We start from the raw sequence: 288358 nt of genomic DNA on the forward strand, positions 1-288358 counted from the left end.
AAAGATAAAAGTAGATATTAATGAATTAGAAAATAGGAAAATAGTAGAACAAATCTAAATGGCAGTTCCTTTAAAACTATCCGTTTTGTTTGTAGAAATTCTTTGTTGAAAGAAAACTGCTTTTGGAAACTACCAACAAAATAAACAAACTACTAGCTAGCCTTTCAACACAAAAGTAAGAAGACAGAAATACACAAAATTAGAAGTGACAAGAGAAAATAACCATCAAAACAAAAAATTTTAAATGAGATGAATTTGCACAATCTATGCAAAGAGATTTGAAAGCTTTGATAAATGGATAATAATGCAGAAAAATACAGTTTATCAAAATTGATCTTGTCATGGTAGGAAATCTAAACAGATTAGTTACCATAGGAAAAAAGTAGAGAAAGGAAAGATCTCTCACTCAGTAAACATTTAGCATATACCAGGTCCAGATGATTTCATAGGGAAATTCTATCAACTTGTTAAAAAGATACTTCAAATACTATTTAAATGATTCTAAATCATGGTCAAAGAAGGAGAACACAAAAATTCATGTTTTAAAAAACCTGAGATGGCCATATATATTATGCACATTTTATTACAACTTATGTATTTGATTAACAGTATTTTTTGTATATCCTGTGGGCTAGGATGTGTGAGTTCTAAATTAGTCTTTTAATGTCTAGCTTCACACTTAGTAAAGAGATATAATAATTCATTCCGTCATTCCCATACTGATGAATATTCAAGTTGTTTCCAGTTTTTGCCCTGCAAGTAATGCTATATTAAACATCCTTGTATATACATTCTTTGAGGCCAGTGTTTTGTTTTGGTAGGACTAACAGGCAAGTCAGGGTGAAGAGAAATAGAAATTATTTTAGGAAATAAATAAAACACCAAACTGGACCTGGTATATGCTGAATGTTTACTAAGTGAGAGATCTTTCCTTTCTCTACTTTTTTCCTGTGTTAACTAATCAGTTTAGATTTCCTGCCATGACAAGATCAATTTTGGTAAACTGTATTTTTCTGCATTATTATCCATTTATCAAAGCTTTCAAATCTCTTTGCATACATTGTGCAAATTCATTTTTTTATGAATGTCATTACACTTTAACGAATTCCTAATTCAGTCTCCTTTTTCGTTTATGCAACTAACCAGTGACAAAAATATGAAATAAGACAAAGCCAACCAAAACTTGACTTCCCGTGATGCCGAACATTTGGATGGAAAATTTCACTTGATCAGCTAAACATTTCAAAAGATCTAAATTTTTGACATTGTGTTGACAAAGAGCCAGGACTAGCTGAATTTTGTAATATTTATCTAAATATTTTTACATAATACTCAAAATTTTAGCAATCTCCCCAGAACTTAAAAGTATGTAGTTTCATGGCAAATTTTTCTAAAATAATGGGGTGCAAATAAATCAAGCTCTATTTTATGACTCACACTTTCAAGTCAATAAATTTATTCACATCTTGTAACATTTAAACTCCAAGAGTGTTAAGCCATGCATGTAAAGTGCCTGGCTGAGAGAAGAGAGGCCAGTTCACTGCGTACATCAGGAATGCGGGGTCCGTCATTAAATTGTGTCATCACAATGTTAGCCCAGGAGAGCCTAGTTAGCTAATGCTGATTTTGAGTTTTGATTGATTTGGTAGTTTCAAGACATAGTGTTGTGAAATCTACTAAAGGAAATCCATATTAACTATTCATAATGTAATGAAGGTGTCTGAAAAGATTATTTACATAGTAAACTTTATATTTTCTTAATTTTGGAGTTAGCACTATAAAAATATTACTGGATATGTACTCTGGTATAGCAAACAAATGGGAAACGCTGAGAGACTGAATTGTTTTTACTTGTTTCATTAAAAAAATTTAGTTTCCCCACTATGCATGCAAAGCCCAGGGGAAAATATATTGAGAAGGAAATAAAGATATTTACAGAAGCCAGGCAATTTTTTAAAATGCTGCACTAGTCCTTAACTTTTAAAATCATGATTGTATCCACCTTGTGAGCATACTGACAGATTAAAAAAGAAGTAGTTTTAGATTTTTTAAAAGTAAGGTATGGATCTCACAGCACAGTATACTGTGACAAAAAAACAGTAACAATCTATAGTGTTTTCACTTCTTTTAAGTGCTTGAGAATAGAAAGGATGCTTAAATATAAGGGCCTATTTTTAGGATTGGAAAAATGTTTGTTAAAATTGGATGAAATTTATTAAGTCAGATGATTTTTAGTAACACTTTCACTGTATAGTCAACAGGCTAGAATAGATTTTAAGGTAACTTGTCTCTCTGTGCTTTTCACTGACCATGTTTTAAAACAAAAGCTAAATAGCAGTTTGTGGGCTGTCTGCCATCTGAATATTTGTACTTGCTTAAGAGGAGAGCTAGGTAACTAGTAATGTTTTAATGATCCTTTTTGTAACAATAGGGTCATTTTGATTCTCTAGATCTCTTTTCCCATCCAAAAATGAAGAGTTGAACTGTATCGTCTATATTCCTCACTTGTTCAAATCCCATGAGTCTATCTGACAATCTGTGAACATCAAGTTTCCAGAATTTCAATGTGCAAATGACCAGGGAAGCGAGAGGTGGGGGGCGGGAGGCGGAACGACAAGGGGATCCAGTACCTCCCTCCTAATAATTCATGTACCACCCCAGGTCCCAAAGGAGCAGGTAATGGAGACAACCACACTTCCAGTCGGGGGAAAGGGGACTGTGCTGGAAAACACCAAGAAAAGATTGTTTGCTTTTGCAATAGTCAGATGCAGGTTAAGGCACCGGGGTGTTGACATGCTGCCACGGGAACCTCTCAGCATCCTGGTATTTCCTGAGGGAGGGATATTATTTATTGGCTCCTTCCAGCATCTCCTTCCCCAAGTAACTTGAAACATATATTCTCAGACATGCAAATCACATGTCTACTCTCCCTAAGCTCAAATTAAAAACCTAGCATGGGGCTTCTGGTTTCATTTCAGATATGTAGGACTAGAAATAGCATCATTTCTTCCTACAATAAAAGCTTAGGCAAACTGTTATGACTTTCCATGGACCTCACAGGGAACGGAAGTTTTAGGGCAGAAAACTTACCTGAGAATTGGAGAGAGACAGGCAGCTGTAAGGAGAAACAAGTTGCGTGCACGTGCTTACCTCAGACAGAATGCCACATAATTTGGTAAGAAGGTTAAAGTAGAAATTTTTAATGAACTGCTAACGGCTGAGTTTAGGCTAATGTGAATGATGCAAACGAATGCCAGGAAGCTTCCCTGGCTACGTTAATTTCAGACAACTCTCGGACAAAGAGGATACATTCTGGTAAAGGGATCAGTTCTCAAAGAAGGCACGGCTCCCCTGAACGTATGTAGACCTAAAAATGGAACTTGAAAATGAACCGAAAGTTGATCAATCTGAAAGGAGAAATACACAAATCCACAACTATGGAATGAAAACTTCGATATTCTTCTTTCAGTATTTGATAGAAGGAGTAGGCAGAAAGTCAGTAGGGTGCAGATGATCTGAACTATAGGTGTAGAACCATGATCAGCTGTATGAAGAATCAATCAATATACTTGATATGGTTATTTAATGATATGTACCCTGATCATTTTTATCTATATCCTATAGATTCTGATACATTGGGTCATCATTATTATTTTTTTTAAGTAAGTCTGTAATATTTCTATGTCCACTTTCAGGAAAGAGATTATTGTGAATATTTTTCCCCTTTTTGTTTTTATTTTGATATTGTTAATATACAATTACTTGAACAACATTATGGTTACTAGACTCCCCCTGTTATCAAGTCCCCGCCACATACCCCATTACAGTCACTGGCCCATCGGTGTAGTAAGAAGCTACAGAATCATTACTTGTCTTACTGTGAATATTTTTTAAAAGCTAATAGTCAAGAGAACTTTTGCTTTTACCTGTTGTTTATACAATTTATATTTTTAAAGTGTATTAGATTGACTGTGGCATAAAATACACTCACTTTTTGGTACATGTTCCATGTGTACTTGGAAAGAAGATATATTTTCTACTATCAAGGTTAAGTGTCACCTTGCTGATTGAGTTGCTCAGGTATTCCATATCCTTATAATGTCTGTGACTTTATTACTCATGAATTGAGCAAGGTAGATTAAAACCTACAATTATTGTGTGTCTGTCTATGCTGCAAACACATGATTTCTGCCTTATGCAAGTTTTCTCTATTATTGGACACATAAATATCAGTAGTTACATCTCTTGTAAATTGTGGCTTTGGGCCCTAGAAAGTATCCCACTTTGTGCTTTCAAATGCTCTGATTGCTGCCTCATCAGATGTTAACATCCCCAGATTGCTATCTTCATGTTTTTAGGCTGGTATATATTTGTTCAGAAGTCCTTATTCTACCTTTTTTATGGACATTCAAAGCCACCAGATTTTAAGGCGGCCCATGGGCTTGTCCGGTGGGCTTACTGGCCGTGGTCTAGGTGATCATCCTAACCGTCATCCTGACACTTCTCTGTGAGTCCCTGTCAATTACAGTAATGGTTTCTTCTGATTGCTGAGAGCTGCAGGTGTACGAAGAGCCCTCTGCACACACACACACACACACACACACACACACACACACACACACACACTCACACAGCTTTTATCAGTTTTATATACTGAGTTTCAACATATGATGGTTGACTGCTCGAAGTTAAGAAATAATTACTCTAAAATATTTGTTCTCCAAGAAGAAAGAACTGGTGAACCTGATAAGGCCAAATCCCTTAGTTCCAGCATCAGAGATTCCCAGTAGTAGGTTTATGTGGGTCTGAACTATTTTTAATGAAGCAAGTTGCTGATTATGATGTAGGTGGTCTTCAGACAATCGCTTGGAAAAAGCAAAAACCAATTTGCAAGAGGAGCAAAAGACTGGCATTCAAAAATGCCTCCCCTGTTGGCCAAACCTACCCCTGCAGGCCTGCAAGCAGCTCCTCTCCTGGGACTGCCTGTTGAATGTGTTTGGCTCACGCTGCGCCTTGGCCAATATTTCTGTCTCCATCTGATATGTGTTAACTTTGTCCTACTCTTCCTGAAGTCCAGCTCAAATTTCATGTTCTCCATTTTACTGACACGTACCTAATTTAGCCTGCAATGATCAGAAGGATGAATTTGGCTAAGTGCTACTGTTTTCCTTAATGAGAGCAGTAATTGCTTAGTTTAAAATTTCCTGACCTCATCACCTTGGTGAAGGGCTTGGCTCTGACTGCTTCTCTTCTGGCATCTGGAACCCTTGCTGGACCTGTAGGTGCGCCTGGCTTGAGCCTGCAGGCGTGGAGGCAGTGCTGACCCGGAGGTGTGCCTAGGGGCAGCATGGAGAGCGCGTCCAGGTGAGCCGTCCCGGAGCGAGGGCTAGAAATCAGGGCCCAGAGGAGGGCACGTTCTTGGTACAAGGCAGGAGCCTCGCCTGCAACTGGACCCCAAGCCCCATCTTTGCAGAGGCCACAGGCCTGGGCACGGGTGGAGCGCCCTGGAAGACACGGTGATGGAGGGACAGAGTCACACATGACAAATTAAACTTTGTTCTCATTAAAAAGGGTAAGAAAACAAAGAAGACCAGGTGTGAGGGGTCGCAGCCTGCTGTTCTCAGTTCCCTCCCGCAGACACCACCTGTGGCCCCTGTTTTTCTTCCCCCGCGACCTCCTTCAGTCTCATCTTCGGGGTTCCTCAGTGCTGAAGGGTGGGGGGCAAAAAGAAGGAGCAACCTCTGCCGTGCTGATGGCCACAGTCCTGGTCAGGACCCAAAGCCGGGATGACGCACACACACTTAGCAGCCCAGGGTGAAGACCCCTCAGACTGAGATTGACGGAAAGCTCGTTTGATTTTCCCGGTTTTTTTTTTTTTGTTGATTGATGTGTTGAGCACATGCGAGGGGCTCAGCATGCAACAGGAGCCCAGGCGGAGGGCAGCATGGAAACAAGTTGACAGATGTTGGAACTGTGGCATTTCGCATGGCTCAGGTTATAAAGAAAATGAAGGGGGGCAGTTGACTGCAGAGAATGAAGAACTGCAGGGTTTTAGATACCGTGATAGCCAAGGGGTCCTCGAGGGGGTGAGGGTGTCTGCTCTGAAGTACACCCAGCACTCAGGCGAGTGAGGATATGAGGGCACCTGCCCGGGCAGAGGGAGCCCCGAGTGAGCAGCGAGGAGCAGGAGCAAGGCTGGGCCTCTGAGGACGAGGAGGAAACGAAGTAGCTGGGTTCTGGCTGCACAGGCTGGAGGAGAGGAGCAGGAATCGGGTGGGCGTGGGGGTGGGGGTGCGTCCCTAGGGCTCCGGTAAGAGACTGGCCAGTATTCTAAAAGCCAAGAGCAGCAACCTGAAGGCTTTAGGCAGGAGAATAAAGCAATGGGATGAAGAACTACTACGGCTGGTGAGCAGGCAAGGGACCGTCTGGTGTGGCTTCACTTGAGGGTGTCGGATCGGCCGTCCTAGATTCTGTTCCTCTTTGTCTTGTTTTAACTGTGTCCAGAGCCAAGCAGGGGACTGTGGGCAAACTAACCTCTTTTGAAGAGCATCAGGTTTAAAAGAATCTCTTTTTTTTTTGGAGAGTTTTGAAGACCATAAAATGCTTGAATATTGGTAGGCTGCCCGTGAGAGAATGACCACCAGATCGGTTTAAAGTGCAAAAGGCTTTGACAACGCATGTCAAGAACACAGTATTCCCAGTCCATGGCACGAGGAGCAGAAGTGCAGCAACTCTCTCATTACGACCTCCTGCATTCATTTTTTGTTGGTTGTTAGTATATTGTTTAATCTGTAGAATTTGTACATTGCTGGGAAAAAACGGTGAAAAACACTCACTCCTTCTCAAGTACAAGTCATGTATTTTATAATAAAAGCCAAATACATGAGAGAAACCTAAGGAAGTTTTATTTCTATCCCTTTCAATTTTCTTCTCTTTCAATAGATGATGAATTCTCTTCTGTTGCTACAAGTTCAAAAAGAGGAGGCAGATGGTAGGAAGGAAGGAATAAAATTTAGATGAAGTAGTCATGCAACCAAAACTATCAATGATAAAGATGACTATGTAAACACTGGCCTATTTCCAAATAATTAGGTAGTATTTTTAGAATATGTTCAAATCAGTTAAATAAAACTACTAAAAATGCTTGTGTAATTCTTTACCTAAGTATAAAGCATTTGGCTCTTAAAAGATATATTTGATCTGATTGCCTATAAAATCTGAATAACCAATGTCTCCATCTCCTGATTAGCTTCAGAAAAATCATGCTCATATATTTTCTTTTTAAGATGAGTGGTTTAATTTCATGAAGAGTATATGTCCTTGTGATAAATATTTAAGAAATACATAAAAATAATAAGAATGTTTTTAAAAATCAGTCCATATTTCATCACTTAGAAATAAAAATGGAAGATAATGTGATTTCATCCAGAATATCTCTCCTCTCTCTTTCTCTTAATGTGTGTGTGTGTGTGTGTGTGTGTATATAAAATATCTACATACAAACATTCCTCTTCCTTAAATGTGTATACTTTATATATATGTATCTTAATATATATAGGCATTACATATATGTATTAATGTGTGCATACATATATATAGACATTCCTCTTCCATATATATGTCTTTTATTTGGTTTTCTTCCACTGTCAGATTTGTTTGCCTCCATGTTATGAAGAAGTACTCATTGGAGCTGCTTCTCTTGAGTTTTGAATCCTTATGAATGTTTATATATATATATATATAGAGAGAGAGAGAGAGAGAGATTTTAGGAAGGAAAAGGAAGTAATATATACAAATAAGTAATAGGCCATATGAGATATTAGGTATATTTTAAGGAAAACAGAATCACAGGATACATTCTATTTTAATAAAATAAATAATGACTGTTTTTTCATTTAACCAAAGAGAAGTTAGTAAAGGAGTTGCTAAACTTCCAATAAATTTTCCTTCCAACAAACTTTAATAAATCCTAGAAGATCCTTCTAAAGCTAACTGAAAAAATCTATGAAAAACTTAAAAGCTGGTGACTCTTTTTAAGCTAAATATTTCAACAACTGTCAGTTGACTTCCCTGCTAAAAGGATGAATAAATGCCCCTTTAAGCTTCCCCAAATGTACTCTCCCACACCTCCTACTCTTTCTGACTTCGATATGTTTCAAATTTTATATTCTCTTGTGTAGCCGTAATTTCCACAACTGTTTGGTTTTGTACTAATCTGAAATCCATCATGAGTGCCTTTTGCTATGGCTTCTCCATCTCAGAGTCCCTTATTAGGTTTTTCTTTTATTTGGTGTTCTTCCACTGTCAGATTTGTTTGCTTCTTATGAAGAAGTACTCATAGGAGCTGCTTTTCTTGAGTTTTTGAATGCTTATGAATGTTTTTCTGTTTTCTTCACAGTTGAAGGAAGATTAGTTAAATTTGCATTTGCTTCCACTCATCCATTTACTCAACATTATTCGTTGAGCTCGTGATATGTGCCAGGTCTTAATGAAGCAGAGAGAAGAGCACAGTAATGCTCCTGCTTGTATGAAGCGCACATCCGTTGTGGACAGAAAGAGGGGGCACCTGAGAGGGTTCATACTGTGGTGTATGCTGTGGAGAAGAAAAGCAGGGTAATGGGCTGGGTACCTGGGAGACCCTTCAGGTGACAGTGAGACAGTGCCTCCTTGAAGGTGACATTCGAGTGGCGATAGGAATGCCAAGAGGAGCCAGTCAAGTGGAATCAAGCCAGTCAAAGCTGGAAAGCATTCCAGGCAAAAGATACACAAGAAAAGCAAGTGCACAGATGCCAGGGCAGAAAGGAAAAGCTTTCTGAGGACGTGGAAGGGCAGAGAGAAGGCCTGTGTTTGCTGAAGTGCAGTGAAGTGCAGCGTAGTGAATGGGACGGAGGCCCTTGGTGGGAGATGGCTCAGAGAGGTGAGGAAGGCAGATGATGTAAGCCTGACGGTCCAATGTAAACGATTTGGGGCTTTGTCTAACTGCAGTGGGAAGTCCACTTTCTGCCCTAGATACTGTCCCTTTTACCTGTGACTCATCATGGCACACTTCTTGAAAGGGTTGTCCCCAGTTTCTTATCTAATGTTATGTCTTCATCTACTCTTCAGGCCTCTGTCATCATTGCTCTAAGACCTCATTGACAAAACTATCACTTATATGTAGAATCTAAAAAAAAAACCCAGAAAGTAGAATGGTGATTACTAGGGGCTGGGGGATAGGGAATGTTGGGAGATATTGGTCAAAGGTATAAACATGAAGTTAGCAGAGGAGTAAGTTCTGGGAAGCTAATGCACAGTATTGTGACTGTGGCTAACAAAACTGTATTACATGAAAATTACTACATTGAAAGTTACTAAAAGACAAGATCTCAAATGTTCTCACCACAAAAAAGTGAGGTGATGGAAATGTTAGCTAATGCCACAGTAATAATCATATTGCAAAACATGTATATCAAGTCAACATGCTGTGCACCATAAAGTCACACAGTGTTATATGTCAATTACAGTTCAATAAAATATAAAAAATTAAAAACATTAAAAAATAAACCAGAAAGCCAATTTATGAAAACAAAAACAGAATAAGGGTAGAAATGGCAATAAGAATGCTTCATGTAGTGGTCATGTCTCTGCTCTTAGCTCTTACAAATTCTGCAGTGGCATCTGATCAGCTGATTGCTCTCTTTTTTCCATTGGCATATCTGATAAGACTTTTCATTGTTTCTCTTTTATCTTACTGAGGACTCCTTTTTGGTCTTCTTTTGAATATTTATATACTTTCCTGTGTGACTGTACAAAGTCCCATTACTTCACTATCATCTGTGTAACACCATCTCCCAAATCTCATTATCCTGGACTTCCCCAGAACTCCAGTTTCATGTATCAACTGCCTGTTTGACTTTTACATTTGGATGTTTACTATGTATCTTAAGTACGACATGGCCAAAATCAAACTATTATTTGTCTGTCCCAAACTTGTGATCTGAGAGACCTCCTCCTCTCAGTCAATGCCCCCCAATTCCACTCAGTTGCTTAAATGAAACATCTCAGCATTCTCGATTGTTCCATTTCCCTTTCATTCTTCAGAAAAACTGTCACTTTATATTGAAAATACACCACAGCAAGCACAATTCTCTCTACGATGACCAGGCTCAATATTATTTTCATGTGCAACTCAGAGATTTAAAAAATTATATGAGCCTAAACAATTCTTGGAACAAAAGTAAAAGTTGGGAAATAAATGTTCCTCTAGCCATTTGGAATTGCATTGTTACTTGTAACAGCCAACTACAGTGGTTTTAAAAATTTACGAGTTCATTCTTGTGAAAAAAAAGAAAAAACAACCTAAAAGTAGGCTCTATGAGCTTTCAATGTCCCAGGTTCTTTCTGACTTTTTGCCTTGTCACTCTTTCATGTGTTACCTCTTTCAGGTTGCCTCATGACTACATTGTGGCTGCTGGAACCCCAGCCATTTTTATCACTTTCCAGGAGGAAAGTAGGGGAAGAGTAGGGGACAAAAAGTTTCTTCTACTAGTTGAATAAACATCTTTGAAATCTCTTTAAAGATTTCAGGAACCTTACCTAGTGATTTCCACTTTTCTATTATCAATCATAGGTAACTGAAGGGGAGCACACCATCACCTTGAATAAAACGTTTGTGTTACAAAATAGGATAAGAGTAGTTATTGCATAAGCTGATAGCAGGCTGTGCTACAGTTTCTTTCCCTTCTCTTTCCACAACACATGTCTTTTCCTCCATTTAATATCTAAAAACAACTTTCCAGGAAAATATTTTAAAACAAAAAATACTACTTTAAAATTTAAAAATCACTGTTGATTAGTTGCTTAATTCCATTTGTTTGCTAATTATAGTATATCGCTGCAAAATTTTAACTTTGAAGGGAACCTCAGGAATTACTGTTCTAATGGGAGCTTTTCAAAGTGTGGGGAAGTTCAGTGTGGAATAAACCAGTTCAGGGACTATTCGTGGTTGGTTTTCGTCAATGACATATACAAATTAAGTGATTTGATACTTGTATAGCAATTTGATAGATTAATTATATGCCTGATCATTTAATAATTTTTTTAATGGCTTATCATCTGTTTGCATTAAAAAAATTTTAATATCATTCACTTTTATTCTATTTTGCCAAATTAGTAATTCATGATCTGTAGGAAATTTAAAAATGAATAGAAATGAATATATTCACAGACAGTCGGCCCTTTTCAGTTTTTAGATAAGAAAAGTAAAGTTTATAAGGCTAAGAGATAATCCTATAATTACTACTCCATAATTATAGGACACATTTTACTGTACTTTGATCACAGTTTAATAGCAATGTTAAGAGCTATAAGTTCAAAATTCTAATAAGGTTCATCACCACACTCTAATCTGTTATTTTCTGGCTTGACGGTAGTAGAAAGGCACAGCTTAATGGCTGCCGGAACTCTGGGCCTGAGAATTGACGTTTTGCAGGGGAAGGGTAAAGGAATGTAGGCTAGGTAATTTTGATCTAAAATTCTTGCACAAAAATCACATGAATCTATAAATTCAAGGACATGTGGTTAATTTGTTCCACAATAATGTTATCCTATGAGAGAAAATTTTTTTTTTACTCTTATTCATTATCTTCTGTTTTCATTGGAATCAATGAATATGGACATAGCAAGTCTTCAAAAAGTAGAGAGTAGTAATGGAACCAACCTCTAAGGGATTCGTAATGCAAGTCAAGAGTAAATTTACTATCTGAGGTTTAAAATCTGATGATCTGGGAGTGGGAAGTACAGTCCTTAATCATTCTGTGATCTGTCCAATTTACTTTAAATTATTTTTATAAGCCCAGCCAAATCTTTTGAGTCTTCTTTTTCTTCTGCTCTGGTGTAAATTGGTAGCATATTGTGGCTAGACACAGTATTTATAACAAAAGCTTCTGCTTGAATTTGGGGTTGTTTGTGCTCTGAAGCTAATACATAGAATGACAACCCTTTGCACCTGCTTTTTAATTTGCTGCACAGTATTTATTTGTCAACAGAGGCCCTGGAGTCCTCAGCAGATCTGGGTAATATGTTTCTCAGTCATAAAGAAATATCTGGCAGCCCAGCTATGCTCAGCAAAACACAGAGGATAGGGAATGGCAAGAAGATTAATCATATCCATGATCATTACAGGCCAGCCACCAGTCTAGACTCAGAGCAGACGATGAGAAGTAGACTGACTATAAAAAGACACAGATACCATCCATCCATTACTGTGCTTTGAATTATAGTAGACCTTCAACATGCATCTGTTGAATGAGTTAGAACTTAAAAAATTAGAAACAGAACTCAGGCCTGGGTGGTGGAAGAGAAGTAAATAGTAGAATCTAAGAGGAAATAATTTTACTTACTACACTACACATTCACAGAGATCAAAGGCAATATCTATTTATTTCTCATCCAATGTACCTGCCACACAGCATTTACTATCAATGTGTGGAATGGATGAATAAATGATCTATGGTGGCTTCAGCAGAAGTAGATACAGAGAAACAGGATGGTCAAAATCAGATTGAAGTGGATTTACAAATAAAATGGAAGTAAGGACATGGGTATAATTTCAACATATGAGGACATAAGAAGAAATGAGAATAAGAATTCCAGGAACAGATAGAGGTGGAGAGGAAGCCCTGGACATGCAGAGGCATCTGTATGTATGTGTGAGTGTTCATGTGTATCCAGGGAAATAGGATAGAGGAAAGATTGACAGCCTAGTGGGCTGGGGTAACTCAAAGAGCAAGGACCACTAACTTCACCAAGTTCTATCCCCTCTGCTTCCTCGTCAGAGCAGAACAAAGAATGGTAATAAAAACAACAGCTTGAAATTCTGTTATCCAATATACTGTCTGTAAATACAGTTAAAATGCATAGCTTCCAATTTAATTGACCTCTTGATATTTTTCATCATGATTTTGTAATAAGAAAAGGGATGAAGTGAGATGTTGTATCTAGAGAGGGCTACACAACTGAAGCAAGGTAACTAACCAATGATCAAGTCCTGAGTTTCCCCAAACTCCTTAGTATCACAGACAACAATTTGCTATCAGGTTATCAGAATACATTTTATATGGGGAGGTGTCTGTAAGTGTCATTAGACTCAATTATGTTCAATTGAGTTTTCTAATCTATCTTTATGAATGAGCTAAGAATGGACAGATCAGTCATTCTGATCTGACAGAATTGTTTAGGATGGAGGTAGATACACTTCTAAATGTTGCATCTCAGATATAAATAGGAAGTTCTCCGGGTCAATCAGGGTTGGTTTATGCCTTGAGATCTCCTCATTTTGTCTCACCTAAAGTGTTTACTGAATGCTCGTTACCGCTTGATGAAGGACTACTGGGTCTCTGCACTCACCGACCTAAAAGATAACAAAATACCATTAGGACAGGCATGAATCCCAGCTGACCAAACTTACCAACACCTAGGACTATGGCTGACTGACATCCACAGCTTGGGATAATGCCAGGTAAACGTCCCACTTGCAGTGGGCTGTGCAACCTTTTCTAACCAATGACTCATTTTTATAACCACTAATTTTTCTGCATTTCCTTCTCAAATCTCTGATAAGTCCAATCCATACTCAATCTCATTTTCCCAAGACAGGGACCCAGAGTAGCTGCAGAGCTTTCTGAGTTCCCCTTTTTAAGGAGCCTTGTTCAAGACACTTGTACTGTGTCCCACAGCCGACATGTTTCATCTCTTTCTCCACCACCACTCCTGGTTCCGGCTCCTGCTGCTGATCCCCACCACCTGCTACTGTCGCCACTGGGGCACTGATTCACCAGATCTCTGCGTGAGCCAAGCGTGGGGCCACTTTGCTTGGACAGCCCCGTGAGGCAGGCATATCATTCATCCATATTTTATAGATGATATTACCAAAGCTAAAATGAGGTTATGTAACCTGCTGGTAAATGTCGGAGTCTGGATTCAAACCCAGGCTGTTTGTATTCAACCAAGAATAGAATGACTAGATTTACCTAGGAAACTGCTGGGAACCAAAGCCCCTTAATTCAGACTCTGGAACAACATGAGTGCACAGCCTGGGATCGACTTGAGTGGCTGGAAAACAAGGAGTGACCCTTGGTACAGGGCATTTTGTTCTCCTGACACTGGTTTACCTGCAGGTTACTTAGAATGTTCAGGGACTGGGTGTGAGGCACACACTGCTCTCAAAGCAGATGTCAAGAGATGGAAAAGTTCTTTCAGACTCACTGAGAGTCACCACAGTCCGTGGACAGTTATCTCAGTTTCACAAAGGTAAAGGACATTAATCTTTGATGATCAATTCAAAAGGACATTCCAAAGGACATTAATTCACAAGAAGATACCTCCGCTTTATGTCAGTTGTTTAATTAAATCAAAATTACAAGGATTTGAAGTTCTTTGTGTTCATATAACATCTATGAATCCCTGAAGCCCTGCATTCTGAAGACTAACTTCATTTGTGGTCTGAAAACCATAGCGATGGGAAGAGATAGGTTAGAGCCTCATATTTTTAACCTCAGCCAACACAGTCCTTCCAGGTAAAGAAAAGGAAGGGACAGCAAAATTAGGGGGTGCGCTGTGAAAGTCTTCAACAAATACTCCTTTCTGATTTAAAAATAAAATAAAATGAGCACTTATTGTTGTAGGCAAATACTATATACAGTAGGTATTTACTAAGTATTTGACGAATGATTTTTCATTTGCAAACATTTAACTCTTTGAGCAGATGACTAAATCTTTGTTAACATTTGTAAACCTCATAGTCAATCATCTGAGTTTCAGAATATAGTTTATAACTTTAAATTCACCATGCGGTATTTTTTAAAACTATTTAGGAGTAATTTATTCAATGCAAACACTTTCATTATTGTTTCTTAGAAATTTTCTGCTTAGCAACATGAGTCAGATTTTGTAAAATGTCGTAGTACAACACAAATGATATTTGCAAGAAGAGAAATCAAGTCTTAAGAAGGCACTGAAACTGGGCCTTTTTAAGCTTTAAGGAAATCCTTGTTGGACTCTCAGAAGTTATGCCATCATGGACCTCAATCACAAAGGAAACTAATGCTTAAAAACTAAGTAGGAAAAGCAATAAACACATAACTGAATGTGTGAATTAGTTCACAATTTCCTATATTTTCAGCAGACCACAAAGATCTTCAGTGTTATGCTCCAGAAATGTTATGTGAATATGATTACAAAAGTCATTATTTCTTTTGGGTAAAGATTATATCTTTATAAATAATAAGGTCCTATCTCGCTGCTTTTTAACTTGCTGTTCAGCTTCTGCTGTTGTCAAAGATGATTCTGTGAGAAATATTTCAAACTTTTAGAGAAGTTGAGGGTTCTAAATGTTCGATGGAGATAAGCTTTGAAAAGTCACAACAATTTTAGGAAACTTGTGGTGGTGGTTTCTAAGGCACGACCAGAGGGCCTCAGTGGGGCCAGCTCACCATTTCATGAGTGTCTTTTTTCCTAAAGCCTGAATATATTCCCTCCCATTTATATTATTGCTTAAAATTTTACTAATTTATTTGAGTTAAAATTGCAAATTCTTCTGGGAAACGTATGGGGTGGTAGAGAAATTAGCTCCAGCCGATTGATTTTTTTGCAGGGAACTGAGGGCATGGGAATCTGGACAGAAAGTAACCGAGAACAAGTGGAGGGACACCGTGCCGGGCTCCCTTCAGCAGGACAATCCCCAGGGCACCGGAAGGCCGTGTTTCAGGCTCTGCAAAGGGAGGGGAATGGACATCGGAGGGAAATTTAAAGGGGCCCATCCTGAGCCTGGGAAGGGAATGGCCTAGCCAGAAGCCCCTTGCCAAGTTTTAGGGAGGAAGAGGAAGGAGGCAGTTCGGGTACCAGTGATGACCAGGGGATTTGTAAATCAAAACATAAATGGCAAGATCGCTGAAATGGATGATGAAATTAAACTTTTTCCCCCCTATTCCTAAATACGTATTTCCTGTTCTTGGAAATTAAATGTAGCATAGTAATGTTCTCACTACATTTCAGCTGTTCTAATGGTTCAGAGGGAAAAGCCCTTTGCTGAGGAGACTGGGAACCATTACTGTGTGCGTCATAAATTCCAAATGCCACGTTAGAGTTCCCAAAAGAAAGTGCCTTAGAAGGATAAATAAGGTATTTCATCATCTAAACCCTTGTTTGGGGATAAATCTGCGTTCTGTCATTTCTGTTCATCAGATAAACGGTTTGGAGTTCTGGAAACATGTAGGGAAGGACCGTGTTTGGGCGTCTGCTCAAACCTTCACCCCTCCCTCGCTCCCAGCCATGCCTTCAGCCCAGTTTAGGGGAGACGTCCCAGGCTAGATGATTGGGAAATATTGGCTTATTTTTCAAGACAATAAGTTTTCAGTTTTTTATGACTCCCTCAGTAGGAATTGGCTCTTCCCTCTATCACAGCCCTGGAGACCCTGTTTCATGTCCTGTGGTGTCTAAAATATTTCATTGCTCTTCCTTATTTTCATATTTTCCTGCCCCCATTAGAGGGTAAATCCCTTAGAACCAGGAACTGTGGTATGTTTGTCTGAATTTTCAAAGCCAATCAAAAGTCTGTTCTCCCTCCAAAAGTGCTGAATGAGTGGGTGAACCCATGAATCCATGGATGAACAAAGCAGCTGGCCTGCAAGCCCCTGGGGTGTCAACCCTTTTCGGCTGGAGCTGCCTGCCTGCCAGGGATTACCCGGAGCTGTGGCTCTGACAACCAGTGCTGGCTCTCTTTTCTCACAGATCAAGACAATGTTAAATAATCAGGGGTGTGTGTGTGTGCATGTGTGTGCATGTGTGTACGTGTGTGTGTGTGTGTGTGTGTGTGTGTGTGGCTGTGTGTGTGTGTGGCTGTGTGCAGGGGAGATGGACAAAACAGGTGAAGGGGATTAAGAGATACAATCTTCCGGTTATAAAATAAGTTACAAATGGTGATGTAAAGCCCTGCATAGGCAACATAGTCAATAATATTGCAACAACTTTGTAAGGTGACAGATAGCAACTACACCTCCTGTGGTGACCATTCCATAATGGGTAAATATCAAATCACTACATCCTACACCTGAAGCAAATACAATATTGTATATCACTATTTAATTTTAAAAAAATTAGATGTGATGATTGTAGGCAACCTAAGGGGGAAATTATGGCTACTGGCAAATGAGGATGATATACTTCCATTTAAATGAAGTAGGAAACTGCTAGAGAATCTGAAACAAAATAAAAATTAGAGCTTGCTTCTGGATTGCTATAAGCCACATCAGATTCTCTAGATGATTCGAAAACTTCCAATGAAAATCAACTCAGAATGCAGTGTTCTCCTTCAGGACGGTTGTTTTTGCAGAATTAAAGAGGAAATTTGACCTTGACTGCATTCCTGGAGTCTGTGCCTAATCTAATTTATTCCCAGCGGAGCTGCGCAAGGAAGAATTAGTGGGTCTACCGGCCAGGTCTGCCACCACAGTACTTTCTGCAGAAAGCTTTGCCATCTGGAAAATGCATGATTCCATTTCACTAGCACAGGCACATCAGATGTAGGAAATAAAATACAAGAAATTAACTGAACAAGCTTCAAAATAAATACAGACTATTTGTACAGGAATGCTAACCAGCTGCTGCAAAGTGAAGGGCCTAAATGGCTTTCATCTTGATGGTCTGAACACTCCATTTCAGTCTGTTTGATTTGGGGAGTAGAATTTACTTAGTTTTTCAATGCAGACAGTGTAAAGAAAAGGCATAAGTAAATGGAGAACATAATAGAACATATCCAGAGGCAGGGAACCCTATGGGCATTCTAGAACTGGAAGACTTGATTGTTTTTCCATGAAGAACTTTTAAGAACTCTACCACAAGAAACTGAAAAACAGTGATAATAAACTCCTGAGAGTGAAATGCTTAACTTGAATGGCATCAGAACAGCAAGCCTTTGCAGAACTGCTAATATCCTGCAGAGCTGGTCCCTGTGATGTGGGGAACTAAAACTTTTATCACTGACATGCAGGCCGTTGGTTTTTGTGTTCATTCTGCACAGGCTTTTAGCTCCTTCATAAATGTACCAATTATCAGGCCTACATTCCCAGAAACATATACACACTATCAGGCACAAGGACACATCTCCCAGCTGATATTAATCATCTTATCATCATCATCATCATCATCAATATAATGATAGGGTATTTATTGAGCACTGTAAACATTTCCTCAACACTAAAATACACATTTTTTCACATTTTAACATTTCTGATGTCGGAATGTGTCTTCCAGTCAATGTTGTCTTACAATTGTTAGCAGTCGGATAATAAACATGGCATGGTTGTTTTACCTGGCGTTTTTTGAACTATTAAGAAAAGTTCAGCATGAACAGTTTTTAAAGAAATGCTGTATGACCCATTTTCGTGGAGACATTGGAGAGACTATTTTGTGGAAAAATACCAAAATTATTAATTTGATTCTGAAAGTAATTCAGAATGTTCTGGATACCTTAACTGAATTACTTTATTTGTATTTTCCTCTTTTTCATGTAAAGAGTGATACATGATAAACATGAGGAATTGGCTCACATGATTGTGGAAGCCAGAATATTGCAAGATCTGCAGCCAGTAAGCTGAACATCCAGGAGAGGGGATGCGCAGTTCTAGCCTGAATTCAAAGGCCTGAGGAGCAGCAGGGCTGATGGCGCCCTTCCAGTCCGGGAGCCAGCAGGCTCGAGGCCCAGGACGAGATGACGCTCTAGTCCAAGTCCCAAATCTGGGGAGGACCGGTGTCCTGGCTCCCCTGGCCCGACAGAAGCCGCTCCCGCATATTCACGTGAGGCTCAGCCTTCTGTCCTCAGCAGGCACCCCACTGGTGGGATGAGGCCTACCCACCCGCTCTGCTCCATCTGCCAGCTCTGTTACCATCCCAGAACACCTCATAGCCATACCCGGAATAGTGTTTAGCCAAAGATCTGGGCAGCCCGTGGCCCAGTCAACTGGGTACATAAAAGTAACCATCCCAAGTCCACCCTTTGTCCACTTGGCACCAGGTGCTTCTCCTTTAAGCTGTGCAGAATCTCCAAATAAAGACAGTAACTAGGCCGTAATTCTGCATAATGGGACAGAACTTCCTTATGTACAATAAAAAATGCATTAACTCCTTCCAGAAGAGTGATGTTTGCTCTTTTCATTGATAACCTGTAACTTTAAATATTATGATGTGAATTAACAATACTTAAATATTGCACTATGTATGTAATGTACATACATATATACGAGCGCAATATATTAGTAACAATAACGGAAGCTCATGAAAACCACAGTCCCATTTCCTGCTCCTGGTCACGTGGCCGTGGCTGGGACCTGCAGCTGCCCTTTGCCGCGGCCCCTTCTGTCTTCCCTGTGCCTCCTGCAAGCGCCCCAGCTCGTCGGTCTTTGTCAGGAGAGGCGACCCGAGCTCTCATTCCCATAGTGTCATCAGTAGTCCTGGGGGACTGGGCGGGGGTAGCCTTACACTGACCTGAACTTGGGATGCCGAGAGCCCCCAGGCAGCTTTTGCGGTCAGACGCACCCTCCTGACTTCCACTGTGGGGCGGTGGTCCAGTTTCCTCCCGGGAGTCAGGCTCAGTCACTGGCCAACCAGAAACCCCCTTCTCTGAGCGCTGGTCCAGAGGCGTGATCAGCCCCAAGTGGCCCGCGGCAGCCAGACCCTCCGGTTTCATGGATCGTCGCTGTCTTCTGGACAGGGCCTTCCTCTAAGTTTGCCACCTAGACCTCCAGGCCAGCAGAGCAGAGGTCTCGGGAACAGGAAGCAAAAAGGTGGCCGGTGTGTCTCTCAGGGTAACAGTGGAGGTGTCTAACAATGGAAGCGAGGAGTACCCCGTCCGTTTCCACTCCTTGCTTCCTACACCCCTACTTCTGGCTGTGGCAGAAACAGCACCCTGTATTGGACACTCATTCAGAGCATGTTTGGGGTTCTGGAGAACCTCGCCTCAGCCCTGCTGGGTACTGACAGCCAGTGCCGCTGTGACCGAGGGCCACTCCATCCTGCTCCTGTGCTAGTTTAGGGTGGGGGGTCCTGGTAAGACCAGTGAAGGCCACGGGCACGGGCCACCGAGCGCTTGCGGTGAAGTCAGTTCCTTGGTCAGAAGGACTGCTGCGTGGAGCACCAACTCTCAGGCGTGCTGGGTCAGGTAACACCCAGTTCACGACGGCAGCTCGTGTCTCATAGGAACTTGGTGACCCTCGGTTAAGCATTCCACTAACAGGCTAAGGGCAGCCTCTCCAAAGAGGAGATGTAATCCGCAGAGGACGGCAGTGTTTTGCTCCCCAATCCTCAGGGCCCGCACTGGGAATTATCGCCAGGGCTCTGCTAACGGACCTAAACAGCCCCCCCTATCTGCCCCTTCAGGTACCACTAGGCCTGTGGGGTCATGTGGCCCAGCTGGCAGAGCAGCTTACACAGCAGCCTGGACCTGCTGCAGGGCCTGCCCTTCTTCTGTGCCTGCCCTTGTCCTGGGGTCACTCAGTAAATGGGCTGGAAGAACACACCCAAATGAGGAACATGGTGTCTCCTAATCTTAAGAGACCTATTAAGTGTTGTGCTTTTTTATTTATTGTAGTAAGGGCTAGAAACAACAATTATTTCCCTCCCTAGAAGAGATATCTCAACAGAGCCCACAACACTGGACCTCTGCAAGGCCCTTGAACTTCTTCCATCAGATTTATTTCTCACCCTATGATATGCATATGCCAGTATCTTACCATTAAGTGTAGAGTAGCCGTGCCCTCCTGCTCACTAGTTCCCGTCAGTATAATGCCATCCATGTGGCAGGGAAGGGAAAGGGGATCAGTATTCCTGCACAAAACATTATCCCAAGGGCTGGACTGAGAAGTTCCTGAAGAAGACAGTGAGGGTATATTGCTAACCTTGCCAGCTGAGAGCAAAGGGCTTGTGGTGCCTTACGGTCAGAAATGGAGAAAAGGCATTTGCTGGGTCAATAGTGGCACACCAGGTGCCAGGAGCTGTGCTAATTTGCTCAAGTAATGAAGCACTTCTTGTCTGGCAGCTGCAATTGGAGTCATCGTGTGGTTAAGCTTAACTATCCCGCTGCCATTCTTCAGGAGCGTTTGTCTCTGGGCAGGCCAAATAGGCCAGCTGAATGGGCTGTGGTGGGAACCACCACCCCTGCATCTTTTGGGCCCCCCATGGCGGCACTGGTCTCTGCAGTCCCTCCAGGACACTGTATTGGTTTGGGTTCACCATTTGCCCAGGTAGAGGCAGCTCTAGCGCCTTCCACATGCATTTTCCCACCATGTTAACCACAGGTAAGAACCAGTATGGGCTTTCTGCTGGCTGCTGGGTATATTGATTCCAATTACTCATTCTGGAGCTGGGGAAATGTACACAAGAAGGATCCATGGCCCCCTGGGCCACTGTGGGACAGACCTGAGCTAAAACTCCGTTGGTCACCTGACCTCCACAGCCCCTACTCTGGTGGACCCCAGTGACATTTTGGGTCTCTCAGAATTAGCATCAGTTCAGAGCCAGTATCCAGGAGTCTTTGAAAGGTCTGATTATTTCCCTTCCCCGAAAGCACAGTTATCCTGGTAGAAGGTCAGATGTCCTTTGGCAGAGAGCTGAGAGAAAAATTAGCAATATAAATTTTTGGTGGTATACTGGGTCCTTCTTCAAGGGAACCCCACTACCTTCCCCTTCATTCAAGGGGTTCTGGTCTTATAAACCCACTCAAGTCTAGGAATTGATTGAGGTGCTATGACTTTCTGTTTTATGGTATACTTTATCTAGAATGTTTCTGATTAATCAGATCAAGTAAGAATTTAGTAGGCTTCCTACCTGACTCACTTCTAGGAATACCATGGTGAACTAGCCACCCCCATCGGTCTGTGTGAGCCAGGCTGTCCTGACTGCTGTGTGGACCGGCTACCTGTTACAGTAACCATGCCTTTGCTGTTCAACACCCCCACTTGGCGTCTACCACCCTGGGGTCCAGTTAGTCCAGCTGTGATTAAACGTCCCGATTCAGTGACTATTGTCTCTACTGTGGGTCTGCCCTACAGTGAAGAGCTATCGAGATCTTCACAGATGCAGGGCTCCCCTCACATGTGCATTTCTCAGTCATTGTGAAAAGTGTATCTCCTGGACTGTCCTGGTATGTGAGTAGGTCTTAAATACTAACTGACGCTGACATTCCAGCCACTGTGAGCTTTGAATACTTTCCCAAACATTAAATCAAGGCAGACCTGGCATTTCTAATTTTTTTCGCTGTGGGCCTTTGGTCCATGTTTTAGCCAACTTACCAAACTCTTAGAGCCATTCTAACTCCCTGAGCAGCAACATTAAAGGCAGAATCTCTGCTTAGTGAGCCCATACCAATAAACTTGATTTTACCTGACTTCATGGTCTTTTATCATTCCACCCGGGTGAAATTCTGACTTGGAGTCACAACCCCACAGATGGTAACTTCACCCTACTGGCTGCTCAGCTGAGCACATGCACCCAGTGTTAGGGCCTCCCATGGCCCAGGCAGGTTCACACATAGAATTAACCACCACAATATATATAAAATAAAAATTCTAAGTGATGAAAGACACATTGGGTTTTGTCTAATTTGCATCATTTAATCAATGGTGTCTTTGTTTTAATGATGTGTGACAATCCTTTGTTAGACATTGTGACAGGCATTTGATGTGTATTTTCTTATGGCATAAGGACTCTCCAGAGATCTGTTTTGAAAATGAGGGAACTGAGGTTCAGACTGCTTAGACATCCTGCCTGAGGTCTCCTAGCTTGGCAGTGGTGCACAGGGCCTCAAATCCAGGTTCGTAAGACACCACAGAGTTTCTTCATCATATGTTTAGGACTTACAAGACTGTGTCAGAGAAGCTTGGGGGTGTCTCCAACTTAGATATCTGCTAGCTGGTCAAATTTACAGAATGTTAGATCTGGATAAGACCGTCCTCTCTGGACAAGTGCTCATTGCTCTAGGTAGTACGAGTGACTCTGTGGGTGAGGAAACCTAATGTCTGCCCTCATGGAGACAGATATCTTTAAGTGGATAAGATGGTATGGTAAATGCTCTAGGAGAGTTATAGACAGGATTTTATGTCCTGTGTGATTGCAGGTGGTGGTAGGATTTCACTAAACAAAGAAACGAATGGGGTTAGGGGAAAGATGTTCCAGAGGAGGAACAAAAATATAGTATTTCTGGCCTGTCATCAGCAATTAAATACGAAAGCTCTGGCAAGTTTGAGTCTGGGGCTTTGGAGCAAGGGCTGGTGACATCTATGTGAGGGGACTAAGACTGGAAAGAAAACATGGGGACTAGTCATTAAAAGCCTTTTATAATGAGGTAAATACTCCTGACCTAGGTCATGAAATCGATGGTGGATTCCCACATTTTACAGTAGAGAAAAATGAAAGCTGGAGAGGAGTAACATGTAAGTGGCCTCCACCACGGCCCGTGTCTGAACCCCTGGAGGAAACACACCCAGCTGTGGGGCAGACGAGCACACGAAGAGGAATGCAAACAGTTCACTCCACTGACTTCTACGCTCTCGAAAAGTAAGAGGAAGGGCTTCTGGGCGCTGAGTTGGGAGCTGAAGGAAGAGAAGCTGGAGATTTAAGGGGAATCCTAGGAAAGGGAGGCTACATGGAGACATGAGCAGCAGTGCGGGCCGAGGTGTGAGACTGAGGTGACAGACGCTTCTAACTGGACTGCTGCTTATCACTTTGGTCTCCATGATAGTTTTCCAACCAAGTTTGCTCCTCACATCTATTTGGAGAACTTCTGAAAATGCAGGTATCAGGGCCTAGGTGTTCTTTCTAGAGATTCAGATTTGGTGCATCTGTGGTGGGGCCCAGAACCTTCCATCTGAACAAGTGACCCAGGTGGTGCTGATGCTAAGCATTTATTAACACCGGTTAAGCAATTAACCAACAATTATTTCATGATTCAATGCACAAACAGCTCTTTGGAATGAGGTTTATGATGTTGAGAACCAACCGATTAGATTTCCTGAGAATGGAGGGCATTCATGATCTACCCTAATTTATAAAACAGTGTCTATTAAAATAACCAACATAAATGTTTTCTAAATATTTGTAATGTAAATAATTGTGATCTTTTTTAAGTACATGAACTTGGGCTTCCTTACAACATTGGCAGCCTCGGGGCAGTGTGTGGCTTACATGGTAGCTGGCTTTCCTGTAAGTGAACCTCTCATGACAGCCGGGCAGACCTGCATCTCCTAGAGCTGACCTCTGAAGTCCTAGCATCACCTCCACCACCTGTACCAACTGAGCGATCACAAGGCAAACTGCTTCCTGGTGGGAAGAGAGACAAAACCTCTCTGAACGTGCATTGCATCCCTGCATTGAGTCCCCGGTGTTGTCTTCTGGGTCTGAGCTTGTCTGTGTGTCCATGGCTAGAAAGTGGAAAAGGGCACAAATACATGCATATGTGCTGTACAAGGTTGCTTAAATGCATATTATATTTACATATCCATATACATTATATGTATATAAGCCACTTACATGTATATGGACCAAAAGACAAATATCAGGGGTCACAAGGATGGAAATACTGAAATCTAGAAATTTATATGGAGCTGGTGTTTCCGAAGTCCTTGAGCATCTGGGTAAGCAGGCCTGCATTGTGACTGTACGGGTGTCTTGTATGAGTGATGAAACCACTTTACATTTCTATTCAAAGCCATTTCCCATGTCGCTTTATTTAAATAGCTTCAAAATACTCAAAGAGAAAAGGCATGTTCTCTTTAAAAATTGAAAGCAGATCCTTGGTAGATGTTACATTTTTAAATGACAAACTAAATAAAGAAACCGACTTGATGATTAGGCATTGCTTATGAAGGAGGGTGGGGTTGAGTGAGTGCATTAAATCCATTGCCAGGAAAATTCTTTCCTGATTAGAAATAATATTTCACAGGGTTTTCATACAGATTCCATCCCGCTTGTGCATAGCATCTGAGGGGACAATTTCCTTCTTCCAGATTAAATTAAGCTTCACATAATGGAAAGGTTACTGAGGTGGACTGGGTAGGACCACAAAGAGTCAGGGAGGGAGTGGAGGTGGGAAGAAGGTACCTACGGTCTCCCCGTGATGGGTTGTGCATCAGGGGCTGGGGTGAAGGCTTCCGCTGAGAATTTTGTCCCCAGCATCTAAGAGGAAAAGGCACGAGGTCAAGACAGAGCACATGCTCGGTGGCCCGAGGTGGGGCTTGGTGTGCGGGGGGGCTTCCCCTGCTCCACATGCTCCCCGGGGTCACTGGAAGGTGCCCTCGCCAGGCGTCTTCCTGGGAAGGCCCTCGGCGCCTGTCTGGGCAGGACCACCAAGTCCCCGAGCCGTGGCCGAGGCCTTCTCACCCCGACAAGTTCTGGCCGCCTAGGCCCACTTCCTCCTACTTAGAGAGCAAGTGAACCTCACCATCTGGCAGGCCTGTCTCTGTGTCCCCTGTACAAATAAAAAGGCGGTCTGAGCTCCCTTGTCACTGCCCTTCATGAAGTGAAGGTCTTCATGACTCTCACTGCTTGGACAGATTCTGATTTCGGTACGGTCAGTAAAGCAGCTGGCCCCACCCCTGGCTGTGGGCATATGCCATGACCGGGTGACACTGGGCCCGACGTGGCAACCCAGTGCTCTCTGCTTAGTTCTTTCTGTGCTTACCCTTCCGCCTTCTCATCGGACTTAGAGGCCTACGACTGTCACAGCTGGCTCAGTGCCGTTGTCCTCTTCCTGCAGGGCTAGCGTCCTCCTGTTCTGTGTTTCATGATTTGGGTCTTGTCTTTGTGGTTTTACTGTCTGGTGCTGAGATATTCCACACTCAGGGTTCAACCTTGTCCTCAGAAATGTCAGCCCAGGAAGTAAGCCTTGCATTTCAGTATATTTTGTCCTTTCTTGTCCTGCCCAGGTTACCTTAGCCACTTCAGATTAGATCTGTCTCTTGCCCCTGAAAAATTTCTCCTCTGCTAAGATGCCACAGAACTTTGAACTCCATTTCTAGGTAGTCATTCCTTAAGAAAGTTTCCTAAATTTACTTCTTAACTGCTTCTTTATAAGCATCACTTGGGGATCTTGTTGAACATAGAATTCCTGCCTTACCCCAAAAGTCTTTAATCAGAATTTCTCTATGTGACAAACTCTTCTATGCAGAACAAGTATTAAGAGCTGGGTAACTTGGGAAATACTAGTTGGCAAGCTTTTTCTCTAAAGAGCCAAGCGGTAAACATGACCGCTTTGTGAGCTGCACGGCCTGTTCCAGCTGCTCAGCTCTTCTGCCACTGTAGTAGCCACAGGCGACACATGCCAAGTAATCAGGAATGAGCTCCAGGCAAAGTTGATTTACAAAAAGAGATGAGCCTGACTCGGTCCATGGACTGTAATTTGTTGATGTCTGGTTTTGGAAACTGCGACTCATATTTGTTTAGTGTTTATTGTTCCTATTACTCTTTATAAATTGTCTCCCCTATTCTTTATAATACTTGGTTCTGAAGATATCAGCATTCCCACTTTGCAGCAGGGGAAGTTGGAATGGGACATTAATTCTGGAACATGATGTCTGAAAGGAGGTTGTGTCGATGGAGAATGGACCAGATGGAGAGAATTTGGAATCTATATTATAACATGACATAAAAGTTTGAAATCACTTTAACTCATTCTATATTTATGAAACATTTACTTTATCTAGTTTACACAAAATTATCTTGTAGACATGATTGGTAAAGACATAAAGGTGAATAAGATTGTCTTGGGAACAAAATAGCAGAAGCCAGTCAACTAAACTGGGAGGGAAGTGACATATAATGACATTTTAACAAAGCGAAAAGTCTAAATGACATCAATTTAGGTTGAGATTTTTCAAGCCAGCCTCCTGAAACATTATTCAATCTTATCTTAGAGTGGAGAATTTGGCTAATTAAAATTTCCAAAATAGCATTATTTCTTTAAAAGTGTCATAGTCTGAGAATTGCATGGGCTCAACCCTGAATGAATTTATAATTTACTAATACAGTTGTATTCAAACTCAAAAAAGTAACTTGAAGAGTTAGTTATGAAAATAAGACTTTTTTTTCAAAACAAATTGTAACTCCGGAGAGAGGAGGAGATCCCGGGGCAAATACCTTTAAAACTGAAATCAGTCAAAGGGAGAAATAAAGTTTAAAACCTGTTCATTGCTTACAAACTGCAGTCCAGGGCCGTCTCTTACCTGCTCTGGCTGAAGCAAGCAAGCCCTTCCCCTAACCTCTCAGGTTCAAACAGGAACTTAGTTGTCCAGGTAAGTACCCATTGACATGGAGATGAACTTCTCTCCGTCCCTGAGGATATGCAAATACACTAAAGCCAGGCGAGATATTCTGGAAATGTCACAATTTTACCCACACAAATATTTTAGGAAAGTCATTGTTAGAATTAGAAATAAAATCTTTTCAGAAAGAGCAAAGGACTGCTACAGAAAGAAAAAGAGAGAATCTCATGGATAGTTTAATGAGTCACTGAAGTATTGAAAAATGTATTTTAGAATTGTGATGTATAAATATATTTGAAAATAAGTTGCAAATAAGAACTACTAGAGTTTGTAGATTCACCAATTTTGGACAAAACTGGAAAATAAATATTCTAATCTGTCTCAAGCCCACATGTCTCACGTACTCAAAAGATTCTGTTTCAGATCATCTCTAAAAGCTCTAAGGCAAATTTTCCAGTTTCCTTTGCCCCTCAATTTCTACTTCTGTAAAACTGAGAAAATAATATTCCTTGTCTTGTAAAACTGTGACAGTTAAATACATCAATACACATAAAGGTCTTGGGGCAGTGCTCTGAACATAACACAAGCTCAGTACATATTTCCTGTTTCTTTAGAAAAATTTTATTTTATGGCACTTAAGTCTTTTGAAGGACTCTATGAAGAAAAACTTCCTCCATAAAAACAGACAAATGAAACTTTAAGAAGCAAATCATCTAAAATCTCAGGTTCACAAACTCATCAACACATTAAATATTCAGAAAGTGTTGAGTGATGAGATCTTCACTTTAATTAAGTATTTGACATATTAATTTGAATATAAAATGGGCATTGCTGCCCTGAAGGAATTATAACTGAATCAACTTAGCAGTACGTACAGAAGCTCGGAGACTGTGGCAGACTGTGGGGGTACCTGGAGCTTCAGATCCTCTGGGTCCGCTGTGGTCCAGAGCCACGGCTACAGGAACGGGTCTGCACAGACGTCAGCTCACTTTGTGCAGAAAGGACCTCACCTCAGTCACACACTGCAGCCTCTTTTTTTCTGCCCCAGGCTTGTCCTGACACTCAGGGCAGGCTGCCCACAGGCGCTCTGTTAGTAACCACGCGTGGGCAACCCTGAAGTATGTGGGAGCTGTTGCTCACGGGACAGTTTCAACCCAGAAAGAGAGGTTGTAGTTGACACAGAACCACTTATTTTTTTCCCTAGGAACAGAGAATTTGGGGGAGTGTTCCATATCCTCCTGGAAGGTGCCAGTGGGCTCGAGCCCCTATCCACACACAGTAGAGATCAGTGAGGGTCATTTATGGTGCTGACCCTATTCCTTCTTCCTTCCCTTGCTCTCAGGCCCTTCTCTACCATAAATGAGATCACTTTTCAGATGACCTCCTGCATGCAAACTCTTGCCTCAGGCTTTGATTTCTGGAGAATCTAGACGAAGAAGAGGACTGATAAATAGACTGACATTAGATGGGAGCATATTAATATGTGCTAAATGCTCTGTACAAAATAAAATGTAGACAGTAGATCTCATCTTTCTATCTTTTGAACTCAGTACACTAGCTTCAAGGAATCATATTGATACAAAATTACATTGTACATCTGGTAAGAGAGGGAAAAATACAGAAGATAATTTTTTCTATATGTAATTAACACAAGCCCATATGGGTCTTACTCCAAAGCTTATGTGAGTTTGAGTTAAAAGCGGAATTACAGCTATCATTCCTACTTTTCCCTAATGAGATCTTCAGTGGTAGTAACCTTTGGTAAACAAGATACAAATTTTACGACCAAAAGATAATGGACAACAAGAATTGTGGTCACTGATATGTTGATAGTGGAATTGGTGTGCCTGTGTGGTCTATAATCTTCTCATTTTCTTCTTAAACCCATTGAATCTTCCAGAAGGTATGTTTGCTGAGATATAATGGCACTTACGTTACTTTGATTTGTCAATGTTTTAAAGAATAGGGGAGTGTGGGTAAAATGGCAATATTTCCAGAATCTCTCACTTGGCGTTAGTGCATCTCCATATCAATAGGTAATTACATGGGTGAGCAAGGGCTGATCTGGACTGAGAGGGTGGGTGGAGCCCCCTCTTCTGCTGCAGTGGGTGGAGAGAGAAGCACGATGACTGCTTGTAAGAAATAAACGGGTTTCTCTCACTTTATTTCTCCCTTTGATGGTTTTCAGTTTCAAAGGTATTTTGCCATGGGATTTTCTGCCTGGAGTTACAGGGAGAAATTCACATCAAAGAAGAAAAATAATGGAGTTCAATAATTCAATAAATAAAATTCACTGCCATCAGAAAAATAAATGAGAAATAAATGAAATTCTTGGCCATTCAGAAGAGGGAGAAAATTAGACAGCAGTAATCCACCTTCCAAAATGAGGCAGGTTTCAACTTTCACCCACATCTCTATTTGACCATTTTATCAAGGATAGGAGAAATGGAGGCCTTTTGCTTTTAATGTTGATCTTAAAATCTGACATCAAATATAAATGTTGTCCTCATTAATGGAATAGGAAAGCCAGCATCTCGTGGCTTGGAACCTCCTTACGTGTGGCAAGGCCATTGGAAATGGGCCCTAGGTGGTACATGAGCATCCCTGGTGAGCCACGTCCAGAGGGAAACGTGGGCTCAAGAGCCACGGCTCTAAAATGAAGCAGTTGTGGAGAAACCTTCTCTGAAATCAGGGGAGGTCGTCACAGTGTCTGGCTTGAAAGGAAACCATCGCAGAGCGAGAACATATAGCAAGGGTGACATCAAAGCCGTCTTCATAGTCAACCTCTATAAACACTTCAATTGCAAAGGCAAAGGAATCTGTGTTTATGAAACTGAGAAATAATGGCAATGTCTTGTAAGCAATTCCACTGTGATTTTTTTTTAAGTAGAGAAAATTCAACACTTCAAAATGTCAAACTATTGGAAAGTGTAAATAAACATTTTCCTTTGAAGAAAGAACAGCCTAGATTGCTTCAAGCATATATAAATGTTAAATGCCACAGCATACATTATAAATATGTCAAAAAAAAAGAGCACCTAAGGAAAGTTTACAGTAAGTTGTCATATGAGAAAGGGGGAGCAGGAGCCTGTCCCCCTGCTTGAAGCCAGTGCACATTCTGCTGTGTATTGAGAATGTTTGTGCAAGTATCTTATTCTTGAGCCATAATGAGAGGACCAGGTGAGCATTTTGTTATTGCCGACATTGCCTCCTTGAGTGCCAGCATAGTACATTTTTAAAAATTTAGGTTGAATGTAAATTTATAAATTCAAAGCTGTGTGCAGAAATCACACATAAAAAATATGACCCTATGGCTAATTACATGCACAAGACCAATGCCTTCTGATGTGTCCTTAAATCCACTTGGTTACGTCACGGTTATCAGCCTCTCACTCAGGGAATAGTGTAAGGTACAGAGGACGAGGGTGAGAAGCGGATTCTGGCTCTGCCATCAAAGCCGGCCTTCTGTCACGTGGTTCCTGGGCTGGCTGATCCTCGTGAGTGACGCACTGGAAGGGCGCCTCCCGTCACGTGTGTGTGCACTTGCAGGTAAACGTCACACGTTACCACGTTTCCAGCCTTTCACGCTCCAGCCTCGGCCCGAAGTATCTGGGTTCTCACCCTCAGTGAGAGAAAGGTTATAGACCCCCTCCTTGGTAAGCCAATTGGCCCCTTTTTCTTAATTACCTGTCTGGTATATAATCTGGGGTGGAAAATAAAATTCATTAAGAATTTCATAACACTGTATATGCATGCTTTAAAAAAAATTACTGTAAAATTGTCTTTCCTTATGGTAGACTTAAAGAAAAATTTCAGAAGAGCAGGGAGAAACACTCGTGGAATGAACAGCTATGCTTTGTGAAGGAGACTTCAAGTCAGGACTCTGAGCTGGCGTGAGCTAACGGGCCACCACACAGACAGCAGCAAAGTCAGCAAAGTGTGAACATCAGCAAAGTCAGACTTGGGGGTATTTCAGTGAGCGACTGAATAAGAGCACATCTTGAATCTACTACCTTTGGCAGGGTTAGTGTTTGTCCCTGGGTAACTTCATTGAATTTTCTATTGTCAAAATGAATGCAACGATATTAATTATGAGAAAATTCTTTCTTGTCCTAAAATAAAAAAATATCTGAGCGTAGCTTAACCAAAATTGATAGCAATCTTTAAGAGAAAAGGCCCCTGGACCCGCTTTGCTGACTCAGTTTCCCCTCTCATTTCCCTCCATTGGTGTTTTACTGAAAAGCTCATGACTTGATGGAATAGAACAGAGAATATCTGACAGGCTTTCAAAATTAAAAGAAGGGAAAATTTCCAAGGAATCCCATTCCATTTAAACTCTTCTGACTCTGTGGACGGAAGTGTTACTGCTCTTCAAAGTGGCAAAATATGATTGGAATTATTCTGCCTGAAACAAAATGAACTTATAAATGCACAAATCAGTTTTGAACTAACGTCTCGGTGATTATAACAATGTAGCCACACTGAGGATGATTTCTTTTGTTTTACGGCCCAGTATTGTCTTCATCAGACAACACACGCTCTCAACAACCTTATTAGGTATCGGTTTGCTGTAGACAGAAAAATTACAAAACAAGGCACAGATACTCTTTTTCAAATATTAGTAGTTTTAATATAAACAAAATCAAGATGATTTGATTGACCAAATATATATACTATCGTTACAGAACTTAGGACTTCTTCGGTGATATCTGGGTTGTATTGTTATTCCACATCCCACAATGTTTCTTCCAGTTTAATTATGTAACAGTAGACAGAATGTTCCAGTAATATGCAAACCCACATCCAGCTACAAACACAAAACACATGTGTGCGCAGGGTAAGTCAGGGAAGGGCACTTGGTTAGGGACCAGGTGGGGGCTGAGTCCAAACGGGAGAGGCGCTGCTGGGAGCGCTGGGTGGGGAACGCAGAATGAGGGGCTGCTGCTCCAAGCCCCCGAATCCCAGAGTATGCCGCCATGGGGCCGTCCCTCGGCTTCTCTGTTTTTTGGGTGGGTCACCTATAAAACGGGGAAGAATTTACCAGCCTTATATGTGTAGAGCGGGGGTCTCCAAAACTTCACAGAAGAACTCAGATATCGAAGGAATATATATCTGGCCCAAATAAGAAATATAACTGCCTGTCTTTTTACCTTACAATTCAGGTTTAATTTGGGGGATAGTTCTAAATGTAAATTGTTGAAATCTAGTTTAAAATGTGGTGTTCATTAAATTATATTTATTGATAAGTTAAATTATATATATATATATATATGTATGTTGATTGATGTTCTAAATTCTATAAAACAGATGTATCACCAAGTTTATAGCATCCTTGAACTTATCTAGACAGTTTCTATAGAGCCAATGTCTGATTATCTGGGATGAAAATTAGCCCTGTCACCATGCATGCTGGGAAGTTCTTAAGAAGGGGTCCAGAAAAAGATAACAGGTAGAGGGTTGGCCTTGTTTCCAGGTTTTCCTCTGGGAGGTGTGGCACTGGGGGAAGCAAACCCCTTCCCTCACAGGTGGGGTTGAACAATCAGCAGCACATGACAAAGTAAGAAAAGAGTGAGGCCAGAGGCCAAGGAGGAATCAAAGAAACAAAAATTCTTGGGACCTCCTGTTTGTCTTTGGTATTCAGAGGAACACGCATTTTGAGAACCGGGAATACTGCCTTCTGTCATGGCGCTCAGTCATAGGCTCAGAACCCCGGCCGTGCATTCTCCTCGTGTGCTCTTTGCTGGATGTAAACTTCCTTCCAGAGCTAGAGGCTTTATCAAAGGAAGGCTTTTGGGTTTTTGTCAAATGTTTGTGCATTTATTTGGATTCCATGTCAATTTTTTATATTCTAATAACCAGCAGATTCAGAGTTACTTAAACAGGAGACATTCCTACAAATTCTTCTCAAATTTCCAAGTAGCTTGTGTTTGAGAAAAAGCCATTCCATTCAAGTAGTTTTTGCTTGGATGGGTCAATGTTCTAAGTCTTGCATATAATCCACTAGTCACTCGTTACCTTCATTAATCTCTGACTGTTTAGACATTTCTGGTGAAAAGAAATATTTTATTGTCGTTCAATATTACTGTTGGATGGAAAAGACCAGAATGATTCATTCTTTTTGTGACGTAGAATAATATCTGTTCAGAGCAGCTAATGACCTAATTTTTAGACCATTAAGTAACTTTTTCTATGATAAAAATAATTTTATTTTTAAAAGCACTTTTTAAATATTCACTTCAGAAAAATTGATTGAAATCAGGATGAAAATCCATAATAGTAATTTATAACTTAATTGCTTTGATTTATAGATGAGTTTCCAAGTTTTCCTTATTGTTTTAAAATTTTGACATTTCAAATGGGCAGTTAAGGTAGAAACTTTAGCAAGATTTTTAGAAGTTTGTCAACATTTTAGATACAGACCTCATTTTGGAAAGGTCTTCTAACAATCTTTAATGAGTTTTCTAAATTTTTTCAACAAAGATGTAAAGATGCTTTTAAACTGTTAGAATCCTCGTCCCCGTATCTGTGTCTTCCTACCTCTCTTCCAAAATATGTTATACGTCTACAGGTGAACTTTCCCCAACTGAGTTCCTTCTTAACATCAGCTCTGACTACTCTTCAATCACTTCTAAAGACGCCAATGCCTAGATCCCCACCCCCACCAATGACCAGAACCCCAGGGTGGGTCCACGGCATCCTTCTGTTTAGCAGTGTCCCCACACGGCTGTTAGGTAACCAGTCTGGAGATCCCACTGCCCACCATTGCCCTCGGAGTACAGTTGTGAAAAAATTGTGCCCCACCCCCCTCCCCTGGTCAGGGCCAAGCATGGCCAAGCTTCTGCACAAACACGGGTTTTGATTAAAAAATGGGCTGTTTACCCATTAACCATTCTGTAGACTCTAACAGCATAAACCCAACTCTCAATTCCCAACTCAGTGACTTGGTGTCTGCAACCTAGAAAACAGCAAATGCTTTTGTTTTTTAAGATATATAAAGACAAATTCTTATAGGAGGGTCTAATCACAGCACTGTTGTCAATTTCCCATCCCTTAATTTTTTCTAGGAAATGCAGGTGATAGACTAAAACAAAGTAAGCTTTTGGAATGGACAGATGTGGCCTGAAATCTCAATGATGCCACCCATGAACAGCCCAGGCCAATGGCTTCCCTGGGGATTTCGGCTTCCATAGATGTAATCTGGGGATCAATATCCCATCTGCAGAACTGATTTCAGGATTAAATGACAATAAAGTATATACATCAGCTATCTTCTACATAGTATGTTTTCTAGAAGTACTGTTTCATCCCCTCAAAGGATCTTATATTTTAAAACAGTTTTTATACTGAATTTCTAGTGGTACAGAGCTCAGTGGCAGACCCTCAGGGTGCATGGCTGGGAAGGGAGAGGCCCCCGGGGAAAGAGCTCCAGCCCCATGAAGTCAGCTCACATCAGAGGGGTTACATGTCCATCTATTTTAGTTAGTGGCTTTTGACATGAGATGTCATATAATGAAAGAATTCTACTGAAGGGAAAAAAAAAACATAGAAGCCAGTGGCCTAATAAGTTATTATAACAGCCACCCCTGTGTGTTTCTTTCACAGTGTACATAACTCACTCCAAAAGCACATGTTGATTTATTTACATCATTAGTTACAATATTGGCCTAAAAATTTGTTTCTATGTATTTTAAAAAGCAGTTTGTGCCCTGTACTTAGACCACACGAAAAGGTCAAGTTCAGGAAGTAACTGTTAGTAAGGTTTATTATATAGTGGAAAAACACAGATGATAAATGACTGAAAAGCTATGTCTTGGATTAAGCCAAAGTTCCAAATGCTGGGCGACAAGCAGAAGATCTGTGTTTTAGATGTGGACGGAGTGCGCTACCCGTGTAGATTTATAGAGGTCCTTACGGAGGCCGTGGACCTAAGTCAGTATCAGGAAAAGAATACTGAGTGTGTTAGCTTAGACAGGATGACCTCATAGAACCATCATCTTTCCTCCATCTCAGCTATAATAAGAACTAACGGACCCACAGTAGTCTGGAATAACTATAGATACCAGTCTTTTTAGTTGCTCATTGTTTTCCTCCAAATAGCGGACGCCACATGATCTTGCTGTTTCTAATTTAACAAATGTAACCACATTAACTATAAACATAGTTGCTTATCATACCCATCCAAATTTCTGGAAAATATTAAGATTTATTGTCAAAGTAATGAGAACAAAAGAAGTTGTGCCCTGGCATCTTTTCTGTTGGGCATTTCCTGTTGCTGTCTGCATTTTTTATTGCAATCATGGCGGCAGCTGAGTCTCATTAATATCTCTCATTCTCTCTCCTTTATTCTCTCCGTGTGCCTTTCACACCCCTCCTTTCTCTGTGTCTCTCATGGATGCGGCATTGAGTGATTCTAGTTACCAGGAACAGTTCATCACTAAATTCTTAGTGGCTCTCTCACAGTGTACTCTCCCTTGTGCACAGACCCCTGGCACCCTCTGAAACCCCTTTGGCATCCCGCGCAAATGGGCTGCAACAGCCAAGGCCATACTACACAGGATTTAGCCACAGCAAGACTTTATTTGGTGTTTTGAAGATTACACAACTTGGGGCCCTGCGATTTTGCAGACATCATCAGGATTCAAGCTGTAAAGCTTTTCTTCTTCAGTCATTGTTTTCAAAAAGATTGTCAGCAAAAATAAGGACGTGAGGTGCCACTGGGAGCACACCGACTTTCCCATTCAGTCTGGGAGTGAAAATAATTACACGCGACTAAAAGGGATCTTGTTCCATACGATGTTAGCCCATTAGCCTACCTTGCAAATTGATAGCCATTGTATTTGTGGAACACACTTGCCAAGCGAGAACCAGGTTAATGCTTTTAGACATTGTAACGTCAAGACAGCACATGATATAAATACTTCTATAAAACTCAAGTTGACCAGACACATATTCTCCTGGGAAACCAGGAAAGTTAGTCCCTTTGATGAAACAAAAATAGTGAAACTTCAGTTATCTGAAAACTGTTTGGAGATTTGTTTAATACAATTTCCTTAAAAATGTTTGGGGCTGACTGTGTGCCAGACAGGGTACTAGGTCTGGAGATAAAACAAAGACGAACAACCACTCTCCCCCCAAGGACACCACATGCACATCAGCAAATGGTGCCAGAACAGTGTGGCAGCTGCAATAATGGACTTGGATTTAGGGCACAGTGATGAAGGCCTAGAGGAGGATCCATTCCTTCTGGAGAACAACCCCAGGAGGCTGCATGGAAGAGGGAGCTGATCTGCGTGTGGAAGGATGAAAAAGGAGAGGTGTGGGGGAAGAAAGTAAGGGAAATAAGGGGTGGACGAAGCACCCAAAGGGAGGTGACACGCCACACCAAGGACAGCAGCAGTGTGCTGAAGTGTTTGAAGAAATGCAGACATGCCGCCTTCACAAGGAATGGAGTCTGGGACTAGAAATGCAAGAAGAAATGCCTTGCATGGCCTCCCAGGTCATGGGCAGAGAAAGCACAGCTCTCCGTGTCACGCTCATCCTGTGATGGCTGCTCTTTATGAAGACTCGTTGACATGTCCTTTTCAGCTATTGGGATGTTCGCACACTTCCAAACTTGCCAAGTAGAGCTCTGAAGAGATCCGAGTAGATCAAAACAGGAGAACTCCAGCCCTCGCATGAAAATTGAGGACTGCTGAAAAACAGGACAAAGAGGGAGCTAGGAAAGCGGGGCTAAGGGGGTGTGTGCGCTGGATCCGGACGCTGGTGTGGCCAGGAGCCCCAGGGGCTGGAAGTGGGTCCTGTGTGAAGTCACAGCTGAGATGTGCCAGGGGAGGCGCCTGGGCTGACGGGCAGCTTGGGAACAGACATGTCTCAGCTGCCAGGTCAGAGGGCCAGGGTGGCCGAGCGAGGACCCCTCGGCGGTGTGCACAGCTGGGCAATCCGTGTTCAGGGCTCCTGACTAGGTTTTAAGCTGACCTGACTCTCAGGTAAATCAATTTAATATAAAATTGTCTTTTCCATCTGTGACTGGGCACCCGGTGAATCAGGTTTTATTTATATTATTGACTTATAGAGCTGTTGATCTATCTTTTATGAACATTTTGTAAATACAGAAAAGCACTGAAAATAATACAAATGCACAGATACATCTGCTCAGAATTAATGCATATTAGTATTTTACCCTATCTTGCTTCAAACTTCTGTTAAAGAAATTAGACGTTATAGTTTTGCCTTTCTTTGAATCCCTTGCCAGCCTCAAAACTGAGACACTGGGCTTCCTGCTAATAAGTTTGTGCAATTTGGAGTTTGTGAAATTAACTGGAAAAAATAAATAGATAGAACTTATTTCACCCCAACCTCTGGTTTCTGCTGCACATAGGACAAAGGCAAGTGTTGCCAACATCTTTGAGCCTATGTTTGCTTCTCCTTCCCGTCCTGTGGTAGCCCTTGGCCTTCCCGTTGGACAGCTGAGCGCTCTGCCTGAGGCTGGCGGGACTGCGTCGGGTGCACACAGGAGGGCAAGGCGTTTCTCCAGTCGTGTTTAACAGAGTCACATAGTTTTAATACCTGACAAGGGAGTGCCTGGCCTGAGCCACAGGAGAAGTAAAAGGATCTAAACATCCTGCTGCAGATCTTTCTCACTTCAGGAAATGCAGAATGCCAGATGTGGATATTTGGGAAGCAAAGTTTGCCTGTGGACAAATTACTTTTCTTCCCCATATTGTGTTTTCTCTTGGATCACAGAGAGGATTGTTGCAGGCTGAGTTCTCAGGCAACAGGCATAGCTGGAGCTTTGTGCGGGGGTTAGGGAGCAATGCCTTGAACACTTCTGTAAGTGAAGAGGAGCTGGGGAGGTTGCACTGTGATGCAGATACTGAAGGCTCAGCAGAGCCCACTGGGCTCCTGGGAGCAGGGCTGGCCCTTCACAGTCATCCCCCTTTGAGAAGGGAGGCAGAAGGCCTGCAGCTAGGCAGCTCCCACGGCCTAGGGCAGTTCTGGAGAAGGCCTGGGTGTGCATGGTCAGCAGGCCTGGCTGCCAGCCCCCAAGGGTGAGCAGGCATCTGGGCCCTCACTATTCCTGAGCCTGTGCCCGGCCAGCACGGTAAGATAGCCCAGAGCAGGAGCAACAGCACATGTGGTTAACACTCAAACAGCCACTTCATCGGGGACAACTGTCCACATCAGTGCAGTTTGGCTTCTCTGCATATGAATATTTCATTTTTAGCAGTAAAATTTTATAAAGTATATGAATGCTTTCCCTGTCTTTTACTTTAAACAAACTATTCAAGTATCTACTTAAGGACCTTGTCAGAGACTAAGAAAAATCATGATCAGTCCCTGAAAAGAAATAACAATATGATATGACAAATTAGATACACAGATACAGCATGCTTAGGGAAGAATTACATCACCGTTTAGAAAAAGTGCATAGTGATGTTCTAAGAATGAAAATGCTCATGTAATTTAGGTTGGAGATGTTTCCAGAAAGGATTGGTGTCTGTATTAGTGAAGAAACATCATTAATAAATCACCATTTGAAATTTTTTCCTTTACATTTCTCCAGAGACACTGCTTTTAGCTGAAAAAGGTACTTATTACCACATTTTATACCAACTTCTTTTTGTAAGAACCTAGTTTATGAAAAGTTATGGGGGAAAATGGAATAAACAGGAAAATTGTGGCTTCCAAAACATTTTAAGTCCATTAAACTTCACTTAAAAGGACTGCAATACTATGACTTTGGTTGTAGTCTAGATTATGTAATTTCCCCCTGGAATACTCTACCTATAAGGCAGAAGACATAAAATACAGCGATCACTCTTGTGTTTATAAGAACAAGTATAGTCCCTTTCCACCAGAACTCAGCATTCTGGCAAAAATGCAAGCACCATTTATTTCCTGTCTCTCTCTCATACATGGATTTTGTCCTCTGTGTGATGGTCTGTGGGTCTAACCATTCCTTATGTTTGGAAAGTGAGTAACTCAGTCTAAAAGTGTGTCTTATAGTTCTTTAGGATGTCCTAAGTGTGATAGCTGCGGCTGGCTGATCAATTGCTTGCACATATATGACTTTTGAGTGAAGTGTCTGAATCAAGCATTATATGGCATAAGCAGGACACAAGCAAGAATAGATTTTGCTCATAAAGCTCCTTTGAAAGTTAAAAGTTTGAAGCTCACAGAAAAATGTAACCACTAAGTATAATTTTCCATAGAATAAAAGTGGTCCCAGGCTGGTCCACAGACGTCTAGCCAACAGAGCTCTATTTCATTAGAACTAACTTTGCACCAGCGGTTTTTGCTCAGTCCCGATCTCTTGGAGAGCTGTGGGCCTGCAGGTGATGGCAGGGGATGGCCCAGGGTGGAGTCAGGAGTGGGTAGAGCCTTGGGCACCAGGATCACAGAGTGGAGAGGAAACGCTGTGCGGTGGGGAGGAGACGTGCGTAGTGAGGGATGAACGTCTGTTTAATGAAGGCTGTCTTGCTCTATAGGTTGAGTTTCCATGTTAGGGATTGTTTTGCATGGTATTTCGGGACAATGCTTTAAATGAATAAACAAGTCTTTATTTCAGTTTGATATTTTCTCACTAGCCCATGACAGTTTTACAACACATCTTTACTTTTTTAGTCTTTATTTTTGCTTTCTCTCCACTCATATTCATTGCCTAAGCAACATTACTGCCACAAGAAAGAATATCAAATAGGAGAAAAATTTCCTGACATTGTCAAATGTTTTAATTTTTCCATTTTCTTTTCTAGTTTGTCCACACATAAACGTCGTTGTAACCAAAGCAGAGGTATTTTTGTGCTCGGGTCTTTCCCCCTTTCATTGTATTGTGTTTCATGGTTCATGATCTTTTCCCCGTTTAACACTCCAAAAAAAAAAAAAAAAAATAGAGAACAGAGAAGCTCTTGGCTTCCTAGATTCCAGGCTGGATATGCCCAGGCCTGTAAACCTCTGGCCTGGGAGTCAGATTCCCCTCAGCTTCCTTTAGCGGGGACTGTGTGTGCCCCCTTTGCCAGGGTGCCTCTCTGGATGGCTTCTCCAATTAGAAGAGAATAACTTCACATTCTCTTAAAAGGTAAAGGAAACTGTACCTCCTCAGACACTACCTTTGGGCTGCTTGTCCTTTAGGGTGTATCTAAATTTCAAGCTAATTTCAAGTCTTACAGTTGAAACACATATCAATTGGTTCATTTGGTGCTCGGCATGTCATAGGCACTCAATAAATGTTTGTTGAACGAACAGTATATATAAATTATTTAAGCAAAAGTAAGTTTTAGTAATGTATTTCCAAAAGAAAAATCTGTGTGCCTACCCAGAACAATTCCTAAAAATACAGAAATTATAATGCCTTAAAACATTTATTTTAAAGAAGAATGCCATTCGTTGCCCTACTTGGTTTATAGAAGTTTTAGCTCTTTTAAGCTTCACAACAACCCTGTGACACCGGTATTGATACTCTTGTCTACAGATGAGAAACCTGTCTAAGATCAAACATAAGTGTTAGAGCCAAGATTTGGACCCGGCCCTTCTGATTTCACAGTCTGTGTTCATGTACCACCTTCCCATTATGCACGGTCTGGCTGCCGGTTTCAGAGGGCCTGAAGACCAGAAGGCTTCTCGGTGTCCTTCTAAATGTGACAAGTGTTTGTCAGGAAGTGGGGGTGTCGGCGACAGTGACTGCCCCGTGGGGACGTCCCTGATGCGCCTCAGCGGCCGGCACCGGTGAACCCCAGGATATTCTGAGGTGGCTTCCAGATGCGGGGGCGGGGGATCTCTTGACCTCCCCAAGATGCCCTTGTAAAGTGTCCGTGCCTGGTGCAGGGCACCAAACCTCCTGAGAGGGTAGGGAGGCACGTGGTTACTGCTGTCAGAAGCCCTAAAAATTACAGACTTAAAGTGCAATATAATCAAGCAACAGGAAATAAAACAAAGTGAACCTATTCCTCTACTACAATGTTTTAACAAGAAAGGAATGAGATATTGAGTGTAATCCTTGATTATATGTAGAAATATGTTTTTAAAAAATATTTTTTCTCAGTTTAACTCCATGGCTTGTAAAGTCTCAAATGAATATCTGTCTTATGAAATTCTATAAATACATTTTAGTCTCATTCATGTTGAGTAAATTGTAATATTAAACTATTTACATGTCAACCAAAAGTACAACCTTAAAACATTATTTCTTAGAATTTCAATTTTCAGAAAATGCTGGCTGTTGGTAGTTATAATTTCATCTTTGTAACATTAACACTAGTATTAATAATGAAAGATTTTTTTCAGCCACATTTGGATCTAAGCCTCAGCTAGGTAACTGTCACCCTCTCCAAATCATTGGGGTATTTTGAGAAAACATTAGCTAAGCATTCCTAAAAATACTGCTGAGAAATATTATTCCACTTCATAGACATAGTCTGCCTGTCAAAAACATTAAACGTCCTCACACTGCAGCAAGATTCTATTTTAGAGTCAGGAATCAATTTCAGAAAATATGATCTTGTACCCACAATGTGATACAGTAATTGCAGGGGATAGAAATATTCTGGGAAGATGAAACTCTAAGTGCCAAAGATGAGACAATTCAAAATGAAATGGAAAGTTTCTTTTAAAGATAAAAATCAATTTCTTTTATGTCATTCAAAATGCTTCCATTGTCAAAGGAGGCAAGAATGGCACAAATGAGTAAAACAGAATGAAAATGCTGATCTGCGTTTGTGTGATATGTACCTCATGAACTGTGTTTCTGACCTGCCAGGATCTCATAAGAGTTTCGCTTGTAAAGTTATAGAGGTTTAGAACATCTGCAGATTGAAAACAACAAATGCACCAACACTCTGCTGGATTTTCAAAAAATCGACCTGCAGCAGTGATGTCACGGCTAATGATAAAATTGAAGATAGGGATTTGCTCATTAACAAATGCATATTCTCTGACCCTTTATATACGTGTTGGAGAGTGTAAACTTTTGTGGTGAAATGGACTTCCTTTGAGTTACAAGTACTTCTTCGGATTTGTGCCCAGATGAAAATGCATTTGAGCTTCTATCTACCAGAATTCAGATCTTTCATTCACATCTGCAAAATTTTAGCTCAAGTAATTCTAATCACAATTTTATTTGTGTAAATGACACCTCATAAGCCAAGTTATTGACGGTTGACATGAAAAGCATTCTGTGTTGGCTCCGAGCCGGAGCACGCGGGGGCCTCACGCCCCTCACCCCACACACCCTCGGCTGTCCTGGGGGATGGAGCCACTGCCGCCCCCCCTGCAGGTGAGAAACCGAGGCTCAGGAATGGCATGATGGTGTTTCTGTAGAATTACAGCAATTCAGTTTTCAAATGCTAACGTTTCTTCCTTACCATGTCTAAGGTATAAGGTGACCGTGCCTTGTGTAGAATCTACATAATAGTCTAACTTGGTAAAATTGAAGATACCTGTTTTTATAGGCTTTTAATGGTTTCTCTCAGATACATTTTACTACCTTCCTAAGAAGAGGATTTGTTTTGTACCAACAATCTTGAAAAATGTACTCATGGGTTATTGGAAAACTTACTGACTCCATTTCCAGGGTAAAGGTTAGATATTAGTTGGAACAAATTCATCAAGATCTATTATTTATACTATGTATAAATAATTAGCAAGTAAGAATTACCCATATGGTAAATTTGAGGGGGAGGGATTTTATTGCAGTGTAAAAAGATGTTCAGCATAGTATACAATACACGGCAACTTAACATGGTAGGTACACAACTAAAGGTTAGCTGACAAGCCCACACAGGCGTGAGTCAAATCAGAACAAGGAAGTTGGGGTGAATAAACTCAGCAGATAGGGCATGTGATTTCATTTCTCTCAGGTAAATATCTAGGGGTGAATCGGCCGAGTCTTATGGTAAGTATACACATAACTATTTAAAAGAAACTGTCACATTTTTTCCAAAGTTGGTTTTACCATTTTACATTCTCATGCACAATGCAGGAGAGCTGCAGCCCTCCGTACACTGCTGACTCTGGAATGCTAGTCATCCTGGTCGGCATGTGGTAATATCTAATTGCTGTTTTAATTTGCATTTCCTCCTGATTAATAATGCTGAACATCTTTTCCTAGGTTTATTTGCTATCTTTATTTTTTCTTTGGTGAAGCCCTGTTATCAAACTTTCGCCCTTTGTATTGGGATATCTGTTTTCTTATTATTGAGTTTTGAGGGTTCTTTATATACTCAGAGTAGAAGGTCTTTAAAAGATATATGATTTGCACATACTTTCTCCCCATCTTTCCCTTAACAGAATATTTTAAAGACTTGGACATGTGGGAGCTTTACTTGTAATAACCCAAATCTGGAAACACTCCCAATACACATCAGGAGGTGAGGAGATAGGCAGGCGTAGGACCCAAACACCAGCATCCTATTCAGCAATATGAGAGAATGATGTGTGTAAAATTCCTACACTGAGTGAAAAAGCCAGAAGAAAAAGAGCACTTGCTTCATGATTTCATTTGTATACAACACTAGAAGATGCAAACTAAGCTATTGTAACAGAAAAGGGATGAGTGGCTTCCTGGAGATAGGGGGCAGGCTGCGGAAGGATTGTATCAGGGCACAAGGGAGGTTCTGGAGGCGGTGGTTACAGGCATGGATTTGCTTGTGATGATGGTCTCATGGGTCCATACATTCGCCCAAACCTAACAAAGCCGCACCCTTTAGATCCATGCAGTTGATTCCATGTCAGTTATATCTCCATAAACCCATTTACAAACCCAGCATAAAGTTTGTATTATGCTCTTTATTTATGCTCTTAATTGAATTTCAAAAAAGAATCAGAGTACACATCTCTGTGTGGAAAGTTACACTGCACCTCATTTATACTGTCATAATGCCACTGGGCTCTTTCTAAGGCAAAACACTACCAGTGCCAAGAGACAAAATTCTTACCTTTCCCTTTTAAACTCTGAGATGAACAGAATTCCATTCCAAAAGGTTCAGTTTAGACAATAATATATCATACAATTCTCAATATTTATACTGACTGTAAGAAGAACATATTATGAAAGCCTGTTTTCATAGAAAACATTGTAAATTCTGCCCTTGGTGAGGCATGTACTTAGAAGCTTAAAACATTACCACCACCAGGCATTAATTTCATGTGTCAGGTCATGCAATAGGAAATAATTAATATGTTTTTTCAGTTGGCTGATTAAAATGGCAGAATATTAATAAATAAAGGACATTGTACGCTAAAGCAGCTCAGTGGGGCCATTTGGAGAAAGGTTAAAATTTCACGTCGTGCTATTGGCACATTTTCTGGTTTTCCTCTTTCACAGCCCTAGAAATATCCAGCATAGTTCTTAACACTGAGCTGAACAGGATCGAGTTCCTGCAGAGGGCAGGAGGTGGGTTCAAAGGGTTCTGCTGGAGCAGCAAAAACAGACAGCTCCCCACTCAGCCCCCATCGCTGCTCCCCGTCAGCGCTGTGCTCTGGGGGCCGCAGGGAGCTGAAAGGATCGTTGTCCTGGCTTCATGAGCCTTTTGTACTTAGATTTTTTTCCCCGGAAAAATGGATCATCTTTTCCATTTACCTGAGTTCCCCGGCCATGTCTATTAACTCAAACAGACATTTTCATCCTGCCTTGCTATCTGGTCTCACTTGGTCTTCATCACCCTCACCGATCCATACCTGCCATTCATTTGCTGCTTCAAACAGTTTGGAATTTAAAATATGACTGCAACTGCTAATACCACAGGGGGTGAGGGCCTGCTTCCTCCATTCAGAAGTTACTACTTTGGTTTACTCTTTGATTTATATTTTTACTTTGCAAAAAAACACCTCCAGTTCCTCTGTAGATAACTGTAATTTGGTAATTTTCCCTTAGTCTTTTCAGTAACACTGAAATTCTAAAAAAGAGAGTCGTGAAGAATTTACATTGCTCAAGGCATAGTCGACATTTAGTGGCTGTAAATTACTTCCTAATAATTAAGACATGCCTCAACATGAACAAAGAGGCATCTTCATTCGGTCTGAGAACACAAAGACCAAAATGTCTTTTTGTTCTAATAAACTTATTTTAGAGGAGTTGTACAGAAAATCTGTGAAGATAGTACAGAGTTCCCATATACTCTGGGTCCAGTTTCTTGCATTAACATTTCACATCACTATGTAGGATACAGTTGTCACAACAAATGAACACATTATTGGTACATTATTAACTCAACTTTGTAATTTCTTTGAATCACTAGCTTTCGCCTAAGGGACATTTTGTGTTTTGGGATCCCATCCAGGACCCCATATCACATCTAGTCATCACGTCAGCCTAAGCTCCTCTTGACTGTAAGTTTCTCAGATTTCCTTTTTCTTGTTGACTTTGAGGAGTACTCAGATATTTGGTACAATGTCCCTCCAATTTGTATTCATTGGATCTCCTACTGTGGTTATTGGGATTATGGGTTTTGGGGAGGCCAGCCGCAGAGGGAAGATGCCATTTCATTACATCATAGCAAGGGTACAGGCTATGAACATGATTTATCACTGATGATGTTAACACTGATTTCTTCATTGAGGTAGTGTTTGTCAAAGTTTCCCTTTGTAAAGTTATCCCTCTTCCTACTTGCTACCACCTACCCCTGCCAACTCTCCATACTGTTCTTTCTGAAAAGAAGATTCCAGTGCAGCGTACATGCAAGGGGTAGGGAGCTAAGCTCTATCTCCTCGGGGGTTGGGGGAGATCCACATAAATTATTTGGAATTCTTCTATACAGATCTGTCTCTTCTTCCCATTTATGTGTTTATTTCATCATTTGTTCATATCAGTGTGGGCCCACAGATATCTGGTACTTTGGGTTATCATCCAATACTACTTTGTCATTCAGGTTATTCTAACATGGAACTTTATGTCGGCTCCTGTGTCACTTTGTCCTACCCCATCATTTTGTGTTTCAAGCACTTCCTTACTTTCCGGCAGTTCAAGATGCTCCAGACTCATCTTGTATTTTCCTTGACCCAGTCCTAGAATTAGCCATTTCTTCTTTTATTGGAGAACATTATTAGAAATTAAAACCTGGGCAATAAGTGTGCTCATTGCTACTGGGATGCCATGGCTTCCAGGACTCCTAGTGGCAAAGCTGAGAGACACGGGTGTGTGCTGCTCTGTTCCCAGGCTGCCGGGGGCTGAGAGGAAACCCAAAGAGGTCCTAGAACTCTCACTGAGTGGTGGAGACAGAGATGGGGGATGGGGAAGCCATGGCAGCTATAGCCTGGGGGACAGAGAGGAGGCAGTTTGTGTGGAATAAACTCCAGGGATGTGCGGTGGGGGTGGGGCGGCCCAGATCTTTGAGGACTCATCTGTGGTGTGTATTAGTGCAAATGCCTCATGTCTCAGAAGAAACACTGGAAATCAGTAATACAGACAGATCTGGAAATACTTTTTGTTCCCTCCAACAAGACTAAGACCTCATAACATGTAGAGCATTGTTGAATACTCACAGCAGTAGTGGTTTGGTAACGGAGTTAAGTTAACCTTACCCTAAAGACTAATTTGGAGCCATTCTAACACTTACAAGCAAGTAACCAAGTGTCAAATGGTTTCCAAGTAATTTAGCTACCTTCATAAACTCTATTACTCTTTGAGGGAATAAAACAAAATCTAGCAAGGAACAAAATGAAATTTACAATGTTTACATGCAATCATAAATCACAAGGCATCCAAAGCAGGAAACATGTATAACCAGGACAAAAAACAATCAATAGAAAGAGATCCACAAATTGCAAAATTTTTGTTTCCCTAATTATCATTAATCAATGGGTTCTTCTCCTTGTGAGAACTCTACCCAGTGTAGCTGGTGGAATTCTTCTATATTGCTGGTGGGAATGAAAAATGCCAGCCACTTTGGAAAATGTTTTGGAGGTTCTTTATAAAGGTACACATACACTTAACCATAGATCCAGCAATCCCACCTGTAGTCTCTTAGATGTTGACCCAAGATAAATAAAACATATATCCTCACATATATTTACATATGAATGTCCATAACAGCCACATTATTGATAGTACCCAAGTGTCCATCAACATGCGGATGGGTAAATAAACCATGACATACCCACATATGGAACATGCTCACTGATAAAAAGGAACAAACTATGGACACACACACATGGATGAACCTCAAAGTCATCACACTAAGTGAAAGAAGCCAAATATAGACTCTTAAAAAACATTACTAGAGAAGTAAGACCTTGGTGACCCAAAGCAAATATGAGTTTACTGGGGTGAGGGTGGGGTTGGGGAGATGCAACTGACTACAAAGTGCACAAGGTGATTTGCACACACAGATGTGTATGTTTTTCAAAACTCACTGAATTATACACTCAAAATTGGTGAATTTTAAGGTATATAAAATAAACTCAGTGAAAACTAGTGGAATGGATTTGGCGATTGAGCAGGCTTCTAAGATTTGAGACAGCTTGACCAAATTTTAAGTTCACTGTTCTTAAAAGAGAAGCAATTTGGTGGTGAAAATCAATAACAAATAACTGCTTGTGGTAAATAGAGTTTCTTGAATTAAATAAAGCTTCAAACTTGGAAAAGTCTGCTCACACTCAAAGAAAGCCTTGAAATAGCACCAAGTAAACTGACATGCAGTAAAATGGGAAAAAAGAAATGAACACTTCCTCAGTGTATTAAGAAAGCTAAGATTTTTGCAAGATTTAAGAAAGCTAAGATTTTTGCAAGATTTAAAATTGTTTTAAAAATTAAATATATGTTTTTAAGTCCATTACTGGAAAGACTTAGGTTTTAGATCTCTTTTTACTGTGTAGTATTGGACTCTTAAAACTAAAATTTCAGGAACAAGGATTCCATAAATCAATGCCACAATTCATGGGTCTTCTCTGAGTCAGCACGCTTGTTGTGGAAAAAGACAGTCATTCTTCTTCTTTTATGATACTTGGGTGGGCTCCTCCAGGTGGGCCCCTCACCCCCTCCCCATTCTGGACCATCAAACCATTCACTCAGAGGGTTTTCTTAAGAATTGTTTATTGGTTTTACACAGCAACTGATGCAGTTAGGAAAATATCTTGCTTTCAACATATCATTCTTTAGTCTGATTGCATCCTTGTGAACATTAGTGATTTCACTCAACAATCAAATGGGATGCATTCATTCATTCATTCATTTTTTTAAAAAAATTGATTCACTCAAGACCTATTCAGCATCTCCTTTGTACCAGATACTCTGCTAGGTGTTGGGGAGAGAACAATAAAGAAGCTAGGTAGAGTTCCTGACGTCCGAGTGGTCAGTGTGGTGGATGACACAAACAAACTGTAGGTAAAGGCCACACTCAAGTGCCATGATTAGTGATTTTTTCGTCGAGGGTGCTTTGCAAGATTATATTAGGGTTTGGAAGCCTCCAGAACATGAAATTCAAATAGAAAATATATAACAAATCTGAATGAAATTTGGAAAATGACAAAGTCAGTTTAAGATACAATGAAAAGTTGGGGATTAGTGGTGGAGTCTGGACAAAAAAAAATTTCAATAAGAAACAAAGTTACAAAAACCTGTCATAAGCAAGTAAAGGCTATATGTAGGTACATTAGGATACATAAATGCAGGGAATATGTGTGTAGTGATATGGAGATGGACAATTGAAATAATGAATCAGAACGATACAAATACAGTACTTGAATGTGCCAATATTAAAAATAGACATTACTTACCATTGGGTGAGTATTTTTTCTCTCCCCCATGAGTCTTCCACTCTTCTAATCTTTTTTATTAATATAATTTTCATTTGAGGAACTCATTTTGAGGTTCTTCTATTTTATCCCTAACTTTTCATTTCATAACAAGCAATGTGACTTCACTAAAAAGTAACTCTGCCCCCCTTTCTTTGTTTATACTCATGTTTCTATGACTCCTTATGAGAGCTTCTTTCTCTTTAAACCATATTATTGGTACTATTTACTTCCCTGGGTGGGAGGGTCACATTCCTCAGATGGAAGGAAGACTATGTAGACATATCTCACTGTAAGACATGTTTGCCTTTGTTCTTTGAAAAAGAGAGTCTATTATCAGTTTTCCAATAGTTTTCCATAATATTCCTCCTTTCTGGCCACTCCTTTGCTCTCCTGTCCTTACACGGAGGCCCTGCTCTGCGCCGCGCACAAGGCGAGCCCCACTCCCATCGCTGCGCGCCTGAGCAGGCACGCTTGGCCGTGTCCTCAGCCGTCTTCTCTCCTCCTGTTCCGTTCTGGTCGCGTGGTATCTCCCGGTCCGTGTGCCGGACACCCTCGCGTGAGCTCCAAGCCTTATCCAGTCTGCTACTTACTGCGTGTCTCCCTCCGGCCATCTTACAGACACCTCGCACTGTCGGTCAGCACGTGCCCAACTAGACTCATCTTATCTTCTTTAAAGCTCTTCAGACATGACTTCCAGACGATTCAGGAAACATGCCTTCCGCCACTTACACAAAGCAGTCTTTGAGAAACCAATGGACAGATGCCTTGCTGGAGGGAGCTCCTTTGCTCATATTCTCTGATTATTTTCCATATTCTTTTGAGCTATTTGCTGCAACATTGGCCTAAATTACCAGAATCAGATCTGTATCAGGAGTGTGGTGTAGAGGATGCACAGAAAATCCCACCCAAGGATCACTGGAACACTGATAGTTATGAAGTGAAAGAAAAATGCTAGAAGAGTTCCTTTTGGTATACCATCTACTTATTTGATAGACATCTTGTTTGAATTTTCTCATACAGATCCATGAACGTTAGTACTTTTGTGAGAGAAACTGTTTTCTTTTTGTTTTTTTGTCAAATGCTGTTCCCTGTATCAGTCTTGCCTTTGTATTTTCTGTATTTCTGATGCTTCGACCTCTGGGCCTTGTTCACCTTGAAAACACTACTTACTTCTCCCCAGGCTGGCTGGTTCCTAGAGGTCGTGAAAGACCAGCTTGCTGAGGACGCCTGTCCTATGGAGCCCCCGTCACCACCATCTACTGGGCTGATTCATATCAGGGCCACCACTCCCCTCTTCAAGCCACCCCAGGGCAGGTACCAGAAAACTAAGCCACCCCACATTCCAGAGTCCAACAGAAATCATTCCAAATAGCCAGTCCTGCCCTGCCTGCTCTGCCTCGCCAGCTCCTGCCCTCTGATGCCACAGTGAAGGCTGTCGCCCTCGCTTCCCCTCCTTCCCGCCGCCTCCGTGCACCCCTGCTGCCTTCCTCTGTGGCCCTGTGATGTCCATGCCCCTACCTCTTGAAAACTGTGAGTTGCAAACTGTTTCTTCAGTGCCAGTCATCAGGTCCGTTGGCCTCTCCATACCTAAAGAATAATACAGCCTTCATTTTAGAACATTCTCACCCTTCCAAAGACGCACTGGAATTCATGACTTGTGAAAATTAATGTTGCTTTCGTATCTTGCAAAACTGACTTGACCAGTATGCCTTTTCTTCTTTACAAAGCATGTATTATTGTCACGCACCATTCCATTGCTTCCAATTGCCTCTCTGCCCCTCAAAGCAATAGGTCAAATGTCTTCATTCTTTGGTCTCTGAAGTAATGCCCTGTATTCTTTGGACTCTACAATAAAAGTAGTATGCTACACTGGTAAGTTACTTTATGGCAATAAATGTTTCCACATAGATTTATTAATCAAGAGCCTCACATAGATGCACACTGAAGACAGGTTGTCATTAACCATTGCTGTGCTGGAGATGAAGAAATTGTGCCTCCAATAGCTTATATGGTTTTTCCAGGCACACGCTACTAGTAGGTGGTGGGGATGGTAGTGGGGGGGGGTTCTTAGTCTATTACATAAGAGTTCTGCCTTTCAGAAATCTTGCGCATTGATGGAATGAAAATCCTAATAGAAACTTGATCTTAGAAGAGGCAATACATTGAAATGATACCTGTATCAATAAAAATTAGTCACAGTCACAGGAAAGGGAAGACTGAGCCCACTTCTCCCTTCTGCTTGCATGAAGTCCCAGTGCATCCTCTGGGGATGTATCGGGAAAAACTATTTCCTATGGCTCCTTGCCAGCATACCTATTGATCACAGAGTCAGGCTGTGTTAATTTCTGTGTAGTTTTTATTCATTCATTATTATCTTGAAATATTTTTCTGCAAAGGACTGTGCTTGAACTTTTCAAGTTGAGGGCCACCAAGGCTGCAGTACAATTCTGAAACTGTTAAGGAGAGAAAAAAAATTAGAGCTGGAATTGATTTTAGATATTACATAGTACACACATTGATCCAAGAAGCCCAATGATCTCAGGAAGCTTGCCCAAGATATCACAATACTCTCTATCAAAAATGTGTCATGTCACCACTAAACAAGAATTCTAGGTCACATTCCCTTTGGCCTTAGGATCAGTCAGCTCAGAGCTCCCATGTTCTAACGCATATGGGAGAATTCAGGTCTCTAGGATATGGTGAAGGAAGAAAATAACCCTGAGTCATTTCTCTAAGAAAGTAATCTTGTTCTCTTCTGCAGCAATTAAGCCATTTGAGGTTGGCTGGGGGAGGGGTGTCGTCCAAAGACTTCATTATTTAATGAAGTCTGAAGGTAAAAAGTTTAAAGAGAATTTTAGGGTCAGTTCATTCTGTCCTATCTTATGGAATTTGGATGGATTTCAAGTCCTAGTCAGACCAAAAGCAGGAAACCGTCTCAGTCTTACATTGCGTTTCCTTGTAACACAGGCTTTGCGAGAGGGGAGGCCTCCCAGTACGTCCTTTGTTGTTCCCAGAGAATCAGCTCTGAGAAGCCTAAGCCTTCGCCAAAGCTATGAAAATAATTTAAAAACCCTACAGAACATTTGGACCTTTTATAATAAAAACTTGAAAAGTTCTCTGATGTTTGTGAAGGATTCCTTTTATTTATCATTGAAGGCTGGAATTACTTAAAGCAAATCTGCTTCATTTCTGTGTAATGGAAGGGCTCCCAGAGGCCGTACGAGTTCTGAGAAATCAAGTCCTGAAATTTCCTTGGGCTTCTGGGCTATTGAAGCTGGACTGAGTTATGTTTATTAAATCCATCTCTATATTTTTGGCAATTAGTTTCTCACACCTTGACTTTAGAAATCTGGGAATCATTGACCCATCAAACATGTAAAGTATATGAGGTTAATTTTACATGACCCAATGTGCCTAATTACTAGTGTGACTTTTTGAAACGTTTCCATTACTGATCCTCCTGGGATTCATACACAGAGAACGAATTTAAAATGTCATCTATCAACTGGACCCCTGCTTTCAAGGCCTCAGGCAAATGTTTTTGTAAACAATTGGCCCTTGAAGGTATCCTTCAAGCCAGTAAAGCTCATATTTCACTGGACCAAGAGAAGAAACAAATTCCAGAGCTGAGTATTCTCTGAGGATAAAACCGAGGCAAGGTTCACCACATTATATCATTAATCAGCTCGATTCAAATGATGTCATAAATTCAAGGTCAAAAAGAACCATTAAATCCTATCTCCAAAGATCCACTTTTACAACTCCCAGGATATCCTGTGAGATTTTCCTTTTAATTTTAAAATTAAGACAATGGTTATGAAAGACAAAATTTGAAGACCAACTCTTAAGAGTGTAGTGTCATAATCAACAAAGGCCAGAACTAAATCCCTCCGACATGCTGGGCAACCTCCGCAATCATAACTACAAGACACGGTAAGGAGTCACAAATGGTGACGACGAGATTGGTGACCTTTACACAGCTGATCTGAGTGATTTAAAGTCCCTTAGAAAGGTGATTGGTAGGCTTAGCTGAAAAGGGAACTTCTCAGAGCCTTCACTCAAGACATTGTAACAAAAACTACCTGAACTGCAAGTTAACAATATGATTCCTGAATACCACCCCAGATGGGATTCCAGACAAAATACAAGATACCGGTTAAATTTAAATTTCATACAAATAATGAATAATGGTATTCCTGAATTTTATTTTAGATAAACAACGAATACTTATATTTCTGTATTTTTATTTGCTAAACCTGAAAATGAACTTGCATTTTTAATTAGAATTCCTAGATCATTCTTATTATCAGAAAAGTGACAGAAACATAGCTGGAGGTGATTGCTGACTTTTTCCTTGCAGCTGGGGAATATCCAAAGTGCAGGCTTCCGGGGATTCCTACAGACAGGTGTGCCCAAAACTCCACACTCCGGAGATCCCAAGTCACTTTGAGGTAAGCGTGAAGAAGCATATCCCCCCATTTTGGCCAGACCTATCCTCCTTTCCTGAGGAATAAGATCGGGCAGGTAGCCTGGGCTTTAGACTCCAGGCAGGCAGAAGCGGGAAGGAGGCCGAGTCCCGGCTTTGGTGAGGGCAGGGGGCACGTGGTGCCACTCGCCTGTCATTCAAACTCCTCCTCTTCCCTGCCCTTTCCCACCTGGCCCCACCTGGAGAACGATCTGAATTATGTGGATTAATCGCAACCCCAGCTCATCACCAGTGTAGGAGGGCTTCCCTGCAAGAGCGAGTGCTCATGGGAGTGGTAAGTGGCAAAGGTTAAATGAGTTCATTTGAAAATTTTCAGTTTTTTTGCTATGGAACATTTCAAACATATACCAGCTTAGAATAATACCAGACACCCAAAGTGTCTTCAAAAAAAAAGTGTCAAAACAAGTAGCTTCAATAATGATCAAGTCATGGCAAATCTTCTTTGATTTGCAATCACAACAATCATCTCCGACTCAGATTATTCTAGATCAGATCTATATCATATAATTTCATACACGTACATATATATATATATATATATATATATACATATACATAAATATATTATCAGAAAAGTTGAGAAACATACATTTTATACTTCAGAATGTATTTCTGAAAGATATGGGATTTTAAAACATTGCTTCTAAAATATCAATAATCCTTAACATAAATTATATGATGTGTTCTCATGTCTCTGTATCTTTTTTTTTAACTGCTTCAAATGAAAGTGCTTGTAAAGTCCATCTAGTGCCGTTGGTTAATCTATCTCCTTACAGATCTCCCCTTTCTTCCTTGCACTTTATTTGTCACAGAAAACCAATCACCTTCCTTTAGAGTTCCCCACATTCTGGATTTGGCAGGTCACATCCTCGTAGTGTCGTTAACAGGTCTCTCTGATCTAACGATGCAGGGAGAAACACGAGAGACCCACGGTGGAGACGCGGGAGGCTTCTGAGTTCCCCTGTCCCGCGGACGCTCCAGCTGGGTCGCTATGCGCAGAGCAGTTCCCATGACAGAGACGCAGGAACTAGCCGAGGGACGCCTACACCCTGGGCAAAGAAGAACATACTCATTAAATGGTAGGAAAAGCTGAGGCACGCTCTGGCCGTAAATCTCATCTCTGGCACAGGGCCGTACAATCTGGAGGGAACCCTCCACTCCCAGCCCCTCCCTGGTGAGCAAAGGATTTGAACACCAACTTTTAAGACTCTCCTGATGGAAGGGCCCCCAAAATACCTGGTCCTGAAAGCCAGCAGGGCTTACATTTCTAAGACCTACACACTGCAGCAAACACAGAAGCAGTTCTTACTGGGTGTGAGGGGCCTTGCTGGGTCAGTGCACAGGAAGCAGGCCGAGCACTCATGTCCATCTTTCCTGAAAGAGATGTGTCTGCACACTTTAAAAGCTAGGCTGCAAGAATTCTCTTTCTAGCAGAGCTGTCCTTCAAAATTTAAGAAGGCAAATATGTGAGATGATGGGTGCATTAATTAACGAGGAACTGAGTTCATGTAAACCAGCCGGGTTTATACCCATAGAACAGGCAGAGGGAGAGGAGAGCAGAAGAGGGGAGAGGCGAGAGATGAGTTAACATACATCAAAAATACATTTTTACAAAGAGCTACATATTTGAGGCAGTGGAATGAAGTGACTAATTCTCTATAGACAGTTTGACTCTATTTCCTACTGTCAGCGTGAAGGTGAGGAAGGCATCATTCAAGAGTAGGAAGTCATTTGGAAATACACAAAATTCTAATTTCTCCAACTCAGAATAGGTCCTGAATTCATCACAGCAAAGCAAGCATTAAGAAGCATTATTTTCTTGAAGTGTATTTATTATTTATTAATTTGCTCCTATCCACAAACATCTATTGATCAGCTTCTATGAGCCACTGGTCAGTGCAAGGTGCCAGGTGTTGGCATGAAAGACACGGCCCACGCTCTTGCCTCCAGTGGGGGAAGTTCCAACCGAAAGGCAGCTGTGATGATGGGGACCGTCGCTGGGATCGGCGAAAGGGCAGGGCACTCGGAGAGTGAGAAGAAGTTTGCACCCAGTGCAACAAAATATACTGAGGCACATGGCACATTTTCAGTTTAGTAAAAGCTAAATAAACACGCAAAGAATGGGTTAGCGTTCTCTGATTTACTGCACCATAAATAAGGATGCATCTCTACTCTGGACAAAATATTCAATGTAAATTTTAGGAACCTTTTTAGTGAACTTGGTAGTAATGTAAAAATTATGTACAAACAGATGTGTAAAATGTGAGTTTAAGAAGCAGGGATTTCAGGAGAGAGCAATGGCGACCGTCCTGCTGTCTCCAAGGCACTGGAGGTTTCCCTCAACAGGAAGCTGAAAGTCTGTTCATCGGCTGCCCTTCCCAGTCTGCTCTGGTAGGAGATTGAGCATTTAGAAACTGTAGTCATGCACTGTAACTCTTAATGTTCTCTTTGTCAAGCCAGTCACACACTCTGGGAAGAACACAGCAATGCACAAGAAACAAATGATTTGGATATTTCCACAAAATGGAAATTCTGATATAAAGGTAAAGCTAGGTTTCAGCAATATTCCTAAATAGATGGAGGTGACCGAAACAAGGACAACTCAGATTCTTAATGCCTGACGTTAGGGCCAATTGGAATAAAGCACACAGCCATTTGAACCTGGGTGCTTTACCCCACTGCTGAGGAAGAGAGAAATGGTTAGAGGGTCACCCCTTCACAAGGGAGAAAATGCAGTCAAGTACGGAAGCTATGACAACACTCAATTTTAAATGTTGCATGCCTTTCCACTTCTTGTTCAAGTAGTGATAGTCAAATGCAGTAGTAATCACCCCCCAAAACCTTCTTGTAATCTGACTGCTGATGGGCAGAGACAACACTGGGTGACTACGGACCACACCTAAGTTTCCTCTTTCAGGACACAGAGGAAGGTGACTTTTCTGGACTTCCTTGGCTCAGTTCTGGCCAATAGGATGTGGCAGAAGTGATATACTTCCCTCGAGGCCTGACCATAAACCTTCACGTGCTTTCTCTTCTTCTGTAGCAAACTTAGGGACCACAGTTGAAGCTACCTGTCTCAACATGGAAGGAGACTGGTCCTTGGAGGGAAAGCACCGTGGGGAGCAGTTCTCCATAGACACATAGACTGCAGGTGAATGAGGAGTAAACCACAGTGATGCTAAGCCAGTAAGATACTGGGGCTTGTTTGTTACTAGAGTACAGCTAGTTTATTTTTTTTAATGCACTGAAGAATCCCAAACTACTTTATAGAAGTTGAATATCTTATCCAGATATGAATTTTTAATAATGACTGATCAATAACTAAATTCCTTCCTATTTCCCATTGAAGGTGAGTTGAATGGAAACTTCAAATAAAGAGTAAAATTAACACAAGCAGATTTCCTATTACCTTGTACAGTTCATCATGCAAAGCATACAATAAAAACTTGTCAAAAACTAAAAACATTACTTCATGAATAGCTTATAATATTTTTGCTTTTAAAAATAGAGAACAGAAAAAAAACAATAGAATATAATATAGAAAATTGGAAAAGTAAAAGCATTTCATAAAAATTGAAATACACATCTAATCATTTGGAAAAGATGCTCAAACACACTCAAAAAAGTAGGGAAACTTCACTGAGATACTATTTCTTGCCGTAAAGCAAAAAATTGAAAGTATAAAATTTCACAACATACTTTGTAGAAGAAACTGTGGGAAAACCCCACTCCCACCTTGTGGAAGAGAATGCTAATAATACCAACACCAAAATAGGAAATTTGGAGATGTCTAGGAAATATTTCTAGAGATCCATTTCAGAGATATGCATTTGGTTTGTATAAAGCCATTCAAAGCAGAGCTGTCTACACTGTCACAAACTGGACACAACCCAGGGGCCTATCCATAGGGGACGAGTGGAATTGTTAAATGCAGATGTCTTTGCAATAACTAGGTATTGCTCTCTTGGACACAGAGAAAAGGAATATGAACAAAAAAGAACAGTTTTACAATGTCTGGTGGCAGAAATGGTACAGGACCCCTCCAGTGAAAACTGAACTTTAACAGCTATGGAGGAGGGGCCTCTGGAAAACCAAAAAACACCGGGTCATGTTCTTAATCCCACAGCACTTTATTCTGCCGCCTTCCTCTGCCCCTTCTAAAATACAATTTTAGATGTGAGATTGTCTGGAACACTAAATTTCAGACTTCGGTATATTTCCAAATGGGAGTAGTAAAAAAAGTTGGGGAATCATGGTGTGTTTAAAAATTAAATCCAATTTTAGAGTAACTAGTCAAAAAAGCAAGATAATTTGGAGCATTTTATGATCCAGTCAAATTTTAGTATCTCCTGTTCCTAATTTTAAATTCAGGAAAATTATATGTGATAAGCCGACTCATATTCGCTTAATTATAGAAACATATTTTCTCATACAAGAATTGTACACATGATGAAATGTAACATGGATGGAAGTAGAGGAAGGAAAAGCCAATTCAATTCAAGTAAAAAGAAATTCCATGAAGAGGTGGGTACATGTTCTAGAAATTGTTTTTCATGCTTGGAAATGGGTATCTCTTATATGAATCATTTATTATTCTAAAAACATTTGGCATAGTTGAAAAAAATAAGTAAAATTTGTATGAGTCATACATATTTGCAAAGGAAAATTAAAAGGGTTGTTTATGAAAACAGATCAGTTAAATTTAATTTAAAACATCCTGAAAGACCCAGCATAGAATCAGTTATATTTTTTCCACTGTTCATATTTTATATGTATTCTAGTTAATATTGTTCTAATTTCTGATGAGAAAAATGAATAAATAAAGTATAGTGCCTATAGGAATATCTAAAATCAACTTCTATGTGTATATGCAAATTTAAACAATTTGTCAGGCTTTTTATTGCCAAAGTCTTAATGTAGATGATGGGTCAGTATTGACAGATACAGCCTAAGGATTGGCTTTGGAACAAGTTCCTGCAGGGGACAGAAATAGATGACCTTTCAAAACGTTAATGATTTTGTAACTTATTTTATTAAAAGCACACTTTGATTAACAGAAACAAAGGGGAGGAAGGAGTAAAATCCTTTTCTTCCATTTTAAGAAATTTGCCCACATCACTCCCTCCTTCCCTTGCCCCTCCCACACACAAAAGAATTTCTTAGTATGTCGAAAAATGCATTCCAAAGGAAAATCTCTGTAAGAGGAGAAATTATGTCTGTTTCTTGAACAGTCTTGAGAATTCTAGGACTGTCGAAATTTCCTTCTCGATTTCCTTTTTGATCTCTGGGTCAGTTTTCAATATGGGGAATCAGGAAATTCTTGGTTTTTGCTTACAGGTTGAGCTCTTTTCTCCAGAGATCAATTAAGAAATGAGTTTATTTCAGGAGATGGTATTTTTAGAGTACTTTCTTTCTCTAATATAATCATAATCTTCAATAATTAGATGGAACGCAACACAGAAATAGAATAGTTTTCTTTTGGTATTTCTTCCCTGTGGGTGAAAATACCCACTCACGGGAAAAGCACGGCTTGAATTTGCAGTCAGGTCGGGGTGAGAGGGCGACGCGCCTACACAGCCTGGGGCTTCGGGCACGGGCGGGGGGCGCCCGTCTTACCTGAACCGTTTCTCCAGTCACAACACTGATCTCTCTGTGTTTGCCCCCCTTGGCCTGTCACCATACTCCTGGTGTCCTTGGTCCCGTTGGATGGTGGCCCCTCCGTCCCGATTTGCGGCCATCCGTGGCTCGCGTCACCCTCCAGGGCCCCGCAGCTGCCCGCGAGGGTTCTCAGCCAAGCCCGCGTCCCCGTGGGGACATGAGCCTGAACGAAATCTAGTCGTGTTTTCTGTTACGTTCATTTCCTGCTTGCAGCCATGAACTCAATTTATGCAACAGGGTAACTAAATTCTTCATATACTTTTCAGCATTTTCTTAATTTTTCCTTTCTTCTCCCATAGGATAAAGAATTCTGTATTTTTTTCCTGAGTCAGTTTTAATCCCACGAGACGTGAGAATAGATGAAACTTGGCTGTGTGTTTATATTCCTGCTAAACTGGAACCAAGACTATTCAGCTGTGAAGGCGTCTGGGCTGGCCAAAGTGACCCCCAGACTATGGCAGGGGTGGTGACCCCAGGGCCTGAGGGCCGGGGTGAGCTGAGGGGGGGCACGGCCACGTGTGGGGACCCCTCAAGGCCCCCCAGGGACTGTGCTGCAGACTTCCAAGCCCTCCCCACTCTCCCACGTGTGCCCCTCTCCTGCCACTTGCCCTGTACCCCATCCTGCAGGCCAGTAAAACGTGCTCATCGTTCAGCTTTCCAGGTTTCATCCCGTTTCGTCACTGCATCTAGGTCGTCATCTTGCACTTCCCCCTTCCCCGGAGCCCTACCTCCTACCTGCCTCTCGCCTCTTCACTCCCAGGGTCTTAGGGCAGGTGCCGAAGAGCTCACGTCGGGATGGGAATCCGCGGGAAGTTTCCCTGGGGACGCCTGTCTGGAATGACATGCCCGCAGAAAAGAAAGAAGCAGCACTGAACAGAGGGAGATGTGGGACTTGGACACAGGTGCGAGAGAGCTTCCAGAAAGTACCACAGGGGCTCTGGAGCTGGCATGACCCTCAGTGTGCTCCTCCTGAGGCAAGAGGGTGGGTCTTGGTCTTCTAGCCCACCCCGGCATCAACCAGTCCTGGATGAGGGTGGGTGGAGGGTGGTCATAACCCCTGTCTGTGGGGCAAGCAGCCTGCTTCTGCCAAGGGCCGTCCTGAGGCAGGCCTCAGCCTCCCATTCGCTAATCTCTGGACCCAAATCAGTAAGTCTAGCCCACCCTTGAGGCTAAGTCCCACCTCCTGGAGGGATGAGTATCTGCTTATATTATTTAGAATTCATCCACAAAGAAGACTGGTCCCCTCTCTCCCACTTGTTTACATACTCAGTCATTTATTTATGTCAGTGTGGATTCATGCATATTTGCCGTGTGCTTGGAATGTGATTTGGAACCACAGTGTTGCTCTTAATTTCTTCCAGCTTGGCCACCAGCAGCAATTTCCACTTGGTTTCTGCGCCTCTTTCTCATGACCCCATCATTCCAGTTTTTGAATGCTTCCTTCCTTACAGGCACTAGGAGATGAAGCTCCAGGCTTGTCATACAGGCCCCCATCCAGCTTTAGAGGCAGCCATTTCTCTAAGGAGCTCTGCTTCTTTTTATTGGGATGGGTATTTAGAAATCAAGATTGTAGTGCCTAGTGTGCTTATTGCTACTGTGGTATCACCACCTAAGCTTTTCAGTGGGCAGAGCAAGGAAATATATATATGTACATAAATGTACCCACATGTCCACCATGTCTATATTATTTTTGTATCTCTCTGTCTGTACATATTAAGTTAAACAGCATTCATATTAAAGCACCCACTCCAATTCGGTTCCACAGGGTTCAGCCTGCTCTCCCCTCCCCCTTGCTCACCTGTTACTTTCCTCTCCAACAGTAAGACCCCTGGCTGCCTCTATCCACTTTGGTTCAACCACATGTGCTTGTAAAGCAGGTTCAGAATTGCTAACACAAACTCCAGTGAGAGACAAACTTGGCATTTACAGCATAGTGTTTATATTCATTTCCTTTTGTTTTTATCCTTAGTTTCCAGCCAAAACACCTTTATCCAAAGTTACTTATCAGCTCCTTTTCTCCACATCCCTTCAGGGAGGCAATACCATACATTCATGATGCCGTTAGATTCACTTGTCATGGCCTGCATGCACTCCATCCCAGAATCCCCAATAGACTGATTGATTTTTTTTTTATTGTGTACAGTAAAATCCATTCTTGATGATGTACAGCTCTAGGAGACCAGACCAACGGGTGTGGGCGTGTCCCACCACCCGCCGCCACACAGAACAGGTCCACCTTAGGCTCTCCGGAAGCAGCTGCTGGGGCACAGAGGGACGGACTCATGCATGGCGGATGCACCCATGGAGACACCTGGGTTTGTCTGGGTCCTCTGAGAAGTGACCACTGAGATATAATTAAACATGCAGAGATTTTTACTAGGGGAAAAGACCCTATAAAAGGAAATAGGAAGGGAGCTCAAAACGGTTGGGAAAAATGTAAGCCCAAGAAGCAAACTGACCCCAAGTGAAGGAGAAGCCACAGACGGTTGAGTGAGACATCGCAGATTTCTACACAGAGTGAGCAAGGTTGGGCAAAGCCAGCAGGAGTCCTTGCACCCAGGCCGCTCTACAAAGGAGCGTCGGGTCTCAGGGCTAGACCTGCTTTAGTGCCCGCAGCTGTCAATCACGGGGAGGGAGCGCAGGCTCGATTCCTTCTCTTCTTACGGGGCTGAGCTGAGCTTTCTGTCTGGGAAGGAAACGTGCATTGATGAGAGGGAATCTCACAAAGAAGAAAATGCCGTCAGAGAAAAGCACATTATATTTACATGTGTATCTGTATTACATACATACATACATACATAGGCTAACTTTACCTATTCACTTGAAGTTTGGTTAAAAATAATAAACTTAAAAGGTAGCAGGGAGAATTTTATAAATAACGATATAAACTTGTATTCAATTTTAAAGGAAGACTTTGAATCTCTTTGAAATCTTGCATCAACCTTTTGCTGAAGAAATAAGGTATCAGTTCTTAGAGTGTTTCTGTCTGCTAGTTCAAAAATGCTAGCCAGTGATCTATGTCAATGTAAGTTAACCTGTGGGAATTCTATTAGTATTTCATGAAGAAATAAAATAGTGCCTGTTTTAACAGGGATTTTATACTCATATCATTTGAATACACAAAAATGGTAAAAATAAAGAGGAAACTTTTTTCTAGAACAGTGGTATGTACGACACGGTTCCATGTCCTCTGGTCCCTTCATTCCAAATGTATGGTAGCCATAATTGTTGCCATCCCAGAAAACACAGGCAGCTTTGAGGCAGATGGAGAAAATAGTCGCTGATATTTTCAAACCACTGGAAAATAACTTAAATCCATTTGCCTCAGTGCAAAGGAAGCTAATAGCAAAAGTTTGGAAACCTATGAGAAAAAGAAAATAATTAAATAATAACTATTGCAGCTGCATGGTTGGTGTTTCTCCTCAGAAGAAAAGCAGGGTTATTGGGATACAAAACGTTAAAATAGAAATTGGGCTGCAAATAAAAATGTCGGAAGAATGGCCGCAAAACGAGGAGGACAAAAGAGAAGCAGCAGGGACCAGTTTTTTTCTGAACATTATTTTAAATGTAAATTGGCATCCTGGGGGAATTGAGAATTTGCTAGAGATGAATAAAGATGAGCACGTTGCTGTGAGATGCACTACCCGCAGGGAAAATAAGGATGAGGCATATAGGAACACAAATACGTAAGTTTCGTAAGTTTTCTGATTTTTGTCACTGAAGAGCGGAGGTTTTATACATCCACACACACGGCCCATTAGCTGCTTCCTTTTCATTGTCCCACTTCCACCTGGACACAACACATTTTTTGGCTTTGGACTCTCATTCCTTCACCCCCACATTTCTGGAAGGAATGGGCTACATCAGTTCAAAACTTACTGACTATAAATCGTTCACCTTTAAAAATAAAACAGTGGCCTAACTCCTAGTTCCTCATCACAAATCCAAACCTCCATTATTTCTGGCCGCCACAAACATCAGTTTTAATTGCTGTGCCAGGAGCAGGAGTTTCCAGTGATCTGGGTGAACCTAGCTAAATTTTGCTGTTCCTCTTAGTTCTTTTAATTTTTTTAAAAAATGTGTCAGAAGACTGGACAGGACTAAAGATCTATATATTAATGAGACTTCCATATTTGCATCATTTTATCTGCAACAAAAATTGATAACAGAATATATAATAGACCTTTACTGTACATAAAAATATTAAAAATATAAGCAAAGTATATTATATTATACTATAAATATTAATTAGGTAAAACTAGACTTTATGAATAGAATCTCTAAACTTCTGGAGTTTATGTGAATTTTGAGAGAAAGAACATACAAATTTTAGATATAACTATGAGAACTATAAAATAAGCATACTGAGAACACATACTAATTTCCTTTAAAGCTTCTTTAAATTTCAAGCTGTCAACCACAATGATTTTCTAACTTAAATACTTTAATAGCTAGAAATAGCAGTATTAATTCAATGTGGCTGAGGTAACTCTGTAAACATTTAAAAATGAATATTCTCTAGCTAATCCAGTGAGCATTTTACATTCAGGAATAATATGAGAGATTTCAAAGGATGGTGAGATTTGCATTTTCCACAGATGCTTTCTCCTCAATGAGAAATTTAATTTTTAGAGTTGTAGGATTGTTTCATTGGCACTGGCAGATTTTTGTAGATAAATACATACTATTCTAGGATTGCTGTTTAGTCGAAGACTCACCAAGTAGAGGAATAAAAATGTAATCTGAATCATCAATTCATGGGTTGTGAGGGTGGTGGACTATGGCATCAGTCGCTGCATGGATGAGGGATCTTGGTTTGGCTGATAAACTTACTAGGTAACTTCCCTTCCTCTCTCACCTCTACACGTGTGTCCTTCCAAAATGTGAGCAGTTAATGAGTGTGATGCTGTCAGTAATAAAGGAGTCAACCTTGGGTCAGGAGACTTAAAGTAACTGGTGCTACAAGATATTAGCCCTCTGACTGTTATTTTTTATAAGCATCATTTGATAATATTAACAGATATTACATATTTTAAAAGGTATGGAGTTGATTATATGGAAGCTTTATTCTTAATTTATTGCAAGTCCATATAAAATAAGTTCTTAAAATGAGAACATTATCTTTTTCTTCTTTCTTTCAACTGGTGATAAACATTAGAAAAGATAGCATGAATTTTTTTAACTATATGAATAAACTCCAGTGGTCAGTTTTTCTAAAGTTTCACAATTATGGAACTACAGTTAATAAGGATCTTGGTTTTTGATTGAAAACTTTTTTAAAGACAATTTTTTTAAGAGTAGTTATAGGTTCACAGCAAAATGAGGGAGACATAGACATAACCAAGTACTCTGCCCACACGCATGCAGCCTTTACCCATTCTGACATCCCCCCACCAGGCTGGTCAGTTTGTACAAGTGCGGAACCTACACTGGCACATCATTATCCCCAGGTCCATAGTTCACACTGGGGCTCACTGCTGGTGTTACACATTCTATGGGTTTAGACAAATACATAATGGCCTGTATACACCATTCTAGTACCTCACCGAGCCGTTTCACCTCCCAAAACCTGCTCTGTGCTCCACCTGTTCACCCCAGTGTCCTCTCCAGTCCATGGTCACCACTGATCATTTTACTGCTCCCCATAGTTCACCTTTTCTAGAATGTCACACAGTTGGAATCATACAGTGTGTAGTCTTTTCAGATTGGCTTCTTCTGCTTAGTAAAATGCATGTAAGTTTCCTCCATGTCTTTCATGGTTTGGTAGCTCATTTCTTTAGAGAGATGAATAATACTCCGTTGTCTGGGAGTACTACGGTTTATGTGTATGATCACCTACTTAAGTACATCCTGGTTGCTTCCAAGTCTCGACAACTATGAATAAAGCTGCTATGAACACTCCTGCGCCTCACCCCATGAGACCTCCTCCTTGCCTCACAGCCCTCAGAGCCGGTAACATTTCCTCGTTGGGCCTGACAGGCCGAACCTCATTCCCTCGCTGCCAGACTCCATGCCCTTCTCTTCCCTCCCTCCACCTCTGACTGTTCCTCCGTGTCCTCTGAATTCCTTGGCCCCTCTTGCTATCTGTCTTTGTGATTGCTTTCTATAGCAGTTACTCGTTGGCTTAGAAAGTTGTCTCCTGGTACATTCTTGGAGTAGATGTGTAAGAATTGCTGCATTACAGGGTATGTATATCTTCAAAATGGTGAATTGTTCTCTGAAGGGTTTGTAGTTCACCAGCAGTTTATGAAAAATTCCTGCTCCTCTACAGCCTTTTCAAAATGTTACTGTCAGTGCACAATTATGTATCATGTTTTCCCTTTACATTTCCCTAATTACTAATGAGGCTGGACATGTATTCATATGCTTGCAGTCCCTCTGTATTTCCTCTTCAGTAAAATGAATTTTCATCACTTTTATGCACTTTTCCACTTTGGTTGTTTTTCTTTTTCTTATTGATTTGTAAAATTTTTAATATAGTTTGGGCATTAATATTCTGTTGGTTATACAGTGGAAAAGCATCTTCTTCCAGTTGGCAGTTTAACTTTTTATGGCGTCTTTGACACAGTTCTTAAAATTTTTAATAAACAAAATTTAAGAGTTATATTTAAAAAATATGAGGTATGGACCTTCTTTGAAACCTCCATTATTAGATAAAACATTTAGAATTGTTCTATTATATTGGCAAATGAACCTCATTGTTATTGGAGTCTCACTTATCTGTAGTAATGCTTCCTGGCTAAAAAAATCTTTGATAATTATTATTTAGGGCAGTTTATTTTGAGTTAGTGTTTTTACTAGTTACCTTTTTATTTTCCATTTTTTTCAATGTTTGTTTTGGTCTCTTCTAAAAAAGTATCTCATTGGGTGTTTTTTCAATACAGTCTGATTAACTTCTACATGATGAATTTTATCCATTCAGATTTAATGACCATTAATATATTAGAACTTATTGTCATTATACTATCTTTACTTTTTTTTTGCGCATCCTTCCTGAGTTACTTCTTACCTTCTCTGGATTCCCTTCCTTCCCATTAAGATTTTTCTTTCTTATGCTAATATTTAACTTTTGTTGATTCAGAATTTATAAATTCTATCTCAATTATTTTTTAGGTTAGTGGTTACTTTGAAATTTTAACTTACTTGCTCAAGCCTAAACTTAATCTTTTTGCTCTTCACCTGAGTAATACAAAGCTCTGTATCTCTAACTCCTGAAACTACCCAGCCCTTCTGCACCAGCTGGTATGCTAATTGTTGGCAGTATTTTAATTCCATTTTTTAACCCCCTACTTAGACACTGTCATTATTGTTTTATATAGCCAGTGCTTATTTAGAATTATCTATATGTTTGTCTTTTTCTTTCCTCATTTATTTCTTCTTGCATTTCCAACCTTCCCCTGGAATTATTTTTCTTCTTGCAGGACATATTTAAAAATTTTTTTTGATGGAGATTGTTTGGGGGTAAACTCTCCTTTTAGATTATCTAAAGGTGTCTTTTTTTCATTCTCATTTGCTAGGCATACAATAATGTGCCAACGTATTTTTTTCTAAACCGTTTAAATTTGTCACTTCATTCTCTTCTGGCCTCCATTTTTATATTTTGAGAGGCTGGTTGTCTAACTCTGTAATTCGCCTTTCCTCTCCTGATGCCTTTAACGCCTATTTGCATTTGTTCTGCAATTCCACAATAAAACGGCTAGGTGTGGATTTTATTTATATTGTTTAAGATGTACTTTTAAATCTGAAAAATGTGTCTTTTATCACTTTTGGAAAATTCTCATATCTCCTTTAGGAATTTTGGTTAAATGTATGTTAGAGCTTCTCACTTTGTTTCTTTCTTTCAAACTTTTATGTTCTCCTTGATGCATTCTGTGTAATTCTTTTCAGAGTTGTCTTCCAATGTATTCAATACCTTAAGCAGTTTCCAATCCGCAGTTTACCACTTCCACTGAGTTCTTTTACATTTTTATTATATTTCACATTTACACAAGTTCCTTGTGTTTTGTTTTTTTTACATTTGTCTAACCATTTGATAGTCTTTTATTCCTTAGCTGTGTTTTTTTTCAATTCCCTCCTTTATGTCTGTAAACATATCAGGCATGCTATTTTTACATTTAAAGAACAACTCCAATTTCTTAAGTCCTTGAAAATCTTAGTCTTCTCTTTACTGTCTCTGCTTACTCTTAATCTGGGTAACTTTGTCTCAGTGTGTGTATGTTTGTGTTTGATCTCATGTTTATTGGAAATGTAACTGTAAGAAATCAATGGGATCTGAGTTGAAGACGCTTTCTATGACCACTTTTTATCTGTTAGGTACCTTGCTATGCTGACTAGAGGACCCTAAACTAATTTATCAGTTAAAGGTTTGTGGAGGTTTATTGTACCTTGGAGTCACTGTACATTTTAACCCCGGTCCTCCATGAAAGCTGGCTTCTGGCTCAAGCTTTTTACTTAATATCCACTGCATGCCCACCCCAGCTGGGAGCCCAGCTTTGCCAGACGAGCTCCCTTGGACCCCTTGGGGACAGTCTCCCCCTAGTTTTCTCCTTTTCCTGAGGTAGTAGCCCTGTGGGGACTCTACTGCATGTAGAGGATCTCTTACTGGACGCCCGGCCTCTAAGTTCCCCTGGCTGCTTGGCTGCGTGCTCCACGAAGACTCACGGCCGTCCGGGCATCAGCAACGTCCGTGACGTCCAGGCACGCTCTGGCTTTGGACACTTCTTCAACCGCGGTGCCCTGGCACTCCCATTCATTTTTGTCTTCTGAAGACCTCGAGTACTTTCTTATGAGCTTGGCTGTCTGTTTGAAAAGAATATGTCAATATTTTGAAGATTTTTATGGGGAAAAATTTCAGGATTTATAGTCTATTGTAGTATTAGAAATACAAGTATGGTTGTTGTAAATCATTTTAGTGTTATAAATTATCATTTTCCTATGAAGATATTACTTTAAATTTGTACTTGTATTACTATTATATTACTATTACTATTATAATAATAGTAATAAGAATGAAAATGACTGTGGAAATCAAAGAATAGCTGCTGTGAAATTATTTTTGAATTCTCTAATTTTCTTTTTTCTTAGTAATCCCTGTTCCCCACCAAGAAAATCCATGGTCACTGCTTCCTTTTCAAGCCACTGCATGGCACAGCCGCCCAGTGATCGGCACCGCCCTGTCACCCTCTATCCTTGTCTGCTTCGCTGGCTTTTGATCACAGGTACACCCACAAAAAATTGTCATGCTATCACATTGTGTTTTGCAAATGGATACATAGAGATCCTGAGGAAAATGTTCAATGTGTATTGCTTTTAAGAAAGTAGAAATGTGTCCATGTATGTCTTTGCTTTTGAGATTATTACATGCCAAAGTGCTTTCACTTGACTATAGGCCATGGGATATTGAGTGTATGCCATCACCTCTTTATCATATAAAAATTCTTCCTAATTGAAGTAAACAAATTTCAGAGGTTGAGAACTTAAATTATTTAACATAATTTATATCTTGTAATAAGTACCTCATGGTTTTAGAAAATTGGCATTGAATATCACATAATAGCTTTTTAAAGCATTGACATAACCATAGAAATATGCTTCTATGTGTTTATATGGTAACAGAACAATAAACACTTAAAAACGTTTTCTGGAGAGCAATCTGGGTGTGTTTGTGTGTGTGCACGTGCGTGCAGGGCCGTGAGCATGTACGTGACTCTCCACATTTTAATCAGTTCTCCACATTGTATTCTGGCCTTTTAGCATGTCATGACTCCATGTTTTGCAATTTATTACAAAGTGATGAGTTTTCTGATAAAAATTCCCCTTGAGAGAAGATGCTCAATCCAGGTGCCCCACAATCAAATACACACTGTTGGCCTAGATTATTACCTACCTGACCTTTAGTTGGTAATTTTCTAGCGTAAACATTACCTGGAATGGATACTTAAGTATGACTTGGGTAATGATACTTATTATCATGATTTCCTTTCTGTTTTGATTTTCTTTTTCTTCAAAATACACAAAATTGAGGGAAATTGGCAAGATGTAGCCCTGACGAGGCAGCATCGCCATCCTCACTTTGCACAGAGAAGTTGACGTGGGACGGAAGCGGCCCTGGGGAGAAGCACCCTCCTCCCTCGGCTGTACTGCCTCGAGAAGTCTCACCAAGCGGTGTGAGCCCGAGTCACTTCTCTGCTTCCCCGTCCCCCCTCTTGCTAACTCTCTTCCCTCCTTTGCTCAGACCCTTTGTTTCTCTCCTCCTGTTGGCACATTTCGGACTGGCCCCAATAAAGGCCCCCCAGCTCCATCCTTTTCCAGGGGTGCAGCCCGGGTTGGCTTCCTACTCCCCCTTCAGCCTTGTCCTCTGGTCTGCGAGTGAGGGTGACAGGAAGCAGGGAGAGGATTAGAGCAGACCATGCACAGGCAGCGCCTCTGCAGCGCCTGGGACACAGGCAGTGTTTAGAATAAGCATGAGAAATAAGAAAGGTAGAAACACTACTAATACATAAAAGCATAAAAATAAATAATAAAGTGATATTTTAGTTAATCACAAAGCTTTGGACTAGACATGTTCAAAGTCAGATCATGAGAAAACAGCCCAGGCTTGACTACAACTGAATGATTAAACATAGATGCAATAGTTATTTCTAATTATTTTTCTTTCTGTGTTTCACTCTGCTTCTAGCACCTGGTAAATAATAAATCAGTTTGACCCCAAAATCTATAGAAGGAAAAATGTTTTCAAGCCTGTGCTTGAATTTGGGTTTCTACTCAACAAAGAGTTGGACCTTGTAACCAGCTACAAAGTCTGAAATGGAAGTGGGATGAATCATTGGATTTTTTCACTTACATTTATGTGTAAAATTTGTTATCACTTCTATAATGGAATAGAATAGACAAATCCCACTCTGGCATCTAAGAAAAGTAGGTAAAGGGCTGCTCCTCACTAGGTATGGAGACAGAAGATAAATTAATTGAATAATTTTTGCAACATCAAACCATTATTTAACATTTTACCAAACACTTATGGCTTAGTGGAGTATTTTCTTTCCTAGGATCCTTACCAAACTTATTTTCTTCCAACCCCTCATTCTCAATTTGTCAGTGGCTAAGACTCAGTTGAAACCTTTGTAGAAAATACAGATTGCTGGGCTCCGCCTCTAACAAGTCTGACTCAGGGGTCTTCGGGAGCAGCCCACTGCGTAACAATGAGCCATGGAGCTCAGGGGTCTGCACACCAGGGCCTGTGACCCATGGGCAAAACCCAGCCACTGGCAGGACCCATCCAGTGGCCTCTCTGTAAATCTGCCTGAGTGGGTTTTTACATTTCTTAAGCAAGGAGGAAAGAAAGGAAGAAATGGGGGGAAGGAGGGAGGGAAGGAGGGAGGGAGAAAACCAAAGAAAATGCCCCACAAAGCTGGAAATACTTATTATCTGCTCTTGCCAAAAGCTGGCCAGCCCTGCCCTGGGTGAACCTGCCTCACTCACGCTAAAGTGTTTAATGACACCTTCCTCTGCATCGGGCCGCTTCTCGGTCCTGGTGATGGGGACACAGAGACCAAGGAGGTGAAATCCAGGGCCTAGTCTCATGAGGGCTGCATCTATGCAGGACAGATAACAGTTAGCTTGCACACAACCATTTGTGAACTCACAAGTACACCTAGGAGCTAGTTCTGAACAGTGACATGTTACAAAGAAAATACAAGGAAATGTCTTCCGGGGTGGCGTCTGAACCAAGCCCTGAATGCCCAGCGTGGCCTCCGTGTGGAATCGGGGGAGGGCCCAGCAGGCGGAGGGAGAGCAAAGGTGAACAGCCAGAGGCAGGAATGGGCGTGGGGTGCTGAGAGAGGCCAGGGAGGGAGGCCGGGGAAGAGAGGAGGGTCTTGAGGAGCGTGGTCGGGGGGCACATCTTGCAAGGCTAGGCTGGTTACCAGGAGTTCTGCGTGTTAGGCTAAGTGTGTTGGTCTCATAGCCCAGAACCTCCATTTTAAGAGATACGCCTTAGAAATGAATGCACAGCATAAGATACACTAATTCAAAATAAAATAGTTCAGTTAAAACATAGAAAGGGAAATACCTAAAAAAACAATAGTAATGTTTGTCGTGCAGATCAGCTTTGGTATTTTTCTTCACTGAGTGTTCATGTGTAATTCTAGGGGATACACAACTCAGAATTAATTATAGTGTACTAAAATAAATATATTTAACTCAAATTCAGCATTTAAAGAAGATAAAAGCTTTAAAAGTATTTTATTTCTTAGAAAACTATATGTGCACCAGGCTGAGTTCATTAAAGAAAAAGATTATGTCTTATTTAAAGTTAAGATACAGACATTTATTCTTTAAGTAACTATCTTTAGTCCTGGTAATGGATCATTTATTTATATAAACACATTTATTCATATACAACATAAAAGGCTCTTTAAAAAGAGTAATAATTTTTCATTAAAAAAATTTAACATTCTTCATGGCAACTATGATATATTATAATGACTTAACCATAAACACCAGTGTGAGAACTCAATGAATAATTCATGCTCTTTGACCCTAACTTCATGCATTAATTTCCTTAGACATCGGCTTAAGCTTTCAATGGAAAATCCATTTAAAAATAAACTGAATAGCAATGAACACGAATAGTAACAAAAGCTCTAAAAGGCCATATGGTAAAACACAGCACTCACTATTTTTAAAAATGTATTTTGCCAAGGGAAAATACAAATAATGTAAAACAATTATTCACATGCTCCCAGCATATTTCTAAACAGAAGCATTCAAAACACATTTTAAAAAATCACATCACATTCAACTAGCATTGAACGTTATGTATTCAAGGAACAGTTTCTGGGTCTAAGACTCTGGAAGCAGAAGTTTAGAAAATGCAACCATTTCTCATTTGCCTGGCAAATTGTTAAGAATGCTCATGGCCTGTTGATATGTTCGTCCTCCTGTAAGACCATAAAAAGTTTATGAGGATTGTATTCACTATTGTAGTGCCTTCTATTTGTAAGCACTCAATAGATGTTTGCTAAAAGAATGAATTAATCTTCTCTACGTGCAAAACGTCAAATAAAGCATGAATAATGATAAATTATGTATAAAGGAAAGACTTATCATCAGATACACGTGATAAATAGCACAGAGCTGATATTAGTGACTTTCCCCAGCTGTGTCTCTCTGGGTACCAGAGAGAGAAGCTGAACTTTATTTTCCCAGGAATGGGGGTGAGTAGGGTTTTTTTTTGTTTTCTTTTTTGTTTGTTTCTGGTTTTGTGTTAATTGCTCAGCCAGTCATATTAACGGTGCATTAACCATTAATGGTTAATATTAGAGGTTAAGGTCAGAATGAAGGGTAATAGAAATTTCTTTGCATATACCATAAGGAATTCAATACTATTTGGTATTTAAAAAAAAACAATTTTTGTAAGTTTAGGGGCTTAAAGCAGAAAGCGTCTGTTACATAGGACATCACTATGGAATCATCATATTACCATGTATGCTAGATTGATGAAGTGTCATTACAAGTGTAAAATCTCAGGAGAGTATAAAAATTGTAAATCCAGGAGGTGTGCGGGGAATGGGTTGGGCAGGAGGGCCTACAAGGAGGTGGCGGAGAAGCTGCCCCCTAGTGGCGTCTATCAGCATTGCTTGTTTCTCTCACTGAAATGCTGCGAGGAGTGCGGGCAGGAGGCCTGTGAACCGGGCCCCCGCGCCTTCCTCCTAAAGGCAGGATTGGCCACCCATAGGATTATCACTGACTTTGGAGAGGGAAGGACCCTTCAAAACAGAATCCAGAAAGCTGCCTTTTCTTAAATAAAATCCAAAACAAAGATGGGGAAGCTGTATCATATACAAGGTAGTGGGATGCAGGCTAACGTAGGGGCTGAAGGAACTGAGAGGGGAGGTAGCACGTTTGCCCCGTTCTTCCTGCCACTTTCCTCCGAGGTCAGTTTGAGCAGATGCTCCAAGAGCGAGGCTACCCACCCCCACAGCGACCTTCGTCGTCTCCGGTGTCTTCCACGGTGCAGTCTACCCTGGCCCCCTTCCTCGGGGACCCACCTCCGCGCTTTGCGGATTTGAGGGTGTAGCGGCCTCGGAGGCAGGTTGCTGGTGGCTCTGAGTTCTGGGATGAGCGCTGTCCTGAGCAAACAGAAGGATGAACTTGAAATGACACCTTCAGACCTGGGCTGCCCGGTTTAAGGCTGTCGCTGACCTCCCTTGATTCTTTCTCTTCCCTTGTTCCTTTAGAAATATTTTTTTAGAATAATGATGTTTTTATTTTTATAAATATGATGCATGTTTATTACAAAAATTTCAAGCAATGCTGAAAGGAGAAAAGGAGAAAATTAAACATCACACCATCTGGAAAGAGACATTATTAACATTAGATGACGTAATTCCAGACATCTCTGTGCATATATACACATCTACAGACATTTATAAAAGGGTATCATACCATGCATGATACTTGTAAGATATGGGCCATTATGTTTAAGTTCATATTTAATTGGAGGGTGATAAAGTAATTGTAGAACTTCAGATAAATATTAATGCACAAGAGACACATATTTTTGACTCCATGTTTTATTTTTAGAGAATAACAATCAGTTTTCACCAATCAACATGAGGAAACTGGTGCATTTCCACTTTGACCCACCCCATGTCCTAAACCTGAATTTTGTTAGTTAGATATATTTCAAGTAGATAAAGGGCATAATAACATTTATATCCTGTTGTGTATTGATGGTCTTGCATTGTATTTAGTCTTCCTGTGTCTTTTCCATGGCAGACCTCAACTTAAATGATTTCCATTGACTGCATTTCAGCATCATTTGCTGAAGACGCTCTGAGCTTTCCACTCCCTGGGTCCTTACAGGCTCAAGGACGCCTTCCCAACAGGACAACAGTCCAAGGACAGGCCGCGCTGTGTCTCTGGGGGGCTTGCAGATGACACTCTGTGGGCTTGTGACAGTGAGTGCCTCTCACTGAAGCTTCCCCAAGCATGACTTCATTGACTCAATTTAATTGGAAGGTGCTTTTTTTCCCAAGAAGGGCTCAGAAGCGCTTTGGTCCCTGAGTTCTATCATATTTGGAGGAGTCTGCCCCTTGCCTTTGTACGTGAGGGACAGCATGAGAGCAGGCGTGTTCTCTCGGGTCTTCTGCAGCCTGAAAGGTGTTCTCACAGGCTGCTGGGATGAGCCTGGGGCTAGCCCGGGCGGCCCCCATCCTTCCTTATGAGCAGCTGCTTTTCAACTCGGGTGCCTGTGTCTGAAGGACTGCCATCTTGGAAGGGATTAACTCGCATGCATGGTGTTGGTGCTGCCTAAGGACTTGCCCGAGGTCAACTGCTCCACATCTGTTCTTCTCAGGGGAGGACAAGCTCTTTCACTCTGCAGATGCAATTCCTCCTTTATTCCGGATCCTCTCTTCACATGCTACCTACCGTTCCCTCCGCATTCACTGTGATGGTCTTTCCTCTATTAAAGCACTTCCATTTCAGCTCAGTCATATCCCTTGTTATTTCTCGTTTATTCAGAAGTTTATCATCACTTTTGCACAGTGTCCTGCAAGGTCTTTGGAGTTTTTCCACTGCAGCCCAGCTCACCCTATTCTGTGGTTTTACAATGTTTTCATTTATTATTATAGCCATGTTACGGGTTGGGTGTGTTCTCAGTTCTGTCCCCACCACAACTAAGAATTGAAAGGCAGAGACACAGCAGCAAAGCAGAGGGAAAGTTTTATTTGAATCCACTCCAAGGGTGGAGCAGGCCCGAGTCAAGGCAGACAGAGGCCCTGGTCTGTTAGCAGGAGGCCTGCGGACTGCATTCTGGTTGGAGGCACCTCTTGGACTGATGAGGTGGGGTTATTTGATTCACAGGCCTTGCTGTGTAGCCATCACGCTCGGTGAGCCTGTCCTGTCCCCACGCCCGGGAGTGAGCCGGGCCGCTCTTAGTCCGGCTCGATTGTGATCGGGCCGGGGAGGAAGTCCTCTCCCTGCAAAGCCTTTGTCTCCACAGGGGACCCCGACCTGGGCCGTGTCTGGGCAGCTGCTTTTCTGGCTGCTTATGTCTATCTTTCTACCTAACAGTCATATGATTATTATGCCTCCTTTTAGTAAAACTACATGGAGAATTTTGTTCTGTATTCGGACTGTGTCCCTAGGCTAGGTTATGGGGTGGCTCCTATATTGCTGCCAATGCCCCCCACCTTCTTAATCTCCTCAAACATAAAAGGTTTCCTGGCCAAACCCAAAAATGTCAGTAGCTGTTATTGTTTTTACTATTTTGTCTCCTTCAGTGTATGATATCTCTCATTGATAGCATATAAACAGAGCAATACATAAGCATTTATAATCAACAGAGAGTCTGCTATGTAGTAATTTCTTCATGAATTTCTTCAGACTTTTTAAACATCTTAATGATTGTAGGGATCTTACTTATGTGTGAGTTTAAGTGAGAACAGGTATTGGCCACATGAAATATTATGAATACTTGCAGTTTATAATTAGCTTTTCTCAATTATACTGGTGTGTGTGTGTGTGCATGTGTGTGTGCGTGTGCACGCGTGTGTGTGTGTGTGTGTGTGTGTGCGTGCGCGCGCATGTGTGTGTGTGTGTGTGTGTGTGTGCTCCCAACCAATATCTCTGCCATGATTAGGAAAGCATGGGATCTCCTGAATCACTTGACATGAAGATAAGTGGGATTTTTGCCTGATGTTTCTGCATATGTTTTTTAGTGCTCTCTGTGTATGAATTATTCAAATGCCATCTTGGAATCGTCACACCTAAACTATATCACATACCTTAAGCTCTCAGTTAACATCCTGCAGAGACGAGAGCACAGCCACAGGGCGCGTAGTAGGTCCCATACCCATTGCTGCCTGCAATCTGGGGCAGTGCTGGGAGGGAGGCAGGTCTCAACAGCTGTTCTGAGATTGCACCAAACCTTCCTGTTGACACGGCTGCAGTTTAAAGAGACAGGTCTTAGTGATTTGTGATCATCAGAAGACATATTTTGTATTTATAAAATTTAGCATTCAAAATATCACCAATATTAATTTACTTAACTATCCTTCTACAGACAAGAGAAACAGGAACTAGAAGTACAACTTTATTTCAGACGATTACCCAGTCAGAAAGCTCTAGGAAATTGCATTTCTGAATTTACTGGCACCCATCTTCGCTCTGGTAAACCTCACTTCTCTTCGGGTTATTAATAAGTTCTAGTTCTGTAGGGCTCACTGCCTTAGTAATTTTAGATACCATACAATGAGAGTTCACTTTGTGTCAGCTGCTATGTCAGGCATTTTACACTTTTTTTTCATATTTAATTTTTGCAAGAGCTATATACAATACATCTTATTTCCATTTTATAAATGAGGAAACGTATGTACAAAGGGTATAAGAAATTTGATAAGATCACAGATACGTAAGTTTCAGAGCGAGGGTTTTGATCTAGGACCATCTGACTCCAAAACACTCAGTCCTATTTCCTCTGTCAGTCAGTCAACAAACATGCATATTTTTTGAGCATCTTTCACATAGCAGATACTGGTCTCAATGCTAGGAAGATGGCATTGAATAGGTGGGCACAAACCCTGTCTTGTGGAGCTTAAATTCTAGTCAGATCCTTGAACGATGAGTGTTGCAGTATCAGTGAGCTGTTGGTAAGCATTCACTGGCTGAATACACGTGGGCGTCCATGACTGAGTGGGGCCACTGAGTTAAGGAGCTCCCTCTGAGAGAGGCTGCGAGATGCCACAAAAAGGTTACACTGACTATGGAAAATAAAATAATGCTACGAAGTCTCACAGAGAAAAAAATAGCCTCTCCAAATCAATAAGCAAGAATAGTATTTTAATAAAACAATGCTTTTAAGAGTAGGAAGCTAGCAGTGTTTTTTTAAACTATTGGGACAACAAGAAAATATTTGCCAAAATTACAGAAGAGTAATAGAAGAGATTCTTACATAACACATAATCTAGCTACAACTCTCTCTCTCTCTCTCTCTCTCTCTCTCTCTCTCTCTCTCTATATATATATATATATATATATATATATATATATAATCTGTGGCCTGTAATTATTGCATCTCTCTAGAAAGAAACATCTAAAGAATAATAATTAAAAAAACACTTAGATGGGTCTACAACCCTAATCGTGATAAAAGTGTATGTCTGAGGTTTTCTATGATTATGAAATAAATGTAGAGGCTTAAGCAAATAGTAATTTTTTTTTATAAAGTGAGATAAAAAGCAAAAAGTGTAAAGTGTCTTTAGTTCTTGAGTAATTGCTGGCTAATATGTTTAATGTTTACTGTTTTTAATTTTTTCTAATCACTACATGCAGTTTCAAAAAGCCAGTAAAATCCTTCAATAAAAAAACTATGAAAACTTTATATAAAACAGAATGAAGCCAACAATCCTCCACTTTCCAATTGATTTAAATTTACCATACTTCCAAGTAATGTCCATATAGTGCTATTTTTTAATTACCAATTTTAGATTTTCTACTGATTTTCTCATTGGGTAGAGACAGTGTTCGAGCCTCCTTCACCCCTTCCCGCCCTCTAGTTGCTCACTAGTTATATCACATTTTAAAATATATTACTGTGACTATATAAATACTTCCTACTATTGTTATTATGTAGTATACAGTGTTTACATTTTCTTCATTTTCCTTTTTATATAAATGGATCCCTTGGTTCTGGAAATTTACTTCCATTATTTCTTTGGTCATTTATTCTCTTCTACCTTCCCTTTAGTCCTTATGAGCGCCTGTTCATTGGGTTTTGGAACTCCTGGATCGATCTTCTCTCTTTTTTTCTCTTGCTTTTTTTTGTTGTTATTTCTTAATTTTTTGAAAAAAAATTTGTCATCTTATTTTCAATTTCAAAGAGCTTCCTTCCTTCCTTCTTCCTTTGTATGACACCATGCTCGTTACATGGACGCATCTCCTTTCTTTGAGGATTTTGTTCTGGTCCTTCCACTGTCCCTTGTTTCCTTCATCCCTTTTTCCTCCAGGTTGTTTTGGCCTCTGTCGTGCACGTGGCGGCTTCCCCAGGGGCCTGGTGATCCTTGCCTGTCTATTTATAATTAAAGAGAGGCACTGAAAAGCTCGAGTTCTGTCATATCCCATTCCGTCCGTGTTCATACGTGGTGGATTAGGATTACAAATCTCAATGAAGTGATTTTAATGATGATGAGAGGTTGGGAAGGCCTCCACTTATGCTGTTTTTAAAAAAAATCTGAATATTCTATTTAAAGTCCTAAGATTTACTAATTTCCGTTTTCAGGTCAATCCCCAAATTATTTAGTCTCCCTGCTTTTGCATGATTGATCTAAAACAAAAGTCGGACTTGTCTTTTGTCAAAGTCTTTAAAGTTAATACTATTCATTGTTTCTGATTTTCCACAGAGGCCTTTTAGGATTCAGTACAGCTACTTTTAATCTCATTAACCTGACAATTATTATAATGGCTTCCACTTATTTTCTTCATAACTCTTGAGTATTTACTCATTCATTAATTGCAAAGGAATTCCATGGAATTCCATTCAGTAGAACTAAAATGATAGAAACAATCTATATTTGCACTGTTTAATATGGTAACCTCTAGCATCTACAGCTATTGAGCACATAAAATGTGGGGACTATGTCTGATGTACTGATTTTTTAATTTAATTTCATTTAATTAATTTAAATTAAAATGTAAATAGTCACATGTGGCTAATGGCTACCATATTAGACTCTATAGCATTAAACAAATATTTATGGAGGGCCTACTATGTGCCAGGCCCTCTTCTAGACATTGAGGTATCAATAAAAAGGACACAGATTCCTATCTTTGGGGAGCTTACACCCTGGTAGAGAACACAGGCAGTAAAGCATAGAAATAACAAAGACATATATTATATATTATGTCAAATTCTGGTATTATGAAAAAAATTCAGGAAAATGTAAAGCAATGAAATATGGTGCATGTTCAGCAGAAGAACTTCACTCTGTTACGATACACAAAATACCGATTCCACATTATCACCATTTCCACTTCCTGCAGATAAGAAAACGTCTTTCTTCCTTGCTCTTCCTACCAATTATTGGTATTGCAATGCCCTTTGGATTTTTAGTCATTATTGTTCAAAGTATTTTCCTATCCCTTCTTTGAATTGATTTATACCTTAATAAAATATAAGTCACCTGAAGAGTACTTGTGGCAAAAATCTTGATATGTCTTCATCAGGTGATATCTTTTTATTCACTCCCTTCACTATTGTTAGTCACTTCCATATTTTATAAGTGTTATTTACATTCATAGAATGAACACTATTGCTTTGGCACTGTCCATGCTCTTTTTCTTCCCCTGCTGAAAATATCCCAAACACCTGGGTCCCACTGGCCGGGGCGTGGGTCTGTGACCTCGACAGGCCTTGCTGAATTGGTTCATTCCCTTGCCGTGGAACTGGTGCTTTTTCAAGGAATAGAGACAAATCCAATTCTGGCCAGGAAAGTCAGGCCCAAGATTTTAGTCTGAAATTGTTTGGAGAAAGAGAAGCTCTCATTTCCTCTGCCCTTGAACTTAAGAGGATGCTCAAGCTCCAGCTGCTAGAGACATCTCGCCAGAGAGCAACCTGAGAATGGGGTCCGCGGAGGCGTGATGGTGACAGAGGGGGAGGACACGTCCCACTGATATGGCTGTGGCTGTTTCCGTTACATGAACCGACAATGCCACCTTTAAACTCAAGCCACTTTAAATCAGACGGTTCCACACATGTAATGAAAAGAACATGTCTCAGCTGATGTTAAGGGGGGCTGGAATGACTGTAGTTGAGTCAGGAGGCCCCGGTTCCACCCTGACTCTGACTTTGATTATCTGTGTGTCGTTGAGCCAATCGCTTTATTCTCTAGACCCGGCTGCAAAGTGTGGGAGTTAGTTGAGACATTCCCCTCCGCTGCGCTGCCTCCGGCTCTCTGATTCTGCGAAGCAGCTCCTATGCGCGCAAGTGCCTCCAAAGGCCGCGGTGTGCCCTGGATTTCTCCCACACTGGGACACAGGAAGTCTGTCTTCTGTCAGCTGTTTGCAGAGGAGGGGCCAGGACCCACGTGTGTGCTGCCTGGCTTAGCTCTGCTCCGGGGCTGGTACCTCCTGCTGAGACCATCACTAGGTGGCGCTGGGACGGGTGCGAGAGCTTGCGGGGCTGGGATGCATCGGCCGGGGCTGAGCCAAAACATGCTGCTTCCAAGGGAGCCCTGGCCATACGGATTATTGCTGAATTTCCATTCCTTGAAAATGTCGCTTTTTTTTTCCATTTTGTATAATTGCTGTGAAATGGATTTTAAGAAGAATTATCAATAATCAGCTAATTTGAGAAATACGCACTAGTTTAAAAAACGTTAAGTAACCAAGCTTAAGAAACACCTATTCCCAGGCATCGTGTTCTGCTTGAGAGCGTCAGGGTCAGCGGGGTTGTGTGGGGTACCTGGCGTCTGAGTATATGAGCTCTAAAGTAGGCTAGCTTTTTTTTCTTTCTTTTCTTTTTAACATTTTGGCCTTACCCTTTACTAGCTGGGGAAATTGGTCAAGTTACTTAACTTTTCTGAGCTTCAGTTGTCTCTTCTGTAACATGGCGATAGCAATATGTAGGGTTATCTCGTAGGTTCTTATGAGGATAAAATGAGACAAAATTTTGAGTGGAGTGCCTGGCATAAGGGAGTACTCATTAGCATGCGTTAAAAAGACATGTATTTATTATATGTACACACACACATATATATATGTATACACACATATATATAACTTTTGTCATTTATGTATATATTTTTATGTGCATTTATATGTCATCTCTAGGCATGAAGAGTAAATATATTACTCTTGTATTTCTCAGTATTTCTCATGTATAATTCCATAAAGTGAAAATTTCAGATGTTGCTTGTTTTACACAGACAGACCCTGACATGTGATGACTTGACGTAAAATTTTTCCACTTCACGATGGTGTGAAAGTGCTGTGCACCCAGCAGGAGCCACACTTTGCCTTTTGAATGTGGATGTCTTCCTGGGCTGTATGTACCACCCTGTCTCATGATGCTGGGCAGTGAGCTGCGGCCACCAGTCAGCCACACGATCACAGGGGTAAACAACCGACACGCTTACAACCATTTGGTACAACCCAGCCCTTCTGTTGGTCACTGTTGGTCCAGTACTCCATAAATACTTTATTATAAAGGAGCCTTTGTCTGGGAGTCACCCAGCTGTAGGCTGATGTAAGTGTTCTGAGCACGTTTAAGGGAGGCCCTGCTAAGCTGTGACGTTCATGTATTAAATGCATTTTTGACTTACAATATTTTCAACTTATCATGGACTTATGGGGATGTAACACCATCGTAAATTAAGGATGACCTGTAGTTTGTAATGTAAATTGCCTGAATTGTTCATCAAAACAGATTACAACTGGATAAATTCCAAATTGAATACTTCATAGTCTACTCTGAGGAAGAATATAAATCTGGCTCCAAACACTGGCGCATCTGCCTATCACTTTACTGCGAGTCCCAAGGATCAATCATAGCAAATAGAAAAGCGAACAATATTCTGAGATGCACCTACTCCACCAGCCCCAGCAGCATATATTTTTCCATTATGTCTTTAAAGGGAGAGAAAAGTAAGTTTTTTCTCACTAAAATATCATGCTGGTATTAGAAAAGGAAAGAAAAATACCATCTTCTGAGGCAATGTTATATATTAAGAAATAAGAGGTTTGTATAACCATTAACACAGTTAGCCTGTGGAAATCCAAAGGTGACATTTAATGGGTTTTCCATTTCTAAACTTCTGTTGCAGTTTTTATAAACTATGGGATCACTTCCAAGTCTTAAATTCACACATAGCAGTATTTTAAATTGTCCTTTTAATAACAACTCAACAGTAAGAGCCTTTCTATAAGTTTCCACAGCTACTGTCTAAAGAAGTCAAGATCCCCATCTTACTGCAAAGCTTTGAGTTGGCAGCTTAAAAGTTCTATTTTGTAATGTTAGCATTTTTAAGCTGCACATATACTCTAAAAGTGGTATACACCTTTTAGAACATACAAATTCAAAGAATTTACTGAAGTTATTCATTAAATGAACTTGGCTTTATAATTTTTTTAAACCTTGAAAATATATTTTATTTTTAAAAATCTGTTGTTGTTTAATTTGTCTCTAACTTAAATTTGTATCAGAGAAGAGAAGTAGATTTCCTTCCGGGTCAACCCACACAGATACTATTTATTTTCCTTCTTCCCTCCAATTGTTGGGTTTTCCTATGTGAATGAAAAAGGGAGTGCACTGAATGGACAGAAAATTAGAGAACTTCCAAATAATGTAATTGAACTTGGGGACAATAATGTAAAACATATTTTAAAAGTTGAGAAAGATTAAGAAATTGTTATAATAATAAGAAACAATGTAAAAGTCTAAGTTTTTATAATTTTCATTTGTTTATATATTACAGAATAATGTTTATGCTGAATATTTGAAAAATACAATTTTCACCAAAGTCAAATTACTTTAAAAAACAATACACAGACTAAATTCATACCCAAATAGACTGGATTTCCAGAAAGGAGTTGTGATGCTAGATTTCCAGGTCAGTGTATTGGGTGAAGGACCAGAAGAAGGTACAATACGGGTCGGTGCCTTTGGGAAATCTCCATGTGTGTGTGTGTGAATGAAGAAGATGGAACATATAAAGTTTGGGCTATTTCTGCCCAGTAGGTGCTCTGTATTATCTTGGCACCTGGCAGAGTCCTCCTCGGAGGAAAAAAATGGAGATTTGCTCTTTTTCTGCCTTTGTTGTTTGGAGTGCACCCCTCTCCCCCCACACAGCCCTGATTGCTCAGTTTCACGCCTTTATGGAGTCTCTCTTTGATACCAGATGTTGGCTGCAGGTGCTGCATTTACAAAGGGAGAGAATCTTTGCCCTATTCCCTGTGCTGTTCTACCTGGAGAACCACTCATCCTCCCTCTTAGCTGGAGGGCTCTCTCTCCAGAAGCCTTCTCCAGTCCTGCGCCAGCTCTCCTGAACTCCGAGCAGACTCTGGACAGATAGCAAGCCCACGGTCCACAGCACTTGAAGGGCCCAAGTTGCTCACATGTCCATGTTTCCCTAATAGGTCTGCAGGGATGGGCACCATGTTTTACTTGACTTTGACTCTCCCACCCAGCATCATATTTATCAAAATCAGGTACGTTGTTTCTCTAAATGCAAGGGAGAGTGACTGAGTCCATGGTCTAACCTGGTTCTTCCTGGGAACGGCTCCATCTGTCTGAGCTCTAAGACTTCCTAAACTACAGAGGGGGAAAAAATAGATTTAATCTCTCCACCCTGGGCCTATTCCCAAAGTTAGCTAATTTATTACCATGCTGATAAATGATGCAAGTTTTTGTTCAGATTGTGTCATATTGAACCAATGATGGGTTCCCAGGAAGTCACAGACAGCAGAGAGATCCTGTGCACCAGCTCACCAAGTTCCTCTGGTGATGTCACATGACAACCAAATTCGAGAAATTAACACTGGTTCAATGAATGTGTGAGATTCTGTGCCATTTTATCAGGTGCAGGTTCGTGCAACCACTTGCAGTCAACATATAGAATCATTCTATCACCACAAGAATCTCCCTTCGGACACCCCTGCACAGTCACATCTCGTGACTATCTGTCAGAAAGCACAGACAATGTCTAACACTGGCAGAGACCTTTTTTTTAATTTATAATATACGGGAAATAAATATAAAAGTGAAAGAAAATTGAGAAGAAAAAAATCAGCAGTTAGTGGAAGTGCAAATACAAATAGCTCAAAAATCCATGGACAGGTGTCCAGCCTTGAGTGACCATGGAATGATCCACCTTACGCCAGTGATACCAGCAAACACTGAAGATAGAGCCAAATAGTCGTGAGAGTGTGCGGGGTGGGGAGTGAAAGCTGTGAGGTACCACGGTAGGAGCACAGATGAATGCATTCTTGACTGGGAGCATTCTAAAGCTACTTAATGAAATTTTGCATATATTGAGATTGGGACTCAATTTGGGATTGGGACTCAAGATTTTGGATTACTCCTGGCGCTGCTGGTAATATATTCTATTACCGTACTGTAACTCTAGGGGGAGGGGGGAATCTTTCTCCCAGCCTGGGGCAAATTACCTTTGAAACCAAAATCAGTCAAAGGGAGAAATAAAGTGGGAGAAACCCATTTATTGCCTACAAGCAGTTGTCCACGTCTGTTCGCCTGTGTCTTTCTTCTCCGGGCTGCAGAAAGGGACAGCATCCAAATTCTCCCCTCCAGTTACACCCGTGTAATCACCTATTGATATGGAGATGGACCGCTTCTCTGCACCCTCGGAAGCACCTGTTGACATGGAGATGCACAAGCCAGGCGAGAGATTCTGGAAATACTGCAATTTTACCCACACCTACATAGTTCCCAAATCTCTAGGTTTCCATTTCATCCTCATTTGTTACATGGAGGTTATCTTTCCTTACTCCTCAGTGAAAATAATTTTTTTTTAATGTGAAAGTATTTTGAAAATTTGTCTCTGATATTAAATCATTAGATTTAATTACCTTTTATGGGTAAACTAAGGAGTTTGGGAACTCAGATGTATTTGTCCTATTTCTAAAATGAGGCAAAATAGAGGCAAATTCTGCAGAATTTGGAAGATGGGGATATTTAATTAGGAAAATTGCCAGCTATGTGGTAGAAATAAGCCAAGCACAGAACAGACAAGAAGGCGGTGTAAGGTTTTCCCAACAGATGTGGAAATAAATATCTTACAGGAGGAAACTACACGGAAAGCCCATATGCATTAGAAACATAAGGATTCTGTCCTTCAGAGGCTTATTTTCAGCTTCAAAATTTGCAGTTTAAAATTGTCAGAAAAAATGACATCTTTTGAAACAACTTTTCAGGAATACAAAGACTGTTCCCCATCTTTCCCAATCTGGGTAGGAGAATGGCATTACTATTCCCTTCTACAAAGCTGGGGGGAAAGTAAGTTCCCAGCCCAGGGAAAATTACCTTTGAAGCTGCAATCAGTCAAAGGGGGAAACCCGTTTCTTGCTTACGCGTAGTCGTCCACGTTTGCTCACCCGTGTCTCTCTTGACCCAGCTGCAAAAAGGGACCCCACCCAACCTCTCTGCTCCAGGTATGCCCTCACTTCCCCTTGTAACCCCCTATGGATATGGAGGTGGACTGTTGCTCTCCACTCCTTGGAAACACCTATTGATATGGAGATGCACTAAGGCCAGGTGAGAGATTCTGGAAATACTGTAATTTTACCCACACCTTCATTTCACCTAATTATGTACTCACCTTCTCGAACAGAAAAAATGCATTGCAAATGTGTAATGCTGTCCTAAAGCCCACACGATGCCCCAGTGGCTCTCCATGAAGGTGGCTTTTCCCCTCCTCTGCCAGGGGCCGCTGGCAATGTCTGTCTGCACTTTTGGTTGTCAGAGCTGGGGAGGGGGTATTCTATTGGCATCTACTGGCAAAGGCCAGGGATGCTGCTAAGTGTTTTACAATTCACAGGACCACCTCCACCACAAACACTTATCCTGCCCACAATGTCCACATTGCTCCTGCTGAGAAACCCTGGGGACAGTATTACATTATCCTTCTATTTATATCACGCCTAATCCTTAAGAGCTTTTCTAGGAAAAATCTAGCAAATCTTCCTGCATTTGTTTTGCAGGCAAGATTATAGTACTAAGTATGTGCACATAGCTGTCCGCCCATCCATTCATCTGTCCTCCTGTTCGTCATTCACTCAACCACTGGGCATTCGACTGTTTCCTCTGTACCAAGGAGCAAAGCGCTCGGCACCGGGAGGAATACGGTGCCGTCCTCGGTCTGGGGGCCTCAGCTTCCTCAGTAAGGCACGTCACAGTGTTAAAATATAACGTGATAAATGTTATAAAAGAATCACAGTGTAAGAAGCTGATACAGAGAAAAGAATAATTATGTATTCCTATAGCAGATAAATTAATAAAATGTGGTAAGTCATCACAGCATTTTTCCATGTTAGATAAATTTATATGGAAATGTAAAAGCCAAAAACACGTCATCATTTTAATTAATTTTGTACTTTCTTAAGAACTCATTGTTCTCTTCTGAAAGCTCTCCAAATAGATTCCGAAAGTGTGTGTGGTGTCCCACCTATGAACATGCTACCGGGGTCATGGGTGTGACAGCCAACGGCACACGCCAGATACTCAGTAAGAGTGAGGAGGCTTCCTTTGGAAAAGTGGTGGGAGAGGCCCAGTTGCTGCGCACATGTGCAGCCCCAGGACGAGCCCTCGGTGCATTAGGGGATCCGGAGGCTCAGAGGAGGGGCAAGTGTCAGGTCACATGCATGTCCGAAGAGGGGAGAGGAGCGAGGTTATGGCCCGTGCTGTGTTCAGTGTGTGCCTCTGCGGCTCTCTTCAGGGGCCACTCATCAATGCTTTCCCAATGAAAATCTCCTCTATTCCCTTCCATTTCTTCTCCAAATTTCTAGAAATTAAGTATAAAAGTTGTTACTCAAATTTATGAATAATGTCAGTCATGCTTTTTTACTTGTTTTTTTTTTTATAAATAACTGGAGATAAAATGGCCATGTGGGGAGAGGGACTCTGACAAGTCTGCTCTCCTCGGACAGAGTAGGTGCAGGTGAAGGATCTGTGGGGGATGTGGTCCGGGAAGCTGAGGCTGGCCAGGAGCCGGCCAGGAGCCCGGGGAGATGCTCCGTGCTTCCAGGATCCCCCGAGAAGAGATGCTGAAAACCCCTTTCTCCAGAACCCCCACAGTGGCTCTACCCCAAGTCAGGAAAGCGCTGCCTTCAAAGGAGTTTTCTGAGTCTGAAAAATATGCTGCCTTCCTCCAGGCCTGGGCAGTGAGAGGGCACGTGTTTGCCACTAGTACCCTCATGTCTCGGATGCCAGACTAATTGAAATGCTAATGTTCTTGCCTCACAAAGAAAAGGCCATTTCAAAGAAAATGATTCAAGGACTGAACCGAACCCACATGTCATCAGCTCATGTGCCTCCTGAGACTTCTGACCAGACAGAGTCAATAAAATTGTAAAGACTTTGACATAATACAGGCATAGGGAACAACTGATGTATGTGACTCCTCTTTTTCTCTCTGGAAAAAGTATAACTGTTCTGTCGCAGTCTCTCCAAATGGATAGGCAAGAATTTAGAAACCTTTCAAGGAAGAAAAATGTGTCCATGTACCAGAGAAATTGCTGCTTTTATAAGATGACTTCTAAAGATATATTTGTAGATCTTATATTTTGCATGTTGCTTTCAGGAAATGCTTTTAGCCTTTACTCTTAATTCGTTGTGCAAGTCATAACCCAGATATCCAAGTCACCACTTCTCCATACACTGAAGATCCTTAGAAATGCTCATTTTTTTCTGATTATATAGGTGATACACATTCCTTACAAAAATTCAGAAATACACAAATAATAAAGAACACAAAAACTTACTGCAGCCAGAGAGGGCTTAAAGTTTATTTCTTGAAAAACATTTTCCTCTTAATGTTAAACTGAAGAAAAATTGGCAGGTGGCTGTGTGATTCTGCAGGCCTGCTCAGCGACTCTGGAGCCTGGGACACCGGGGCAAGCATCCTGCCGTCTGTGGGGACTTCAGGAAGCCCCCCAGGCACCCCCGATAGGAGAGAGAGCATGAGGGAGAAGGAAAGGAAGAGGGCAAGAGAAAGAAGGGAAGGAGTTCTTTACATTTAAATTTAAATGTACTGTTAAATGCAATCCAATAAGGTGCAGCGGAGCATCAGCCCTCAGCACATGGGGAGGGGTCTTCCAGGAACCCTGAAATCACATCCTGTAGACAAGGCCCCTTACCTCACCTGCTTGGTATTTACTAAATCATATCTAAGAACCAGAATGTTACTGGTTATTCTGCTAAAAAAGCACATGGAGATCCTAGTCCTGGTGGATAAATAGGTAATTGTGTGTGTACCTGCTGATTTGCTTATTTTTAAGAAAATAATAATAATCAGTAACTTGTTAACCATTTCCTATATACCGGGCACTATGCTAAGAGCTTTATGTACATTGTTTCATTAGCCCTTTTTTTCCTCCAGTTTTATTGATGAGGAAACCGAGGCATAGAAAAGGGAAGTGTAGCCAATGGTCACGAATGTCAGAGGCTGGGTCCAAACCCAGGGCCACTGGGTGCCAGGGCCGCTGCCCTCAGCCACTCCGCCCCAGCAACCACACGGGCCCGTTTATTTTAAGACTATCTTCCAATAAAATATCCATAAAAACATTCTTAACATTAATGAAGTGCTAAGAAATTATGAAATATTATTGAAACAATGTACTCCATGGGGGCGAAGGGAAGACTCTGAGAGAGCCGGCTGGTTCTGAGTAATATTCTCGTAAAGTAGAGCAGCTTTCAGCCATTTGGGTGACGGGCGATGGTATATCTGCCTTACTAAGCCTATTGCATTTTACTAAATTCTTTCCTTACTGTATTTTAAATAAACATAGTGTCATGGAACCTGAACTATGGTCTTTTGTGGCCCACTGGTCCTTCAAACATAGCCAGGTGACCCCACACACTGATAATATATAAACAAAAAAATGCACTGCTTGGACTTAGACTTTATGAGTATTTTAACCTCTACAAATAATTGGAGCAGCTAGTAGCAAAAAGCCTCCACACCTATCGGTATCTTACTGGATTAAAAAATAAAAATTCTCTGTCTGTACTCACTGGTGATAACTTCTGAGATGTGTCATCGATTTGAAAACGAAGTAGCAAAAGCAGCCGCTTAACGGGTCTGGGGTTTCCCGTCTTCACAATGGAAAGAGTTCTGTTGTACAACCATGTGGACGTGCTTAATGCTACTGAACTGTACGTATAGAGATGGTTGAGGGGGCAGCTTTTAAGTCATGTGTCTTTTACCAAAATTAAAAATTAAATTAAATGAAAGATGAGGCAAGTATCAGCCTCAGGTCGGACTGTTACCTCAGGGCCTTCTCCTCTGCCCCAGTCTGAGCGTTCCTTTCCCAGAATAAGCTCAGCCGATGGTAGAAAAAGGAACAACTTTCCATCATAATTATTAGTACTTTTAAGAAGTGTCAGCTGCTCCCCTGAGTATTATTACCAGGTTGTGGTGCTGTTCACAGTTACTCCCAATACACCAGAATCCTTTGCTTTCAGAGCTGATGGATTAAAGAAGGATTTCCTTTCTCTCGGGTTTCACTTTTCTCACTAGAATTTTACCTGCATTTTGCTTCACTGTAGAAGTCGGGCTGGATCACTCCCACTGAGAATTGTCTCCATTACCTTTTAACATAGCTGCCAAAGAGGGAAGACTTCAAATCCAGCGCCTACTTGGCACAATCCAAAGAAAGACTAGAACAGAGTCCCAGCACAGCGTCCGGCATTGAGCGTCAGACGGATCTTTCTTGGGGGACGCTGGGCTGCGCTCGCCAAGTGGCGGCCCCTGGCTAAGCACACACGGCACCTGGTCAGAAGCCAGGGTCGGCAGGTCAGAGTGGGAGCCATGTAGCAAACCAGTCTTGAGTTGACCACAGGGGACATGAGGTAGTCGAGTCCCAAGAGCCCAGGCTACCCTGTCTAGAGACATTCAAGACTAATGGAAATCTAAGCATACCCATGCGGCTCAGAAAAGGTTCCCTCTCCAAGTTAATCGAAGCCCAGCTTTACTATGGCCCCTCCTACTGTGCAATATTTCTTTTGGCTTTCATTTAAGAAACAGCTGCCCCAAATAGGACCCCCATTCTGCTGGCGTCAAACTCAGTTGTACTGTTGGTCTTAGAATTGACCAGTCTCCGAGAGCCAGAGACGGGAAGAAAGGATCAAGGGAAGCCAGCAGCTTTCTCAAGACACCGACTGGAACACGTGTGCTTCAGCAGCAGCTTTGCTGACCCGGCTTCTCCTTTGAGAATTTGGCTCGACTTTGAGGGCCCGTTTTCAGCGAGGTGAATGCAGACTCGGCAATCTGGCTCCCACTTACTGTAATTGAGTCAGACAATTAAATTGCCTCCTAGTTACTGAAAATGTAAACCACATACACTGTATGTAGGTCACAGCGTGCCAGTGGTGCGTGTCCAGTGTAGTGACTTCATGCCTGGATATGGACAACTTTTTTGAGTGAAAGCAGCATAGCATGCAGGCTCAGCGAATGCACATGAACTAACAAGGGGAACACCAAAGGTCTGTAGGTTTGGAAGATAGCCTAGAATCAGCGCTCCAACACATGGATTTATTTAGACAAAACAATGTGTCAGCTTATCATTGTGTTGTAATTTTTGGATCACTTTCCTTAAAATCTTAAAATGAAGTATGTTTATTAATGAGCACCTTCCTTTACACAAAACCCATAAAAACCTCCATGTTTTCCCCAAACCAAAATTATACTCAGAGATGTAAAATAAAACTTCTAGAGACCAATAGCGATCCTAAAGTAAAACTGACAAATGGCTGAGCCTCCGGGTAGGATGTTAGTTAGATTTTTGAGAAAGTAGATGTAGTGACGTTAGCAGAACTGGGGACAGGGTTTGGAGTTTGGATTGTGTGTGTTTACCTTGACCGTATGAATGCCAGCATCATCCACTGATGATTGCTGGTATAGGGGATGATGAGGAGCAATGGGTTTTATAATTGATCTCGCTTTCAGCTCAGTGACTGCTTTCATAGTATATAGGATATCTCGTCTCCTAAATAGATTACAATAGACTTTAAAGTTTCAGTTAAAAAAAAAAATTCCTTGATCTGTATTTGGATTTTCCATGGCAAATCTTCAACCTGAAGACTATATCCTTCTCCAATTCCACATGCTTTTAGACATCTGGCTCTATCATCAAGTATTGCATGTTTAAAAAACGCAATTTTCCTAGTCTAACAAAAGCAGAATTACCAAGGAATATGGTGTGTGTGTGTGTGTGTGTGTGTGTGTGTGTGTGTGTGTGTGTGTGTGTACTCACCAGGGGTGTTTCCTTTAAAAGCTTCCTAATGGATCCTTATTTTAATCCCTTTCCCCACAGATAGCAAACCATGTTCTTAGAATTATATTCGCTGTTTAATGAGGAAACCTAGCGTTTTCCCGGTGGGCTTGCTTCTAGGTAGCCCTGTTTCTGCTTGGGGGTGTTTTGATTATAAGGCTGTCTCTGGCAGCACCAATCTTTCTTCAATGATCTTGGGTTAAGAGAAGATATATCTGTGACCTTGGCTATTTTTCTGCCACTAACATTTGTTAGTTCCATTTTGAGTGTCATGTGAAATTTCTCAACTTTGGAGCATTATATCCATGCCAGGTCCACCTCTCCAGAGCCTGTCTTAAAGCAGCTTTCTTCATGTTTCCCTCACTCGGAACATGCAGCCAAGCACTCCGTGGAAAAGCTGCACGTTGGGCTTATTCCGAATAATATGTCCTGACACATGATAAGAGAAAAGTGCAAAACTAATGTGAAAAAACGGTCATTGATCCAAGTCCTATTTCCAACAAATCACTTAATTTATTCATCATTATTAAATCATTCATCAAATATTAAATCATCTAATTTAGAGTATGTGTTGTACATAGGATATGGTGTTTGAGGAAGTGATGCACTGACATGGGTACATGTCCCACAGTTGGGACTCACTGACAGACAAACACACAGAACACATACAGTCTTAGGCTACATCTCATTAAAATCAAAGTTCTTGTTTCTATGAAACCATAACAAGATATTCTATTTTACTCTTGTTATACAGAATTGTTTGTTATACAACTATTTGCTATAAAGAAGCCCATATATATAGCCAACATGAACAAGGCATAAAAAAATCAGAGATAAAATGATTACATACATTATAATTCTGAAAATGTTTAAAATCTTTTATAACGAAGAATTTTTCAAGATGCCAAATAGACTAACCCTCCAAAATACGCAAACACAAAATAAACCCTAAGTAGCGTAGTAGCCCACACCACAAACCCCCAAATCCTGAAAGTTAAGAGAAAGACGAGTGGGGAATAGTGCATTAAAAGGACCTGAGCATCTGTCTAAAATAGATCTTGCTTGTCACTTGGCTAACAGGATGTAGTCGAGGAGTGGTTTGTGATGGATGTCTAAAAATAAGCAGGGGAGAAGAGAGAAGCTTGGAGCTGAGAGGAAAGCGATGGGCTACTTCTCTCATGTGTTAAAGACATGAACAAAGCCATAGTAATTCGAGCAGCAGGAAACTAGTCAAGGGACAGATAGAATCTAATAAGGATAAAGAGCAAAAGAGGCCTCACAATTTAGCCTCTCCCAAAGGTGTTGCTGCAAGAACTGGTTAGCAATTTCTATCTTGTATTTCATCATAAAATAAAATACATTTCAAAGGGCATAAAATTAACTGCTTAAAAAAAAACAAAAAAGAAATTGGAAGTTTACTAATTCAACACCTATTTACAGAGTGCCTTCCATGTAGCTGTGTTATTCCCAGTGCTGGGAATAGAACAGCAAACCAAACCGACGGAAGTCCCTGCCTTCATGGAGCTTACAGTGTGAGGGGAGGGCATGCAGTAAACAAACAGATGAGGAAAATCAAAGCCCTGTATATGGTGGCAAGGACAGAAGAGCTCTGCAGACCGAGGGCATAGCAGGCAGAGGCCCTGCGGGGAAAGCAGCCTGGTGGGTTGGGACAAAGTCTGCAGTGAGGTGGGGGCAAATTAATGAGGGGCAGGGGGGTGGGAAAAGAGACCAGAGGCTTCAAATGCCACGGTTTCAGGGCGGACAGTACGGCGTCGGAGGCCATGGTGAGGACACCGCTGCAGGCCTTTCCTCTGAATGAAGCAGGAAGTCATGAAGGGCTTTAAGCAGAACAGCAGGATCATCGGCTTCCCATTCAGGAAAAGCCCGCTGTCTACGCACTGAGAAGAGGCCACAAGGAGGCCAGCGTGGATGCTACCTAGAGAAATCCAGGGTGGGAGACGGTGGTGAGACGTGTTCAGATCATGGATTTATTTTAAGGAAAGAGCCGACAAGATCTGAAGACAAACTCAGTGAGGATTTTGAGAAAAAGAGAGATCCCGAGATGACTCCAAGTTTTGGCCAGAGCACCTGGGAAGACGGAGACGTCATTCCTGAGATGACAGGTCTGTGGGAGGACCCCTGGGGGACCTGTCAGAGCTGCCCTCTGGGACCACTCATTTGCGGTGCTGACTGGATACCTCAGGTGGGCCATCAGGCACAGTCCGCAGTCTGGGGAAGAGGTGTGGGGTGCAGGTAGAAGTGGTAGAGTCTTGAGAATACAGATGGCATCTGAAGGGGCGAGAAAGCAAAGACGAGGGGAGAGCCCAGGATGGAGCCTTGAGCAGAGGCTGAGGAAAAGCAGAGGGACGCACAAGGAGACAGACAGAGCCCCTGGGAGGCGGCAGGAGCGGCAGGAGAGCGCATGGTGGGCCCTGCCAGGAGCCAACAGAGGGGGAGTTTCCGAGGAGGAGGGACCGGTCGTGCCAGTGCCCCTTGATGGCCAAGTGGGATGAGAAGACAAGACCGTACTTGGCATTTCAGACGGCGGAACCTGCGGGCTGTTGCGGTGGGGCGACGGGGACAAACCTGACCGCGTGGGTTCAGGAGAGGAGGAATTAAGAGGAACTGAGGACAGTGCACGTCGGTCATTTGCTGAGATTTCACTATAAAGGGAAACAGAAAAGAAAAATGTCCACAGGGTGATATGGATTCAGGGGAGGGCTTTTAGCTTCTTGGGTTGTTTTTTAAGAAGAGAGAAATTATAATACACTGTTGGCCAGTGGGAATTACATGGTGCAACAGAGAAGAATTGGTGATGCATGGGAGAGAAGAAAATTCACTGGAACAATAACGGTGAACAGGGGGAAGTGGGTTCCAGTGTAAGAGGGGAGAGGCCTGGCCTTGTGAGGCGGGGCGACTCATCAGCGGGACGGGAGAGCGTGGGCACGCGGGCACAGACACCAGGAGGCGCGACGCGGTGGCTGCACTTGTCAGGGCGATCGGCGTTCAAGTAGTTGGGGTGTAGTTTTCAGTGATGTTACCAGCAGTTCCTCCCAAGCCCGTACTCACATGCAGCTTCTCACATTAAGAGGTTTAATCTACTTTTCTCCCCTTACATCCCTGGCCGTGTGCCTCACTTTGACCGACAAAATAAGGCAGGACTGATGTTCTGGGATTTTCAGGCCTGGGCCTTAAGAAACTAGCATCTCCTGTTTTCTCCTCCTCAGAGCCCAGCTGCCCTGCTCTAGGGAAGGCGGGCTCCTGAATGAGCAGGGGGCACACGCAGGGCATGAGGGGCCATCGCAGGGGCCCGGCCAGCCCGGCCGCCAGGGCCTGAGCCTGTGGCTGCCCACAGGGTACAGGGCAGCACGGCGGGGTCTGCCCGAGCCCCTGCCCACCAGCTGTGAGGGGGCGATGCATCGTTTCTCGTTTTCAGCCACTAAGTTTGTGGAGCCTCGTTAGGCAGGAATAGTTCATTAAAATATCAGTGAAACAAAAAAACACATTTCATTTGAAAGTGGGGATGGAGAGGTGTTAGGAGTTGGAGGGGGAGAGGAAGAGATACGAACAAATATCAGAGTTGGAGTTTCGGTGGGGAGGGGACATGGTGTGACTGTTGGGCAACACAAAGGTGGACTTAAAGGGAAAACAATCAGCGTGTCTGTTGGTTTTTCTCCAGCCGCATTCAGCTGCCTGGGGTGGGCTTGGGCCCCGGAGGGCTGGGTTCCAGCCGGGCGGGTTGGTGACAGGTGACACGGGGCAGTGGACAGGAGGAGGTGAAGGCGTGCAGGAGAGACATCATGACGGTGGCCGTGGGATGCTGCCTCACGACAACAATCGCCCATTTCGAACTACCTCTCTGCTGTTTTAAAAGAAGCAACATGCTTCCTCCATCCACACAGAGCCCTGCCGGGAAAGAATCTGTGCAGGTGTCTCAGGCGCTGCTCGCAAACCGCGCTTAACCTTTCTCATAAGAAACCAAGGAAGCCGAAAGTAAAATATTTATTTTCTACTACTTGACAGACCCATTATGCAGTCATTTTTATGAGTTGCTATGGATTGTAAACTGTCAGAAGGAAAGCCTTGTATCTAATTTTTAAAAATCCATAATAGAGCATACCATAGTGCTATACAAGATAAGAACAAATTATTTAAATGAATACATATATGTTTTAGTTCTATTCGGGCTTTGTAAATAATTTTTGTAATGGGAAGGAAAGACTTAATCAGATGTGAATGACTCCCTCAGGCTGACCAGGGTGCTTGGTCCATAGCAGACCCCTCACTACGGGTTTGTTGGCTGGGTGAGTGAATGAGTGGGCTTCCTGGCGAAGCTCACATTCTCCGGAAGTGAACAACATGACCCCTGCTAAGGACTTGTGTTCAAGCATTTTCCTTGTACATTTATAAAAGTTCAAATTTAACAGAGTTTTTCTGATATAGATTAACAGTCTGGCATTTCAGCTTCTTTCCAAATCCCATTATCTTAATATCAAGAAATTGGGTAAAAGTTTTACCTTTAGATTCACACTTATATTTGCTGTAATCTATTTGCATTGCATCACTAAAACCATGGGTGCTTGGGTGACCCATTGACAGTATATGAAGTACTGTAAGTCAAGAACTTTATTTTAAAATGTCTTACTTACATTGCTCGGTAGTAAAGTCTGGCCTGTCTTGACATGTTAAGATGTGTTGACTTAAAGAGAACATTTTTTTGGTGGTGTGAATGGATACAGACTTCTCCATTTTGTTCCAGAAAATGAGTAAAAGTCTACTAATGTACCTCCATGTCGGGAAGATTCCAACTTCGTGACCCAGCCAAGCGGACAATTAAGATTCCAGAGATGAAAGTGTTCCATCTGCAGTGGCTGGACCATGACGCCCCAGTTCTGAAACTGAGCTTCATTACCCAGTAATGCTTACTTTCTTCAGAGTTGCCAGTATCAGACCTCTCAGTTATTTTCCCAGGAAAGAGTATTGCTTACATCTAATATCACAGTGAGGGGAGAGTTCATTGTATGGCTGCTAACATATGAAATATGACTTAGCCCAGTGGGTCCCAAACCTGGTCATTACCCCCATAGCTGCTTTAAAATATGGATTCCTGGACTTCTGCCCCTGCCAAAAGCTTCAGATTCTGGAGGATTAGGGAGAAACATAAGTGAATTTATTTGCAACAAGCTCCTGGGGTGATTGATTCTTTCTCAGCCGTAGGGGCACTGGTTCACTGGCAGGTCTTTAAAAATCACTGATTTATTCAACTGAAATGTACAGCAGGTGCCTGCTCGAGTGTTTCCATAAAAGGTGACTTGGTAGTAAGATACGCTGGTTTCTCTGCACTAAAGCAGAGGCATTTATGACCGATGCTGTCACACCTCAGTGCAGCATGCATGCTACAAATACGCGTGCCCACCCCGGGCTGCCCGAGCGTTTGTGCTCTCCTCACGTGAAAGGATCTTCAGGGATTCCAGGGCTTACTCAAAAATAATTCTAAGTCAAATGTAGCTCAGCTGAATTTCTTTTTAAGGTTGTCATTCTCTACAGTCCATGTTGCTTCTTCAACACCCAACAAATCTATGGTCCTAAATTCGAGGACCACATCCCCCGAAGGGGGACATTTACATCTCATCCTTGTAGGCAGAGCATGTGTATATTGTTGAAAGTCACATTCAGTGTTATACTCTACCTTTTAATTTGGGAAATAATATTGTTTGGATAATATGCCTACAGAAACTAGAGCTCAGCAAAACCTTGTGTAGTGGAGGCATAAGGAGGATAATGGGCTCCTCTGGGAACCTCCCTCCAGACAACATAGCAAGACTGGCAGGCGTTGCAAAAGCATTCCTGTCCTGTAGGCATCAAAAGGGACATGTCACAGAACGTGAATCAACACTGGTCACTGATATTATTACCGATACTACTGATCAGCCTGTGAAATGTAAGGCACCATGGGCTGTAGCGTCTTCCGACAGCTGCTCTCTGAGACTCCCCTCTTTCTTTCCTGCCCCCATCCTCCCACTCCCCTTTCCTTTTAGCTGCCCCCCCATATCCTGGAGATACTCTGCTCTGCCCACAGCCTGAAATCCCCGGATGACTAAGGTTAAGACACTGCTTCCTGCTACCTGGGAGCTGGCACCTGAGCTCTGCATACTGACTTCCAAATTAATGAGCTACCTGGGAGCTCTCCATTCCACAGTCACAGAATGGTCACAGACTGTTGTTGAAGCCATTTGCCCTGAAGCTTAATCCATAAATTTGCAGTAAAAATGGAATAAGGATCCAGTGAATTATGTGCAATGTCAAACACCTATTACATATGGCATTTGGAAAATGTTAAACCACTGTAAAATAACTGGATTTCACTTGCCAAGCATTTTCATTACCATGATCACTTGTCAGAAAACCTCTCAAAGCTGGTAAGGGAAATTTAATGTCAGGAAGGAAACACACACACACATATACACACACGTTTCATATGTATTGAGTTTCAACTACCAAAATGTCCCTCCTTTTTTTCCCCCATTTCAGCAGCAAAGACAGAAGATTCTGAACTTAGGTTGAGAAAAATATATGCATATTTCCAAGCCTAAATGTTCTCTTTTATGGATTGGCTAATTCAAACTCTATTTTTCTAGCAGGGAAGTAAGACAAAGAGAAATCAAGTGACTTGCTCAAGGTCACAAAACAAGAAAGGAGCCCACAACACCAGAAGCCAGACTTCATTTCATTCAGCAAACACACGTGGGACCCAATGCACTCCAGGCCCCCGGGAGAGTGGTATCCACTCTGTCCTGCGGTTGCTCGCCGCCGACCAGAGGAAGCTGAGTGACTAACGAAGGCCACTGCGAGACAGAACATAGGAACAGACACAGCTTTCTACAGGGCCAAGTAAAGGAGGCAGCTATGGATGGCTCCCTGGAGGCGGTGACACCCAGCATGGCCTCTAAGCTGCATATGAGAAAGGAGGAGAAGGATGGTTTGGGTATAACGAGTACCTCAGGCTCAGAGGCCAGAAAGCGCACGCCATTCAGAGATCTGTAGGCCTCTCCTCTCACTGGGGCAGAGGGTGGGGCTGGCAGAGAACAGGGAGAGATGACACTGAGTGGGAGGGGCCTCAGAACTCATCAGTTTTAGAAATTTGAACGTTATTCTGAAGGCAATTGATGAGTCATTGCAGGAATCTCTGCACGGGGATAACGCTATGAAACTTACATTTGGACTGGAAGAGGAGCCAAAGGAGGCCAGGACAACACCTCGCTGAGCACAAGACAAAGGGCCTTCGTGAGAATTTTTAAAAGGCACCCTTCCCGTAAGAGCACTGTCACAACATGCCATTTGTCAAGAAAGTTACTGACATAGATACAGGGGTCTGCAGCGACATGCGGACACCCTTGGGTAATGCACAGCCTGCCCAGCAGGCCCCGACCTCACACTGCCTCTAGGAAACCCAAACGGGAGGTATGCCTGACTTCGCATAGCACTTGAACACATACGAGCCACTTTCACATTTTATTTGCTCTTCCTGATAAGCCTGTGAAGTGATCGGAAAAGGCAACATTGTCACCCTCAGACTTGAATAGTTCCTTTAAAAGGGGGTTAGGGGATGCTTGGGACATTATTCTCAATTTTGTTTCTCTCTCCAGTCTTCATTAAGGGAAAAAAGACCCTACAAGATCATGTTCCCTTTCTATGGCCAGTGCTGACACCTTCTTGTTCTAACCATCACCCCAAGGAAAGGATACGGAAATAGTGGAATTGAAATCCTTTGTTTGCTCAGAAAACATACACGCGCAGGGCTGTGTCATTACTGCGTGAGAGGGAAACTGGGTCAGTGTATTCGCCCACGTCTGAATGTCTGATTATGTCTAATACAACATTTCCAAGCTGATTCTGAATGGTGACAATACATCGTATGAAAACACTCCTCAAAATCCCTAATGTCGTTTTTTCTGGGCGAAAGATATGAATTGTTCCAAGGAATGATTCTTAAAATGTAAAAATAAAAATTAAGGCAACATATTCACTGACTTTTGTGTATTTACTGGGTTATGTGTTCACCACCTTGACTAAAATAGGAGCTACTTAATTTTAAAAAATATTTTTACCTAGAAATGAACAATAAACTTTGATTGTTTTTCAATAAAGTAAATACTCAGTAACACTTGCCACCTCAAAACAGAAATACACATGGATTTATAATGGCCTAAATAGCCAACTTCTCCAAGTTCTGGTAAATGAAGAACATAGAGCTGTGAACTTAATACCATAATTTAAAACAGACTAGAAGATACCGTAACTTTCCATAGATAGTCATTTAATTATTTCCATGGAAATACCATTCTTCTTAGACTTCAAATGCTTTAAATTTTGTAATATGCCATAATTTTGCAATAAAATGTTTAGAGAAAAGTAATTTCAAAATATTTGCCGTCTGGGGGAAAAGAACAGGACATTTTTTTTAGAGCAGATATAACAGACCTCTTCTGACTACAAGTGAATGAAAATCCAAACTAAACTGGTCTGAACCAAAATAGAATTTATTCCCTCACCTAACCCAAAAGGTCAGGAATAAATCTAGTTTTGCTCAGAGCTTGACCAGACTCAAATGATATCACCAGGACATGGTTTTTCTCTTAACTCTTGGCTCTGCCTTCTACTTACTATAGAAAATTATTGTTCAAATCATGGTCAAGGTGGACTTCATGGCTGTAAACTGGCTGCTGTGCTCCAGCCCTTCACGCTTCCAGGTCCACACCATGCAGGGAAGAGGGCCTGCCTCTCTGCAAACTGGACTGAGAGACCCGGAAAGAAGTCTCAGCAGATGCCATGGGCCACTGTGGGTCCCAGGCTGTTCCTGAGCACCCTCCTCTCCTTCTGAGGGGCTGGGCTTCAGGCAAAGGCATCACTTCCAAGGGCTGCCAAAGAGCCAGTGGTCTGTAAAGCGCTGATCTACCAGCAGTGGTGGGTAGTTCTCCCAGGGCAAAGCACCATTGTTGCTTTCTATCTGCTGTTCTTCCTGGGTAGGTTTAAGCTACATGCAAGTAAGGACCTTATCAGTTTTTCTCACCATTTATCAACAGCACACAGCACCTAGTCTAGCAGCATTTCAGTAAACAGGCACGGATCGCATGAGGAGAATAATGACATTCTCTCGCTTCCACTCCAGTGGATAAAGGTGGCTACTGTAAGGGTCTTTCACCAGTAGGCGTTTTACATACCTGGTGTTCCCTCCTTTCCGGGATTCATCTTCCTGGGCATCACCAGTTCTACCCCATCCAGGATCTGTTCCCGACAGCTCTGCGTCCCCCAAGCACTCCGGGCGGTTGTTCGACTCTGCCATTCCCATTGCCCCTGCGGAAATATTGATCTTTATCATCTGCCACTTATAAAAGGTAATTGCCCCCTAATTAGGTTTTCTACCTCTAGTCCCTTTCTTCTTTTCATCTACACTGCTTTCAGAATAATTTGCTTCAAGAGTAGTTTGAATATTGCCACTCATCTGCAGTCATTCCTATTTCCCCAAGTGACGTCTAACCTCCTTGGTACTCAAGTAAGATCCACAGCCTCTCACTTGCTTTAGATCCATTTGGTCTCAAAAATATCATAAATGCCTTAAAGGAAGGATTTTGTCTAATTCATTGTCATTTTATTTGGTTACTTGCTTTTCTAGATCCTATATTGATAGCTTTGTACATAATAAACCATCGATAAGCAAGTTAATGAATAAACAAAATAAAAAACAAAAGACCACAATGAATGTACAATGTTATTTCTGGACTTTCATCGTTTTGGGATAATAGCAGTGCACGGAAGGTTCCTTTTTCTGCAGTTCATGGCCGCTGGTTCTGGAGAAAACCCACACCCCACTTCCTGGTGGCTTTCAGAGTTCCCTACAATAATATATGCTTAATAATGTGTAACACTTGTACAAAAGGAAGAAGAGAATAGTCCCATCTTGGTTTTGAAAGTACTTTTCTTCTCAGTTACAGCATGTTATCACACATATAGCACAGATTTTTATCTGAGACCTTAAAAAAATCATTTCTGGAGAATTTTCAGAAAAAGAAACACAAGAAAATTGGTCAACAAATATAAAATGCTCAACCTCAATAATGATGATAGAAATTCAAATTCACATAACAAGGAATTAGTACTTTTCATTTATCAGATTAGCTAAGGTTAAGTTTCTTACTGACCAGTTCGACAAAAATGTGTAGAGGCGAGCATTCTCATAGGCCTCTGGTGGAGCAGCAATTTAGCTGCAGCTACGTGTATATATATATATATTTTTTTTGAGAGGGCATCTCTCATATTTATTGATCAAATGGTTCTTAACAACAATAAAATTCTGTATAGGGGACTCAATGCACAATCATTAATCACCCCCAAGCCTAATTCTCATCAGTCTCCAATCTTCTGAAGTGTAACGAACAAGTTCTTACATGGTGAACAAGTTCTTACATAGTGAATAAGTTCTTACATGGTGAACAGTGCAAGGGCAGTCATATCATAGAAACTTTCGGTTTTGATCACGCATCATGAACTATAAACAATCAGGTCAGATATGATTATTCATTTGATTTTTATACTTGATTTATATGTGAATCCCACATTTCTCCCTTATTTTTTTTTAATAAAATGCTGAAGTGGTAGGTAGTTTAGTGCTGTAAGAGGGCAAATGTAGATGATCAGGTGTGTGCCTATAGACTAAGTATTAATCCAAGCTAGACAAGGGCAACAAAACATCCACGGATACAGAAGATTTCTCTCAAAACAGGGGGGATGAGGTTCTAAGCCTCACCTCTGTTGATCCCCAATTTCTCACCTGATGGCCCCCCTGCGACTGTGCCTGTCTTAGGTTGTTCCTCCCTTGAGGAGTCTTACCCGTCTCTGGCTAACCAGTCATCTTCTGGGGCCATACAGGGAAATGTAAAGTTGGTAAGTGAGAGAGAGGCAATATTGTTTGAAAAGGTTAGCTTTTTACTTTGTAGCTACGTATATTTTAAAGATGCATATTCCTTTGGCTCATTTATTTCAGGTTTAGTAATTTATTCCACATGTATTCTGAGATAACTGCACAACAATATTTGTACAGGGATGTTTGTTTCATCATTATTTGTAGCTATTATCTAAACAATCTAGAGGCAACCCTAATGTCTATCAGCTGGAAATAGAAGTTAATTATTGTGCAGCCCCTCAGTAGACTGGAATATTTAAAATCCAATTTAAAAGAGCAAAATGGATTATGCTAAGTGAAATAAGTCAAAGACAAATACCATATGATTTCACTGCTATGTGGAATCTAAAAACCAAAACAAATGAACAAACAGACAAACAAAACCACAGAAACAGACTCATAAATACAGAGAACAAGTGGTGGTTATTAAAAGGCAGGGGGCCAGGAGGATGGGTGAAACAGGGAGGAGGGATCAAACGCTAACTTCCAGGTAGAAAATCAATAAGTCCCGGGGAGGAGAGGTACAGCAAGGGAATACAGTCAGTAAGGTTGTAAGGACTTGCTACAGCGACAGACGGTACCTGCTTATCATGGCGAGCATTTTACAATGTATACGTGTTGAATCTCTATTCTGTACACCTAAAACTACTATAATAGCAGGTCAACTATTCTTCAATTTAAAAAATAAAAGAATGAAATAGGTATATGTGTGTAAAGGTGGTAATCTGGGTAAATGTAGAAAATCTCCAAAATTACCAAGCAAAATAAAACAATGGGCAAAACAGTATATAAAATATGATCCAGTTTGTTAAATCTGAACAAACTTTTAGGGCAACTGTAGAATGAGAGATGGGAATGGGGTTAGTAGTAGAGAGAGAGACATCTACATCCTCCTATTTGGATTTTCACTACACACAGGCATTGCTTTTACAATACAAACCTAGATTGTTAAAAAAAAGAAAAACACAAATGTAAACAAAAATTGAGGTCCTTAGTGTTGTACACAGTTCATATTTTCACATTCATTTATATGCTAATGTGCTCAATAACTATTTATTAAGTGTTGTTGTGGTTCAAACACCATGCAAGTTTCGTACTGACTTTCTCAAAAGACACACATATTCTTGGGACTCAGAAGTCATTTTGCACATAGGTCCCTGCCCACAAATACTGGGTATTTTGCTTTTCAAAGTCATGTTAAAATACCATGTGAAATGGCTCCTCTGCTCATAACGCTACCTGTCGTTTCTCCTCACATGTACAAAAAGCATGCTCATTGGAATGGCCATTTTCAGCTTTGCACCCTAGGCTGGTGCCTTCCCTTTGGTTTGGATGAAAGACACTTTGTTTTTCTTGAAATATAAAATAATTGAAAACAGATTTGCGAGCATAGATTTCTGCTCCACAGCCAGCAGCCTGAGAAAGCAGAGTAGGGCTGCTCTCTGACTGACGGCAGTGTCGCTCATCGCCGCCAGCTCAGGGCCCGGGGGGCAATTGCCTGCCACACTCAGGCTGGAGAGAAGGGTCCCCCATTGGCGTCAGACTCGGCTCTGAGAGTTAAACTCCGCTCTGTGGCAGTGTGAACCTGGCTACGCTGCCATGGGGCCTCGGCACACATCCTATCACTCATCAAGAGAATGCTAGATACATTAATATTTGTGGTCCCACATATATTTTATTAGGGTAGATCTGCCAGGACTTTTACAGAATAATTAGCTGTTTTCTTTAATGAATATATCTTCAAGATGATGCTTATATAAAGAGGATGTATACTTTAACCCTCCAAGGAAGAAAACACTTAAAGTGTGAATCAGAAGCTAACTCAGTCCAGCAGGAAATGGAAATTGTCCTCACACAGTGCCCTGTGGGTGCTGGCAGAACGTAGGGGCCAGTGGCTCAGAGCCCAGGCCACCGGCTGGTGGTGCCTCCTGTAAGCATACGTACGACATTATAAGCACTCTGGCCTTTAACGAAATAATATTAAGACAAATGAGGCTTAAATAAGAATGAACATGTAATGTTTATACTGCATATATTAACATCACTAGGTAACCAGAAACCCTTAGAGAATCGCCTTATACCAAGGGGCTCACCCATAGGGCAACTTCCCATGATTTTATCCATTTCCCGACTTTAGGTGCGTCTGTGGCTCAGGGTATTTCCTTCACGCGGGTAGGGGTGGATCACTGTGGATGGCTAATACATGCCCCTGAGCTTCAAGGCTCAGCCGTGCATGTCAGCACTATGTGATCCAACAGACACCTCCACAAACCCCACATGCTGCGTTGTAGAATTCTGAGCTGCCCCTCCTCTTCAGAGGCTCGGTTCACACGTGGCAAGGGCTGTCACTCATTTCCAATGCCTTTGGCCACTTTGTGGTTGAGAAAACAGGAGTTTTCTGTCTGTGCTGAATACGCCCTGAGGCTATGAGGCAACTGTTTCAAACGCTTGACCCTCTTTCCCCCATAAATGATTAGAAATCTTAGTTTCTTTTATTTTGCAGAAAAATCTTTCGGTCAGCTAGCCTCTCCCGCTTGAGGAACATCACTCAGACACCTGTGCTGTACGGCATAGCTCTCCTCTTACGTGCCTGAGCAGCTACAATTTGTTTCTGCCCACTTTTTTTTGCATTAAAAGGTACCTGAAGTTCTGCTTGGAACAGCTGACTTCTTCCCTTGCCTCAATCTTAGAAGTCTGTGTCACACACAGTGAACCAGTATTTTATATACAAAGAAGGTTCATGTTTGAATTGGGTCGTCATCGGTCAGTGAAAGATCAAGCGGTTCTCAATGTCAACACGTTCACCTTGAACTCCCAGAAATGTCACTTGAGGAAAACAGGACATATGCATGAAATACACTTAAATGCGACATTCAAGTGATGAAAAATACTTGGAAATAAAGTTGCATTCATTCCTTTATGGGTAGTTTGCTTCTTTGGTTCTGAAGCATGTTATTCTAAATAAAAGTACCCGAAACCATGAAGGAATAATATTACCGACGCCAACTATTACAGGATATACAAATACTTGAGTAAATCCTTATGAGGAGGAAAATGCTTTCAAATCCTCAGCTTTTCAGAACAGAAAGAGTGTTGATTCTGGCGCTGAGTTTAAACTACCTACATATCATTTTTCACAAGCTACCAAAAGATGAAGCCAAAGGGCAAAAATGTATGCCCGATACCCCTGGTGAGGAGACAGAGAAAGGAGAGGAAGCCCAAAAATAAGGGAAATGTTGTCTGTACATTTAAGAATTCTAGATTATGCCACTCAAGAAGGGAGAACTACAGTCATATTTGAGTCTTGTATTTCATGTACCATCTATTTTGAAAACCAGCAGGCAGCCTCACGATGGTTTGCCCACATGATTGACAGTGTGGTTTGCCTAAGGCCAGTTCTACTGACATGAAATTCTTTTTCCCTGCCTGCCCCCCCAAAATGAAATCTTTCTATCTGCAAACCTCATTCCTCTAAACCATATCACTAGAGAGAAGAGGAAAAAGATTGGTGACAAATCTCACTGTTTCTGTTCTTGAATATATATCTTTTAACTCCAAGGCCACATAGGAACAATGTCGCTGCTATGTTAGTACAAATGTCAAAAAATGGGAAGACTTTTTGTGTTTTTATCATAAGATATTGTATTTGATTGAATCCTGTGAACTACTTCTTTCTGAAAATATTGATCTCTTTCTTTGCAGAACGTTTGATAAGTAGTTCAGTCTAACCAAATCTTTAGGTGGCATCCATTATATGTGCCCATGTAGTTTACAGACACCACCTTGGCAAGGACCTCTCATCAATTTCCAGAAGATTGTTTTATTTCACAGGTGTTGAATATTAAGAAAATTATAGTAAATCCACCAATAGAAATATTACCCAGTTATTAAAAAATGTTTACAAATAATTTTTAATATTATGAAATGGCTTTTTTCTCCAAGAAATATGCTTTTGTCAAATAAAAGACAGAATAAATCATTTTAAATATAGTGTGAACTGAATTATATGTACATACTATGTGAAAAATAAAGAAAAAAAATGACCAAATACGAGTATTGGTTCTTAGGCATGTGGAACTCTGACAAATTTCTTTCTTCTTTTTATCCACGCATCCTCAAACCTTCTCTTTTTCCTCATTATGTTTGTCTGTGGCCCAATGATCCAATTTGTTCTCGAGTCAGAAGCCTGTGCTAGAGAACCGCGGTCCCTCGATGATGTCAAACCCAATCACCGCACCCAGGAACTTTCTTTTCTACCTATTTCTCCTGTCCTGCTCCTTCCCTCAGCAGCCTTGCTCCCACTGTCCCGGGTCAGTTTCCTTCTAGCCCTTGTCCAGGTTGTGCAAGCGCCTCCCACCTTGTGCCTCTCTCTAGTCCTGCGCCCCTTGAGAACCACTCTCTCCAATATAATCTAAGAAACCTATTTCAAATGAAGGTGTCATCCCATAACCCTCTTTAAATGGCATAGTGCTTCCTGTAGCATCAAGCTGCTTGGGAGACATGAAGTGACTCCTCTGTGACCTGGCCCAGTTCTCCCCCCTCAGCCTCGACTCCTGTCTCTCCTCCTATTCTATCTACTGTTTCCTGGAGAACGTGTATCTTAGGCCATTTCACACTTGAAAGGGTTTCTCAGACTATTTCTCCTGCCTAATACGCCCTGAATAAAGCTTACTCCTAGTTTAATTACCTCTAGGGTAGCTTCTCCTTCCTGGAGCCGCCTTCTTGCTGGGATTAAATTAACTAAGTCATCCTCCCGCAACCTCCAGTGCTTCTCAGTTAGCCTGTACTGTATCATACTAAATTAATTTGCTTGGGAGTTTGTTTCTTCCACTAGATTATAAGCTTTTAGAGAGCAGATGCTGTAAATTATTCAAGATTTATTCACCCCATTGCTTAGCATGCGTCTGGGTTTTAGCAGGCCCTCAATAAGTGTCTGAGGAATGAAACAGAACTTAGAGTCACCTGAAATTAAGTTTAGATTCCATGTCTTAGAAAACAATGCTCAAATATATCAAGAACAAGTCAAAGCAACTCAATACTGCCACTGGGCAGTGTGGTCACTTATTTGGCACGATTACCAAAATCTCAAGAAACTAGATAATCTTTTGATGTTTCTGGCTCTCATTCCACCCCAGGGAGCCTGTATATTGAAGTTCCTTGGAGCTGCGAGGGCAAGGGGGGTCTGCTCTTTAGAGCTGCAGAGTGAAAACGTAGACGACAATAATACCTCACAGATTACGTGGGCACAAGGTCAAATATTGCCTCAGTCCTATGTAGTGGCTTGGAAACTTCCTTGAGAGGCATCGTATTTTTCCTAACACTTACCTAAAACAACATGCCTAAGGTTTGGAAATCAGTTGAGAATATCCATTCCTGAGACATTTCCAGTTCTTTGTGGTTCTAGTCAACACGGTCAGAAGCGCTGTGCTATGTATCCTCCTGATCTGCTCCCAGGCTGAGCCGAAGAAAATCTCTGAGGTCCAGGTTCAGATACTGATTAACCACAGGCTCTGGGAAAAGCACAGAAATGCTCAGATTTCAATTTCCATCTGTGTGACGTGTCTGCAGTAATTATGCTCCATGGGGACAAGGTGGGCTGTGCTGCACAGCAGGCCAGATGGTGCTTCTATTCCCCAGCTCCGTGTCAGGAGCAGCCTGGCAGCAGCACCCATCAGAAAGCTCTGCTGAATCCAAACTTCAGTCACCATTGTTGGCTCTGAGACTCTCGGCAGAAACGAGATGTGCCACATCCCCCTTCTGGAGGCTGAGTAACATCCGAGACGGAGGCTCCGCTCCGATGCCCCCTGGCCTAGGCTGTCTGTCCTGCAAAGCAAGACCTGTGGCTTCGCCTCTTTCATCTTTTGAGGAACAATGTTACAACTTACTTGTTTCCTTTCCTCATGAGTCAAATATTAGATGCCTGTTGCTCACACATATTACTTAAATATACAATCACATTCAGTATTAACAAGCGGAGAGGTGTCTTTGAAAGGTAGTGACGGCATTTGGATATTCTTCAAAGAATTAGGCTAACCATACTAATTTTGTCTTGGCCCCAGACTGTTTTCCTTCATCATCAAACCTTATTTGTCAAAAGTAAGAATCTAAGAAAAGTAGTTTAAATGCATTTAATGTTCTGCAATATTAGCTGGGATTAAGATAATTTAAAGCAATTTTCATTGTATTTAAAGTAAGCATTTGAATGGCATGCGAGGTTATGATATTAGGAAAATATTGCCAGTGATTTTCTGTGTAAGAACATTAAAATGGAAAATATCAGATGGTTATATTCAGCCGTGAATATTTTATGGAGCAAATATGGAAGCTGAAGAAATTTATTCTGAATAATAATATTACCCACTCCCATGGATCAATTATCACTATTGCATATTGGGGGAGTTTCAATTAGTACATAGTATAAGTAGATAATTAACAAGTGCTTCCAGGATCTAGTTATACTGGTCAAACTGCCATTTGGAGATTTATCAGCTATCAGGAATTCCTGATCATAGAAATTCTTGGAAGTTTTAGAGGATAAGAACTATTATAACATAAAACTGGTAGCCAGCTTTATTTAAAATTTTGTAACTTAATCCCTGATGATTTTTGAAAATTTAGAAGTCAAAATGTCTTATTAAACTGTATTATAGAGTCAGCCCATTCAAAATAGTGGCATGGAAAAAAGCTACTTGGAAGGATGCAGTTTTGTTAAGCTACGTAGAAACTGAAACACCTGAAGCGCAGACAGACGCCTGAAGTGTGTCACGTCACTAGGCTCAGATTCACAGCAGTGTGTGCCTCTGGCTTGCTAGAGGCCCATCGTCTCCCCTTGCTGCTGGATAAGGAGTTACAGAGTCTCTGTGAGGGGAGGCTGTCCTGCACGGGGTGCAAGGATTCAGGACCTAGAAGGACAGACGAGAGGACCATGTCCTACATGGCCTACGTTGTTCAGTGACAGACGGTGGGAAAAATCAGGAAAGAGATAGCATGGCACCTTTGATTAAGGGTTGGCAAACTTTTCTGCAGAGGGCCAGATAGTAAATATTTCTGGCTTTGTGTGTTACAGTCTCTTTATAACTATTCAACTCTGCCATGTACTAAAAAAACAGACACTGACAACATGTAAATGAATAAACATGACTGTATTCTGATATAACTACATTTATGGAAACAGAAATTTGATTTTCATGTAATTTTCATGTGCCATGAACTATTATTCTTCTTTTGACTTGCTTCAGCTATTTAAAAATGTAAAACCAGTCTCAGCTTGCAGACCGTGCAAAAACAGGCAGTGGGCCATACTCGGCCTGCAGGTCCTGGCTGCCGGCCGCTGCCTTACAGGGATGGACAGCTTTTTTCTCTCGATGGAAAAAGATGGCTTGGAAGCAGAGTTGCTGCCCGGGAGCACCCACAAGCCACATCTTGATGCCTGTGGTGAGCACAGCCGAGCCGCTCACACCCAGTTCTGTGCTAACCAGCACCCAAGGGCACTGTGGGCACAGATCATGGCAAGCAGTCAAAACCCAGCTCTTTTGAACTATAAAGACACTCTTGGCTAACAGGTCTTCACAGTTAATGCCTGTCTTCTCCTAAAGTCTGGAAACTCAGGGAAAGCCAGGCTCTGTCAGTGACAGTCATGGCTCCTGCCCAGGGCTCCCCATGAAGCCTGGTGCACAGCAACAGTCTGAACCTGTCAGACGACCTGAACGGACTCAACCAGAACGCTCAATGGGACCCAGGAGACAGGCACGCAGGCTACTCCAAACGAATCAACTCAGTCGCTTCAAAATAACAATTCTAATGTGAAAAGAAAAAGTAAAATGATATAAAAAAGATCTATAGCAGAAACTCGTGCTTGTTTATTTAAATAGCTAAAAAGTCACATAACAGCTCAGAGTGAACTTGATGGCTATCTTAGAGGTCAAAAATCCATTACGTAAATGAAGTTCTAAGTATTTTTAACAGGAGTTCATAAAGTTGCTGAGTCTGTATGAAGTTTTCCGTAAACTTTAGCTGATATGTGAGGACCACCGCCAAGCCAGGCCTGATGAGTGTGCCTGCTGCAGCTTGTGTACAGAAGTTCAGTTCATTTTCTGCCACTGAGTCAAAGTCATGAAGAGATGGTAATTGGGACCACATGAAACTTCAAAGGCAAGAGGTGCAGGACATTACAAAGCGCACACTGAACTTTTTTCCACAAAAACTAACGTCAATTATAAAGACGTGTTCACTGAATTTACACATGGCAACCAAACTACCTCGAAAGTGAAGCGATTCATTTTCACAGACTGACATCATTCAGTATTTGGGGAAAATTACTAGCAGTCAGAGGCTTCACAGGCACTTACTCGTGTTCTCACATGTCACATTTTGCAAGGACTGCTCCTTTATGCAAAAGGACAGGACAGCCCTTTTGTTTGTTGCTTTACTCTGCTCATATTAATCCTTCAGTTTCAGGAGCAATTAATTAAGCCAGCAAAATAAAGTTTCTGCAAAGTGTGAACATCTAAGCTCACTTAAGATTTTCTGTCATAATATTCTATTTTCCCTGCTGTATAACTCCGACACATTCTTTAAACAAACAAACAGAAACTCAGATATTTATGTTTTAGGGCTCTCGACTTCAGTGTGATCCAGAAACACAGTCTTTGAGCTTTAGGCAGCAGTGTTTGACAACTATTTATCAGAAGGGTTTGTAGGAGCAGCCACAAGAAAAGGCATTTTGTTGTATTTACCCGCTGCGGGAGCCCGAGCAGGTGGCTCCAGGAGCGGCTGTGGCCATCGGTCACAGGCCATGTCAGGCAGGTGACGCCTGCTGCGGGTAAAGCACACTGGGTGGAAAGCATTGAGGGCTACCACTTCTAAGGTTAAGCAGACTGGCAGGAAAAGCAAGTCCTGTTTGGGGACTAATCAGCTCATAATGATTTATGGGACAGGTTAGATCAAAGAGAATACCAGTGTCACTGTCTTCCCTAAGAAACTCGGGGTGCTATACGCCTTAACACAGTGATGTAGCCAACTGTTACCTATGTTGCATGAAACACAACTGCTGATTTTTTATCCTGGTGCTTTTGTTAATGGCATCCCACCGTCTCACCCCTGAAACTCAACGCCTCGCTTCCTTATTGTAGGGCCTTAGAACTTGAGGCTGAGTTCTCTCCCTTTTTCAAAGGTCCAGAGCAACTATTAGTTTGACACTGCTTACAAACACAGCTGCATACTTGGGTCAGAACTTAATGAACGGGCCGGGCTGGGGGCAGCAAGGCAGCCTCCTAGACCAGGCCTCTATGTCGGGCCAGTCTGCCGCAGATTATCGGCTTCTTTCTTTCCAACTCACCCACGTGGGCCGCATGGGAACATGGGCCCCATGGTGAGCTATGTGCTGATTTTCAAAAGAATTTGCAATGTCAGTGTGAAAATTTCTAATTCGTAAGCGTTGGCCCTAATAAATTCCAGTTATTGGATATGTGCATGTGTACCCTTGACCTGAGGACGGTTAGACAGGATCTCTTTTTTAACCATTCATTTGAAAAGTTCATTTATATGTGACATTTTGAGTATTTTACATTCACGATATGAACATCATAAGCTTTCATTTAAACAGTCCTAGTTTTATAATACTTATTTTTCTTCTTTATCAAAATAAAATACAGTCTCCTTTAGATTCAGATTATATTGTGTGCATTTTTACTTCAGGTGATTTATACATAAAAGTGTATAACAAGTGGTAATTTGCTTGATAGGTTAATTAAATGTTAAAAAGAAAGTGAAAATTAAGCTACCACAGAAAGCTGTAAGAAATAAACTTGAGATGAAATAATGGAAAATTTTCAATAAAAATACATCTTAAGATACCTGCTTAGGCCCAAAAGGAACATTTGCTATAGAGCTCAGATGAGATATGGGGCCTGAAAAACCCTTTGAAAACTGCAAAAAATTATAGAGATGCCAACTGTGTTATTGTGCAAAAAAACCTTCTATAATGGAAGGTTTTGTACGTCTATAATATAAACTATGTCTGACCACTTTATTTGCTCACCCATTAGTGGTTGATCACTGTGTCCACTTCTGGCCCATAGTTAGTGGGTTGATACCAAAATATCTCGGAATGAAATCATTTTCATTCCTTTAGGATTTCTTCCCTGTGTATTCATTTCCTTTCAAAACAATCCTGTTTTTAGATTTGAGGAAGCCCACAAGTTTGAGCAGGACAAGGAGAAATAATCTGATCATCCCCAAAACATTTCAAGGCAGAGGTATTTTATTCTCCTTTGCTTCCTCTATAGTGCAGCTCTCTTTTGAGACATAAGTTTTAAAGCAAAAAAGTTGTGAATGAATGACTTAAGAAAAATAAAGTTGTTTGAATCAAGACCAGAATTTTATACTATATGGTAAATATGGGAATAATTAGAAAATGTGCTTTCTCTTCATATCCTCATTGAGAAGTTTTATATACTCATATTTGAAGAAGAGAAAAGTGAAAATAAAGTGTTATAATTTGTATCACAAGAAGTAAGAATTCATTTTGACCTGCCTGGGATGTCAGGGCAGGATTTCTGTTCGCAGTAAGAGGTGGGTCACTTAAAAGATCAATTTCCAGGACACATTGCACTTCTAGAGGTCACCATCACGCTCTAATTTTTCCCCTTTACCCCCAACAAGGGACCTTCTCATGTCTGAAAGGGGTGCACCTAGCGACGTGAGGTTGACCGAAGCCCGTCTTCACATTCCCACTTGGGTTCCAAACGACAGGCTTGCTTCTGCCCTTGGCATCCTGGCAAACCCAATCCTGACGGCCGAATGTCAGTGAGAAACGGCAAGCAGGGCAGAAAGGAGCGTGGCGTGGAGCCCCCCCATCAGTGCCCAGGAGGCAACAGCGGGGGCAAAGTGCAGCCGGGAAAACCACCGAGAGCCGGGAACCCCTCGTCCGCGCTAGACCACGAGGCCCCCGTGACTGCCTTTGCGTCCCCCGCTCCCTTAAGATGTGAAAGCGATTTATGAAAACCAAAAGGGTGTCCGTGTCAATATTCTGCTTTTGATGCACAAGTTTATTTAACTGTCTGGGTTACCTGGGTTTTATGTGGGAAAGACAGGTTAATAAAAGAATGATTTTAAGTCAAGGATAAATTTAGGAAGGAAGAAAGCCTTAGGTTAAGATTCTTCCATGAAGAACAGCAGAGTTAAGAAACATTTTTGATGTTTGTTAGCTTGCTGAAGACATTGATGTGCTGCCAATACCTGAGAAATAAGTTGGCTGAGACTTTCAGAATGTGAGGAATGTGGGTCAGCTACCCTTCTGAAACTAACCGTCTTGCTCGGAGGCATCCACCCTTGTGCTCTGGCTTCCACCGCAGCTGCCCTCTAAGCCCCCGTAGGGGGCCCGTGGAAACCTCCAAAGGCCAGGGAGAAGCGAGACGGGAACCAGCCTACGGAGGATGCCAGGCAGAGGCAGGTCAGAGGAAGCAGTGGGTTCAAAGGTCTAAAAGAGGCTGGTGGTATCTAGAGCTGCAGATAAGAGGGGGTCACATCAAGAACTCTGCAAACATATTAAAGGATTTAGACTTTATTCCCAGAGCCATGGGGAGGGTTTTAACTCTTAACTAGGGATACATGACTGGATTTTCCTCTGCAAGATATTTGATCTTCTAGAACTCCAGTTAATCTTAAATGTGTCTTAACTGCAGAAGGAGGTTTAAAAAAATGCTAAATTAACATCACAGAATACAGTACATGCATGTAGCAGAAGGGAGCCGTTCTCCCCTGATCCCACCCCCCACCCCCCCAACACACACTTCAGCGGTCCTGATAAGGAGATCTGCTCTGGGGGACGTGAGCAAAGATTCCAGTCCTCTCGTTTGTCCCGTCAGGACCACAGGGCTTGGGCGGCAAACCTGAACAGGAACAGGGGACGGAGTGGATTTCTCACAGTAGGGAGAGCAGAATGACGACAGAACTCTTGGTCGAACTTAGCAAAATTAAATAAAGCTCATATTTATTATCACACAGACACATTCAAATCCCCCACTTTATGGCATCATTTATTACATTTTTTATTACAGTATAGATGAAATACCTACTGCTTTGTCTGGGAAATTTTTTGAGCCACACATAGTAGCAAAAAGCAGGTTCTAAAAGAGCCAGAGTAGTAATTAGATGATTTTACCAGACCTGGCATGTCTACAAAGCCGATATAGAAATTGTATTATCATGGGTATGAAGTCAGGTCAATTGTTTCTCATTCTAAAAAATCTAAAAAGTATTGACTTACTGAATCAGAAGACAAGTGTTTTTAGTTTTTCAAGTGATAACCTGACTAAATTTGGGTTTGTGCCTATAGCTCATAGACACATATGAGAGAGAGAAGAGATAAATATGTTTAGGGAACATGAAAAGTGTACTACAACTTTATTTTCATCACATCCCTAAACTGTCACATAAATTTTAAGTAAAAATATTCTTGGTCTTTTATACTAATAATTAAATTTGAAACTGTATCACTTAGTAAAAGGAAACAGTAAATTTTTTCATTTAGCAACATAAAAATGAGTTTACTGTTTCATAAACTACATGCAACTTAATTGAAAACACTCCATTAACTTGAAAAAAAAATCAGAAGCCCACCAATCTTTCTTCCCCTTTTTAAAACTGGTTTGGTTAGAGACAGTATCATCCTGCTTCAAGTTCTATAATCTATAAAATGTAAGGACTGCTTACTCTCCTTCATGAAATTATTGGGAAAACTAAATATGACTTATCAATATATTGCTTACCTGGGAAGGCAAATACATCTTTTTTGGTGCTGGATTAACATTTGATTTTCAAGAAAATTAAGTCAATTTACATATAGTTATAAAATTCCTCAGTATGAGTCAACTATGCAATTAGTATTCCAGTTTCAAAGTTTTCTCTGTGTTAGTTCTTTCAATGGATGGCTCACACCACAGTTTTGTGTGAGGTTTTTGTTTTTATTTATCATAAAATACTTTAAATCTAATGATAATTCTTCAATAAAATTTAATGGAAATTAATTACATTAAGTTTCAAAGCTCATGTTTCATGACAGAATATATTACAGAATTTAGAACAACAGATAATCAAGAAAAATATTTTCATTTGGAGGAGATGAGTGACCTCAGAAGTTCCGCCGAGCAGAGTCCCATGTTAGCATGCTTAAAATAGATATCCATATGAAAAGAATAACATAAACAATATAGTATTGGAAAGCATAACACTTTACGTGCTAACTTGAGATTTTGGGGGGCAGTGTGGAACCTATCTGGGTAATATTTAGATAAATGACAGCAATAAAATATTCTATAATAGTTCCTTCTTTAAAAAGGTAGGCAAGGAGGGGAATTGAAATTATCATTTTTTACATGGTTGTCACAGTCTATCACAAATGGCATACATTTCAAAAGATAAGGAATTTTTTAAATTGTGGCATATGGCCCAATGGACCAGGAAAAAAAGCTGGTAAGGCAGAATTCTATAAAAGAAGCTCTTTTTAGGGCAGCCCACCCTGGACTGGAATCTTTGCTCAAAGGCGGTTTGGGTCTCTTTGGTTACAGACACCGCTTTTCAACAACACCTGAGGACAGACACAGTATTGTGCTTGGTGTTGGGAGATGGTTTTTAACTCAAGAGGCAGCAAAAGGATTCGTAGAGAACAAATGTCCAGCACACAATTCATTGAACACTATATACAGACACACACATATTCTCTGATATGTCATGATCACAAAGTTCAATTCATAAATAGTATAATCCTGGCACTAAATCCAAATTTCTGCAACTAGAAAATTTGGTGAAATTCTTAGTTTTCATCTCCTATCTGCCCAGAACTTGATTCTATGGGACTGATTGATGCTTATCTGTCTCCACACTGGTTCACAACTACATTAGAAGAGGTACTTTCTTGTATCAGAGCTAAGAAACCCATTATCCAGATTTCTGTGCTGGTTTATAATTGTGCAGTGTTGGTCATTTAAGTCTAAGGTGGTTCATCACTTTGCTTTGATAGTTCTGGGAGCTGCTCTTCCTAACTGCTCCTATCCTTAAAATCTGGGCATTCAGGCAGGTTGGTACCCCTTCAGTGCACACTACAAAATTCCTGTTGACGTCAGACAGCTTCCTCAGCATCGCAGCTGGGTTGTGCGCGAGCACTTTCGTCATCCAGGCCAGCTGGGCAGTAACTCTCTGTCTAAGGGTCTCCCTTTCTGGGTCTAAGGCCCTTTGTTGGCCCTTTCTGCAGGGTCCCAAGTGTCCTTCTAAATGACAAACTGTTTCTAAAACTCTAAAATGAGAAATGAGTATTAGTCCTGGGCTGCAGCTCTTAGGGTCTGGGTTGGTCTCCGAGTGGAGCTGCTCTGGCCACAGATTCCAGAGCATGAAAATATGGAGATCTAGAACTAAAGCCTGGATGAGGCCAAGAGGCCCTTCTTGTGAGGCACGAAGGAGCTGAGAAGCAGAACAGGTCAGGAAGTGGGAACCCAAAGACAGAACAAGTGGGTCTGGAGTGGAAAGTGGAAAGCACAGCCTGGAGACCGCCTCTCAGGGACTGTAGCACCGGGACTTTGCACAGCACACCTGCGGGCATGCTCACGGACGGAGGGAGCCACTGGGGGACTGAGTGAGCCTAGACACCAGCTGTCAGCAAGGGCGACCTGCACAAAAGGGCTTCCACTGAGACAAAGTCTCTGATTCCATATCACTTTGCAGAATATCAAACGCCCTTCCTTTCTCTACCGGCCTAGAAACTCCCCGGCGCACCGCCAATGGCCGGCTCCGCGGGGTCCTCTCTGGGTGCTGCTTTGTGTCTGTGCGTGTCTGATATCTCAGAGCCTGGGGTCTGCAGTTGGACAGGGAGGTTCAGATACGGTCCAGTGGAACTGAGAAAGGGTTTTAAGAGATCATTATCAATGAACCGAAGTCAGGGTGGAGAAAATATCCAAAGCATGTTTAAATTCCATGGTTTTAGATAATGCGAACTTAATTCCAACCCTGTGGGGATTTCTAAAGTTTTACAAATTCTGCCATACAAGTTGGAACTGTATTATTCTGCTATTCTCTAACATAGAATGTGTTAGATATTCTATTAGACATGACATGATTTGGCAACTTTTCTACTCATTTCCAGTCAGTAGTTCTTTTCTGAGAAGTGTGTTATTTTCATAAAACTCCCCCCAACCTGTTTCATATATATGTTTACACAAAACATTGTCTTACAAAGAGAATAAAAGCCATTAAATGTGTATTTTATTCAACAAATATTTATTGAGCACCAACTGTGTGTCACTATCTGAGATAGGTGTTGGGAGACACAGGTCAACAGGCACCCATAATAAATATGACCCAGTCCTGGATAATCAGACAATAAGACACTTCTAGAAAGTTTCTGGGAAAGATGATCTCGCCTGACAAAATGTAAGGAAAGGGGAAGGTCTTGGGAGCCCTACCCTTCGTCCCTGCTTGGGGTTCCAGTGTTTGAGGTCAGATGCCTGTGAGGATAAGACGGGGGCCGCCTTGCAGCCTATGGGGGACAAGGTGCAGATGAGAGCCGATACACTCGTTGTAGGAAATGAACAAACAGGAGAACCGGGGTCTCTGGGAATACCGCTGAGTTGCTGGACTAATGATGACACTGTTTACCTCCACACACGTCACAGACAGGCATTTAATGTCCTTATGACTGAAGCCATTGATGGTTAGGTTTTCTGCTATTTGTATCCAGAACATCTTGACTGAGAAAAGGTCATGGGAAAGCTCATCGCCTCGAGACACAGGAGGCCGGACTTGATGCCAAAGAAGTGAGGCCTATGATGGGACCTGGGGATCTGCTGGGAGACTGATATTCAAAGGAGGGGCCGGACGAGAGGGGAGGTGCTCCGCACAGAGGCAGCAGCCCCGAGAGACGTTCAGGGGGAGGCTTTTAAGGGTTAGAGCGGGAGCTCCGAGTAATCAGCGTGCCGGGAAGAGGGGACATGAAGGGAGGGATCCCTTAGAGCAGAATTCTCTCTTCACATCCCTGCAAGAGCTCCCCACTTCTTTGAACAGAAGCCCAGCCCCTTAGAATGACTTTAAGACGTCGTGCTCTGGCTCTAGACTCTGCTTGGACTTGGCCTCCTACCATGCTCCCCTCCCTCTTTCTGCTTCTGCCACAGTGGCCCAGTTTCTGTTTCCCGAACCTCCTTCCCTGGTCCTGCCTCAGGGCCTTAGCGCTGGCAGCCCCCTCCACACACACACCCTCCCGCCCTGTCCGCACAGCTCGCTGCCTCTCGCTTTCCTCAGATCTCTGCCGAAGTGACACCTTTGCAGGGAGCTGCCCTGCCAGCTCCCCCAGCACTCCACAGCCCCTTTACCTTCTTGATTTTTTTTCTATACCATGTGCCACTATCCTACAGGCTACAGGTTTACACATTTATTAATCATTCTTTACTTGTGAGAGCAGGAATGTTTCTGTTTCACAATGAGTGCCTGGCTAACCTGTCCCACCGTAGACCCCTGGCTCTCCAGCCCTTATCAGAAGGATCAGACAACATATTTGCTGATAAAGTGGGTGAATGAATAAAGACCATCACCAAATCGTCCAGGTTTCTGTGTGCCACGGCAAGGACACGTTAATTACCTTAGCTTGCTTCTTCCCTCTGTGTTTCCAAATTTAATCAACTCTTGATTAACCTACCCTTCTGCCAGAATTGTAGGGAGTAGTGGGCATGAGGCTAGGGATGTGGGCAGATCATGAAGTATGTCTAATAGAAAGGATGGGAAAGGTCAGAAAAATATCAGAACAATAGTCTCAAAAACATTTTGGCCAGTATGTGCAATTCTTGGGCACCTTCTGGGGAGCGGGGAACGGCTCAAGAACGGGTACGCACACCATCTTCTTCCTTTCCTGTCCATGCTGTCCGACACCCATCAACCATTAAAATAATTCAATAACGAGCTTAAATATATTTGAAAATGTGTACCATTGTTTCTGTTATGATGATATGGTAGGCCTTCCTGCTATTGCAGTAATGTTAGCTTCTCACTTTTTGGTGAGAAAAAAGTCATCCTTGATTTCCCTTTAAAATCTAGATTACTATCTCCTAAATTAATAGAAAATTTGAGGCTCCCTTCCTTACTTAGAGATTGTCTTTGACAGGAAAATGGCGTTTGTATATAATGCTTTTAAAAACAGTAGGAAGATCTGAGACTGAATGTTATCACCATATCAAAGACTTCATTCGGAAGCACATGTGTGCCCACCCCACATACACAGGGGCCTAAATCTTCCTGCCCCAGAACAGAACCCCAGTATATCAGGACAGAAGACAAACCAAGATCAAGATCAAGGCCTAGATCTCCTTTCCTTGAATCTCTTCACCTTCCCTCCTGTGCCCCACTTACCCGATCGTCAGAGCAACCTGCCCTCCTTGCGTTCCCAGCCCCCTCTCTCCACCTGCCTCCCTCCTGTCTTTCCATCTTCCCCTCCGTCACTCAAAGGCCTCCCCTCCCGAAGTTACTGTGCCCTTCTGCCTTTTGGAATGCATTGTAAGATGCCAGACAAGATGACTCAGGGAGAATAGGGGGAAAGTCTGCGAGTCTCCTGTCTCACATCGCGTCTGTAACAGAGTGCTCTTAAGGAGAGTTTGCTTTGCCAAAGTAGCAGGAATAATACGCTGATAATACTTTCCACTATCAAGTGCAATACCACAAGGACACATAAATGATGCGTATGAGCACGAAAATGTTCTTAATGGCTTAATTCGTGGAAGGAACACAGAAGTGGAGAGTCACAGTCTGGCTCCGAGTTCTGTGCACATTTGGACACTGAAAAAATAATGTGAACTTAGTCTAAAGATTGGAACCAAATGAGGAAATATGTACTTAAGAGACCTGTGCTTTTCATTTAGTGAAAATATGCCCTCGAGGTCTGTCAATGTACTTTTAAATGTATCCTTTAGTATTTGAACGTTTGCCACCAGTTGAAAAGAATCCTTAAGCATGGAAACTCAACAATTCCAGAAATTCCTTGACCTCTGTCTCCCCATTTTCATGCTTCGGAAACATTTCCCTCTTGGGTGGAGACACCAATGGGGCCGGGAGCGGGGAGGGATGGCAAGACCTGAGATCAGACGGAGGGGTGAAGACAGATGGAAACATGAAGCTTCCACAGATAAGCCTTGTGTTCACCAGGCTTTTCACTGGGAAGTGAAAAATTGGAAAAATCAGTAGGAAGTAATTTTTATTTTACTATATTTTTCTATATATGAAGTTGACTTATGGCTGGAGAGAAGCAATTTAATGATTAGTTATATCAAATCCCACAGTCTAATTTCTTTTTGTCATAACTACTGAGATTATGTTTATGGGAAGAGGAAGGAATGGATTATGACTAATAATACCACCTCAGTTTAAATAATGATTTCAACTCTTCAAAATAATTTTATTATTGACAATCTTATTTTGTCTTTTGTAAACAAGAAATATTGTCTTAATTTGCATAATGGAAAAACCCTAAAGGGAGAGTCCTGGAATACAACCTCAGGATAACCCGGTTCCTTCCAAGGGGCTATGTTCCGTGCAAGTGAAGGCGGCGTCAGGAGGGGCCCTCCCACGTCCCACCTCGGGGCCAAGGCCGCCATCTGCTCATTCACGAAATTAGGGAGTCAGACTACATGTCTTCTCCTTTGAAATTCCGTGGTTTTATGGAACTATAATAGCACGTATCCTTCTGTATGGAAATATCCAGCTTCTGGAAGTTGCCAGAACAGAAGCAAGTTGCTATCCTGAGATAGAACAACCCTCCTGGTGCTTAAGTATACTAGTGCAGATATATATATATACATATTCTTGTAACCGTCTCAGCTCCATGGATAAATGTGCAGTTAGGGAACAAGCGACCAGCTCACCTGCTCTGCCAGGTTCCTGTGTAGATAAAAAGTCTGGGCTAAACCCGTGCCCTTGACCGGAAGAGTAAGATCATGTCTAGAGGCTTTACTAATAACTCCCAGGGAATATATGACATTACTTGGAGAACAGGTAAGAAATACCTGTTTCAAGAGAACACAGTAACACAGCCGATAGCGCAGCAGCCGTGCCAGGTGGCCGTCCGCGGCTTTCCAGGCAGGCCGTTTGCGATCTCTCTTTGCAGCAGAGCCTGGCCGCTGCAGAAAAACATCCTCTGCTGCAAGTCACAGCTGACCCTGCTTTGCTTTTAGTAAAAATGTTATTTCCAAACATATAGACTGGGGATCAAACCGGCCAAAGGTTGCAGTGAAATAAAATGTGGTACCACCAGAAAATAGCCCAGGCCTTCCTGTCCTGGTACACAGCTCACCCACTGGGCCTGGAACCACGTCCCGTGCTCCGGGCTCAGTGTACCCACAGGGAGCCCCCAGCAGAGAGCGCATGCAGGGGGTGCAGAGAGAAGTCTGCTGCCCTATACTCCTCATTCCTTCTTCAAAGATGAAAAGGCAAATGCTCCAAGAAGTCGCATAAATGGCTTGCCAGAAGATGCTCACTAATTAATGACCAAAGTGTGACTCGCAGACACAGGCTGGTTTGAAAGCTTTGAACCCACCCGTGGTGGGACTGACGTGAGTACTTACATGGAACCCTTCACACTCCAGGTAAGCTTCCAAGCTCTCTTCACACTCTGTGTGAAACTTAATTTCCCACTCCGTGGCCAAGAGGCTTATCTTAACTCCATGGCCACCATTTTTCATAGGTTCAAACCATGCCAAGTGCCTGGAAGAGGAAAACCATGGACTTACTGGCGAGGACATGGATCAAAGAAGAATAGCGTGGGTTTGGGGTTCGAGGCTCCACTGCTGACAAGGGCACAGCATGAAAACCTCCAGAGCTCTCCTTTCATGTACATTTAATGGAAATACAATATTCGGAGCTACAGTGGGATAGAAGAAGTAGAGGACGGTTTTAGCACAGTCCTTGGCTGATGAAAAATGGTAGGTTAACTCTCACCATGATAACTGCTAGATTTGGTTATATAACAAATGACAGACAAAAACTGGGGTCAACAAACTTTCTCTACAAAGGGCAAGATAGTAAATATTTTCTGTAAAAGACAACATAGTAAATATTTGACTGCACAGTTTCTGCCATAACTACTCACCTCTGACAGCAAAGAAATGAATGGGAAGTGGCTGTGTGCCAATAAAGTTTTATTTATAAAAATGGGAGGTACACCAGACGTGGTCCATGTGTATAGTTTGCCCGCCCCTTGGGTAAAGTGGCAAATAGATTAGCTTTAAGAAAATAAATACTGCAATACTACAGTGCATCTAATGGTCTCTAAATGAATTACATGCAGAGTTAAAGGGTATAACATTGATTTTCAAGGGTGATTTCCAAAAGTCTGGTTTGGAACTTGAAATTACTTGAACTCACGAGTCATCCTCCGTGTGGGATGGCATTTACCCTTTTATGTCCTATACTCACTTCTGTTGACTAAATTACAAATGGAATCAGTCACTTAAATCACATGCTGAGATGTATCAGGGAAATCTGAGAATCAAATCCGTTTCCATGGCATTCCACAACACATCGAAATTTACTACTGAAATGCCACACGGCTTTTCCAGTTAAGGGAGTCTTTGGGGACTTGAAGCTTTTCTGACTGAGTGTGAAATTTGGCAGAGCCCATCTTCATTGCAAACATGGAAGCCTGAGATACTAGAGTGATAGAGGGCAATCAATGAGTTACATACATCATTCTGAGTTTTGAAAAAAACTTTTAACAATTCAATTCTATATTTTGTGGTAGTCATTTATCCTCCATTCCTACAGAAAGTTTTTATACTTTCAATCATGATTTGATGTGATCACACTGAATTCTGTTCAAACTTTGGAGGAAAACAGTTTAGTCAAAACAAGATTCAATCAATTTTATATATGCAGACAGCCTAAATGAGTTAAGGAAAATTTAAAAATAAAATGATTACAGTTCATCATTAGCCAATTTAAATTTAACAGTTTTATTAAATTTGTGCCTTGTACTCAAATCTAAAGTTCATGTAATGGGAACTATGTCTTGAGTCCTCAAGGATTTTCCTGCTTAAGGGAAACCACTTGGCTTCCCCTCTCCAGAGTGGGTCCAATGAGCCCTCGGTTGCTGTTTTCTTACCAGGAAGCTATTCTCGCATCAAGAACAATATTCTCTGTGATTAACCACAAGCTGAATCGCTCAGTTTGAAACTTTAATTTGCTTATAAAAACTCCTTTGTTCTGCTTTCTGTCATAATCCAACGGCTTCCTCCACTTTCCTTGTTACTGTCCCTACGTCACCTCGAGCTCCAAGGCCGGGGTCGCTACCTTACTTCCCTTTGGGCAAACCTGCTGGTCCCAGTAAACCGAAAGGAGGCAACTTTTAATAACTGCCTATAGGTTATATGATGTGAACAGTGAGACGGTGCTATTGTTCTGCCTACCTCTTCCCAGAACTGACCTTAAACAGGGACTTTATCGGCAGCATTCTTTTTTTTTTTTAAGCATTGAGTAGTAGATTGTCTTAAAGCCATATCTGCACAGCCAATGAACATGTGTCCTTCATGCCTCTCTTTGAAGTGGCCTGGTCCTGCTGTGGGTCACGGGGTGTCTCCGGTCCTTCATGCTATCCCTTGTCTTCACCATTACCCCCCCCACCCTCTGGCTCCCTGGGTCCCCAAAGCCCTTCCGCTCTCTGTGGTCTTTAACACACAGGCCATGTTGTTTATGCCGCATCACACAGGAAGTAGTGACATTTTTCTGCACATGGCAGAATGTCTTCCTTTATTTTAAGGTAACAAGGGGGAAAAGAGTAAATTCTATCCCATATAGGACTTCTTTCTAAAACCTTGTCTCTACTAAAGATACACTTCAGGTATCGAGTTAAGAGCTGACTACACAACACTATAGAAATATTTACTGAAAATAGAAGTGAGACAGTTCAGAAGAGGACCAGTTAAACAGTGTTGTGAATTTGATGTATTTTTATTGTAACTTTCCCTGGATTTTCCCCAACTATTAAATAATATTCTGTATTGAAATAATTTAAAAGTAGTTCCCTTTATAGGCATCTTATCTCTGCTTTCCATGTGCAGTGCACAGTAATTAAGATACTGTAAAGAAGAACACCTGTTTTTCTCTACTCAATTGCAACACTCCACTCACAGAATTCTGGTTACCAAATGTATAATTTTCCACACACACACACCCCCAAATAATTCTGTGACACCAGCTGGGTGCCCTACCATTCAGCTCGGTTCTGACACTGCCTGCCTGGAGGTACGCCACATCCCCTGGGCTGAGGGCTCGGTCTCCCCGGACTGCCCCCCCTTCACTCCAGATGCCAATCCATCTCAGACCCATGTTGTTAAGACCCACCAGCCACAGATCAGAGATTTCCACCATCCCCTCCTTGGGTTCCATTAATTTTCTAGAGTGGCTCACAAAAAATTACTTACTAGACTACTAGTTTATTATAAAAATATATATAACTCTAAAGCAGCCCAGGGAAGTTTGCATGGGGCAAGGAATGTGGGAAGGGGCACGTGGCTCCCACACCCCTGGGCGCCTCTGTCCCCCTTCACGTGTGCACCAGCCTGGAAGTTCTCAAACCCCTGTTGTCAAGGACTTAATGGAAGCTTCATCGCACTGGCCATTGGTGATGGATTCACCCTCCGTCCCCTCTCCCCATCATCCCCACCAGGGGGGTAGGGTTGAAAGCTCTAACCCTCCAATTACAGTTTGGTCCCCATGGCAACCAGCCCCCATCCTGTGGTTATCTAAGAGCTTTCCAAAAATCACCTCATTAATAGAAACTCATGTATGGCTGAAAGAAGCTTATTTCAAATAAGGAGACACCCATTTCACTTTTACCATTTTGGAGCTATTTCAGGAACTGCGAACAGAGATTGAATATTATAACAACAGATTAACTCCTATGGCTTTTATCACTTAGGAAATCACAAGGAATGTAGGGGCTGTGTGCTAGGAACCAGGGACAAAGACCAAAATATACATTTCTTATCATAAATGACAATATCTTGGGTATTTTTCTATATTCTAGTAAAAATATCATTCACTAAGTTTAAAAGTAGCTATCAAGATGTAAACAATCAGTGCAGTGCCCTAAACATCCTGATTTATTGCTTACTTCAAAAACTGTGATACCCAGCAAAATTGGGGTGGCCTTTCCCCCTTATGCATTGTAGAGGCACGAGTTTGTTTCCATGAGGGGAGTGAGGGGAGGTGGAGTCAGAGGAGGCAGCTGGTTCTGGGGATGGTCCATTTTTTTTTTTTTTTGCTCAACTTGTACTACAAAAATAGCAGATCAAACCTGATGGACTTTGAATAAAATCTCTATGAGACGTGGAGAGTCCGTGCCAGGAACTGCCTGATGACATCAGTATCAGTTTTCCTTTTCAGGTAGAGACGGGTGTTGTCTCTTTCCCCACAGACATGACCTTTGATGGTACACCTGTCGCTCCGGTGTCGGCAGAGGCAGGGGAGCCCACCCGGCCAGCAGAGACGGGGGCAGGGAGCCATGGGCGCGGACCAGGGGTCAAGGACAGTGCTGTGTATATGTCCGTGGGGTAGATACGCTGTAGATCCCCCACACCATTGGGGATGAAGTTTATTTCCAAAGAGGACTCCCCAGGATTCTCCAGAAAGCTACTGATTATAGCTCTTTTTAAAATTCATAGCCCGGTGGAACTTAAGAAATATTGATTGCTTTTGTGAAATTTTATATTATCCCCTGCACCTCTGATTAAGAAAAGGTTTTCTTAAAGTCCTTAGACAATTTACACTGCAGAACAGTACCTGATACAGGGTATTAAATATATTATCACTATTACTGTTACTCTTTTAGTATTATTTTTGCATTTTTAAGTGAAGAGAGTTGTTTTACATCCTCAAGGCAATGCTTGTATCCAGAATGTTAACAAGAACAACAGGAAAACACCACTATACCACAGATTGTAGAGGCTGGATGTTAAATTTTATAATAAAAGCTTCTAGTGCTTTTTGAATGAAGACAATTTCAAATCCATACTTTTCTGAGGTAAATTGTTACGAAGAGTAATACCAAGTGCTTGAGATTATTTAATCAATACTTACATTCATTTTGAAAATGTAAGGACAGGCTTTGCCAACGCCATGCTTATTAAGAGAGAGTTAGCATCATCATAGGGTAAGAGAACATAGTAGCCTGAAAAAATCTGGAAATGCCAGTGGTACTGCTTATTCAGACAGTTTCTGCTCTTAACACTCTGACACATTAAACACACGAACAGCTCACCGACAAAGGCTGTCAAATAGAATTTCCTTTACAAACTTCCATCTTAGTCAGCTAAATAATATGAAAGCTATTTGTCATGCCACACAGATCAAACAAGAACTGCCTGCAAAGTAAATTATCTGTGAGGTCATTCACAGGCCAAATCTGATCCTGGAAAAAGTGTGTACACGGCAGGGAAACGCACGCCAGCGGAAGGAGCGGCTGGACCCGGAGTGAAGAACAACCAATACAATTTTTTCCAAGTTGGAAAAAATGAATAATTGAAAAGTCCTTTTGCTTTTCATTTCCATTGACTCTCTTCTGGAGACACAAACTATCTGGAGATACCTCTAAGTGAAGCCGCTGTTTCCTAGTCTAGCATCTGATTTGAGGCTCTGATTTTGACAAATAAGAGGATGAGATTATTTTTCTGATGAGTTCAGGTGTTTCTGTGGTTATATCTGGCCCAGGAATTTACTCAAAGAATAGAAAAATTAATATCAAGTACCCACACACTGAAGGTGTTTTCAAGCAGTGTGTGGGTGTATATGATTACGTGTGTGTGTAGGAATTCATTCTGCAAACAGAATTCTTTAAAATTCTGTCCAGTAGGCCAGCCAGCCAGGTGGGGAAGACTGCTGTGGGGAGGGCATCCCAGGGAGCTTGCGGGTGAGCAATGGTCACAGGATGCTGGGTGCTGAGGCTGGAGTGGAGAAGAGCCACATGGCCTGTGTCTTATCAAGTTTCCAACCCTGAATGCTACTGAAGGCACTTTACATTATCAAAATAAAGATGGAGATAGAACCTCACCCTTTTTCTGCTCTTTTACATCACAGTCCATTTGAACAGCTCTGAATATGACAGAGCCCAAAGTCAAGGAATGGCTCCAATTTCTCTTCAAAGTCAGTTTTGCTCACAACCAGTGGAATGCTGCTAAATACTTGACCACCAAGTCTCAGGGGGAAAAGCAGTGGATCTGTAGCAGTTGCCAATCATGGTAGTGTAAAATCCCTTGCCACGGCCAGTTTCAAGCTAGTCACTGTTTAACAACCAGCTTGCAAAAGCCGTGAATATTCAGCAGGCAGCTTGGAGAAGCCGGTAGGCACCGGCTCCAGCAGTTCCTCCATGGACTCTAAGCTTGAAGAGAAGAAATGTGTCTAGTTCTAATCTCTCCATCTCTTTAAGCACTGAGCACATTGATTGTCTGCTATAGCCACACATTAAATATTTGGGGAAGGGAGGAAAGAAGGGCAGATGCTCTGATCAGTACCTGGATAAATGGCATGTGTGAGCCACTGCTTGACACACAGCTCCCCTTTCTACCTGCCTGACTCTGTGCCTCACATGTCTTAGTTGCAATGTCACCTGGGTAAAAAGGCCTTTCCAGTGATTCTACCCAAATAGGTCCCCACAAGTATTTTATATCCCTGCACTCTGTTGCTTTTTCTTATAGTACTCATGGTGATCTAGCATTTTGCACCATTTGTTCCTTACTTATCTGTCTCACCATTCTATATCTCAGAAGTTAAAATACCTATTAACTTAGGGCATACCTAGACTGGGCAGGGACCGTGCTTATTTTATTCGCAGCAGATAACTAGACTCAAAACAGTGCCTGACTCATAATACACACTTAATAAATAAATATGCTTTGTATAAATAATTTTCACATGATTTATTACTAGACAGCAAGATATTTAATATAACAAAATGCTAGTCTTACTGGTAAATTTTTTTGATATGTATAATACCTTAATACTTTAATTTGCATTTTTCTTAGTTATCAATTATCAGAGTAGAGTTGATGTTACTGAAATGTTCACCAACTTTGTTTTCTACAAACAGAAATCACTGTCACTTAAAAACTGCAATTTTATGTGGATTTATATTCTAGAATATTATTTGTGTTGTCTGTGCTTATCATCAAAATTCACACATACACACTGAAGATGTCTGCATGTACCAGTAGACAAAGGCTTGCACCCATCCATCCATCCCACTAGTAATCATGAGGGAATGTGAATTTCCATATCAAATAAAATACCAAAGACCCCTTTTCAATTACCTACAGAGAACTCAAACCTGACTTACGTCGTACAGCACTGCCAGCCTGTTTCTGTGTCCTTTACTTGTGCTGTTTGCTCTGCTTGGACCATTTTTGTCATGTTTCCAACCAGCAAGATTCTATTTCCCAACAAATCTCACCTTTACTGCCCCACCTAAGCAGGAAGTGCTTCTCACTTTCACGCATCACTCCTTAAAGCAACTTTTACTGAGAGGCTGCTACATCCTTGGTACCAAGCAAGGACTAGGAATTCAAAGATAAGTAAGCCACAACCTCGCTGTGGGGAGCTGGCTGTGCAGACGGGGTTCAGACAGGGAGCACCATGGGCTTCCCAGTGTCACATGAAAGACTCTCGTCAAGTCTTCCTAGAAAAACATGCTCTCCTGAGTTATATCCACTCTAGGTAGGTTTTCTTCTTCATTCAAGGCCAACAGGACATTTCTTTTTCTTATGGCACTTGCATTTTGTATTTGGAGTTCCGTATTTTATTATAGATATTATGAGCATATTTTTATATATTATAGATTATTTACTTGTGTATATATATATGTGGGTAAAATTGCAGTATTTCCAGAATCTCTCCCCTGGCCTTAGTGCATCTCCATATCAATGTGTTTCCAAGGGGTGGGGAGAAGTAGTCCACCTCCATATAAATAGGTGATTACATGGGGTGGGGAGGAAGGAGGGCATACCTAGACTGGAGAAGTTGGGTGGGGTCCTTTTTCCAGCCAGGTTCACAAGAGACATGGGTGAGCAGAAGTGGATGACTGCTTGTAGGCAATAAACAGGTTTCTCCCACTCTATTTCTCCCTTTGACTGATTTTGGTTTCAAAGATAATTTGCCCTGGGCTGAGAACTTATACGCCCCCCACCCCACCCACCCTGGAGTTACAATATGTTTGTGTTTGTCAACATGATCAAGTTTGTTTCTCATTCATGTCAAATAATTATTTGCAGGTGGCCATCGGGCTGATGCAGGGACTCAGTACAGTGGCTGCTCCAAAAACTCCACATGCTTCCATGAGTCTGGCCGGGAGATTCATGCAGAAGGAGCCAGCAAAGAATCTCAGACAACTTCAGAGGCCACCTACAAGGCCAGATACATTCAAATGGCCAAAGGTAGACACATGGCCCAATTATTATCAAATGGTGAATTAATAAGGCTATTAACTTCTGGTGTAACTCGAACTTCAACATTTAGAATAACTTTAGCATTCTTTTTTCTCTGGAAGAGAAAAAAAGTTCAGAAAGTTTCATTACATACTTTCAGTACTGTTGCTGTGTAGCATTGATCCACACATCTGGTAGATGATCCTATTAACATTCCATGCTGGGGAGTGAGACATCCGAAGAGGCATTTCTTCCTTGTGTTAAATTTGCAGCCCTGATCCAGAGCTAACTATGGGTCACCAGGAGGTTTGGCTGTGGAACACAGTACTTTCTGTCTTCTGGTTTATAAACTAATTCAGCATTTTGAAGTGAGATCTTTTTCCTGGAATTTTATGGAAATGTGGTATTTTTCAAAGCATTCATGTAAAAGAAACCAAGCAGAAACTTTATTTATGAGAATAGTAGGTTTCCCAATTTTTGCCTTTAAAAAGCAGATGCATTTGTGTTATCCTGCCCCCCAGATAGAAATTGTCTCTAGGTACACTCCGGTAATGCAGGGAAGGCCAATGACAGCTGGAGCACTAATATTTTCCTAAACAATTTTGTCGATTGAGAATGGGCATAACCTCTACAAACTGAGTAATCATAGAATGCATCACCCTATAAGACTATATAAATTAACAGCCAGTCAATCACACAGCAAAGATTACATATTGTGACATAGACGTGTCTGACACAGATACAGGAGGTGGACAAGATTAACATGTGCAATTCAAATAGTAAAAGAATCTTTTGTAATTCCAACCAAGTACATCTTTTTCAATTACTGGGCATCACAGTTTAATGGAAACGACATGGGTTTTAGACTTTCATTTCCATTCAACTGTTTCATTCCATTCCATGAAAACTGACAAACCATACGTCAATATCCTGCATTCTTATTTTTTCTTGTATTTGTGAATTTTCAAGTGATTTTTAAACACATGAAATTGGAGGAATTAGTATCATTCCCAATCTAAATTATAACTAAATTTTTAAGGTTAAAATAAGATGGTAACTATGAGATTGTAATGTCTATATTACAAGTATTGGAAAATATTTTCTGTAGAGGACCATTTGTAGATATTTTAGACTTTGTGGGATATACAGTCACAATGACTCAACTTTGCTATTGTTGTATGAAAGTACCTATGAGACTATGAACAAATGGATATGGCTGTGTTCTGAAAAAACTTAATTTTCAACATCAAGTGGCATGCCAGATTTAGTTCTGTAAGCAGTATGTTTTGTTGACCCCTCCTATATACATTACAATATTGTGATTTAAATGCATTGATTCTATGAAATAGTTTATTATTAAGTTTCTGTGGCTTGCATAAACATTGGGATATTTGTAATGACCCATAATTTAATAACATTTTCAGATTTTAGTCATGTGTATAGTCTTAAGACCATTGATTATAATCTTCATTTTTGGTATAAATAGTTCAACTATAATATACTGATTCATAGCTTTTCAGTGGAATGATGATGGACAAGGTGCATATGATAAATTTCCTATGGAATAATATCATCAATGAGGAGAGCCATTTTTCCTAATTTTTATACTCAAGTAATCCTTATTCTCAAGGGAATGATTCTTGGCTTGAAGAGGCCCATTGATAAGAGAGACCCTAGGGACTGTTGCAAATTAAAAGGAGCAAATATTCAGATTAGATTAAGATTAAATGAGGTTACAGGGAATCCAAACATGTACTTCCTGTTGGATTAAAATGCATGCTGAGGAGTGAGATAAGACCCCCACTGGAGTCTGAAATGGGCGTCTGAAACAGTTCCCTTACCTGCTGGGTAAATGCTCAGACAAATCCTATTAATGAAAATGTCTCAGGGTTTTGTTTGTTTTTAGGATTGCATCAGTTTTCAATTGCTGGTGTAACAAATCACCACAATCTTACGTGTCTCGAAACAGCACACACTGATTCTCTTGCATGTGTGCAGGTCGGAGAGCATCAGTGGGCCTCACTGGACCAACATCTAGGGCTGGGCTCCTTCTGTCGGCTCCGGGGGAGTCCTGTTTCCTGGCCTTTTCCAGCCTCCAGAGCCGCTTGCAGTCCTTGGCTTTGTCCAGCTTCCTCCCTCTCCAAAGCCAGCAGCAGAGGGTCAAGTTCTCAGGTCACACCGATCTGACCTTTGCTTATGTCTCCCTCTTCCACTTTTATAAAGGGCACTTGTGATTACTTTGGGCCCATTTGGATGATACAAAATAATCTCCGTATCTTAATGTCAACTGATTAACAACCTTAATTCCATGTGTAACTTGTATCCCGATTTGTCATGTAGCCTAACATGATAGCAGGTTTTAGGAATTGGGAACTGGCCATCTTTGGGAGGCCAGTATTCTTCCAAATAAAAGGATCAAATTATGCACAAAGTTAAATAAACTGAATTAAACTTTCCTATAGAGTAGTTGGTGGTTCCTGAGTCATCCTTGCATTCCGTGTACCTGCAGAACAAGGACATGAATTTGTTGGAGAGCTAGAGGATGCAATTTGACTTTTTCTCTTTTTATAGAAGCTCTAATTAGGATACTTTATCATTTACTTAGTAGTTCAAAGCATAGCCCTGGAGCCAGAGAACCTGGCTTCAAACTCCAGTACCACCGTCATGGGCTATATGGCTGTGAGCAAATTACTTAGCCCTAGGCTTCCATTTCTTCATCTGTGAAATTGGCATGGTGAAAGATGTGCCTTGGAGAGCTGATGGAGTGGTCAGGTGAGGCAACACTTACAGCTCTCACCAGGATGTGCAGAACACAGGGGAAAAGGCACAGTTACCAGGGTAAAAGGGCATAAGTGTCTGATTTAGCTATGACTATTCCTCGCCCAACATCATTTACCTGGAGAACACAGGGAAGGAGATAGGGAGTGGGCCAGAATGGGTTTCCAGTTTTGATCTGGTGCTCAGATTGTTTTTCAGGGTGGAAGAATGAAGTCTTCCATGTATGATAGTTCAAATGCAAATTCTTTTCCTGGACTCTGAGAAAGAACAGATAGATCAGGGGCATGTTCCTTGGAGAAGAGCAGTGTGGATTTGATCCGTGAGACTGCTCTGCCCTGAGATGGCTTCGGTCTCCTCATTTGGTGTGGTTCAGTATATAAAGTGATAGAATTGGAATATTGGACTCCACCCACGTTTTGATGCCCTAGTCTTCTCTGACATTCTCTTAGCCCCCAAATAATGCTTACTATATATAGCTAACACCCTGCTCTGCCTTTATTTTAGTTGACAAAGAAAACACATGATTCATTTCTATATTGATAGACATAAATAGTTCCAAACTTTCTGACTAATATAATTTCATACTTTATAGCTTTGACACAGACCCAAACTCACCCTGGACAATATTTCCACAGATTCTTGACCTGAAGGTGGTTACAAAAAGCTTGGATTAGAAGAACAGGGAGACCTCGAGTAATTAAAGAATCCTTTTGTAAAATTCTTTGCCATACTTTCCAGGTTTAAGGTTTCAGACTCAGGAACTATTAAGGAGTAAAGGTCATTTGAGCACTTCCAAAAGGCCTGGGCTTCTTTAAAAACCACATTTTAAAAACTGAGCTAAAGTCAAAACATAATTCTAAGAAGATGGTATTACCTGTGGTATTTTTTTCTACGTGTTAAAAAGTGTTTATTACTTTGCATGTACTTCTGTTGTAGGTTGAACTAGATGCACTGATCTGAGAAGATGATGGAAAACTCGTATTAACGCCACTCTGGCGGTATTTAGGTGCGGTGCTTCCCACAGGCTCACCAAATGTTCTTTGTTTTTTGACCTTATGGTCTTCTGTTTCCTGCAGCTAGTTTGAAATGAAAGAACATCACTTCATGCCATTTTTGTAGCTAAACAGTATAGGAAATGTGTACAAAAGTAATATTGATTGAGTAGCCTCTTTGTCCTACCCAGCTTATTTAATTAAGGCTTACAACAATCATTCAAGAACAACTTATTATCCCCATTACAGATTAAGAAAATAAGTCCTAGAGGTTAAACAACTAGCCCAGTTCAGCAGCAGGTAAGAAGCTGAATGTGGATTCTTGAGCTGAATGTGGATTCTTCTCTGAAGTTTCTGACTCCAAGCCCAGGTTCTAGTCTCTGTACTATTCTGCCTCCATCTGATCCCCTTTAACAAACTGAACGTGCTAGCAAGATGATGCTACCTGAGAGGTACTAAGTTCTGCAGTTACTCTCATAAGAATTTCCCTGTGAGTTTTAAAACCTGTAAATATCACTCCGTATAACTTGGCAGTATGTGATTAGAAAGCCCTTGTACACTGGCAACAACGGTGTTTCCATTACTCTGCTTTGTACAGATTCAAACATTACATAGATTTATAGAGTGGGAGTGACTGGATTATATGTGCATGTCAGAGAGAGTCCAAAGAATACAATAAAATATGCACTTAGAAAAAATGCTATATCCCTACAAAGTTCAATATAGAAATTATTTAAAGTAATATTTATTTACCTCACCCCAGATATAGTCTGCTAAAAAAAAAAAATCTAAAGTGCAACAATTGTACTCTTTTTATTTGGCCAAAAATCATCTAGTGGCCATTTGCACTCACCAAAAATGCCTAAAATGGAGATGGAAAGATTATAGTGAGCCTATTTCTACTTGGAATTTTATATGCTAACCAAATAAACAATTTCTCCTGCATGAAAGTATTTCCATTCTACTAAGTCTTGAAAGCCTTTCTGTTTTTGATTATCTCATTTTATTGAGAAAGTGCTTATTCCTTTCCCTGACGAAAGAATTCTACTTTTTCCACTTCAGTAGTCGACTACCCACAATCTTCCATAGTTGCTTTTATCCAACATCTGGTATGTCTAAATAAAACACCAGAAAATCCCTGAATCATATTCTGAAGGACTAATTAAAATATCCAGAGCTGTGCACTGATATACTTCACAGAAAGGGAAAAGAAAATGCCGCTCCGTGGGACTGCTCTTTAGAGATCACAGACAGTGCCTCCATTGTGTGGAGCGGGTCCTTTATGCTTTTAAAGGACTGACTGTTCTCCTATTGATGTATGCATGTAATTTCCTTTAAAGAATCAAAAAATGAGCCCCTAAACAGACACTCACATACTCCATTGTGTGGACAGTGAATTGTGGCAAAGAGCTAAGACTCAAACACTCGCCACTGTCAGACGGTTCCCATCAATGTCTGAGAGCCGGTTAAGACTTTACTTGTGGCTTAAGGGAAATAACAAATTCTCTAGGTTCTCTAGATCCTTTGCCCTTTTTTTGGATAAATGTTTGGGCAACATTCTAGTTCCTTCTCTGAACTTATGCCCAAATAATTACATATTCCGATCCTATTAAACGTCATCAAGCTTGATACAGACACTAATCAGTAAAGATCCACAAAATTCCTATATTGGTTCCTAACAATTACATTTTGAATTCAACCAATAGAAGAACTAGTCTTTGTTCATGGAGTACACTTCCTTGACTGATACAATAACCAGAGTCCTTCAGAGCCCACGCAGATAATAACCACAAAGCCAACGTCAGTCAGCCCCAGTCCCTGGCCGTGCTGCCTGCCCGTCCTTCCTCCAGGTCACTCACTGGTCCTCAGAGGCCAGTCCAGCTGTATTTTCAGCTGGGCACCGCAGTCTGTCCTCTTCCTGTTTCTTAAGGGCAGGTTGTTTATCACTCTCCCCTACTTACCACGCAGCCTCTCTGTGTGAACCACGGATTCTTCCGTGGGTGGTACTCCTGCTTGGGCCCTGGGGTCCTGCTGGCCACAGAAAGTGGTCCTGACGATCCCCTGGGAAATCTGGACCACCAGCCAGACTCCAGCCCCGGATGCAGGGCTGAGCCCCAGCCAGCCTCCGGCTCCCTCAATTTCAAATGTATCCAGTGACTGAAAAAGCCATTCTTGGACGTGTAGGATCCCTATGTGACTTCAACACTGTTTACAATTGAGTGGCACATAAGATAGTGTTCCAATTTTAAGGCAAAAATGAAATTATTTTTATAAAAACTATACACATTGATCACTGGACCAGACTAACAAAAACCAATATAAATTCTAATTAATAAAAACTTGGTCGTTGGTTTCCAGTTGCATACTCAGCTTAAGCACGTAATAAAAATGTCTGTGGATGTCCATCATGACTGTACTGTTCACAATCAGGGGTTTATTTCTGCTTATTCAAGCCCTGACAACCACTAACCTGCCCTCACTTCACACCTTTCATTTCCCTTTTGTCTCTTTTAAAATGACCAAGGGCTGGGGACAGCTAGCACAGCCGAGCCACCTTGTCCCCAGCCCTTCCCCAGATGCCTCACTCCCTCAGGGACTCTTTGCCTCCACTGTTTGATTCACTCAAATCCTGCATGGGTCTCAGCTGCCTGACACCCCCTGCCCAGCTTAATCCTATGAGCCATTTGTTTTCCCAGCCTGAGGAAAATGCTTGATTGCCCACCCTGCCTTGGCTGGGACCTGGGTAGTCTAGACAAATTCTTTGCTGGTTGCTAAAACAATTCCTCAATGGTATTTGCTAGCAAGAGGTTTGAACATGGCTCAAAAAGCAGGGCTAGATATAGAATAAAAGGTAACCACAAGTAAGTCATTATGTGAGAAGTTGGTATTTTCATAGGAGGCTGTGGAAATTTGGCAAAGCTCGTTGGCCAACAAGAATTTTTTTCATGCAATGGAACATGTTCTGATTCTATGAATATATGATGTTATTTTTATTTGAAAATATTCTTTAAAAGCTAGGGCCCCAGAGGAGAGTTTAAAATAAAATCTTCTACCATTATATATCTTGTGTTTGGTTTTAATCCAAAAGCATAAGCAGAAAGGCTACTGTTTGTTTTTGTTAATATGTTTGTGCTTCCTATATACATTGAACTGTATTTCCTAAAAAGAAAAATTTTGTAAGTTCTCTAACATCCTATTAAATACCTGAGTTAGTGATAAATGAATAGTTTCTGTTTCTGATACCTAAGAAAAAAGAGAACTTTGCTAATCATGGTCATGTTTGAGATTTCATTGAATTTTAATTTCATTGAATTTTAACCTAATTACGGTAATGATTATGAGCTTTTCAATATACTATATGATGGAACTTTTCCATATTTTGTAACAGTTACATTGTTGTAAATACTTAAGTTTTGCACTTGTATATAATTTTACATCTTTGTTAGCTTTTCACACAACTAGCTCATTTGATCCTCCCAACAAATTCGTGAGGTAGATGGGGTAGGTGATTTTAATTTCATTTTGCAGGTGAGGAAACGACAACTGGAGAGGCTATATGGCTTTGAGTTATAAATCAGGCCCTCCAGCACTATCCATTCATTCAGCAGATAATCATTGTGTCCCCACAATGTTCCTGTCAATATTCTAAACAATGGGGATATGGCAATGAACAAGATAGAAAATACATCTAAACCTATGTCTCCCGATTCTTACTCCAGGGCTTCATCAACTAGACCACACAGGCTCTTCAGTTTTAATAAAGTAATTTTTTCAAATTTAACTATGGTTTCCAGATTTCATTTTAGGCTTTATGGGATATTTATAGAGAAATGGTTTTAAAAAAAAGCAGAGTGATGATGGGCATTTTATTCTACTCTGAAGAGCTAGATATAACCTAATGTCACATCAAAAGCTGAGACCCTAAGGCATAAAAACAAGCAAACCAAAAAAATCTTAGGAGGAAAGCAACGCCTACTGGCAGGAAGACGCCAAGCTACTTTGCGCCCACTCAACTTCACCAGGGGTGTGGCGACACTTTCAAATCACATTAACATGTTGTTGAACTGGTCACCTGGGTAAAATGCATAGAGAGTGCTGAATGCTGAGGCCACTCAAGCAGCCAGAAATACTGCTCAAGGGTCCACATCCACTTCTTTAGGATGAAGATTTTCCCATCTGTTCAATCTGGATACCCAGAGATGATTACTGGTATGTGTGTGGTAATTGGTATTAAGTTAAACATTTATCTGAACCTCAGATACCTTGTTAGTGTGGTAATCATATAATTCATTATCCAAACTGGGATACCTGATTATGAAATGGGATGGTATTAATAACATGCTGTTTTGAAAGGCATAAACTGGGAATAGAGTTTACCCTTCTTATGTGGCAGACCCTTATTAAGCAGACCCCTGGAGTATACTGCCCTTATTTCAAATGTTCTAGTGTAACAATTATTTTAAATCTGACCTTCTTTTTCAAACTCAGCAAATAGGTAACCACCTTTTGGGGATTTCTGAACACTCTACTTTCCCTTTCCAATTAAAAATTGCTAGACAGCATCAAAAGGAAGTTTTGGGGCTGTAAGAAACAGAAAATCCAATTCAAACTTGGTTATTCAATGTGTAACTTAGTATCTTTCACTCCTAAAAGGTCCAAAGACAGATCTGGCTCGGGCGGAGCCTTTATCTGGTGGCCCAGCAACGCCACCAGGCACCAAATTCTCCTGTCTTCTCATTCCGCCCTCCTTGCTACAGGCTCCATCCCAAGCAGGTGTGCCCTCAGCAAGCGGGGCGGCTTCCAGCACCTCTCAGCTCCACGTGCTTCCGTATTAGCATCAAGTAGGAAAGAGCGTCACTGTCTGGCACGCACCGAGGAAGTCCAGAGGCTCGCCGCGTTCATGCCAGCCAAGGCCACGCGGCTGTCTCTGAACCAGTGTCTGCGTTCAGGAGGATGGGCCGTGCCGCCTGGCTCGGCCCAGATCACGCGCTTCAGCTCTAAAATCAAGGCTGGGGCCCGAGTCCCTGCGCCCCAGAGAGCGTGGAGAGCCCGGGGAGGGACCCAGGGACTGGGGCGGGGGGCGGAGCGTGGACCATGTGACGGCTGAGAGCGCAGTATGAAAAATGACACTGCGCCAGCAGAAGAAATCTCTCCAGGACGCTGGCGGTGGGGATTGCGGGGAGGGGCGGATACGAGAGAGTAAAGAAAACGGAAGCCGCAGGAAAGGGATTAACTCAGAGTTCGTGCCAGAGGTCAAAGCCTGGGGTGTTTGGTTTGCGTGACTGGCAGGACGGTGCTGTTAATGGAGATGGAACCGCAGGAGAGTGGGGATAGGGGGAAAGGAGCTGGATTCGGGACACGCCGAGTCGGACTGACCTTGGGCTGTACAGGAGGCTCCTACTCGCAGGTTCTTGGTCCTGGTTTTTTGCTAGTTGCTTACTCAGTATCCTCTCCACTCTCCCCTATACTGACAAGGTCACCGATGTACCTGGTTAGAAATACGAATTTCCCACCCTCACTAGCCCTCAATGAGGTGACCAAAGAGATGTAAGCTGCTGCTGGAATTTGGAAAAGCCCCTCCTAAGGCTGGGCCTCCCGCGCAACTGTGCTTCGGGGTCTGCCCCTTCCTCTCTTACCCTCTTAGAGCACAAACTAAATGACACGCACCTACGTATAAATCTGGAGCTTAAGGGAGACATCTGGGATACAAATTCTTCATATTTCAGTGCAAATTAACATACACCTACTGCACAATATATGCAGTATAGACAGGATGCAGTTGGAAGGATAGAGAAGTGATTGATCCAGTCTTTGCCAACAAGAATTCAGTACAGAGAGAGGAATCATTGTAAAAGCGATATTCAAGTTACTATGAAGATACATGTTATGGGCTATGAAGATGGAGATTTTGAGAACAAGATAATACTGTGTTGAGGGTTGTGTGGTATGTGAGGTGGGGCCTGAAGGGTGGGCTCGTTTTCATCTGGAAGTTGTGGGAAAGGAAGGTGGTCCAACCGGAAAAAGCAGCTTAATTCACACGTGAGGTTTTAAGGGAATAGTCAGTGATCCCCTTGATTGGTAAAGCACATTGTCACATTTTAGGAATTCAGAGCTGTCGCAAACACGAGGAAACTAAGTCTGTGAATATTTGGGACTCAGGATATGCCCTTTTGATTGAAATACAGTCAAAATGGTTAAACTTTTTATTTACTAAATTGATCAGGATTTTTAGCCCACGTGATCTTATTATCTGACTATTTTGGCAACATCTGGGTAAAATGACCTTTTTTTTTACACTCACTGATGATCTCAACTCTGAGTTTGTGAAGTCAGTGACATTAACCTCCTACCAGCTTATTTTAATGCTGTCTGCACTGTTTCTCAGTCTGTAAAATATAAAGCCCTGTGCTCCTCCATTACATGTGGTAAATGAAATGTTTGTGCAACAGCCAGCTTTGAGATTCTATGAGAAGAAATTTCATATTCTGTGCCTCAGGATTAGTATATTGTGAAACATTTTCTACAAAGAAAAGCATGGATAAAACAAACGGACCCGGAATTGTAAAATTATATTAAGACATTTGACACCTTTATGGAGGAACTGAAACGTAGATATTTCCTCCAAATTGTAGTCTAATTGTTCAACCACTTAGAATCTGAACCAGCTGTGCCAGACCAGAACATAAAGCAATTCCCTTCCAGTGGAACACTGAGTAGGACAGTGACATTAAAACTCAGTGTTTTGTGGCCACAGTACATAAACCAAGACTGAAAAATGTCCCAGTCATGCGGAATTACTGCCGTATTTGGTAATGTAACTTCTGGACATGGGTGTAGATATAGACACACACACACACACACATACACACACATATAGATTGTATTTCCAAGTTTATTTTTTTCATAATAGAAAAATTTCATAGATCATTTCAAGCATTAACTGAACTTAAATCAGTGTATTTGTTATTTCAAGAAAAGTAAAAACTTATATTTTTAGGGGAAAGAAAGTTGAAATAAAATTTTTATTATAAGAATAAGTGATGGTAAGGTAATCCAAGAGGAAGTATATGTATTTCACATGCACACACACAAGTATGTGAATATTTTCATGTGAGTTCACCCTCTCAAGAATTATGAGAATCATCTCATCTTTTGGTGTCTTTGATAACTTTTGTCAAACAGCTTATTCCATAAGGAAATATCTATAAAAGCCTCTGTAACCTAGGCATGGTATTTATCAGCTGATAAATGTTCCTTGCATTCATAAACCATTTTATGTTTCCTAGCACTTCAACATTCAGTCTTTCATTTGATTCTGATCATAAGAGAAATTACTTATGCCTCAAGCAGCAACCCAAGCCCTGTGAGTTAAACATGATAGACACTGGATTTCCCTTTTAATAGAAGGAGATTTGTCTGGAGAAGGTAAGTGCCCCGTCGAAGTACAGGAAGCAAGCCAGTTTCTAATGCGTCTTCTACCACATTTCCCACTGCCACAAGTAACAGCTGCTCTTCATCGCCACCAATACAGCTGCTAAGCCCTCCAGGGCACCAGACACTGGCCAACAGGAAAGCAGACAAATGCTGAAAACCTTGTGGGCATAACTCAGTGAAAAAGTTGACTCTTCTCAGGGAACTAAAATAATTATCTTATTTTTCATGATTGAAATGTGGCTTAAAATTTCTCCTGCACTCCTTCTATGAGAACCAATAATAGAGCTAAATGCTGACGACCCCGCAGTACGAGGTTTATCCTTTAAATGCATGATAAAGAGCAAAAACAGATGCACCCACGCCACTCGACCCACTCCCCGGAGCAGCAGCCCTCAGAACGCCTCATCGCCGATCCATCTGCAAGGATTCCCCAAACATGTCAACTCAGGAAACCGCAAACCCCAACCACCTCGGACGGGATTTCTAGGTCAAGCTCTGAATCCATTCCTTATTCTCTCCCTGCCACCACAAAGCACACAAAAAACGTCTGGGTCTCTAGGATACAGACACAGAACCATTTCCAAGCTGCCCCAAATGGCATTCCTCATGGTAACTTGAGTGGGTGAAAGAGATGGCAGAGAAATTACTTATGCCTCAAGCAGCAACCCAAGGCCTTCCAGCCCGCAATGTGGGCCTCACGTAAGGTCCTACAGAAGCTGCAGTCAGGAGCTTGGGGTGTGCCATACGGGCGGGGGCACCGCAGACAAGCCTGAAATGCTGAGGGCAGCTGCGGCTACAGCCGCCGTGGCCGCCCCTTCGGTTGCCATGCAAGCTCCTCTCAAGGGAGTGGTTTGTTCTTGGCCAGATGCCACACAGGACGTTCTTTCATTCGCGAGTTTTCCACCTAGGATGCTGCGTTCCAAAGGAGACTGGGGTACACGATGAAAAGTACTTGGTATGGCCCTGTGACTGGAAGAAAAATCTTTTAAATCTCTTTTCTTCTGCTCATAGACTAACAGGGTTTAAACACACAGCTTAAGGAAGGTGACATGACGAGAACACTCTATGCAAAGCAAGAAGGATGATCAGCCAGCTGTGTTAATAGCCAAGAAACGCAAATTCAACCAATAATCAGATTGTACTTTCACCTATCATAAGGCAAATAATTTTAAATAATTTTAAATATCTAGTGTGGTTTAGGATGTGAGGAAACAGATTCTCATGAACTGCTGATAGAAGTGTAAATTCATAAAACATGTCTGGAAAGCAATTTGAAAATTCATCAAAAATATTTAATACATACGGAGAGGAACTGATCTATTTTGACATACTATCCACCAGGAGTTTATAAGAGTTTATGTTCCCAGAACAGAAGGTACTACCTGCTGAAAGAGGGTTGTTATGGTCTTAGATATTGAAAAAATTCCAAAAATTTTTTTCGTGTTTGGTTTTATTATACATGGCTGTTGAAAGAGAAGATTTCTCTTCTTAATTATTTTGTCCTTGGCTCAAATGAACAGCTGTCTGGACTGCTGACCACACGTCAGCTAACATAGGGAACAGAAGTCTGGCCCAAGACTGTGCAGGGAAAAATCACAACAGGAAGGTAAAATCCACCCCAGTTAATTCCCAAAATTAAAAATGTCCACATGGTAGATAAACTGCCATCTCTTTATTCTGCAACGTCAGTCTTTTACTCAAATAGCAAGATGTGAATTTTCCCATTTCAAGATTCAGATATTCCATAGTTCAAGACAGACAAATGACCAGATGGCAGTGATGACCACTGCAGCTGCTAACTAAAGAGTCACTCATAACAAATTCGTATCAGATATCTGGAAGAAACTGCTGAAGTTTTCTTTAAAGCATCCTTGAGAACAAGCTTCTGGCATGAAAATGGAAAATACGCTGGAGAATACTAATAAATGTTAATAAAACTTGAAAAAGTATTGGAGTTAAGGAAAATTGCGTGGGCCAAGTTTTTTGCTCTGGAAAACAGCTTGAAATGCTTGTTCCTTAAAACTCCATAGATGATTTCCGTACTAACATCTCACGTTGTCATGCCAGAAAAGGATGGAAAGGAAGAAGAAAAGGAATATAAGTGGCTGGGGAAAACAGGAAAGCCTGATGCGCTTCTGGGATTCGAGACTCACATCACACACGTCAAGATGTTGACTCACACCAACGACGGATCATCTAGCCTTCCCTTTAATCACATATATACCCTATTGTGGAAAGACTTAAGAGACTTAAACGTAGGGTTTCTGCTCAGTATCCCTTCAGAATATTTGATAAACCCACCACTGATGTAAAATTTCCGTTGGAAATACTTCTCAAATAAATGCCACGTTTTTCATCTATTCACTGATTTCTAGCTACTTAGACTTGTGCCTTAATTTCTTAGTAATAGCTCAAACAACAAAGATCACAGTACTTTATAGTGGAAAGAATGATTTGAGAATCAAAACTTGCCAAAGAGACTTTCATATTGATTTAAGGACTTTCCATGGAACAATGACTTTGAAATTAAATTCTTATCTCCTCTGTTATAATATTTTCATGGGAGAATTACAGTTGGAGAAATGGCCCCTTATGATGAAACTCACTATGACATACAGCTATCTTTAGGATTTGTAAAATCCCTTTTGCAGATTGTAAGGAGAGTACATTATGCTATCTCCACTGGTGTTCACGTGTCTAAAGGCAGAAGAAAGGCCACTGAACCCATACAATAGCAGGGTTCAGTGGAATTAGGTTGCTGAACTGCTCTCACTAACAAGAAACTGGCATAAGACTTCTATTTTCAATATTATCTTAACAGCAAGGCTAGAAAGAAACTTGCAGAGAAACTATGTAAATAAGATCATTCTCTTTTAAAAATTAATAGAAAATAATATTTTTCTTATTATAATCCATACACCAGATTTAAACTACTTTGATAAAGTCTGTGTCTATGAAAGGAAGTGAAATTATTTTTTATTTGTAAATGTTGTTATATTGGCTTTAACTTAGTCTAATATATGGTTATTGATCAAACTTTTCATGTTCAATCCAAACATTTTTATCATGTAGTCACAGTAAAATTTTAGTTATTAATTTTTAGCACATTGGCAAACAAAGAAAAGATCTTATCAACTTTTTCAACTGAATGTTGAATAAATTATATATTCCTTTAGAGCTTACTGAATTTATCCCATTATTTTGCCAGAAAACAGACAACAAAGCAGATACATAGAACATAGCTAAACTGAGAAAGAAAGTTTGAAAATAGATTGAGAAAAAGATACTAAAAATGGTAACCAGTACTTTCAACAAGACATGATAATACATAAAACCTGGCTCTTCACCTCAAGCAACCAAGTGAAACAGAAACCAACACCTATTTCCTTCTCCTCCCGCACACGTGGCTAAAAGATGGCTTCCAATCGCCCTTGCACCTACCGTGGCCATGTGACTGAGTCTTGACCCCTGAAATGTGGGCCACAGAGATGTGCACACCCCAACGCTTGGCCTCCCCCATTTACTAGTTGAATGACCTTGACTCTAGGGCTTAAGGGATGATGGACCAGCAAGCTAGAAGGGACCTGGGTTTCCAGACGACCACTTGGAGGGCAGTCCACAGCCAGAAACACCCGCATTGACTTTAGTGTGAATGAGAAATAACTCTTACTGTGTCAAGCCACTGTGACTTTGGAGTGTATTGCAACAGCCAGCATTATTTACCATAACCCATTCAGCAAAGCCAAGAGAAACTTGACAAAACCAAGAATTGTATTTCAATACACACATACATACACATACAACACACACACACACACACACACACACACACACACACACAGAAATGATAGCATGCATGAAGGGGTTCAAAGAAATCTGAATAAGCTCTGTGGACTGTACCAAAGTCAATTCTCCATATCTCTATAGTACTGTAGTTAGACAAATGTTAACTTTGGGGGAGACCAGGGTAAGGGTACAGGGACTTCCTTCCTGCACATTTCTTTAAAACTTCATGTACATCTACTGTTATTTCAAAGTAATGAAAAATTTAACATTTTTCCTAAAAGAAGAAAAATCATATTAAATATTCAGGGAAATCCAAATTTAATTTTTCTTAGTTGTTCTCTATGTAGATAAAAAATGAGGTATTTGTATCACGAAAAAGGTGTACAACACTGAAAGTGCCAAAATGAAAATCATATATTAATATTTACAGTAAATTTTCATAAAAACTGGAAGATAATAAGTTAAAGATTATTTGGTAAAGATGATTTGATAATGATGTGATTTGTTATAGTTCAAAAGATAAATTTCTCTTTGATCTTTTCAAGAAAAACTAGACTTTAAACAAATAAAGGAGGAATAATAGGCCAGCAATTTCTAAACATTTTTTATTTTGATTCGTACCCCATAATGCTTCCATGCAAGACACATGCCCTTCTGGATCGATGAAACTTCCCTCTACCACCCAGAAAGACAATGGAATCTAAGCTAGTAACACAATCTCTAGGGCAACCTTGACTTTGCTCTGATTTACTTTATAACATAAACAATTTGTCAACTTCAGGACTTTCCTATTGTTGAAAAATAAAAAGAAACTTACTATAAGTTCTTACTTATAAGTGGTAACACACTGTGGGAGGAACTCTTGTTTTTTCTGCGGGTAGAAAGAATCTGTTAGAATGAGTTTCCTCGTCTGTCAGAGAAAGTCAAGACAGCATCGTAAGGCTTTTTTTTTTTTTTTTTTTTGTGAGGGCATCTCTCATATTTATTGATCAAATGGTTGTTAACGACAATAAAATTCTGCATAGGGGAGTCAATGCTCAATGCACAATCATTATTCCACCCCAAGCCTAATTTTTGTCAGTCTCCAATCTTCTGAGGCATAACAAACAAGTTTTTACATGTAGAACAAATTCTTACATAGTGAATAAGTTACATGGTGAACAGTACAAGGGCAGTCATCACAGAAGCTTTCGGTTTTGCTCATGCATTATGAACTCTAAACAGTCAGTTCAAATATGAATACTCATTTGGTTTTTATACTTGATTTATATGTGGATACCACATTTCTCTCTTTATTATTATTATTTTTAATAAAATGCTGAAGTGGTAGGTAGATACAAGATGAAGGTAGAAAACATAGTTTAGTGTTGTAAGAGAGCAAATGTAGATGATCGGGTGTGTGCCTGTAGACTATGTGTTAATCCAAGCTAGACCAGGGCAATAAAACATTCACGTATGCAGAAGATTTCTCTCAGAACAGGGGGGGTGAGGTTCTAAGCCTCACCTCTGTTGATCCCCAATTTCTCACCTGATGGCCCCCCTGCGACTGTGCCTGTCTTAGGTTGTTCCTCCCTTGAGGAATCTTACCCGTCTCTGGCTAACCAGTAATCTTCCGGGGCCATACAGGGAAATGTGAAGTTGGTAAGTGAGAGAGAAGCCTTATTGTTTGAAAAAGTTAGCTTTTTACTTCTTTGCATATTTATGCCCTGTGGCTTCTATGCCCAGCATTTGTCTTGAGGTATCTTTACCACTTGGAAGAATTATGATACTCGGTAAATTTGATATGAGGCACGAATTCTATTTAAGGGTTGTAATTAGGAAGGAAGAAGAAAAGCTATAGAAGTAGCAGGCGGAAGAAAACATGGGAAGATTGATTATTTCTTTGATATATCTTCTTGTAGAGTAACTTCAGCATGTATAGGTTTTAAGCTACTACTTAAATTGCACACACACATTAACATAATAGGAGTATAGTTACATAACCAAAGCATATCTGTAATTACCAGCCATCTCCAGTGAAACCAAGAAAACCAGTTAGGCACCTTAGGCATTTGTGAAAACTTATCTATGATATGGTGGATATTGTCCAACTGAACTTGAACAGTCTGAGAGAAATCAGACAAATTAAAACAACCCATTCCTGGGGACTGTTCACATGCCATATGTTCTTTTAACAGTAAATAGTTTGTAGTTGTAAGACTTTGGAGCGCTACAATTTGCACTTCTCCTAATTCTTGGTTGAGTTCCAACAGTATAGATCCAGTCCAATTTGTTGTTTTACTGTATGCACAGGCCAGCTTAGATATCTCCTTCCTCATTCCCATGGCAAGTCCAGGAACTGGTGGGATGAGTGCATCTACAGCTGTAGCAGTGCGTGGATCTTTGTTGGGGTTTTTTGATGATCATCTTCTGGCATGAGTCTTCCAGAGAGTGCAGATGTTGGAAGTTCTTTTTCATATCGTATCTTAGTTCATTTTCAGGGTAGCCCAATTAGGCTTTGATCCTCTGTATAAACACAAACAGACCCTTTGCCTACACTTTTATATGCCCTTTATACCCTTGTGTAGAACTCGTTGGAGGTTACCACACAGGAACAACCCTTTTTTTTTTTTTTTTTTTTTTTTTTTGCTATCACTAATCTACACTTACATGACGAATATTATGCTTACTAGGCTCTCCCCTATACCAGGTCTCCCCTATAAACCCCTTTACAGTCACTGTCCATCAGAATAGCAAAATGTTGTAGAATCACTACTTGCCTTCTCTGTGTTGTACAGCCCTCCCTTTTCTCCTACCCCCCCCATGCATGTTAATCTTAATACCCCCCTACTTCTCCCCCCCTTATCCCTCCCTACCCACCCATCCTCCCCAGTCCCTTTCCCTTCGATACCTGTTAGTCCATTCTTGAGTTCTGTGATTCTGCTGCTGTTTTGTTCCTTCAGTTTTTCCTTTGTTCTTATATTCCACAGATAAGTGAAATCATTTGGTATTTCTCTTTCTCCGCTTGGCTTGTTTCACTGAGCATAATACCCTCCAGCTCCATCCATGTTGCTGCAAATGATTGGATTTGCCCTTTTCTTATGGCTGAGTAGTATTCCATTGTGTATATGTACCACATCTTCTTTATCCATTCATCTATCGATGGACATTGAGGTTGCTTCCAATTCTTGGCTATTGTAAATAGTGCTGCAATAAACATAGGGGTGCATCTGTCTTTCTCAAACTTGATTGCTGCGTTCTTAGGGTAAATTCCTAGGAGTGGAATTCCTGGGTCAAATGGTAAGTCTGTTTTGAGCATTTTGATGTACCTCCATACTGCTTTCCACAATGGTTGAACTAACTTACATTCCCACCAGCAGTGTAGGAGGGTTCCCCTTTCTCCACAGCCTTGCCAACATTTGTTGTTGTTTGTCTTTTGGATGGCAGCCATCCTTACTGGTGTGAGGTGATACCTCATTGTAGTTTTAATTTGCATTTCTCTGATAATTAGCGATGTGGAGCATCTTTTCATGTGTCTGTTGGCCATCTGTATTTCTTTTTTGGAGAACTGTCTGTTCAGTTCCTCTGCCCATTTTTTAATTGGGTTATTTGTTTTTTGTTTGTTGAGGCGTGAGAGCTCCTTATATATTCTGGACGTCAAGCCTTTATCGGATGTGTCATTTTCAAATATATTCTCCCATACTGTAGGGATCCTTCTTGTTCTATTGATGGTGTCTTTTGCTGTACAGAAGCTTTTCAGCTTAATATAGTCCCACTTACTCATTTTTGCTGTTGTTTCCCTTGCCCGGGGAGATATGTTGAAGAAGAGGTCACTCATGTTTATGTCTAAGAGGTTTTTGCCTATGTTTTCTTCCAAGAGTTTAATGGTTTCATGGCTTACATTCAGGTCTTTGATCCATTTTGAGTTTACTTTTGTATATGGGGTTAGACAATGGTCCAGTTTCATTCTCCTACATGTAGCTGTCCAGTTTTGCCAGCACCACCTGTTGAAGAGACTGTCATTTCGCCATTGTATGTCCATGGCTCCTTTATCAAATATTAATTGACCATATATGTCTGGGTTAATGTCTGGATTCTCTAGTCTGTTCCATTGGTCTGTGGCTCTGCTCTTGTGCCAGTACCAAATTGTCTTGATTACTATGGCTTTATAGTAGAGCTTGAAGTTGGGGAGTGAGATCCCCCCTACTTTATTCTTCTTTCTCAGGATTGCTTTGGCTATTCGGGGTCTTTGGTGTTTCCATATGAATTTTTGAATTATTTGTTTCAGTTCATTGAAGAATGTTGCTGGTAGTTTCATAGGGATTGCATCAAATCTGTATATTGCTTTGGGCAGGATGGCCATTTTGACGATATTAATTCTTCCTAGCCACGAGCATGGGATGAGTTTCCATCTGTTAGTGTCCCCTTTAATTTCTCTTAAGAGTGACTTGTAGTTTTCAGAGTATAAGTCTTTCACTTCTTTGGTTAGGTTTATTCCTAGGTATTTTTTTTTTTTGATGCAATTGTGAATGGAGTTGTTTTCCTGATTTCTCTTTCTGTTGGTTCATTGTTAGTATATAGGAAAGCCACAGATTTCTGTGTGTTGATTTTGTATCCTGCAACTTTGCTGTATTCCGATATCAGTTCTAGTAGTTTTGGGGTGGAGTCTTTAGGGTTTTTTATGTACAGTATCATGTCATCTGCAAATAGTGACAGTTTAACTTCTTCTTTACCAATCTGGATTCCTTGTATTTCTTTATTTTGTCTGATTGCCGTGGGTAGGACCTCCAGTACTATGTTAAATAACAGTGGAGAGAGTGGGCATCCCTGTCTAGTTCCCGATCTCAGCGGAAATGCTTTCAGCTTCTCGCTGTTCAATATAATGTTGGCTGTGGGTTTATCATAGATGGCCTTTATTATGTTGAGGTACTTGCCCTCTATTCCCATTTTGCTGAGAGTTTTTATCATGAATGGATGTTGAACTTTGTCAAATGCTTTTTCAGCATCTATGGAGATGATCATGTGGTTTTTGTCTTTCTTTTTGTTGATGTGGTGGATGATGTTGACGGACTTTCGAATGTTGTACCATCCTTGCATCCCTGGAATGAATCCCACTTGGTCATGGTGTATGATCCTTTTGATGTATTTTTGAATTCGGTTTGCTAATATTTTGTTGAGTATTTTTGCATCTACGTTCATCAGGGATATTGGTCTGTAGTTTTCTTTTTTGGTGGGGTCTTTGCCTGGTTTTGGTATTAGGGTGATGTTAGCTTCATAGAATGAGTTTGGGAGTATCCCCTCCTCCTCTATTTTTTGGAAAACTTTAAAGAGAATGGGTATTATGTCTTCCCTGTATGTCTGATAAAATTCCGAGGTAAATCCATCTGGCCCGGGGGTTTTGTTCTTTGGTAGTTTTTTGATTACCTCTTCAATTTCGTTGCTGGTAATTGGTCTGTTTAGATTTTCTGTTTCTTCCTGGGTCAATCTTGGAAGGTTATATTTTTCTAGGAAGTTGTCCATTTCTCCTAGGTTTCCCAGCTTGTTAGCATATAGGTTTTCATAGTATTCTCCAATAATTCTTTGCATTTCCGTGGGGTCCGTCGTGATTTTTCCTTTCTCGTTTCTGATACTGTTGATTTGTGTTGACTCTCTTTTCTTCTTAATAAGTCTGGCCAGAGGCTTATCTATTTTGTTTATTTTCTCGAAGAACCAGCTCTTGGTTTCATTGATTTTTGCTATTGTTTTATTCTTCTCAATTTTATTTATTTCTTCTCTGATCTTTATTATGTCTCTCCTTCTGGTGACCTTAGGCCTCATCTGTTCTTCTTTTTCCAATTTCGATAATTGTGACATTAGACCATTCATTTGGGATTGCTCTTCCTTTTTTAAATATGCTTGGATTGCTATATACTTTCCTCTTAAGACTGCTTTTGCTGCGTCCCACAGAAGTTGGGGCTTAGTGTTGTTGTTGTCATTTGTTTCCATATATTGCTGGATCTCCATTTTGATTTGGTCATTGATCCATTGATTATTTAGGAGCGTGTTGTTAAGCCTCCATGTGTTTGTGAGCCTCTTTGCTTTCTTTGTACAGTTTATTTCTAGTTTTATGCCTTTGTGGTCTGAAAAGTTGGTTGGTAGGATTTCAATCTTTTGGAATTTTCTGAGGCTCTTTTTGTGGCCTAGTATGTGGTCTATTCTGGAGAATGTTCCATGTGCACTTGAGAAGAATGTATATCCCGCTGCTTTTGGATGTAGAGTTCTATAGATGTCTATTAGGTCCATCTGCTCTACTGTGTTGTTCAGTGCCTCCATGTCCTTACTTATTTTCTGCCCAGTGGATCTATCCTTTGGGGTGAGTGGTGTGTTGAAGTCTCCTAGAATGAATGCATTGCAGTCTATATCCCCCTTTAGTTCTGTTAGTATTTGTTTCACATATGCTGGTCCTCCTGTGTTGGGTGCATATATATTTAGAATGGTTATATCCTCTTGTTTGACTGAGCCCTTTATCATTATGTAGTGTCCTTCTTTATCTCTTGTTACTTTCTTTGTTTTGAAGTCTATTTTGTCTGATATTAGTACTGCAACCCCTGCTTTCTTCTCACTGTTGTTTGCTTGAAATATGTTTTTCCATCCCTTGACTTTTAGTCTGTACATGTCTTTGGGTTTGAGGTGAGTTTCTTGTAAGCAGCATATAGATGGGTCTTGCTTTTTTATCCATTCTGTTACTCTGTGTCTTTTGATTGGTGTATTCAACCCATTAACATTTAGGGTGACTATTGAAAGATATGTACTTATTGCCATTGCAGGTTTTAAATTCGTGGTTACCAAAGGTTCAAGGTTAGTCTCTTTAGTATCTTACTGCCTAACTTAGCTCGCTTATTGAGCTCTTATATACACTGTCTGGAGATTCTTTTCTTCTCTCCCTTCTTGTTCCTCCTCCTCGATTCTTCATATGTTGGGTGTTTTGTGCTGTGCTCCTTCTAGGAGTGCTCCCATCTAGAGCAGTCCCTGTAAGATGTTCTGTAGAGGTGGTTTGTGGAAAGCAAATTCCCTCAGCTTTTGTTTGTCTGGGAATTGTTTAATCCCACCGTCATATTTGAGTGATAGTCGTGCTGGATACAGTATCCTTGGTTCAAGGCCCTTCTGTTTCATTGTATTAAATATATCATGCCATTCTCTTCTGGCCTGTAGGGTTTCTGTTGAGAAATCTGACGTTAGCCTGATGGGTTTCCCTTTATAGGTGACCTTTTTCTCTCTAGCTGCCTTTAACACTCTTTCCTTGTCCTTGATCTTTGCCATTTTAATTATTATGTGTCTTGGTGTTGCCCTTCTTGGATCCTTTCTGTTGGGGGTTCTGTGTATTTCCGTGGTCTGTTTGATTACTTCCTCCCCCAGTGTGGGGAAGTTTTCAGCAATTATTTCTTCTAAGATACTTTCCATCTCTTTTCCTCTCTCTTCTTCTTCTGGGACCCCTATAATACGGATATTGTTCCTTTTAGATTGGTCACACAGTTCTCTTAATATTGTTTCATTCCTGGAGATCCTTTTGTCTCTCTCTATGTCAGCTTCTATGCGTTCCTGTTCTCTGATTTCAATTCCATCAATGGCCTCTTGCATTCTATCCATTCTGCTTATAAACCCTTCCAGAGTTTGTTTCATTTCTGCGATCTCCTTTCTGGCATCTGTGATCTCTTTCCGGACTTCATCCCATTTTTCTTGCGTATTTCTCTGCATCTCTGTCAGCATGTTTATGATTCTTATTTTGAGTTCTTTGTCAGGAAGACTGGTTAGGTCTGTCTCCTTCTCTGCTGTTGTCTCTGTGATCTTTGTCTGCCTGTAGCTTTGCCTTTTCATGGTGATAGGAATAGTCTGCAGAGCTGGGACGAGTGACGGCTGGAAGGACTTCCTTTCTTGTTGGTTTGTGGCCCTCCTCTCCTGGGAGAACAGCGGCCTCTAGTGGCTTGTGCTGCGCAGCTGTGCGCAGACAGGGTTTCTGCTTCCTGCCCGGCTGCTATGGGGTTAATCTCCGCTGTTGCTGTGGGCGTGGCCTGGCTCGGGCAGCTGCTCCAAAATGGTGGAGTCGCGTTGGAGCAGGAGCTGCTGGGAGGCTATTTATCTCCGTAAGGGGCCTCCCTGCTCCCTGCAGCCCAGGGGTTAGGGTGCCCAGAGATCCCGGATTCCCTACCTCTGGATTAAGTGACCCGCCCTGCCCCTTTAAGACTTCCAAAAAGCACCCGCCAAAACAAAACAATGACCACAAAAAAAAAAAAGAAAAAAAAATTTTTTTAATTAAAAAAAAAAAAAATTTTTAATTAAAAAAAAAGGTGGTCGTTCGTTTTTCTTTATTCTCCGGTGCCAGCCTCAGGCCTCTGCTCACCGGTCTTTCTGCCCTGTTTCCCTAGTATTGGGGTCCCTGTCCCTTTAAGACTTCCAAAAAGCGCTCGCCAAAACAAAACAGCAAAAAAGCAAAAAAAAATGGTCGCGCGCTTTTCTTATGTCCTCCGACACCCGGCCTCCAGTGCCTGCTCACTGTTCTTCCTGCCCTGTTTTCCTAGTATCCAGGGCCCTGCACTCTGGCCCGGATGGCTGGGGCTGGGTGTTCGGCAGTCCTGGGCTCCGTCTCCCTCCCGCTCTGCCTGCTCTTCTCCCGCCGGGAGCTGGGGGGAGGGGCGCTCGGCTCCCGCGGGGCCGGGGCTTGTATCTTACCCCCTTCGCGAGGCGCTGGGTTCTCTCAGGTGTGGATGTGGTCTGGATATTGTCCTGTGTCCTCTGGTCTTTATTCTAGGAAGGGTTATCTTTGTTATATTTTCATAGATATATGTTGTTTTGGGAGGAGATTTCCGCTGCTCTACTCACGCCGCCATCTTCCGCCCCTCTCATCGTCGTAAGGCTTTTTGATAAAAAAGCAAATTCGCATCAGGCTGCCTCTCGAGCTAGATGTCTCTACCATCTCCTCACTGGAGTGGCTTCCGCATGGCGTTTGCCTCGCTGTCTGGAGTTGTAATGCCTCTGATGGCTGCAGCAAGAGCTCCCACCCGACTGGCATTTCAGCCTTATCCCCAGTGAAGCAAGAACTCACAAGGCAAGAGATTTCTAGCAGGAGAGGGGTTCACAGAATGGGGCAGGCAAGAGAGTGACAGCTACACCTGCTGCAGGTACAGTTTCCACAAAAATAAAGCAAGACATTTTGACTTTGCAATCAAGAATCCTCAGCCAGGTGATGAAGGTCAACCTCAGCCCAGTGCCAAGTCACGTTGAAAGCATGTATCCCCCGCAACACACACCAACATGACGTGGTGAGAATGGAGGGTCACGTCTGGGGCCACCCTCCAAAATGCACAGTCCCAGTTTAAACAGTGAGACAAGCATCAGACGAACCCAAGCTGAGAGACAGGACACCTGCATAGCAATCACCTGAACAGCCAAAGCCACCAAATACAAGCAGAGCCTGAGGCTCCATCGTAACTAAGTACGATACCCCAGATTGGCTCCTGGAACAAAGAAGACATTAGGGGAACACGAGTGAAATCTGAATAGAGTGTGGGTCACTTCGCAGTCTTTCAATAAGTATGAATAAGTTCTTATTCATATTAAAAAACAGGAGTTAGCATGTGATGAAGAAGATAGAGGAGCTTAATCATTGTTCTTATTGAATGAAAGTAACATCAAGTATGAATAAAACGCAGAGTTTAGTCAATAGTGATGTACCAGTGTCGGCTCCTCGGTTGCGACAGAATGAACCACAGAATGAACACGTTAATAAAGGGGAAGTTGGCACATGAGAGACATTTGGGGACTCTCTGTACTATTGTCCCAACTTCCCTGTAAATATAAAGCTATTCTAGAACAAAAAGGTTATTTTGGAAAATAATACTTTAGCCTCAGTTGGCTAGTGTTCTTATGGACACTGGTGTGAAAATATTTTACAATTTTCTCCCTCCCCTTTACGTAAAACAGTAATGACCAGGACAGTACTTTAAAGTACACAGTTTTACTCTTCTTTATATTAGATACCATTGTTGTTTGGGGCTTCTTTTCATTTCAGACAACATTCATGCAAAGTATTTAAGGCTTATAAGTTTGTAATTCTACAGTGCCTCACAAATAATCACAAGCTACCACAACTGATGATTTCTTGGATGATCAGATCTGGAAAACACTCCTTTGCTGAGGTCACATCTGGAGAACAGTGATTCAAAGTTACACATGCAGATGGGGACCAGGGCTGGGAGAGTTCTTATTCATATTAAAAAACAGGAGTTAGCATGTGATGAAGAAGATAGAGGAGCTTAATCATTGTTCTTATTGAATGAAAGGCATCCCTTCTCCCTGCGGAGACGAGCAAAGGGAGATTTACCTCAGGAACTTCAGAAGCCTCTATAAAATTTGTCCTGAACATTAAAAAAAATATGTTATTATTTATAAAACTGTTGTGTGACCAAACTATGTTAAGTGCAACCCTCTAATTAAATCAAATTCATATTCAAAAACATACCCATGTGTCTGAATTCTTAGCCACTGAGGAGTAACCTTATTAAAAAGCGTTATTTAAATCCAGGTAGCTGCTGACTCCTCCAGAATTTCAAAAGAGAAGGAATTGTAAACCTTTTGGACAGGATATGGGTTTCATGGGAAGGTTTTTAGCAAGCCTGTGTTCATAGGTATGTGGTAAATACTGTCTACCCAGCATGTAATCCTGTCTCTCTGCCAGAATTCAAACGCCAGTTCTGGTGTTTATAATAAAGGGATTTAGTTATAACTTCAAGTAATACAGGCTGTTCTTTAAAGACTCTCACCAAAGATACTTTTTCATGAAAACAATTATTAAAAGCCCCAGAATGATGTTTCATGGGAATACACACTTATATGACATTGTAGGAGAGGTATTTTTCTAACTTAATGATGAAAATAATATTTAAGGAAAGTACTTCTTTAAACGATATTGATAAGACTAATTTGATTTATCTGAAGCAGTTTTCTGCCAGTGACTCTTTCCAGTGAAACCTGCTGAACAGTCTCAGAAACCAGCATAAAGATTTGTAGACGCACGCCGCCACCTTAAAAATGGACACAGTCAAAGGGGATGGACAGCAATAGAACAAAATTTGACAAATAACACATAGAACAAAAATTTCCAGTGCCAAGACGGCTGATTAATATATGTCAACCTTCTCTGCACAGCTAAATATGCCCATTGTTTTGAGCTCTCTCATAGAATTTATTTTTCGAACTATTGACCAGAATTGGGGGATCACTTCCTTATTTCAAAAGTATCTGTGGTGCCCTTTGGGAGTATGCTGCCCCATCACTTTAGCAGGCGAGCTTTCTTCTCTATGCTCCTCCTATTTCTCGCCTTACTCACAGTCAGACTGTCTGTGACCACACATTATCACGCCCTGAGAACTCTATCATAGTACGTAGAACTGAAAAGTAGGGTGATTTTAAGCATCTCCACACTGTCCCATCGTATGTTACCCAAGGACATAGAATCACTCATGTTCTGCCTGGCGTGGCCACAAAGTAAGTGGAGCCAAAGTGGGTGCTGCCCACATGCCAGCAGTAGGATAAAAGCTCCCTGTCAAACAGGTTTGGTTCTAAATCACCTTTGTGTGTCCATAGTCATCAAATGCAATTCCTCACACTGTTAGAAGTGGAATACATATTTGTTGATTAATAAATCATTGTGAAATTATTGCAGTTGCAGAATCTGGCTTAGCTTTTACATTAAGTTAGTTTAATCCCATTACTACTTTTCTGCCAGGATTGACTCTGTGCACAGGCAAATGATGGCCAGCTAGGCCGCCTAACTTTGAGTGCAAACATTATCTGATAGGAAATAAAGGTTCAAGAACCTAGTCCTTCCTCACTATCCAGCATCGTACCTTACCTTATGTATCTGTATCTATACCCTATATGCACTTTCAGCTCCCTCAGAAGAAGTGACTTCCTGAGTGTATGTGACGTATCTCCAAAGAGGTTTGATGGAGAAATGGTGAATGGGCAAGAAATGACTGCAGAACGATACACTTAAAGGCAGTAAAATTTAGGGGTTTTAGCAATGGATGAAAAGTAGGGCATTACATGTATGAAAATAGGGGTTTCAAAAGAGATCATGAGTTCTCTTGGGAGAAAAACTGCCCAATTCATGACTTAAAGCTGATCATATTTGTGATTTCATGGCAATTATAAACATAAGTCCTACCAAGTCATATCTTATGCTTTGTTTTCACATAAACATTATTGCTTTACTTTGACTCAGAGATCTCAATCTTCTGTTTTTAGTTTCTACCCTTCATTTAGATTCCCCTCATCTCAAAAACAGTTGTAAAACATACTAATCAGCTTACCTGCAAAATTGTTATATTGGTGGACCTAGTGGTTTAGCTATCAATGCTGTGGGTCGACTGTTATCACCCTATGCCAGGACTCAGGCTAACAACACACAGATGGGAGAAAACTTTTGTAAATCATATATCTGATAAGGATTCATATCTAGAATACATAAAGAATTCCTATAACTCAAAAATAATAAGAGACATAACCCTATTTAAACAATAGGAAGACGATCTGGATAGACATTTCTCCAATGAAGATAACAAATGACTAATAAGAAACTTAAAAGATGATCAACACCATTATCCACCAGGAAAATGCAAAGCAAAAGCACAATAAGATCACACTTCACATCCACCAGAATGGCTACCCTTAGCAAGGCAGATAACAGCAAGTGGAGGCTAGAATGCAGAGACTGGAGCCCTTATGTTACTGGAATTCAAAATCATGCAGCGGCTTGGAAACAGTCTGGCTGTTCCTCAAACTGTCAGGCCTGGAGCTGCATATGACCCAGCCACCCCATCCCTAGCTGTGTGTCCAAGAGAAAGGAAAACATGTCCACACCCAACTTTGTACACAAATGCTGACAGAATGTTATTCACAATAGCCGAAAAGTAGAAATAACCCAAATAACCACAGCTCATGACTGGATAAATAAAATATGGTGTATCTATATAATGGAATCCAGAAATTATTCAGGAATAAAAAGAAATGAATGGCTCCTACATGCCAAAAATATGGGTAAGTCTTGACAACATTATGTTAAATTAAAGCCAGTACAAAGAATCACTTATCATATGATTCAATTTATATAAAATGTCAGAATAGGCAAATACATAGAGACAGAAAACAGAATGGTGGCTCCCTCGGGCTGGGCACGGGCCTGTGGGGCGGAGGAAAATAAGGAGCGGCTGCTCGTGAGCACAGGGTTTCTTTGTGGAAGGTGCAACTATCCCAGAATCAATGTTCACGATGGTTGTACAACTCTGTGATTATATTAAACATTTTTTGGGTTGTATACTTTAAACAGGTAAAGTATAAGCTATGTGAATTATATTTCAGTAAAGCTACTATTAAATATATATAATAGAGGCCACTTAACTCTAATTTTTCATCAATATATGTGGACACATTGAAAAGGCAGTTGCATAAACTGGTCAAGCTGCAGCTTTATCAGCAAGGCCTCAGGGGCTATTGTTAACCGGTGCTTCTGGTCGGTCAGACCAGGATTAAATGGAGAAAGAAGGTGACTTCAAAAAGAGAGACTGAAGTTCTGTTTGCATATTTGAATGTTGTCTGAAGATAACTTGCTTAAGACTCAATAGATGGATAAAGAACATCCTCCCAACATCAAGGTGGGTCCAGAGAACATCATTTATCATATGAATCTTCCTTTCCATAAATAAAAAGGGACCTCTCAAGTTCAATAGGACAATCTCACTTTCAGAATCTTTGGTACAAAAATTGATCAAAGAATCTGGGAATCTCATTTAGACCAAAAATTATAAAGGAAATGGGGATTTTTCCACTTGTCAGAACATCAATGGTCTTTGGGGGATATTTTATTGATTAAGGACCCCCATTTCAACAGCAGCATGTTCCAACCTTAATAGGAACAATCTCCACACATCCAGTGACTGAGAAGACATGGGCCCAAAGAAAGAAAGGTAAGGACGTGTTCACAAGACCCTGAGGAAGGACCGTGCAGGGGTCAGGGCCCTGCCTCTCCTTCCAGTCAAAGGGAAGCTGTCCCCTGCTCACCGAGGCCAGAGACAGCCAGTCTGCGTGACGTGCTGAGCCCATGAGTCCTCAGTGGGGGGGGGGGGGGGTGTCTGTGGGTGTGCGTCTGTGTGTGTCTCATACTTGACAAATTTATTGAAATGACTTCTAGTATTTTCTTTCTAGATAATGCTTCCCAACCTTTTCCCCCTTAGGTTTTCCTATTTGTGGAAATAACATTTCCTTCTCCATTAGACCATAGGCCTCAGATGTTTTTAAATATTGAATTACATGTATTATTTTTAAATGCTTATAATTAATATATACAAAGAAGACCATCCAAGGTATTTTAGACCTCTTGTCATGGGAACGTGACAGAACTTCATCATAAATGTAAGACACCTAATGAGGAAGATGTAGGACTGAAACATGTACCTTAGATACTCCTGCTTAAAATAAACTTCGGAATAAAATAATGGTCGAAATGTGTTGTGCCCTAGAAAGTGTCAGACAGAAATCACCGACAATGGGCCTTTCTACCGAGGACAAGCTAAGTCCAAGTCTCATTCTTAAAACTGCATTCAAATTTCACCTTCATCCGCAAAAGGCAAGTGACCGTACACAGAGGTGCACCCATAATTAGCCGGCCATAAATAAGAACGTTCACTCGGTCCTCTCTGCAGTAGCTTACGAGGTCCTCGGCAGCTGATAGGCTGATAAAGCCCTGCGATTTCAGAAGTCTGCGCTAGATATTTTTCTTTTGGAGTGATGAATGTATTCTGATCACATTTCATGTTAAACTTGTAATATCTAATCTTAGATATTATTGATGATTACAAGCCTTTCCTTGTGGTATGGAAGTGGCTCTGGAAATATGAATGTAATCTGGGATCATTCTCCAAGTTTAGTTTAAATGACCCAATATGAATGGTTTACCTTATTAGGTAAAATAACTGACAATGCAGTCAACCTCAGCATTCCAGCAGAGTGAAGTTAGCCATTAATTTGCATATAGAAATGTCTTTTTTTTTTTTGAAAGAAGAGCAAAAGAGCACCGTTCTTTCTGAATATATAGTTTGAATCTTGAGTTGGTTATCATCTAATGTTAAGGTTTAGTCAATTCTGTGAGCACAGAGAAAAGAGCACAAAAGCTTGGAAATGCTTTTTAAGATAAGACTCCCCTAAAGAGGCAGGTTTCAATGAGTAAGATCCTATAACTTCACATTCTGAAGTTTACTGAAGGCAAAGTAGCAGGTAGCTGGAAACCTAGAGATAATAGTAAAATTCTTCAACTTTTGAATGGAAATTTAAAAATAAATTTGTAGAACAGAAGAGAACATGTGTAGCTAATGGAGCATTTTCAGATCACCCTAGAGCCATCCTCATATTGACCCCAAGCAACGTCGAGAACTAAGTTAAACCCACGTCAGAGCACCACACTGCAGTCCAACAACTAAACTAGGGGCCCAGTGAGGACAGCGCCCATGCTGGGTGACTTGGTAGTGAGATAAATGTTTCAAATAAATGAATATAACAGAGCTATGCAAGGTAAAATATAAGTAAGTACAGATCTGAAAACCCTAAAATCTTACCTCCTTATAAATGTAATAAAAAAGACAGAGCAGCAATGTGTACAAATACAGCCTAAATGTGTCCAAGACAAAGCCTTGCTGCTGTTAAGCATGCAGTGCTCCAGTTCCTGTGCTCCTGATAACTGGGACCTGACTTGTCTCCGGAGTAAGCTGACACTTTCCCGTACACACAAGCCTCACATGTGCACCCACACACGCACACACCTTTCAGGAAATCTGTACCTTACAACTGCCTCCACTGATGTCTTCTGAGTGTCCCAAGCAGAAGGCAGGATGGGTCCTGGTGCACCAAGAAATTCATGATCAGGAGCACCCAGTCATAAAGTCTCTACTGACAGTGAAGCTGGGGTGAGTTCCTAAGCAGCAGTGTAGGATAAAAGGGGCCTCTCACTGCAGACTATACAAGAGTAAGTACATTTCACACAACCAACAGTATTTTGTTTGTGTAACAAAATACAAACAAAATCTGCCAGGATCAAATAGTGTTCGAGGCCATGATGAATGGTCCACATAAAAAAAATCAGTAGGCTGTGCATGATTGGAGGAAATCTGTATCACACTCGAGAAGAGATAATGGTCTTGACAAACTAAGAGGTTTGCATGAATTTCTTGGGTGAAAAATTTGGAAACAAATATAGATTCTCAGTTATAATCACATTCCATAGTAAACTATATACATTCCACCCCCTCAAACTCTAATGATTTCAATGAATTATAATTCTTAAAGATTTCCAGGCTAAACACATTAAGTGTTTATCTAGGTAGATGCCAGAAGGAAAATATCACCCTGACAATTTCACTGAAGATTCTCATTCTTGGAAGGAAAAGCCAGAAAGGGCTGCCCCTCACAGGGAAACTTCTGATGAGAAACAAGGGAATTACTGGGATGATAATAAATGAATAATAGTAATTTTTATAAATCCTAACTAAGTGCCAGGTGCTGCTCTAAATGTTACACATCGATTCATTTAAGTAACAACCCCATGAGCTAGGTATTCTTAGCCTCAATCTATAAAACAAGATACTGAGACATAGAACGGTTACATAAAATTAAGACAATGATGTCCTCATCTGGTCTATGAATAAAAGAAAGTTTCTTTCCTAAGAAGTTTGGCTGCTAGTCTTCTTGGAAAAATGCTTGAAGAGAATTATTTGCACATTTGTATGTCAATACCTAGTTAAGTGAATCGATTATAATGGTGACTTCGCGTTCTCAGAATTTCTGTCCTGTGTACTCACGATTGCTATCAGCTGTTAAATATGCGAGATTCTGATTAAAAGATGTAGACATTAATTCTAGAGATTATAACCTCTGATGAGATAAAGCAAATGAGTTTATAACTATTTAAATTCTGCATCTAACCTTTACTCCACCTTACGCATTCCACTGGATCTCCGGATTAGCTTCATTTAAAATGTTTATCATATAATGTATAGTACAGTGTCTGTCAAGCCTGGCAATGCATCAGAATCAGGCGCGGAGTGCATGACGCCTAAGATGAAATAAAATGGCCAGAGGAAGGGCCTCAGAAATTTAAATTTTTTTAAAAACTCCTTAGACAATTCATGAGTCTTAGGTCTGTGACCCAATCCTAGACTGACACGGATGACCAAAACTACATATGTCAAACTTTGGAAGGAACCTTGAAGATACAGTAAAAAAAAAAAATATTCAATCAAAATTTCCTGGAAGGACTGTTAATGAAGGAAGTAACTTATAAATCTTTCAATTCAGCTGAGGTTTGAACCAAAAATCTGAACACTGTAAAATGAAATACGTGGGTACCCAGATGTGCAGTCACACATACAGCAACACGGTGGGGCTACAATCAGAGCAAACTTAAAAGGAGACTCACAGCTGTTCTTAAACAATCCTTATAAAAAGACAGAAATTATCCAAGTGCCAAAATCATAGATCCAACAGCTGGAACAAAGTTCATGACACGAATGTAGGCAATCACAAAGGAAGAGAAGTTTCATGCAGGCATATAACCAGCTATATTCAAAATACTAAGGATTTTAACTTTACCTGAAAAGTTCATTTCCAACAAAAGGGAATTTTCACTGATGCCACAAAGCCCATTCAGCTGTACACCATGTACACTGCACAAATATATATGTGCTATGGAGGGAAAAATATCTGTTTTTAAGTAGTGAGATTTCCTATCACTTACAATTTCGCAGATCAAGAAAACTGTAAATATCTTCTAAGTAGCATTCTTCACAGGGCACATTTCTCTCCCGAAAGAGGCCCAGGATGAAGAACTATGGCACTCACCATGTGTTGGTTACCCTCTAGGAGCATTTATAATAAACATTAGTATAATAAAGTCTGAGCAGTTCTACCCAAATCTGTTCAATTGTTTTTTAATTTAGTGTTTCCCAAACTTATTTCACCATAGATTTCTTTTTAAAAAATCTAAACATCTATTATCTCACATGGAACATGCTCTGGAAAACATTGCAATAGACACATTAAAAAATATAATTTTATGGGGAAGTGGATTTTAACTAAGAAAGCAATTTCACAAACAAAAGAGAAAGAGTGGTCTTAAAGATTTTTAAAATACAAAATTGTTTAGACAAATCAAGATAAAGACACCAATATAGAGGGGCAATTGTCTAAGCATTCTCTTGTCATTATAGTAGCTATTCTTCCAACAAAACATGGCATTTTATATAGTCATATTTTAATTGAATTCTCCTTTTTAAAAAGCTTTGGAAATGGTTTCGTACATATGTGACTGTAGCACAAACAATCAATTCCTAAATATAACATATTGTGTAGCAAGGTAGTTGGGAAATGCAGACTAAACAAATGGTTGTAACAGAATCTTCACTTTTGACTACTAAATTTTGCATTGTGTAGGGAAAAAGACAATCATAGGCTATATTTATACAGCATAAATAAAAGCCAGCTGTCAAACTTTAGAATGAATTGCAATATGCTTATATTTATGAAAAAAAGTCTTTATATTTTAAATAAAGTGTGCAATTTACTGATACAGGATGAAATAAAATAGAAATGAAAGGAATTTTAGAGACTGTTTCAAACTCTTCATATCACTTATAAGATAAAGAAGTGGTCCAAAGTGATAAAGAATCTTAACCAAGGTAATATAGGGCTAAAAGATTCCCTGTTAATTTTCACTTCTGTTTACTAATGTAATTTGGTTCATCCAAAATTCACTGAGCACTTAATATAAATCGGGCTTATCCACTTCCAACTACAAACGGCAGGCTACGGAGACTGTAGGATGTTGCACTCACCTAGCAACCTTGTCCCAAAGGAAATGAGGGTGACTTAGAACAGAATTCTGTCCAGAAACATTCGAATCACTCAGAAAATCATTATAAAGAGTGTCCTGAAAAATATCCCCCAAATGCAAAAGGTTTATAAATTAAAAACAAGTTTCTTCTCAGAAACAGTAAACTCCCCCAGAATTCTACCAGGAGTTGTTGAAATGACAGCGTGTGGCCTCCACGGAGCCTTCAGAGGTTTGTGGATCACACCAATGACATGCTTGGAAACCTGAGAATGAACTAGAAGACTCTTCTCTTCCCTTTCCTCCCTCAATGAAGAAATTTCAGTGAAAAGTTATGAAAGATCACAAAATTTAGGGCTTGGATCTTTGAAAGCTAAAATGAAGGAGTTTTGCTAAACGAGGCCCCTCTGAGGACACAAGGCCACACGTGCCACTGGCTGAGCCTTCCACTCACACAGCTGGTGTCTACGCGGACCCTGAGTTCCGGGGCTTGCAGATGTGTGACGGTGTTCGGCCACGGGATGCAGACGTTAACCCGGATCCAGCTGGCTGCATCGTTTGGACACAAGGAAAACCCAAATGAACAGGGAAAAACAAACTGCAAATCTTTGGGAATCAAAGTATAAAACGTACACCCTTAAAACACTCTCACTCTTTCCCACTTTCAACAGCTTTTGCGCCACTTCTAGGTATTTGATATACAACATTTCCAGGATTTAGGTTTTACTGAGGGATATACATTTGTATATATAAATACATTTTTTTTTGTAATAGTGATGAGCAGAATTTTACAGCTTGCTGCCTGTTATATTTAAAGATGCATCTCCCCTCTCAAAAAACAGTATTGCATCCCAGGGTATGTATCTAATTATAAAGATGTGCAGACCATCTATCTTGTGGATACAAAAATGTTTATTTTACTATTTTGGAGGCTGCCACTGTTTTTGGCTCATTTCTCTTTGCCTTGTGAGCTAAGAGTTGAGTTAAAAAGAGCACAGTTCAGTCATATGAGGTCCCCGGGGGCTTTGATCGTGTCAGAGCCAGCTAGTCGCGCTGGGCAGAGGGTGCCAAGGTGGGACCCAAGGCCTCCATCTCAGCAAGATAGGAAGCAGATCAAGCCTCTCCAAGGTCAAAAATGTTAGTAGAGAACTAGAGCAACTGACAGAGACCACGAAATCAGGGCTGTCACTCTCCATTTAGTAATGTTCCTACTTTTGTGGCCAGAATTGGTTCTGCACACAGGCCATCTATGCAGTGCTAGAATAAATAGCTATGTTTAGCAAAGTCAGAGTAGAAAATTCAATGTGAAAAAACTTTTATATATTTAATGATCAAAAATTGGAAATTAATGGTTAAAAATAACAATATAATTTATAATAGCATCAAAAATATGAAATAATCATGGATAAATATAATGAAATACATGAGGAAGCTACACCCTGAAAATGGGAAAACATTGCTGAGGGAAATTTAAAAAGACCTAACTAAATCGAGAGATATCCCAGGCTCATGGATTGGGAAACTCAAAATTACAAAATGTCAAGTTTGCCCAAATTGATTTTTAGACTCATGAAAATCCTAATAAAAATTCCAGGAGCATCTTTGTTGAAATTAATGACCAATTCTAAGAGTTTAAATGAAAATGCAAAGGACCTAGAATAGGTGAAACAATTTTGGCAAAGCAGGACAAAGTTGGAAGACTTACATTAACTGACATCAAGACTTATAGAGCTATAATAACCAAGACAATGTGATATTGGCATAGGATTAGACATAGATCAATGGAAAAGACTTAACAGTCCAAAAATAATCTACACATATATAATCAATTGATTTTCAATAAAGGAGAAAATCCAATGGGGAGAAAGACAGTCTTTTCAACAAATGGTGTTGGGACAATATCCAGGAACCAAAAAAAAAAACACAACTCTGCCCTTCTATCACGCTGACCCATTCTACTCAGAATCATGAACTCATTCTACAGATGAGTTTACACTTATTATAAACCGACCCATTCTATGGTCACTGCATATATAAAGTGGCTGTAAGGATTCAATGTTTGATTTTGGTGGGTCACCTTAGATATCACCATCAGTCAAATGAGGGGTAGGAAAAATTTCTACTCTTCTATTTTCACTATTTGTGTAAAGAAAAAGAAATGGATAATGCACTGCAGAAAACATATAAAATTATTATCTGTTATAGACATATACATTATGCTATGTTTATGTTTACATGCATTAGAACTTTGAAAAATTGAGTGTAAGGTAGATGTGGGACTTGTTATAACAGTCAAAGTTAATCGAAAGGGAGGCTTAACTACTTACAATGTTCAATGCACCAGTTATTTGACAAAAAGGAAAAAAAATTGAGTTCATTAAAAATAGTGTTTTTGTGCGTACATGTGTGTGTTCCTTTCCAGTTAGTAATTTTGGCAATTTCATGGCATAAGAAACAAATAAGGATTGATTAGCCCTTATGACTTGGTCCTATGGGTTCTTTCTGGAATTGAGACTTACTAACTTCCTCATATACACCTGGGAATTGGTTGTTTTCTGAAGATATACAAGAATTTTGGGTTGTTCTGGGATTAAATGAAAATTGGAAAATGATGAAAATATATGGGATGGACCAGAGCTCTGGATGCAGCCAAAAGAAAAAGAAATTTCTAAAGTACTTAAAAAGCCATTGTTTATGAGATGGAAAATTACTGTGGGTTTTTATAGATGTCTCCTTATTAGAATTCTGCAACATTTTTCTTAAGTCATTCTTCATTTTAAGAGTAGTCGATACCCATACTGTACTGTAGACTCAGAGTTTAAAATATTTATTTTCTTTATTTAATGCATAAAAATATTCATTAAGGAACGTTTCCATTCTAGTGAATATTTAAATATGCTCTAAAACTTCAGGGTATTAAGAAATGATTGAGGAAATACATGAGCATTTGTTTTTCTGGGAAGTTAGACAAGGAAAGCAAATGAGGCATGAAGCTTGAAAATACCAAACTTCCAAACACACTTTTTTCCACTCCTTCTTTTTCACTATTAGAAAGTAGATAGAATAAACATATCCTTCTTCTAAACTTAAAGTTCAAATGGCTGTATGAGTCATGAAGTTCTGTATATCTTGCAAGTTCTAACTAAATGTAAGCACACTACTATGGAAAAAGTCTAGCCACAAACTCCTTTTTCCTCCATCCTCTATACAAATAAAGTTCCTTTAAACCAAACCAAACTCACATTGGTTACAAGATTTATTTTGATTTGATTTTTAAATAACCCCACCAAAAATCCCTAGGCCAAATACCACAAGAACTTTCTGCCTTCTCCTCCCCAACTCACCCAAAGTGGGATTCTGCATCACACTATCTTGGCTACAATTATATAGTCATTCTAAAAGAACATGGTGGTCTCAATTTTTTATTTATTTTTAATTGAAGTATCATTGATATACAATCTTATATTAATTTCAAGAATGCAATACAGTGGTTCAATAGTTACCCATACTTTTAAATCCTTACCCCACTAGCACTATTACTACTGTCAACATAGAAAGATGTTACAGAATCAGTGATGGTCCCATTTTTGTCATTGAGGTATACTGATATTCTTGAGCGCAGTATAGTAATATTGAGCTTTTTGGTTCCTAAAGGGAAATATTTGTCTTCAAAAAGTGCCATCATTAATCTCTGTGGGGTACAATTCGACAATATGTACTTGTCTATCTTTCCTCTGTCTATCAATCTATCTATCTCTCTATCACAAATGTACCTATTCTTCTATGGAAAAATTCTATTATGAGGAATTTATCCTGCAACTATATTTTAACAATTTTCCAGAGACTTATGTACAAAAATATTTACTGCAGCATTGTATTAAATAGTAAACGGGTGAAAACAATCCAAATGCCCATCTATATAGGGATATTTAATACATGAGGGCAGGTCAAGGCAGTGGAAAGCTTGGTAGAAGCTAAGAAGCACAGGGAAACTCTATTTGTGCTGACATGGAATGCCCAATAAGACACATTCCCAAAAGAAAAAAGCTAGCTTTTATAACAGTATTTAAGGTACAAAATTCCTTAAAGCTTAAATGCATATATACACTTACAAGTATACTACTTATTACTTCTATGTACATATTATACATGTAACATCTCTGGAAAGATACATAAAAAGGGGTAATACAGTTTTCCTGTGAGATGAAATTAAATACATCAGCTAGTGTACAGAGCAGGCAGGAGACATGCCTTTCATTGAATTCCATTATTTTTTTTTATTTTGGTATCATTAATATACAATCACATGAGCAACATTGTGGTTACTAGATGAACTTCATTTTATTAGCTTTAAATAAGCATCATGTGCATGTATTATCTGCTAAAATACATTAATCATATTAAAATGTAATATACATCTAAAAAGCATTGTTTATACTGAAAGTAGTGAATAAAAGAAACAGTACTGAATGGGAAAAAGATAATAAACATGCCAGACAAAATAAAACTTAGCCAAAGAATGCCAATGACTTTAAGCTGTTAGTATTTACTGCTAATGTTTAAAAATATTACTGGGAAGATTACAGTGTGGTAGAGATCTCCACTATTTGCATAAGTTTTGTTGTGGCAAAAGAATTGGAAAGAGAATACTTGTCAGCAGCAATTAGAAAAAAATTAAAGTAAAATATTGTTGGCTGATTGAATGTTTGCAAACCACAGTTGATGAAACAGACTTTATTCAGACCACTGGAGTCAAGAAGAACAAAGTTCCTAGAAAGAAGCAATGCCTGGTACCTTTATCACTTGCATGCCCAAGACTAGAAGCTAATAAATAGAAGTCAGGACCGCCAGAAAGAAGACCGCATGATTTATCTAAGAATTTTCCTGTGCAGTGGGGATTAGAAGAGGTGCTAACATATTTTAATTAATAAAAGGATGGACTCTAATCAGAAGTTGTCCTTTAGAAGCTTATTTTGCTGGTTAGAAGGGAGAAAATGAAGTTCACCTTCTAGAATTATAAACCCATGAAAAATCCAGGCATTTTTATCAAGCCAGTGAGATTATACATTCTTTGTGACTCGTTGCTCCTGATTCTCCATATACTCTAGCGCTTTCCAACATTTTTGGATCATTTTGATAAGACCAAATAACTCTAAAGTTGGGCTGAGATCAGCAAGAACCTAAAGAAACTAAATTCTTAAAGAAATTAATTCTTAAAGAAACTCATTCTCTCCACTGCCACCTCCATACAATGGTAACAACAACTTAAGTTATTTTTGACAGATAATAACAGGGGACATTCCACCTTTTATAAGGAAAACAATCACTTTACTTAGACTACTGAAAGCAAGTATCTTTAACTTTTAAAACCATGAAGTGTGCCCAGTTAGAGAAAACAAAAGTTCTTAAATAACAAGTATCGTTATACAATTTACATGAATCTTTTTGTTGTGATTTCTCCTCCCCTACTCTGACTAAACCCAGGCCCTTTTCCCCTATGCTTTATCCCATGCCTGGCACAGCCTCTACAGTTCAGTTGATCCTTTACTTAGTTGCATATTTTACTGATTTCAAAGTTATGTACACACTTCCTGTTTTTAGCTACTGAGCCACATTTCCAATTGAAACCATAAATTTATAAGATTGCATCTTAAAACTACCAGCAAACGACAGCCCAAAATCACATGCACAAAGTACTCAGGATTTTTATTTTTAGTTCATCAGGAAACTCCCATCATTAAGCATAAACATGCAGTGAAGAAAACAGTGGCTGGAATTGGATTAATCTGTTGGAGAAAATATGTGTTCACGTAGTCAAAAGTTAAAAAAGAATTGTTGATTTGTTGAGCGACAAAATTGTTTTTCAGTAGCACGGTTGTATAATCCTCTCTGAACTCAGCCACATAGACATTGTCTGCTCCCGGGCAAGCGCTTTACAAGCATTTCTCAGTGCAAAGGAAGGGGGAGTGTGCAGCAAACAATCATAAACAAGAAGACTATCGGGCGAAGGATGTAAGGTTCCCCACTAACAACACAGTATATCTTCCACTTACTCTTGAACATAAAATACATTTGTTATCTGGACATAAACACATAAATGTGAGGTTGGTCAATACGAACTAGTTGAATTCTGTTAATTTTCTTTCTGAATGAAGTTAATATAACATTTCAAGCATAAAAAAAATTGAGAACTTCTTTTCCAAACTTTTGTGTGTCCGCATTATAATTCCACCCAGGGAATATAAGGACCACCATTTGAGATGTAAACCTCCAGGGAAAAGGGTCAGAGACCACTCACCCAGCTCACAGGTGAACGGATTGATTTTTTTTGAGTGTCAAGCATCATTCCATTCATTACACTGGGGATTTGAGCTTCTAACACTTGATAATTGTAGTGTGTGGAGTATCCTAAGTGCTTGTTTTGGAAATAAAAAGGTGAAAAGATTCATACATCCAGACTCACTGAGCCTGTCTACCTCTAACATGAAAACAACCCATAGTGTTTGATGGCGAAGAGAGGCTCCTACACCATATATGAGTGTTTTACTGGAGCAAATAAATAAATGTATGGGTAAATAAAAATATGTTCAGTTTAGATTCTGTGCCTCTGCATCCCGCACTGCCCCTAACAGCAGTGACTTGCACATAAAAACCCAGCCACGCTGGCTTCCTTTCAGCTCCTTTCCATCCTATAATATTCTCACAAATGCTTTTCTTTGTCCAGAATAACACAGGCACACAGGCACACACTTTAGCTGGCTATCTTGAACGCCAACTCTAAGACTAGATTAGGTCCCCTTGATTATATGTCCTTATAGGAGTCTGACCATCTCCAGTCACCTCAGATCCAGTACGGCCACAACTGTCACCATGTTTTCTAACTTGGGTGGTACTTCAACATGTAAAATACATTCATATTCATCTTTTTTTCACTCATAGAAACAGAATTTCACACTGTATGGAGCTGACATCAAGTGCACTGGGCTCTGGCATCAGATGGCCTGAGTCACCATCCTGAGTTGTATGACATGACGAGATACTCTCTGCACCTGTTTCTTGACCTGTAAGTGGTAATAATAACAGCACCTACATAGAGACTGGGACAGTGTGCAGCATTTTGTAATGACTCAGACACGTCAGCATTTATTATTTCCTCCCTTACTTTTTAGATGAAGTTAAAGGGTTTGGTCAAGATCAGACAGTCTTTTGAGTCCTGGTGCATGCCATTTAGGGGCTTTGTTCTTCAAAGCAGATGCATTGTTTTTGCAATAATCAAAAATAATTTTAAAACTAGCATTTCATTCCAAGAGACTGCATAGGAAATTTTAATGAGGGGAAGTCCTGCCTAAAGCCCTTGATTTCTGTTTCCTAAATGACTGGCTGCTTTTAAATTTATATCCAAGAGAAACTATTTCTCAGAACCCTATTTTTAGTCAAAGGCATGGATATTGCTACAGATGACATGCTGTACCAATTGAAATCTGCACTGAAAAAAGGGAAGAAAGGTTATGACATTTAATATTGAACTAGCCAACAGAGCCTCTTTTTGTTGATTACTGTCATCAGAAATTGTGACCTTTATCTCTCTATTCAGTGCTGACTGTAGGCTTATAAAGACAAGCCATAGACTAGAAGAAAACATTTACAAGTCATATTTCTGACAAAGACTTGTATGATAATATATGAACCCCCCTTTAAACAAAAGACCTGATCAGATCCTTCATCAAAAAAGATATGCCAGTGGTAGATAAGCCCATGAAAAGATGTTCAACCTCATTAGCTATTAGAGAATTGCAAATTGAAACCACTATGAGATACACCCCAACTAGAATAGCTAAATAAAAATTGCCATATCAAGGGCTGTTGAGGAGCAACTGAATCTTCTTCAATTGCTGGTAGAAATATCAATATATGCAGCCACTCCAGAAAGCAGACATTTTCTTATGAAACTAAATATACACTTACCATAAGGCCCAGAAGTTGAACTTTTGGATATTTGTCTTAAAGAAAAGAAAAACTACATTAGCACAAAAATCTGTCCATAAATATGCATTGCAGCTCTATCAGTAATAACCAAAACCTGGGAATAACACAGATATTTTTCAACAGAAGAATGGATAAACAAACTGTGATATGATCATACTATGAAAAAATATTCATTAATTTAAGAACTACCAATACACACAACACCTTGGAATGATCTCAAAAGCATAATGCTAACTGAAAAAGCCAGTCCCAAAAGGTTAATACTATGTGACTCCATTTATATGACATTCTTGAAATGATGAAATTATAGTGTTGGAGAACAGATTACCAAGGGTAAGACTTTATAGACAGTCCCAAAGAATCCACAATAAAACTATTAGAGGAGATAAACAAATTCATTAAAGGTACATGGCTCAGTATTAACATGTGAAAAGTAGTGTTCTTTACTCCAACAATGAATAATACAAAAATTAGGAAAACAATTCCATTTGCAATAGTACCTAAAATAATCAAATACTTAGGGATAAATCTAAATATGGAGGTTAAAGACTTCTACACAGTAAGCTACAAAATATTGCTGAAAGAAACTAAAGACCTAAATAAACAGAAAGACATCTTGTGTTCACGAATAGAAACACCAAAAGAACAGGCAACAAAAGACAAAATAAATTCAACTGCATCAAAAGTAAGAACTTCTGTGCACCAAAGAATACTATCAAGAAAGTAAAAGCACAACTCACTGAATGGGATAAAATATTTGCGAATTATATATCTAGAAAGAGATTAAAATTCAGAATATATAAAGAACACCTACAACTCAATTAAAAAAAAAACAACTGAAAAATGGGAAATGGTCTTAAATAGATATTTCTTCAAAGATACACAAATGGCCAGGAAGCACATGAAAAGATGCTCAACATCATTGGTAATTAGAAAATACAAACCAAAAACACAGTGAGATTCCATTTCATACCTAATAGAGTGGCCATCATTTTTTGAAATGGAAAATAACAGTATTGATGAGGACATGGAAAAATTAGAACCTTTGGGCATTGCTGATGGGACTGTTAAAATGGTGCAGCCACTGTTGAAAACAGTATGGAGATCTCTCAAAAGAATAAATAAAAAGTGAATTCCATGTCTAGCAATTAATCTAAAAGAATTTAAAGGACAGATTCAAACAGATATTTGTATACTAATGTTTATAGTAACACTATTTACAACAGCCAAAAGCTGGTTCCCACGTGACCATCAAGTGGGTGAATGAATTAAACGAAATGTCACACACACACACACACACACACAGTATTATTCAGCCATTAAAATGAATAAATTTTTTATATATGTCACTGTATGGATGGACCTTGAAAACATTATGCTTAGTGAAATAAGCCAGATACGAAGAACAAATACATGATTCCACTTACATAAAGCACGTAGGGCGAATCATTGTTTAATGGGTACTAAATTTTGGTAGGGATAATGAAAATGCTTAGATATAGATAGTGGTGCTGCTATACAACTTGGTGAACATATTTAATGCCACTTACAAATGGTTAAAATGATAAATATTATGTACTATTTTATAACAATAAAAAACATAAAAATAACCCCTCAAACAGCAGACTTTTAAATTTGCTTGTTAAAATCATCTTTCTTCACTATATTCATAGTGTATGTGAAAAATATATATATATAATTTGATGGTACTAAGTTTCCTTTAATAAACTGTTTCTAATTTAAGTTTACTGCTTTGTAGATTTTTGTAAAGTGAGACTTAAATTTAAATGCATAAAAGGATAAAACTGGAAAATCTGGCTGCTTTGAATGTTGTCTTAACTTTTTTAAAGTGTACTTTTAATAGTCATTTGGTATTATCCCACAGTCACTTCAATTACGTGAACAATGTTGTCTTTGTGTCATTTCTACTAATTTCTACATGCTTTTTGCAAACCAAGTTGGCAAGATAATTATTTTAAAGAGTGGAAGCTGTATTTGCAAAAGGGAGTAAACAACCAAAAAAACAGGGATAAAACAGAAGAAATTTGCATTTTCTTCAAAATGCCAAGCTTATCAATTCTGGGTGGGCTCTCACTTTGGTTGCTAAAGCTTGCCAGTCCTTTCTGGGTGAGCTATATGACTGGAATTAACTTGGGTCTTTTTTTTTTAATTGAAGATGTAGAGACCAAAAGTTCTCCTAATTAAAATACTAAGTATTTTTGCTTGATGATAATAGTAACTAGTAGTAATTTTGTAGCATTAGTGGTCTAATGGATGGTCATGAGTTGTACTAAAGGAATTCAAATGATGCTGGGCTTCACAGGAAATGTGACATATCTTAAGTACAAACAATTTAGCTTGCCAAGTATCATTGAAATGATGCAGTAGCCTTGAACCCTAATTTCACCTTGAACCTCAGGAAGTGCATGAACTCAGCATTCTCTGTGTAGATTCAACTCAGCTCTGCCAACTATTAGCTATGGAAGCCTGATCAAGATACTTACCCTGTTTGTGCCTCAGTTTCCTTACCTGTAAGGTGGAGATAATGGTATCTAGCTCATAGAATTGTGATGAAGCTTAAATGTTAGCATTTGAAACAGTACTTGCACTGAGAAAACATATTCAAATTGTAGTTAATTATATTTTGGACAACTCCGTCTACTAAACACTAATGCTTTCAAGTAACACCTCAATCATTTCCTGTACTTAATAAAGCTTTATCCTCTTCACTTCCAGATTACTTGGCGTTTCCTAACCACATTCTTTTGTTTCTTGCTCTAATTTGTTTATTTGGAGGATAAGTATTTCTCCAGCATGGCTACATGCTCCCCATGAGTGACTGTTCTGCCCTTCTAACCAGATGATGGCTCCTGTTTTTGTATCCATGAAACCATCTCTGTTTATAGGGTTGTTATTAACAGATGGTGGTACCAGGCAAAAATTTTACAAGAAATGATAGGAATATTTCATTTGGTTCTAGGTTACCTAAAAAGTGAAATTTTTTTAAGTTTAGTAGTTTTCATCATATCCAGTGCTACACATCATTTGTTAACCTAACATGCCAGAAGTCAGAGTTCATAATGTCTGTCAGCTTGCATTAATAAAAATCGCAAGAAAATCTCAAGAGAATGATTATTTTTACTTATTTTTTTCCTACATTATAACTTCAGCAAGTAAAAAATGGTGTTCCTTGAATTCTTCTTTACTAAGAGAAGAAAATGTATAACACAGAATAGTATAATCAATAATTAATTTCAAAGAACTATGGAAAACAATAACAGGATTATTTACATATTTTTTAAAATTACATAATTATCTGGGATACTACTAACCACATCTTGGTTATTCTTTCTGGAAAAATGTCTTGAAAATATTCACCACTAAAATGTAATTTGAATTAATCAGTTCTCCTAACACTATCCCAACAGATCATTCTTCCCCCATTGAGTATTTTTGGCTCCCTTATCAAATATTAGTTGAACATACATGCAAGAGATTATTTGTGGGCTCTCCATTCTGTTCCACGGCTTGTGTGTCTATTACTACGCTGGTACCATACTGTTTTGCTCACTATAACTATGTGATACATTTGAAATCAGGATGGGTAATGCCTCCTCCAGCTTCTTTCTCAGAATTGCTTTGGCTGTTTTGTGGCTCCACACAAATTTCTGGATTGTTTTTACTATTTCTGTGAAAAGTGTCACTGGAATTTTGATAGGATTGTACTGTATCTATGGATGGCTTTGTCTAACATGGGTATTTAACAATTTTTATTCTTCTGATCCATGAACACAGGATATCTTCCCATTTGTGTACATCTTCCATGATCTCTTTCATCAAAGTCTTTTAGTTTTCATTATATGAGTCTTTCAATTTTTTAAATTTATATCTAAGTATTTTATTTTTGATGCTTTTGTGAATGGAATTCTCTCTACTTCTTTTTCAGATATTTCATTTTTGATGTATAAAAATGCAACTGATTTCTTTATGTTGATTTTATAATCTACAGCTTTACTGAATTCATTCTTTAGTTTCGACAGTTTTAATTGAGCCTTCAGGATAGTCTGTTTATATGATAATATCATCTACAAATAAAGACAGTGTTACTTCTTCCTATCTGATTTGGATGACTTTTATTCCTTTGTTTTGTCTGAATGCTATAGTTAGAACTTCTATACTTCCCTGATCTCAGAGGAAAAGATTTCTGCTTTTCACTATTGAGTATGTTAGGTTTGTCATATGGCCTGTATTATGTTGACGTATATTCCTCTATACCAAATTTATTGATAGTTTTTAACATGAAAGGATATTGTATTTTGCCAAATACTTTTTCTCTACTATTAAACAAATGCTAACAATTTCATTCCTAGGGATGTTAGATGTTCAGGTTATTAGAAGATACAAAATTTTCAAGACTGACTAAAGCCTTGTTTAATAAGATATATTATTAATAGTTTAAAATTAAAATCTGTTTTCCTCTCAGCTTTTCTTCTAAGCCAATATGTTATATAATCCAAATGCTTCTGATTTCCTATCATGTTTAATCACATTTTCAGAAACTGTTCCCATATTTCATTAGCCCAGTTATCTGTGAGTGAGTGGTCTTGCCCTGCCTCCATTCAGAGAAACAATTTCAAGCAATTTGTTGATAAGCTTTAAGAATGTGCTTTGTCAGACAAAGGCCAGTGCTTTGGGCTTGTCTATGGAGACTACACAAAACAAAGAACTCATTATTAAATAGTCGTTAAGACTTTCAAGCTTTGAAAATACTTACTTAGATCATTTTAAGATTGAAACACAGCAAACAAGCTCTTAGTTCTAAGAGTCAGATTTTTTTTCCATTCTTTCTGAATCAAACCAGACCTAATAGTACCAAAGAAATCAAACAATGGTCCTCACCCCTTTTTTCTATCCTCCAAGCAGATGACAATAACAAGATTCCATTAGTAATAGAGACACATGAAAGCAATATTCTACAGAAGAACGGGAGAAGGGATTACAGGGTTGGGTCTTATACCAAATTCTTGGTTTCACTGAAAACAGTACCTCTGTAGTTCCACAAGGTCTTTCAGGTGAATCTAAACCATTTTCCTCCCCATTTCCTTGTCCATAGTGTTCAACTGGCAACAGGACAAATGAAGGAGAGCCTCCCTACCTCCTCCTTCCCAGCCCACCACGTGCACCAGGGATGCTGAGCAGATCCACCCACGAAGACCACTCAGCGAGGAAACTGCACATGTGCTTGGGAGTGTGCATTTCCTCTGGACCAAAATTACATAATTTTTCCCCAAATATATTATACATTTTAATATTTATATTCTCATTTTAATCATTTGTTCTATGTAAATTTATTAGCTTTAGGAATCATTTGTTGCATAATTTCTCCAGGGCTTTTTAAATCATTATTTTCAAAGTTTAATTTCCTTTTGCCTAATTTGGGCATATACTATTTAATTATTATCTTCAAGATTGTGAGACCAAAGTGAAAAACTAGCAAGCAGGTCTCACTAAAAAATTTACTTTATCCTTATTTTGGTATAACATATTGCATGCATTTTGGGGGTGGTTCGCAAAAACTGCTTACTGAATTATATTTATCTTGTTTTTGAGACTATGAAAAGTTGAGCCTATCTGTTCCTTTGTACATCACTATTTTCAGGTAGCTATGTGATTGTATCTGCTTTATTAGGGACATTTTGAATAAACGTGAAGTTGGTAACTGCTCCATGGAAACAGTCAATCAAACTGCATGGTTGTGAAAGAATGAGTACGATTTGATAAGTAATCTCCTTTTGTATACATTGAAATGCCTACAATTCAAGGTGAGAAAATTAAAGGGAGTTTTGCAACTGTCTGATACTTCTCACACGAGTAATCAAAGTCAGACTCTTACCACCATCTGCACAAGTCATCTCTGCCCTTCCAAATCACCACAAACCTAATGGCTTAAAACAACACAAAAGTCGTCTCACGGTTCTGTAAATCAGAAGCGCGACGTGAGTCGGACTGGCTTACAATCCGGTGTCTGCAGGCCTGCGCCCCTTTCTGGGGGCTCTCAGGGAGGACCGTTCGGCTCCCGGGCAGTGGCAGAGGCCGCCGCCATCCCGGCTTGAGCAGCCCTTCCTCCATCTGCAACAGCGCGTCCTCCGCATCTGACGGTTCTTAAATCGTCACACCCCTTTCTGATCACAGCCAGAAGAGAGTCTCTGGTTTTAAAGACACTGCGATTAGATTTCTAAGGACCAACCAAATTAAAGGCTTAATGTTTTAAATTCAGGCTATACGGTCAGCCTGAAATTCTCTTCCCTGAGTTTTTACATACTGTGCTTCTGCCCCCTGATTCTAACCCACGCCCCCCCACCAGCCTCCGCAGCCATCCAACAAGAGCCCTTTCCTTCCCCGGGAACGTGCACCATGTGTCTGTCATCACTTCCCGCGGTGGCGTACTGTGGCTTAGCACCTCCCAGGCAGGGGCCATGACTAATTCTTCTCCTTAGCACAGTGTCTGGGCACAGGAGGCGCTCACAGCAGGACTGGTCCTCCCATGACTAGAAGAAAGGGACGCAGATCTGCAGTAATTCAGAGTGACTCAGACCCCTCTTCACCCTGGGCCTCAAAACCCTGGCTGGAGAGAGAGGTCTCGCAGCCTCTGCCCTCTGCTCTTTCACACCGGATATTAGCACTTGCACACTGCTGTTCTTCTGGAGCAAAAGGAACCTACTCCTAGTGCACCTGGTTGAACCACTTGGATTCTGGTTTGGAGGGAGAAGAACTCACAGAAGCCCCATTCCACGTTCCCTTCTCCCTGGAGGAGGGCACAGTGAGTGCCGCCCCCACGCGGAATGCCACACTTGCTAATGAGGCTGTTTTACACGAGGTCCAAACGGATGGGGTGAGCAGAGAGTATTTGCAAAGCATAAGGGAAATAAAAAGTACTATCAAATACTAAACAACATGTGAAATATGAGGAGACTATAGCTATAGAGGTACCATAATGTCACAGAACAGCCCACTGGGAAGTCCAGGGCTCATGAATTACTGCCACTATCTGCACTCATTTATGCTCTTTCTAATGCTCCTTTTATGCTTGTATTAAAAATATTAATATGTGTGTGAATCATCACAAAAGAGAACAACTGGTCTTTTTTAATTCATTAATTCGGTAAATATTTATTCCACGCCTACTGGTTAGGAGGACAGCCCCACAGACCAGCAGGGAGTCAGCACAGAGTCCAGCCCTCAGCACAGCTTTAATTCTCCAGCAATATCCAGGGTGATCCAGTATTCATTATCTATGAATTACTATTCATTATATATTTTATATGTATTATATATAAATATTACATATATTTCATACAGTGTATGAAAATTAAAGCTATAAAAAACCTTTGTCAAGTAAAGATGTGCCTCCCTGACGGTGTACAAAATCTTTGCAAGTGGGGAACACAGGAGAAAGCATCATATTTCATGTGTATTTATTATAAAAAATGAGGTTATAAACGAGTTGTAAAAAAGGTTTCCATGTTTCTTACTTGGTGGATTGAGGCAGAAAGTGAGGATACTTTTTAACACATACCTATCACTTGGGATTTTCACTAATTCTGAGAATCCCAGACATGTGTTAAAAATGAATCAGACTCCAGAAGTTTTGCCAATTCAATTCAACCGAGTTACTAAAGATCCTCAACAGAAATACTCCCTATCTCCTACATTTTAGAAGTGGACATTTTTCACATGTTAGCATATCAGAAATTGGGTTTTTGCCTTAAAAGTACTTGGTATACTTAATCTATTTCGTTTCAGTGTACATTTTTTAGCTATTTCTCAGTACATAAAAAATGGTTACATGAAAAATAACCAAATCATTCTTTTTAAATGCTAATTATTATTGAAAACACATACTTTCATTTAAAAATGATGACATAAGAATAAGTAATACATATGGTCAGAGAAATAATAAAGCAAGTGTTTTAACATTTTAACCTTTTAAATCCTTACTGATTGAAAATCAAGATTCTCAATAAGAACATTGTAGTAAGATACATATCTTAAAAACAAGACTGAAACAGAAACCTATCACATAATGAACAGTGAGTTTTGCAAAAGGATTAAATGTGTCATCGTTTTTGTTTTATTAACTTATGTTGCAATGGAAAATAAAAGTAATTTGTATACTAATTAAGCAATTTGTTACATCAGTCAAGGATTCCATTATCTGGCATTTAAATGTTAGGCTAAAGAATTGGCGTCACACTATGAAAATGGAGTCGTCCACAAGTAAAATCCAATATTGTGTTCTTAATGCCTTTAGTAGGCCATGAGTGGAGTGCAGAAAACCAGAAATGCCTTTATCTTAATTTATAGAAAATGGGAATCAGAATAACTGATTTGATTTTGCATAAAATTTTACCATCTAAATTTAACATGTTACATATCTACATCTGGTGTCAATTCTAGGAAAAATAGTAGTTGCCTGATACAGTCTTTTGCAACTCCTTCTGTCTCCCCCACAAGTACTGACCACACTTGCTTGTTTTCCTGGGAGAATGTGTATTACACGGAAAAGAACATGGGTTTTACAATCTAGAAAAACCTGACAAATCCTGACTTTCTGGGGCTGGCACCTAACTAACCATGGGAATGTTACCTGGCAAAACTGCTCATTTGTAAAGTAGAGGCAAAAATAACCTCTTAGATTTATTTTAAGAAATAAACATCACAGAAATGTTATTGTATGCATGTCAGATATGCAATAAATAATAGCATGTATCTACCTTGGGTGCTATTAAATTACCAATGGAACTTTTCAAATTTCAGGTAGTTATTTTGCCTCCATATAAACAGTTAGGAGAAGCTTGATAAACACAATATAGGAAAATTAAAAAAATGTTTCTGATATATAAACTTTCTCTGTTGTATTTGTTGAATAAATACAGTCACGGTAAGTAAAAAGATAAATCCAACTTATTTATGTTGTAGAAAGACAAATATCTAGAGTTTCTCTACTTAACCTTTAAAAATATTAGAATTTGTACAGAGATTTGTCTTTATTTTCTTTTTCTTAGATTTCCTACAGTCTCAAAACTAAAATATCATTTGATGTATCAAAACCCAAGATGTACCAAAACTATTGACCAGTAAAAAGATTTATAGTTAATCACATATAATTAAATTTGCTTTATATTGCTCACTTCTGTAATAAACATTTCAGCCCTTCCATCAAACCTTTAGAACCCACCCTTTACTGTCAGTGAATCCTGTAAACAGGAGTCAAGAAATGGATACTCCAAGACCACAGGATTCAGAGAAATATAAGAGAAAGAAAGGGAAGGAAAGGGGCGAGAAGGGAGGGAGGGAGGGAGAGAGGAGGGGAGAGAGAGAGAATGAGGAGGAGGCAGAGGCAGAGGCAGACAGAGGGGCGTGAAGGCGGAGGGCAAACACGGGGCGGGACGCCATTGGTCAGTGGGTAAGTACCTGTTAGGACAGTTTTGCACAATGTATTTTAGAAAATTTTTGTCTGGAATCTAAGGCAATTGCAGATAAAGAATAAAACTTCTCAGTGTTTTGCCTTAAACACCCAGACCTTCCAGCAGCTCTGTCTCACCCAGGACTACCTCCTCGGAGACCTCCCGACGTCCCACTGCACAGCGGCCACCCCTCGGCTCTGTCCTGCTCCTTGCAGTATTCGCTGCTTCACTCAGCCCTGGGCACTGCCAGAACCAGCCGCAGAGGGGCTTGGATTTCCATCTTCTGTCCTAGAAGGGCCTATGGCGGCAGGAGTTTGCCATTCATTTTTACATTGCACGTCAAGACCTAGAAGAGAGCTTGGCACACAGCAGGGGCTCAGGATGAATGGAGTGAGTGGGTGAGTGTGAGACGGTGACTCCGCCCAGCCCGGGCGTGAGGCACACACACCGCAGGGGACTGACCACGCGTGCGCAGGAAGGGGGTGCCGAGCGGCAGCAGAGCCCGGCCGCGCCAGAAGTGAAACAAAACCCACCATTACACTGAGACAGGTCTTACCAATCTCTAGAGAGGAAGAATTATAAATTTATATTAGAATCCCACTTTCTAGTTTTTTTTTTTTAATGTGGTTTGCTATTTGTAATTATGCTTCAAATGTTATAGTAGTCAACGTGTAGTTACTCGTCTGCAACGTGGGTCGGCCGTTTCAACGGGGGTGTTCCGTTGTGTGTATAAAGGCATGTGTTAAATTCCTCGCTCCGACACAGCTTTAAATACGTGCCTAAGCCGACCAGGAGGTACACCCACAGCCATGCCGCCGGTGCCCAGAGCTGGCAGCCCTTCAGAAAGGGCGCTTCAGCAACGCCCCCGGCACAAGCCGGCAGACGTGGTCTTGTCCGTTGATTCTGAATCTTGCCCTGGCGGCCCACGGAAGAGGCCTCGTTTGGATCCCTTTTCCTTCACAGACCCCCAGCTGCGACAAACTCATGCCAGAACCTGCTTCCGGGAACTCAGAGGACAGAAAAAAGGGGAACAGAAACGTGGCTTATACAGCTGATCATTCTTAAGTTCTTACTATGTGCTGGACACAGATTTAAATCCTCCAAGTGACAATATATGATTCTCACTAGAGATGAGGAGATAAGCTTAGAAGATTTAAGTGCTTTCCCAGCGTCACACGGAGAAAGGACAGATCTGGGATTCAAATCCAAATACCATAGAAAGATTGGTGACTAGATCCACCCTTCACCCATCTAGAATACATATACTTCTTTTAAATTTCCCACAACTAATTCTATAATAATGATCATTTCTAGTGCATGATTCTCTTATTTGAAGTAAATGGATGCCTTTGCCTCTTCAAAGAGTTAATCCTATGCTAACAAGACACTGGGCACATTTTTAAAAGTTAAAAAATAAATTGAAAATATGATTCATTGTAAGTTCATTGTAGAATCTGGCACTAAAATCGGTTCTTGGACAATTTCTCCTACAGTTTATACTGAGACCTCAGTAATATTATTTCACTGCATAAGAAGTCATATAGAAAGGGAATTTAAAAGGCTATTTTCCTATGTGAAGATTTTAAGTATATTTGATATAATCTAGCATAAGCACAATTTTAAGGAACATAAAGTGAGCTACAGTTTCCCAATCTATAAGTTATTTCCCAGCACAAGCCTCCATTTTCTCAAAATAACAGTATTGACTAATTATTGACTCATTTTTTAAATTGATCATCTAAACAAGAGCAGTATATTCCCATTAAAATGTCATCTATTGCTCTATATTTCAAAAAATACTTTTAAAAAAAAGGCTAGAAAAGTCGGCAAGTAGAGAAAAGGTTCTTGATACCTGGGGGGTTTCCAGTCCTTTGGTGACATAGTAGAGTGAACGTCCACTAAACCATAAAATTGTGTTAAAAAAAAGGAAAGGGAGAGATTATTGCTCAGACACCAAAGAACAGTGTCTGGTGAACCATCAAATGAGCCCAAGCCTCAATTTCCCCCTCAGCGAAATGCTTTCTTCATCTGGAATGTTAGTGTTTGCTGCCCCCTTTAACCTAGAAAATTATAGCCAATCCCATCCAGCTGAACTGCCCTTTTATTCTGCATCATTCATTCAGCCCCGCCGCCACCCCTTGAACCGGCTTCAGTGCTGTATTCCACCACATACCCTCATAACATATCTCACACCGCATAATGTTGTAACATTGAATATCATATAAAAAGTTTTCTCACAATTATCCCCTGATAGATTTAAGCTCTTTGAGGAAAATAAAAACCTCACCATGTCTTATATTATTTAATATTCCTTCACAGTCTCTACCTTTAAGTACAAAAGCACTATTGGCATTTAATTGTAGTACCGGAAGTGGTAAAAATGGTAGTAATAGCTAGATGCTAAAAACCATTATAAAATCACATCATATCACCATCCTTCTTTTTTCCTTTTTCTGTAAGGAATTTGCTTCCTTCAGAAACATGAGAGGCTCTCACTGGGTCAGTGGCTGTACATTACAGCCTCACAGCAAGATTTTTTTCCCTTCTTAGTACCAAAACCAAGTAGCAGGCAGATGCATTAGATTAGAATCTTTCTTTTTTTTTATGGAAGTGGGTTGGGGAGCAGCCTCAGTGGTTACAAAGCTCCCCAGGTCTTGGGGACACAGAGCCAGGACAGAAGACTGTCATCACCGTGGAAACCCTGAGTCCCTGACCCAGGGCTGGGGAAGGGCTGGGGCGGAGAAGATGGGGCAAAAAGATAGATCCTCACATGCGGTTTGACTTTTGGCGAGCTAATTGGGCATACTGTCTATGAAAACCAAAGGAACAATTTCAAATGTAATTATTATGCCATAATTTGTATTCTTTTAAGAGGCTTTCAAGAGGACAGAATCAGTACTCCCACTTTTTGTTACGTGAACTCATCCAATTAATGTCAGTTGGATTCTTCTTCACTAATAAACACTTCAGTGAGATGTTCTCCCCTCTCGTTAATAATTCCAACAATGTCTTTTTTAATGGGCAGATTTTTACAATAAAAAATAAATAAAGCAATAAGTAACTGCAAAATAAACATTTTTAAGTTGTTGCCTTTGTGGTTTCATATGGCGAACACCAGTCCTGCCTCGCCTGCCCTCTGAGCCTTCTGACATTTGGATGCAATTTGTTTCCAACGACAAAAAAAAAAGAAAATACGTTTTCCTTACTTGTGTCACCCAATCCCTCAACCACGGTATTGTATTAATTAAATTTGTAGAGAACAAACATTCCTGGTTCCATTTTCGCAGCACTGGGCTTCATCAAGAGCAACATTTCTCCTGCGGAGATGGGGCTGCGGCCTGGGTCTCCGGCTGTTTCTGGTTTCCCTGAGCGCCCTGACCTGCCAGTTCGCAGAGGACTGCGTGCTCTCCGTTCTGGTCTAATCATATCCTCCACAGGCTTTTATTATCACACTGACAACACTTTTTATTTTTTTTACACTTGTTCATAGGTGTTTCTCCCTCTATTATATTGTCAGCTTTCCGAGGAAACGAACACACACCAGCACCTGGCCCCCAGCCCAGCACGTGTGATCTATTCCCGTTGCACTCCAAATGCACAAATAAATCAAGTAAGAAAAACCAGAGTGTTTTCCTCATTCTTTTCTTAGGCTAGTTTAATTTAATACATTTTCAGGCTTGTCACAAAGGTCATCTGGCTAATCACGCTGCTGCTCAGTGCACGTTTTCCTCTTTTTTTGACTTGTCTTTATTTTCTTTAAGATTTCACAACTTGGATGAGAATAATTCGATTCCCTACCATAGGGTTAGAGTTTATATTCTATTCCATGTCCCATTATTACCCTAATTATTTCCATTATTATTTCAAGGAAAGTAAGAAATATAGGTGTCCAGGCCAGAAAAACACAGAACGTTAGAAAAAAAAATCTAAGGCTGCTTCATATTACTCTTTGTTACATAAAAATTTGTTACTGATAGATTAATGACTACAGATTTTGAGTGAAAACGTTTATAAACCAAGAACATCTTTTTTACCCAGAAATCCCATGTTTTATTCCTGAAGAAAAAGATAAGCATCATCAGATATATAAGAAAGATATATTCCACCTTTGGGCCCAAGCTGAAAATATTTCTTAAAGATGTTCTGATCATTAAAGCTACTTCATTATGGAATTTAAACCATATGGTTTCTGTGAATATTATTACAGAATTATTCAAATGTTTTAAAAATATTTAAGAGAAGACATAAATTGCAAAATCCAATAATTTAACTTAAAAGTTTATTTCAAATGTAGGATTAGACTAACAACAATAGGAAAAATACCAGGATGGTAACATCCTCAAATAATAAATAAAACAAAAATCAGATAGTAAGTGAACGATTAGTGCAACACATTTTTCAAACACTTAGGGGTAACAAAGGATAGAAACAAACCAGATTTCTTCTTACTACTGGAAAACTTTATGAGATATAAGGAAAATCTCAGCTAATACAATAAAAAGATACAAAACACAGGAAACAAGAAGTATAAAAATCATGCTGATACAAGTAAAAGTTGCTGAAAAGTAAAAAATAAAAAGTAAATATAAAAATTGGTTAATTTGCTACCACAATTCACACAAATGTTTTAATTCCTCTACCAACAGAGGCTCTGAGATGGAGTCCAAAACCCAAACAAAACTGAACAAAACTGACCACATTCATTTCAAACCAGACACCTAAAATAAGTCATTGGAAAGTTTTAAAGTACAAGATTGTGAAAATACATAGGAAGAAAAGACACAGTAAAAGAAAGTAGGAATCTCAAGACAGTTGGCAAAGTAGGATTTGGAGATAAACAAGAGTGAGATTTTTTAAACTATTATTTTATATAAAATCTATAAATATGTCTACAACTTTGATCAACTCTTATAACTAACACAGCATTAAAATTGAACAAAAATATTTATAAATACAAGAAGTACCAGTAGAAATAAAGTAGCAGTACACAGAACAAGTAGAGAGAAATAAGTTAGGCTATAAAAGAATAAAATCATGGAAATTAAATTTTCAAAAATAAGGAAATCTTACAACAGCTTTTGGAGGAAGTATATTTCCTTTTGGAGGAAATGATACTGCAGTGCTTTTTAATTTAGAAATATTTAGAAAATAATTATTAAAAAATACTTTATACAAAAAAGTATGTGTAGTCAAAGATTTTCTCAAAATCAATTCACAGCCTTAAAGGTTTTTGTTATTAAAAATGCTAGGAGCTAGATAATAAAAATGTAAAACAGAAAATGTAAGCAAGAAGGAATGAATAAAGATAATGAATAAATGAACTAAAAACTAAATGATTGAATACATAATTTAAGACACAGATTTTGAATAAAAATAAATTTATAATAACATGCACAAACTTAAATTAGTATAATTGAAAAAAGAAAAGATAATAGATCTTGGAAAGGGGGAAAGGGTATAAAATACAGTTTGGGGGAGTTTAAAATTATACTTTTAAATTATATATACCTGTTACAATATGCATTTTCATACATATTCATAAAAATTAATATTTAAAATAAACTGTTCTTCCAGCATTTTAGAAGGCACCATAATTGTCATTGTAACAATGTAAGTAATGATAACAGTAAGTCTGACAGACAGAGATTTTAATATGTGAAGTGTTTTTGAGTAAGTATTTTTCTGGTAAAAAGGAAAAAGACAGGGACAGAACTGTCTGGACATTTTTTTCCCCTGAAGTAATAAAGCTCATAGTAATATTCTCAAGTAAAACATTCTGAAGATTAAAATGTTAAATAACAAAACAATAAAGACAGGGAGTGGAAGTAGAATTTCACCTTTAAAAAACTGAATATAAGTTTTGAAATAATTTATAGTACTTTTTCCATCTCTAATCATAGATACACTTGGCTTTTCAGGGCTTACACTCAGGTCTCCAAGCCATGCTATGCAGTACAGTACGCTGACTGGGCTCTATCCCTCACTGAAGAGCATATTCAACCGTGAGCAGATCTGACGCCAGGAGTTTGGGACCCAGTATTTTATCACCGGAGAGCTGAGATAGCAATTATAAATTGAATTTTAACCTAAGTGGAAAAATATAAAACTATATCATCTAGAAGAGACTTGGGATGGCCAGGGAAGAAAACCAATTATGCAGAAGACACACTTTAAAATACAATGTAGTTTTCAAGATGGGTTCTCAAGTTCCATAATGAATTCACTAGCCAATTAAATGCACTGTCTTCTAACACTCTTTAAAACATCTTCTTTCAATAAATTTTGAAGTTTTAACTTCATGAATGGAGAAATATTAAACATTCAAGTGCAAAAACCCAGGGATTTTCACCCATCCCATGTTTTCCATCTACCAAGCACTTTGGATTTCTCCAAGTTCCTTAAGTAACATGTAGTATGTGAGGGAGGTGCACAGATGCCAAACCTCTGTCTGCAGAGACAACTTTGTCAGGACGTGGAAACAGAAACAAAGCTTGCTACAAGGTTTCCAGGCACGGAGGTCCAAGGACTTGGGTTGAAATCTGACCTCTGCAGAACTCAAACCACTGGGTAATATTCAAAAGCAAAATGTGGGCTTTAAATAACATTTCACATGCTGACTATAAAAAACCGAAACAACTTCTGGGTGTCCAGGCAGGACATTAAAGTTTTTAACAAATGGTAAATCACAAATCAAGTCAAACATAGGACCAGTGTTTGAATAAAAATACAATGGGCACTGCACTGTTACGGGGAAGAGTGAGTTTTTCTTAAGTCTTTAATCTCCTGGAACTCTGTTTATTTTCTTAAGTTTCAGAAGCATATACACCATAGGCATAGTATATTATTCTGGCTTCTTTCCTCCAAAATGAGGTCTTTTTATGTTTCAAGTACATAAATCAGAGCTTTCTTTAAAAAAAGAAAGTCTTTTAAAACTCGTGTTCTAAATAAGTAAATTTTGATGAATACAGAAATACAGAATCATCAGGTGTCGTGTGTGCTGTGTGCAAGCTCCTTACTCTAGGTCCCCTTCCCCCTGCCTCTGCCCTGCATGGGACAGTGCCACACAGCTGCGGTAAACGCACCCCCTAAACGCACCCCCGCGCCAGAGGCCCAGCTGTTCCCCGTCTGCTGCTCCCCTGCTATTGAATTCTGTTAGTATTTAAAGATACAGAAAATCAGAGCTGCAAGCAGCTTTGAAATCATCCCTTATGATGTTTTATCATTAATTGTCTCCATGTGCTACTGGAACAGATGAAAAATTGAGGGGGAGAAAAAACAAGTACATTGATTAAAAAGTTAATCAAAGATAAGTCTGATTGTCCTTTTGTTTTGCCCACTTGGAGAGCTGAGCCTCGTGCTCCCTGGGTCTCCTGCTCCAAGGGAGGAAGGCAGGTGGGAAGCGTCAGATCTATAGCTGGCCTCCACATTCCTACCTGGCCTCCGGACTCACTGGCCACTGTCCTAAAGCCACCGATCTCCCGATTACAGGGGCCCCCGGGGCACCTCCCTGCCGCGGCCACACTTAGGGGCAACCGTGCCGAGGGGGCAGCAGCCCCTCCCCGGGCTCTGGGCTTCACGGTCCCCTGGCTTTTGCCTGTCCTGACTGCAGTCCCCCGGCCCTGGGACCCGGACTCGCCAAAGGAAGCGCTCCCGGGGCGCCACGGACTGAACGCTTTCGTCCCCTGGGAGTGTGTGTGCTGAAGCCCCAGCCCCGCGCCATGGCGTTTGGAGGTGGGCCTTTGGGAGGTGAGGTTCACGGAGGGCCCTGAGGGCAGCTCTCACAGGGAGAGAGGCCAGAGTCCCCCCTCTCCCACTCTGGAGGCACATACGAAGGGGCCGTGTGCCAGCCGGGGTCCTCTGCAGGACCGGCTCTGCCAGAGCCTTGATCTTGGACGTCCAGCCTCCAGAACTGTGAGAAATAAACGCCTGTTGTTTAGGCCCCCAGCCGATTGTCTCTGGTTCCAGCGGCCTGAGCTGAGACGCAGGACAGGGAGGGGTCCCTCGGTGCAGCCTGGCACCTGAGTGTCCCTTCCAGCCAGTGCCTTGAGGGCCGAGCGGTGGCCCGTACTCTCCCAGGGACTGTTAGGCCCTGGCGGTCATCCTCAAATGCGTCCAGCCCAATACTCCTCAGCGAACCCCTCTGACCAAGTTCGCCTGGTAGACGGGAGTGTGTATATGACATACCAACCGAAAAGGGTGATATAAACCCTAAATCGTTACTGGTATTAGTTTGGAATATAAGATAATAGTGGAGTTAGAAAGCGGAGCTGCAGCACAGAGGACACCTCGGCCTCAATACCTTTATTCCTAAGCCAGCTGAGGAAATGGAACCTCAAAAAGGTTAAGAGTTTATGGGGTAGAAATAGGCACAGAATAATACTCTGTCAATCTGCATTGCTCAGCTCATTTTACATTTAAAACAACCACTTCTATTGTATAAAATGTCAAGAAAGAGGTTAAGATAAATTTTTTAAATTACACATACATACGTATGTCCCATTCTGTCTTCCAAGGGTTTGGGAACATTGCTATCACCGGGCATCCTTAACATTTTGCCACATGCTGCCATTACAGCGTGACAAATCAAAGCCACAGTAGTGGCCATGGCTTCTTGTTCCTTCAATTTGAACTGTCATCTCCTAACCCAAAAATCTCCCACATCAACTGAAGCAAAAATCTGACAGCCATGCTTATTATGCCTTTGGGGATGGAGAGATGAACATGGCGAGTTGTGCAGTAAGCAAAAGACAGCTGATTTGCAAAGGCTGACAGCTTTAGAGTCTGTCAGTAGGAAATACGGCGCGGTCACTCCAAAGGTGTTCTAATCAGAAACTGGCCTTTCATTGAATAAAAGAGATAAGATAATTTCTCTGGGAAGATTCAAGGAAGATCTTGTGAAAGAGGTCTCAAATGGTGAGGGTTTAGGCAAAAAGACACAGACAAAGACGTGGTAAGTGAAGGAAGTGCTATGAGCAGGAAGTGTCCAGAGGCGGACGGCGACAGGGCGCCGCAGGGGACAGTGACTAAGGTCAGCGCTATGGAAGATGGAGGGGCACCGACAGGGTGCAGGTGAGACAGGGGACGGCAGGCCAAGCAGAGACGGCAGGTCGTGGAGGGCTCACAGTCGCCCGCTAAGAGGCTCATTCTGACTTAGAGGCCGGGGAGCCATGAAAGATGATCCTCAGCAGAGAAATGATCAGAATGACAACCAAACAAATAAGAGGCCACAGGAAACAACTCCCAGATATGCTCCTTCTCACTCTCCACTGAGACGTACACCACCTGACCAGCCCAGTTCCTCGGCAGTCATGAGTGATGCCTTCTCACCAAGGTTATCCTTTCATTGTGATTTGACTAAACTTTTCAAAACCTGCTGATGTTTCCGCTTGGTGGCTGCCAAGGTTCCGACTCTGTCTCTGGCCCTCACTTAACGGCTCCTTGGCTGCCCTTCTCCATGTATCCATCACACGCTGAAAGTCCATCCAGGATTCTGCAGCACATCTCACTTCTTCCATTTCTTGGAATGCTCATGTTACATTGGCCTCTTGCACACCTGAAAATTAGATTGAAGTCATTTCAGGTTCTGACACTTCAAGAACCTCATGCCTCTGTGCTTGCAGGGTGCCCTTCCAGGCCCTGGGTGCACCCCTCTTGCTGAGACTAGATTTAGGGAGCTTTCGCAGTCAGGGTTCTGCCTGAGCAAGGATCGTCCTGGGCTTGTCTGTGAAGTTAGCTGACTATCACACTGTTCATTAGTCTGAAGTATTATTCCCCAAACTGACCTCTGTATTACCTGCCTCCTGTCCCTTTAAATATTTTTCATGAGTCTGAAGCCAACTTATCCAATTGTTTGGTGTCCTGAAGATAGCTGCTGAAAATAGCAAAATGTTTTAATTTCATAGAAAGATAATATTTAAGCAAAACATGCAAATCCCTGTTGGGACAGAGAAATCTTATTTCCATAGATAAAGTCCTCTTGAAACTCACCAGTTACCTCTTTCTTTCTGTCTTCTCCTCTCTTTCTGCCAACTTACTTGCTTTCCCTATTTTTTATTTCTAAGTACTGATCCCTAATGGGTCCTGCAGCAATTCTACATTTAATAGTTTTAAGTATCAGAAGACATTCCTTACAGAAATATACCCATTTGGTGGATGAATTTACTGAGATATGGGGAAGACATATGTTAGCTTTGTTTTTGAAAGTAATCACAAACTTAATATAGAAACTCTTTAGTCCACTGAGAAAGTTATGACCCTGATTTATAATTAGTTTGAAAAAAATCATGATTCTTTCTCCTGTCTTGGAAATAACCTTGGCTTTTGGCTAAGAAATCAATGACCTCATATCTATTAACTCCAGGACAGAAAAGCCTTCCTCAGACCTGGCTGCCCAGCACTTAAAAGAAATCCAGCCGTGGCCCAGGGAACCTCTTTCAGGAAAGAAGGAGCCACAGAAACCACGCGGAACCCTGCCATTTGCTCAGATCATCTCGTCCTAAATTCTCAACTTAGCAAATGCTACCTAGGCATGACTTAGTTTTCTGTCTTAAGAGAAATATTCTCATTCAGTTTAGAAAATAGTTTCAGTTTGTCTGTTGCATAGACAATTCCCCATAAATTGTAATTATTTATTCTGTAAATTACTCTGTAATTTATTATAATTTTTGCACAGCTTTTTCAATACCATTATAAATTTTGCTTTAGTTTCTGAACATTATAGAAATAACTCTCAAGACTATTGTCATATCTGCACTAAAATCATCTCGGTAATTCATTTTTTATGGAAATAGCTGGAATTTTTCGCATTACCTTCACTGATAAATAAGGTGTAAATAATCGTACCCAAGAATATTAGATTGAAGTCATTTCAGGTTCTGATGCTTCAAGGTCCAGATGAAAAGAATAAAATGGTTTATTAATTGTAAAATAAATTGGAAGTAACTGGTTTTATGGAACAAGGTCTGGCTTTGGAGCCAGGGAGATTAAAGCAGTGTCATCTGTTATGTCTAGGATTTGGGCAAATTACTTAACATCTCTTTACAGAAACTATGGGCTACTGATTACAATAATGCTGTAAAAACATATTATGAATGTATTAGAAATTTCCTAGCTCAGGGGTGGCTCATATTATATGCTCAAAAATATTGCCTCTCTTTCTGCTCTCCCCTGGGTATAAGGGTATTACAGCATTGTGGTGATGCTTTTCATCTGGACCTTGTGATTCAGTACGAATTACCAATATTTGTTCCAATAATTAAAATGTTGGCAAATTAATGATGGAAAATGAGTCTATTTGCTTCTTTCTAATCTCAACGGCATTTTGCCAACACAGATCTAAAGAGAGAAATGTTGTAATGCGTACTCTATTTTGCTCAGCGTAATAGTGCAGCATTTAGGCGGATGCTAGCCTGCAAATTTTATTTTACTTAAACCAAAGCTCCAGGTTGTTTTTCTCAGTGAGCCAAAAGACACTGTTGCTTGATTATGTGTCTAGCATGTCCTTGAATGAACATTATTGAGCTCATCTCTTTTGGAGTGTTTTATGTCATGTTTTAAATCTGTCTCACAGACTCCCCCAAAAGGAGGTTTTCATGTTAAAGCTAAAGTCAAACATCAAGGTAACTTAGTCAAGGAAGACAAATCATAAAGGAAGGGAAAATGGGGAACTGGAAGAGGAAAAACTTAGACTGAAGGTCTCAAGAGAAAATGAAGTGAGTCAGGAGAAAATTAAATAGTTGACTATTAGTTAAGTATTGACTTACTTATCTACATCAGAAAATAAGAGAGAGAGTTTGACCCAAGTTCTAAATATATTCATGTGAATGCACCTATGACTCCAACCCAGGCTGAGTATGCCACTTGAAGAACCTAAGATAAACCTGCAAAAGAAAACAGTATGAGCAAAAGCAGGGTTTGGGTTTTTGTTTGTTTGTTTTATTGCTCATATTTGAACACATCGTGAGATAAGTTCCAAACATCAATGAACTTCTTTACATGAAAGTCACTCAAAGCAATAGAAGATTCAGTGGAGACAGGAAGGTCTATCACACTGGAAAATGTATTAGACATGTTCTTTAAAAAAAAAATGCATACCCTGTAATTCATAATCAGATCTGAATTTTTTATCTAAATTCTAAGTCGGCTTTTATCTCAATATATTTTATCCCAGGTCTATGAAACTCTGTTTCCTCATGACAATAATTCCTGCCCATAGACATGTCTAGCACAGCACCTTTCCCAAACAGACACTGGAGAAATGGCAGAGATGGACTCACTAAGTAGGAGCTACACAGAGGAAGTTTAGAGGTCATGTGCGAGGGTTAAAGGTCTCCATGAGGAAATTAGGACTAGCACAATGGGCTGAATTTCTTTCTTCCCCAAATTCCTGTGTGGAAATCCTTACCCCCAGTTCCTCAGAATGCAATTGTATTTGGAAATAGGGTCTTTAAAGAAGTAAAATGAGGACATTTGCGTGGACCCTAAATCCAAAATGACAGGCGTCCTTGTAAGAGGCGATGAGGAGACAGACAAACAGGCAAAAAAAAAACCACGTAAAGACCCCGGAGGGGCTTGTAGATGACCCACGGAGAGGAGGAGCCTTAGAAAATACCCAGCTCTACCCATGGCTTGATCTCAGACTGCCGGCCTCCGGAAATGCGAGAAAAATGTCTATTGTTTAAGTGACTCAGTCTGTGGGACTTCGTGTGGCAGCCCTAGCAAACAAATACCGCCACATATCTATTTGCTGAGAATGTTTTATGAGATCAGAGAAATGAAAGGATAAGATGACTCATTTCCCCTCTAACTCTGAGATCTTACGATCTGCCAAAACTGAGATGGTGGGCAGTGAACATTTGTTATAAGCCTATTAAAGCCTCTTTCAGTGCTCATTTTCTGGGGTCATAGTGACTTTTTCTCACTCTCAATTTCGCCTCTTTCTTCAATATATCCCCACTTACTCTAACATCTTGTACCCCATATCTCCCTACTGCACTCTCCTCTTAGTTGAGTCCCTTAGTGCTACATACACCATAATGCCCAAAACAGATAAATCTCCATGCTAACTGTCCAGTTGGTCCACAGACATGTCCTGTGTTATCTATTATCTATATATTGATCTGTACTTCCTTACTAGACTGCCAACTGTTTAAGACAGAGACCACTGTATCTATTTTGCTTTTCCTAGGGAACTGAACACTATTAAATACTGTAGCCTAAGCAAGCCAGTCCATATATCAATAATTAATAAACCAAAATTAACACGATCTGTCCATGATGACTGCATGGCATTCTCTTCTTGGGGGCCTTATAATTCTGCAATAGTAAAGACCAGCACACTAAAGAATCATGACATGAGTGCACCAGGCAGAAAGATGTTCATGGAACACTTACCTCAGTTTCTTCATTTGCAAAACAGGAAACTGTAAACACAGATGTGAAGAACATTAACTCTTAGAGGGCGTGAACGATCTAGCTGTATTTTACAACCGAAGCCCATCACCAACTTTCTTGTATTCCACTTAGCTTCAGTTTTCCTCTTCCCGTATTCTGTGTTTGTCCCTACAATTCCTGCATTCACACCTTTTTACTTTATCGTCCTTTCCTTATCCAAAGGAATAAAGACTGAGGGAAAAATGGGAAACATAAAGTAAATAGGCATGTTTTCATGCTACATTGTCCAGTATTTTTCCAAGCATATAGATAAGTTTTGTTACAAGCACATTAAAGACTTTGCAGTACTTTTATACTTATTCAGTTGAATTAATATGTACTGAATCTCAATTATGTGCAGATCAGAGTCCCAGCTGCAAGGCAGAATACTACTGAGTACTTAGGCAGAGTACAACTGAGTACATAGGTAGAGTACTGTTGAGTACTTAGGCAGAGTACTATGAGCACTTATAATGCAGTACAAATTGGATAAGTGAAGGAAAAATCCACTACAGGAGCAAAAAAACCAACCTTGAATCTCTTTATTTAACAAACTCACAAAAGGTTAGTGTTTTGCCATAACTTTGGCTATATCACAGAGTAAAAAATGATTTATCTCTCTGTTTACCAATGTTTGGTCTTGAACTTAAAAAAATATTCCTACTTATAAATTTACTCTCAAAATATTACTTGGTTGTTTAGAAAATCTTGAAAATGTTGGATGTACTAAAGGAAAGGTGAAATCAGATGCACGTTGGACTAAGCAACTTAAAATGTTTTTCAAACATTTCTGGTTCTATGAAATCTTAATTCATTTTCTCAGAAGTCATCAAATGCTTGTTTATATTGTAAAAACATGAAGCCATTTTCCAGTCTCTTTAATTCATACTGCTTTTTAAGAACTACTTATTATACTGAAAGACTGAGTTTCTTTATTGAAACTAAGTTTTCTTCAATACAGCCAGAATAAATTTGAACACCTTCTAGGTAGAGGTGGTTCTTAATATTAATTTTAATTTGGTTTGAAATTTATGACATTATTTTTGGATAGAGTAAAAAACTGTGTGGTTTCCCCAAGGATCCCTTATCCCCCAAGCAATAAGTAATTTTAGTTAAAAACGCCATTCAAATGAATGCCTCTCAAACATATAATGAAGAAAAAGGTCCCACCTTCTCACTTGATAGGTCATTTTTATTTGTAATCAAAAAATAAATCGATCTTGAGAAAAAAATAAAAACACCTTATACTCAGAAAATTTCAGAGCAGAGAGCACACCTGTAATACCTATAATGCCAAAACGACTTCTATGGTAGTTATAAGTTTCCCTTTATATGTCTATGAGTGAATTATATGGTCATAATTAATTTATTCATTCAGAAAATATTCACTGAGAAAATTCTATATATCAAGCTCCATCATGGGCTCTGGAACCACAGTGTTGAAAGAAAAAGTTTCTGCTCTTGCAGAGTTGATATTCTAGTGGGAGACAGCAGATCGTAAATAAGGTAATTTCAGAAGAAAATAAAACAGGTGATGGCGTCCCAAATGATGGCGGGCGGAAGTGCATCCAGGTAAGGGAGTCAGAAACACCTCTCTGTAATGAGAGGGTGGTGGCCGAGCTGAGATCTGAACTCAGCCACGGAAAGATCTGAGGCCGCTTTCCCGGAGGAAGGAACAGACGTGAACGGTGCTTCGCCGGAATGGTCCTGGGTGCTCCCACCGTGGATTAAAGAAAGCGGCAAATTCCTGGACACTGTGCCATTGCAAGGTGGCATCTAGTTTCCCTCCCCTTGAACTGGGCAGGCTTGCCACTGCTCTGATTGAAAGAGTGTGTTAGAAGGGAGGCCGTGCCAGCTCTGGGCTCGTTTCTCGGAGAACTGGCAGCTTCCGCCCGGTTGCCTGTAGCCCCTGGCAGATGTGGAACCTCTGTCAGCCCTCCTGGGAGAAGACCTGACACACCAGGACAGGCAGATGGAGAGAGGCCCGCTGGGCACCGCTGTCCTGCCTACATTCTGGGTCCACACATAGGGAAGAGGTTATTTTGACCTCCCAGGCCAGGGGCCAGCTAAATACATCATAGACAGGAGAGGGATGACCCAGCCAAGCTCCGTTAAAATTCCTGACTCACAGACCTTCAGATGGTAAGATGACTGTTGCTCCGAGCCACTGAATGTTAGAGAAGTGTGTCACGCAGTGAAGGGTGGCGGGACATCTCCCAGAGCAAGAAAGGTCGGCACAGTTGGTGCCCGGTGCGTCAAGGAGGCGGTGATCCGGAATGGGGCAGGACAGTTGTTCTGGGGGCACTGGAACAGCAAGATGGGGAAGGAATGTGATTCTGGCCTGATATGTATCTTAAACACACCCCTGCTACTTCTCAGAAAATCAGTTTTAGGAAGATAAAAGTATAAGCAGAAAAGTATTATAGTCAGGTGATTATGCCATCTAATTCTCACCACACTTCAGCTAGCAACTCGTACTGTCTTTATTTTACAAATGAGCATATGGAGGAAAATAAAGGCTAAATAATTTGCCAAGAGTTACGCAGATAATCTAAGATGGAAGCATGACTGAAGGCCAGGCCAATTCCAAAGTGTTTGGCTTAACTGACTCTCTAAACCACGAGTCCTCAAAGAGTGGTCTCTGGGCCAGAAGTGGCAGCCATCACCCGGAAATGAGTTATTAATGCAAAACCTCGGGCCCCACCCCTGATCCACAAAACCAGAAGCTCTGAGGGGTGGGTCCCAGCACTCGGTGTTTGACAAATGCCCCCAGTGACTCTGATGTAAGGTCAAGAGTCCTGTGTCACAGGGAAGGAAGAGAGCTCAGAACTGAGCTGAGAGGCACTTCTGATTCTGAGATCTGGCCAAGAACAAGCCACCCGTGTGGGAGAGTGAAGAGCAGTATGTGGAGAGGACAGGGATCCCGGAGGCTGGGCTGTTGGCTGAGAAGGGAAAATGTTTCAAGAGGGAGAGGCTTCCCGTGTCACAGATCGCTGGACAAGCACATAGAAGGGGGACAGAGCATGACCAGTGGGTTCGCCAGGACAGATAGAAGCCACTGGTCATCTTGGAAATGGGTAATTTTGTGGATTGGTAAAAAAAATCCTGATTGGAATAAAATAAAGAAAGAATTTAGGGGGAAAAAAGGGAAACAAATGAATTATCAATCTTTATGAGAAGCTTTTTTCTATGAAGTGTAGAGATAAAGAATGATGAAGGATTTAAAACAAGTGGTTTTTTTCTCGTAGATAAAAGACATTAAGCATTTTCATATATCATTAGAATAGGGAGAAATTGAAGTTAAAAAGGGGGCAAGATATCATAATTCCATGAGCAAAGTTCTGAGTAGACAGTGGTAGTGTGTGTCCTCCGATAGGATCACAGACTCTTAACGGGAGGTAAAGCCAGTATCTTGGAATAGATGCAGGCACGTCTGAAGACGGTGCTGAGATGCGGTGGGTCTCGTCAGTGTGTTCACAGCATGTCAGTGATGTGTGGTCTGAGGTCATGGGTCAGAGTTGGGAGTGGTGTGAGGAGAAGGTAGAATAACTTTTTTAGAAGGTGGGAAGGGAGATTTAGTAGGATGAAGAACTGCAAGCAAGAGCTAGAGGCCATCTGGGATTTGTGATCGTTAATTTAATGTGAGACCATTGGGAAGAGTTATTTTCTCCAGCAAGTTGAGTCTAAGGTGGGGGCTTTCCTGGGTTGATAGAGTGAAGTGAAACAGGAGAACGACCGTGAACAAGAAAGTGATTACAGTGACGGAACATGGACTCAAGGACCTCAGTGTGGTTAGGGAGGGAATCTGGCTGTGTGGTGAAAAAGAGAGTCAGAGGGATGGGGCTCCTGGAGAGGTTAGAAAATTGTGGGTGTATAAGTTCTAGAATAAGTAAGCCAGATGGATAGAAGGCAAGATCTTGGATTTACTTGGTCATTATTGGTTCAGACTTATAGGCAAGGCCACGGGATTGGGTGGTCGAGGTGGGTGGAGAATACACATCAGGGGAGGGAAGGCAGTCAAGTGCAGAGAGACCATAAGGGAGGTGGTTGGCAGTAGGAATGAAGATATGAGTATGGGAAATAGAATATCAATGGGACAGGTACTAAGGTGTGCAGGTGCTCATGTGTAAATAAATGTGCATAAATGTTTTCTCTCTCCTTCCAGGATGTAAGGTCCACATCTGGTTAACTTTGGTCTTGCCTCTTGTTGCTAAGTGTATGGTGATATATTTAGGATATGATATGCTAATGTGATTGGTATAAATGAATCAATTGCTAGCAATTAAAGAAAGCTGGCCAGCAACATAGAACGGTTGAAAGTAAATAATATTTATTAAAAACCTGAGAGGCATAAGTAACTAACTCTTTCCTACACATACGATTCTCACATCAATCTTGTAAGAACAAGACCCTGCAACTTGTTTCATTTGTTCTGCCTGTGACTATGCTCAGGCATCACATAAAAACAGAGTTCAAAAAGCAAAATGTTAAAGAACTGCTTTTAAGAGTTGCCATAGTTCCCAAACTTCCAATAAGGTCAAGTTCCTACAAACGCAGTCATTTTAAGGTAACCATGTAGGCCAGTTTTCCTGGCTTAAGGTTAGAGTCCTGACATTCTATTTGATTATTTGTCCTAGATTCTCTTTTAACCTAGTATGATTACTGATGATAACATTAAAATAAACTTTAATGGATCTGAGGATACTCCACCTGGCAATCCTAATTCTTGCCTGGGTCTCTCTTCTCTGGCTGAGTGTGAGATACCCACAAAGAACGCAAAAACCTCTTAGGGGTCCAGAATCTACCATCTTTTTTTCTCAACTCTTTCCTGATGTGAAGAACTAACACATCACTTTCTAGGACAGTTTGCACGGTACTTACTGATAAGACCCTATCTCACTGGGCAGGCGTGGCTAGAGACTAGTCACTCCTCATCTAGGTGATGACAGGAGGAAAACGGAAGTTGGCATGCCAGCCAGGTGAGCCACGACTGGTGGTGTAAAAGATATGGCTACGTATTTCTCTAGAAACATGCCTTTTTTCTGTGAAATCGAAAGGACTATTCCAAATTAAATTTGTGCATATTGTGCATTTTAGATTCCAAGTTTTCTTAAAAAAAATACACACACAGATAATTGAAACAATTACTGTTAACGTCTCAACTCCACTGGCAGAGGGAAAACTACCACAGACAGACAATCATTATAGGTCTACAAAAAAATTCAGTGTTATTATTGGAGCAAAAGCAATATATTTGGAAATTCATTCTGTTGAAAATAAAATTACTGCATTATTATTATAAATGCTGTTGTAAATTCATTTAAAAAGTTCGACACAAAACAAAAAACTCCTTGATTTTTGCAGTGATTGTACAAATATTAAGTTTGCCGGAGCAGAGTATAAGGGTACAAATGCTATTCTTTTACTAAGAAACAAAAATAACAAAAATATGCCTAGGGTAGACTGCAGTGCATACATAATTCACAATTGTGCTCAAACAAGTTTCTGTCAACTTAAATAGAAACTAGTCAAATTTTACTACATTTCTGTATAGTTTCACAGAGTATATCTCAAAACTTTGTTACAAAGTAGATGCTGACTACAAAAAGAATTTCTTCTGCATGGCAAAAAGCATTTTTATTTTCTGTTACTTGTCATAAATCAGATTTTAAAATGTTTGGAACCATCAAGCATTATTCTATAAATCCAGGTACCCTACGATTCAAATGAAACATTTTATAAATGAGTCCTTTACATTTCTATTGCACAGTGTTCAAAATTTCAAAATTTGTGACTTTTTCATCAAATAATTCAACAAATGGAGTACCAAAAAAATGACATTTAAAGATTTCAGTGAATTGCACTTATTGAAAACCAAGGTTGTAACTGGAAGACAACAAATTTTATCCCTACAAAAGCACAGGAGGAATTGAACCAATTAAATGATGATGACTCAAAAGTGCTCAAAATTTGATTTTGAAACTTTATAATTTCTCTTTGGAGTATCTTGACATGGAAGAAATCTTTTGACATAGTTTCTGTATTCCACTGGGTACATGTATATTATGATTGCACAGCATCTAAATTTGGCAAAAAGCAAAAGGAATTATAGAGACAGCTCTCTACTTTGATTACTTTCTTATAAAAACACTTGCTGAAGTACGTAAATAAAAGTTTAAAATAAAAAACAGTATATGTGAAAATATTTGGACTGAAGTATTTACACATTTCAATAAGAAATTTGGAAATGAGAATATCCTATATCCAACAAGAATTTTCTGTGAACTTTCTAGGTAACTTAGTATCTGTGAAGAAAATATTTTCTCAATTAAGATTATACAGAGAAAAATCTAATGTAAAGAAAACTTTTCAGATTTATTAATCACAAAATGTAATTTTGAGCAAGACTTCATGCAATTTCATGAAAAAAAGAGAAGACCACGTTGCAATAAAAAATACAACCACTGGAAAAATACCAGTGACATATTGTTAGCAATAGATATGGACTTGGAAAAAGAACTGATTAAAGTTCCTGAATATGGACCAGGAGTAACTATACTACTTACTACTATTTTTAAAATGAAAATAGGCAATATGAAGAATTGTTTTATATTGCTTTTACTTATAAAATGTTACTTTTTAAAAAGAATTGTTTTTGAACATAGCTTTTGAAGTTTTTGGAAAGAACAATTTTGTAGGTCCACCAATATAATAAAAACTATGTTTGCCAATGAATATTATATATCTCAAAAGCTTATGTATTTTAATTATTTTAGCATCTCTCTCAAAACTGCCTAAGTTTTATGATAAATTATGTGATGGCCATGTGATAGCTTTTTTAGGATTACTAAGTACATTTTATCCATAATAAATTCTTGAGCAATATTCTGGAATTCAAATAAACAAATGTCTGCTATAGGTGTTTTGTACTACAGCCTCAAAAAATTCCAGGGCTAAGAGAGATATTAGAGAACACGTAGTCCAAACCCCACACTTCACTGCAGAGAAAACCAAAACCTGAGGAACTAAACACTCAACCCCACTAGTCAGTGGCCAAGCGACGCTGAAACCCCCTCTCCCCACACTCAGTGCGCTGCTCGGCAGACCATGCCTCACATACAAACTTTCTACTCAAGTGGAAACAGAGATGATCATTTCCAACCACAGTGAACCAGGTTTGCCCTTAACGCTCTTTGTCGGCTTTAATTTGCAAATTTACAAGTCAAAATTACATTTCCGCTAACACTTCTTCCTAAGGATTTTTCCATATGATAAAAACAATTGAATATGTAGTTTTCTAGGTTAACTTTCTCTTTTTTCATTTGGATCATTCTGAATTTTTTTTTCATCACTTCCTAATGATGTGAAAATAACAATATAAGGTCTTGAAATCCAATTTGTGGTTCAGATGCTGACATTAGAGAATGAGTAGTTCTTATTTATCTGAAGACTACTATTATGATGCAATTTCCTTTTTACAGAGCTTTAAAAAATGACCAACTCAAGCTTTTATGATTTATAGAGGATGAAATCATATTTGTATTTCAAAAGAAAAAAATAACCACTAAGTTAAAAAGCAAGTTGTCTTCTGATGCATTATATCCTCAGTAGTTATGGATGAGGGCTCCAAAATCAGTATGTTCCCATTTTCTGTTGGAAAAAATTTATGTGAGTCTTTGATTTCTGTCCCACCCACAGGCACACTCTGTGCATTTGCTGATGGAACTGACACTTTCTGGCTATCCTTTCTCTAATTGCTTGACACTATGTACTTTGATTAGAAAAAAGAAAATGTCAGTATCCAAGGAGACATGGAAGGCATCCTTCTGACTATGTGTTTATGGCAATCCTTATCAATCATCGTTCTTGGAAAATGATGCAAAGAAAGTGTCAAAACAAAAAGAGTTTTCACCACATTGCACTAATGCAAACATTAGCAAAACTAATCTGTGTATATGTATATAGTCAATCCTCATTATTCAAGAATTTTTCATGTGAATTGAGCTCCTCTCTAAAATGTATTGTAATGGCGAACTACTCCCGCACTTTGCCCTCTTGCACAGACATGAGCAGGGTGGCAAAGACATCTGAGATGCTGAGGTTGAAGATTAGTCTGCCTTCTTGCTTCAGCTCTCATACTCTACATAAATGCCCTTCATGCTCTATTTAGTGCCACGTTTTTCACATTTTTGTGCTTTTTCTTGGTGATGTCCCTGTTTAAAATGGACACCACTAGGAGTGCTGAAGTGTCATCTAGTGCACCTATGTATAAAAGGACTAGAAGGTACCATACAGGGAAAATACGTGTGGCAGGTAAGCTTCATTCAGGGCATGAGTGTTAATGCTTTGGGCCCTGAATTCACTGTTAATGAACCAATAATATACACTAAATAAGGGGTCTCAATAGAAAACACATAAAACAAGGCTGCGTATTGATCAGTCAACAAAAATGTAACCAGAAGCTCACAAGAACCTAGCCCTGTATTCCCCTGAAACATCGGTTCAGTATTCACTAAGTCAGCATCCACAGCAACCTATAAAACATAACTACTGAGAATAATGAAAATTAAATATATATATATATATACATGCAGATACACACATATGTGTGACACAAGACCTCTAACTTAGAAGATGAATTTTAGGAGACATTATTTATGATATAAATTTTGTCTGACTTGTCTGACTGTATTCCCTGCCTTTAGGATTTCATTCAGAGCTGTTCTGAGCTCCTTGCTGGGAATAGAAAGCTTCATAAATAGTCATTTTCTTCCCTTGATCCTTTCACCTCTAGGTTTTTGAGAATCTAAGCAGAGAACTCTCCATAAATATAGCCGCCAGGATCTAAGCCCCATCTTGCTTTCCTAAGAGCTGAGGAAGGGCAGAGGGTGGCCTACACAAGCCTTCTCCCGCTCAGAGAGGCACCAGGCAGATCCCCCAAATCCAGGAAGCCCTGCCACCCTCGTCACCATCACAAACATGTGAAATCCTCCCTGTGATCCCAAAAAGGGCATACAGCCTCAGCACAGTTTGTTTTCAAAGGGAAACTGCAATTTTCCAAATAATATTGCAAGATGTCAGCTCCAATCCAATGCAAAAGAAACAAAGTTTAGCTAAGGGCAGAATATTTTTGTTATTTTTTTAAGGGGAAGATATTGCCAATTTGTGTAAATCATATTAGAGTTCATCTAAATGAAGTAAAATCAAGGTCAAATACTATAATGATGTCTTCCCAACATTTGAAATAGTCCAACACATTTCAAGAGCCAGCTTTAAAAAACATTTTAATTCACGTCAATGTTCAGATTACAGTTTTTAAAACACCCATTTTAGAGTTTTGAATGGTTTGAGAGAGACCGGTCAACAACACACCATTCAATGAAGACATATTTATCTTGACCCATCTCTTTGTTTAACTTTTTGTTAAAATGTAAATATAGATGCACGCATGTTGAAAAATATTAGTATTACAAAAAATAATAATAATAGTAACAATAATTAATTAGTAATAAAACCAAATAGTGTTCCATGGCCCTCCTGGCCCCACCTCACCATCTCCAGCCACCTCACCTGCCTCCCCACCCCCACCCCCCAGCGCACTGCAGCCAGGGCCCTGCCCGGGGTTCCCTGAATAGCATCTTCGGTCCACCTTGGAATTGCCACACTGCCCCTTCACTGTCCCTGGAAAGCCGACCCCACGTCCTCACAGCGCTAATACATTCTCGTCTTTCGGCTCTAAATGCAAAAACTCACCTTATTGATTACCCTGATTACCCATTCAAATTAAAGCTGGCCTCCTTGAGCCCTCTATTACAATACTCCATTTTATATCCCTCACAGCCTTAACTCTAACCAAAATCCCCTTCCGTTCACTGGCGCATGTGCTTTCCCTGCCTTTCCCCTCATATGTAAAGCGGGGTGCTATCTATCTTGTTCTACAGCAGTTCCCTGCTCTTAGAAATCTGCCTGCAACATAGTAGAGCTCATCAAGTATTTGCTGGCAAGAATACACAAACTATTCATACCATTTAAATGCAAACTATAGAGACCCAGAGAAGATTAAATATAATCCCATCTGGATGGTGGCATAAATTGCTATTGGAAAATCTCAAAAATCCTTTTGCTTATACGGTTGCTGTGTCTATACAATGTGCAAAAAGGATTTGTTTTGTTTTTCTGGACTTCATTCCTGTCTAATTTCCAAGAGCAGAGCAGGCCTGCCGTGGAGGTTCACAAAAACGTCTGCAAGTAGAAAGAACGGCGCGGCTCCCGGAGGTGATGGAAGAAGCATGGCTCCTTGGTGAGCCGGCGGCGCTCACGCTCAGGCACAGGAGGCCCGAGTTACAGAAAACACTGCCAGAGCCTGAACGAGAGGCAATGAAGAAACCCCAGCTCACGCTGGTGCTGAAGGAACTAAGAGAACCGTAAGTGCGGCTGCAGAGGCAAAGGTCAGGGTGAGGAAGTCACCCTTCATCCACACTGAGACCTGCCTCCGCTGGAATCCCTGGCCTGCATGTCAAGCCCTGTCTGGGCTCCAGAGGCCCCAACAATGCCTGCAGCTGGACGCATCTTTCTCTTCCGCACAATGACCCTTCCACAGCCCAGAACAAGCACCGGCATCGTTCGTATTTCGCTGTCACCGAGCCACGCACTCTCACGGACACCCGCTCCCGCCCCGCCTGCGTCCCCAGCTCTGCAGCTGGCCTGGGCCCGTGTCACCCATCGCCGGGGCCGCCCTCTTCCCCTGACATGGGCTGATGGCCCCAAAGCTCACGTCTAAACCCCGCCCGAGGTTTGGAATAGGGCCTTGCTTTTGAGCGTTATCATCACTTTCAAACTCAGAGTTATTCTCTGTAGAAACGATTTAGGAACAATCTGACTGGGAGGAGGGGCTGCGGGCGTTGGTTGGAGGCTCGGCGTACAGCATTTTAAACAAAACCAGGCTGAAACATTCATCGTCCCAGCCAAGGAGCAGGGTGAAGGGCTGGTGGAGGGCAGCGGGGCCCGGGGCCCGGCGCTCACCGAAGCCGCCCCTTCTTGTGCCGACACTCGGGACCCAGTCTGCCCCACCGCTGTGCATCCTGACCGTGGGTCCTTATTTGTGCAGTGGAGAGAGCACGGTGTGCGGAGACCAGGAAGGTCTTCAGATCACAGGATCAGGATAATAACCAGACCTCCTAACTCTAAATTCCAAGTTCTTGTCACTGTGCTACATTGTTTCATTCAAGTGTAAACATAAGGAGACCCATGACATGTATCTCTGTATTGTTTCTAAAATTAATGTGGTGACTAACCAACCTAGAGCATGATGAATTATAATTTTGAAAAGTAGTGATTTTTAATTAATAAATATTGCCCAGGGATGTGACACTTTCAGTAAGTTTCATAATAGATGTAAAGAGGTATCTGCAAACTTACTCAAAAAATAGTTCCTTCCTTTGTTGAAGAATCTTGATGCTTTAAGAAAAACATTAAAGCCAAATTCAAACTTGATTTTAATCTCTCGATGACAAAACTTTGAGCCTCGATGAATGCACATGTTTTAACAGAAAGTGCAGGAGGTTGTCAGTAGAGGTAACCAATCACTCTTAGCAATGGTCCCTGAGATACACTAGTTCTGCTGCAAGAATCAAGCTGATCTGCTGACAGTCAAGGGCACCTCATGTGGAATAGTTAGTCCCAGTCTACTTCATGACCACAAATTACACACCTAACTCTTGTCTACCAATTAAAGTGTGTAACTTTGGTTGTAAGGACGGCCAAATCAAAGAATGTAGCCATCTTGGGACCACATCACTCCTGGAAAAAAACTGCCTTAAACTCTATGCCTTATTGATGATGCATCAATAGTGCCACTGACGCATAATGAAGATGGCATTTTAATGTGCCCTGTGAATTTACCTTTGGTGCCCATTAATTTTATAAAGAGAAGGCCAACATGTTTTTCATGGCCCCCAAATATAGAATACACTAAACCTCTTCTAACCTAACCCCATTCTTCATCTCCAGCCACACGCACTCAGTTACAGGCTGGTTTCTGTCAAGGAGGCTGAGCAGAGCCCAGGACAGTGTGTGCACTTGGAAGATGAAGCCTCCTGGCAGTGCTTCAGAGCTGTTTTCTGGGAACACACCGCCTCTGAAAAGCAAAACTGATCTGCGCTCAAAGCCTTCTACAAAAACCACAGACAACTGAGAAACACATGGTCAGAGGCACTTGGTAGCTGTGTAACTAGGTAGCATCCTCCATATTTTAATCTCCTCTGGGACACTTAAGAACAAGAGAAAGGAACAAAGATGGAGTTTGGTGAACCTCACATGCATAGTGTTTCACACTACCTAATCTCCTCTTTGTGATAAAGTTTTTCTTAGTTTGTCTACTGGTCAGAAATCCCTATATTCACTAATATTGCCATAGGAGTGTCTTACGTTGGCTGCTGGTGATTACACAGCTTGTGAACTTAGGGCACTCTTTCCGGGCAGCCTAAGTTTATCCTACCCTTCTGTAGGGGGTCATGTCTTGTAGCCTGCTGATGTCCCTAAACAGAAAGGCCACACACTGTTCAGTCCTCATATTAACAAGTTCTTCCCACACCATAGGTTGTGATCATACAGGTTTTTTTAAAGCGTGGTACTTTGCCACAAGCTTGACACATGTCTCCATTTGTGTCCAAATAAGCTTCCATATTAATTGATAGATAAATGTCTTACTACAAAGGACTAGTGCGAGAGGGAATGCGGTATGTATGAAAGAACCCTGGGGCAGTTCTAGGAGGCCCTTACTCGCCTAGGGCCTGGACGAGATGATCCGGGGCTAACACTCACCGGCCTGTAATTCCGAGGCACGGATTTCATGAGGACCTCACGGGCTCTGACTGCTCTCTGCTGGATGGAGAACAGATTAGGTTTTCTCAAAGAGCCAGAGCACTTCAGAAAAAAGGGAAGACACTGTGGGATTTTTTTACCTTATTTATTCCTCCTTTGAGGAAGATAAAGATTCCATTTTCTTATTCTACTTCTTTACATACCGTATGACTATAAGTTATTATCCACAATCCAAATTTCTGGGTTTTTCAAGATGATAGATGTACAATGATACAGTTATCTCTAGCTTTATTTAAAATTTTCTCTCTCCCCCATTTATTTCCAAGTGACTTCCAGCAAGTGGCATTAGTATCTAATTTCTTTCCACATACATAGTACTCAGCATTCAACCAATAATAGGTCATGTTAGTGTTGGAAAAGGGAGCCTCCTATCTCTCTATCACACGCACACACACACATTCATGAGTTACTAAACAATGATTTGATGATAATTTTTAATTTTAAAACTTAAAAAGAAAGACTTCAACTTTGAAACTAAGAATCTAGAAACTGGAGCTTTGCAAGGGAAACACGATGTCCCTGAGACACCACCATCATAAACACAAGAAAGATCCTGGGCTCTCCTGATAAAGGATCACTGATTATACTGCATTTCTTGTTAACTTTATTCTAGGTATACTCTTTTTATTATTATAAATGGAAACTTTCATTACATCTTGTAGCTTCCTGATGTCCCTAAACAGAAAGGCCAAGCACTGTTGGGTTCAAGCAGCAATGCCATACATAGCTGCACTCCTGTCAGGGGACAGTTGGTAGGACATAGTTCTTATCCCTTCACCCGTCAGCTTCTAGGTGCCATCATATGAGTCAAGAGTAAATGCAACTCTCAAAGAAAGATAGTTTGGTGACATGAAGGAATTACCAACTGACCAGGAGAAAAATGACAGCACATAACAAAAGCATAATATGAAATGAAAATTAACCCTTAGAGCTTTCCTGAAAATCATACACAGAATATGCCTTATCTAGACATTTCTAAGATGTACTTTCCACCTTCTGGTGTTTGGGATGAAAATGTATGTATAAAGTATTATTTGACTTAAAAGAAGAATCTTCAGACTGAGCTAGCTTCCTGTGGTCCTGAGGCCCTGAAGCCACTCCAGGGAACAGCCATGGAAGGAGGGCGTTCAGGGGGGTCTGTTTCTGGCGCCTCAACTTGTACATATCTGGTGACTTCTCTTTCCTACATACTCATCTGAGATGCAGGGAGCCTCTTTTCATAATGTGCTTCCCCTGCACTTTCCAAAAGAAATACATTCCCTCATTATCTGGATTTTTATTATGGGGCTTGGCTGAGGTATAAAATTCCCCAAAGCTGCCAAAGGAACAATTTGTAATATTGGCATAGGTGTCAAGAAAATGATGATTCTCATGACTTTTGCAAATCAAGGAGTTTCCAGTACTTTGCCTTCAACACAACTGAAAGAGGAATTATCAGCTGAAGAATTCTGGCATGTAGCTCAGAATTCGTCTGAGGAATTGAATGACAAATGCTATAACAAAACTTCCATTCCCATATACTTTTTGTTTATTTTAAGAATTGTTCAATGCTTAAAACCATAAACAAGAAATGGTTTTCAAGAAATGGAACCAAATTTATAATAAATGCTGAGTCATTGCAGCAATGAGTAATATTCATCTATGGATAAACTATTTGGGGAAAAAACTATCTCATTAAGAGGTATATTTCCAATAATTTTTAATATTTAATAGTTTATAGAGATTTTTAGACATCAATTTTGTGTTTACCATTAAAATGACAGTTTTAATGAGAACCAAATAGAGAAGAAAAAAGTCTAAAATTAGAACCTTATGTATATAGAAAATATTTTTAAAATAACTTCAATTTATACACATAATTTTGTAGCACAGAAATATAACAAGCAATAAACAAGACACTATTAAGTATATATATACACAGATAAAAGTTTATAAAAGGGGAATGGAAATATGTGTTTAAAAAGAGAAAAAGTATTGTTTGAGATGAGATTTTTCATATACCTTTAAAATGGATGATAGGTGTCAAATCACCATTAGATTTACTATTCACTATTAGAATCACTATTAGAAACCATTGATTACACTATATTTCTTGTGAATGTTATTCTGCATATACTCTTGTTATTATTATAAATGGAAACTTTCATTATATTTTGTAGCTTGTTGATGTTCATAAACAGAAAGGTCATTAGTTTTTTTTTATATGGCTTTTACCTAGGCACTTAGTAAATGATCTTACTTTTACTAGCCAATGGATTATTTTGGCTTTTTCGTGTCTATAGGCACATAATATGCAAATAAGATAGTTTTACCTACTTATGGCTTTATGTTATTTTTCTTATATGATTATTTTAGATAGTACTTCCTGAGCAATGTTAAGTGTAGAGACATAGTAGTATGTTGGCATAAGCTAAGCTACTCTAAGTGAAAGATAGAAAAATTCAGTGGTTTAAATAAGACAAGTTTATTTCTCTATCATGTAGCAATCTAAAAGTCAGAGAGCCTGGGCTGAACTATTCTCAGTATGTTGCTTCTATCTCTGTTTCCAACGGGGCTATTCTATTTGCCAACATTTCCCAACAGGAAGAGAAAAGTAAGTCCAGAACAAACATTTTGTCTTCAAGGAAGTTACCTGGAAATTGGACATATCACTTCGGCTTACAACTCACTGGACCAAAGTCAGTCCCATGGTCACAACCACAACTAGCAATTGAGGCTAGAGAATAGGGACCCTTGCCGAGCAACCATGTGACCCTTGGGGCTTTTTATTACTAAAAGGATGGAGAAGAGAATGGGTACAATACAGTTAGCATAGGGAATGTCAGAGCCTTACTCACTTTCATAAGAACACTTCCAGTGTATCCCATTAAGCATCATGCTGGCTGTGTTGAAATATATTTTAATAAGTTAATGAAGTATTAATTTATTCCTATTTCATTAAAGTCCTTTTTACTGGAAATGCATATTGAATTTTATCAAAAGTTCCCACATATATTGAGCTTATGTATTTCTCTTGTTCACCTGTTGTAAAGCAAATTGTATTAGTTTATGTATTTTATGTATTTGTAATATTGAAGCCCTGTTTTATTTGTGACATGACTGTCATTAATGGATAGCCTTCCTTAAAGGGTAAAAAACTCAAAATATTGGGATAGTATTCTTTCAAAAAGTAAATGTAGGTCAAATAATCCTGATTATTTAGGGGACAGGTTTAAAAGATCCTTTGTGTCTTGGAGGCTTAAATTAAGCATGGGGCACAATCTCAGATGTCTTCAGAGGCCAGACGGATAATGCTAATGGGTAAAAAGAGGGTAAAATGGTCTAGGCAGGGCCAGCATGATGGGGCAAGCATGAGGTTCCAGCTTTGAGGGCCACTGTGAGAAAGCCAGTCCCTGAGAAACCACATTATCTTTTTTTTTCCCCACAAGGGAATCCAAAATTCATATTCTTATATGAAATCTCTCGATTTCTAAATATTGATACCAAATTAACATACCCCCAACCCCATTCCCGCAGAGGCCAAAGTCAACACAGCAGCAGAATGGATGAGGCCACCGCCATCACTGATCTCTCGTTTAAGAGATTCACCCCAGCCCAGGAGGGAGCCGACTAGGAAGAGGGGAAGGCTGAAGGGGTTGGGGTTCATGAGGTCGCAGGCACAGGACCAGTGTGACGCCGGCCTGTGCCCACAGCCGACTGCGTGCACAGACAGAGCTGGTGCTGGTCTGAGAGGCCTGCTGGGCTGTGGGGCGTGAGGGCCCCAGCCTCAGGGCGGCCTGGAGGATGGCCTTGCCCCGGAGGACTGCTGCAGTGGGTCCACAGCGGCATTGAAGCCCACGCGGGGGGCCCACCGGACAGCCCTCCTGCCCCACGTACCCCCCCAGGAGCGACTGAACCATCCCATGGGCAGCGAGCAACACTTCGTCACAGCGCAGGCAGCCTCCCTCCCCGTAGGGCGCCGTGCGTGGGGCCCAGCCCGGGACGGAGTGCACAGGGTGCAGAGGATGCTGCCCTGGATTTCAGGAACACTTCAGGCATGGGGAAAATTGTATTTATTGCCCCCACAGTAGGATGCCTGAGATAAAAATCTGCGAGATCAAAGCCGTACGAGGCTTCCCACTGCCCAGGCCCATGGGCACGTGAGCCGAGGCCTGCCGGAGCCCTTGGTGCCGCGCAAGCCCACCCCACCCTCCTTCCTGGCATCTCATTTCAGCTGCACAGAACTGCTCACAGTTTCCCACATCCACGATTCTGCTTCCTGCTCTCGTGTGGCCTGTATCCCCCGCCCGTCCTTCCCTACCCGACCGATTTGCTCCTGTGAAGACCTCAAGATCCAGGCCAGGTGTCCGTCACCCGAAGGGCCCTTCTTGAGCACCAGCCCCATCAGCACAGAGCTAGGGCTGGGCCTCCGGGCTGTAACGCCCGCCTGCTGCCTTTGGCTCTATTCTGCTTTCAGGTTACCTGTGGACACGCCTCTCTGACCTCAAGGGCAGGACAGCCGCCGCACCTCTGCACGCCAGGTTTCCAGACCTGCACGCATCACAGCACAGAACCCTGCAGTGAAACGGCCTGAGCCACACCAGGCCTCGCCTCCCGCCTCCGTCCAGGCCGTCGGCCCGGGCTCTAGACGATGCTTGGGTCTCCTCCAAGGCTAACATTCTATGATTTAAAACATTCACTCCCCACGTTTACAAGTGATTTATGCTATTGATTTCAGCTGATATGACACTATTGCAGCCCCTTCCAACTCCTCAGCCCACACTTGGCCCCACTTGGAGCACATTTTTGATCGGCGAGTCCATGGCAACTCCTGTGATGTAGGACGGCCAGGACGTGGCTCCCGAGCTCGCCCCACGGGCCCCCCTGGGCTTCCAGGCGCTGCAGGCAGCTCTGTGGCTGCACCCCACTCACCTCCTTTCACGGTAATGGGGTGAGGTCATGCTGTCTTGTAGTTTCTGTATTTTTAATCATACTACTAGGGTCTTACAATCTCTCATGTTTTCCCCCTAATAGTTGTCTCTCAGGCCAGTGTGGTCTAGTTCCCAGTCTATAGGAACAATTCCTTACAGATATCCCACCTCAGTCCTCCACCATTCAGTTTTCTTGTTATGCCACAAAATAAGCCCGACTACAAGATTCTCTTTACTTCAGACCCACTGATCCTAATGTGTTCCACAACCCATGAGCAGGCAATGGAATTCCAGCAGGTTTTACCAAGCATGTGTTAGCAAAGCAGCTGTAGTAGACCGGCAGGTGATTTTTGAGATAGGATGGCAAAAAGCCTGATGCTTGAGTATGAATGTGAACAAATTATCTTCAAACAAGGGAATGAATATATGATAACTATCATAGGAGAGTTAAAGCAAAGTCTGGAAGGAGAGTTTGTTTCCATCAGAGAAGGATTAGGAGATGGCTTGGCAATGGGGCTGTCCTTGGACAGGTCTGAGGCCGGAGGAAAGGGGGGCAAGGAGAAGGGCACAGATCCGAGAACGACAGGAGTGTAAAGACCTTGGAGAACAGGACGGCATGAAATCAATGAACAGCTTGGTTTATGTGGAACATGAGAAAACATCTGAGCTTTAGGTGAGCAATTTGAACGGAGAGGACTCATAAAGAAGCTTTATGCAAACAAGAAAACTTGAAGAGTATTCAGGAAGTGGGATGTAGAAGACGGATGCACTTCGTGGGCAGCAAAAGGGGACTAGAACCGGAGGCAAAGAAGTTCTGAATTCTCAGTGTGAAACCAGCAGGGGCGCAGGTCTCCCCTCTGGCTGCACGGACTAGGGGATCCTTCTCTTCGTCCTCCTCTTCGGATGTGAAATGCATAGTGTGCAAATCCCTTTTTCCCGAAATAAAAGAGGAAGTAGTATTACTGCCTTTCTCATCTGGTGATAGTGAGAATGGAAGAAATTAGTTACGTAAAGCACTTAGCATGATAGTACAGTAACTGCACATAATAAATAGTAAACTCTCAGTAAATGTTAACTATTATTAATATGAAAGTATTTTAAAGATAATCTGCTTTTTGTTGTTTATGCAGTTAATTTTAAGTACTACACAGATTTCCTCAGCTCCCCAGAACAATTATGTGTCATCTATATATAAATGATCAAATAATGTACCGTATATGTTAATATATGCCTAGGGCGGAATTCTGGGAGATGTGCAAGAACTGGCTAATCTGTTAAAAGAGACATTTGTCCAGGAGTTGAAACTATAGAGGACTCTTACTTCCTAGGATAAGCATTTCTAAGATGTTCATATTTTTAAAAATCACTAGTTAATTTCAGAAGAAAAAAATAATGATGGAAAAATAGAAGTTTATCACACAGGCAAATGGATGTTTATTTTAGTTATCATCTTTTTAAGTAACAACAAATGAGCATTCTATATTCAGGACAATTTCCTTCACAGAACCATGGTCTCTGGGGTACACAATGCTTCATCTGGTCTTGTTAAAGCCCTCTTTGGGCCATCAGACTGAGAAGTTACAGCAGAAAATGGAAGTACTAAAGAAAGAAAGTTTGAAAAATGTTAATGATTTGGCAAATATCCTACTGACTTCATAATACCATATGAATTCTTAAACAACTGCTCAATTGTTTATATGAAAATAAATATTTTCAAGTACATAGACATTTTCTCAGTTCCAGTAAGTGAATTAGCTTTCTCTATCTCTTCCAAGGAAAATTCCCATGCTTATTACATCCAATTGGTTAGTCCTGAGCTAATTTGACTTTGAGTCATCATACAACTATTCTTTCCATTATATGCACATATATTTATGTTAAAGGAATTGCTTGGTGTTTAAACTTAAAAATATATGGTTCAACTCTAAGACTATTAACAGTTTATAGGTTTTTATGCAACAGGCCATTAGGATATTTGCAAAATTGCTTCAAAGGCAGTGATGCCAGCAGTTTTCTAGTAACTGGGTTTCCCCTCCTTCACCATTGTAACCGAAGAAATCATTTGATGCAAGAGAGTAGCTAAATGTTTATAAATCTGATTGCTTTTCACACTGCAAATATCCTGCTAGATATGAAATGTGTTTTCTAAAAATGTTAGAATCCCCAAAATAATGCACTTGGAAAGAATTTCTTACATCAGTTAGGCCCAGAGATTTATGAGAATACCTCTAGGACACACAGCTGGTTAGAGGCTGGGGCTGGGGCAGCAACCAGATCTCCTGATACTCACTCTACGCTCTTCCCTCCACACTGGTTTTTAATCCCAGCAAACTTCCCTAACCCAGTCAACCTTCTTCATTATACCACATTGATTATTTAGCCCCTGCAACGTACAAGACATTCCCTTTGAGCAGGAATCTCAAGCCACCTCCTCCTAAATTTCCACCATTAAAACTTGGCTGCTATGTTTCTCACGTGAAGCGTTAAGAGTTTGTGGTTATTGCTTTAGCGATTGCATGTGCTGCCTCCCCACTGGAGGGAGAATCCGTGCTGCTCTGTGAAGTCGGTAAGGGAGAAGCAGGGTGCTCCTGGCTCAGCCTTGGTCTTTCTCGGAACGTCCCACCCAGAGCCTGATCCCAGAACGCGTGATTGCTTCTATCTGTATGGCGGAGGTCAAACGAGCGAACACTGTGTTGGCTGAGGTCATCATTAACTATGAAGCAGCCCCATTACGTCTAGGTTGCAGATACTCAAAGCAGTTGTGAAGACACGCTGAAGAAAGCTGAATAGCCTGTGCTAGTCATTTTCAGCTTTTGTTTAAACAAAATTATACTACATGACTTTTCATTTAATTTTTTGCAACCAACTCAAAAATCTATACTAACACTCCTTTCTAATATATTGCAATTTCTTAAAGTATATAATGGAAAAAAGGTCCTTTTCCCCAAAAATAAAAGCATTTATAATGGCTAGAGAGAAAACTCTCAAGTGAAATAAGCTTCCAGAATCTACAAGTAAACTGAAACAATCTTCATTTTGAATATTTCTTATGTGTAGAGTTGCAGAAAAACAAAGTAGGTATTATTTAATTCACTGAACATAGACTTTATTTATAAAAAAATGCTTATAACCTACTGCCTCTTTGGCTTTAAATCTTTAAAAATGCTCTAATCCATCAACAGGTGGTATTAAATGCAATATTGTATGATGAATAATAATATAATTAAGCTAAATATTTTAAATAGCTCCAGGAAGGTATTCCTAAATACATATCCAATATTGTACATTAGACATTATTGTAGGACACATATTCTTTATTATAGTATATTATATTAATATACAACATTTCAAACTTTAGGAAATCACTAACTTAGGAGCTGAATATTTGAAGTAGTCCTTTATAGAATTGTATAACTGATAAAACAAGTTCCCCTTTAAGTTAATTGTTTGAGAAGACACACAGATGGCCAACAAGAGCACGTAAATATGCTCCACATCACTAATCACCAGGGAAACGCAAATGAAAGTCACAGAGAGGTACCACCTCACACCTGTTGGAATGGCTGTTATCAAACGACAGGAATAACAAGTGTGGGTGAGGATGAGGAGCCAGGGAAACCCTTACACACTGTCGATGGGAATGTAAATCGCTGCAGCCACTATAGAAAACAGTATGGAGGTTCCTTTAAAAATTAGAAGTAGAGCTACCATATAATCCAGCAATTCCTCTTCTGGGTATTTACCTAAAGAAAATAAAAACACAAATTTGAAAAGCCTATGTGCCCCCACGTTCACTGCAACATTATTTACAATAGCCAAGATAGGGAAATGACCTAGGTATCCCCTGATGGGTGAATGGATAAGGAAGATGCAATACATATACATGATGCAATACTATTCAGTTATAAAAGGGAAAGAAATCCTGCCATTTGCAAACAGATGGACCTTGAGGACATTATGCTCAGTGAAATAAGGCAGAGAAAAACAGACGGCATCTGATCTCACCTATATGTAGCATTTTGAAATGACACAAACAAGATCATAGATACAGAGAACAGATTGGTGGTTATGAGAGTTGGGGTGGACGAAATGGGTGAAGGGGCTCAAGAGGTACAAAGTCCCAGTGATAGAATAAGTCAGTCATGGAGTCATCATACACAGCATGGTGACTGACTATAGCTACTAACACTGTATTGCATATTTGAAAGTTGCCAAGAGTAGATCTTAAAAGTTCTTATCACAAGAAAAAATTATGTAACTACGTATGGGGACAGATGTTAACTAGACTTACTGTGGTGATCATTTCCCAAAGTATACAAATATCAAATCAGTACATTGTACACCTAAAACTAATATGTCAATTATGCCTCACTAAAAAGATATATAAACTTACTTGCAAAGCATTTCAAAAAAGAAGCCAAGAAAAATAGTTTTCTCCTACATTTATTTAGTCACGACAACTTCTGCATTGGGCCACTCTTGGCACACGTCAATGAGATTTACCCTAATGGACCCTCAGGTGTGGACCTTGTCACTGGGTCTTGGCACACATGAAAATCAGCGTTCTTTGGGAGGCATTTTCAAGGAAAAGGAACAGACAATTTCTCTGAAGAATGTCTCTTGGCAAAGGATTCAACTGCTTTATGAACCACAAATAAAACTGGAGAATGTGTAAGAATGTGCAACAGCCAAATATCCAGCAGTTGTGATTTTCTTTAGAGAAAATTGAAAAAGAAATGGATGGAAGGGAAGAGAAGGGAAGAAAGCTTCATAACATACGTAGTCTCTGTATTTTCCAATGCTAAGGAAACAAAAATAACATCAAGTCTACCCGACACTAGCATCTGTGCACCCTGTATTGCAAGCTGTGTCATTTACAAATTCTACAATTTAAACTGTATACAGTATGCTGACTATCAATACCGTATGTTTATACATCATTTTCTTGGAAGCAAAATAGGGGGAGGATAAACAGCCTTTGGTTTTTATCCAGTTTATACTAAAATGTAGTGACATGTCCGTGGGTTTGACCCAGATGTTGGCGCAGGAGGCTGGGTGGGGCCTCCAAGTCCTCAGCCAAGGGGACACAACTGCAGGAACTGCTTTGCCCCAGTACTGGCCTGAGAGAGCACGTCCACTAGGGCCACACAGGGAGGCTGACAGCCTGCCCAGGTGATACGTCTGGTCAGAGTTGTGGATGTATAGTTCTCCTAAACATCTGGTTTTGCGTATCCACAGTCCTTACAGGGCCTCCAGTTAGATCTTACCAACTTACTGATGGGAGCTTCACAGCACGTACATCAGCCTGTTGACGTTGGCAGGAAGGTTACGAGAAACAACCTGCTTCTTTCCTCCAAAGGACACATACTTCCCATTCTCTTCCATTTTTTTCCTGATACAGTTTCAGCCCATCAGCTAAAGACCATCTCCGTGAAATTTTCCTGGGTTTTTCTTCTCATGTATAGAAAACCTTTGGGGGACCTATGGGTCTGGCCCACCAATTTGCATTTCAGCAGTACCCTCAGATGATTCAGTGGTCCAGACATTTATCTGAGGAATAGCTCTTGAGTAAAAATGAAAGCTTTTGCAGAATTTTATGGAGAAGACTGACAAAATCGAAGATATGTTTAAAATAGTCTCTCTGGCTGCTCTACTGAGAACAGATTCTAAAGAGTCCAGAGTAGAATTAGGAAGACATAGTAGGAGGTTTTTTGCAGGAACCCTGGCAAGAGATGGTGGTGGTTCTCCCCTTGGCAGCTGCACGGAGGTGGTGAGATGCAGTCGAATTCCGGACATATTTCGATGAGAGTCGGCAGGAATTTCCTGACATTTTGCATGTGGAATGAGAATTAGACAGCACCTGGCTGTACTCCCCAGTGCCGCTGGGATAGCTGGGAGGGTGGAGTGTTGTTCAGGAGGTGAGGGAGGCTTCAAGGGAAGCAGGGTTGGAGGGTAAGGAGAGACCAGTGGGGCTGGAAATTATGAGTTTAGATGATTATTAGACTTCAAGTGAAGATACCCAGCAGGCAGTCAGATATACGGTTCTGCTGTCTAGGTGAGTCCAGAGCCAAGGGCTGTCAGTGCACAGACGGCATTTACAGCTGCCTAAGCAGATAGGTCGGCCTCACAGCCTGACTTTTCCCTCTTTCCCATCTACTTCCTTCCCCTCCTACCACAACTACCGATGCCAGCATGCTCCTTAATAAAATTCTGCAAGCAGAAGGCCGTCTCTGACTCAGCTTCCCAAGGAACCTAACCTAAGACATATTTAAGTAACATTATGATTTAGGGCTTTCCCTGATTTACCTAAATGTCTCTAAATATAAGATCCCCATACAACCCAAATCTTTGTTTGGGTCTTTCTATAAAAAGACTCAAAATTCCATAGTCTTTTAATTTATTTACTCTTTTATTCCTTTCACAAAAATTTATTGAGTAGCTACAATGTGCTGGTTAGTCTCTAGGACTAAAAGACTAAGGGCTCCTTACTAGCAGTAAAAAAAAAAAACCACATTAATGAGTTGTAAAGTCTACTCATAAACTTAGAACTAGAACGTGACTTTACTGAGGCATCGCACTGTGTAGTCTGCTGAGGATTCTGACACTGAATCACTTCACAGCACAATCCACATTTGGCATTCAAATTCCCAGACAACAGGGTTTTCAGTAACAAGAGGATGAGCCTTTTATTATCTGTTAAAGTTCAGTGTTTTCTTCGATCGCTGGTTTTTGAACCCTGAGGGCGAGCTTTGGAAACCATGCTCAAGGGGGCTGCTCTGTGGACCTGGGAGGTCAGGAAGCTCCTTAAAGTCCTGCCCTCCTGCTGCCCACAGCACGGCCCCTTTGCTCCAGGACCTTGAGCATCCCCTGCCCTCTTCTCCGGATTCTGGCTGCTGCGTCCTGACCAGCTCAGGACTCCCAATCATAACAGGGTAAGTCACGGAAGTAAAAGGGAAGAATGAGGTGCTGGTGCAACAAAGCAGCAAGAGGCTAAGAGAATGGGCAATGAAAGGGCAGAAATGAGAGAAGACAGGAAGCACAGAGGTCCCTACACCAGTGACAAGTCTGCCCAAAGGGACCTATCAGGGATCGATTGTTTCCTACCTGCAAATTGAAGACAGGATGTTCTTGGTGCTGCGCCAAACTTGCCAAGAAGAAAGGTAAATTTTTTACAGTTATGTTTCCTTTTCAGAAAGGATTCAAGATGCTAAATTTAACTTTAAAAACAAAGAATTATCTTTGAAATCTAATTAGAAACAGAAATCCCAAAGATACCAGGGAATCCTAGAAAGACTGTTAGGGGGTTACACTTGAAGTCTGTGGATTTAATTCGTGCTTCTAGTGTTTTCTCAGTATCAAGTCCAGCTGAAGACCTACCACTACCTATTGACACATAACTCCCTGGGATCTCACGTCCTCAGAGAACCAGTCACCAGTTCCAATGACTTCAGCCAGCAGTCACATAGGCTCTGTAGGCTGACTTAAGTGCCTGCTATAGTTAGTTACCTTTCAACCTGTTACAAAAAAAAAAAAAAATCCCTTTACCTCATGTTCTGCTTCAGCCACCACATTTTACAGAAAAGCTTGTCAGGATCTAATTTCTCTCCAGTGCGTTCTTGAATCCACCCCAGTGAAGCTTCTGTCCCTTCTACTTCATCAATTAACCCCAAGTCACCAAACCCAGAGGGCAGTTCTGGGTTCCCATTTTACGGGATGTCACAGCTTCTAACGCGGCTGATCAACTTCCCCCTTTGAGAAAACTGATTCTGTTTTCCGTCTGGGGCACCACTCTGTCTAGTCTTCCCCACGGGCCTCTCTGCCTCTTCAGCTTCCTGACTCCTGAACACGGAGGGGCTCCGGGGCTCAGGCTTGGGTCTCTCCTGACAGGTACCCCCGGAGCGGCCCCGTCCCGTCCCGGCCCTGAGTCCTCCCCACACCCCGGTGGCTCCCGACTTCCCGCTCCTGCCGCCATGCGCCTCTGAGTAGTCACCACACTCTCCACCTCTGCGCTTGGATCTCCAACCATTATCTCGTGAGGAACATACGCAGTATAATGGACTTGATTCCTTCCGCACATCTGCTCCCCCAACAGGCTTCCCCGCTGTAGTCGGGGAGCTCATACTCTTCCCCTTGGTCAAGGGTATATTGGTCTCCTCCCTTCTTTCACGCAGTACATCCAGTCGGACCTCGTCAGCCATTCTTTCCGAATATATCCAGAATTCCACCACTTCTCACCATCTCCATTACCACCACTGATTTAAATCACTAACACCTCTTACCTGCATCATTCCATGGCCTCCGAACTAGTCTTCTTCCCCATACCCCTGCCCCCCTATATTCTGCTCTCATACAGAAAGAGCCCCTAAACACTCAAGATCAGATCAGATCAAAACTCTGGCCAAAATGCTACAACGATCGCCCACCACATCCCAACTAGGAACCAGCATTCTCACCGTGACCGACCGGATGACGTTCCGCACCTGGCGGGCCCCTGTTCTCCCTGCTCTATTTGCCAACTGTGTCGCAGCCGTGCTGACGCTGGCTTCCCTCGTCTTCCCCTGGTGTGTGAGGCACACTCCTGCCTCAGGGCCTTTGAACCTGATGCTCCTTCTGTCGGGAACGGCTTTCCCACAAATACCCACATGGCTCAATCTCATTTTCTTCAGGCCTCAGGTAGCTCTCACCCCTCACACTGTTAGGGAGATCTTTTCTAGGATCTCTCTTTAAAGGAGCACCCTCCTTTTTTATTCACTTTCTATTTCCCTCACCCTGCTTTACTTCTCTTCAGACATGTCATCACTGCTGGACATATTACATAATTGCTGGTTAGATCTACCGCACCCTCAATGGACTGGAAGCTCCAAGGTAAGTATTTTGTCTCTACATTTCACTGCTGTATTCAGAGTACTTAAAATATTGCCTGGGGCCATATGGGAGATACTTAACAAACAGGAACTTAATTATTTAATTTGAAAAACAGAAGATCTATTTATAGTTTTTTCAATGCCAGCTGGAGTCACGTCTTTATTCCCTGGTGCTGCCTCCTGGGCCCAGCGGCTAATGCTCCGGGGCCTCCTAGTGCAGGCTCAGGTCACCCAGGAAAAAGTCTGCATAGAGGAGACAGAAATAAACTGGGACTTACCTATTTAATCATCAAACTTGTCCATCCCCTACACTAAGCTCTAGGGATTCAGAAATGAAAGCTTTAGAAAACATACTGTGAACAGTTTAGTTGGGTGAGAAAGACAAGCCAACCATTGCAGTGAATTATCCAAACAGTGCATACAGGTTCCATGGGAGGACGGAGAGGGCCCCACACCTTCCCGAGGTAGTCAGGGAAGCAGGAAGTGAGGACTCTCAAAGGTCATGGAGATTGCCGGGTAAGAGGAAAGAGGGATGAACTCCAGGTAGGATACATGCCTTGTGCATAGTCTTCAGGGTGTTAAGAAGACTGCAAAAATAAGCTGAAGGGGTAGACAAGAGTCACGCCACTAAGAATGTGATGCCATGGTGAAAGAGTACCTATTTCATCTTGAGGCTCACAGGGAGCCACTGACTGGGTTTAAGCGAAGGAATGAAATGACCAGGATCTAGTCCTGGCTCTGACCCTAACTGACTAGGATTTAGGCCAAATTATTTGATGCGATTCCTATCCAATTGTTTTAGCCAAAAAAAAGTTGTTGTTCAAACAAAGGGTATCCAGAACCAACACATAAATCAGATAAAACAGAACACTCTGGTTGAAGGCTTGCCTGCTTGGCCCTTTGCTGCTTTGCAGCAGTCTTGGAGGCACCTCCATGAAATCCTCAGAGCTCCATGGATTACAGGGTAAAAAAGCCTCTCATTCTACAGATCTGTCTCCTCTTCTGTGCCAAATGCCATAATCTCTAGAAGGCTTAAAGCATGTTTTTCTATACAGTCTCACACAGCTGATTTTCTCCTGAAGTCATGCTAAAGCAATCCTTTTAGATCATTTGATTGTGCAAGAGTGTCAAGATTTTATTTCCATTTTTCTGTGAAGGAGCTTGCTTCAGTTAAAAGAATTCTTCCAGAGAGCTCCTTTTAAACAAAAAAGGAGACTTCAGATATGATTATTAGACTAAGAGCTTCATGGCAACTTAGCCATCTATATATGCTAAAGCCTAAGTAAAAGCATAAGGCTGCTAACTAGTAGTACTATAAATTGGTAGAAAAATTAAATATCAAAATGTATGCTGCAAATATAAAGTTGTATGCTATCAGAAAAGATAGACAATGAAATTTTGTTGTCTCTCGTGTTTATTCTTCTCAGGTACTGCACCCCAGATTTCGCCTTTTAATGAAAGCATTCTTTCTCTTCATGCTATTCAATAACTAATGGAAGTCTCCTACTATGTGACTCTATTAGTTTAGTTAACATGATCCTGGAGAAGTGCTTCAACTTCTCCAATATAAAAAGTAAAGAATAGACATTTTGGAGAGAAGATTTGGAGACTACAGGATGATTTTAAAAATGCAAATACAGAGGAATATGTTGAGGTATCAAAAGAAGTGTCCAATCCCTTCTCATTGTACCCCATGGCCCTTCCAGCACCTATGGCATCCTACCATTTCTGCCTAAAGGAAGGAAGGCCACACAGAACTACCAAGGAAAAAAAGTCAATCTGATTTAGTATTTCAGAATATAAGTGTTTAATTGGGAAAGAAAAGGAGTCTTAAATTTAAAAGTCCAAAACCTTGTAAGATACAAGGCTTGAAATTTATGCCCCCAAATGGGGTGCATATGTTAGACAGAATAAAGTCCACCTAAAGATGTTCCCCATCCTAATCCCTAGAACCTATAAATATGTCAAAAGGCCAGTGGGACTCAGTAAAGGATCTTTAGATCCAGTGAGATGGGAAAATAATCCTGATTACTGTGGTGGGTACAGTGTAATCACAAGAGGCCTTGGAGGCAGAAGGATTAGAGTCTGAAGAGGTATTACAATGGAACAGAGGGTCAGAACCAGAAAATGCTATATTCCTGATTTTGAAGGTGGAGAAAGGCACCACAAGCCAAGGAACGTAGGCAGCGTCTGGAAGCTAGAGAAGATTCCTCCCTACAACCTCCAAAGGGACTGTGGCCATGCTGACCCATTTTGATTGTCTGATCTTCAGATAATTAACTTGTTGTTTGAAGCCACTAAATTAATGGTAATTTGTTAACACAGCAGTAGGAAACTGATACAAGATTTTGATAATGAGAATGGAGTACTGCTGTAACAAGTATCTTTAGGCAGGATTGGCAGGATGCCAGAGGTGCTGGAAGGGCCATGGGGTACAATGAGAAGGGACTGGACACATCTTTTGATACCTCAACATATTTCTCTGTATTTATATTTTTAAAAGTAGCTTTGCAATTAGGTAATGTGCACAGGCTGGAGAATTTTGAGGAGCATGATAGAAAAAGTCTAGATTGCATTGAAGACACTGTTGGTAGAAATATGGTTAAAGGCAGTGCTGGTGAGGGCTCAGAATAAAGTACAGAGCATAGCATCTTGGAGAATACCCAAGCCATCATAAACAGTCTGTTAGTGGAACTATGAACATTGAAAGCGTGCTGGTGAAGGCTCAGACAGAAATGGAGAACATGTTATTTGAAACTACATGGAAGGGGATTCCTGTTTTATAGGGAAAGAACATTTGGCTTAATTACTGTCTCCTATAGTTATGTAAAAAGCAGAATTTGTAATGGCTGAACATATATATTTAGCTGAGGGGATTTCTAGGCAAAATACTGAAGGGTCAGCCCACATTCTCCTTACTGTTATAATAAAATGTGAGAGGAAATAAATATATTAAGGGAAGAACCATTAAGCAAAAACAGGAACATGGACTTGATAATTTGGGGAATCGTCAGTCTATCCAGATTGCAAAAGATGCTGAAATTATGAGATTCACTGTTAGGAAAATGTCCTCTGAAGAGAAACCTGAGTATGAAACCTTTTACTGGGACCTCAGAAGGATCCAAAGATCAGAATAGTTATTCTTACAGGAAACCTGTGAAGAGATTAGGCATGGGACTGATGGATCCCCTCAGCCATCACTCTTCACACAGAATAATTAAAGCATGGATGAAATATGAAATTCACATCTTTAACATGTCTAACAGCTGTGGCAGCACTGAAGACTCAATGCACTGAAAACTCAGAGGGGAAAGATCTGCAGCATTTTCCATGGAAACATATGCCAATCTGTAGCAAAGATGCCTCCGAGAATTTAAATTTAGCCCCATTAAAGCACCACAGATGGGGAATAGGGAAACCAATACAAAGTTTCATGCTCCCACAGTGCCAGACCAAGAAAATTAGAGGCTTGGTGGGTCTCTGCACAATGGCGGTTTTCCCCTTCAAAATATTTGTTAGAGTTGGAGCTGTTCAGAATGGGAAGATAAATGGCTAAGACAAAACCTCTGAAAATCAAAGCAGAAATGTCAGCAGTCCTTTCATTCTGAGGAGACAAAGACCCTCAAGGGTAAGAGACCCCCTAAGAACAAAGCAAGAGGAATATCAAAGCACTGAGGGGAATAGAAAGCTGACAATAGTAAGCAAACCAAAAGATATTTGTTAGTAATCTGGGATGAGCACAACAAAACTGGGCTGTGCAGAGGTCTCAGGCACATGGCCAATATCCCTATCAGACACATAATGAATTTTGAAGCTGCACAGGGTAGGAAGCCAAAAGTCAAAGCTGAAAATCTATACAGTAGAAAGGGGAGTTTTCTCCAAACTCTAGGTACTGAGAAAAAAAAAATATCAAGTACGATCTCAGGTGCAAGTACGATAGCAGTATACCTAAGGGGAAGAGATGAATCAAAGGCAGATTGAATCCTTATAAAAATGCAATCCAGTTAAAATTTGATGTAGTCACAGTACCTCATTCAATGTGCCTAGCAGAGGAAAAATAGCAGTCCTTCCTATTGAACATAATATCACCTGAATTTTTTTATGTGCATGTATGTATTAAATCAAAAATTAATAAACTGCCCCAAAAAACCCCAACCACAGTTATAAACATCAAAAGGGAAAAAAAGACAATGGAAACTTATTCATAGTCAAGATACTGGATTTAGTTGGCAAGGACTTGAATAAAAGGTATAATTAATTTGATTTCAAAATTAGAGAAAATAATGGGAAAGGAAAATGAAATATGAAAAATAATACAGAACATTAAAATCTATAAAAAAGAATGAATTGAAAATTTTAGAATGGAAAAATAAGATATGTGAAATAAAGAACACAAGATAAGAGTTTGAAACAAATTAGACACGACAAAAGAAAGGATTGATGAACTAGAAGACAGATCAATGGCATATATCGAAAGGGCAGCACAAAAAGCTAATAAAATGGAAAATGCAGAAGAGATAAACGATCACATTGAAAAGATCTAGTATATCTATAACTTTAGTAGTAGAAAGAAGAACAAAAAAGGCAATTTTGGGGCTAAAGCAATATTTGAAGAAATAACAGCTGAGAATTTTCGAAACTGTTATCAGATGTCAAATCATAAAGAGGCTCTGCAAACCTTAGGCAAGAGGAATTAAAAGAAAATCACAAGATACAGTAAGACTGCAGAAAAACAAAGACAAAAGTTATTTTTAAAAAAGGGAAAATATACATTGTTTTATGAAATAAAAATGATTTCTTAAAAGAAACAATGAAAGCCAGAGGATAAAGAATTATATCTTTGGTTACTGAAAGAAAATAACTGACACCTTGAATTCTATTCCCAGTAAAAGAATCCTTGAGAAATGAAAGCAAATTAAAGATGTTTTTAGACAAACAAAAACTGACAGAATTTATCTCCCCCACACATGCACTAAAGGAAGTTCTTCAGGGAGTAATAAAATCTACCCGGAGTAGAAACACAGATATGTAAGAAAAAATGAAGAGAAATGGAAGGCATAAATGTGTGAGTAAATATAAACAGATTTGATTAACAAAATATAATACAATGTCTAGTGTATTTTAAAATATATGTAGAAATAAAATGTATGCCAACAGTGCAAAATCAGAATAGAGATTTATCACCATTGTTGAAATGGAATGTGATCATTTGTTATAAGGCAAGGATGGATGCTGTATAATTTAGTAACAACTGAGGGAAAGGAAATGCTGTTCTCTTAAAGTGTCACTAATAATTTAGAGTAAGAAAAATGAAATAATAAAATCCATTTCATTAATCCAAAAGAAGGAAACAAAAAAGAGAACACAGAACATAAAACATGCAGGTCAAATATGAAATAATTAAGATGGTAGATACTAAAAACCCAACTGTATCAATAATTATATTAAATGTAAATAGACTAAAAGCTAGACTTAAAATATTAATTTTTTAGACAGATTAAGGAAAAACTACATGCTACAGGCAGGACATACCTTATATAGAAAATAGAAATTTTTAATGTAAAAGAATGGAAAAACATATACTATGCTAAATACACACTAATCAAAAGAAAGTTGTTATAGCTATCCTACCGAACAATGAATATTTCAAGTAAACAAGCATCATTAGAGGTAAAGGTAGACATTTCGTAACACAACCAACATCAGGTGGTTAATCTACTGGAAGATAAAACTTTTAAATCCATGTGCTCTCAACAACATAGCTTGAAAATATCCAAAGGAAAAAATTGACAGGATGAGAGGAACAATCACATGACATTCCAAAAATCATATGAGAGATTTTATACTTCTCTTAATAGGTGATGAGGCAAGCAAATCAAAAATCAACAGGGATACAAATCATATATTTCATCTAATTTATATATACACATATAAATTGCATCTAACAATGACCAAATTAATTTCAAGTACACATGGGTCATTAATCAAAATTATTGTTAATGCTGATTCAAAAAAGTCTTAACAAATTTCAAAGACTGAAATCATGTGTAATATTTTTTTATATTATAAATGGAATTAAGCTGAAATAAAGAAAAAAGATAACTAGATATTTCCAAATGTTTGGAAATGTAAGAAATACTATTATAAATGGCCCATATATAAATTAATATATGAAACCAAAATTTTAAATTTAATTGAAGTTGGATTATAATGAGCTTAGAACATGTTGAAAATAGTGAAATATACCTAAAGCAGTGCTTAGAAGAAAATGAGAAAATGTGCTGCTATAAACATCAATCCTCTAAACATTATATCTCAGGCACCTAAAAAACGAATAAAAAAAACAAACTCAAAAGAATATAATAAAAAAATAATAAATATGAGAGCATAAAACAATCTATAAACAGAGAAACCTCAATAATCAGAGTTGATTCTTTCAAAAGATTAATAATGCTGAAAAATTCCTAAGAAGATAAATCAGGAAAAAGCATGATATATATCATCAGGATGATAAAAGGGCACTTCTCTACATGTCATGTACAGTAATTTAAAAAGACAGTCAGAATATTGTCTTTTTATAAACACTTTATGCCAAAAGAAAAAATTAGATAAAATGGACATAATCCGTGAAAAACACAAATTACCAAAACAAGAAGAAACAAAATATTTGACTATTCCCCCATCAATTAAAGAAATAGAAGCTATACTTAAATACCTTCCCACAAAGAAAACCTTAGACCCAGATAGCATCACTGTGAATTACTCCAACTAATTCTTTCATTTAAGGAAAACATAACATCAGTATTGCACAATTTCTTCCAGAGAACAGAAGATACAAACACTTCCCAACATTTTTTTATGGGGCTATAAACTTTTTCTAATGAGGTGATCATAACCTTGACAACTAAACTTAGTGAGGACGTTGTTAGAAAGGAAATTTGCAGGTCCATCTCTCGTAGGCACATAAACACTAAAATGCTGAACAAAACATTAGCAAATTAAAAGCAATGATATATAAAAAGAACATGCCATGATCATGAGAGAATTCACCCAGGAATGCAAGGTTGGGTTAACGCTTAAAAGTCACTCAAGGTAATTCACCACATAAACATTAAAAAAGAAAGAAAAGGCATACAATCATCTTAGTATTTACAGAATAAAAATATTTGAGAAAATTTAATACCCATTCATGGTAAAAACTCTAAACAAACTAGGAACAGAAGGAAACCTTCTTAATTTGGTGAAGACCTTAAAAACAACCTACTGAAAATATATTTAAATGGTGATATTTTGAAAGCTTTCCACAAGATCGAGAGAGACAAGAACTATTGCTAATACTACTTCTGAGCAACGTTTCACGAGTGCGAACTAAGGCGCCATCATTGTCAAAATGTCAAGAAAAGTCAAGCTGCAGTTAATGGTTTATCACTTCCTTCCTCCACCTCCCTGTCAATGTTCCTTCAGGAAGGAAATCAGCTGGGATGATTCTTTGGCCATTGGAATAACACAAACCTTCCTTCCTGATGGGTTTTAATTCTCCGTGGTCACTTCCCTCTATTGTTGTTGATTGCTAGAGTTTTCTGTTAATTTTTACTATTGGACATTGAAGTACTAAAGGTATCTGGGAGAATCCTCTGGGTCCCAAACACAGAGAACATGTGGTTTCGACCACCACCCAATAAGGAATTTTTGTGGGGAAAAAGACTGGAAGGCAGTAAGAATGAGGAATAAGAAGTTTGCTGAGATTCAGTACCGATCCATTGCGTACAGCCCAGGTCTAGGTCTGTGTATCTCTAAGGCCAGAGAGCTATTTAAATGCCATACCCAGACTGGCTGGACTCATATGTTTCACTTCATAGGCCTGCTTCCCATGAAGCCTCTGTTCAGAGCGCCCACCTCTGTCACCACCCTGGGCTTGTTTTGTTCAGTCCTGTCATGCTTCTCTGGTGTAACTGCAATGCGTAATCTGGAGCTACTTGATGCTTGCTTACTTTCTAATAATTGTCAGATGGGAGTAATAAGTACTGATCAGAAATAAAACCTTGTAAGTAGGACCAGTGAAGAAAGTTAAAAGAGCAGTGAAAGTGCTTTGGATTATTTGTTCGTCCCTAAGAAGAAATGAACCACCCTGACACACCACACCCAGAGAAGGAACTTCAGGTCGTTTTGAAGGATCTAACAGGGCTCTCATCTCCAACAGAGCCTGGAAAATGGCATGTATGATAAAGCAAATAAAAACCTTTTACTCAGTATAATATTAAATCGATAGCAAGGAATTAGCAAAGGTGATGTCTAAGCAGACTCTGATATCTCATGCCACATACCTTCCCTTTGCCCCCCACCCTCCATCCTACTGGCTTCCAACTAGCTTCCAGTGGGGTTTGGCCAATGGGAACTGCAGAAGAAAATGAAGGAAAAGAGCCATATAGATGTTTATTCCTGACGCCCTTCCTGAAGAGGCACCTTAGGTTGGCTGCCTGCTTGAACGGTTATTGCCACTTGCAAGTCAGCCGTTACTTCCTAAGTTTTTCCCCTTCTAGGTTCTGGTAGCCTCTTCTTCCCCTCACTTTTAGAGTCTGCTGCCAGCTCTGAGTAACGGCAGTATCCCTGTGGTCCCCTTACAGCCCCAGGTCTTTGTAATTAATTCCTATGTAAATAAACTCTCCCTGAAAGACATTAATTTGCATGTGCCATTTGTGTCTTGTAGGGACCCTAATGAATACAGAATCTTCCGCATCTCTGTGCATTCTGTTGTGCTTCACGGAGGTAGAAGGTTCTCGTTTCTTATGTTACCAAAGGCAGTACGGACACGGCAGTGAGCCTAGTAGCTGGGTTAGGCTTCCACAGTGAAAGCAAAGGAAGTAACAGTGACAGGGCAAAGTCGCACACAAATGTAGCTGTCTTTGCAGAAGCTAGTGCCAATAGGCAATGACCAAGAACCAGACCCTCTGCACCTAGTGCCCAACCCCCAACCCTTTGGCACTGCAAAGCCCTCCAGAACACAGCAGTGTCAGGAAATATAAATGAAGCTGTTAAAGAAGCAAAATTATTTTTAGAAAATGAATTTATAGACTAAAACACATGTTCTTAGTGCACAATTGACCATGAAATCTTGAAATCTACAGTCATTTTGGACTATTCCTTCTTCTTCATCTCTTTATCAATTAGTAACTGAGTAGTGTAATTTTTCCTTTTTTCTTTCATCAATTACATCTTTACTTGGAAACTTCTGTCTCATTCCTGAGTTATTGCAGTAACTTCTTAACATAGCTTTTGTACTAACCTAGGAAACGCTGGAATTCCTCTTGGTCTCCTCGTAATAACATGAACACATCATGAATATATTTGATATTGGCATAGTATACATGGGAATAAGATTCACCATCTTGTACCAAAGAAAGAAGGATGTCCACCCCCAGAACTGGAGCTAATCCTTCATACCCAGCGTGAATCTTACTCCCAGCTTGAAGTCTGCCTCACCTATAACACTTCAAAATTTGTTATACGTAGTATTTACCTTATTCTCTGATGACAAAGACAGTATAGATTAAATAAGGATTAATTAATTTGATTGTAACCTAACAGTTTACTGGGTGAGCTGGATATAGTAAAGTGCAAAAGAAGAGAGCAGTTTTATTGTTTCCTTTTATTACCACTTGCAAATGCACACCAGGATTTCCTCTCATCTTCAGGTAAAACTGGGGCAGAATTGATAGCTTTCCTGGTCACTGCAAGTCTCTTTTCTAAGGTAATAAAAAGTCTTTTCCTACATTATATCAGAATGCTAAAATAAAGTTTATTTAAATTATCTTTCTATCCTCTGGTCTGGCTGACTTCCCTTTTGGAAGATTGTGTTAGGGAAAAAGTTATGATGTCGACTTTTCTTTTCCATGAATTTCCTAAGTCTCCAACTGCCATTTGAGATCTTCTCAGGGCCAGAACCTGATACAGGGGAAGAAAGGAGAAGCAGCAGAGACGCTGTGCATGCCTGACCGAGTCGGCATGCGGGCTATGCCCTCGCGGCACGCCGACTCTTTCTCTTGGCAGTGCCACTCTGGCCTTCCTGTTGGCCCACCAGTATTTTTACTTTAAGTTTTCAGACTAGGTTGTTCCCTTTCTCGCCCTAATAAACCCCGATTAACCACCCATTACACAGATCGGCAAGCTTTCCCAGTCCCTGTGTAAACGGAAGATTAAGAGATGTTAAAAATACATTCAACCTCCACTTACATATCTGAGGGCTTCTAGGAAAACCTACAATCAAGAGAGAAAATGATTATACCTTCTAATATTTAATCTTCACAAAACCCTTTGAGAAGACCATCTTTATCACAACATTACCCATGAAAAACTTGGCACGCAGAGGGGCCGACTTACTCTGCTGGTGAACACGGAGCCGGGATTCCAGCCCCACAGGAAACCGACCACAAAACCCAAATGAGTTAATATGTATAAAGCACTGGTTTAGTTCATAGCGAACATCATTCAGTGGTGTGTTAGGTAAATAAAAATATGTTGGCTCCAGAACACCATTCTCTTCTATCTCATCTGTCATTCAAAAAACTCTGAGTATCGTCCATTCATTCCAAAAAATTAACCAGCATGACTATATCTTAGGATGACTTTCTGCCTTCGACAGCCTCATGACGCATTTGGAGGCGGGGCAAGCCTGACACAAGAAAGTAACCCTGCAAGTCAGTGTTCCAAGGAATGCTGATCAGTGTTAGATTTGAGAAAGAGAGAGACCGATGAAGATGCAGAGCAAAAAATGAAGAGTTAACACAGAATTCTCAAGCTCTGTTCACAGAACACTAAGAGGTAAAAAGAAATTGATACATGACAGTCAAAACTGTACAGAACACCCACAAATCACTTTTTTACCCATCAACAGAGGAAGATGCCCAAAGTAAATTATGCAAAATATTTTAGGAAGTATCATGAAAAGTAGGATGCAGTGTTACTTATAAATGGGGTAGGGGACAGATATGTGTTTAGAGAAGAAAAACTTTTGTTTAATAAAACAAAATAGGAAAGATATTAAGTGACATAGTATAAAAAAATACAAAGTAGCCAAAATGAAATTATTCTAGGCAATATGGAAATAGTAAGTTCTTAATCAAACTCCAAAAATAAGAGACTATATTTTTGTGTTCATTGGTTTTATAACCATGTGGCCCAGATTTTAATCATTAGTTGAATAAAGGTCCTTGGCATTGAATATAAAGTTAAAGCTTATATATGTTAATTTTTATGTTCAAACTTAGAACTCAGTAAAAGACTAAAAGTATGTATGAATTGCTTTATGTTTAGTTTATTACTTTAACTGCATCTTAAGACTATTTTTTTAGTCCTCTTCTTAAAAGATATTTCAGTAGATGACCGGCTAAAACTGGATGCACAAAAAATTTTTAAATAAATTCCACATGGATGAATTTTATCACTCCAAATTCATTTTAGAGTTTAGTTCCTGACCAAGCATGTGTTTTGTCTCAAATTATTACTTAATAAGAATATTTATTATTAATTAAATTATAACTCATCATCTTTCTGGCTTAGACCTTTCAACCCTATTTCTTAAAAGTCAATAATCTTCTCCAGTTATTAAATGTGGAAAACAACACACACATTAAGTTATGTTAAAATTAAGATAAAAATATTAAACCAGATTGTCTAGTAAAATAATACAGAAGAGGAATTCATTTTATTAAGTTCAGAATCAACAGGTTGAAAATTATTCACTCAGCCAAGTCTTGATCATTTTGAGATCAAGAAAACTAATTTTTAAATAGTATGCACTTAATGCAAGTTTATGGAATAATAGAAGAATGGATGAGAAACCCATATTATAACATATAATTTTATTGCTTTCTCAATCATTTTTAATATAAAATACATAAAAATATAAGACAGATATAAAACTTTCATCTTTATTATAATAATCAAAGAGACCCCTCATGTAATCATAGATAGAAGACTGGAATCAATATTATTCATACTTGGTTTCTACTAGTTTAACACATACTAGACTTATGCATTAAAAAATACCAACTCAGGAAGATAGCAAAATGGAAGTTTTTCACTATCATCCCCTGTAGAACATTGATGTTGACAACTACCCATGGATGAGAACATATTTATGGGAGTCCAGGAGACCAGCAGAGAAATCCCAGCATGCTGTGGAACAATAAAATTGAGAAGAGATGTATTGACAAGGGTAACAAGGACACTCACTCTCCCTGAATCCTCCCTGCCCCAAGACGGCATGCTCAGTGCCAAGAGAAGTCTCCTGCCCGCAATTCCTCCCACAGGGGACAGTGAAAGCATGGTGTATGGGCACCTGGCTTCTCCAGCCATGTGGGACACTGCCCAAGAGGCCCACTTCATTCTTGCTCTACCTACAATACTGCGGTGATAAGCATGGCTAAGTTGGGAGAAATAACCCTACACCTGAAGGAACTAGAAGAAGAAGAAAAGATTAAGTCCAGCATTAACAAAAGGAAGGAAATAACAAATATAAGAGCAAAAGTAAATAGACATCAGCAAAACAGTAGAAAATACACATAAAACTAGAGTTGGTTTTTTTGAAAACATAAACAAAATTGACAAATCTTTAGCTATTAAGGAAGAAAAAGCAGAAGATCCAAATAAATAGAATTAGAAATGAAAGGGTCATCACTAATGATATCACAGAAACACAAAGGATCATAAGAGACTACTATGAACAACTAGTACACCAACAAACAGAACAACCTATTTAGGAGAAATGGATAAATTCCTAGATTCATACACCCTACCAAGACTGAATCATGAAGAAATGGAAATTGGAACAGACCAGTAATGGATAAGAAGATTGAAACAGTAATCAGAAATCTCCCAAGAAAAGGCCAGATGGATTCACTGAATTCTGCCAGACATTTACAGAATAATTAATACCAATCCTACTCAAACTCTTCCAAACAGTCCAATTGGGGGGAAAACTTCAAACTCATTTTATGAGGCCAACATTATCCTTATACCAAAGCCAGACAAGTACACTATAAGAAAAGAAAAACAGAAGACAATATCCATGATGAACATAGATGTAAAAATCCTCAACAACTTTTAGCAAATGGAATAAAACAACATATTAAAAGAATCATACACCATGATCAAGTGGGATTTATCCCTGCAATGCAAAGATGGTCAACATCTACAAATCAATAAATGTGATATGCCACATTAATAAGTACGGATGGTAAAAAGCATATGATTATCTCAAAAGATGCAGAAAAAAGTACTTGACAAAATTCAACAACCTTTTATGATATAACTCAAGAAATTGAGTATAGAAGGAACATAACTCAACATAATAAGGACTACATATAACAAACCCACAGCTAACATCATACTAAACCATGAAAAGATGAATGTTTTTCCTCTAAACCAGGAACAAGACAAAGGTACCCAATCTTACTTCTTCTATTCAGCATAATACTGGAAATCCTAGAGACAGCAGTTAGACAAGAAAAAGAAATAAAAGACATCTAAATTGAAAAGGAAGAAGGAAAAGTGTGCTTTTTTTGCAGATGACATAATATTATATATAGAAAACCCTAAAGTTCCCACCAAAAAAACCTGCTGTGAATTGATAAATTAATTCAATAAAGTTGCAGAATACAAAATCAACACACAAAATTCAGTTACATTTCTATACACTTAACAACTAGTTATTCAAAAGAAGAATTAAGAAGAAATCCCACTTAAAATAGCACCAAAAATAAACAACAAAAAAAAAATACTTAGGAATAAATTTAACCAAGGAAGAGAAACATTTCTACACTAAAAAATATAAAACACTGAGGAAAGAAATTGAAGAAAACACAATAAATAGAAAGCTATCTTGTGTTCATAACTTGAAAGAATTAATTTATTGGAAGAATAAAATGTCCATACCACACAAAGCCATCTACACATTCAATGCAATCCCCAACAAAATGCCAATGGCATTTTTCATAAAAATAGAACAAATAATCCTAAAACCTGAATGGAACCACGAAAGACCCCTATAGACAAGCATACTATCAAAATACTTTGTGACTGTTGATGTTGACCTTGGTCACCTGGCTAAAGTTGTGTTAGGTTCCTCTAATATTAAGTTACTCTTTTTTCCCCCTTTTCATATTGTACTCTTTGTAATAAAGTCATCATGAATGCCCACACCTAAGAAGTTGGGACTTATACTCCCCCTTCCTTTAGGACAGAATAACTACATAATTTATTTGGAATTCTTCTACAAAGGACATTTTTCTCTTCTCCATTTTCACTCTACTTAATTTATTTACATCAGTATGGACTCATGAATGTTCATCTTATACTCTGAGCTATAACCTAATAGTATTTTATTTTGTTGCTCAAACTGTTCCAGTTTTGGCCACTGGCAGTCCTTCCATGGGTCTCCTGTGTTCTTTGACATATTCCCATCATCCTTTCTTTCAAGTCAGCTGTTCCAGGCTCATCTTTTATACTTCCTGCCACAGTCCTAGAATCAGTTGTTTTCCAAAGAGCCCTCAAGCTTCTACTGGAAACCAGGACCTGGGCACTGGGCTTCTTGCCACTGGAGCATCTCTCCTTTTAGGTCCTCCAGTTGGTAGAACAGAGAAATACATATGCGTGTACTAAAAGATGTATCTTTTTCACATACTCTGGGAATTTTCTAATTCAATGTTAACAAGTGGAGAAAACACATGAAAACCAAAAAAACAAAAACAAAGCACAAAAAATTACAAGTGCTATAGATAACACAGGTAAGTGAGATACATTTTTAACATGATTATTTACATCCAACACTGTGTTTTTAAAGATTTGGTTTAAAGTACATTAGAAAAATCATTACATGGGAAAGCTACATTCTGTGTTTTCCCCAACTTAAAATAAGTTTAAAGCTCCATACATAAATGGGGTATGACACTGCTAAAATCATGTAAATTACCCTCTGCTTATCATACAATCATTACCTGTTAGAATTAGAGTAGAATTTAGGAACATCTCTGACCCATTCATTTCCTAGATAAGGAAATTGAAGCCAAGGCATCCAGAGGCTTAAAGATGGCAGCGTGAGAGATGAGAGAGAAACCTTCTCCCAAGACCACATATCATATGATCAGCAAATACACCAGTTGTTGAAGAGGCTGTCGTTTCCCCATTGTATATCCATGGCTCATTCATCACATATTAATTGAGCATATATGCTTGGGTTTACATCTGGGCTCTCTAGTCTGTTCCATAGATCTATGGGTCTGTTCTTGTGCCAGTACCAATTATTTAGATTACTGTGGCTTTGTAGTAGAGCTTGAAGTTGGAGAGACTGAGATTCCAGCCACTTGTGGAAAACAGGGATCCACATCCGGCTGCTCTGGGACAAAAGAAAAGTGGGCAGTCTGAGAGACTTCTTAACAGCAAGAAGGCTGTGAAAGGAGCAAGGATTGCACAGAGCTTGCTGCTCAGAAGAAAGAACAGGTGAACAAAATTGTCCCAGTGCACTCTGCCCAGCAGGTTGGGAACTTTCAGGAGCTTCAGGAGCTCCAACCCCCTGCTGGCAACACAGCTACAAGGCCCCACCACCACCATGATACATAGCCTTCTGCTCCTTCCTCTCGGCAGGCACCAGCTGGCAAACTGGCTGCCACCAACATTGCTCCAGGCCAGCTAGAGGGCAGCCCCACTTACAGCAGCTACAAGTGCACAACAAAGAGGCTTCCCCCTGCATGCTCTGCTCACTGGCCCTAGCAGTGGAGGCAGGCACTGCAGCTGAGAAGCAAGAAAGAGCTCTTTCCTCATGACAGGCACCAGTGCTGCTCACCTGTGACCCCTGATACGGCTCCAGGTGCTGATCAGCTCCAGAGAGTAGAGCTTCTAGGCACTAAAGGGTGCCACATACAAATATGAAACAGCAAAGGAACCTGTTTCAAACCAAATTCCACAAACACCAGAAAGAGGGCCAAGTGAAACTGAACTCATCAATCTTCCTGAAAGAGATTTCAAAATAAAAAAAAAGTATTCAAGAACTCAGGGAGGATTTCAAGAATGTGACACAAACTTTGAAAAATACTGTATCCAAAATAGAACACACAATGGAGGGAATTAAAAGCAGATTAGATGAAGTAGAGGAGACAGTAAATTAAATAGAAATTAGAGAACAGGAATACAAAGAAGCTGAGGCACAGAGAGAAAAAAGGATGTCTAAGAATGAAAGAATATTGAAAGAACTGTGTGACCAATCCAAACAGAACAATATTTGCATTATAGGGATACCAGAAGAGGAGAGAAAAAAAGGGATAGAAAGTGTCTTTGATGAGGTAATTGCTGAAAACTTCCCCAATCTGGGGAAGGGATAGTCTCTCAGGCCATGGAGATCCACAGATCTTCCAACACAAGGGACACAAGGAACACAACACCAAGACATATAATAATTACAATGGCAAAGATCAAGGACAAAGACAGAGTATTAAAAGCAGCCAGAGAGAGAAAAAAGATCACATACAAAGGAAAACCCATCAGGCTATCATCAGACTTCTCAGCAGAAACCTTCCAGGCCAGAAAGGAGTGGCATGATATATTTAATGCAAGGAAACAGGAGGGGCCTCAAACCAAGAATACTTTCCCCAGCAAGATTATCATTTAAATTTGAAGCAGGGATTAAACAATTTTCAGATATGCAAAAGTTGAGGGAATCTACCACCCAGAAAGCATCTCTACAGGGTATTTTGGAAGGACTGCTATAGATGGAAGTGCTCCTGAGGCGAAATACCTGTTACCAGAGGAAATGAAACCACAGTAAAGAAAGTAGACCAATTAATTACTAAGCAAATGCAAAATCAAATCAACTACCCCCAAAGTCGGTCAAGGGATAGTCAAAGAGTACAAAATATGATACATAAAAATATAAAGAATGGAGAAGGAAGAAAAAGGAGGGGAAAAAAAGAACTTTTAGGTTGTGTTTGAAGTAGCAGACTGTGTTGTTAGACTGTTAGAAGGTAAAGGAATTACCCTTGAACCTTTCATAACCACAAATCTAAAGCCTGAAATGGCAATAAGTACATGCCTATCAATAATCACCCTAAATGTAAATGGACTGAATGCACCAATCAAAAGACACAGAGTCACTGAATGGATTAAAAAACAAGACACATCTATATGCTGCCTAAAAGAGACACTCTTCAAACCCAAAGACTTACACAGACTGAAAGTAAAGGGATGGAAAAAGATATTTCATGAAACTCATAGGGAGAAAAAAGCAGGAGTTGCAGTACTTGTATCAGACAAAATAGACTTCAAAACAAAGAAAGTAACAAGAGACAAAGAAGGACATTACATCATGATAAAGAGGTCAGTCCAACAAGAGGATATAACTGTTATAAATATCTATGCACCCAACACAGGAGCACCTACATATGTGAAACAAATACTAACAGAATTAAAAGGGGAAATAGAATGCAATGCATTCATTCTAGGAGACTTCAACACTCCACTCACTCTGAAGGACAGATCAACCAGACAGAAGATAAGTAAGGAGACAGAGGCACTGAACAACACATTAGAGTAGATGGACCTAACAGACATCTGCAGAACTCTCCACACAAAAAGAAAAGGATACACATTCTTCTCAAGTGCACATGGAACATTTTCAAGAACAGATCATATACTAGGCCACAAAAAGAGCCTCAGAAAATTCAAAAAGATTGCAATTGTACCAACAAGCTTCTCAGACCACAAAGGTATGAAATTAGAAATAAATTACAGAAAGAAAACTAATAAAAAGCTCACAAACACATGGAGGCTTAAAAGCATGCCCCTAAATAATCAATCAATCAATGACCAAATAAAAAGAGAGATCAAGCAATATATGGAGAGAAATGACAACAATAATTCAAAACTACAAAATCTGTGGGATGCAGTGACGGCCATGATAAGACAGAAGTATATTGCAATACAGGCTTACCTCAGGAAAGAAGAACAATCCCAGATGAACAATACCCCAGAGGCCTAATAACAAGACCTAATACCCATTCTCCTTAAAGTTTTCTAAAAAATAGGAGGGAATATTTACAAACTCATTCTGTGAGGCCAGTATCACTCTAATACCAAAATCAGACACAGACACCACAAAAAAAGAAAATTACAGACCAGATGAACATAGATGCAAAAATACTCAACAAAATATTAGCAAACCGAATTCAAACATACATCAAGAGGATCATTCATCATAATCAAGTAGGATTTATTCCAGGGATACAAGGATAGTACAATAATCAAAAATCCATCAACATCATACACCACATCAATAAAAAGAAGGACAAAAATCACATGATCATCTCCACAGATGCTGAAAAAGCATTCAACAAAATTCAACATCCATTCATGATAAAAACTCTCAACAAAATGGGTATAGAGGGCAAGTACTTCAACATAGTAAAGGCCATATATGACAAACCCACAGTCAACATCATACTTTACAGCAAGAAGCTGAAAGCTTTTCCTTAAAGATCAGGAACAAGACAAGGATGCTGACCCTCCCCACTTTTATTCAACATAGTTCTGGAGGTCCTAGCCATGGCAGTCAGCCAACACAAAGAAATAAAAGGCATCCAGATTAGGAAGGAAGAAGTTAAATGGTCACTGTTTGAGGATGACACGATATTGTACATAAAAAACCCTAAAGAATCCACTCCAAATCTACTAGAACTAATAACTGAATCCAGCAAAGTTACAGAATACAAAATCAATACACAGAAATGTTTTGCATTCCTATACACTAATGATGAACTAGCAGAAAGAGAAATCAGGAAAACAATTCCATTCACAATTGCATCAAAAAGAATAAAATACCTAGGAATAAACCTAATGAAGGAAGTGAAAGACCTATACTCTGAAAACTACAAGACACTCATGAGAGAAATTAAAGAAGATGTCAATAAATGTAAATACATCCCGTGCCCCTGGATAGGAAGAATTAATATTGTCAAAATGGCCACCCTGCCTAAAATAATCTATAGATTCCATGCAATCCCTGTCAAAATATCAATGGCATTCTTCAGTGAACTAGAGAAATAGTTCTAAAATTGATATGGAACCACAAAAGACCCCAAATAGCCAAAGCAATTCTGAGAAGGAAGAATAAAGCTGAGGGGATTATGCTCCCCGACTTCAATCTCTACTACAAAGCCACACTAATCAAGACCATTTGGTACTGGCAAAAGAACAGACCCATAGATCTATGGAACAGAATAGAGACCCCAGATATAAACCCAAGCATATATGGTCAATTAATACGTGATAAATGAGCCATGGATATACAATGGGGAAATGACAGCCTCTTCAACAACTGGTGTTGGCAAAACTGGACAGCTAATTGCAAGAGAATGAAACTGGATTATTGTCTAACTCCATACACAAAAGTAAACCTGAAATGGATCAAAGACCTGAATGTAAGTCATTAAACCATAAAACTCTAAGAAGAAAATATAGGCAAAAATCTCTTGAATATAAACATGAGCAATTTTTTCCTGAATGCATCTCCTCAGGCAATGGAAACAAAATCAAAAATGAACAAATGGGATTACATCATGCTAAAAAGAGTCTGTACACCAAAGGACAGTATCAGCAGAACAAAAGGCATCCTACAGTATGGGAGAATATATTTGTAAATGACATATCTGACAAATTTACATCCAAAATATATGAAGAACTCACATGCCTCAATACCCAAAAGGCAAATAACCAAATTTATTTTTTAATAAATGGGCAGAAGCCCTGAACAGACAATTCTTCAGAGAAGAAATTCAGATGGCAACAAGCACATGAAAACATGTTCCACATCACCAATTATCAGGGAAATGCAAATTAAAACCACAATGAGATATCACCTCACACCAGTTAGGATGGCCAGCATTGAAAAGACTAAGAAAAACAAATGCTGGCAAGGATGTAGAGAAAGGGGAACCCTCCTACACTGCTGGTGGGAATGTAAGCTAGTTCAACCATTGTGGAAAGCAATATGGAGGTTCCTCAAAAAACTAAAACTAGCAATACCATTTGACCCAGAAATACCACTCCAAGGAATTTACCCAAATAAAGTAAGATATCAGATCCAAAAAGACATCTGCACCCCTATGTTTATCGCAGCACTATTTACAATAGCCAAGACATAGAAACAACCATGAGAAGAAGGCAAATACTAGCATTTGCAACAACATGGATGGAGCTAGAGGGTATTATGCTCAGTGAAATAAGCCAGGCGGAGAAAGACAAAGTACCAAATGATTTCAGTCATTTATGGAGTATAACAACAAAGCGAAACTGAAGAGTGTACCCTTTCATCCTCCATGCAGCATTCTTTCTCCCAGCCTGGATCGTAATGTTAAGACTCACAGATGCAAATTCTTCTCTCGGTGAGTGTGCTCATAGAGATCGGAAAGCCTGAAGCTTGTTACCGAGGTTCAAATGCCAGTCTGCCACTTGCTCAACCATGAGTTAAATTACTTAAACTCTTTACTTCAAGTTCTTTATCTGTGAGGTAGAGATAGTAATATCTACTTTAGCATAGTGGTGAGTATCAAATCAGCTGTTCCTAAAAAATGACCTAAGTTGGGTCAGACAGAATACTGCCATTACTGTTTAATCCCCATTGCCACAAACACCCAGGAGTATCTCAAGTCCACATATACCAACATTGCCTATCATTGTCACTTTATGAAACACTTTAGGCTTTATTAATTTTTACCTGTGATTTTAAAATGTAAGTGCTACTGTGTCTCATTTGTAAAAACATGACCCTGCAATATGATACCTGATATACATATTCTAAGTTTTTCACATAATAAGATGAAGAGGTGCATGATAGGAACAGAGGGGAAATGACCCACACATAATACAGCTAATAAACACTGTACTTTGGATAGCATCTTATACTCTGCTATTCAATATAAATCTCCAAATATTAGTCCTTGTATATCATGTATGCTTAAATTTCCTCTCATTGAAGGACCAGAGGGGTAGAGAGTATATTATCTGTAGTACTCAGGAAAAAACTGGTTATTAAGTATTTTTGTAAATGTCATATTGTGAGTATCTTTTGCTTTACCCTCCAAGGTCACATGTTTTGTGCATGAGAAAGTACAATTTTCTTGGTCATATCTACAGCGACCTTGAGTATTGAGCTAATGGAATGCCTAATAATAAAATCCCAATCCAGCAAGATCTGATTAAACGGACAGCTATGGGATTTGACTCTTCAGAACATCCTGTCTCAGAAATAAAAATATCTTATTTATATTTTGAAATGATGCATTCACTATGGCCTGTAAGGGCATACAAAAAATTCAGAACTTAGTCATTAAAAATGCTTACTAAATAGTCAAAGAAAAACAAATCAAAAACTACTTTATATTATCCACCCACACAAAACTCTATGACTAATGTGAGTATCCAAAATGCAGAATTTAAAAAAGCAGCAATACTCAATGGTGACTAATTCTTCAATATCTGATGGGGATCAATTAGACATTTTTGTTTCCTGCAAATTTCTGTAACATTTATGCAATTTGAACAATTTGGTTCAATTTAGTTGATGACTTAAAATTCAACTTAGCACTGTGTATGAATAATATTGACTTTAAAATCATGTACATTTAGAATCTTTATTTTGTTATAGCCAAACAAGTATAGCGGGATGACATTTCTTGATGGAAGCATGTGTGTAGACATGAGAGGAAAATAGATGGATGGAGTTTCCTTGTTTCCAAAATGTTTATGTAGGACATTTTCCATGAGTTAGGGATCTCAGAATAAGTATGTACACTGGAACTATCTTCCTGATAGAAAGAGAATAAAACTGTGAAGAGACCTTTCTTAAGCATTTAGGTTGTAGAGAAAGATTCAATTCAGCAATTATGTATTTAACTCATCCTCTGTTTTGGTATCCAGTAAGTCAGCGGTTCAGGTCAGAAAGAGCTATAAAAAACTACCAATTGGAAATCCCAGGGTTCTACCATCAGCCATCTCTCAATAGGGTCAGGGCTTCTATAATTGTTTTAAGCACCAGAGGTAACTGTGATGCTCAGACAGAGTTGACAAACACCAATGTAGAATCTTTTAAAGGTCTTGATTTGAACCTGGAGAATGGGTAAAATTTTCCATAGTTTGGAACTAAAGGGGGAATAATTCTAAAAAGAATCAGTATAAAAGCGAATGCATGCAGAAGTCAGATCATTTACAAAATGCGATGCATCCTTCCAAGCCCAGCTCAAATTCGCCTTCATGAACACTATTCCGAAGCCACAAGCTGTGTGCTCTCCCCGTGGGTCTACGGCCTGTTTCTGAGGACGTCTCTGTCATGGGCTCCCCTTTGTGCTCTCACTCTGCGCCCCCTTCACCTGGCAAAGCAGACTAATCAAGAGGAGGGTGACCAGACCTAAACAATCCTATATATAAGTGTGCAAGTGCCTTTTCTATCATCCTTACTGTAAGATAAATTTTAGCCGAAATAAGCAGGCGAAGAGAGGCAACAAAGGGCCAGGCAGTTTATTTGAGCGCAATCCCAGGTGATGTTTCCCAGTCTGGCTAGTCACAGGCCGGGGAAGTCACACTCAGCAGGGCAGGCAGTGAGTTTTTAAGGAAGGCAGGGGGAGGCAGAGCTTAGATTTGCAGCGGTGCGAGGATTGACTAGCCTAAGACACATTTTTCAGGTTGGGAAGGGGCAGAGCCGGGGACTTTGGCACATCATCAGTGTCTGACGTGCTCACCCCTCCTCCCAGTGCCTTCAACCTTACACTTACTATGAGCACTGCCACATATTCCTGCTGAATTAATCACTCCTATGTCTATAGTCTGACGGCATTTTATTCATGTCATTCCCATGCATTAATCATGTTACTCCACAGAGTCAGTTGGTTTTGCCTAGCCGTATTATGATTTCCTTAGGTAGAAAGCCACATTTGATAATTTTTGCTTTACTTAAAAAGCTAGAGGAGTGTCTGGCAAATGGATGCTGAAGCTCTTCTGGCATTTTGTACTTCTTCAACAGCACTAAGAATCCATCTTCTCCTGCCACCGCGTGAGGGTGTACACTTGTGCAGTTGGGGAGTGTGACGTCAGGTACCTGCCTGGTACACTTGGGCAGTTGGGGAGTGTGATGTCAGGTACCTGCCTGGAAGTTCCTTGAAAGAGGTGACTGTGTGTTATCCTCATCTGAGTCCACCCACCCCCTCAGATAGAGTAGATATTTTTTTCCTGTTCATTGATTTCAGGCTGGCTTAATTGTATCCAAAACTAATTACTGGGACATTAAGTTACAGAAGAGAGTGGGAAACACTGCATGCTTCAATAAGAGTACTGACTTAATTCAGCAGAGAATGAATTCTCAGTAGGGAATGAATGGTTTCTTGACCCGGGAGTAATGAGTATTGTAGGAAAGAAAGCTTGTGCTGCTCCTTGTTAGTTGTATGATTTTGATGAATTATCTCAATTTTATCATTTGTGAAATGAGAGGGTTGGACTGTCAGTGGATCCCAAACTTCCTTGATAATCAGAATCGACTGGGAAGATATATTAAAAATACAGTTCCCTTTTTTCTACCCAAGTTCAACTAAATTTGAATCTCTAGGAGTGAACCCTAGGAATCCATACTTATAGACGTTCCCAGCTGATTCTGATAATCAGCTAAGTATGGCCAAAGACCAGGAACACCAGTGTCACTAAAAATGCAAATTGTCAATCTCCACCCCAAACCACTGAATCATACACTCTGGGGTGGGGCCCAGCAATATGTGAAGGTAATCCCAATGTGCAACAAAATTTAAGAACCACTAGGACAGATGAGGGATAAAATACCTGTCAATCCTGAAATTAAGGAACTATATTGTCAAAAGTAAACAGGAAGACTAATCAAGAGAGTCTAGAGGCAGGGGGCCCAGATCTAAACAAAATAGGTGTGTCAATGTGTGAATGCCTCTTCCAGCGTGGAAAGATTGATTTGGCCTTTAACCATAACAGAGGTTATCATACTCAGCCTCCAATTATCAGATTATGTCACCTTTTCTTAGAAGTGTTTCCATACCTCTATACACAGACTGCACTAATAAATACCCTTGTTCTGACATCCTGTGCAGACACTTACTATGGTACCTTATATTATAATACAGCATTACTATATTTATTCTCAACTTCTGAGGGACAAGGACTATTTCTTGTTCTCCCTGCAAGCCTACCTCCTAACACAGTAACCTCCCACTCATGGGCATTCCACATGCTTAATACATGAGTGGGTGGCAGACCCAAAGCAACAGGTGGACACAAAAATGTGATTCTAATGGAGTTGACTCTCCAGTCAAATCAAGATTTTTAGGTGATTTAAAATTTTCTATTTCAAATCAAAGTTCCATTTTTGAATTGATGATATAATGCTTTATAATTATTAGGGAATAAATGAAGCTCTGATAAGAACATGTCCCAAAGGTAAACCATCAAATACCTAACAGTAGCTGTGACTAAATGAACTGTAACCAGCAAGCTACCTCAGATTAAGACTGGATACAATCACTATGATTGTAAGCTGGAAACTTAAATTCTTGAGGGACACCTGAAATGTTACAGTGATATGAAAATAAAGCAAAGATTAAAATTTTTTATTAAGCAGTGTTGGGAAAACATTTTTTCTAAGTTGAAGATACATAAATATTTGTACATGTTTTGAAGACTAAAGTTAAAAGTCTGTTATTTTAATGGCTATCAGCTGTTTGGTGAGACAAAGATGCTTTCTCATTTTTAAATTTGAGCAGAAATTTACTAACTATATTAGAAAACAGTGTTCAACTTTTCAAAACTATGAACAATAGTAAGGGATGCTTTATTCCACAGGAGAACACATCAGCTTTATTCTCCCTTTTACTTAAAAAAAATTTATAGATACCAAAATGAAAATCTACCTTGCAATACTATGTGTTTTCACCTACCCCAAGGTGTAACCTTTTCTTTCTTGTAAAAATGTCTGATTTTTCTGGGCTAATTGGAAATGGAAACTGATACGTCTCTTTCATCTAATCAGGAAACATCTCTTCTATATATACTTGTACAAAACACTTTGCAATCACACTTGCTTGTTATTGCATTTCTTATTTTGTACAGAAATGATCTAAAATGATTGTCATTACTTAGTGTTCCTAAGCCTCTTCTTTCTAATCAATTCATGAAATTCTAACAATTGTATTACTCTTTGTTAGTACATATAACCAATTATAATTCACATAAATCATTACATCAGCTGAGGCTGATAATTAATGTATTAATAAGAAGCTGCCCATTGGCTGTCCTACACAGCATATTCTGAACATTTACAGAAAGAGACTTTCTTAAATTCAAGATTTCCTCAGAGACATGAAATGGGTAGGCTCTGGGCTGATTCACCAGGCTCTTCAATGAAGCATTTCCAGGAGATGCTGTTACTCCCTCACCCAACTTTTACACACCTTTTTTTTGGGCTGGGGGGAGGATCTGGAGGTATCTTCTTTCAGTGAATTGCATCTCAGAAACCTCTGCTTCAAGAGGGTAGCTAGCAGCTGTCCTCTGGCACTGAAGCCTCCAGCTGCTGTTGACAACTGGATTCCTCAGGGGTGCCCAGTAAACCCTAGAACTTCTACTCTGCTGTGCTGGATCCCAGCCACACAAGCTGCAGCTAGAACCCCTGATAATGCTGGAATGTCCGCTCATCTCCGGCCGCAGCTCCCCGCACACGCAGCCATTCGAGACGTGTTCTTTCAAGATAAAGGTGACATGACTGCCCCTCTGCAGGAAAACTGTTTTGCTAGGAACTTTAAGGAATGTAGAGTGACTCATGCACCCTCATTTGAGTTCCCTTTGTGACCAAAAACAAGCATTTTGAGAGAGTTGGCTACAATTAGAAGTTCAATCTGTGGTCACTGAAAAACTGATAACTGGAGTCAATAGCACTTCACCCCGCTTCTTACCTCCAACTTGAACCTTTTCCAAGAGAAAAGGGAGTAGAAGTCTTGGGTCAAGGACTCTCCATGCAGTAACCCCAAATGAGGAAATCAGGGTGTTCCCATTTCATTCTCGTTAGTTCCATGTTAGTTTGCCCCATCGCTGTCTTCATCTTAAAAAGAAAAGTATCAGAGAATCCTGCCCTCTTTGCTCTAAGTTTATTATAAAAATTGGATTGGGATTCAATATTCTCCATGTAAAGAAATAGCATACTTCAAAAAAAATGTAGCTATGTTTCTTCTTTAAAACTCAGCCTTTCAGAAAAACAAATCAAGCACCATTCTCAGAGGAGCACTAAACCAAAGACAATGGTACAAAAGAGAGCATTTGCCTTACTGAAAAAAAAATTACCCTAAGATAGTTTTTCTTCTAGGATTTTAAAGGCATAACTATTGAGACTATTAAAGAATCATGTTAAAGGATATTTTTAAAGAAAAGTCCCAGAAGGTTAATACCATTTATCTCTAAGATTTGGAATGGTTTCTTTTTTCCATCCTATATTTTCTAAATATATGTGATGAATGTGTGTCACCTTGAAAACTAGAGTGTATGAATTCTATTGCATAATCTCAGACATTTGAATGGCATTTGCTGTTTTCAAAATATTCAGTATATTTTCGACTTTTTGGATGACAGAAGTGACTCATCCTCTGTTCCCTCTCTTACTCACGTTCCCAAGGAATATTCCCAAGCCAGAATCAAGACATTTACATCTCAGTTCCTCACACAGGACTTTACAAGATCTTTGGTGTGATCTGTTTTTATTTTCAAAAAGCAATTTGTGGGAAAAAATCACAATGGATTTAGAGATGGTAAAGAATAATACCTGAGAAAAAGTAAAGAAAAATTACCTTGTTCACATGGAAACAAAAGCTCATATTGAAAAATGTATTGCCTCCAAAATTATTCACTTGCAAAATCTCTCCATCAGTAGAAAAGAAAATCCACAAAAAAGTTCAGTTTTCACTAAGGCCACTCGCCAAACAGGCTCAAGGGTGAAGCTGGGAGCAATAATTCTAACCAAAGATTACACTCGGGACAAATAAAATAGAGACAGACAGACAAACAGACAAAAAGAGAACATTTTGTTGCTTCTATTCCAGAACCCAATGACACAAACCCTTACTACAGGAGACCATTTTCCACAGGATACTACCCAATAATTTATTATATCCAAGAATCAAATAACTGTAGAAAATGTCCTTGCTAAAATATTTTATTGCTAGCAAAGCCTCAGAAATTTCCAATGTATCCCTTCACCCTTATTCTTACTCCCAAATGTTTATTGCAGTGGCTCCACTCAACCAGGGAGAACGGGCATCTTTCCCAGAGCTCCATGTGAAAGGCACCATCCTGTGCATAGTTGCCTCACAAAAACTTTGTCTCACAAAGCTTAGCAAGCACTAACTTCAGAGAATTTAGATAGGAAATAATTATATCTCACTAGCCTGACATTTCAAGGGCATGAATGTTAAGGATCAAGTCTGAGAGCCCATAAGAACTGCTAATATGTTCTCGGGAAGTAAGCTAATATTCTTCAGAGAAGACATTTCTCACCAAAGGATTCTTTTTCTTAAAAAAAAAAAAAAAGAAATATTATATGTAAAATCAGAAACCAAAAGTGTCACCTCTTAACGTTTTTGCTGGTAACCTGTTTTGGTCTGATAATTAACAATTAGGAATGTAGCCTTTCACCATTCAGTGATGATTTTACCACTTGAGAAGCATTTTAGATGTAATGGTAGAGGTCAATGCTTTAAATTCTGTGAAATTGTCAGGATATTCCCAAATATTAGGATGACTAAAGTGAAGTTTTCCATCATTTTCTAGAAGCCTGGCCATATGAGGAAACTGTCTTATCTATACATCATAGACATTGAAAAATCATTCAAATCCAGAAAAAATTCCCCAAATTGCCGTTTGGCAGGATAAGAGGCTCTGTCTACACAACTACTTAATAGATTGGAACAACAGCCATCATCAATCAACAAGTCATTTTGTCAAAACAACAGGATGAACATTTTTTTTTCCCACTGAATTTGCTACTTGATTTGGCATATTATACACACAGTCTGAAAGAAAAGAATTGACTGAGAAAATCTGGGAATATAAACAAAAATATGAAGTCATTTTGGAAATTATTTAGACATGGAAAATGGACTAGTAGAATTTCCTGCGTCTTTCTTGTCCTTCCCTCCAATGAACACCACACTGAACTTGATGAAACAACAAAGCTTTTCAGAAAATACCGGCTTTCCACATTTCGCTTCTCATTTCACTAAACAACCAGTTCTGCTTTCACAATTTTTAAAATTCATCCTATTCACATCACTACAGAAAGGTGATACATGCCAAGTTATTTTTGAAAGTGTCAGAGATGCTCTGTGCCATTACGATGACTTCACAGTTTGATCGCCACCAGAGACAAAAACCGTGTGAGGGCTGAGGGCCCTAAAGGGGTGGAAAATTTTTTATCTGATGCTCCTTCATTGCTGCTAAAAGACAGGAATCCTCTCCCACCCACTGAAACCCCAGGAGGCTCTTGACTCCCATCCGAGCTAAAACTGGACACAGAAGCCTCTGGTGGTGAACTTCCAGCCAGTGAGTCCCCTTAATCATTCACAGGAAGTGAAAGCAGATACGTATTCTGGCTGTGCACTGGCTCTTGTCCCTGGATAGAAGGGTCTTTAATACTCAAAAAAATCTGTCATTTAAAACATTTTCTTCTCACAGCTGAATGAAAATTAACATATAAGAAGACACATGAGTGTGATGACATCCACATACAAGCTGTGTGAGTTCACGAACACATGCAAAAAGTGACCAAAGTATAGTAGAAGCATTCAACTAAAAATAGACCCTATTATTCAGTGTTACAGAATTTTCAGGAATACTCTTTGGATGGGTAGAAATAAATAATTTTTATAGAATTAAGATCAACTGTCTTAGGCTAACACATATACGCTGTCCTATTTATTTTCATAAGTACAAACACAATGTCAGAATTTACCTTAATTCACAAAACAGAATTAGTTATTTGTTCAGTGTAATAACTGAACTACTTATTGTTCAGCATGGAGACATGGAGGTGCCTCATAAATTAGGGAGCACTAAATAAATATATATAAGATCTTGGGGTAATATAATTATTCATTTTTATTTAAAAGTACCTTTATTAAGAATGAACTGTTTGTAAAAACATGCCAATATATTCCTTCTAAAATCAATTATTTCTTACCATGGAGACAAATAAGTACATAATTTCATATGCTGTCGGCAGCCCAAGCCTTCTTAGTACTCACGCTAACCACACAGCATTACCGCCAAGACTGGTACTGAGCTAGAAGGCAGCTGCAGGCCCTGACCACTCTCTGGGGTCAGTGCCCCTTATAACTGGGGATTGATTTCTGTTCTATGTGGTGATGCCTCTGTTCTGACTGTAGGTGGCTATGCACATGGGTTATTGGATATTTGATGTGTCGCCTTGACCATACGTCTTTACCTCAGACAGACAGATGATTCACAGATTCTCTCTCCTGACATCCTTACCTCAATCTTACTCCGTCCTGGTTCCTTGCCGCCTGACAGCCCCCTGGCTTTCTGTGCGCAAGGCCCTTACCTTGCTCAAGATCCTGCTTAAGTGTCTCGGCAGAAGACAATTAGGGGATCCCTACGCCAGCCAAGAAGGAAAGAGAGAGAGCGATAGTACCTGTCATGAAAACATTAGGACGACAAGCCTCTCTTGGGCCCTGTAATGCACGGAGTAATTTGGCAGCATTGATGCTGAATGACACCAGGTCTCCTAAGAGATGCTTTAAAGGACAGCAGCATCATTCGATTGAATGAATTTCTCTGAATTTATTATTCATGTTTAATAAAAAGCACTTCGCGATACTAAAAATGTGTCAAAAAAAATTGTACAACCTAATGACTGCGACAATCCAGAAGTGTAACACAGTAAGAAGAAATTCCGGCCATGCCTGAAACACCTGCAGTGTGTAGGCGGCTGAGAGGACAAAATGGTGCCACCTTGTCGTCCCTGTCACCACAGCGCAGGCGCGCAGCTGTCCCCCGGTAAGCACTGCTCTTCCACCGTGAACCTACAATATCGATGCTGTGTCATGTTGCAACTGTGAATCACACCACATGTGTTCTGATAGGGCAGTAAAGTTGCGAACAGCACACGGCTGCATCTCAGGAGTCAGCATCTTCCTCCCATAAAGAGAGGTAGCAATGAATGAAGCGCAGAACTACAGTGCACACCCTGACCTGTGTCCAAGGCGGACACACCAAAGCCTACCAGGAGTGTTCTCTCTGATTCAAATCCGTGAACTCTCTCAACAGAAACCCTTCAGAAAGACTCAACTTCACACAAGAAACATGTTGTACCAAAGCCCCATGATACTACCTGTCATTCCCTGCATCTGGTCTTTTTGTATCTCTCGGGTTTTTCGTTCCTCAATATCATTCAGTTTTTTTGAATTAATGATGCCTAACAAGCAAATCTCCAAAATGTCAGTGGCTCATAACCGCAAAGGGTCATTTGTCACTCATTTCCTATCAATTAAGGGACAGCTAAGTCTCTGTGAATCTCCTCCAGGCTGTGGGGGAATGTGAGTCTCACCACTGTCTTCACATTTGGGGATGAATGGGAACAGAAAGGATGTTCATTTCTCCTGGAAAAGCATTATTTAAATCACATTTGAATTATCTGCTTATATACAAAGGCCTTTGAGATTGTATTGCTTAACTTCACGCATCAGCTTGGCAGAGCTAGGAAACGCCCAGACAACTGGGGGAGCACTATTTCTGGGTGTCTTTGGAGGCATTCCTGGGAGAGGCTATCTGAATCCCGAGGCTGAGTAAGACCATCGCCCTCAGCAAGGCCCCAACCTATTGAGGGCCTGACAGGACAAGCCAAGGAAGGTGAGGTGCACGCTGCCTGCTGGGGCTCAGATGTCAGAACTCCTGGGGCGCACGGTTTTGGCCTCCACCTGGGACTGATAGCACTGGTTCCCCAGATGTCAGTATGCCTCACTGCTTCTGTTTCTCTGAGAGACTCTGACCAGCACAGAAACTGACTTCTTGATTAGTCAAAGCCCACCAGACACCTGAGGCAACTATGTGAATTAATCCACTTCCATCTCTACTTTAGATTTCACTGTGGGGACACAGTCTAGAGGACGGTGGAATTAAGACAATAAAAAATCAAGATCGACTTGCAAGCAATGATAAGAACAAGTTATAAGTACGACAGTAACAGGAAGTCTGTGTTGGGATGCCAAAGATTTTTAAGAATAACTTATTCCTATTCTGTTTTCTCTCAGGATTCTGGAAATACGTTTTTATAACACAGGAAAAACTAGTCAGAACTAAGCTTCAAATCTGTGTGTGATTTACATATGCTTTTTTTAATACTGAAAGCATCAGAGACTCCCCACGCTGGGTTTATTTGCTTTTCCCTTCCACGTTTTTTCAGAAAGACAACTTGTTTTCCACTTGCATACAACAAATGGGTTTTGCATTCCTAAGGTCTTTAGGAGTTGTTCTGGAATTGACTGCAGCTAGGATTTTCTTTAACACTTAACTATGTCACTTGAAAGACTACTTTTAATTACGTAACAAAGAAAGACCACTCTTTCTGGTTTTAATTTATTTACAATTATGAAGCTTCGCAGAATCATAAAAAAATCAAAACTTCTCTGTACAAGAAAAGCTATGGTTCCCCAGCTCTCCCCCTTGGCAATATAGTGATGGTGGAACACCAAGAAGCAGAACAAACACAATGTACAGCCCGGCTTAGACACAGTCACGACAAAGAACAGAGGTAATGTTAAGAAATTCACTCAGCTTTCAATGTGCTCCTCCTGGGGTTGCATAGCAGAGTGAAGAGTAATCCTTTGGAAGCAGACAGCACAGAGTATGCTTCACATGCATGTCATGATCTCTGTGTACATCTGCGTGTGTTTCACCCTTACTGACTTACAGGCATTAAGAAAGTTTGTGCTGGTTTTCAGACTAACACTGAGAGAACGGTGCACGACCACCTCACACCTACACCATGCAAAATCCATCTTTTCTCCCTGTTCCCCAGCTTACAGACTGTTGCCAGAGCACTTCCATCATGTCATTGCATGATTCAAAATTCCCCAACTGCTGCTCCTGGTCTATAGGACCCAGGACAAACCCATTACCCTGTCATAATGCTGTGTTACTCTCTTCATGCAAATTTGTCTCCATATTTGCCTCCACAGGGATTCTCTCCTCCATCCAGACCTGGTCCTCATAGACCCTCAACTACCCCTGCTCTTTCTCGGCTTCCTTCGTGCTGTTTCCTAACCCATTCATGACTCACGTGGAGCCCAAGCCCCAGGGTCCAGTCACACTTACATGGATTTCCCACCTCAGGGAACTACTGTTTGTCTATTCCTTCTATAAACAACGCTGTGCTCATATGCTACTTTGCCTCATTGTCTAACTGATTCATATGCATACGTCACCCTCCTCTGGTAGGTACAGCCGCCGGTGAGGTGAGAATTTTGATTTCCCATCTTCATATACCTAGTACACCTACAAATGCTAAACAATGCTATATATAGAACTATCAGACATTTCTTAAAGTATATATTAAAGCAAAGTTAAGTATTTACAAGTGTATTAAAAGGAAGGTTTTTAATGCTATAATTTTCCTTTTCCCTCTTTCTCAAGAAAGATGTATTTTGCAGGATTTCTGAAAGAAGGCTTATAGGTTCTCCTGAGTGAGGTAAACAGATGTGAGAAGCAGGATGTCCACTTGAATACATGCCCAAGGCCCATGCCATTTCCTCTGCTAACAAGGAAAAGAAACAGTGTGGGGCTGGTTTCATGACTTCCCAGACAAAGTCTGTGACTCGCATAATAAACTGATACTCTTTGCAGTCCTTCCCTGCGAGACGTGGGGGCATGGAGGGCAGAGATAAAATGTGATGGCCACCATGCCCGGTCCGTTTCCTGCTAGGTAAGGTCAAAATGAAGGTTGGTCTGAAAGCTCACAGCCCAGTGGTCCTCGGGGAGTTTGTTTATTGGCACCTGTGAACTAAAGTCTGGAAAGCTACTTGGGGCAAACCTGCCTTCAGGAGACTCTCCCCAGGGAACCCCAGCGCCTCTGGCAGCGTCCGATCCTATTGGCTCTGGGGTCCCTATGGAGCCAGTGCGTTATTTTCCCTGAAGACGGCAAACTACAGTGGCTCATCACTTAAGGCTAGGGACCTACCCTCTGGAGTACGACGTCGGCAGGAGGACTGAGAGGTCTGGAGGGGCCCGTCTATGCAGGAAGCCCTTGTGGTGGCAGCTGTGGAGAAGGGTCGCAACCAGAAGAGGCCCTGCAAGGTAGAGTTGCCAGTCAGAATACAGCAGAATTCGAATTTCAGGTAAACCACAAGTCGTTTTTCAAATGTAAGTACATTCCAAATATTGCATGGGGTATAACTAAAAATTTATGTATTATTTATCTGAAATTCAAACTTAACTGAGCACCTCCTATTTTTATTTGTTAAATCCAACAACCTCACAGACAGGTCTTTAAGATGCTCTCGTCATAGTGGAAATAAATAATGCTTCCCACAGAATTTTTTTAGCTCCTTTATCAAAAATACATCTTCTAGGAGCCTATCAAGTATTACAGTCGATACTTACCTTTTAGAAATCAAATAATGTGACATGTCTGAAGTATGAACTGGACTCAAAGAAAATAAATAAAAACAGTTGAAGAAAGAATATCACTATAAAAACCTGAAATTTATCTTGTGCTTTTTTCTCCATTTCATCTCCTAATGGGAAATGCTAATTATTTTGGTCTTGAGAAAGTTCAGAGATGAGAAAAAATTACCATTAAACTGAGCATCCTTATACAGGGGATCATAGAGAGATGCTAACATCTCGTTTTTAAGCAAGCGCATGGCAAGGGTCGTGGAAGCCGTTTCTGCAGAGCCGTCCTGGCCCGGCCCGGTCAGTCAGCCTCATCCTGGCCCCCTGCCCCTCCCTGCCAGTCTCCAGTGACTTTACTGAATTCACCACCCTCATGACATGGGTCACGTATCACTCGTGAGCAGCATAAGACACGAGCAGCCTTGCCTTACGGCCTCAAATGTATATTTTTGATGGATCTCTCTCACTTCTCTTGTTCTTTCTAAAAGACAAAGATCTGCTCCCAGGTTCTCAGAGTGCTTGTTTACCATCACTGAATAAAAATCCAAGGAAAACAAGAGACATCATCAAATTTGGACACTACTCAGTAGAAATGAATGTCTTTAGTGGATACAGGACCACAAATGGGGGCTTCTCCACGGACTGGTCGCACTCAGGTGCCCCTGGGAAAGCACCTATGACCTGCTCCACGTGAAGAGGCCACAGAGGAAGGGCCATGAGGTGAGCGCGAGCGCTTAGCCAGAGAGTCAGACAGAGCCCCGTGCGCGGGCCGGACGTGTGCAGCCAGCCAGCTTGGCCCCATGTTGTTTAACTTGGAAGGTCCACACTGCTAAACCCACGGTTTTGGACACAATATCAGAGTGTTTACCTAGGAATTTTTAACTGGCAAGTTGATGACTGATTTACAAATTAAATCAAGTCTTCATTTAGGATACTCAATTGCTAAACGTACTCTGGTGGCTGTGCTTTCTTAAAAGTTAATGGAGGCACTCAAATGAGAGCCAGTTAGAAAGATCACAGGAAAATTAAATCTTAGTGGAACTAAGTTCTAGGGAGTTCAGGTTAAACTAGGATGGACTTTATTTACATAGATCTAATTTTTCTTAAGTTAAATATATCATTTAACTATGTGTTACTTTGGAAGCATCTTAGAATAGCTGAAGCATTATTAAGAATTCTTTCCTAAGCATCAGTAAGTATTTATTTTCTATTGATTCAAATCTACTGGCTGGAAATCTTTCCTAGCACCCATCCCATTTCTAAAATGAGAGTGGCCTTCCTCAGCCTCAGGATCTCTTTCCAAAGTTCAAAAGGGGGGTGCCATCTGGTGGAAATGTGCTAGAATTTACTTTAATTATAATTGGGCCACTTAGAATCCGTATGTCTTTTCTCTTCAAAAATGTGTTTACTTTCTGCTCATGAACAAAAATTACTTCTATCACTTCAAACATTTTTTTCTTTTGGGAAACTATGTAGTGAACCTTAAGTGCAATCCACTGCCTGCTAGAAAGACTAGGAGATTCCGAAGGCCACATGGGGAGCACAGCCGCGCCACAGACAAGGGCTCCGTAGGGCAGTGGCGATGCTGAGCTAAGGCGGCAGGAGGAGCTCACAAAGGCTCACTTGATTAGCCCGGGTGGCCGGCCGTCCTAGGAAGGTGAGCTCTGCCAGGATTTACTCTAAGTACAAAATTATGTCCTGTCTTCTTCACCAGAAACAGGAAGTTAAGAGGAAGACAAAAGAAACAACAAACTTTGAATGAATTACTGCTTCAATTTCATTTTTTTCAAATTACCAAATACGCTTAATCATTACCTAATTAAACACAGGAGCAGCTTTTTTGAATGTCCTCCATATACTTCTGTAGGGTTTAAATCATCCTCCCAGGGAATATCAGTCGCCTAATGTAAGACTAAGTGCTTGGCTGTTAAGCAAAACATTTCAGAAAGCTGTTTAACTCTTGTTAATTCAAAGAATGAAAGCAAAGATCAAAAGAAAGCAACAGAAATAAAAGAGAGAGAAAGAGAAGAGAAAAAGTGAGAAAAAGGAACATTGGAACAGAGGTACCTCTGGCTGTTTAAGGTCTTCATAAGCAATATTCAGTCTCTGTGGAAATAAAAGTGAGGTAACCTCTAAGGATTGTCACTTCCACACTTGTTAACTTTTAACAATCTTCAGTAAGTTAGAGGTTTTAACTTGTATTATGAGACAGTCTGAATTCTTAGGAAAAGGGTGGAGGGCTATACCTAGTGATCAAGTTGAAGAACTTTCAAAATAAACACACCTAGAGGAATTTTTCAGAGACCCTGATGGCTCTTAAGTACCATTTTGACCCACCCCTGAACACTGGTTGGAAACATTGTCCATTTTAAACTAACAAAAGGTAAGGAGGCCATTTTAAGGCCAGGAATTTAACCCTGTGCCACTGGGCTAATATCTTTTTTAAACAATAATTATTTTTAAGAAATGATCATCTTTATTTCTTCCCTATCACTGTCACAGGGCGGGCCTTCGCTCACAGCTGCTGGTTCCCTGCAAGCTGCTTAGAAGTTTCTCTGAGATGCTGCTGAGCCAGCTGATCTACTCTCCCCAGACAGGGCTGCATTGCAGGAGACCCGTGCAGGTCAGGGCAAAGGGCCTGTGCTAGCCTAGTTACTGAGATGGGTGTCTTTTGAACTACAGCCCCCTCCCAGATGCACACAAGTCCCCCTCTAGAGCCAAGGGCATTACCTCTGCCCACCACCTCAAGATGCAGGCGTGGCCCTTTCACAAGCCTTAGCCTCACATGCGCACCTGCTGAGGCATGTGTCGGGTGCCTGTGCTTAGATCTGACTGTTAAGAGAAGTAAAACCCAGTACCTGGTAGACTATCACCAATATTTACCAATAGCCTGTTCTTCTCTACTCCATAGTATGCAAAGGATGTGTTCCCCCATATTCTGGTAATATGCCTTGATTTGTGAGGGGAAATAACGTGTGCCACTTTGGGAGGAAGCATATACTTGCCAGGCTCAACTCTTGAGCCCCTTTCCTCTAAAGCTGAGAATTCTGACGCATCGCACTGAAGTGGAGCCCACGGGGGAGGGGGAGGGGTGACACGGGGAGCAGACCCCCACCCCCACCCCCGGCCCCCAGGGCACATGTGACATGAGCAACTAAATAAACTCTAGGAATGTGAAGGAATGAGATTTGGGTATTTTTTGTTACAGCAGCATAAACTAAACTATCCTAACTGATACACTATCATTACCAATAAAATAAAAAAGAAATGAGAAGCTTTAAAATAGACATATTTTTAAGTGACAGTGATTAAAAAGATGAAAAATATTGTACAGACACAGGATGAGTGTTTCGACTGTAAGACTATTTCTAAAGGATAAGAGTGAACCATATCACTTGGGAAAAATTTTTTGTCCACACAATAATTAACAAGTGATGGCAATTCACAAAACAGAGAAGCTACCGTTAATTCAGGAGAAACAGAGCAAGAATAAAGGCCTATCAGGTAAAATACCACTGATAAAATTTTCATCTCAAGTATAATCTGGTATCTAGTATCACAGGTTCAACTGTATGTGTAGATTACTGTTGGCAGCAAACTGTTCAATACTGGCTAATTTTGTTAAAAAGATCTCTAAGGAGAGAGATTGAGATGGAATATGCAAAATTATAAGCCTTTGAAGAATTCATTTGCTAACATATTTCATAAAAATATATTCTAGACTTAACCCTAGTCACTCTGAATTTAAAACCAAATGGACCAAACAGCTTTTTGAAAGCTTATCTGTTCATAAACTAAGAAGCATCTGTACATAGATACCACATCTTAATTAAGAAATTTAAAAAGCAATTCTAAATTATTAATTTAGAAAAAGAAGACTTTTATCCATTCTCTTTCACTTTCTGCATACAACCTCCATATGATTATTCTCACAGTACCACAGACTCCAGGATGGAAAGAAGAAGAGCTTTTAAAGAGTTTAATTTTGCTCTAAGTAAAAATACCCACAGCAACATTTCTGGTGCATCCTCTTAGTTCCATCTCCACAGGAACATCGGTCGTGCCTAAAGTCCTCCAACTCTGCCTCACACAATCTCATCGTTAGGAAGTTCACTATATTCTGCCTGCACCTGCCTTCCTATGACTTCCATGGACCCGTGTTTCTTGTCTTGGCCAGAGACATACAGCGCAAAGGAAACAGTGACCTGGAAGGTCTCAGCCAGTGCCCTGGGGTCAGAACACCCAGGTGTAAATCCTGTCCCGACCCTTCTGTATCTGTGTATCCTCCGGAAACTTACTGAACTGCTTTGTGCCTGAATTTCTGCATCTGAAAAACAGGGATAATGCACTAACATGATCAATAATGTCTGTAGATAGCACTGATTTGACCTTATGTGGGTCAGTTCATGTCTATGCACACCTGCCACATAATAACCTAAGAATGGATGCTAGCTGGATTACAAACCTCTCTTCCAAATCACAACCATTCAGATATTTAAGGCTTTTCTGTCTAATGTGTCTCTTCGGCATGCTCTGTCCATTTCCGTTATCTCATGGTATCTGTTCTTTAAAGCTGTAATTTTGGGTAAGAACAACAATTTTTATTATGAAGCAAGAACGAGGTCCAGAAAGATTTCAGAGTATTGAGTAAATCACCAAGAAAGGGAACAGCAACCTAGCCCTCCGCAGGCATAAAGACAGACCTAGAAAATAATATTTCAGAAATCAGAGTACTCTAATGTAATCACTCCCAGGCAAAATTATGTAAGAAACACTGCTTTTGGCTCATATTTATCTGGTTTAAACAGATAAGTGCATACCTGGTATTCAGGTTATAATCCTTTCTAGTCATTTGCATTTCACTTTCTCAGGATTGCATCAGCATATGAAAATACAATGTTCTCTAAATATTTTTCCTTCAAATTCTTTTCCTCTTCCAAAAGAAGTAAGCAGTATATGAATAATATTTAACAGATTTCAAATAAAACCCCAATTTTTATTTCATTGAAATATTCTAATGTGTTGCTCAGCCCTCGGGATCCCAACACCACTTCTGGAAGCACTTCTGCACCACCAACCCAGCACTACTTCAGCTGGAGTAGGTTGAGAGCCAGACATGAGCAGGCAGAGGAGACTGAGGGGGTCTTCAGCTTTGTTACATTTGGGTGGTATTTACACTTGACTAGGTGTTTGTTTACATTCTAAACTTTCAGTGTAAACTGTTCTCCAGGCATGTGGGGAGGGAGGACAGAGATAACAGACCTGCCAAAACCGAGGGTACCCACACTCCCTCTCTGAGTTTTAATTTGCTTTATTAAACTACTCTTGGCCTGTACCTGCTTGACCTGCTCGTGAATTCCTTCTCAGTCAGGGCCAAGAACCCTCTCCTGGGCTGAGGTCTCCCCCAGTGCACAGGGAGAGCTGCCCGGGTGGGTTTGTCTGACAACAGGCACCTACCTCATCCCACTGTCTTCTGTATCCTTGAATTAATATAAACAAAGTTACTCAAATATAAGATAGGGAAAAATTTATCTTCATGCAGGATCACTGATCTATTTCATATGAAATGAAAATATGAACTAAATTAACAAATTTATTTCTAAAACACAAAGAATTGGAAGAGAAAAAAGGAAGAGAATGAGGCATCAAAGAAGCCATGGGAAGACGGCTTGAGGAAGACAGACTGTGGCTAACAGGGATTTCTGCTGGGAGACCAAGTATTTCCCACCTAGCCTCAGTGGGTGGTGAAGGGGGCAAAGTTTTGCTATGTCCCTTCATGGAATTTGCTATAATTGGGTCATGGGTACTGGAGTCTCATCTATCATGTGAGAAATTCCATTTAGGACACCTGAAATGTCTTATGGGTAATAATAACATGTGGGGTGGGGCCACCGACTCTCTATTAGGTGAACTCAGTGACAAGGTATTAATATGCTGACATGCTCCCTGGAATGAGATTCTCTTCCCCATCCTGCTCAAACCTAATGGGCTCCAGGTGGTCACTGAAGTCCTGTTAGCATGGCGGGCTGGGCAGGTGACCCGGCTCTGGGAAGAACCTGGTTACGCACTGTCTGAGGGGCCCCTAAGGACACGCTTCATATTTCTTCTCTCATCTTGGGAGAACTGTCACTTCTTGTCTCCTGCTCCCATCCACTCCTCTCTCCGTGTTTCCACCCACTGCTCACTGGGAAGGACTCTAGAAACTGAAATGCTAATCTTTCTTTCCAACTAACGATGGATTTACTCTCTTAGAACTGATTTATTAGCAAGTCTCAAGCTGCTGCCACGGAAAGTATTTGTTATTGTTCTATTTATAAAGTAGCTTTGAAATGTTGCAGTTTAGGATTATTAGTCTCTAAAATTAATACCTTTCTGGAGTTTAGGATCCACTCTGTTGATGTCCTTCTAAATAATAATTTTAAATGTATAAAATCATACAGTATTTCTCCATAAAGCACATGGATTGATTACTTCTATTCTAACAAGACGTATCTTTGTATGTCGTCTCTTTGAAAACTTTTAATGATTCAAAGGGGAAATGGCTGAAAGTAGAAAAACAGACTTTTAAAAATATTTAGGAAATATCACTGAGTGCATTTTACTTGCAAAAAGTATAGCTAATTTTGTATGTTAGGAGAAATCAAACTTTAACGTAAAAAAAAATCTACTTCATTCTATGACTGCTTTAAAAAAAGGAAGAGATTCGGAGAAGGGGAGGGAAAGGATAGAAAGGAAGAGAAGGAAGAGTGGAGGGAAAGCAAGGCACCGGAGACCAGGGAACAAAACCTGAGGGGACAGTGGAAACACGAGGCGGGGAGAGGGGGCAGAGCTGGAACACAGGGGGCCGGACTTCTTTGAAATCAAATCCGTCTCAGGGAGATTTGTCATGTTTACTATAAATAAGTAAGGAGCCCAGTTGTTCACTTGGGCAGCAGTCATGAAAATAAGCTCATACCCAGTCTTTTTGAAGTTGTTTTCTACTCAAATACTGAGATGCTTCTTTCTGAATAGCATTAATATATTCAATAAACTCTTTTTAAAGTACTTACTATGTGCCAGATCCATAGGCATGGCTACAGCAACTTACAGGTTGTGGAAAAAATTATTATATGTGCTGGGACAGCTGAAATCAAGATACTTTTCCTTCACAGAAGCTTTCTAAGAAAACCCCTACACTGGCTTTGATAAACACAGCCAAAGTTTAGGCACAAACGCAGTGTCCCAGAGAGCCTGAGACCAGAATGACAAGACCCAGGGCTTGACTCTGTTAGGGCAAACGTTAAAGTCAATAAAAAGGTAAACAGAGGTAGGAAAAGGTCAAAACAGTTCCCTCAAATTGGAGAGCCCCGCCTGCCTTTCTTGTTCTGTGACTCCCAACTGCACGGCGCCCTGCAGCGAACTCCGCTGCAGGCCCCCTTCTTCCCGGGGGGACAGCAGGCTTACAGAATTCCTGACTTCCAGAGCCGAAAGTTACTGCTCCTCGCACAGACCTTTGCAGAGGCTTAGTGACAGCTCACAGCTCTTTAAATGCTCTTAAATCGGGAGACAAGCCGTTTAAGATTATAGATCATCTCCTTTTACAAGCACATTTTATAAATGAAAAGATGGAGACTTAACAGATTTGGCTGTTGTCCAGGAAGAACCAGTTACTTGATTAAAGAAACCAAACCTGTAAAGTTCTGAAAGGTCCTAAGTGTGGTGTCACAGACAAGAGCAGCCGGGGCAAACGGTGAAGTCTCCTGTTCTTTGAAAATCAGCTCTATCAGAGAGAGACGTGTCTGATCAAATTATCCAATGCCAGGTTCTCCCAAGGCTGCCTGGGTGTTTCTAAATGACTGCATTTCTCTTAAAATGCCTGATGACAGAGTCTTCAGGAATTAGACTCTGGTAGATGATTTTAACATCATTATCAAGTCTTTATGCTACTTGAAATCAACCATCAATTAAATCAATATGCAAAATACATCGCTGTAGAGGCTTTGTCTGCTAATGTGTTTAATGCTGCCCTTGCCAAGTAACTGCACGCTCTAATGACCACTGCAAAATTCATATTAGCAACTTTAGCCAGAAACACTGTATACTGCTGCTTATTTGCAAACTATAAGTGTTACTAAAAAAAAAAAGGATAAAATGCCATGAGTTTTATTATACAGAGCACACACACAAAATATATCTTTACTACACATACATAACATTTTTCTGGGTTATGAGCTGAAGTTCTAGGACATTGTCAGGCTAATGAAAACTTATCTAAACTCCTAAATCTTACATCTTCTTCCTCTCACCCATTCTCCAGATTTTCACTCCTCGACTTCCCATCTATGCTCTTTGCATCTAACAGATCCTTTAAAACCTTAAAGTCTGGAAAAGTATAGGGTGGTGAGGGGAACCTTGTCAATAAACCGAAATCAGGGCAGGAGTAGAGCTCTGGCCCTAAATCGGCAGGTAAATCCACAACAGCTCCCAGCTGCCTTGTCTGCCAACTTCCATCGAGCCAGAAGAGATTAAGATGCCCCCAAAAACAACTTGGAGGCCGACTACAGATGTGGCCCACTAGTAGTTACATGAGTGAGTTACTGTAGCCACTCTGCGAGCACAAATTCTACTTGAAAAACCAAATGATCTTAAAGTAAATAGGCTTTCTAAATCTATAGGAATTTTGCCACTCATCATTTTCTGGCCCACATTAAAAAAATGTATTAATTTTTATATTTTCTTTGGCTTTAAAAGTGAATATTAAACAGTATTGAGCATTCCACCCAAAACAGATTTATCAGAAACACATTAAATATCACACATTCCCAAGTCAATAAACAAATGAGCCCTTTCCATTTTAGAACAATATATACAGTGATTGCCAAACAGTATTATGTCATTACTCTATTAGGTTTTTTTTTTAATTTTTTCTTTTAAAAGTATGACATTGAAAGGTTTCTCATTTTGACATTATAGTATATATTTTTTCATGCAAAAATTTGCTCTAGTAGAGACCTTTCTGGGTGTTTCTCAGCACAGGGTAACCCCTCTTCTGAAGCTGTCCTACCTATTAGTGGCAATGTCTTGGCAACCACATTTTCCTTCAGGACCCTAAGCGGCAGCCTGGAATAGAGGATCAAATCCAGCCTAAGGGTATGAAACACATCTGCAGAGAGCTAAGACAGAAGCTGGCACACAGAGAACAATAAAAATAAGGGGCTGAGGGTACTACCGACCCCTGGAATAAGTCCTCCCGTGACCTGCTTACCTTGGATTCTGCACAATGCCTGGTATTTGCCCACCAAGTCCCCTTCTAGCTTACAATGTTTGAGGTGCATTTCTTTTCATTTCAGGTAAGAGGACATTGACCAAGATAATAGTTTTCCCAGCAGAATGATCTTCAATTTTATTATAATCATCAATAGTTAAAAAGGACAGACTGAATAATTTAAAAATTAAATACAAGCCTCAGCCTTTATATAAAATATCAATTTAGTTAAGAGAAGGACCCCCAATTGTTTCCACATCTTGTTTAATCTCACACCCCTTCTGTGTGGACCAAACATGGTGTGATGTTTCTTCCATAAAAGAGCATAAAAAGAAGTTGTTGACCAACAATTTAAAGTTGTCAAGACATTCTTAAGTTAAATGAAAACACACAAAAAAAGAGATGATTCTATATAAAGCAACAGCTGACATACTGAGTACTCAGGACATTCCGGGCAGCCTAAAGCACCGTCTACACATTATCCCACTTAGTGACCAGACGACCCTTGAGGTCCGCCCTCTCACTAGCGCCAGCTCACAGATGAGGACACCGAGGCACCAAAAGCTGCCCAAGATTATGTGTCTGGAAAGTGCTGACGCCAGAATTCAGACCCAGAGAGGAACTGCCTCTCAGCCCTGCTATTAGCCACCACGTTATACATTTTAAACAGACTAACAGGCCACAAATAATCATAAACATCTTCTTAAAACTACAAATACTGACTTTGTCCTTAAGAAGAATCTTTCAAAAGCAGCCTTTTTCTTAAATTCCTTAGTCCATCAGCTTTGTGACCTCTGTTTGATAGATTTTCAATACCTTAACGACATGTAAATTTTTAATATTGTACAAGGAGTTCCACAAATGTAAACTTAAGGAATTCTCAGAACAAATCTGTCAGGAAGTTCCAAGGAATATCATTATCCTCTGGAATAAATGAGGATAGTACAGTTCAGGAAAACTGAACGAGTCAGCCTAAAGAGAAGGGAGCTAATATTTACTGAGGAACTACTATATTCTCAGCACTCTGCAGGGCACTTTTTAAGTAAGTTATCTCGTGTAGTAAGATCACAGCTGCGTGAGGCCTACATTGCTTCCGTTTTACAGCAGAGGAAACATAAGTTCCCTGGGGCTGAGTTACTGAGGGCCAGAGCTGGGGCTCAAGGGCGTGAACATGTGACTCCACGTTCAGCCATTATTTACTGAGGACCTTTTACTCTGTGCCAAGCCGTGTGCCGGCTGCTGCCTTCATCAGAGAGGGAAGTCCAACAAGGAACAAAATAGAACCTAGTCTCAAGATAGTATCTCGTTCTAATGCTCAAATGGTACCGCATTCTCTCAGCTGCCTGCGTCCCCCAGGCACGTGGATATGAAGACTCAGTATGAAAAACAGACCTAATGCGAAATCATTTACTGATAGGCTCTCAGCCTTCAGAATCCCAGGGAGGACAGGAAGAGAAGGCAGGAGCTGAAAACAGCCCAGGCCTGAGTCTAAACGAGAAGGCGTTTATGCAAAGAAAATGAAAAGAAGGGCAATGAGAGGTGGATCAACATTGCAAGGAGAACTTTGTTTTGGACGGGAAGAGATTCAAACTTCGGTCAGAGAGATGCTCTGCTCCTCTCCTTCCTTCTCTGCTTCCCTCTCTGGTCTTAACGATCCCAAATCACAGGGATGGGAGGAGAAGGGGCCTAGCGGCTGAAGGACGCGGCAGGAACACCCTGGTCATACTGAGGATGGTTACATAACGGCATTTTTCAGTGAAAATGTCACTGTTTGTCTTTTGCTGAAGCAGATAATGGCTATGTAGCCACGAGATGGAAGTCACATACCACAAAGACCTTCCTTCTTCCGCTGAGGACATGTCATGGTACACTGGGTCTACAAATAAAATACCTTCCTTATGCCTATTTAAATACAACACTTGAACAGCATCATCTAGGAAAAACTAGTTCCAGCCTAAAACTGAAAAAGCATAGGGAAGAAATCTGCTGCTATGTCCCTTGAAATATTTTTATGTGTCTATCTGTTCATCTAACCCCTCAGAGTTTTATCTCTGGAAAATATTACATTCTAAAGATTCCAAAAATTAATGTTATCCTGACAAAACTATGAAGCCTTTTAAATAGTTCAAACATTATTTATAGCTAGTTTTGTTTTCTATCTGGAAGAATAACAAGGGAACTGTTTACACAGTAGCTGCCTTCCTCATCCATCTGGTTTGGATCAAATTAATCCCACTTTTGGATGAAAGCTGTCACAGACTTGCTGTCTCTGATGCACAGCGCTGTTTACTAGGTAGCACACAACTGCATTCATCTACATTTTTGGCTACTCTATCCCTTTGACATAAAGAAAAACAAAAAAGAAAATATAAAACATTTCTGCTCATTAGGAAAATAATTGTATTGATTTTATCCCAGAAAATAAATCAGCAGAGATAATTAATTTCTAAATGGTGTCAGTTGTTTTCTGAGAAAGACTGATTCGAAAAGATGACTGTCAAGCCAGTGCCCCTCTCTGTGGCCTACCCTTCCTGGTGTGCCCGGAGCAGATTTCAGCGTCTGTCTGCTAATGCCCACACCTCCCCAACTCCACCCCCGTAAATGATAGTTTCTACTACCAGATGTGAGAAAACAGAAGACTTAACTTCTGAAAAAACTCTCTGTAAGTGACATTCTTCAAGGCATCTTTTTCAAACCTAGCTATGAAATCAAAATAAGTATTTTAAAGAATAGAACTGTAAGCTGGTATTAGAAAGTGATTATCATTCATTTGTGTAACAACAATCTATTTATATGCATGGACATACATTATACATATGTGTGGAGTGTCATGTCTTCACTCTGAAACTTACAGATATCAATCAGAATATTGTGGGCTTCAAATATGAATCAATAAAGGCTGGTAACCAAAGTAAATGTTTTAGAAAGAGATAATAATGAAATAATTCTTTCCTGAAATATTGAGCTCATTATTTATTAATCCTGTGAAAGGCAAAAAGCCAGAAAAATATTTTTGGGAACTACGATAAAAATGGTGAACAGAGTTAAGATGCAGGCCAGGCTGAGATGAGCACAGTACTTTCTGTTTTTATTTCCTTCACATCCAGCCTTTCACCCCGTCCTTATTCCTCATCAATCAGATTGTCTAAAAAAGAGGTGACATGAGGACAGGACCAGAATGATTCACAAATTCCTTCTCTGGTGGATTCAACTTCTTATAAAATAATGTTATTTAGTCCCTGCCATTGCTGTAAAGTTACAAGTCAATTTACCTGATTATGAAAAGGAGAACTGATTTCCTGCAATTGCCAAGTAGTTCTAAAAGCATCTATTTTTAAATCCAGCAAACAAAAAAGACCTAGATGGCATACTATTTCTTTGAAGGTAAATGGACAATCTAAAACTGACCATCAAAAATAATGACAGGGACTATGTAAGATACAGAAATGTGCTGTTCATGTTTGTGTTAAGATTAATGCATCAATTTGTTAAACCGCTGGAATTCCTTGCTTTCATCTCAGTTTTATCCTTTGCACAAATATTCCTAATAGTTACTTTGGGAAAAAAATTGGGTTTTTCTCCTTTGTAAAATAAAGAGAACTTGACCAATTAGCAAAAAGAAACAGAGACAAGGTCGTGATGACAAAAGTGCATTCTGACCTCATACGGCCTGCCTGGGTTAGATAACGAGTTTTCTGACCACCCAGTGCTAATATGCCGGTCCTGATGCCTCATCTCCCAGGAGGCCAGTGCTGTCCTGCTCAGCATCCCTAAGGCCCTCCTCCTCCCAGCCAGCCAGCCAGCCATCCTGTACCCTGGGTTTGTCTTTGTCCCACATCCTTTACACACAACTTTGATCACTACCCACTCTGTATTTTGCAAAGAGCTAGGTAGCCTATGGTAATAACCATCTTGTCTCATGGCCTACAATCACCAGATTTGAATCCCAGTAGTCCACGTACCTAGTCCTTGCCAAAACTTGGTGGTTCAGAACTTGTGCTTGGACTTGAGACATACAAGTATGCTCATGAGAATGTGGGTCACCTCCCTGCACCACAGACAAACTTGCAGCTTATTTCCCAGGGACAGGGCCATGTACACAATTGTGGGGCTGTGTTGCTGGAGGAGGAGCCTCACCCTGGCTCCAGGCTCTTGTTTATGATGTGAGTAAGTCTGACCCTGAATTAGATATTCAAGCAAATAGTAGGGAGGTCATTGCCAAATCCTATTGAGCAGTTCTGTCTCCAGTCACAAATGGCAGGAATTCCTTCCTTTTATAGCCTGAATAATATTATATATATATATATTTATATGTAACATTTTTTTTCATTAATTCATCCACTGATGGATGCTTAGGTTATTTCCATATCTTGTCAATTGTGATAACGCTACAATAAATATGTGGTACAGATTCTCTTTAATTTCCTGTCTTTAAATTATTTGACTTGTAAACTAAAAAATTAGTAAATAAGGTAACTGAAATGTAAAAGGAGAAACACATTTTAATAATTTAGAATTAAAGACCCTAGACAAACTTAATCTATTTTGATTACTCTTAATAATGTTACCAGTAAAACAAATAAAAAGTAAAATTAAAAGGCCAAACACCTTGATGTCATTCAGCATGTTAGGAATTTCCTCTCTAAGAAACTGAGCATTGTTAGAAATGGCATAAAACTAACTGTGATTTATTCCCAGAGGAATTAATGTTTAAACAAAAGGGTATTAACAAGAAGTCTACATGTCAGAACACTTACATACCAGGGGGTCGTTCTGGCTGGGACAGGGAGGGAGATTGAGAAAGAGCGGGTTGTACGTCACTTTAGAGAAATGCAGAAAAAGTTTTGAACCAGACAATAAAATTAAGACAAATGTAAAGAAAGCCTAATATGGATATAACTTGCTTAGGTGACATCCAGGAAAGAATGCGAACCCTGTAGTATTCAGCCAATGAGGAACCAGGGGAGGGGCTCGCATGCTAAGGAATAAATCGCTTGTTGTAACCACCCTGAGTGGGACTGCTCACCGAACACCAGGTCTTGCAAGACCACCATTAAAGCCTCACTCTGCTGTTCTCTTTGTCTCCATGTCTACTTATTAAGTTCACACCAGTGAGCGTGTTTTTCACAAGCATTATTCTAGACAATCTATGGATCAGCCTAGTATGACATCTCTATATTATTATGCCTGTAACATATTTTACAGATTAAAGAAAAATTAAATCTTTCCTTTCTACAAATAATATTAAATATATACAGTGCAAAATGTACTCAGGAAAAACAAGAAAATAAATTTCCCTAACCACGGAATCAAGAGATTTCATCCTCTGGAATGAAAAGTGAGTTACACGTGTATATTAGGAAAATACAAAGACTAACACATTACAGGAATCCCCTGTTTTCAAGAAGGAAAATCAATATCTTCAGTCAGAGATGAGAGGTGGGTTACCTAAGAATGCTTATGTTGTAGGAATTCTTGACCTGAAGACAATATAAAGCCTATTAACTGAAGCCTTCAGCTGGCTAGATACTATATAATTAAGGGATTCAGAAATACAAGAGCTCTCCAACAACTGGGCTGTCTGGAAATGTAAAAGTTATTCAACCGAATGAAAAAATATGCATCTTTTAAAGGCAAAGGACACGAGTCGGCACGAAGCAAGGGGTGGCTCCAGCACAATGCTGAAGACACCATTACCTTTATGTCTTACGGGACAATACCCAGTTGAAGACAGTTACCTAGAGAATATTAAAAATATTTTTACTTGTATGGAGTTTTTATTTCTTTTTAAAACACATGTCACTTGGAGCATTTTCTTTTGAGTTTTGGCTTTCTAGTCCTGCCTGTAAAGAAGAGGACCCCCTCCCTGGACTTCCTGGAGCTCAGACCAACAGCAGTTTGCCAGAGGGTGAGAGGATGGTTGGGGGAAGGCAGCCCTACTGTCATTTTACCAGGGACCAGCTGAGTGAAGTCTTCAGGAGACACAGTTTATTTAACTCAGTTCAGAGGCAAAAGCAGAACCGTTCATGTAGCCCTGGAGTCCGCCAAGTGCGCGGTGATGGCCCCAAAGGAGAGGGGGCCAGGAAGGGCGGACGGGTCAGTGTGAATCCTTCACCACTACTGGAAAACAGCTCCAAGGATATGCCCTGGTGCCCAGGGACACCGAGCATCCTGAGCGGGAAAGGGAATGAGGAGGAAACCGAAACAAAGCCCCTGGACAGTTTTGCTTATGGGCAGGTCTAAATGAGCCAGGGGAAAAGTGAAGAACAGACACTGAAAATCTTAGATGTATTTTTTAAATTGTGAACTTTGAGGAATAAAAAGAACACATGATTAAGAAACTACATGAAGAAAGCAGAACTTTTAAGCATTTCCAATTTTCCTTTGAAATACACTCAGGATCAAGGTATGTATATAATCTATTATCTCAATAGTAAATCAATAGTCATAATAAACAAGCAAATACTATGTTAGCGAAGAAGAGGGAATGAGTTATTTACATACAGTAGATGACTTAGTGTTGAGGAAGCCTTTCAGCTGAAACATCTACACGAGCAAGAGACCTTGGTATGAAATTTTTTGCTTTTTTGAAAATGCCCATGGAATCGCCTCCTTGTACAGATACACTTTTGCTGGTCTACAACCACCCATTATAGAAATGAATATTCTACCCCTAACTCCATCTACTGTTTGATGTTTTCAGAACTATGAAAAATTACCTCTATTTCTGAGTGAGACAATACCAGACATTTTCTAACGTTCTATTGCCAGCCATGTGTTTTCACTCCTCTTGAAATGATAATATGCAGTTTCATCATGAAGAATATGTCTTTCAACATCATGTACTTTAACACAACTGTTTCTTCATGAATTTGAGTGGTATGTAACATAGGGAGTTTGTTTTATTATATGTCTTAGTCAAATTAAAATGAAATAAAATATTATATTTATGTTGGCAAAAGTGAAAATAATAACTACAATAATAAATCAAACAGCAGGCAGTGAACTTTATAAGTCTCGTGATTTTAACAGCAGCCTTGTGATGTTGCTTATTAGCATTTCCATTTTATAAGTGAGAAATTTGGAGCCAAAGAGATTAAACAGCACATCAAAGAGTTAGTAAATAGCAGGGCTCAATTTTATATATTTTGTTAATTCTATATATTATTTAAAAATAATTCTATATATTTTGTTAAGTCTATTTAATATATTTTTCACAATTTTCAATTAAAATATGCCCCCAAAATCATGAGATATCATTACCAATGCAGATCATTTTCTATCTTATACAGTTGTATTCTACTAAGACACCTGAGACTCATAAGCAATAATTTGAACAGCATGGAATATGCCAGGAAAGATAAATTTGAAGATGCAGGTCTTAGCTTTGAAGAATTATCAATATTTATAACATAACACACATTTTCAGAAACTTAGCTATTTTTCCATGTCGGACCTCATAATTTTAGTTTACTAGGAAAATGAATTCTGTGAATTCATATATTCCCTCTTTCTGTGATTAAAAGAAGCATTAGAAGATTTCTTACCATGATCTTAAGATGAATAGCTCAGTACACATACTAAAGTGTTGCTGGGGAAAAGGCTTGAGGTAGGTGAACATATTTTTATAAAACATGAGTGTTTTCTCTAATTTAAAATTTTTCTCATTGTTGGAATGTATTTTTCAGGTCATGGTATCTGGTCTCACTGGATACTATACTGTAATTGATTTTGATTTTGTTATAACATATCCATTTAAGTACTATTTGAATACTTAAATAACTTTTTTCTTGCAGTTCTAAGTTTAGATTTTGAAACACTTCACTAGTTACCTGGAGAAAGTAAAAGTATTGATCATTCGTTGTCCAAATAGGTTATCTACTGCTCTAAAGAAAACACTTCAATCACTCTGGAGAGACAGAATCTAAACTTACTCATGTTTTCCTTGGAAGTCCTTTTTCTTAAATCTACTCACATAAAGCAAGTTACTCATATAAAGAAATATTTGAGCAATAAAGAAAAAAGGAAGTTTTCAGATTGCATGTAGAGCAAGGAAAAGCATCTCCTTGGGACACACTTCACACATGGTGAGTGTGTGTTGCAGGTAACTCGCTCTACAGGTGTACAAACTGCCTTGCGTATAAGTTTCTCTCTCTCCTTCCACAGACCTCTCACAAGCTATTTTGATCTTGCTGAAAGTCTAATACTAAATTTTAAAATTAACATTGAACAATATTATTAGTAAAGCAAAACAAATGTTTCACAGTAACAGATGAAGGCAAGGAGCCATTCGGTCTTTTGCAACTGGTTTCTATAGACAAGAACTTCTTCCTCCATAATACTTCAGTACCTGTACTGAGCCATTCATCCCTGAGAACATGGTAAAAACTCCCGCACGATCTTTTTTCAGTCATCAACAGAGATCAGAAGCCTTCACCAGAGGAATCCCACACTGTGATTGCAAATATCCACCACCCAAAATGGAGGGGAGACAGAAGCATCCTAGCAGGAGGTGGGAGGATCCCACACGCATTAATAAAGACTCACCACTCCACAGGTGAGCAAGTCCACACATGGCACTGGTCAAAGGCCCAAGTCCTGTAAACATATGATTTATTTTCACTCTTATCTTAAAAGACCAACAAATAGATAGGAAATCAAGTCTGTGTCTTTATGTGTAACTATAATCATTTCCGATTTTCTTGACATTTTTTTGGAGGGAGGGGTACATTAGGTGCCCAAAATGTTCTTGCTTTGATTTTGAGTGTGAATTTGTGAGAGTCATTTCATCTTTAGATTATTTTTTTCTTCCTCCTTTTATTTTTACAAGACCGCATGGGAATGAAGGAGAGGTGAAAATCACAGCACTTTTGGTGAAAGCTCTCAGGGAAGGCAGCCAAAATTTATGAGGGGAATTTATACACGTATAATTAATTTCTCAGTTTCCCAGTTGTTCGGAGTCTCTATGTCTGATACCAGTAACAGAAATATTTTGTAAATGAAGAGGTCTTTCCAGGGACTAATATTTCTACAGTTAAGAGTGTAAATATTTTTAAGTCCTTGAATGTTTTTTATTCTAGACATGAAATATGTTTGAATGACAAAATTTTTCACATTTAAAGGTCAAATAAAAATTAAAGAAACTTGCATAAAAATTTGAATATGTCTTTTAAAGTATTCTTAAAGATACTCTCTTCTACCTATACAACCTGAGTAATTCTATATATACTTATTTCTGAGTGGGAGGTGAAATAGCTGATTTTGAATCTGACTTTTTAAAGAGGAACAGCAGATATTTTAACATCTGATATAGCTTATTCTCACATGAAATATTTGAGCAATAAAGAAAAAAGGAAGTTTTCAGATTGCATGTAGAGACAAAGATTTTAATTCAGATCTGGCTCAGGCAGTTTCCTCACTTCTAATCAGCCTCAGAAAAGCAATTTTTGATTTTTCTTATTTTAATAGTAACTAACCTCAGGCTATTAAATGATATTGCATTTTATTATAATTCTAATTATTTCCCAAACCACCCACTTGTCTGCATTAAGTCGTTCATTTTTTTGTGTGTGTAGTTTTATGAAATGTAAATTGTAACTTTTACCAACTAGCAAATATCTGTTCATACCATGATTTAACATATTTTTGGTAACCCTAGAAAACAGAAAATTGGATCACAAAGCTATACAATGAAAGTGATTCCTAAGCTTATTACTGTTGGAACTTTCTGTATCTTTCTATTTCTCACATATTTGGAATAGGTGTTTTCTTAGCTATCACCTTGCCCCTCTTTGCTAGGAATTTTATAACTTAAAAACAAATATTCTGGTCTCTATTTAAACTTAAGATCAATTGGTGGCTACATTATTGCAGTATCACAGAAGTCTAGAGATGAGTATTTAAAGAAAAAAAACACATCAATGTTAATAACAATATGAAATGTTACCTAATAAGATGAAAATAAATCAATTATAAATTTTCAAAATGTTTAAAAGAAGAAACTAAACATTTAGGCAGCTTCAATTTTTTTTCAGAAGTAAATGGAAACAGCCTTATTTTCTTAGATCATCCATACTCAATTTCATATCCAGAATCTCAAATTATACCATTTTGAAACATTTAATATTTCAATCATTCAACTACGTATTTTACTATTTTTATCATTAGCCTTTCAGACACTTTTTTCCTCTTTGGAGCAAGCACATAATTCCCAAGGGAACTAAAGGAAATTAGTAATGTTCATTGTATAAAAAATAGGCCCAAATGTCTGATGACTATGTGGAAGCAGACAGGAAATGACAAAAAAACTTAACTTGAGACAGATCTTGATTAACACCACATTATCAGTATTTTTGTCTTCTCATTCAAGGTCTGAATTATGGAATCTCTCTTTCAAAGGTCAAGAAGTAATTTTCAAATTCTTCTTTTTATTTCTTACAAACTAAAAACTGAAAATTAGAAGCACTGAGGAGGCAAAAACAAAAGCCAGCTTTTTCCTTAGTATGTATACAGCCTCCATGTGAAGAGTGAATGGAAATTCTAGTCAATCAGCTGAGTGATTTATAAGCAGAGTGACCTTTTCAAAATGTAAATCAACTTTTAAACTCTCAGTAGCTTCTCATTACTCTCAGGATAAACACTAAAATCCTAACCAAGTGATGTAAAGCCTACAAGATTTGTTTCTTCTAACATCAATGGACTCACTGAACTAACTATTACTGGACGATACAGAAGGCATTCCATGCTTTCTTTTAATTCACCTAAACCAACAAAAAAAACAAAAGCTCCTCAGCACAGGAAGTTTCCCTGTGCAAGTTGGTGCTACTGTCTGGACCAGACTTTTCACTATCTGAACAACTCAGTCATCACTTCTTTATGAAAGCCTTTCTTATCTGCCATTGATGGGAGAGACTCCCCATGATCTATGCAGCATCCTTCAGTCCTTCGGAGGACCTGTTACAGTAGCAATGCCCACAGTTTGCAGGATCCCTTGTTCAGGGCTAATCTCAGCCAGACTGTTAATTCCTTGGAGGCAGCGATAGTGACTGGCTTGGGTCATAGCACCTGACACTGTGCATGGCACCTAGTAAACAAAAACTTTGGGATGAATCACCCAATCAGTGATATAGGCATAGACTTGAATCTTAATTTTCACATTGTAGTTGCATGAGCTTAATCTAGTTTATAAAGAAATTTTCTATGTCTCATGGTCCCCTTTTACACACATGGGTCAATAAAACACAATTTATACTGTTGTTGGAAGCTGAACCATGTGTATATAGCATAGTTTGTGTCAGTCTCAATATATTTCCACTCCTCCCACTTCTCCTAGAAGAGAATAATATGTAGGAAAAGTTAATCTTGTGGCAGATTTCCATATTAAACAAAAGATCAGCCCTTAGTGAAAGAATGCAAGTTTATGCATAGCTTTGCCTTTCAGATCCCAAAAACTTAAAACCTAATCAAATACTCAGTGGAAATTAATTTATTCTTCAAATCTTTTGACAACTTCATTTCACTGATCTTTACTTTGGGTTGGAATAACCAAACTGTCATCAAAGTTCAGAACAAAGCCATCTCAAAATAGATAAATACTTCTTTCTCTCCGTTATTCCAAAGTCGAAGTGATCAGTCGCCTCCTCTGGACACATGTCCACACTCCACTTGCTCCATGTGAACAGAAGCAGGGAGCAGAGATCTGGGGCCATCCCAGGAGAATGTAACCCAGAATTCAGTGGTAACCCCAGTGGCAAATACGAGGTGGTCTGACCCCTGTGGGTTCCTTACCCTGCCAGGAGCCAAGCATCCGCAGTGGGACTGCATACCATCAGGTGGCAGCGGGTGGAGGAAGGCAGGCAGAGCGACACCCGGGAAGACTGGTGATGCCCATGGGATCTGGGAGCAGTTGAACTCAAAGACTAAATGGAGATGTACTCTGGCTGGCACAGAAGTTCCGTCTCAAGGACTTGGCTGGTTGTTTCCTTGGGGATAAGTATTTAGCTTGTTCTTCTAGTCCCTATAGTTTTTGCAATGTAGACAACATTAAGTCTAAAACCTGGAAGAGACTCAATTTAAACAGTTTTTGACATATCTATCACATTCCCAATCTTTTAAGAGCCTAAACCACATGAAAGAGAGAAAACAGTAAACAAATAATTTATACACACAAGAACTTAGATACACTTTAGGGAAGAGTTAACAGAGAAACCAGAACACTAAGAAATGTATTAAATATCCTTGGAGACAGAAGGGGAAATAGAGCATCTATGAAAAGGGAAAAGAAGTTATGGAAATGAGTTAAGCATAGATTTTGGAAATAAAAGTATTATTGACATAAACATTCAATATAGGCTTGATATTTTTAATCTAAAAATTCTTTTGCACATTCAATGAAAACAGTGAGACCTGGCACTTCAGGAGTTATTTATATAAGTGTTTTCAAAAGAGTTTGCTAAATTCATCAGAAGTATAACCTCTTGAACTAAAACACTTTATTATCTCTGTAACTAAAATTATTTTATTTGACATTGAAATCAGGAATACTTAGGTGTTAGTTTCATTGAATCTACTAAATGTCTGTATGATCTTAGAAAACTCACACAATCCCTCTGGACACCAGACTCTACTTTTTTTGTATTTATTCATTCATTCAACATATGCTTTCTTGGAATTGTAGTGCCAGGAATAACGCTGGAAATAACAAAGGCAGAATTGCTGCCCTCGCCCACTGCATGAAGACACACATACACACAGGAGGGGGAACAAATAAGCGAGGCCTTTGAAACCACACTTCCCTTGAAATCCACAGTTTTACTTTCCAAACTCATTGTAATTTCCATATCTTGTCAGTAGGAAGTCATTTCATTTTAGGATGTTGCATTAATTTTAGGTGCATTTATGCATACATATTTCAACTTGATTGAGAATTTTCACTTGACACAGAACAGATCTCATTTTCATTGTTAGCAATTTCCAGTAAGTTCTTTTCAATTATTAGGGGAACAATTAGGTGTATAAATTATTATACTGTTGTTTTTAAGTGACATTTGGCTGCCCTTAGATCAGAACTGATGCGGGCATTCTTCAGATCCTTTCAATATTTGTTTCAAGTCTTTTATTTTCCTATGTATGTGTGGGCACGTGTGGAAATATTAAAAAAATTCTTTCTCTTTTCTAAAAAAGACATATATAATTAGGGATGAAGACCATGATATGGACACATACAAACCTGTGTTATGGAGTACTCATTGTTTAGGCTACTATAAAAAAAAGGAGAATTTTTATATATTGAATGCATTTACAATGTCATTGAGACTTGTGAACTAGCATTTCAAAAGTATTTTAATCAATTATAGCAAGTAGATGTGAAAATGCACTATATACTTTGGGCTTTTAGATTTTTAGTATACCTCAACTGAAGGTGTACTTTGCTCCCAAATCCCAATGAATACAAATGGTTAGAAAAAAATCATATAAAAGTAGACAATATAGCACATTAAAGGTACTTTCTATCTGCTTTATACCTATTCATTCATTGTAAGAATAGGTACTAAGGACCTATTGCCTAAAATAGTACAGACAATACAAAGATTCCCACACAAGCCATCTACCCACCAAAAGTTTACAACACAGTTAGACAGATACAACATTTGAATACGGAAATCTGCATATACCAATGAGGAAATCCCAATGGAAAATTGTATCGACTGGTCCCTAAGGCCTCTTCCCACCTTTAAGATCGAAACAGCAGAGTTTATTCCCACCTTTAAGATCAAAACAGCAAGAGTTTATTCATTCATCCATATAAATAAATATGTAAGGAAGTATTTACTATGTATAGTAGATGCCTATGTGCCCAGTACTGTTGACAACCATAAACAGATCAAAAATTATTATTATCATGGCACTTACATTTCAATGGAAGATGCAGACAATAAATAAATAATGAAGAATATTTAGTTGCTGTTTGGTGTTGTAGAGGAAAATAAAAATAGAAGATGAGTAGGTTTGGCTGGCCTCATTCAGAGAAGAGGGAAAATTTCAAATTTTTTGTTTTTAGCAGAATGATCAGGGGAGGCCTCCCTGAGGAGGTGACAATTGGGCACATACTTGAGAGAAGCAAGACAGCCCTGAAGATATCTGGGGTGCAGGAACCACAAAGTGAAGATTCTTGAGATGAGAAAATACAGAAGAGCAAGAAGGCAACTGCAGCTGTTAAAGAAAAACAAAAGAAAGAGAGACAGAGACAAAGAGAAAGAGCGGTGAGTCACAGATGTAATGCAGGTGGGCCAAGACTTCCCCTAATGGTTTGCAGAATAGTGTAATGACCTTGACTTTGACTCGGAATGAGATGAGGTCCTACTGGAGGATTTGACTAGAGGAGTGACATGATCTGAATCAATGCTGACAGACTTAGGCACTGAGCACAGACACTGCAAGGCAAGAAAAGAATCGGGAGGACCTATTAAAAGAGTTTGTAATAGTCTATGTGAGAAAGAATGATGGTGTGGACCCAGGGGCAGTGTTGGAGGGAATGAAGAGGATCAGAGTGTGACTGTGTTTATTTTGAAGGTGGAGCCCCTAGAACTCACTGGAAGTGTGGGTTTGGGATGGAAGGAAAGAGCAGGACCAAGGATAACTACAGGTTTGGGACTGAGAAAAGGGAAGAAAGAAGTGCTATTTACTGACATGGCAAAGATCAGGAAAAGGAGATTTTAAAGGTGAGATCAGGGATTGATACTGGACAACTGAGACTCACAGATTCCTGGTATATATCCAGACAGCACTGCCAAGGACGGAAGGTGCTGTGTAGGAGTCTGGGGTTCAGGTGGGAAGCCCACACTGGACATAAGGAGATGTGAGCTTGTGAGACCTCAGAATACAGGTGCCTCTGGAAGTTGTTAGATGAGATAAACAGGGAGTGGGTACAGGCAGAAAGCAAAGAGGCCTCCAGGCTAAGCCACAGCGCTCCACCACCTAGAGAACAGGGAAATGACAGGGAGGCAGCCAAGGAGATGGGGAGGGAGCAGAGGCTGGCGGCATGGGTCCGGGAAGCAATGACAAAGAGTTTGCAGGAAAAGGGCGTGGTCATCTGCGTTAAGTGCTACTCTTAGAGGACATAAGAGAAGGCCCGAGAGTTGGGGTGATATGAGATCAAAGGATTTTAAAAATCCAAATCAAGCACTTGACAAACAAAGAAAGGAATTAAATCACTACCCAATGATGCTGTAAAGGGCAACCAATGGTAATGAGCAGAAACTCAAGAAGATGCAAGGAAAATAGGGATTTTGCTTGAATATTCCTCCATAAGAAAATGGTCTTCAGAAGAAAAGGTACATTCAGCATCATAAAATAGGAAGACAAGCCTGTGATACCTGAAAAAAGGAATTCCTGGCACAGATGACTGCCACCAGTGCCCTGTAAGCCCACTCGTGTGATCCCAGACGTGGTGGCATTTACCGCCAGTAGTCACAGAGAACAGGAGGATTCCAGAAGACTGTAGACAAACAAAGGTGACTTTCATAAAAATGAAAAGTGCAGTTTGATGGAAGTATTAATTTTGATACTGATCTTTAACAATTTCTAGGATCATTCGTTACACAGATAGCTTTGGGACATTCTTCATCTATAAGCATTTATTGAACACATACTATGTACAAACACTATGTCACATGCCACATATGTAAAAATAAAAGTGTTTAATGCCTTATACTTGTATTATTCTTTACAACTGCAAAACATTTCACATACATCATCTAGTATGATCATCACAAAAACCCTAGGGTGTAGACAAAACAGGTAATACCACCTCCATTGAACAGATGGTAAACTGGGATTTTGAGAAATACAGTGACTTTTCCTAGAAATCCAGCTAGAAAGTGAAACTGCTAAGATTCTAAGTTTAGTGATCTTTTCATTATAGCACAGCTTGGTAATAATTGGGAGTTATTATCTTAAATTATCTCTGACCTCAAAGCATTGTCAGGATATTAGAAAACATATTCACAGAGCATAGCAGATTATGGAACCAAGAAGTCACTTATCAAATCCCTTTTGATCTTTTCAGAAAGGAGAGAGAGTGATGTGGGTCGACAGGAAAATTCAGTTTTTTATAAGCAAGCTTGACCAGCAACTCAAAAATCAATATTACTTCAGAATGTCTCCCCTGATGAGGAGGCAGAAGGTTTTACCCACGGCTTGATTCTTCAATATCAGGGAGTGGTTCCGAGGAAAACATAAAGCCAAGTGTTTCAAGTATATTGTGCTAAATGAGCCAGAGATCTAAAATGAAGCTTGATGATGAATATAGGAACAAAATTAAAATTACCTTCACAGGTGAAAATCACAGATGATATCTAATGGTATTAGAATAAATGTAATGTTTTCCAGTTTATTTCAAATATTTAACTGTGTAAATAGGGGGGATTTGGATTCCTTTAGGTAAAAATGATTTGGGGAATTTAAATTCATCTTAAAGGACTAACAATTCCATCAATCCGTTAAAAGAAAAAAGACAGTCATGAGGAAAACGATGTTATTGGGAAAGTAATGATGTCAGTCCCCTGGAAAAAACGTCAGAATCACAAGGAGATAGAGCTTCACGCCCACTAACATGGCTAAACTTGAACGACTATCCAGGATACGAAGCAACCGGAACCCCCATAAATTGCTAGTGGGAGTGGAAAATGGTACAAGTACTTTGGAAAATGTTTGGCGATTTCTTGTAAAGTCAAACAGAAATGTATCTTCTGGCCCAACAATTCTATTCCTAACTTTCCAAAATCAATGAAAACAAATATCCTGTGAAAGTTTGTATGGAAATATTCACGGCAGCCGTACTCATAACTGTGCAGATTGCTAACAACCCACCAGGAGTAAAATGCACAGACAAGGCATTCATGCAATGCACTCCTTACTCAGAAACGAAATAGAGCAAACTATTGGTACACGCAACAACTGGATTGAACCTCAAACACTTCATGCTGAGAAAAGAAAGAAGGAAGGAAGGGAGGACCAAGCAGACAAAAGAAAGCACACTGTGTGATTCCATTTATGTGATCCTCACAAACACTAATGGCAATGGCTGATTCTAGTTCACAACGTGACGGGTCTAAGGGATGCCCAGAGAGCTGCTAAAACATTAGTTCTGGGAGTTTCTGTGGGGGTGCTTCTGGAAAAGATTAGCATTTGGATCAGCGGCTGAGTAGAGATCATCCCCACGGATGAGACAGCCATCCGCCCAGACGCTGAGGGCCGGAATGGAGCAAAAAGGAAGAGGAAAGGCAACCTCGCGCCGTGTCTGAGCCGACACATGCATGCCTCCCGCCCTGGGACCTGGGGCAGGGGCGTTCCTGGTTCCTGGGCCTGCAGACTCAGATCAGGTCTTACGCTCTCAGCCCCTCATTCTCGGGCCTTCCGAGTTAGACTGAAGCATATGACTGGCTTCCCTGGTTCTCCAACTTGCAGAAGACAGATCTTGGAACTTCTTGATCTCCATAACCACGGAGCCAGTCCCCGCAATAAACCTCCTCATATACATATCTATACATGTGTTTTATTGGTTCTGTTTCTCTGGAGAGCCCTGACTAGTGCCCTGATCTATGGAGACAGAAATGACAGAGTGCCGCTTGCTGGGGAAGGAGAGGCTGGGAGTGGACGCAGAGCAGGCAGGGGGGCTTCCTGCAATGATGGAAATGTTCTGAATCATATCAGGTGATAGGTGAAGGCTCAATTTTTGAAACTCATCAAACTGAACACTTAAGATCTATGTGTAGTATCTTCAGTAAATTTGGTCTTGATTTAAAAAATTAAACATCTTAGAAATTTATCTTTTTTCCACTGAAGGAATGCAAAGAAAATTATCAAGAAAGCAAGCTCAGTGCAGTATTAGGACACTTCCTATACTGCAGGCTTTTCAAACATTAACTATGCTATTTCATTAAAAAGTGAATCAATTATATCTAGAAATATTCAGACAAAGGCAGAATGGTCCACTGCTAAAGGCTGTCTAGTACAAACACCTAATACAAAAATTCTTCCTGAAGCATTTAGTAGTTTCCATCAATCAGTGGTTATGATAACCTACACTAACAAGGTTTTATTGAATTCAGTCAGGTTTTCGTTTCCCACTTCTATCTTTCATTGCTAATTAAGTGGAGTCTGAGAATGCTGACAGAGCGAGAATAGCAAACAGGTTAAAGCTTATGATTGGCTCTACAAGACTGGTCAGTGCAGAGAACTGTGTTGAGAAGGATCCTGAGGTCACATCATCCCCGGCTCAGCAGGAAGGAACACTGGCTCTGTTTAATGGCATTTGGGTGTAAGATGGGGTGAGTGACGTAAGTACCAGAGATATGCCATCCCAGAATTAGAAGAAATGTGTGGAGTTGTAAATAAGATAACATAGTGACTGAGAGATTCAGACTGGAGGCTCGATAGGTCATGAATCAATAGATAAGAAATTAATAGAGAAATAAGGAAGAGGAAAAAACACATGAGAGAAAGATTAGCATATATGCAAATGTTGCTTTTTAGCTAATGTTTCATTTTCATAGTTGCCAGATTTGGACGATATGGGATCTTTAAACACTGTAGTAAATTGATGTTGGTATGATAGCCAAACATAGCCAGATTGAGACAGCCCAGACTTCCAATTAATAAGTGTTAAAATATTGTATACTCTTCTGACTCAGACTGAAAGTGCAGAGATGTCAGGTAAAGATTTACATACGGGTAAATCTAATGTCAACCAAGTCGGATTACAGGATTGGAAATATACTCAGGAGCTTTGTAAAACATAACCTTCTCCTCTGCCTCGTGCAGCTCCAAAGTGACCAAACACTTTAAATATGTAATGTGTAACTTCCAGCTGAAGAAGAGCTTAACCCAGCTAATCCTGGCTCAGTCAGAAGGTCAGCTCCTTGGAGAGAACCCCCAATGGTGAAGGAGGCTCCAATTGGAGCCTCAGATGTGGTGATACACAAGATGATCTCAGAGCAAGGCTCATCACCAAATGGGGAGCTTGACTAATTGGTTGAGGATGTTTTGTGTCCTGGTCATCCCTTGGCTGACAGAACAAAGGACGACCAAGAAAGCAGCCCAGTGGCTAGAACACCAGAGGAGGAAGGTGCAGTTCTGGGATCTGCCCTCCGTTCGTGTGGGTCCCTGGGCAATCCCTTTGACCTCACCACATCTGATTTTATCATAAATATGACTAAGGCTCTGCATACTCCTAAGATGTTTTCCAGAAAATACCATAGGCAAAATTATGAAAGTTAAAACAGAGAGGTAAAAAAAAGACCTCTCATGGAAGTATTCTCTTCTGCAACAATTTAGGTCTATTTCAACCTAATTTCAGTCAGTACACAGGGTCACGCAGGAACATTTTAACAGAGATGAAAGTTTTTATGGGATAAAGAACCACTGGAAGTCAAAGCCAGGGAACTTTCACAACACAGGGCATCCACTCAAGGCCTCCTTACTACTGACCCTGAAGCTGGGGATTTAGTGAGCACCCCAGAGCAGAGGTTGCCAGGTTAGAAACCGTCCTCAGTTTAAATAAGTGAGTGTGGAATACTTAGGAATAATCAACATGAAATCTTGACAGAAAAAAAGAGTTTCAAAATTTTAGACAATCCAGAATTAGAACATGAAGGATGAATATTCTAATTAATTTAGTGAAGGTTCTGCCATTCCTACTAGTCTGGGTTCTTTGAGGATGGATACCACATCTATCTTGTTTCCCTAGGTTTCCTCAGTTCTAGCACAGTGTGGTAAGATACAGCTTCAGTAGGGAGAGAAACCAAGAGGGCAGAATTCAAGAGGCCCAAATTGGGCCAGAGACAAAGCAAGGTCATATGAGAGAATTCAGAAGGGAGGTATGATCCAGAAACTGGGACAGACACAAGAAGTAGCAGGAGGCACTCATTTTGAATCCAGGACAGAGAAAAAGTGGGTGGCCATGGAGGAAATCAGAAGCACAGCACGGACAGCAGGTGCACCAGAGAAGATGCTAAAACTACAGTCAGGAGCACACGCTTATCTGAGCACCTCAGCTCAGAGGTCTAAGGCAATATAATATACTTTGATTAGACTCTACCGAAGAGTTTTTATAGCATAAATCTGATTCCCAGTCCAATTCTTCCTGCTTCTAAAGGGGCCTGGCTTATTTTTGCTCTAGGGCAATTTAAACAATTTCAGTTAAGCCAAGAAAAAAAAAAAAAAAAGGACGCTGAATGATCTGTCACAGCTGGACAGGGTGTGGTCAGCCAGGACGAAGCAAAAGTAGGCAGTAATCCAACAAGAGACAACAGCACCAAGTCAAAATAGAGCTTGGCAGGTGCCAGATTGTTGGACAATCCTGACACCACCGGCCTCGCCTGCAGTGACCACTCCCCAACTTTCCCTTGTTCTGCCAAACAGTTGCGAATCACAGTTTTAGAGGGAGCAATGATTTTGTTGCAAAGTGATGAGCTATTGCTGCCTATTACGCAAATTATTTTGTTTCACTTGGAAAAAAATAGTGTTTTCGTTTTTGAAAATGTTTAAACATATACATATAGATTAGGTACACTTAAATTTTAGTCAAATTTATTCCCTAAATTTGTGAACATTAACTACCTTCTTCTGGTGATGCTTTTAGTCTAAAAGTAAATGTTCACACCCTGCATGATCCTGAATAAGTAGGGAGTGTGTTTGCTGGGTTCCAGTCTAAATCTCTCGACCTTTTCTCTCCTAAATAAATAGGTACGATTAAAAAGTTAGTCCCCAAACCAGAGAAAAGCATAAAATGAAGCCCCTTTGCAATGAATGTAGATGATGTAACCAGGCTGTGCTTTGGCTGTAACTCGTTCCATGACTAAAATCACTTGATGACTGTAAAGGAGTATATAGGGGGGACCTGGTATAGGGGAGAGCCTAGTAAACAAAGTATTCATCATGTAAGTGTAGATTAATGATTAAAAAAAAAAAAATGCAGTTCCTATGTGGTGACCTCTAATGAGTTCTACACAATGATATAAAGGACATATAAAAGTGTAGGCAAAGGGTCTGTTTGTGTTTATACAGAGGATCAAAGCCTAATTTGGCTACCCCGAAAATGAACTAAGATACGATATGAAAAAGAACTTCCAACATCAGCACTCTCGGGAAGACTCATGACAGAAGATGATCAGAAAAAAAAAAAAAAAAAAAAAAAAACTTCAACAAAGATCCACACACTGTCACAGGTGTAGATGCACTCATCCCACCAGTTCCTGGACTTGCCATGGGAAAGATGAAGGAGATATCTAAGCTGGCCTGTGCATGCAGTAAAACAAAAATTGGACTGGATCTATACTGTTGGAACTCAACCAAGAATTAGGAGAAGTGCAAATTGTAGCGCTCCAAAATCTTACAACCACAGACTATTTATCGTTAAAAGAACATATGGGATATGAACAGTCCCCAGGAATGGGGTGTTCTAGTTTATCTGAATTCTCTCAGACTGTTTAAGTTCAGTCGGACAATATCCACCATATCATAGATAAGTTTTCACAAATGCCTAAGGTGCCTAACTGGTTTTCTTGGTTTCACTGGAGATGGCTGGTAATTACAGGTATGCTTTGGTTAGGTAACTATATTCCTATTATGTTAATGTGTGTGCACAATTTAATTAGTAGTTTAAAACCCATCCATGCTGAAGTTACTCTACAAGAAGATATGTCAAAGAAATAATCAATCTTCCCAGGTTTTCTTCTGCCTGCTACTTCTATAGCTTTTCTTCTTCCTACCTAATCACAACCTTTAAATAGAACTCGTGCCACATGTCGAATTTACCGAGTATCATAAGTCTTCCAAGTGGTAAAGACACCTCAAGACAAATGCTGGGCATAGAAGCCACAGGGCATAAATATGCAAAGAAGTAAAAAGCTAACCTTTTCAAACAATAAGGCTTCTCTCTCACTTACCAACTTAACATTTCCCTGTATGGCCCCGGAAGATGACTGGTTAGCCAGAGACGGGTAAGATTCCTCAAGGGAGGAACAACCTAAGACAGGCACAGTCGCAGGGGGCCATCTGGTGAGAAAATGGGGAGCAGCAGAGGTGAGGCTTAGAACCTCACCCCCCCGTTCTGAGAGAAATCTTCTGCATACGTGGATGTTTTATTGCCCTCGTCTAGCTCGGATTAACACATAGTCTACAGGCACACACCTGATCATCTACATTCGCTCTCTTACAACACTAAACTCTGTTTTCTACCTTTATCTCGTATCTACCTACCACTTCAGCATTTTATTAAAAATAATAATAATAGAGAAATGTGGTATCCTCATATAAATCAAGTTTAAAAATCAAATGAATATTCATATTTGAACTGACTGTGTATAGTTCATAATGCATGAGCAAAACCGAAAGCTTCTGTGATGACTGCCCTTGCACTGTTCACCATGTAACTTATTCACTATGTAAGAATTTGTGCTCCATGTAAGAATTTGTTCGTTATGCATCAGAAGATTGGAGACTGATGAAAATTAGGCTTGGGGTGGATTAATGATTGTGCATTGAGTATTGACCCCCCTATACAGAAATTTATTGTGGTTAAGAACTATTTGATCAATAAATATGAGAGATGCCCTCACAAAGTATATATATATATATATATATATATATATATATGTATATATATATAAACACACTTCCAATTGTAAAATAAATAAGTAACCGGGATGTAATGTATAGCATAAGGAATATAGTCAAAATATTGTAACAACTTGGTATGGTGATAGCTGGTACCTAGAATTATCATGTATATAAATGTTGAATCACTGTGTTGTACACCTGAAACTAATGTGATGTAATACTGTGTGTCAACTACCCTTCAATAAAAAATAATTATCTACAAAAAAAAATAAATAAATAAAAAATAAAATAAAATCACTTGAGAACTGCTTGGTTCTTGTCATTTGGTCTTAAGAGGGACTGTGGGTGTCTTCTACAGGAGACAGCAGATCAGTGGCCAAAAGCCAATGGAGACAAACAGATGATGTGGTTTACAAGTTGGAGAAGGAAAACGTGAATTTTATTCCAAAAGCCTCCTGCCAGAAGTGCTATAAAGAGAAAATCCATGCTTGAGCTTCTACATCCCGCTTGAAGGAAAATATTCAGATGTATTTGTCTGATCTCATCAAAGAACCCTGGCAAGTTGGTCTTTCCAATAAATATAGGCCAAAAAAAGAGCAGAAGTATAAACTCCTTATGTACAATAATCCCCACCAACCTCAATGTGCACACTTAGAAAACATGTGAGAATGGAAGCAAATCTGACATGTAAACAGGAAGTACTTACCCTCCACTAAAATACAGGGGCAGTAACAAGAAGGAATGAGTATTTATTGTTGCTGAGCAAGCTCATTGCAGGAAATGTCAACAGGTACCTCAGAGACCTCAAAGATCAAGAGACAATTATTGTTTCAATACACAAAAAAAGGAAAGAGACCAATTTAGTGTGTCTCTGTACAAATTTCTGAACTGAAAATCTCCTTATAAGTAGAAAATGTGGACACTTTATTTTAAACACTATGGAACCAGAAGTTGTCCATTTGCCGTGGGCCTTAAAGGAGTGTCTGGTGTGGGAATGACGGAAAGGGAAGATTAGGCGTGGAATACTGGCACCAATAAGCCAAAAGTAAGGAAGATGGAGTATTCTCGATTTCCCAGAAAAGTACCTGCAGGCCGGGAATATCTAAATAAAGTCAGTGGGAAGAGGTGGTCATAACCATACAAGCCAGAGCTCCTGACCACCGTCCAGAATGCAGACTTCCCAGGTATAAACAGGCCTGCAGAACGCAAAGCTGAGGTCACCGGTGGGTGGGTGGGTGGACGGACAGACTGATGGACAGAGAGATATATAGATGTGTGGTGGGCAAATTCTAAGATAACTTCCCACTCCAGAATAACCCACACCTTTGTAACATCTCCTCCCCTTGAGTGTGAGCAGAACCCATGACTAAGATGAGCTCTCCCCCTGTGATAATGGTAATGTGCTGTGGCCAAAGGAGATTTTCTGGGTGAACATGACCTAATCACACGATCCCTTTAAAAGCAATTTTCTCCAGCTTGTGGCAAAGGGGAAAGTCGGAGATTGGAAGCGCCGTTGTTGACTTGAAGATAGGAGTCGGCCGGGTGGCAGGACCTCAGCGGAGCATCTAGGAGGTGAGAGTCATCCTGACTGACAGCCAGCAGACAATGCAGCTCAGTCCTACACCCACAAGGAAATGAATTCTGCCTACAGCCCACGAACTTGGAAGAGTATGCAAGCCCCAGCTGAAAAGCACAGCCCTGGACAGCACCTTGTCTTTAGCCCAGGGAGACCAGTGCTCAGAATCCAGTTGTACTGTGTCCAGACTTCTGCCCTACCACTGCGAGACAATACATGGT

The 288358-nt window shown here is 40.2% G+C and overlaps 4 long non-coding RNA genes across 4 annotated transcripts; 1 reads left to right on the top strand and 3 right to left on the bottom strand.

Moving 5' to 3' along the window:
• Positions 1 to 50598: 50598 nt before the first annotated feature.
• On the bottom strand, positions 50599 to 59633 carry LOC130681301 (uncharacterized). Its single transcript, XR_008994344.1, has 3 exons — positions 59116 to 59633; positions 54324 to 54548; positions 50599 to 51466 (listed from the first exon to the last, which is right to left on the bottom strand). It is a non-coding gene; the product is annotated as an uncharacterized LOC130681301 (long non-coding RNA).
• A 283-nt stretch (positions 59634 to 59916) lies between these two features.
• LOC130681217 (uncharacterized) lies at positions 59917 to 74648 on the top strand. Its single transcript, XR_008994292.1, has 3 exons — positions 59917 to 60059; positions 68242 to 68375; positions 73939 to 74648. It is a non-coding gene; the product is annotated as an uncharacterized LOC130681217 (long non-coding RNA).
• Positions 74649 to 75956: 1308 nt separating this feature from the next.
• Positions 75957 to 181276, bottom strand: LOC118927699 (uncharacterized). Its single transcript, XR_005030925.2, has 4 exons — positions 181031 to 181276; positions 100386 to 100518; positions 79344 to 80465; positions 75957 to 76109 (listed from the first exon to the last, which is right to left on the bottom strand). It is a non-coding gene; the product is annotated as an uncharacterized LOC118927699 (long non-coding RNA).
• A 7947-nt stretch (positions 181277 to 189223) lies between these two features.
• LOC130681300 (uncharacterized) lies at positions 189224 to 254372 on the bottom strand. The gene is made up of 4 exons (XR_008994342.1): positions 254264 to 254372; positions 196458 to 196628; positions 194286 to 194516; positions 189224 to 190446 (listed from the first exon to the last, which is right to left on the bottom strand). It is a non-coding gene; the product is annotated as an uncharacterized LOC130681300 (long non-coding RNA).
• Positions 254373 to 288358: the final 33986 nt, after the last annotated feature.

The sequence above is a fragment of the Manis pentadactyla genome, chromosome 16 (assembly GCF_030020395.1).
Source record: "Manis pentadactyla isolate mManPen7 chromosome 16, mManPen7.hap1, whole genome shotgun sequence".
NCBI classification, from domain to species: Eukaryota; Metazoa; Chordata; class Mammalia; order Pholidota; family Manidae; genus Manis; species Manis pentadactyla.